This window comes from Poecile atricapillus, chromosome 3 (assembly GCF_030490865.1).
Source record: "Poecile atricapillus isolate bPoeAtr1 chromosome 3, bPoeAtr1.hap1, whole genome shotgun sequence".
NCBI classification, from domain to species: domain Eukaryota; kingdom Metazoa; phylum Chordata; class Aves; order Passeriformes; family Paridae; genus Poecile; species Poecile atricapillus.
Window position 1 is genome coordinate 72,411,362 of NC_081251.1, and position 288,358 is coordinate 72,699,719.

General features: G+C 42.8%; 7 protein-coding genes and 1 long non-coding RNA gene across 11 annotated transcripts; 3 read left to right on the plus strand and 5 right to left on the minus strand.

The window, feature by feature from the left end:
• The first annotated feature begins 54,757 nt into the window (after positions 1-54,757).
• Positions 54,758-72,948, plus strand: RAB4A (RAB4A, member RAS oncogene family). 2 transcript variants are annotated; one of them, XM_058834662.1, is made up of 8 exons: positions 54,758-54,905; positions 62,781-62,861; positions 64,049-64,163; positions 65,347-65,409; positions 66,596-66,750; positions 67,639-67,734; positions 69,303-69,463; positions 70,764-72,948. In XM_058834662.1, exons 1-7 carry the CDS (start codon positions 54,875-54,877, stop codon positions 69,416-69,418), a joined length of 657 nt encoding a protein of 218 aa, XP_058690645.1. In that variant the 5' UTR covers positions 54,758-54,874; the 3' UTR covers positions 69,419-69,463; positions 70,764-72,948. The 2 variants fall into 2 exon arrangements, with proteins under 2 accessions (XP_058690645.1, XP_058690646.1); XM_058834663.1 differs by lacking the exon at positions 67,639-67,734.
• A 741-nt stretch (positions 72,949-73,689) lies between these two features.
• CCSAP (centriole, cilia and spindle associated protein) lies at positions 73,690-88,584 on the minus strand. The gene is made up of 3 exons (XM_058834661.1): positions 88,118-88,584; positions 79,560-79,843; positions 73,690-77,702 (listed from the first exon to the last, which is right to left on the minus strand). The coding sequence occupies exons 1-3, from the start codon at positions 88,422-88,424 to the stop codon at positions 77,529-77,531; spliced, it is 765 nt and encodes a 254-aa protein (XP_058690644.1). The 5' UTR covers positions 88,425-88,584; the 3' UTR covers positions 73,690-77,528.
• A 21,117-nt stretch (positions 88,585-109,701) lies between these two features.
• ACTA1 (actin alpha 1, skeletal muscle) lies at positions 109,702-112,123 on the minus strand. Its single transcript, XM_058835615.1, has 7 exons — positions 111,965-112,123; positions 111,742-111,884; positions 111,256-111,580; positions 110,952-111,113; positions 110,544-110,735; positions 110,243-110,424; positions 109,702-110,118 (listed from the first exon to the last, which is right to left on the minus strand). Exons 2-7 carry the CDS (start codon positions 111,868-111,870, stop codon positions 109,975-109,977), a joined length of 1,134 nt encoding a protein of 377 aa, XP_058691598.1. The 5' UTR covers positions 111,871-111,884; positions 111,965-112,123; the 3' UTR covers positions 109,702-109,974.
• A 2,980-nt stretch (positions 112,124-115,103) lies between these two features.
• LOC131577910 (uncharacterized) lies at positions 115,104-119,416 on the plus strand. 2 transcript variants are annotated; one of them, XR_009277332.1, is made up of 3 exons: positions 115,104-115,193; positions 115,300-115,462; positions 119,113-119,416. It is a non-coding gene; the product is annotated as an uncharacterized LOC131577910 (long non-coding RNA). The 2 variants fall into 2 exon arrangements; XR_009277331.1 differs by having other exon boundaries at positions 115,187-115,462.
• On the minus strand, positions 115,931-146,259 carry NUP133 (nucleoporin 133). Its single transcript, XM_058836142.1, has 26 exons — positions 145,990-146,259; positions 144,776-144,894; positions 143,902-144,005; positions 142,757-142,864; positions 141,064-141,195; positions 140,484-140,654; positions 139,712-139,867; positions 139,546-139,616; positions 138,824-138,971; positions 137,843-137,990; positions 137,037-137,194; positions 136,212-136,303; positions 133,773-133,936; positions 132,209-132,303; positions 131,870-132,094; positions 130,760-130,882; positions 130,212-130,311; positions 128,998-129,240; positions 127,704-127,837; positions 125,855-126,013; positions 124,271-124,406; positions 122,347-122,465; positions 120,807-120,887; positions 119,790-119,854; positions 117,344-117,432; positions 115,931-116,332 (listed from the first exon to the last, which is right to left on the minus strand). Exons 1-26 carry the CDS (start codon positions 146,172-146,174, stop codon positions 116,196-116,198), a joined length of 3,462 nt encoding a protein of 1,153 aa, XP_058692125.1. The 5' UTR covers positions 146,175-146,259; the 3' UTR covers positions 115,931-116,195.
• A 2,811-nt stretch (positions 146,260-149,070) lies between these two features.
• ABCB10 (ATP binding cassette subfamily B member 10) lies at positions 149,071-172,517 on the minus strand. The gene is made up of 13 exons (XM_058835599.1): positions 171,854-172,517; positions 164,320-164,520; positions 163,749-163,951; positions 162,001-162,135; positions 160,475-160,621; positions 159,563-159,698; positions 157,070-157,165; positions 154,405-154,614; positions 154,059-154,138; positions 152,163-152,343; positions 151,883-151,926; positions 150,333-150,367; positions 149,071-149,698 (listed from the first exon to the last, which is right to left on the minus strand). Exons 1-13 carry the CDS (start codon positions 172,500-172,502, stop codon positions 149,407-149,409), a joined length of 2,409 nt encoding a protein of 802 aa, XP_058691582.1. The 5' UTR covers positions 172,503-172,517; the 3' UTR covers positions 149,071-149,406.
• An 8,452-nt stretch (positions 172,518-180,969) lies between these two features.
• Positions 180,970-200,310, minus strand: TAF5L (TATA-box binding protein associated factor 5 like). Of its 2 annotated transcripts, none has more exons than XM_058834146.1 (5): positions 200,154-200,310; positions 195,933-196,077; positions 191,487-191,591; positions 188,046-188,770; positions 180,970-182,988 (listed from the first exon to the last, which is right to left on the minus strand). In XM_058834146.1, the coding sequence occupies exons 2-5, from the start codon at positions 196,072-196,074 to the stop codon at positions 182,191-182,193; spliced, it is 1,770 nt and encodes a 589-aa protein (XP_058690129.1). In that variant the 5' UTR covers positions 196,075-196,077; positions 200,154-200,310; the 3' UTR covers positions 180,970-182,190. The 2 variants fall into 2 exon arrangements, with proteins under 2 accessions (XP_058690129.1, XP_058690130.1); XM_058834147.1 differs by lacking the exon at positions 200,154-200,310 and adding an exon at positions 199,871-200,021.
• A 95-nt stretch (positions 200,311-200,405) lies between these two features.
• URB2 (URB2 ribosome biogenesis homolog) lies at positions 200,406-217,577 on the plus strand. Its single transcript, XM_058834145.1, has 10 exons — positions 200,406-200,558; positions 200,729-200,894; positions 202,075-202,251; positions 203,506-206,869; positions 208,268-208,428; positions 209,612-209,722; positions 210,649-210,891; positions 211,270-211,360; positions 212,935-213,074; positions 216,831-217,577. Exons 2-10 carry the CDS (start codon positions 200,769-200,771, stop codon positions 217,026-217,028), a joined length of 4,611 nt encoding a protein of 1,536 aa, XP_058690128.1. The 5' UTR covers positions 200,406-200,558; positions 200,729-200,768; the 3' UTR covers positions 217,029-217,577.
• Positions 217,578-288,358: the final 70,781 nt, after the last annotated feature.

Consider the following 288,358-nt stretch of genomic DNA (forward strand, 5'->3'; position numbering starts at 1 on the left):
ACATTTTTTGTCTGGTTCCTGACAGTCCTCCATCCTGTGTCTTAGGCTGTTGACAAAGATTGGGCTTCCTGGACAACACAAAAGAAAGTGTATTTTCATGTCAGCCTGTTCCTAAACATTCAATTACCCTGTCAAACACCAAATACCTCTTTTTTTATGGCAAATTCCTACTGCCAAGTGCTCTTTGCTTTGTCCTTTTAAAGTGGGGCTAAAGGCAACTGTTTCTGCCCTTACTTGTTAGTGAAGGCAATTATGGCCCCCTTCTGTGAGTAATTACCTATTTCTATCTGGTTTCTACAAAAACCTAAATTTTATAGAATTGCAGGCTACCTGGCAAATCTCACGCTGTTGGGATGCACAGCAGAGCACTCAACATGAGCCACGTTTAAGGCATTTCAGTGCTGTGTGCATTACTTTTGCTGTCTCTCAGACATGTGGCGTGATCCACAGCATACAGCAACAGCTGAAAGGCTCAAAGGGCTGCCTTTGTCCTCCCCTGCCTCCCTCACACGCACTCAGAAAGGTGACACCAGGTCCCCCAGCAGGCAGTATGGCCATGCCAGTGCAGACCTGCACCTGAACCAAAACACTCCTGTTGCAAAGCCAGGTGTTCCAAACTAGGAGACCACTGGGGTACACTGCTCACAGGACCCCGACTGCACCGTGCTGTGCACGTGGACTAACTAGCCTTTCTTTAAGTCCCACTGTGTTATGTGACAGTGGCACATCCAAAATCCAGCTCAGTTCTCCCTTTCCAGGAAAGAAATAACTAAAGTATCTATACATAGATTTTGCAGTGAGAGGAACTGAAATATCATTTCTTCAAGCTTGCAATTTCAACCTCTTTGCAATTTCCAAGAGGCAGCAGAGTTCTAGTGATCAGTGACTTCTCAAGTACCTGTCTACTAAGACCTCCAAACTGGTTGTGCACACTTAACTCAGTTATGCACATATCTCAGTGAGAGTTATGATCCCAAAGAATACCCACTGTACCCTGACCCAAGACAGCAGCATATAATTTGGTGACTGAGTTCCAACAAACAGCTGATCTAAGGTTCTGGATACTCAGTGAACGTTTCTTGTTCTTGGTATAGTGCTGTGTGATGCCTCCTGTAGAACAGTAATCATGTATTTAGTAAAGGTATCAGATTTGGCAAAGGTGTTCTGACTTCTGCCTGCCATGACCTGTTGTTTGTTTGCATCTACCTATGGTGAACACAAAATGCTCCCTACTCAGAAAGTTAAGGACTCCTGCCTGCTTTGTGTCCAACCACTGACCCAAGACAAGAGTCCACACAGTCAGTGGAATTTATACATGGTTTCTACTGAGATGAGTTTAAAGTGAACGGTCTAAATACTGAGCCTGAGTCCCTGGTGTAACACAGGGATAATTTTACTGAAATCAATGTATTACCTAGATAGGAAACATCTTTACAATCAGAATTAAACTGTACAACAAAAGGCCACTCAAACAGGTGAAAAAACAGCAATTCAAATTACCAGTGAGCTGAGATGGTGTCCCATTCATTCCACACATCTGCCATCTATATCAGGTCTTTGTGATTAAATATAACCCTGCAAAGAACAAAGATTATGCCATTCACACAAATTCCCCTTTGGTATCAAGAGTTATATACATGCTAGGAAACAAGCCACCCTGCGCAGGAAACACTTGTGAGAGTCCTGTTATCCAGAAAACAAAGCACGTCACTCTGAGCAGTGACATAATCCAGTGTCCCACAGGTTAATGCCTTGTGGCCATATTTTTTCATTGAAGCAACCCCTCCATCAACCTCTCTTTGATCTTTCCCACCTCCAAAATGCTTCAATTCCCCATCCACACTCACACGCCTGAGTTCAAGCCCCCCTGCAGCACCTTGCATGTACACTGACATGCCCTGTGGCGATGGGGCCCTGCTCGATCCCACACTGCATGTGGGTCAGAGGGACCCTGGCCACACCCAGTCAGCAGGCAGAACTGTGCATATCACACTGCAGGCTTCTCTTCACCAAGGGCACTGATTGTAAATATGCCACAGGAAACTCACTGCCTTCTGAATAAACGTAGTTTCCCATGAAAATGATGGGAATGTGATTGATCTCTACCCTATGTAAAGTTTGGACACTTTAGTCAGTGGGATTGAAGATTCTTGTGGGAAGGGGACAAGTGTGAGAGACAAATGCTTGGAAAGAAATGCAACCACATAAGCCTTGTTTTGCTATTTAGATATTTAGCTGTATACTTAGCTGATACAACCTAAAATTTGAGGACATTCATTGTCAGAGGGTTTGAGCAAGTAGGATTAGTTGCATGTGAGATGGAAATCTCTATCAGAACATAAAAAGGATCAGAAATTGGCCCATGTTCTCTTTTTGGCTCTGGAAACTAAAGCTCTCCAGATTTTTGCCAGATGTATTGTACAAAACTATGAAATGACAATTTCTCAGTGCCTGAATACTTAGGGAAGGACAACCTCCAAAATTGCCCATGTGGTCACTCAGTGCCACGCTTGAAAGGCAATTCCTCCCTGTCTCCTGCTGGGTCTTGCTTTCCTCTCTGAGCTTTTGTTACTGACTGTCACATTTGTTGCGCTGCTGTCCTTGAAAAAACATCTCTCTGCAAGAGCCTCCCGCAGCCCTGAATTCCAAGGGTTACAATGACACTGCTGCCTGAAGCAGTATTTCCTTTTCCACGTTCTGCATTTGCCAGCTGTTAACTTCATCAAGATCCTGTATTGTGAGAGTCTTAAAACAGGGGGCAGCTCAGTTTTCTCCAGGCCTTTGTGTGAAGGCTGCCAGGCCAGATTCGACCCTAGAAACCAATTAATTCAACGGGGTGCCATGACACGGCAGGCAGGGCAGAGAAGAATACAGCTGTAATTTTGAAAAAATTACTCCCAGTTCAGGAAAAATTCCCATTTGCCTCTGGCTTTTTAATGTCAGCTTTCCTGATAAACAAAGCGGGTAGGTATCACCTCCTCTTTTCTGAAATAATGATCATTTGTCTTAAATATCAACAGCACTGGAAAAGCTGCATCAGGCGAGGTTGCTGACCTGGATTTCACTGCTCTCTCGAGACAATAGCGGATCTATAGGACACCCTGTGCCTGTGGGATGACTCAACTCACAACTATCCCTCCTACCCAGCCACAGAAGTGATAGCTTTGACCTTTTGCTCATGGAAGAAATGACAGGGAAGGAAGGTACTCCACATCTTTAGCACAAACTGCAGTGTCACTTTACCAGGGGATAGCAAGGCTCTGGAACAATTTGGGATAGGAAGTGAGGAGGGCCTGTGCATTGACTGAGATGGCAGGTGACATTTCAAAAAGGCAGGACAGGATTAAGCAAACTGGAAGAGGGACAGGATGCAGGCATGAAGAGATCTTTAATGTCATACACATGATGAACATTCATACACTTTGAACATTTTGTATGCAGTACATGATAAAACTGAAGCATCCCTCTTATGTCCCCTTCCTGCAGCAATCTGGGGAGCACCCCAAGTCCTGTGCTGTTTCCTAGGGTTCTCCTGTCTAGGAGTGCCCCAAAACTGACTTTGCTTCATGTAAAGAAGCAGATAGAGCCTGTGCAGCTGCAGATATTCCATGAGTTGCATTGCAAGCCAGGATCCACTATATTTTCCCATCATATCTGCTAAAGTGTTTCAGAATGAAGGCAAATTCTCTGAAGGCTTTTGCTCTGCTTAAAAGTGCCACTACAACACCTGACTACCCCTGGCGAGAGCAGTTAGGGCAAGCACTTTTGAAAATCCTGCCCTATGAAAGGATCTTAATTTAATTAATAAGTCTAGTGTAATTTTGTTGTAGCTAATCCTTTTACTGGGAACACAGCCAGAGCACAGCAATTCCTCAGAGCTGTCCCCAGGCTAACACTATTATGCAGCCTCCCAAAGTGGGGGATCCACAAGTACAGATTCCAGACCTGTGCATTCCCAGCTCTCCTGGATTTGGTGTGGATCACATGTGAGCCCAAAGAGGGGTATTTCTATTGAATTAACCAGAGGACACATTGTGTGTTTATGTCTAGGTGCACTGTGTGCAGGTTTATTGCCTGACATCTGCTTCCCACTCCGCTTCCCAGTGGTTGCTTTGTGGGAATCCTGTAGGTAGCTCCCCAAAGAGAGCATCTCTTTGTTTTTCAGCATCTTCAGCCACTCCAGAAAAATAAATCAGCAAAAGAATGGTGGCACTAGGATGCTGTTTTGCCAGCACAAGGGGTACGTGCCTCTGTGCATCTCCATTTCCTGGAGGGCTTTTTCCAGGCTATGGTCCTATGAGAGGCAATGTACATGCCTACAAAAGGAACAAGGAACACAGCTTCCTGAGGCCACACACATGGAGAGAGAGCCCAGGTGGAACCAGAGGCAGCAGGTACATTGGCCACATGGCTAGTTGTCCTTTCTGCTCATGCAGGTGGGAGGGTGTAAGGTCCATGGAGCACCCACATCCCTGTAAAAGCAATGCAGTGCTGGCAGAGAGCCATCTCCAAAGTGTCTTCTCTACCACTTTTTCAGTACCTGGTCTAGCAAGTTCCAAGGGCCCTTGGTCTCCACAAATCTTGCCTGACCAAAGCTGTGTAGATAAAGCCAGATTGGCCTTGGTTCTCAGCCTGTGTCAGTAGCACTGATATCTCTAACTGTGATGGAGATGACAGAAACCACTATGAGAAAGAGGAGAACAGATCACCTACCTCCAGCACCTTACCTGAAAGGAACAACAGTGAAATTATCTGTTCTTAAAAAAACAGATACCTAGAGTATCCCACTGACTCTAAAAAACTCTTTTAAAACTCAAATAAACCAAAAGGTTTATTTGGAACAGAGCTTGATTCTGCAGAATAAAGCCTCATCTTTATGTAAGTACAGATCTCCTTTCAACCATCTGGGCTTTTTATTGTTTTACTGGACAATGGTAAGCTTTCACCAGCCTTTATTTAGGCTGTTTCAGACAATGTTCAGTGATGCAAGTTTTTCTCATAAAAACACACCTAACAATCACACAAAACAATTGTAGTCACACAAAGACCTCTGAAGGGTCAAATGTGTTAAAAAAAAAAAAAAAAGAACAAGCATTCAGCTTTTCCCTTCCTTGTCTATTCTTTCAATTCTTACCTATCCTCTGTTTGCACAACAGTGAGCAAATCTTCCTATCCTCTCATTCAGTCAGCAAGTCCCAGCTAATGTAGCACACTTTCTAGGGAGAGTTAAAATCAGAGCTGCAGACACCTAATTCTGAATTCCCCTGCATTTTGTTGTTGCCAGCTCCTGTCTGAACACCACGATGTGCTGCTCCTTTACCCTTCTGCTGCCACAGGGGAAAGCCCTCAGTGGGCAGATGTCAGATCCTGCCAGCACATGAGAGAGGGTTGCAGGGATGAGCTGTGTGGGATGGCAGCCTGCATAACCTCCACATCTTCACAATGAGCAGGAACTGAAGAGCAGAGGAGGAAGGAAGGCTAGGGCGGGTATACTGAGATATTAAATAGCACTTGCTGGATCTCTGCTTGGCAGGGATTCACAGGTCTCTCTTTCTAAGTCTTCTGTTCCTGGGGAAGGCTAGAAATTAGGAAACAGGAGGAATCACAGCTGAGCTGGTAGGTGAAAAATATGCAACACCTACCACAGGCTCCTGTGCCTCATGCAGATGAGGGATTCTACGGAGCTCCCAGCAGGAAGGAAAATTTGGCATCAGCACCTGACCCAAGTTCCTAGAAGACATGCATGTAATGGTGGCATAAATATCCTGTCCAGGATCCCATCTACAACATTTGGGATCAGCTGTGTTGAACAGCCCACCAATCCCTTGCAATCCTTGGCACAGGGCAGCCCTCTCCCCTTGACCAAGAGGGCTTTGCTTCTACCTTGCTTTTCTGTAGGCAATGGGAGAAAGGCTGATCTCCATCATCCTGCATTTTTCATCTTCTTAATGAATAAGAGAAGAAGCAAAAATACGTGGTGCAAGAGAGCACTCACTTGAAGTCCTTATGCCAGGGCTCTCTAGGATTGTTCCTAAAGCAAAGAGAAATTCCTTCTGTGAATTACTGGCTGAAATGCTGTGGTCTGCATTATACCAGGAGCCACGCCAGACAGCAAAGTTGGAATTAGAAAGGTCCTGGGACAAGCTCAGTTTACCACAACCACAGGAAGATGGTTAGTTCTGACTGGTCTCCAGAGCACCCACCCCACAGCCTGTGGCCACAAAATGCTCCCCAGAGCACTGTAACAAGCTTGAGACCAACAACAGAGAACAAAAGCCACAGCTTTTGTGTGCCACAGGAAGAGAGCAGTAGCAATCACAGGCTGCCCCAGTGTCCTCAGTGCCTGCTGTAAAACTCCCAGATGAGCTCTGGAAATTGGCCAGGCCTTACATTATTTATTACAAAGAGTAAAGGGAAAAACCCAGTGTCCAGTGGTACCTCCCTGTTTGACCTAAAGGAGCAATTGCAGAGGTCAGCTTGACCCCAGGAGCACGAACAAGATGCACAAAACAGGACAATGTAACAACCATCCTGCCACTAAGACAACCTTCTCCTTTGCTTTAGCCACTATACTGAGCTTCTACTGGTGAGGAAAGGAAACCTGGGGGACAAATTGTCCTGTAAGTTTGGGGGAAAAAAAAGCTTTAAAAGCTTTTTCTTTGCTCTCTGGCTTTAGAAAGAGTGCACATCTGATGGAGGCCTGTTTGTTTGCCAAGGAATTAGGGAGTTTTGTGCCTCCCTTTATTCTTACGAAAAGATAATGACCTTCTGGTGGGGAGATCCAAGTATTGCCAAGAAATATGTTTTGGAAGCTTTTCAGAGTCAATGAGTTAGAGACAAACAGATTCCCTGGAGAATAAAGGGCAGATGGAGCTATATGACCCCGGACTTCAGTTTAGGCTTGACAAATTCTTTGGATCTATGAATCTGTGTCACGATCAAGGGTGTTTGCCTCCTATTTGACCCCAGAGGAGAAATTAGCAGCATGGGCACTGCAGCACCCAGCCATGTAGTGGGGTGTGTCTGAAAGGCATCACTGTATTTTGTGCACACATCCTCAGCTGGAGTGAAGTTAGGTAGCTCAGGCACTTCCATACCTGGCAACATGGCTCCAAGCCAGCTGCAAATCCCATGCAGGAGCTCATTGGTGCTTGGCTGTCATGGAACTCTGCCTTGCTGTGACTCCCAGGCAGTTCATACACAGCCTCCACATGTCTGCATGAGCACACCTTTCCACTGCTGTGCAGGCACAGCCTGCCAACACCCTACAGTCAATCATCCTGGCATGGGGGAGTTCACAAAGTGCCTAACCCTGAGACTGCCTGGGCTTTCTGCTGCTCCTCACCATCCTCAGGAGGTCCTGCTCAGATCCTAGTTCAAGGTCCATCTCTGGATGCAAGTGTTGCTGAGGGATTAATGTATTGTTCTCCCATGGGGGCCATGAACTTATATTTAAATGGCAAGAGGCATCTGTTTCCCCATCAGCACTCATGGATGACATTTCCACTCCTGCCAGTTTCCAAAGTGCAGCTGAGAGCCTAGGTAATCACAATGGACAATGGTTCTCTCTTTAACAGACCATGACCTGGACCGCTTCCTGGAGAAGCATATGGCTCAGCACGCTTCTGCTTCCAGGGATCCCCAGAGATCTTAGAGAGCTGCTGGAAATGTCAGTCATTCCCTGAAATTCAGCCTGCAGGCTTCATCACAGGAAGTGAAGTTATTTTGCTCAGCCCTGCAGCTCCTCATGCATTTTTATCCAGCAATTTCACGTGGAAGTACAGGACAGTTGGTGATGGACTCTACCCCCTGCCTTCAGTCAAAGAACAAAGGCCAAGTAAATAATACCAGGTTGCTGCAGTGAGTGACACATAATCAGCTGTAAAGAAGTGTAAGGATTATATCCTGAGAGACCTGGGCTGCCTCAGCTCCTCACCAATTGCTTTCACTCATAGCCCATTTTAAAAGCTTTACAAACTCTCACCAGTCACAGATCAGTTAGCTAAACTCTGTTTTCTGAACTTTTCCTGTTATCTTTGGACACCTGGGTCTGTGAAATTGCCTGCTAATAGTAGTCTGCAGAGCGATTTAGCTAATCTCAGAAGAGTACACATGAATCTAATGGCCAGATACAATGCCTTGACAGATCAATAAGGCACATTCCAGCTCCACAGAGTCTAGGCTTCCTGGGGCTGGGTGGAGGGATTTCTATAGCTGCCAAAAAGTTATGCCTGTGCTTGTGAAAGAGGGAAAGGAGAGAAGCAGAGAAAAGGTGATGTATTCAGCCACAATTTATTTTGAGGAGCCTGAAGAAGTTTTGGGTTGGATTGAGACACCCTAGAAGGCCCATTGTAATTGCTTCTCCTCTCTAATTTCAGAGGAGCTGTACTTCTGTGGAACCAAAGGGCTTTCTAGATCCAGGTTGGGTGGGAGCAGAAATCTGGACCTACATGTGCATAAGCCTGTGTTGCAAGCACTTAGACATGCATGCCACACTGTGGGGACCTTGCTGCATGCACATGTAACAACATTTGGACTCACTGGTGTCCCTGGGACAAAGAGGGTTTGCAGCTGTGTGATTCTGACCGCAGCATGCAGAGGTACCTGGCGATTCAGAGTGACTGATGGACACCTGCACCACCCGTGGGTACCTCAGCAGAGAAGAGAGGCCATAATACACTAACTGGCACAACATCTTTTGTCACTCTGCTGCCTATCCCAGCAATGTGGCTGCTTTCAAAGATCATGCCCATTTCTGTAAATAAACTCTGGCAAGGGCCTAGCCCACAGCTGGTGTAACAGAAGACCATGCAGCGGTGCTGATCTGCAGCAGCTGAGAATTCGCCTCACTGTCTCCCAGCCCAAAACAAAACTCTATTAAAAGATGGTTTCTCAAGTTCAAGTGTAGTCCAAAAAGCCCTGTTCCTATAAGAGGTGACTAACTGGGTGACCTGCAGCAGCCATGCTCCTGATAATGTGCCTGAGAGATTGTATCAGGCCTACACTGCAGCCTTCTCCCCCTTCTCCTTTCCCAAGTCCAGCTGCAGCTGAATATGACATGCTAATGGTAATTCTGGCAGCATTTTGACCCAATGGATTTGCTCTGGCCAGCCCTAAAAAGATGAGTCTGAGAAAATCTCTGCATACACAGTAAGCTCTCCCTGCAGATATCTGAATGCTGTATCTTCCTTGTAATATCTTCTCTTTTCCTCACCTCCCTCTCTTGCTACCCTCACATTTGCCCAGAGGTTTTCCAGAATGTACAGCAGAAGGTGATACGCCACTTTGTGGCAGAAAATCCTGGCAGCTTCACCGCCTATAGAAAGCTTGGTTTGGTCTATCTCTGCCTTGGCACAAATCACTTACTTGCTCTGCTTCTGCAGACCCTGCAAAGCTTCATGCTTTACCCTCCAAGTCACTCCGTGTACACTTAGCAGCAGGGATGAAAGAGGCTTCAGGAAATAGCATGCTGAGAAGTGAGGCCTCCTAGGACTCCAATCAACCCCCCTGGAGGGGAAAAGCCTAAGGCTAGAGCACAAATTCTAATTATAACAACAGACCTGCAGTCATTCCCAATTACATCAAGCTCTTCAATGAGGAATTAAACAAGTTATAAAATGGGTGCACTGTCTTATTCTTCCCTCTAGCATTAGTAGTGGCATGTTGTAAAGAAAATGGCCATGTCTAAACAATATGTGAAGGGACCATTAATGTAGCATATGACTGACAGAAGAAAACAATATCAGTGTGACAGACACATCCTTTCTTGCTCCACAGGCATGATTTACTACTGAATTACAGTAGATTTAGGCTACAATAACACCTCAGACAGAAATGGGGCTAATTCTTAGGTGAAGCCAACAAAAGCCTAATGAAATCTGATTGCCGGAATTTGGAAAACTACAAACATTACAATATGAAGTAAAAGAAGAATTTGTAAAGAGCAAGAATCACTGATTATCTTACCATCAAGCAAGTAGGTCAGTTTGCATCTCTGGATCAAGTCTGAGAAACTTTACACGATGCAGAACCTCAAATATAATTTTCATGCTCAGAATCAAAACTGCTGGGGAAAAAAAAATATAACCATTAAATTATAATAAAATCATAGCTGAGAAAAATATTATAATAATATTATAATAAAATCATTGCAAGCTGAGAATTCATTAAACCAGTAAAGAATCAGCACCACAGAGGTGAAATGGGACAGGTCATAATTGCATGAGCACAGATTGAGTCCTGCAGTCTCAACAACTTTCTCGAGAAGCCTTTGCTAGCACTTTCACATCTGCACATCTCAGTGTGAAGGTCTTTATGTTAACTCCACACAGGTGATCCCTCCCTCCCTGTAGCCTGATTCCTTCACTGCCTTCCCGATTATATGCAGTAATTTCCACCCATGCAAAGTGGGTGGCATTTTACACTTACTTTGCTTTCTCTACAGTCAGGTGTAAATGGTTGCATGAGGTGCAAAACAGAATAAAGCTGGGGGATGATTAAGAAAAATAGGCTGTGAGAAGATGACTTCTCTCCATAAAATCTTCATCTTGCTTCTAGCGTTGTAGTTGGAACATGACTGAGAAAGTGAATATTCCTAGGATTCTGTAAGAATATTCCTAGTAGTTCAATATGGTTTTGACCAGTATCTAGCACATTAAAATGGTAATAAACAATACTTGTAACACTGTAGCCAGAAGAACCTCGGAGTGTGGTTTGTGAAGTGATACTAAAGAGATTCAAAAAGGCAAAGAATTCAAGCTGAGGAAAATGTCTCTCACCTGTCAGCAAAAAACAGAGCATGGGATTACAATGGGAAAAAAATGTAGTACTTTACCTGCAGTAGCAATAGCAAACCGCAAAGGATGGAGCACTTTGCTTAACGTGCATCAAATCTTTTTGCAGTTAACCTCTTTTACCAACAGTCGATTGGAGGGATTTGTCACCTCTGCTCACAGATTCATTTCGCATAATCTTCCCTCTCAGGCACTTTCTACCTTGCAAAGCATTTCACTGAGCTGTGTGACTGACAACATACAAATTTGCAGTGAAACTTTTTTCTTTTTTTTTGGCAGCACAGAACATCTCAAGAGGCTAGTAAAGCATTTCTTTTTAGTCTCTCAAGTGGGAGCAGACAAAACCTGACAACCCACTGTGCAGTAACAACAGGACACTGAGCATTACTCTACCTGCACGCCTGAGTGACTGTGATATCCGAGGGGTTGAGTTGACACACTGTGCCTTCTGCAGCTTCCTCCAGACCACAAAATGCCTGACTCGGAATGTGGCCCACTGGGTCTGCACTGTCCTTCACCAGCATCTGCTCTCCCCCTGCCTGGGACTGGATGCATGCATGGGAGTCATTGTTCCTTCTACTTCCTCTTTTTGTACTGCCAAAATAAATGTCTAATGGGTGCCCACAGGAATCTAGGTGTTTGAGATGCTTTGGGCTTGATATTGGGGCAGATTCTTATGCTGCAGTGCAACTTGTAAGGTGTCTTTAAACCATTTCTGATCCAGACAGGAGGTTGCAATGAATAAGGAGTTACTTGGGGGCAAAAGTGTCTGCTATGACAGCTTAATCAAACTGAAACCTGTCCCTAGCTGCCCTTCCTTCCCAGGAGACCCACAGGGATCATGGAGTGGATTCAGTATTTTATCCATGAATTCCTCCCTGGAGACAGCTTAGGGCAGCTTATATGCAGAGTCAGGCCTCCTGTGCCTGCACAAGCTGGACCCCCTGCACGCGGGGCTGCGTGTGCGATGGGTCACACCGAGCGAGGGGCCTCGGCACACACCTGCCTGCCTCCTCCAGGGGCTCACCCATGCTCCTGCTGCCTTTATTGTCACAGGAAATTAAAAAGAAAAATAGAAATATATTTATCTACGAAACCTATACAAGACCAGATTTATCTCTCAGGTTTGCATGGGCTACAGATTAAGGCTGGAAGGGACAATCACACAGAACATTTGGTCTGGCACCTTGTGTGTATATCACAGGTCATTTAATTTTAATCACTTTTCCCTGCACAGAACCCAAGAGCTTGCATATTTAAAAGATAGTTCAGCCTTGATCTGGAGCCATCAAAACATGGAGAATCCATCACATACATCAGTCATCCCCTGTGTAAAAAATGTGAGCCTTCTGTCAGGTGCATTGCTCTGGCTTTGATTCCCAGTCATTGTTTCTCATTTTGTCTTGCACTGCCAGGATAAGTAAGCCTTTAGGGTTTGCCATTTTAACCCTGTAAATTTACTTATAAATTTTAATTCAGGCACTATTCCATCTCTTTTCTGACAAGCTAACCTCTGAGTTTCTTCCTGAAAGGCATTTCCTCCAGCCTGTGAAACATTTTCTAGCTGTTTCTCCACACTCCAATTTTTAAAACATTAATTTTAAAATACGGACCCTAAAGTATACACTTTTCTGTTTGGGTTTCCCACATGTTAAGAGGTATGAATTATACTCCCCTGCTTCCTCTGTTTTTATCAGCTGAATCACATACCAGCTTTTCCATTCCTTCACTCCAGCCAAATGGCAGGCTAAGCAGCACTGAGAAACACAACTAATCCATTCCTCTTTTTGGGGCTACTGGCATCAAAGTATACTTTGCTCTGTTTCACAGGGAACTTCCAGATACTGGAAATTGCTCAGCATTGATACTGATGGACCTTATGACCCTTGCAGCTAGGTCCTTTGCAGTCCTGGCCTATACCTTCTCTGAAGGTATGAATATAAAATTTTTTTTCTCTCTTAAAAGTTTTTCAATGGTTGCTCTGCTTACTAATGGAAACTGTTCTGTCATTTGAAACAAGGATATAATTATTTGTTTCCAACTGCAAAACAGAAGGGTTTATCCAACACATCCGTCTTTTCCTGTCACTGATGATTTCCTTTTCCCCCCTAATAACATATCCCAACACCAGAAACTCTCTTCTTTCCCCAGGAGCAAACTGTTTTGGTTTTAATGATCTTTTTTTCCTGATATCTTTCACTACCGTAAGCAATTTCCTGCATTTCATGCCTCTCAGTTACTATTTCTTGAAGTCTCTCTCCTTGTTTTTCTACCTATTATACACCAGAGAGAAGAGAATACTTCTACACATGGTTTTTGCCTCAGCTCTAATCCAGCATTTGAGGTCTTTTCACATCTTCTGGAGTTTAAAATGCTCAGACACAGAGAATCTTGTGTAAAAAGAATAGTATTCTGTTCAGAGGATATAAATCATAATCAGATAACTAACATTCAGTTATTTCTGTTATTTAGTTACAATATTGCTCACTGGCCTTTAATTGATGTTGAATAATTTTACACTGCAGCTCAGTATTTTCATTTTTCTCCTCAGTACTTTCATTTTTCTCAGCTGAACCTTGGCTTTCTGAAATAGTTAATTCTAGCTCAAAATGCCAGTCTGTCAATTTGGGTCACACCCCCTGCTAACACCCAATTACCCATGAGCCAGAACAAACTTGTCACCCTTGTTGAAGCGAGTAAAACCTCCTCAATCAGTGAAATAAGATTGTCAATGGCACACCTGTGCAACGAGGTGATGCTCAAATGAGGGGTGTTTTCCTCTTAGGGCTCTGAGGATGCTGTGAAGCCAGGAGAGCTCCCCATGGGTGTCCATTAGGAAAGAGCCTGGCACACAGGGCATGGACAGGAGCAGGCCAGCCAGACACACCAGAGCAGTCCTGGCCATGGGGCACCTCCCAGGGTAGAGTAGGGCTGGAGCAATTGCTGGCAGCATTGATGAGGCTGACAATCCTGGGGGCTGAAATGAGTTCCTAAGGTGTGGGCAAGGTAGGGCATATAGCCTGACTGAAGAGAATTTTGGTTTTTTATAACAACAGTTGGTTACAGCGATTAACAGAGCATTGCTTCCCCACAGGCTGGATCACAAGTGGCAAATCACCCTGGCAACATCCAAACATCAAGTTGCTTAATTTTCGCTGGGGTGAGTTAAAAATGGTTCAGCAGATTCCTGGTAGACAAGAGTGTTTATTTTTAAGCTTGGATGACCAAGCCCCAGTGGTCAAGATGCCTTAGCCAATGTTTCCGAAATAGCGGGGAATTTCAGGCTTGAGGGTTTTGCTCAGAGTTATCTCTGATGCTCCCCGTTTTCAGAAATTTCTGCTCAGTCACTCCTGTGAGGAAAGGCTGGGGCAGCCAAGTGCTTTTTCAGGAATAAACCGGCTATTACCACAACACATAGCAGGCAAGCCCTGGGGGCACAGGGCTTTGTTATGAAATCAGAAATTAAATAGGCACATTTTAGATTAAATTAAGAACCAAAACAAAACACATGTATAAACCCCAAATTTCCACATCAGTAAATGATTCATTCCTTATTTATAAAAGAAGCATTTCTGAAGATTCATGGAGATGGTTCTGTTTCAGCATAATTTTGTTTAATCAGGCTTTGAATTAATTAACATAATTAGTCACTATGGGGGGATAACTCGGACTGATTTTATGGAGCCTTTTGTTGTGCTGGTTCAGGTCTTACAGCTTGATTTAAATATGACTGGAGGGGCTTATTAACATGAGTGATTAATGCTGCATAAAATTGATTACAAACTAATTTTAGCTGCAAAACCACATTTCTACAAACTTTCATCATGAATAACTATGATGACTTCAGACTAAAACCAGTTTGGCTGAGGTTGAACAGCAGCAGTGGCACTGGTGGCCTGCAGGCCTCACCATCAGGAATGGCAGAATCCACCCTGGCTCACACTTCTAAAAAGCCTTGAGCCAAACTGGCGCCCCTGTGAGGGGACAACATCTTCCCTGCAGATGGAAATGGAAAAATCCAGCAAAACCTCTTTAGTGACCAAGGAATCAGTGTGTAGTTTTCATCATGGAATCACAGAATGGCTAGGGTTGAAATGGACCTTAAAAGTCATCTGGTTCCCACCCCTGCTGCCACGGGGACATGGACACCTCCCACTAGACCAGGTTGCTCAGAGCTCCATCCAACCTGGCCTTGAACACTTCCACGTATGAAGGATCCACAGCTTCTCTGGACAACCTATTTTATGTAGCTGACTTCTCTGCTTGAGCATCTGTTCACTGCTCATGTTTCTTCTGCTACAGCACCAAACACAGAAAAGGCCTAAGCCTTGAAAATTCCCAGTCTTAACTTTCCTTATAAATTAAGTCAAAATAATTTCAAACATTGGCAGACTGCTGAGCTGTCATGGGAATGTAAGTGTATGCAGAATGCATTTATATGTGTGTGCAATGGTTGGAAAGAATGTGACAGATCCTACCACAATAAGTAGTACCTGAGCCTACAAAAGGTCCCTGCCAATGGGCCTATTTCAGAAATAAGCAACTATGTAAAGTGTTTGGCACTCTGCATCGATCTTTTAGATTATTTATATTTTTCTGTTAATAATAGTACCATCAAAATACAATAAAAATCTAGTTTGGATAGTGTAGCCCCGGGTACTGTTAAATAAAGCAGATGTGATGTTTCTAAACAAGATATCCTTGAGGTTTGGCTTTGAAAAGAAGAAAGACGTTTCACACAGCCAGTGACATCTAGTTTCTTCAAAGGCTTAGCTCGACATTTCCAAGAAAAACAGTTCTTTCAGATAAAAGGCTGCACTAAAAGAAATGTCATGTGGAAAGGAAGACTTTAGATTTGTTTGGGGTTTATTTTCATATAAAGGAAAAAGCACAGGTGGTGGAAGGAAACAAAAAAATCAAACTTAAAAATTAGGAAATATGTAGCATGCCTTCATAATGTCTGGCATAAAATTACCCCAAAAATGTATTCATTCAGGTCCCTGAAATCAGCTCCTCCAGCAAATAAGAGACTCCTCCTTTTCCAATAAATAATTTGTAAGCTCTCAACCTTCCTGTCGAGTAAAAGAGGGTGAGCTGTTTTTCTTATTTTTCCTTCCATTTATGCTAGTTCAGGACAATGAGCTTTGCTGCCACGTAATCCAAGTGCAAAGTAGCAGGAAAAGTGCTGGCATTGGGCCCTGGTAGAGCTTCTGCCCCAACACCCAGAACTATCTAGACCCAAGAAGGTAAGTGAGGAGTTGGCGAGAAGCTTGCGAGCCATCAGGCTGACTTGGGCAGCGTGCTGAGAGCTGGCTGTGTGCCCCTGGCTGCGGGAACGGGTGTGCAAAGGTGGGGTGCCCCGCCGGGTCACCCTCGTCAGTACCAACAGGAAACTCTGCACATTTATTTGTACTGCAGGAGGAGGAGGCAGAGTGAAAGGATCAGCTCCCTAAGTGCTTGCCAAGCCTCCATGAGTGCCATGTGCTGTCTGCCTTCCTCATTAGATCGATTAAAACCAGGGCTGGATGAATATTATTTGCCAAATACATTATTTAGCAAATGTTGATCCTCCTTACTGAATACGCTATCTGACTGATCATTTCTGCAGTAGCCTACGAGCTCTAACACCATTCAAATACTATTAGTTGAATAATTTATGAGATGAACAAAGACAAAATGCATTGAATAATTTATTCAAAGAAAAATTGCTTCCAGTATTTGGTTAGCTCTAATTAGATCCTCTTTTTGGCTAGATTGCACACATATACGCACTTGCTCAGGCAAACATACACCCAGGCACACGCTCACAGACTCAAGAGAGCCAGATTTGGGAGGCACAGCAGATCAGCGCCACTTTACTTCACTGATTTTATTGCTTGAGGCCCCCTGGCACAGTCCAGATCAGAAATAGACTGAAACAGTGAGTCCAAGTCAGAAATTCTGAACATGAAACTGAATCCTCCCTGCAAAATGCAGGGTGATATACAATGGGCCGGGGAAAAAAAAGAAAAGAGTTGATGATTCATCTAGCTGTTGATTTTAGGATAATTTGAGAAGCAAGACCAAAAAAAATTCTGCCTCAAGTGGATCACACGTCTCCCATTTTTGACAGAATGCATGTAAAGTAATAGGCTGTTGATTCTATTGATTTGCAAACATTAACTTTCCTATTTCACAGTCAAGTGTGGACAGAGAGGGAGATGAGAAGGGAGAGATGGCAGGTATTTTATGGCAACAGGGAAAAAAGACCCCTGCACCATGATTTCAGGACCGCTGGAGCAGCAGGCAGTCCCCAACCATCAAGAGGCACAGACCATGTTCATATGCCCCCCCACCTCCCTGAAGTACTTCCAGATATTCCCTTGCAACTGCAGTTTTTCATATCTTTAGGAGATGTTATGCATGAGTTCCCAGGGCAAGGAGAAGCTTCACTGACCTCAGTGAGCTGCTAGACAAAGACATGCTGGCATCTTCTGCTGGTTACCTGATTTTTCACAGCTAATTTGGGGGCAGGTATTTCAGGTAAAATGTCAGCTCTAATTCACAGCCCCTTCAAAGCAACTTTCATATGAAGCCAAGTAACCTCTCAGAGTCTGGTACCTCCAGGTCAGAGTTGAGGGCAGCAGAAAGATTTTAGTGACAGTGCAGCTGTTTGCACCATAACTAACCACATGGATAAACAAAGGGCCATAATTTAGCTAAGATAACCTTTGCGATAACCTTACAAATGCTGACATAAACCATACGCACTGCCCAAAACCAGACAGGCAAAGACAAACCTTACATAGACTCAGAAACTTTAAATAAAATTTACGTGGTGGCATATCCAGGAGCATTTATAAGAGAGAAGGATCCCACATTCAGGCCTAGATTTTAAACCCTCTGTAGCACAGGGAATAGAAGGTCATTTTCAATAACATGAGACATGTACTAAATGAGAAAAGTAGCCAAAGCAGACTTGAAGGCATTGTGTACCTCAAAGAAGAAAAGCTTTCCTGTTTGTTGTCTGCATCTGCTGTTTAGATAGCTGGACAAGATAAATGCAAGCAAATCAAAATGCAAAGATAAAACGGAAACCTTTAGTTGGTTGTCTTGAAGGACAAAGCTGCATCTTCCATTGTTAATTTGCTCCCAATTATTTTTTTTTTCCTGGTTCTATTTTTGTAGAGCTCCCAGAGCTGCTCTAACGGTAGTGAAAGAGTAACAGAGATAATTGGGAACATCCTGAATAACCTAATTCCAGAGTCCTTATGGTATGACAAGACACCTAAGGGATGTGTCCAGGACAATGTCAGCCAGCATGAAAGGCTGCAGCAAAGGCATTAGAGCGAGGTGACTCTGTTTAAAAGCTTGTTGGCACTTTCAGTTAATAAAAGTCACTTGGGAAGTATTTTCTTTTATGTCTGACAGGTTTCTCTCTTTGTCCTTTATGTATGGTGTGCTACCATGAGTGCAGCTCCTCCACTGATTAATCATCCTGTCTGTTCTGTTCAGAGTGCATGGATAGCATTGTTTTGTTCATAGGACTGAAAGACCTGGGTTTCAGAGAATATCAGTGTCCAGAGGCAAGGCTCAGGAGTGGAAAGATGACACTGTAGTTAGGCATCTTGCTTAGGAGTTGGCATGTGAGGCTTCTGCTCCTCCTGCAGCACAGATAACCAACCACACAGGTATGTGAACACAGCAGGAGCATAAAACTGAGTGCAGCCACAGCCCAGGGATGCCAGCTGGGGCATCTCACATCAAAGAGCATGGAGAGTGGTGTGGGCAGCCACAGGGAAGTGGGCTGTGGGCATCCTGTAGTTGTCATCTGTTGTGTTTCCAGTACCACTTCATCCCAATACCTCCCTTGGAGAAGAACAAGATTTCATTTTGCTGGGTGCTTTCTGAATGTACACACTGACACAGCTGTGAGGTGCCTGGATCCACTTCAGTCAGGGAACAAACCAGTTAATAACAGCAATCTGAGATGACAAATGGTCAGGCCAGGCTGTCCTCAAAGCATGGTCCTGTCTCATCAGAGTGCTCAGTTCTGAAAACCAGCACCAGTAAATTAAAGGAAATAGTATTAATTTTAAATTACTGACCTGAAAAGCAAATATTAAAGCCACAGGCTGCTATTATCATCAGTACCTGGAGGAATTTGCTATAACAAACATGTTCAGAGAATATAGGGGCAGGAAAGACTTTCTTCCAGTAGTCTTATTGCACATTCTGGCCAATGTCTTCTTGCAGCACTGAGCAAGGACAGTGCTGTCAGCTCCAGGGCAAGATTTTCCCTTTTGCCACAGTTCCCTGACCTTGCTAGAGTCCAGCATGTTACCTGGACCCCTCCTTTAATCAATGTTTTCAGTTCTACAGATGAGAACATGTACTTCAGTGCATCACTGTGTGGAGTGCCAAGTCAGGTCAGAGCTTGACATTTGAATATTTTGTCATAAGGCAAAAGCTTCAGTCTTGGATAACTAATCACTGCCCTTTTTTAAAGGAATTTATTTAAACGAGTGTCAAAATGAAAGTGACAGCAGTGGCAGCAAGTAACTTACCACTGCTTAATTGGACCCAAAGAGAGTTGGGGGCCTGAAATGTCCCTTCACATAGGTTGGCAGAGAAACAGAAAGTGTAGTAGACACATGCACATTGACTTTAAGAGTCTTTCTTGGTTTTCAGCTAGTCCCTGAATTACAAAACGTGTTATATTTTTCCCTGCTTCTGTTCCCATATTCACAAGTTCATAAGATTTGCAGTGGGAGACCTTTATTCACCATTAAACTGGAAAACAAACTTGACAGGAACTCTTTGTTGAGCTTGTTGAGTTCCTGTTCTGTCCCCCATCCAGGAACATGGAGCCAGCCCAGAAATTCTGCTGCTCTGTGTCTCCTAGGCAATCCTGTTCAATGCTGACCAACTCCTTGTAAAAAGAGCTGCAAAAATGCCAAGGACCAGCTGCTGCACTTACAAGTATACCTTGTTCCTTCACTCTGAGAGCCGAAAATTTTAGGGGTAACTTGGATATCCTTGCAGAACTGGCCTTCAGCTGTCCAGTACAGCCCTTTGATAACATGCTCTTGGCATCAAAATCAACAAAATAAAATGTCTTTCATTATTTCACAAGAAGCAAAACTACCTTCAGCTGGGAGGTAGGGAGAGGGTCACCAGAAAATTGTTTCATCTGGGCTATTGCAAATGAAAATTGTTTCATCTGGGCAATTCCATGGCTTTGAGAATGTGATCTATAACATTTTAGATCACTGTAATCGAATAATGGCTTGAGAATGAACTTCCTTAAGTTAAAGGTTGAGGATTCTGTATGTCTTAAAGGATTTGGTTCTAATTTCAGCTCTTTTGTGTTTTTTAAGATATAAATGGAGATAACTCTCCAAAAACCCTCAATGTATGAAGGTCTGGGGCTGTCCCATAAGCAGAGTGTGTGCTCAGGAGCTAGAAGGGAGGAGCAGCAGGCTGACTGCAATGGCCCAGCTAGATCAGCCCCAGGCAGGGAGTCAGAGCCCCATGGGCAGGGACCCTCACTCTGTCAGCCCTTAGCCTCATAGTGGGGCCAAAGTGAACAAGAGCAGTCATATGAGTGTCCCCCACGCTCTTTATCCATTCTCACTTAAAGAAAGACATCCAATTTTCACAAGAAAACCCTACTTCACAATAGAAGCCGTGCATTTAAAATGTGGGAAAGGAAAAATACAAATCCAGCCTCGATATTGGACAAGAATATGAGACCAAAAAATATGAGGCTATAGTGGCAGCAAAATTTATCTTACAAGATTCAAAACAGAGAAAGTCTATGTCAGGCTCCTATGTTTAAAAAAGCCTTGTGACTGAATTACATGAAAAAAATGATTTAATCACAGTAGAAAGTTATTTTAACAGAGAATCTGTCACTTTTAAAGACACAGAGAGTTGCAAGATCAGATTTGTTGTCAGAAGTCAAAATGGTGAAATTTACCTTGCTGACTAGCAAAATAGAATATTAAGCATCATTCAAAAGAGAAGCTTTAGAGAAATGCACAATCCTCTTTCTACAGAGTTTTATTTCAGCAAAGGGCAATTCTGCACATAATTAATCTTTTTTTTCTGTGAATAAATTCGTTAAGCCTGAGGAGGTGGAGTCCCATATGGTCCCATAGTCAGATAGCAGGATACACAGCTGTGAGATGTGTTAATATGCAGTAGGGATACAGCACAATTACATTCTCAGAAGGGTTGAAAACCAGTAAAAATGGTAAACTTCAGTCTTTTGTTAACTTTGGTTACTGATTTCTCTGGCATTTTAAACAGAAAGTGAGAACCAGAAGCAGTGTCTGATAGAAAGCTCATTCATTCAAACCTGAATTTAACCCCAAAATCCTATTGATTTTGGTGAGTTTGGAATACAGCTCAAATGGAGGAAATTACCAGAACCCACAAGATCAGGCTTTGGGGTGAAGACCATAGAGCAGAAAAAAGCAAGACAATACTTGTACTTACTCACTGGAACCTATGATCTGGCATAACAGCTACAATATTGGGGCTGTTTTTCACCAGGAGTTTTGCAGGGTACAGGGACTCCTGTGTCTGTTTAAACAGAAATCTGTGACCTGTACCTGACCTACCCTCAAATTACCCTCAGCATGCATAAAAAGCAAGTGACCTTCTTTGCTGCTCCAGTGCAAATTGTTAAAGATTATTGTTGTCTCTCGGGAAGTCTTCAGGCATGCTTTGCTATTCTTAGTGAAATATGCTGTGGCTTTACCATTGATCACCAGAGGGCAAAAAGGAAAATTTCATCCCTCTAAGAAGAACTGCTCTCCTGCAATTTTATTTTTTATTTACAGGTGTGTTTCTTTTATCTAATTTACTGAAATAATTCTGGTTTTCTTTGTGAAACACTTTTATTCAATAAAATTTAGTCCTCTTTCAGCCCCTTTTCTGTTTTGCTTGACTTTACTGCCGTGCTGGCTGGCAGCAAGGTCTGAACTCCCTGTGCAGTCTCCTGCTGTGCAGTGAAGCACTCAAACACTTCAAGGTATTATGGCATAATGCTGCTTGATCTTGACAAGGACATTCTGTGCCAAGCTGGGAGGCTGAATCAGGTATCTGTTGGATTTAGCAAGGTTACTTCACCAAAAGCATTACAGGCAAAGGAGGCATCTCCTAGCTGAGCTAAGCATAGAGAGTAAATATGCTCTAAAGAATATGAAAATGGACTTGCACACCAGCTCACACCCTGCAGGGCAGAGATGTCCTGGGCCAAGGCAGAGGCACAGCCAGCCCCATATCCTGGCCATGAGCTGTCCAGGTGCAGGCACCTTGGGGAGACATGAAGGATCCACTTGATCCTTGCAGGCAACATCTCCAGGCTGCAGCCACAGGACAGCGGGATTTACCGAGCTGATGGTTACATCCAAGTCATTGCGCATCCGGGCCAGCTGTTGTGTCCAGAATTCTCCTGGAGAAACTGGATGCTCATGGCTTGAAAGGCTGCACACGTAGCTGGGTAGAAAATTGGCTGAACGGCTGGGCCCAGAGGGTGGTGGTGAATTTAAATCCAGCTGGTGGCTGGCCACCAGTGGTGTCCCCAGGGCTCAGTATTGGAGCCAGGCCTGATTTTTATCTTACAAGATTCAAAACAGAGAAAGTCCATGCCAGGCTCCTATGTTTAAAAAAGCCTTCAATCACCATAGAAGGTTGACTTAGTTTAACAGAGAATCTGTCACTTTTAAAGATGTAGAGAGTTGCAAGAGCAGATTTGGAATCAGAAGCCAAACTATGAGAAGTGGTTGAGGGAGCTGTAGGTGTTTAGCCTGGAGAAAAGGAGAATCATAGTGGACCTTAGTACTCTCTATAGCTCCTGAAAGGAGGGTGTAGCCAGGTGGGGGTTGTTCTCTTCTCCAAAGTCACAAATGGTAGGACAAGAGGAAATAGCCTCAAGTTGCATCAGGGAGGTTTAGCTTTGGTATTAGGAAAAAAGTCTTCACTGAAAGCACAGTCAGGAATTGGAACAAACTGCCCAGGGAAGCAGTGGAATCACCATCCCTGAAATGGTTCAAAAGGCATGTGGATGTGGTTCAATGGTGAACATGCTTAATGGCTGGGCTAGATAATCCTAAATATCTATTCCAGCCTAAATGCTTCTACAATTCTCTGCTAATAAGCACAGCCTGAACATTAATCATGTTGCCCTCTTTCAGTCAGGGTGCTACATGTGGCCCTCTCATAGTTAATCTTCTTGTGCTGCTATAGGAAAGGGAACATGTGCTTGACACCAACAGTGCAGCCCTTGGGTGCAATTAAACATCAGGAACTACTCAAACGTTTGTAAGGTTTCCTTTTTATACACATCTGTTTGTTGACCTTTGGGAGTGAGACCCTTTCGTGGCCAGTTTACAGTGATAAGAAGCTGCTATCACAAAAAGCCACTGTCACAGCTGGCACAACACCAAAGCCAGAGCAGGGAGACTGAATTGTTGCTGGAAGGGGTTTGTCCCAGCCCGCATGGAGCAGTGTGGGGAAGTTTGCTCTCCCATCACCCTTGTTTTATCTGTTCAGTGGGTAAATAAAGGGCTTCAGTCTTGGCAGCTGCAAGCTCAGCAGCTTTGTCCACCATACATCATTCACTCAAAGATAAAAACAATTGTGGAGAGTCCCAGATCTCTGGTGCAAGCTGTTATTTGATTTATTTATTGGCACTAGGTTCTAAAACACGGTAGGTGTTTTTCTGCAGATAGGAGGAGGCACAATTCCCAGGCTTTGAAGGGCTGACAGGGAAGATGCAGAATCCATAAAGTGCACTAACACAGAAACAGAGAGACAGAAAGAAAACTTGCAACATTGGATTAAGTGGTTGTTTATGATTGTTACAAAAGTTTTGGTTGTTGAGACACAGAGTTGCATAGGCACATGTATTCTTTTGCATAAACCCATTTACTGAATGTCTCATACATATAAACAATGAAATCAAGACTCACAGATTGATCCAAGGGAAATTAGGAAAAGATCCAGCCTTTCCTGGCCAAGGTACCAGATGTAATCATGTCTCTGAACAATTATAGTGCTCAAAATACTATAAAGGGCTGCAATACAGTCACTGTAGAAAGTAATTGAGGCGCAAGGGACTGAACAGGCACTGCTCTAAATAACAAAGATGTCTTCCATTCTCCCATGAACAGTGTCTGCACGTGAAAGAGCAGATCACTGCTCAGGGGGCAGATTCATGTGCAGGGAAGGTGTGCAGAGCACCAGCTGACTGCAGTCACTGCTTCCTCAGTTACCTCTGATGCAGCTTCTGCTCTGTAGACAGTCCCTTTTTGCAGCAGTGACTTTACCATGACTGGCTCACCTGCATGATCTGAACCAGCTCCTCTACTAAATCTGGTTATGACTCGGTGCATTGGCTATCTGATTTTAATCCCTGCCAAGCACTGCAACAGCAAAGAGTGCCCTTCTTCCCCTTCTTCCTCTCTCCCTGGAAGGAGCTGCCATGGTGGATGTGAGCTTTTCCTGATGCTAGAGTATTTTGGAAACGGTTTCTTCTGGCCTTTACTTCGTGTTATTACATTTTCAAGAATCCAGACAAGAGTATGTGCTCCTTAATTAAAAAAAAAAAAAAAAAAAAAAAGGCAAGAAATTAATAGCATTATAGAAAGAGATGTAAAAAATTAAATGAGTACTCTGTTTCTCATCTAAGTGGACCAGTGGTGTCAAAAAGGTGTTTGAGGTTATTTCTCAAGGGTCATGACACTACCTGCAATCACTGAGAAGGCAGTCTGAGTTACAGGCTATTATTTAAGACTTTGGACCATGTAATTGTTTCCTTTCTTCCTGAGATTAAAGATAGAAAAGCAATACTGTCTTTTTAGACAAGACTAATCGACATTCAAAGCCTCTTCTGACACTTGGGCAGAAAAGCCAGATTTTTAATGACTAGATCCTGTAAGTGAGTGAGAAGAGATGCTGCTCTGCCCTGTCAAAATGCCACAGTCATGGCACTGCTGAGCATTTGCAGCATACGGACAAAGTGACTGAACATGAACAAACTATGTCAAATCCTAAGGTAAGAGTGCAGCCATACAAATTTTTCTGAGCCATTTTTGTGGTTTGCTCAAGTGAAAGCTTTAGATATGGCTCTGGGATCTGTGCCTTTTGCCTTAGAGCAAATGTACATTCGTCACTTTGACTTAATACTTAAGCTGTGTTTGCTTTTTCTCTCCCACTGCCCCTTCCTTCCCTGGAGGCTGAGGTCACACAGCAAGCAGTGATTCCCAGCTCCTGACACCAGGGAGCACCTTGCACCAACTCAGGCAGGAGCAGCTCCAACTGGAACTCCAGGGCAGAGGGGAAAACAGCAGGGAGAGTGAGAGACACTCATCTGGCACTATTCAGCACTACCATCTTTCATCAGCCAAGCACTCCGCTTCCTCCCCCTTGAATTGAACTCTTGGGTGCCAGTGAAGTCAGAGGGAGCTGTACCTGTGGCCTCAGTGGGGAACAGGATTTGGTCTGAAGCTGCAAAACTGCCATCTGAAATTTTAAGCAAAGGTAAATATACCCTGCCCTCCAGTAGCTCAGTTTCACACTAACTTCTGACATCTTGCTGATACCGACTGACACCCAGCCTGGCCACCACTGAACCCCTGAACATCCTCACCACCTTCCCTCCTGCTCCTTCCACATCCCTCTTGCAAACAGCAGAGCCTGCACTGCCTGCCAGACCCACAGCTCAGGGCCAGCTGTGGGGCTCAGCCTTTGTGATAGCACACCCACCTGTTTTCCAGACCATTTCAAGGATTTAACCTTTCCTTTCTTCTCTCATTCCCAGATTTTTCTCCAGGACTTTGTCATTTGGAGTCATCTGGATTACCTCTGCACCCTTGTTTCCCAGTTTCTGTAGCCTTTCCAGCTGCAAGTTTTCAAAGAAGTTTCTTGTCCTGCCTTATCCTACTTTGGATGTCACACCACTGTGTCACCAAAGGCTGGTAATGACACGGCTGTGTGTTGCTGCTCTGCTATCACTGACCTCCATCTTTGTTGCACAAATGGCCAAGTGTTCTTCTAAGCAGCTTCCCTCCCATTCATCATTTTATTTCCTTTCTGGACTCTTCTTCTTCAGAGGAGAAAATAAGACAGAGGAGTGTCCATAACAAGGTAGCCTTGCCCTTCGGCAGCGCTCGCTGTACTGGAGGTGCTGCCGGCTGGGTATGGGAAAGCACGAGGTGAGCAGCGTTCCACTGTTCTCAGTGCAGAGCTCAGCATTGCCCCACTCCTTTATCTGTCTGTATCTTTACACATACAAGCATCTGTACAGCCTCTCTTTACAGCACATCCCAGGGTGGTTTTGCAGGGACTATTTTCCTTCCCACCCCACATTCATCACGACCTGTAGAATGCACACTCTGGATCTCGCGTTGCTGGGGCAGCTATACAGCAGCACAGCCGCCTTTCTCTTAACTGCACCGGCTGCTGTACCCACCTCTGGACCTGGCACAGTATTCACAGAGACTCTCAACCACTTCTGACTCTTCCCAGCACCATTCCTCGCACGACAGAGTCGCTAGCTCTGCAAGAAAATCACTACAAAGCGTTCCCAGCATGCGCTCAGGTGCCCAAGGAGCACGGCTCTCCTGGACTTGTTTCCCTCTTGCATTTTGCCTTGCTGCCTGCCACATGTTCTCTTTATCCGTCATCCATTTCTGCACTTTTCCCTTGTTACCTCAGCTCCTTCAGCCCTCTCCATCTATTCTGATCACGTGATGGGTGTATAATAACATTACTGAAGGGTTAGTTTCCTTTTGCAGATAACCTGTCCGTAGTCTAGCTGAGTCAAATTTAGGCCTGACAGTGAGGACTTGGTAAAAGCCTGGAGAAAAAGACCTGGAGGAAGAACAGGTCCTGATCAACAGTCTACTGTCAGTCCTCAGACATTTCTATGAGCTTCAGTGGAGGTTAAATGGCCTATGCAGATATGCCTTTCTATAGATATTTCTTACAGTACAATATTTTTAAATTTAAAAAGAAAAATACTGCCTTGAAGAAAATAACCCCTCATGTGGCACAAAACAAAATTCTGAGCAACAACCAGACCTGCATAAATTTGATTATTTTGCACAATGTCTTATGTCACCTTCCTCCCTTCTCTAGAAAATGCACAATTAAATACAAGCAAGTATATATATTTTATTTTTGTTGTGAAACACTTCTTCTCATGAAAGATAGGAAGCCTGGAGAGTATTTCAGAGTGTCTTTTATAGCTCCTGTAGCTATAAGTAAAACATGTTTTCAACATAAATCAGAGTGATATAACTATTTACACATCTTATGCAGAGCCTTTTTGTTCCTCCTATGCAAAGTTCTTACAGGATCCAATAGGAAATTGCTCTTTTACGTTCAGCTTCAAAGGCTACATGCTCATTTACACAAACATTCTCATTTCTTGAAAAAAAAAAGAGCAGATGGCGGCGAAGGAAGCTGGGAGACTTGGGGTGTTTGGGAGTTTTCCCTCTGAAACACACCCATTTTGGTGAGGTTGTGAAACCGTTTCATTACAGGATGCAAACAGAAGTGCATATTCCAGATTTACTCAGCTGGGTCGCTGAAAGCCAGGGTGCAAATCCCCAGGTTATGCTGCAGAGGCTTTGACATGTGGCTGGTGAAGCTTGCTCCAGTCACTGTGATGGGAGAAAGGATTGGCGACTCAGAAGTTGCAGGGAAAGAGAAGCAGACATCATTGAAGGGTCTCTCAGATCAGCTTTGCTTCTCTATCCTACCCAGGGACCCTGTTCTCTCCAGCTGAGTGATAAGGGAGGCATGTGGCTGTGGTGGCACAAACATCCTCTGGCTGCTCCTTTCTCTGCAGGGGTGAAGTCTCACTGCAGGCAGACACAGCCACCATGAGAAAGGGGAGTGTAGGGCCACACAGGCTGGGCTTGGGGCAGAGGAGCTGACTCCTGTAACAGGGACTGGGAGTAAGACTGTCCCACAAAGCTGAAGCAGAGCACTGCCTGGAAATGTATGACCACAAAGTGAACTGGGAAGATCTGTCAGCAGCAAGAATGGCAAGAGGAGGTGGGGCTGTTTGACTTGGCTCTGGGATACTGGCAAACAGAAGGAAGTGTCAGCAAATGTAAAAATGTCATTCTTGTAACAGTAATGGACATTGCTTCTCCCTCTTTCACCAGAAATCCCAAACACTTGGAGAAGTGATAGGAAGTACATTGTTTAACCCACCAGGAGCAGGTGGACAATTATGAAACAACAGTATGGGAAGTCTATACACAGAAACATGTTGGATATCAGGGCAGAGCCCACAAGGAAACACTAGAAACACCAGTCTCACCTTCATTTTCAACAACCAGCAGCAGGAGAGTTTGAGAGGTGCAAAAAGGCAGAATGCAATTTTGGGTCTTGCCCAAAAGAATCTCTTCAGAGAAAAAGGATCAGGAATTTTATTATTGGTTTCTGTGGGGAAATAAGAACATAATTTTCTCCAAGACATCCACATTTAATGCGGAGCAGTATTTTGCTGTCACTAGTTGATGAAATTGCACAGCAGCAGAACAACAATCAGCTGAAGGTTTTGTTTTCCTGCTTTTTAGGCCATATTGATCCTTTTCCCAAAATCATACTCTCAGGCTTGACTGCTGCACATGGTGAAAGCTACAGCATGGAAATGTCAAAAAGTGTCTCTATGAAAGACCTGTTCTGAAATGATGCCCGGGCACCAGTTTACCAGCAAATGCCACTCACGCCCACCGAGCTGCCAGGACACCTGGGGGTGCTGAGAACCTGCTGCTCCAGCTGGAGCTCACTCAAAGGGGCTCTGGGGCAGTGACAGTGGCACTGACAGGGCACTGTGCCATGGCACAGCTGCTCCCTGTCCCCTGGCCTGCAGCACACTCTGCACTTGGCTGCCGTCTGTGTGGAACCAAAAACCTTCTGAGTGCCCTCGGTTTGCTCAGAAAGGGAAGGCTCCCTACATTGTGGAAGCTCAGCACTTCTGAAAAACAAATGCACAGCCAGAAAAGTACCTACATTGTTTTTCATGTGTTTTTTCCCCTCAGACAGGGCCTATGGATGTTTCAGGTCCGGTAGATGCAACACTTTGTGACAGGACCAGAATTGAGAGGTACAGCTAGCACGCACTTGTTAGAGATAGCCATGCTTCTGGCCATGTGTAAGTGCTAATATTTAGAACTATTACTCTGGCAGCGAGCACAGAGGCAGCTTTCACCTCTGAGAGATATTCTTAGGCAGCAAGGAGTTTATAGGCTGTTTACACTTGAAAGGATTTTCTTTGCAACCTCCAAAAATACAAGCCTGCATATGTATGAAGGGTTGAAAAGTAGCTGTATGAATCTTCAATGATGAAAGACTCTAGGCCAGCATGCTCTGAAGTTTGCCAGCCCAAGTCAGTCAGGCCTTTTCTTCCTTTGTTCCTGCTCCCCACATATCTTGCACGGCATGATTTATTTATTAAGAATATTATGTTTCATTCAGTATATACACAGAGAGTGCTGAAAAAGGGGAAGGCTGCTCCCCCCTGTTGTGCCTGCAGCTTGCTGTTAGGACAAATGCATGTAAGCAGAAAAGCTGTGTGAGCAAAGTGTCAAACAATAAAGTTCTATTAGAGCAAAAGCAAAGCCACTGTGCATGTTGAAATCAATGTTAATAGCTTCCTTGGAAAGAGCTTGCAAGGTAAATGTTCCTGAGAAATGCCTAGCAGACATCCTGACTCACAGGAGCAGGCTGTATTCTTTATGACTACCAGGTACTTACTGATAATACTTGGACGAGACAAGCAGAGGTTTATTTTTTACTGAGCTAGAGAAAAACATTCATTCCAAAGTTTTCAGTGCTCATAATTTAGTTCTGAATCTTATAATATTATTTTTTTTATTTTTCCTTTACTTAAAATCCATTCAGTTGAAGTCCTGTGAATGTATCAGTCAGGGCTTTCCTTTCTTGCAAAGAGGAAGTTCACAGTTCTCATGTTTTATGGGGGAAATCTTTAAAAGATAACCCATAAGCTAAAAACCTCCAACCAAACAAAACCCAAACAAGTGCACAAAACAAATCAAGTAAAATCCAATAATCACCTTTATCTGACAAGACTGTCAAGAATGAAGCTGTACATACACACCTTTTTGTCTGTATGAGGCAACTGATAGAGCTCTAATCTGCACATCATAATCATTCTGGTTCAGAATAGTTAAAACTATCTGAATTTGTCGGCAAAATTACTCCAAACTTTTTTTTTCTTCAGCCCATTTTCCATTGAACATCTAGGTGCAATTTGAGGTTTTGTCTCCTGCACCTCCCCTCCAATCTGTTAAGGTTTCCCTGGTGCTGACCTGCAGCAGCCTGGTTCTCCCCCTTGCTGTTCTGGTACTGCTCCTGCTGCTGTCTCCCAGCTGGATGTACTGGCAGCAGTGCCCAGGGAAGAGTCCTCTCCAAGAGAGGGAAAGCTGAAAGAGGAGTGCCAGGCCTGGCAGAGCAGTAAATGAGGACAAAATACCAAGGGGCCCAAATTCATTCCTCTCTGGCGCAGAACACCTAGAGCTCTAATTGGCATCCTTAACAACCTCCTGCACTATTGAACTCCCGGTAACCAAAGCATCTGATTGAGGCTCATGAAGGATGTCACTAGAGTGTGCCTTTTAACTTCTTCAAGGTTCCCTAAAACATGATAGAAACATCCCTCTAAGTGCAGCAGCAAAGTTTTCTTTGCTTGTACTGTGGGACCAAAGGGACTACACACTTCACAAATTTATTATCTTACTTTCATGCACTGTTAATTTTGTGTAGAACAGAGATGCTTCAAAAAAGCACAAAAGCACTACTACATATTCTGAAAAGATGGTTTTGTATGCTGGGAGTGGGCTTAGTACAGCAACAGTCTCTGGTGCCCCATGATCATGGCTCCTGGTGCTCTGAAAATTTGGATATACTAAAAAAATGAGGATTTTGACACACTGGTCTGCACACTCTCATCAAAAAACTTGTTCTTTGCCTAGGTCTTTCATGTCAAGGGAGGCCGTGTTTTCTTCAGGGACCATTATAATGGGCCCAGCTCTGTCTCGTAGTCCTTTGGGCAGGGTTCATTACAGCTTCCCTGGGTAACCATCAAAAGTATCTGATTATTCTTCCCTGGTGGCATCATATCCTACTGCTTGTAAAATTATTATTTGTGATGGATTAAGGCAGTTAGTCATCTAAGAGCAGAGAACTGTGCTCTGTCACTTTGCAGCACCAGCACAATTTTGTGCTGTGAGTTACAATAATGTCTGCACTCAAGGACTAAGGAACTGTCTTAAGGAAAATACAGGAATACCTGAAAAATTCTGGAGTCTGCACATAATGCAGGTCCCAGAGGCCTTAGTCTCCTCAGCAGAGTGAGGTTTGCCAAAACACATCATCTGCTGCTGCTGGACAGACAGCAATGGCAAAAAGCAGTGGAGTCCCACCCAATAGTTGGACTCAAAAGTCTGGGAGCAGGAATTTTAGTAACACCATTTCACCTTTAGCCACTACCTGTTGAACTGCTGGCTGATGCCAATGATTGTCATCCAGAAAAAAAAAATCTAGCAGCATATTAATCAGTTAATGCACCTTGGAAAATCAAAATTTTCAAGTTAATTAGGCTGTCTCCATATCTGGGCTTGTACAACAGCATCCTGCCTCTACAGACCTGAATACACTCTTGTTCTGTGTTATCCATAGGCTTCCCAGCTTATATTGTAAAGATATCAAGAGTGGGGCAGAAGAGAAAACTCTATGCCTCCTGTTTAGATTGTGCTGTGCTCCTAAATTATGGTCATCAGGTCTATATCCCAATTGGTAACCAAATGGATCAAGGACTGCTCTCTGGCACTGAGGACAAGGGCCCAATGCAGCCCACGCTTGTCTGGCCAAACTCCCCTTTCTAGGGCAGCAGAAAAGTTGCCTCCAAATTTCCTGTTGGGAATGACCTGGGACACAGAGAATTTAATTATGCCTCCTTTTTTTTTCTAACAAACCTCTTGGATCTAAATCCCCTTTCATAATGGTGTAAACTGACACCATAGAGCATGAACACAGGAAACAATGAATAAAGCCTTGTTCTCCTGTGGCACAAGCAAGTTTGTCTTCTTCAGGAAAAAGATTTTTATTTCATTTTGATTTCTCCTCAACTTTTTTTCAGTTTTGCAATTAGCAAAAATCATTAGCATTGTTCAAATACCAAGGCACCGAATGCCTTCAAATGAGTGATGACTGCTTGTATATGAATGCACCCTTACATCTTGCCCTTGCTTTCTGATACATGCCAGCATAAATCAGTGAAATCACTATATAAAACCAGTGTGAGATCAGAATTGAGTCTGTGTGTGGTGAACATTATTAAAGGGGGAAGAATTCAAAAAATTCTTCTTTCCCGTCATATCACACAGCATCATTTGCCAAGCAACATGCCATGCTGCCTTCAGGCATATGATTAATGCCAATGCAGTTCCAATAAAGCTTACAAAGCACACAGCCCAGGTCTCCCTGGAGAGTTAACAACAACAACGAGCAAAGCCTAAATGATGCTGTTTTTCATTTTCCAGCCACCAGAGACTTCCAGCCTTTTCCTCATTTCTAAGCATTAATCTTTATTTCTTTTCCAGAGTAATGATATTTCTCAGCAGTGCATAATTTTATCAGCTGGCTACATCCACAAGACATGGAGTGTTGATATCAGCTGTCTTGTGGAAAGGATTTTGCCTTGAGGTGCCACTTGCATTTCCCTTTTTTCAATTTCAATTCAATGCTTATTCTCTTATTTGCATATTGTTTTACAGTTTGTTGTGGTCTGGGTTTTCTCCACTCTGTTGCTGGGGTTTGTTTCAAAGTTATCTCAGTTCTGTGTGTCTTTTATGCACAGGACTAGGTGTAAGTCCCTTTGTGACCGGGATAGTAACTAATCAGGGTTAGAACCAGCTGGAACATTAGTTTTCAATACAGAGAGGAGCAACAGCGAGCCTAAATGTATACTGAAAATGGGTTAGACTCAAATACTTTACCAGTGGCAGAACTCCCAGGGCTCAAATTCTCAATGCAGTGGTTGGATGTGGGTGCAGCTGTAATGTCTCTGAAGTCTGAAGGACAAGACGTAAAAAAATGTCTTTTCCCTCTGAATCTTTGTGGTGTGTGTGAGGGTATTAAGAGCATGCTTTCTTTGAGTCAATGAGGTATGTTTCATTAACAATTGACTAAATCATGTGTGACTATTCTTGTTTTTTACCTGTTCTTCAACATGCTTATGAGAAAAACTCTCATGACCTCGCAAGAAGTGATTCTTACAAAGGCTTCTAATAAAAATAATAAAAAAAAAAAAAAACAAAAAACTCCTAGCTGCTGTTTCCTGGGGAGCCCTGCACATGCACTGGAGACCAGTAGGGAGGGAACCAGGCACTTAAATCTTTGGTGGTACAGCTCCACGGAAATTAATACTAATTCAGTATGTTTTGCACTGTCAGCAAGATCTGACTTGATGCAAGACACTAGAAGTGCAGTGAAGCTTGATGTGTTAGGGCATTAATTGAGCATGTGCAGGTGGTGAGACAAATATCCTTGTTTCACAGGATACATGAATTTTAGAGGAGTAAGTGAACTGCTGTTTTTTACAGCACTATCCACTGTCCATCCCTGGAGGCAGAAAACAAGATGTGATGAGCCAAAAGTCTGATCTGGGGTGACAGATCCATCTTTAGCATGGGAAAAACAGACACTTCACTATGAAATGACATCATCTTTAATAGCGTGGGATCTGTCAGCAGCAGTTGTAAACAGAAACTGATTTACAAGTCAAACAGCCTCCTCAGCCAGCAAGACTTGGTTCATATTTGCAACCCTAGATCATTTTAGAAGAGCTCTTATACTACCCTGATTTTTTGCCCCTGCCTCTCCTGGTTACCCAGGAAAGAACTTCTGCAGAGTCAGAATGTATGTCCTTCTCACCAGGAGATTTCTAGTTTAAAATAACTCAAGAAAATTTCTCTGATGCTGGGATCTTTAAAATGAAGGATCACAAGGTGGGGGCCAGTCCTGCAGCACCTAAGCCTCCTGCTCATTGCAAGCTATGCCACACGTAGGACCCTAGCATGCCCCTGTAACACGTGGTGACAAATTTTGAACTGCTGAGGTGGGCTGCCAACCCCTGGTGTCCCTCCTGTACAGTCACAAAGGGGGAGACCGATGGAGATGCTGCCTTGCAATTACAAGGACTGCCCCATAAATTATCCTATGAGTCATCCTGAAAATCACCCTACAAGGCAGCCTTCCCCCACAGGGCCACCAAAAGCTGTTGGCCCTTTGAACCGGAGCTGTCTGATGTATCTCCCGCTGTGATGCCCCTTACTCTGCTATCTCACAGAGCACCGAGGGTGATGATCAAGACAAATGCGTTACAGCATCTTTCTGAGAATGTGGTGGTGTGCAGATACGAGAAAATTGTCGTCATAAGACAAGTTGCCGATTATATCAACGCTTTATTGTTTGGGAGCCTTCCAACTGAGCAATCATAGTGCTGTAGGAGTGGCTTTATTTGTCTTAGCATAATTTCCTCTAAATTGAGAAAAAAACAGCATAGGCCTTCTCATATTAAAATAGCTTACATTACTAGACTGCCATAAACTTACACCTGAAATTATAGCGAATATATTTACATTAAAGGAAGATTCCAAAGTCAGACATTTTTAGAGACTGTTCCCACAAAGAGGCTGATTAAATAAACCCTAAGGAAAACCAGAAGGCAGATGACCCTTTACAGAAGGTTGTTACTGATGATCTCTACCCGATAGGAGAATACAAGTGGAGAGCTTGAGCAGTGTTGGTGCTGCGGATGAATTTTGAAATACTGCCACCTCATGTCAGTTTAGCAAGAAGGTACAGCCCAGGCCAGCTTCCCAGTGCTTTTCCCTCTGCTGTTTGCCTGGCAGCATACAGCAGAGCAGCCTCACTCCCAGAGAGCACTGTTGTCCACATTACTGCTGTTATTTTTTAATTGAAAATTACCTTTGTGTTCTTAACGCTAGAGGCATCGTCAGTTTATGCTCACTTTGGGAGGTATAATTCTCTCTTCACCTTGAGTAGTCACCTGCTTGGTCCACTCTTCAGGCTCTCTGAGACAGCCTGGCACCTGCAGAGTCTGCAAACGTGACGTGCAAGGAGCGCAGCAAGCCTTGAACTGCTCCTCTGGCTCCTGTGAGCAGTCGGTGAGGACAGCTCCTTTTGCTGGCTGGCTCATTCCCTGCCCTGGGCACTGCAGCCATGCCCAAGTGCCAGCTGGTCCTCCTGGGCCACCACAGCTGGTTGTAAGTGGGATACCAGAACACAGAAATCCATCCAAGGAGAAATAGGCTAAGTGTCGGTAAATGAAACCTTCAGGAGCCATGGGATGGCTCTGGAGAACTGCACAGATTAGGATGTAATTAAATAAACAGATTAGAATATAATTTTAAAAACAAACTCTGGCTCTGCCCCAGACCATCCCCAGCTAGGCAACAAACCCAGAATAAAAGTGTACATAAACAGCCTTGGAAGTTTGGCCAACAGCCTGAAGGTGGGCATTAAGGAGAAAGCAGCATCTCAATGCTGAATAGAGAGGTGTTTAAAATCTGCCTTAAATTAGGGACATGATTATACAGTTCTCAGATCAGGTGTTGGACAGCCTCATCTGGCAGGCTGCATCTTCCAGGAGTGGTTGAAATGTGTTTGAAGGTGATTCTCTGCTGTCTTTTTGACAGCAGATAGTCAGAAAAAGCAGAACAAGGTCAAAAACCTAACTTCCAGAATGGTGGCTTGCAGATACTCATGTTTGAAATCCTATGGCTGCATATATATTTATGTGTAGTTAATACCTTGCTTGGACAAACAGGTTTCCCTGCTGCAAGGACACAGGCCTCCCATGCAGGTGTGTAGAAGTTCCTTTTGCACAGTGGAAACATCTGGTAGTAGGTGTATTAATTAAGCCAGAAACTGAGGTGGGAGGAGAGGAAGGAGACAAGGATAGGAAGGAAGCAAAGCCAGCAATTAGGCCCAAAGAGTTGTTACTGTGCAAGCTGAAGTGGGAGAAGAGGAAATTAAACTTTTTGTTTGGATTGTCACAAAGAGAAAATAGGAGCCATGGCAGAGGAGGAAGGACAATACATATAGATGAGTTCAAGCAGTCTGTGTACCAGTTTTGAGACTGAAAAACTCACACCAGACCATATCTTCTTTATCAACTCATCATGGAGCCATCCTATTTTCAAAGAGAGGAGAAGAGTGATAATCCCTGCTTCAAGGAGAGTCCTGGTGCTCTGTAGGCTGTGCATACACTTACATGTGCACCATGCACACACAAAGACACAACAAGAAAACGCAGGCACACCCTGTGGTGGGAAAATGTCCAGAATTTCACCCAGAACCTCAAGGAACCAAGGGATTACAGACTCAACTGTGAAAATAAACATGCTAAGCCTGCACTGGTATTGAAAATCTGTACCCACCAGTCACCTGGTAGCCACCAGTTCTTGCCACTGAATACCAAGCAGAGGTGCTGTATATTTATTTACCTGCTCAGTTGCAATTCTGCTCACCTTAAGTTTGGGAGAAGCAGCAAATGCCACCAGAATGAGAAGCGGACAGCAACAATATTACAATAATATTCTGTGGGAAGAGGAAAAGGGAAAGATAAGGCATTTCCAAAAGAGATCAAGACACAATGTTGGTGTTATCACACCACAGGGTGAGGACTGAAATCATACAACTTATTTCATTAAAAAAACTTCGGTTCACTCACATTTCCATACCCAAAGGTAAGCAGGCAATTTCCTTTCTCCACAAATAATTCAGCTTTGCTGTGTATTTACTATTGCATATATCCGCTCCACCTTAGGTGTAACAGTTCATTTTGGGCAATATTTCCTAAACATTCTGTAAAATATCTCTCTCTTTCCTATTACAAAACATTTGCAAATTTCTTAAGTTTCTAGATCAAAGCTATTGGAGTAAGTCCAGGAAAAGTGTGGCTCTTTTTTTTTAGCCAGTGGCTGTATATCAATCAGCAGGTTACTGAAGGTTTCTGAATGAAAAGTTATTGCTGCTTGGGAGGACATCCATAAGTTGTCAAACATTTCAGCAGAGGAAGAAGGAAGCAAAGAGTGACTCAAATCAAATCCAGGATTTCTTGTTTTTAGTAAGAGAGAACCAAATTTCTTCAAAACTTTGTCAAAAGCCCCGACTGAAGGCACGTGGAAGCACATGTCATAGCTTAATGTAAGCTGTGCCTGAAGTCCACGAAGACATCCTCGTAAGGTGTTTGTGCTCTTTAGCTTGGACACAAAACCCATACAAAATACTGATTGGGAAAAAAAAGACTGTGCAGAACTCAGAAGAGAAATTAAACCCTACCAGGGCAGGATAATAGGTCAGTCAAGCTAAACTCCAAAATGTAAGTTGAAGGGAAGATTTTTATACTTAGAAAAAAAGGCTCTGAAAACTTTGGGTCCAGGTCAAACTTACTCCAACATTTGTGAGACATTTGTGTTTAGGATTCTTTCTCACATTCATCCTAAGCAGAAGTAAGGGGAGCACCAAGCGAAAGAGTGTTTTCAGTAATCTAGTCAGTGGTGCTGAGCACAAGTTAAAGCAAGCTGGAAATTAGAACCAGGAGCCACATTTTGTGTTCAAGCTTGAAATTAAATTTCTCCCATGCTAAGTTTTAGCATCCAGGTCTTCCATGTGTGAAATAAACTACATTAACTGAGCCAAGAAATTCAAAAGAAAATACCCTTCTCATGCCAGGCTGGTACTGATGTTATGAGAAACTGGTTGCATAGGAGAGGTTTGCTTTGTACTCTCTGCAGTTAATAGAATAAAGGCCTAGCTATACCAGCATTTGAGGTAACAGAGGTAAAACTCCCAAAGCTGTAGTCAAAGGTTGTCTTTATCTTTTTATGCTAGCCTTATAGAAACCAAGCTGGAACTTGTTGGAAACTCCATCTGTGACCCAGACCAAAATGCTTTTCCCCCACCCAGTTCATAGGAGTTCAGATAAGGATCTGCTATTTCTGTCTTTAAGCCTAAAGCTGACTGCTGTCAGTCTCATTAAATGTTAAACATGCTTGGGAACTTGTTCAGAGCAAAGTTTTGCCATAGGGTAAAATCTGGACAAGGATATAAAAGCTCCAAACATCCACGGCAGAGGAAAGCAGGCCTTGTAGTGAAGTATCCCTGAAAGCAGTAATGAAAAGGCAATCAACCTTCCTTCCTTCCTTCCTTCCTTCCTTCCTTCCTTCCTTCCTTCCTTCCTTCCTTCCTTCCTTCCTTCCTTCCTTCCTTCCTTCCTTCCTTCCTTCCTTCCTTCCTTCCTTCCTTCCTTCCTTCCTTCCTTCCTTCCTTCCTTCCTTCCTTCCTTCCTTCCTTCCTTCCTTCCTTCCTTCCTTCCTTCCTTCCTTCCTTCCTTCCTTCCTTCCTTCCTTCCTTCCTTCCTTCCTTCCTTCCTTCCTTCCTTCCTTCCTTCCTTCCTTCCTTCCTTCCTTCCTTCCTTCCTTCCTTCCTTCCTTCCTTCCTTCCTTCCTTCCTTCCTTCCTTCCTTCCTTCCTTCCTTCCTTCCTTCCTTCCTTCCTTCCTTCCTTCCTTCCTTCCTTCCTTCCTTCCTTCCTTCCTTCCTTCCTTCCTTCCTTCCTTCCTTCCTTCCTTCCTTCCTTCCTTCCTTCCTTCCTTCCTTCCTTCCTTCCCTCCTTCCTTCCCTCCTTCCTTCCCTCCTTCCTTCCCTCCTTCCTTCCTTCCTTCCTTCCTTCCCTCCTTCCTTCCCTCCTTCCTTCCCTCCTTCCTTCCCTCCTTCCTTCCCTCCTTCCTTCCCTCCTTCCTTCCCTCCTTCCTTCCCTCCTTCCTTCCCTCCTTCCTTCCCTCCTTCCTTCCCTCCTTCCTTCCCTCCTTCCTTCCCTCCTTCCTTCCCTCCTTCCTTCCCTCCTTCCTTCCCTCCTTCCTTCCCTCCTTCCTTCCCTCCTTCCTTCCTTCTCTTCCATCCTTCTCTTCCATCCTTCTCTTCCTTCTCTTCCTTCCATCCTTCTCTTCCTTCTCTTCCTTCCATCCTTCTCTTCCTTCCCATAAAATAAAGCAACAAATAGTATATGCAGCACTGCCAGAACTTGCTGTTTGCCAAGGCTGAGGTATAGCCATTGGCTGTTTACCTAGAGCAGATAAATAAACAGATATCAGAGTAAAGGTCAATGAAGCATTTGTCCTCTCCCTAAATTACACAAGAGTGTGCCCTCATGAAGATCAACGTAGTTACCCTGGCTTGTGTCTTAGCTCATTCCTTTCATCCCAGAAGTGAACATTCCTGCTTTTGACACGTAGGGTAGTGAACAAAGTTCAAGTGGAGCTGCACAGAGGGAGAGCTCCCTAACGTTGTCATGGGAAAACGGCTGCTGGCCAAAATAATGGTGTCAGCGGCATGTGTACATATTCAAAATGTACATTTTATGAATCCATGGGTTTGTATGGGTATTCAGAGAATGTCAGAAAGCAAACACAGAAAACCCCTCCACAGAGTTCACCCAAATATGTGGTCAGCATACTCCAGGAGGAGGGAGAGAACCTGGGAGGAGGAGATTTACATGACAGAAAGCTTTTTTTTTTCCCAGTGTGTGGCCATACTAAATACAAAAATCATGAGTAAGAGGCATGGGAGAATATGAAGAAATCCCTTTGGAGCAGTTAGAGGTCAAACCCTGTTTCTTTGGACACGAATCCAAATGCAGGGTGCACTCAAGTGAACATGCACGTGGATGTGGTCCACTGGCTCTGCCTCGGCCTGGAAAGTGTGGCTGGATGCAAATGCCAGTGTGTCACTCACACCTCTTTGAGAGCCCTCCTGGGCCACCACAGTGCATTGTTCTGTTTCTTCCTCACATCACAGGGAAGTCTTACAGGGAAATCTCTACACTGAACAGGACATGGAAAAAATGATTCTTGTTTTTATTTGACAAGTGTCATTGTGCCCTGAGGCCTGGAGCTCTGCCATGCAAAGCATCACGCCACGTGGAACAAATACCCATTCTGGCTTTTGGCATCACTCTCTGCCTCTGAGGAAGAGTCACTCCCAGACTCTCATGTTCCCCCTGCTCAAGATGAGAGTCCTCAGGAAGGCTCAGGACTCCAGCACACACCCTTCTCTAGGACACATGTTTGTGACCCCCATATCTTAGCTTTACGTCTTCTCTGTTCAGCACCTATGACTTCCCAGGCCCTCATCAAAAAAGAAAAGTAGCTGCTTCTTGCCTCCCTGACTGTGTGCAGTGAATATCCTCGTGCAGCTGGCTCCATTCCCTGTATCACATCACTACAAGGTGGGTTAATACTAGGACAGTCTATCTTCATATGGTGTAAAAACATTTGGAACACTAATGTTTTCTAAACCTCCTTCACTCATCTTTAGGAGCACTGAGCCTTGGAAAACCAGATGTTCAGGCATATAATTCAGGGACAAGGCTGGTGCAGTGAATTAAAATCAGTGCAGGAAAGAATCCTGACTTATTACAAAATGTGGCTCAAACCCTCAAGCATTTGTGCTCTGATATAACTGAAACCTTGCAGGAGATTCTGGGTCAAAATAGAAGAAAAAGATAATTTATGGCATTCCTAACATGTCCATGTCCTCCCCTAGCACATACCTGTCATTTACATTTGTTGTGGACTTTACTCAGACAATTTATTTTTCTTTGCAAGATACTGTGATGTTTTCTATTTCTTTGCATGAGAAATAAGAATACACACAACAACAGAAATGTCAGATAGGAGTGAATAGAAACAAAAATAAACTTAATTAAAAATTATTCTGTACAAATGATAACAGCAAGAAGTTATCATAGACCAATAACTTCAGCTAGGGTGAAAAATGGTAGAGCAGTTACACGGTGCCAGCTGAACAGATGTAGTTGCTCTAAGAACTGAAATCTGCAAGACACACCAGAACTGTTAAAATATCACCTTCTAACAACCAATAGTCTTCTCCACTAAGAAAGAAGATGAGAAATCACTTGCTACTTTTTTTTTGTAAAAGGTCCTGCCACAGAAAAACCCATATTTCAGAGGCGTGCTGGTGGCCTCAAGCCAGCAGGATCTGCAGGTGTCAGGTGATGTCTGTGTGGAGGATGCACTCAGGTGCTGTGTTCTTCCAGCAGGTGGGATGCTCAGCATGTGCCATGGTCAAGAAAATAAGACTTCCACCAGAAAACAACTTTGTAAAGTAAGAAGCTGGCCCTTTCTGCCTGTCTGACACACATCCAGACTTGGAAACAGTTATCTGTCAAAAGCCACAGCGCTTCTTCCTCTGCTTTGCTGTAAATGACCCATCCTCTGCCCCAGGTATCTGCTTGGACTATTCAGATCCCTTACAGTATCCAAGAGTGCTCAGTATCCCAAAGCTGGCCTTGTCCCCCTGCAATACCCCTCGCAGGCTCATTGAGAGCAAGTCATCACTCAGTGCCCAAAGAGGAAGGCTGTGCTCTTGGAACACATCTCTCATCCAGCAGAGTCAAAAAAAACCTGCTAAAAAAACACAGCTTTTTGTTTCACCAATTAACACTTCCCACTATAGCTGATTCAAGACAATTGCTGAGTTATTTGTGGAAGGTGTTTTTTTTTTTATTTCTTGAACTGTGGCAGCTGTTTCCTTTCTTTCCTTTTCCTTTTCCTTTTCCTTTTCCTTTTCCTTTTCCTTTTCCTTTTCCTTTTCCTTTTCCTTTTCCTTTTCCTTTTCCTTTTCCTTTTCCTTTTCCTTTTCCTTTTCCTTTTCCTTCTGATTTATGGTCACCATTCATTAGCTGGCCAGCCAAGGAGTGAGGAGACCCTGGAGGAGCAGGTCTCTTGCTTTCCCCCAACCTCGCCTCTGAGGAATTAATAATATTGACTAAATACAAACCCTCTGTGGATTTCACAGATCCATATGCTGTATATGCTTTCACAAAGGCTAGAAAAATTTTCTCCTAGGAATTTCACAACTTTCTCTTAATTAGTAAAATTGCATGAAAGAAGAAGTAGAATGTAGTTCAAGGCTTTTCTCCACTTGCACATGAAGAAGTTATTTATTAGGTACAACCAAAAAAATATCTTTACATTTAATAAATTTCCATAAACCTTTCAGGAAACAAGACCCAGCAGATTTGTGAAGGACATTCTGTTTAAGACATTTACATTTAACAAGAGATTGAGGTAGCAGCATTTTTGTTCTTGATAAATGTAACATCATTAGACACTTTTCAGTTCATTAGGATGCTAACGAGGGATTACTATGTTGATAATAAGCTTATGATTTTTCTACTTGAAAATCAAGTGTTGTTAGAAGAGATGTATAATTACACACATCCACACAGGGAGCTCTGTATGTTTTATACACAGACAAGGCAAGACTGGCCTTTAAAAACAGCTCCTGGCCATAGCTGAGGCATTGTTGGAACAAAAGCTTGGGAGCATTTTTAGGGGTATTTGAGGAACTTTTCTTTAGGGGTGACAATAATGGTTCCTGATTCCATCCATAGTGGCCAGATGTCTGAAACTACTGGAAGTCCAGTGTAAACTACTTGTTTTCTAGGAACCTTATTTTTCGGAAGGATGGATCAAATTAGTCACATTATTCAAAGAACAGTGAGGAAACCAATGACTGCAAGCACAGGTTGTTGGTCCTGGGAGAGTGAGATAATTAACTGAAGTTGCTATAATCTGACTTGAGCACACCTGCTAAACCCAAGAAGCCAAAGCAATATTTATTTTGACACATTTTTGTGGGAGAATTCTTGGAAAGCTAAAGATTTGTAACATTACCAGCTTATGTAGTTAGAAGTATGAAATGTCCACAAATGATTGAATTTCACTGGGTCATTAATACATGAGACGTACATGAATCCAATTAGGGCTATTAAAAGCAAGCAATATGGATACAGTTTCCAGTGTTAATTAATTGAAATAGTATCAGATGGAGAATGCCCTTCTCAGAAGCTGCCTCAGCCAGCCCAGCCCCTATGAACTATGATTTATAGCCACTTGGCCTGGAGGTGTGGAAATTCTGAAGAGTGAATTACTGCTGCCAACTTATTCTTTAGCAGTGAAGTTAGACTATAATTCTATACAATTTGTTAGGAATGAAATAAAGAAATATTTTTCTTTTAATAATGATGTTGGTTTAGAATGTTGTAAGGAGTTGCAAGTTGAAGCCCAAAGGATTTCTGTGATGATTACTTGAAGCAATCAGTGGGTAGCCTAAGTTTATTTAATTTCATTGACTCGTAGAATAGCTTGGGTTGGGAGGGACTTTTGAATATCATCTAGCCCAACTCCCTTGTTCAATGGTTGCTGTTAAGATCAAAGTCACCAATGGGGAAAAAAAAAAGAATCCAGACTTTGGAATGTACATGTTCAGCATGAGCTGGGGCAAGGGAGGGGCTTCCTACATTTTGGCAAATACAAAGAACATGTATTAAGAGCCTACACATTGTGAAATACTTGAAAGAGCCTGAAACAGGAAAAAGACGCTCATTATTGGAAAACCTGAGGGGCAGGTTTTCTTTTAACCCTACAAAAGGTTTGAGGCAAAACCACCAAGCCATCCAGTAGGTGCCCCTTTGAATAAAATTCTCGTTTTAGATTGGTTTTGAGTTATACAATCCGCTTATTTTAAAAGATTTTTAGATAGGAAAACCTGTTGTATACATTTATGTTTAAGAAGAACCTTTCCTGAAAATCATTCAGCAAAGTTTTATGTGTAAGATACATCAGTCACAAAAGACAAACTTGTAATGGATTCCGTTTATAATACAGCATCTGAATAATGAAAGGGGATTAAAATAATTATTTAGCCAAATATAAATGGACAGGGAAATAAATCATTTACTTAGTTTATAATAGCTAAGATCATATACTAAAGTTTTACAAGAATGAAAGATCGCTTTCTAATTTTATTACCTATTTAAATAATTTAAAATATAATTACACTCATACAGTTTTATTATCTGCCATGTTGTTGCAGCTCATAATTTAAGAATTATTTGCATTTTGGCAACACTTCTTACTTTATACAAACATGATTATTGCTGTTAGGACAAGAAGACCCTGTCTGTGACATTCTGGAGTTTCTGCCTGTTCATGCATAATCATTCATTTATGGTGATTTTGAAACCAGCATATTTAAGACCAAGGACTAATTAAATGCCTCTTTTAAGTGAACATACAAGCATTGCTCTCCAGCTTGAATTTTACATGAATGTACTGGGTTTAGAGGGACAACTAAAAGACAAACTGTTCAAGACAAAAGAAAACCAATATAAAGAGAATTTAATTAGAAAAGTTCTGGTCAACAGTGTGTGATATACCCACCCACCCCAGCCCCCCCACCCTCCCCAAAAAAATAAACCTGGCAAGGAAAAAGACCCAAGTAAAAATACCATTGACATACTTGTTTAAAATACAACAAAGCCCAACAGAAAGGTTTAGCAACTACTATAAGTTTTCACTGAAATTTTTAGCAATCCCTAAGTGTGTTGTGGCTGCAGAAGTTTTGATTTAAATAGGAATATTAACAGGTTGAATAGAAATATTTTAATAAAAGAAATTAACAGTGACAGGCCACTAGAAAATCTGATTACTACTACAGGACTAAAGTTGTTACCAACAGTATCGAACACTGAAGATGTACTAGAATTTAATTCCAAAGAAAGGCTGCCTATCAGTGTGTAATCTTATTATCAGCCAGAACTCTCCCAACCCTGAAGGAATATTCTAATTTTTCAGAAATACAGGTTGGTAATATTTAGAGTTGAGACATTCACCTAATCTCAGTGAATTTTAATGCACAGTGTGCAAGTATGTTACTCAGAAAAGTCAAAAGAAACCATTTCCCAGGCTAGGATGGAAAATAAATATGTTTTATAAGATTACTAGAATTCCTTTTGGTTAGTCACAAAGACAAGATAATATGAAAACATGGTCATGATTTTTGTTTTGTGGAAACCATTTGCAGAGCAACAAGACATTAATCACCTTGACTGATGTTAATTTGAAAGGGGCAATGTAAAAGAAAGCAGGGCTTAAACAGCATATTTAGGAGCAGGGGTCTTTTAAACCCTCCTAACAATGACACTTCTGAACTGCTCAGCACTGCCTGGCTGTGTTGGAGTAGCCCAGGCAAACAACCACTTTGTTGATAGCAATAAAGAATATAAAGAACTCTCTATTTATGTTTTAATGAATCCTTGACGTTTCTTTAATAAATTTTCAATGATGTATCAGAAATTAAGCTGGCAAAGGCAAAAGGTGTTAATTGGCTGGGTTTTTAATCTGAGTATGATCCAGTGCAATTTTTGCTAAGGTCTCCAACAGAGAAAGCTTCAGTATCCTGGCTCTGGACTTCTGCTTGATTTGTGTCTGGAATTTTTAAAGTGTCTACAAATTGTTTATTCAGATGCAGGACCTTTTCCTATCACTATGGACCATGAGCATCATTTGAGTTATCCTATTAGATCCCAACTGGAAGTCCAGACTAAGAACTGAAATCTTGTTAGAAGCCTTTCAATATAATTTTAGCATTGACAGGCTATACACAAATCTCCCAAAATCTCCTTTTACAATATCAGACAGAGTGACATTTTAACTACTATTAATGAAAATATTCTGAGCCATTCTCTGCAAAGGAAAGGTGCTCAATCATGCACAAGATGAATGAAGAACATAATATAAAGCATCCCCACTGTGGAGTTTTCCCCCATAAGAAACAAGAGCAGGCTGGTACTATGTACCCTTATCCCATCATGCAGACTATCTTCTTATATGTATGCAGCAGAAACCATCTAGGAGATCATCCAAAGCAACTTTGCATTGGTCTCCAAAGGAGGAATTGATATCAGTCTTCTGTCTTAATCAGTGTGAATCTCCTTGATGTATGAGGTGCTTAAACACTGCTGTAAAAGACACATTACAAAATACAGAGTCAGGTATGCTGGATCAATTGTAGCTTTTGCACAACTAACCCTTGTTACCACTTCAGGAAATATATCCACTGGATTTATACATTTATAGGATTTCCATTAAGTCCTACACCGTTTACATTAGCTTTATATTTAAGGACCTTATACAGATCTAAATCTGATTTCTGGAAGTGAGAGAGGGATTGTAAATCTCAGCAGCAGTAAAATTCAATCCTGAGCCAAAATATTATGCAGTCGGTGATATGTAGAGCATGGGCATCACCCCATCAGCAAAATGATGTCAGAAAATTATCCTCTTTGGTCTCCCAGAAGAAGCTGACCTACCTTGCTTCTGTTACACTGAATTGTTTTAATTGACTCTCCATCTAGACACTGTTGAAATCAACACACAGAGCTTTCATGGCTTAATAGACATATACGTATTTGTATAGCTTTAAAGGATGATGGTGGTCCCGTAGACAATCAATTGCAATTGGTATTTTCAGGTGTGACTAAAATCTTTTTCCATTCCATGTCATTTTCACTTTATTTTCCAGTGCAGAAAATCTCTTCTGTTCTTTTGCTTATGGATAAGAACATCTATATTCTCGGGCAACAATTCATCCACACAGCAATCAAAGAGTTCCATTTATGCTTTGAACTCAGCATGATTTTCTCTATTTGTTTTTAAAAGTCATTGTTTTCCTATTGCTATGGACTGACAGTGGCATGACCTTCCTTGGAAAGGCCCAAGACCTTTACTAGCAAATGCTACCTGTCCCTTAAAAGAAGAAGGCATGTGAGAGTTTTCAAGCTACCTACTGCAAGGCAATCCATGTATCTGGCAAATGGCCCATCAGTCCTCACTGCAGGGGAAGTCAGGGAAAGTGTGGTCAGGAGTGAAAAGACATTGTTCAGACAGGTATGGGGTAGCTGTTTGAGGAGTCACTTGCCTGGTTACAGAGGTCAGGTACCAAACACCATGTCTGGCACAGCAACAGCGCCTGGGAAGAGGATCCAACAATTCTGGGCTCACTGCCATCCTGACAGATGGGCACATATGCAAGTATCCAAGTAGATGTAGGCAGGTATCTGTTTTGGGATGCCTAAATGGGAATCTGCTCTGAATTTCTTTGGCCATGACTGAACAAAAGCACCATCCCTGATCCCACATGGTGTACAGCTGCAAAAAAAGCTACAAGCTCAATTCTGGACTCTGAGTCTTCCACCTATACCTGCTTCCAGGATAATTAGATTTCCAGTGTGATCCAAAGGGACCTTAATACAAAAGACTCAGGCTTAAAAACACGATTTTAAGCAGAAGGAGGGACTGCAGAATATACCTGCCCTCATGGCTGAGAAAGGTACTTGCTCTTGGCGTGGTTTAGTCCCAGCTGACCACCAAGTGCCACACAGCCACTCACTCACTCCCCAGCCAGTGAGACTGGGAGAGAACAGGAAGGTTAAAAGCTGGAAAACTCACGGGTTGAGATAAAGACTAATAGGGAAATCAAAAACCACAAAAGCACACAAGCAAAACAAAACAAGGAATTCATTCCCTGCTTCTCATGGGCAGGTAGGTGTTCAGCCATCTCCAGGACAGCAGGGCCCCATCACACATAATGGTTATGTGGGAAGACAAACACCATCAACCCAAACATCCCCCCACCTTCCTCTTCTTCCCCCCACTTTATATACTGAGCAGGATGTCATATGGTCTGGAATACCCCTTTGGTCATTTGAGATCACTTGCCCTGGATGTGTCTCCTCCCAGCCTCTCAGGCACCCCCCCTAACTTCCTCACCAGCATCACAGGATGAAAAGTAGAAAACTTGGGTCTGTGTAAGCCCTGCTCAGCAATAACAAAAACATCTCGATATTATCAACCCTGTGTTGCACAAATCCAAAACACAGCCCCATGCCAGCCACTGTGAAGAAAATGAACTCTACTAGCAAAAACTAGTACAGCCCTTCTGGGACAGTTGTAAAAACAAGAGTCATTTGTGAAGAGCTGCTGCCTCTGATGTACCCATTTGTAGGCATTGCTGTAGCTAAAATGCACTTGAAACACTACAGGGAACAAAAACATGGAGCTGACTTTGAAAGAGAAACACATTGAGGGTCAAGTCTCAAGACAGACATACAAATTCTGTAACATCTGCTGAAAAACATATCTGTCTCATTTGTCTTCAACCTCTCCTCAAACTGATGATAACAGATCTGTGTGGGTTTTGTGTGACAGCAACAACCTGGAAGCTACATAAGATTATGAAACACATTTTATATAATCCATCAATAACAATATTCAGCTACTAGCACCAAAGGCTGGTGGAAATCCATGCCCATTCATTTCAATCAACATGTCAGAATTCCTTTTTTAAAAAAAGAAGAAATTAAGGAAGTTTCTTCATAAGCCACAAGTATTCTCAAATATTTATTTTCAAAAAAAAAAAGACTATAGAAAAGAATAGCTACAAGGCAAAACTAACTACAAGGTTGTCTACAAGTGAAAGTGAACCAGGCAGAAACACCACCATGAAAAATGACATGAATTACCGGAGACAGAATTGCATCTTCGGAACTGAGACTCGCTTCCTACACAGATACCATTATTTTTAGGCACAAATTCTTCCTTGAGACACTCATGAACATGTCTGGTGGTCCTTTTTGTAGCACAAGGGAGTTTGCACACCTCATGCACTTGGAGCAGCTCAATTACCTCTGTCCTATCAAATGCAAGGTGAATACATTTATTTTATGCAAAAATTGTTGTGTACAAAAAATCCACTTTAGACCTCAGGTATTATGAATTGTATGTGTACCTAAAAAAGAAATAACCCAAAGTCCTATCCAATAAAATGTATCAGTTACTAAGAGATTTTCTTTTGTGGAATGCTTTATAAGTATATAATAGTAACCTGGAAAATTCTGATCTTGCAGCTTTTAGAATACAAATATTCTGTGGCTTTGGAGAAATTTATCACATATTTAGCAATGAAAGCCTTAACACTGCACTGCAGACTAATATTCTCAAACCATCTTGGCACAGATCACATCTCCAGGCTCAGGAAAAACCACAGCATGATTATAGGCGTAGGGACATCCCCTCACACGACTGTCTTCTCTTCTCCCAGCCCTCTTCCAGCTGCTGAGTTCTCCTTACATCCATGACAGATGTGCAGTGTGACATTCTTCGGCCTCTTTACATGGAAGCTGGCCTGTCCCAGGATGCATGGCTGCTTTTGTGGCTGCCTATCACTACCTTGATGAGGGAGAGCAGTATCAGGAATGCATTACATGCAGCTGCAACTTATTTTAACAACACTGAGGCTGAAAAGTGCAGAAACTTGTGACCAGAAAACTCTTGCTGGTCAGAGAGCTCTCTCCACTTAACACTCTCCACAGCTCAGCACTGCCAGCCTGTGTCCCACCAGGTCTCCCTCTAATCATATTTGTGCACAAAACAAAACAAACATATTCCAAGAGTTTCACAGTCTGTTTAGACTGTTTAATGAAAACAGCTTTCAGAGGCAAGGATGCCACTACAGGCTGCATGTATCATGGAATGTTCCATGATACAGAGTTCAGAGAGGAAGATAAGCATATTGAAATTTGGCTTTGCTCACCAAACATGAACAAAAGGTTGCCCATTTTAATTCCATTGTAACTATGAACTGCCAGTACCAAGCCAAAAAGCTGCAAAATAATGTAACATCAGCTGAATGAACACACTTCCTGGTTGCTTGCAAAACCAGATGCAAGCAGAAGCTGCTGAGAGCATGGTAGCAGCAATGAGCCACTAGGGAGGCAAAAAGACAGGGGACAGACAAAGGATCTGGAAATTCCATGGGTTTTCCCCACCATCACTGAGCTTTCTCCATCAGCACAAGCAAGGCCTGGAGAAAGGAAGATGAAATCAAACTCCCTGGGGTAGGGTTTGGTAGTTCCTACTTTTAGGTGGCTGGGTTAGTTTTTCAAAGCGTGCTTTGGGCTCTCACTTAAAAAAGAGTCAGTGGAGAGAAGATGATCCACTCTGTCCTCAGACAGACAGTGGTGATCCATGGGCTCAAGACCTCTCCAGAGTTGCCTCCCGTTCTGCACTGATACAGAGAGTTCCCAGAAAGCCTTGACTGCCTCCTGGTGCTGCATTCCCATGAAACCAAAGAGTCAGAATTGAATCCAGACTGCTATATTGCACCTTCAAGGACGTTCACTTGAGAAACAGGACCCAAATGAGAGACGTTTTCCTTTTATATGAGTTCTTCTGAACAGGGAGAACCGATTTGTGCATGAAAGAGAGACCATGAACATGACCTCACATATCTCTGAGAAACCAGTTAACAAATCTTCTAGTTCAAGTGTATGGTACTAAAAATATCAAACCTCTCAGCCATTTCCTATTGCTAAAAGTGAACATAATGCAGCCAATTACATCCCACTATCATCATTTCACCAATAGAGAAGTTAACTGGTGACACCATGAGGCTAACTTCATAAAACATGGGTGTCAAACCAATCTGCCTGTATTCTAGACACTGGCAATTACTTATGTACGCTAATTACATGTCCCAAATTTCTGTTGTCTTCATTTTCTTGTGCATCTCTTGACATGCGGAAATAAGTATTTAGGTCCCTTCACTCTATTTATGTGGTTCCTGAAAATCTAAATCACTAACTGTTTTTAAAAGCTGTGGCCTATAGTCTGATTTGCTTTTTTTTTTTTTTTCTATTCTGTGCATTTCTTTTCTAAATATAGCATATCTGTAGAGCTTTATGTTAGTAAACATACTACATACATACTACATAAAACATACAATACCTAGAGCAGGGTTCTGCACAAAAAAAAATACATAGTATTCATTTCAACATCAAGGCAAATTTGTATCTGCCTGTGCTATAGCATAAAGCTATCCTAAAATGAGCTTATCCCCTGTTGTGGTAATTTTTTACAATATCAGGTTGCACAGTGTGGCTCCCACTACCTACACCTGCTGGTGAAGAGAACATGAAAGAATAAAGCAGATGTTTAGCACACAGCATGGCGTTCTATAGCTGTCACCAGTTTCCAGTAGCATCACTTGTGGTCTTCATATTTATTCTTGGAAAAGTTCACCATGGGGCAAGATAAAGTTCAATTACAGCACCAATGTACCTTTGCAGTATCCTTCATCAGCTCTCATCCCTCTGGCCTAGCAGTGGAGGGATGAGCCCATGATTTTAGAAGCATCCAACTGATAAATTTCCTTACGTAACTACAATTATGTATCGTATTTCTCTGGCTGTGATATTTCAAGTGGTGCAACATGGAGTTACAAGTCTTTAAAGACTGCCCTGGTAATCCCAGCAGGGTGACTCCATGGTATTGGACTGGTTTAATCATTCCCTTGCTGTGTATCGGGATGGCCATGAGCAGGTGACAGCCTTGGTACAATGGGAGTCACCCTCTCCCTGGTGAGGTGACAGCAGAAACATTCATCCCCTCAGCACTGCTGTGGCAAGTGGGACTGAACCAGTTTACACCTCTCAGGTGCTTGGTCCCTTGAGGATCCTCAGATTCTCCTTTGATCCCTGAGGATCAGGAATTCAGACTACCTGCACACCATGTGAAGTGGGTCGAGGTCCTTCTAAAAAGCAAGGTCCTAATCTAACGAGAAAGACTGCTACACTTCTTGTTATTTAAAATACTTGAATATCACTTTCATGCTTGAAGCAAATGCTGATTTCAGCACTAGTAGTTCTTAGGTGTGAGCTGCACGTGCTCACATTGGCAGACGTGTTCACAGATTGAGGGCAATTCCTGGGGAAGCTGAAGATGGCACTGTTCAGATGATCCCAGTTGTTTTCAGATGAAGTCTGCATACAAGGAGGTCGTGGCAATCTCAGAGGTTCCTCAGAGTATCAATCACTTGTCTTCAGATTCCAGCTGGGTTGCTGGAGTCACATTCATTGCTGCTTCAATCAAGCTGAAGCCAGCGGCTGCCACATACACTGGGCTGCTTTCCATATCCAGCGTGCAAGGATCAGGGAAGAGCAGCAGAATACATCATTTTAGCTGAGCACGCCAGGTGGGACCTCATGTCACACAGCCACCACAAGGAACAGAGACAAGTAGTGCCTTCCACACACACAGCCTTGTAGTGCCACCTTCAGAGCAGAGCGAGGCATCCCTAGCGCTCCCTCCAGGAAAAGCCCCATCCCACCCGCAGCTTGCTCCAGTCCCAGACAGCAGCCCACGGTGACGGTGAATCAAAAACAAGCTTCAGTTACAAACTTTGTTCCCTTTACAATAAAAAGGAAAGGCAAAAGAAAACAAAATGACCTGGCCGCCTGCAGTGCTAGGGGCCGTGACCAAATCAGAAAAGTCCTGAGTCATGTTATTTTATCTTGGCAGAGATTTCACAGAATAGCCCACCCTGACTCCTCTTCCATTCCTATTACTGGTCAGTAAAAACTAGTAAAAAATGAGGTTAGCACTTTTAGAGAAACCTTTAACATGACCTCCTGAGCAGCAATTTTACAACCACAACCACTTAGAGGCACAATAACTGCGGTGAAAGTAATTTGAGGAAGTACATGATGTGCAGATCCAATTTAACATAATACATCTCTTTTTACATATGCCAAAAGTTTCTAGAAAATGTAATCAACAGAAATCATAAATCAAGTGTATTAAACACTAGGTTTTGGGGGGGTTTTTCACCTTTGTATTTAAGATAGACACTGACAAGGCCAATTCTAGCTACTTACTGTTTATTACTCAGAAAGAATGATTTTATTAACATACAGGCCTGACATTCTCAAATTACTGAGCTATGAGCATATATTTTCTAGCCTAGTGCAGTCACCATTATTTCTGAATTTTACTATTTGTTCTAATTTATTCTTCAAGACAAAATTCCTAAATCACAAAATACTATTAATCCCTAATGTTCTTCTGTCTTTGCTTTAATATTCTTCCAACCTCTGCCTTCCTCTTCAGTATTAAACTAATAGCCTTTTTGGAAACCTTTACGGTTTTAATGTACTTTATTGGTAGGTGCATGTAAACTTATCAGGAGTGACTGGAAGCAAAGGAATGTGGTACTAACACCATGACACATTTATCAAATATAAACTCCATAAAACAAAGGCACCCTGTAAGGTACACAGAATAAAAAAAAAAATAAAAATACTGATTTACCCCTTAATCTAAAGTTTTTACAGTGCAAGCGGTCTAAATCTCCTTGTTCTTGCATATAACATTGATATAACATAACATTTTTGGTAATTTAGTAAAATCTGTTTACTACAATATCTTAGGGGATTTTTTTTTGTTGTTAAGACATTCAGTTTGGTATTTGAGTTTTATGGGGTTTTTTTATTATTAATTTGGTTTGTTTTCTGGGGATGGAGGGGTTGAGACAAAATAACCAGCATCTATCAGGGGTTTGGTGATGTTAGACCAAACTTATTTAAAGCCCAAACTGAGCCTCAGAATGCACCACTTTGGGGGACAGCTTTCAGACACAAAGCTCACATCTGTGACATATTGGTCTCTGCAGTTCATGTGAGGGCTCTTCAGCTTTCCACAGCATTTTGGACACCAGATGCCCCAGAGAAACATTCACATGTGACATTTGAATGTCCTCAATGTCCTCTGTGCATCAGGGCTGTGCTAACTTTGGGGACCTGTTTATACAACCTCCAATTACTGTTAATAGTATGAACTCATTAAGGAGTTGGTTCTTTGAAAACTGTGACAAGTTTCTTTGTCTGTATGTACCCACAACAAGAAGAATAATCAGCAGATTCTCTGAGGGGTTCTTGGTGCTGGCTCAGCACATGTTGTTGCACTGATTAGAGATGGGAACTTCAAAGCTGACCTCTGACCAGCTAAGGCAGGGAGGTGGTTGGGACAGGCAGAGGCAGTTTTTCCTACAGCTTGGGAGATGAAGGAGAAGGGGAAAGGATGGGAAGCTGTGAGCAACGAGATTTTAAAAAACCCAGAAATAACAGAAGAGGAAATAAGAGGAATTTTTTTAAGGATTAGAAGAAAGGAGAACATGGAGGACACACAGGAAGTATTTATTAGGAAGGGCATATATGGAAAGGCTGTTGTGCTGGGAGCTGTAGTGCCCTTGGCTGTCAGACTAACCAGGGCTGGCAGGGGAGTTAAGACATCCAGTAAAGAACAATACAGGCCAGGCACTGTTGCTATCGAGCCCCTGAAGACTTGAACCAAACTTTGCAACTTTTGTTTTGTGGTTAGCCTAGCTACAGCTGCACAATTAGGATTAAGCAGTTGCACTGTGAACACTGTATGCTCGGCTAATCTTTTGTTACAAGGAAAGGGAAGACACTTCCAGGATGAATGGGCTGTCTAGAGGACAGCTGCCAGGAGCGAAGTCAGGAGGAGCAGGGGGAAAGGTCATTCCGGCAGTGGGAGATCACGACCACCGACTCATTGACCGCCTACTCAAAACGGAACCCAGACTCGGAAGGAGAGCAGAACTGAGCCTGCGGAATAATTACCATGAGAAAGGAGAGCAACGACGAGCAAATAGGGTTTGAGTACAAATGGAAAGAAAAGTTATGTAATTTGTAACCAAGGAACGCTGGCGCGTTTTATTCCAGGTCGCGCCCGGCTCCCTGCTTGCCGCGACCTGGAATAAAACGCGGGACCCGCGGGAATAGCGCTTGGCTGTGTGAATTGGCGCTGCGCACGGGTAACGAGCCCGCGCTGGGGGCCGCGCTCAGGGAGCGTATTGCAGCCGGATTGCACACGGACTCCAGCCGGACTGCACACGGACTCCAGCCGGATTGCACACGGACTCCAGCCGGACTGCACACGGACTCCAGCCGGATTCCAGCCGGATGGCAGACGCTGCCTTCCCCGGGAGGGAAGCGGGGCGGGAGCCTCCCGGGCACGTGCGCCTTGTTTTGGGGGCGGGGCCCCGGCCGCGAGCCGCCGCGCCTGCGCGGGGAGGCGGGGCGCGCGCGGCCGGGGCGCGCCTGCGCGGCGGCGGGGCGGGACGGGGCGGGGCTGAGCCGGGCCCGGGCGGCGGGGCCTGTTCGGTTCCCTCCGCCGTCGGCGCCGACCCCGGGCGGGGCAGGCAGCGAGCAGCGGCGGAGGGAGTCATCCCACCCGGGATGTCGCAGAGTGCCATGTCCGAGACCTACGGTAGGATCCGAGGGCGCGGTGAGGGGATCTCCCTCTCCGTCCTCCCCTCCGGGGGAGCGGGGCCGGGGCCGGGCAGTGCCCCCTGAGGAGCGGGGAAGGAGCCGGTGTGACGTGAGGGCTCCCCGGGCTCGGGCGGGTCCTTCCGGCCGGAGCCCCCAGCGCCTGCCCCGCCCGTGGCTGCCCGGCAGGAGCGCTCCGAGTTATCCTTCAGGGTGAGCAGGGACCGGCTTGGGCGCTGCTTGTTGTGGTCCGGGGAGTCCAGAAGGAAACTCGCGGTGCGTGTCCGCTGGGAGAAGCTGCCCCTTCCCTCACTTGGAGATGGCGGGTGCTTCTGCGAGGCAAGTTAAGGTTTCAGTCCTGGTGTCTTAGACGTGCAGATGTCAGAAAGAGTTGACTGCGTTGTGGGGAAATAGATCAGTGGGTATGTTCGTATGTCCCTGTGGTGGCCTGGGTGTGTGACTGTTGCTGATAGGAAAACATCCGATGGAGTTAGTCGGAGTGCAGGCACTGACAGGGTGTGTCCAGTGCGTCGCTGGGAAGCATCGAGGAGTCAAAAGAGGCAAGCAGAGCTGGTATTGCTGGCTAGGTGGAGGTGAGGAGAAGCAACTGAATAGCATTAACTTCTTTTCTTTATAATTTTATTTGAAACTCTGCTTTGAATAGACTTTTACCCTTTCCATACCATACAGTTCTGTAATATTTTCCAGTATAAAAATACTGTTGTACATATAAACATATTCTAAAGCCATGTAATAGGTTCATATTCATAGTCCATGAGAGTAGGATCGGAATTGAATATGGAATAATGGAATAATGAAAGCAAAATTGGACACAACAACTCTGGAAACTGTTTGGAGGCTGGAATGTCCATCAGGAGTAGGCCAAATGACCTGATTGTTTCTACTGTGTAAGTCATTTTATTTTCAATACTGTAGTTATTAGTGCTTGATGTTCTATCCTACTGGTCAGTGCTTCCATGTACAGTAAATGCACAGAACTAAGGGGCAAAACAAGGCAGGAGTGTGGGGCAGCCCTTGAAGTGCTATCATTAGGATACTCTAACCCTACTTCTTTTGACCATCTGTTCTAGAAACATGTAAAACTTACATGTATAAACCAGGGAGGTGTGCTTTGTCCATCTAGATCTGAGTTTAAACAAGTTCTTCATGCTCTGTACCCCTGTGATCTAGAACTGGGATTACTTTGACTATACTTATGCTGGTCTCTGTGCAAAAGAGTTGGTAGAAAACCAGAGATGACAGCATTTCAGTGGAGCTCCCCTTTGATGCTGTAATACTAGGTAAGCCAAATACATGATTAATATCTTAAACCAGAACATTTAAACATTTTTTGCATTGTTCCAGTAATGCAGAATAGGGATAGTAAGCCCACTGGAGCTCTTGATACCTTCTGATTATTTTGGTATCCTAGAAAACAAGCCCTTGGAATGGAAGCTTTGTAGTGGGCTGTTCCTGCTATTTGTTTAATTGTTGTTTGATATATTACCTTTTGGAGTTCCCATGTTTGTCCTATGCACACAGAGGCTTCAAAAAATTCAGAGCTACAACACTTGAGAGTGTCAAGTTCTGGAGAACACAGAAGAATAAAAGCTAAGTTATAGCATAAAGTTTAACTAATGGCTCTACAATCTCTGACCATAACAGTAGTCAGTAACTAATTTTGCAGTGTCCTGTCCACAAATGTAGCAGCCCTATTGACAGATCAAAGTTAACAGTACCATGTGATTAAATTATGGATCTTCTGTGCTTGATGAACTTTCTGGATTTAATGTGCTCACTGTCCTAACAAAGAGTGGTTTGTTGCTGACCAGCTGTTACAATGACCATGGAGGATGGGAGAAGTATTAGGTCAGTTTCTCCCTGTGTAACTGAGACTAGGGGTTACTGTATCCCCCTCCTGGAATCCCTATAGCTTGTAAATGCTTAGCCATGAATTAGATTTTTCTTGTCACTTGAATTATGACCCATTGTAATTGTGTAACCTCAAGCTTTTTATCCCATATAGTTAGGCTCAGGAAACTGGTTAGTGGTTGGGTTGGTGCTTTTCTTCCCAATGTTGTTTTGCTGTCTGACTTTTATATGACTTTAATTTTGCTGTGAGGTTTCAATTTCTCTTTCTGTTGAAAGGGGGGGTTCTTTTTTTTTAAATGTTTTTCTCAATCCATAGGGAATAAAGAGCCTTTCCGCTGGCCACCACTGTTAATTTCATGCCTCCTGGTTTTTTTTGTTTCTTTCCTTAGTATCTTTATCCATGTCAAATCTGTTTTCTTTGAAGGTTTTCTGCTCACTCACTTTTCACAACTTGTTCTGTCCATTATTGAGATTCTTGTCTCTTCCCTCTTTTCAAACAAAGTTCTGCAGCTTCTCAGTCTTCACACTAAATTTTGCTTACAATTCATATTTTCACTCCTGCAGTGAAATTACATCAGTTGTGTATCTTTTGTTCTTAGCTTTCTTATCTGTTCAATTATTTATGTGCTCAATTCAATATCTATTCAATTCTTATGTGTTCAATTTATTTCCCGTACTAAGTGCCAAAACCAAACCAAGCATGAGTACAAGGTAATTCCATGAATTTTGAGACTGGGTTTAGAAAGGACATTTTCCTGCTGCTTTTGGGAGAAAAGGGTCATTCTTTTAGAAGTTTGACATTTAACATTGGAAACAGATCTGTTACTCATGGGAAAACTCTTTTAACTCAAGTTTTCTGAGATGTAATGGCCTTTCTGTAGATAATTGCTGCATTACATGCGTGTTTTAGCTTGCTTCCCAGTGCAAAATATACATGTTTTTGTGGTAAATACAGCCTGACAGGAAGTTGCTTATCCTTAATAAATAAAAGCAAAGCAACCTTTGGATTTTAAATGGCAGAAGGATGGAAGTTGTATGAGCATTGAATAAATGCAGTGTGTAAGATTCAGGTCAAATCTCTTCACTCCTTAGTTCTTTGTGTTTTTCCACCAGCATCTACAAATCCCAATCTGCTCACATAAATTTACCAATCTCTGTCATTGACAGAGAATGCACAGTCTTTCCATCCATTTGAAAATAATTTCTTTTGATCTGGACAATTTGATTCGTCCTTTTCTCACCATCCCATCCCCTGCCATTTACCTGATGGTATTTGCATTTATCACCTTGGTCTTCAGTTTGTTTCAAATCTGATTTTATTCCTTAGAGAGCATAGGTCTTTTGCTTGTAAGGAAGCAGAATTTCCCTCTTTGAAGAACTCTTTTTGGAGATTGGAATAGAGCCAGGTTGATCTGTTCTACCTGTTTATCTTGTTAACTTTCTGCTAAAGAAAGGAGTGAACAGTGGGAATAGCTCCTCCTTTCATTTAGAGGCAGCATGTGCCAGTAGGAATGCTTCAGAGCACTCTTTCCTCCTGCCCTATGCCGTGAATGAGAGAGTTTCCAAAGGGTCAGATTCTGCTCTATAGCAAGGAGTTGGGAGGATTTCAAACTGAGATTGGGGATATAATTTGGTCTCCCCCCTACCCTACTGTATTAGCATTGTAAAGGAAACCATTTAGTTCTCATTGCATTTTAAAGACTAAGCTACAGCATCTCAGAAGCTGTTTGACTATTTCTTTTGCTGGAGCAGACTTCAGTCAAAGGAGGAGGTTGTATGTCTGGGGGTGGTTGCCACATCAACCATCTGTTTTTGCTGGTGCTTGAGTCAAAGCCCACAATTGTCTCTCTTCTCCTTTCCCCTCAGCTCACACTGCACCACCACCCCCAAAAGGAAAAAACAAACACAAAAGACATTATGTAATTTATATAGTTTAACAGCTTGTGCTGTTGATGCATCTTTAGGACGAAGCCACAATTTTATTCCTTTTCTCCTATGCTAGAAAGTAAGTTTTATTTCCTCTACCCCCTGCCCAATTTGGGATCAGGTGATGCATGTAGCTCTCAGAGGGGAGTATGCTGATTCTTTATAATGCCTTATTTCCTTTAACAGCCATGCTGTGCTGTGTTTCATCTCCTTATGATTTCTGTAGTGCTTATTTTGTAACCTTTTTTCCCTTGAGCACAGAGTTCAGTCTTGATCCTAAATCCCTTCTGTATAAAGATGATCTTATTTAAAGGCAAAGTGCTTTAACTTTTCTAGACCTTTTCCGTAGCCAGCATGGCAGCAAGCATTTGTAACATCTGAATGATGTTGCTTTTCAGCTTTTCTGTGGAGGAGGAACAACAGAATTCAAAAGAAAAGTTTCTCTAGGGTGACAGCGTTGGCAGCTGAATGGAATGCTGGAGCTCTGAGCTGCTTTGTCAATTGAGGGAAAAAAAAAAAAAAGATTTTTAAAAAGCTATGAAATGAAGTGAACTAACTCCTCTGGGAACAGGACACCAAAAATAAAAACTAGAGCAATTAAGCAGTAGTGCAAACACTAGAATGTGAGTTGCATTTGCTGTAGTTGCAAAAGATGAATATACAAAGGTTGAGTGCACAGTGATGGTCTAAAAGAAGCTGACTGCCCAATCTCATTTGATTTCTGTGCTTCCAAACTGTGCTAAATTTTACATACGTCTGTATAGCTTAAAGAGAAAACATTTCATGTCCTAAATCATGTGCTAAATTAAGTAATAAAAATGTAGCTGATGTGGTACCAGTTGTCATACAGAATGATGTTATACGAAAGAAGTTGCAGAATAACAAGATGAAAAATGTGCTCCCTGTTCTTACCTGGTATTACCTTATTTGTTAATGTGCTAGGCTGTGAACTTAATAGTTTGTTAAATCTTGGTATTTTTAACATTTAGTATTGGCAAAGCCTTTTTCTTGCCCTTCCTTGCAGTTGATTAAATGTGCAGAGCATTCTATATATTCCTGAACCATGTTATCCAGTGCTCATGAATAAACTGATAATATAAGTCTAAGAACTTTTTGGTAGTTCAAATAATTTACATAAAATTGGAGTTTAAAGTAATAGAAGCATGGTTATATTAATGAATGTAACAGTGTCTTTGAGTCTACATGCGTTTGGAAGCATTGCTGCCTTTGGTGCAGAAAGGTTTTAATTTTTTTGTTAGAAGACTGACATTTTCATTTTATGAAGTGGACTACAACATTTCTCTTAGTTTGGTGGAATAAAATACTTTTCTCTTACTTTCATACTGTGGAAAAAGTGAATTGTATCTAGTTTCAAGTTTCATCTTAAAAAGCCTGATTGCTATTTTGTCAGATGGAAATTTATTTTTTATCTCCTAAGTAAGCAGGCATTGAACTGGCATTCTTGTGATTTATTTGTAGGAGAGATTCCCTTTTAAATTTGTCTGGCACAATAGAATCTCAACAGCAATTAGGAGTTTATTATGAAGCGCTGCTAGAATATATTATCAATTTAAAGACATGGATATACAATCCCCATATAGCACTGTTGCTTTCAGAGCAAATATAAAGCATCTCAACTTAAAACACCTCAGGGAAAAGGTGCTCTTCCAGATCAGTCCCTGGCAGTGACATGGTTGTCCCAAGGCCTGACTGGCCTGCAGCCTGTCTGTGCAGAAGGGAGCAGGGTGTTAAATTTGCTGCTCGCTGTGGGTTTGTGGGTGGCACAAATACGCCTTCGTGAGCCACATTTGACAACCGGTGCTTGCAGTTGCAGTGCAAATTAGTGGGGGAATAGAGTTTTGGTTTTAGTCTTTCCCTGGTTTAGGTTTACAGTAGCTGTTGTACTACTGTCAATAACATGAGTTTTCCATGGGGAAAAAAAAAGGAAGGCAAACTTAAATTTTATAATTGTTCTTAATGAGAAAATCTGACAAATGGCATTAACCAGATACAAAGTAGAACCAGTTTTAATTGGATTTCAGATTTATGTTTGGAAAAATGACAGAATCAGAAACAGATTATTTTAATTGTGTCTGTGTCTCAAAATATCTTGCATTTTGAGGTACTCTGAAAGTAATAAAACCAGTAAGATTATACACACACACACAGAGTCGTTTAAGTATACAAAATGGTGTAAAAGGCAGCTAAACAGTGATATTTGATCCATAAAAATTGAAGCTTGGCTTTCTTTGAAATGAATTTTTTCTTAACCTAACACTTCAGGCTATTTATGATATCTACATTCCGTAACAGTGAAGACTTGATAGAGTGAAGAGTTCTCGGCTTCAGTGTGTTTTGCCATTGAGATATGAGGGGCCCTTCTTTAGAGGAGTTAACACAAAATTTTCACAACCTGAAGGAAAATCCTTTTTGTAACTTTTTTTTTTAATCCAGAAAGGATGAGCAGCTGGGTGGGGGCGTGACAAATGAGAGGATTTTGGAGCAGAAAGTTTTGAGCATGTAAATGGTCATATTTATGAGCAAGAAACAGCCATCTTCTGAGAAGTGTAGAATTCAGAATCTATTCTGAGCTTGTTACAGCATTTGAAACAAGAAGGGCAAAATGTAAAAAAAGCAAAAATCATTAGTAAAACATTACGTCATTTTAAATATGAATAAAGTCCAGAAGACAGGTGAAGACAAAGAGCAGTAGACATTTCCAGGACTCAGAGCCTTGTCTTTTTTACAGTGGGAGTCTTCTTAACATTTGAGAAACTTGTTTGTTCCTTTTGCCATTGCTAGGGAGTGTTTATGATGTACCATAACAAGCAACTCCTTCATGAAATGGAATGAGCACATAGATTTATGTGCATCTTAAATTTGATTTTTGAAACTAAGTACTCAAATGAGGTCCTGGTAGAGGATTTTATTAGTTCTTTGATTTACTTAGCATAATTTATTTTTGTTTTTATTCTGCCATTCCCTGGGCCAATACCTGTGTAGCCCACTTGACAGCTTTGAACACTTAAGAAAATTAATGTTTTTATTTTTATTGATATTGCAAACTTAATAATTTTCCTTGCATGCTTACCAGATGGCTTCTGGAGACCTGCTCTGTTTCTTAGGGAAATGGTGCAATAAAGAGTAAAAAATCTGCTGCTGGTAGAATAATAAATAGGGAATCTTGCATGAGCTATAGAGGTTCCCTTGGTGGCAGCATATTAGGGGAAGCAGTTGTAAGCTTTCTAATCAGTTTATAATTTTTGAGAGCACTAAGACAGGGAAGCTTTCTTCAGTCTTTAGCAAAACTGAAAGCAGATTTGTGGTGGTAGCATTAAAGCATTTTATGTAACTGTTAAGACAATAGAAATGGACCATAAATCTTGAAAATGTGTATTACCAATGAACATTGATATAAGTGGCTCATAAATAGGTAACAGAAATACGTGTATATTAATGTAACATGTGGAGGAAATGTCAAACCAGGCATCCCAGAATAAAAATTATTTCTCCCCTCTAAATTTTGCAGTGAAATACTGCAGTTGTCCCAGCTGTACAAGGATTAAAAACAAGGTATGAGTATTAAACTGTTAATGGAGAAGTTCAAATTAATGTAAACTTTAAACCAGGGGGAAAAAAAACCCAAAAAATACCCAAAAACATCACAAACAACCACCTCTCTCTGGTATTGTAGATTTTGAAAAATGTTATCATTATATATTTGTGTTGACTATAGTTAATAGCTGACACACTCTTAAAACACATTATTGGAATACAAGCCAACCATTTACCTGTGATTCAGCTTATTTTAACTGAACTCAGATTCAGCTGTTTCTGCTTTCTTTTGTCTTTCTTGTCTCTCCATAAAGAAGAATTCTTAGTTCTTGATGTGTAATATCACTACTGTAGACACTGGATAATTTTTCAGATTTATTGCTATTTGCCAGCTTTGTCATCTCTTCCCTTTTCTTTGAAATGACAGCTACAAGAGAATAGTTGGCTTGTGAGCTTGGTCTTGTAACAAAAATGTGAGTCCATACTAAAATTTAACATTTTTTTTTTTTCTTTCAATTTTCAGATTTCCTGTTTAAGTTCTTGGTCATAGGAAATGCTGGAACTGGAAAATCCTGTTTGCTACACCAATTTATTGAAAAGAAATGTAAGTACATGTGAAGGACAGTGAAAGCTCTCCACTGCCTTGTACCACAGCTGAAGGCTCTGCCTACATGAGTACCTATTATTGGTATGGAAGCTCCCCTAATTCTCTTATTTGTGTAGGTGAGGATTTTAGTAGAATTATGTTCAGAACTGTGCTATAAATTATTATTGCTCACTGTTTGCCTTTAATCTAAAACCTAATATAGAGCATTATTTTCTGTTCCTCTCAAATAAATATAACAAGATGTTGGTGAAAATGCAGACTTGCTTTCTGTGAGAGGTATAATTTGAAGCTACAAGATTCCTTAGATATATAGTAGAAACTTGGATTGTTTAGAAAAAATAATGAAAGAAAAGTTGAATTGCTTGAGTAGATTTAGAAATCCTGTAGCATCTTTCAAAATAAATAGTAACTCTGTTTTCTTTATTAAGGACTGTGGTCTATGATAAATACTGATATTCAGTTTTGAATGTTATTCAGAGATGAGCAGATAACAGAAAAATTTCTGTTGGATTGTGCATTTGGCATCAAGATTAAACAAAAATAATATGCATTTAGAAACCTTTGTAAATCTAAGGTGACTGTTTCTTTCTCAACCAAACAGTAATTCACCTTATCTCTTGAGGAATACTTAAGGATAATGATGTGTAAGCGCTAAGGAACATGGCTTGATTCTGAGTAAATTTGAAACAAGCCCTTCTAGTAAGGGCAGCTGTAAATTGCTGCGATTCTGTGATATCAACAGGCATGCATAGAGCAAGTATCTTAACTTTGTGCATTAAAGAAGAATTGGCTCTTGCATATTCATGGTCAAGACTGTGTGTATTCCCATTAATTTTAAATGGCATCAAAGTATTAGGAAACACAGTTGGAAAAAAGTGTACAAAAAGTATCCTGCTACTTACGAAAGAAAACAGGAAATTACTCATAGCAGGCTTTCTAGTAGTAAGTTTGAATTGACTAAACTGTCAAAAACATTCAAAAACAAACCTTCCTTACTAAACTGTAAGAACATTCCTTTCTGTGTGGTGGCAGTGAGCTTACGAGCAGCACTGAATTTGGTGGTTCAGGAAGTTTGTAATTTGAACACTGAGGAGTTTTGATAATACCTAAATTGTTTTATGTAAAATCTATTCACTCAAAATATTCTTCAGATATCTTTTTTTGTGTTCTTTCTTTTTTTGTAGTCAAAGATGACTCAAATCATACTATAGGAGTGGAATTCGGTTCAAAGATCATAAATGTGGGTGGTAAATACGTAAAATTGCAGATATGGGATACAGCAGGACAAGAACGGTTCAGGTATGCTCTTCAGCCATTTTATTAAGTGTTGTTATAATTGCTGCTGTGAGTGGTGGATATTATTTATCTCTGCTTGCAGGTAGGCAAAGCTTTTTGATCAGTGGAATTGTTTGTCTGCTTTCATATTAACCTTCCAACCTGGACACAGCAACACAGATCCATTGATTCCCGTAGAGCAATGCTGCCTTGCATTGACCTGAGTTTCTGCCCTTTCTTTCATTGGGTATTTTCTGCTATTTCTATGAGTAGAATAGGTGGCTAAAATCTTGCTCACCAGCCAAATTCCTAATTGCTTTTAACTAAGACTATGCACTTAACTCTATGTTTTGAAGACCTATTGTTTGGAATATGTAAATGTCAGGAAGCTGTAAGCTGCTCAAAATCTGCATGAAAATTCACAGTATAATTATATACAGTTTTATTAGAGAAGAAAAAAAATTAGTCAAATTCATTGGGGTAAATACAGTTCTAGAAAGACTGAGATATCTTAGGTTTCTTAGAGAAAAAACAATTAATTTTTCAGTTTATAACAATCAGTGTGCTTTTAATTCTGTATTTTAACAGTGTTCTACATCTGAGGCATCGATCGAACTTAGTAAAAATCTAATGGATTCCTGGATACATTCACCATCAAATAGGACATCCTCTTTTTATATATATATTTTGAGGGGGATAGAGCTGAGGTGTGAGCTCAGATGTGTCTGAGGTCACTTTGTTTTGGGAGAGGGGTTGGTTAACAAAGGTATGATGGTAGAAGTCTGAGTAATGGACAGCACTCCAGGTCTTCTATCAGACAAGTCCTTTGGATATACTTCTGACTAAATAAAGCTGAGCTGTGATATGTAGTCTTCATTAACAAGGTCTCTGCAGTGTGTTGGCCAAATATCAGCCTCCAGTTCTCTATCTGGTCATGTATTATGATGATTTGTATACCTTCAGCACCATGTGGGTCATAATGGACTTTGAGAATCCTTGTACAGCTATATTTAATGAAAGTGCTTCATCAAAATCCTGGTTGTAATTAGTCTGCTGCTGCACAGCTGATAACATTGTCTAAAAAAACATGTTTTGTTTTAAATATGTAAATAAGAATTCTATTCCATAATACAGATTGTGTTATATTAACCCAGATTTTTAAACAGTGAAGGCACCACAGAAATGTGTATTTGTATTTCTATTTCAGGTCTGTAACAAGGAGTTACTACAGAGGGGCTGCAGGTGCTTTGCTTGTCTATGATATAACCAGGTAAGAAAGCCAGCAGCTCTTTTGTTCACAGAATTCCAGATTCAATTAATGCACAATAATTCTTCCCCAAGTACCTAGTGCTGTAATTAAGATTGGGCAGGAAGAAGAGAAAGTATAAGAAGTACTTCTGTTTCAGTGCATATTTAAACTTTGGAATTTACTTACATGAGATATTGTGAATGTCAAATGTGAATGATCCTAAAGGCTTACACAAATCTGTGGGGATTGGCCTCCCAGCTGATCTAATAACAGTGGACCATGTGCAGCCACTGGCTCAGCAAGCCTTACCACAGAAACAAAAGTGGACTTCAGCCATCCTTAACCAAGGTGGTGCACCTTTTCTTGTGGAAACTGCTAATTGGTGTGCTGGGATAGCAAGTCAACCTCTGGAGAATCTAGCTCTGCCTACGCATTCTTTAACTGTGGGCCAAAATTCTGTTCATCTCTGCATCTTTCGATATTTTAATAATATAGGCAGCCAGTAAAACACCTTACCATTATACATGTTCACATTCTTCCTGCCACCATTAACTGATAATTGTGAGAGGAGTTTTGGCTTGGTTAATGGTGGATCACTAGGTTGTTGCTCATTGTTCTGTGAGTGAAGAGTTCTCAGCAGACTCTGAAATCTGTGTTCTGTGCTTAAGGTCAGCTGGAGTCATCTGTCAGTTCACTGCTTGAAAGCTTTCTCCCTGACCACTGCTACAATGGCAAGTGTGACTGCCTGCAGTGTAGGTCCTGACACCGGTGTGAAAGTTCAGGCATGCACATCTACACAAGCCTCGTAAATTCTTACAATCCCACTGGTAATTCAAGTATCAGTTGAATTCCAAGTGGAACAATATCTCATTCTGTTATGCCAAAATGTCATGCATAAAAGGTTGAAACTGGATAAGAGCTTAACATTTCAGCTTTTCACATTAACACAGTATTTTATAATTGTATGTTTATATGTTGTGATTAATTTCATTTTGATTTTTAAAAACTCAAGCTTTTAAATAGTTTCATGAAGGAATTTGATACTCTTCCCTGTTCATCACTGGCACACTGAGATGTGTAAGTGCCTTGCCTGACTACCAGCAGTTCATTTGCCACAAACTGATTTTCTGTCTCAGTTTTGGTTCCATGATTTGTTTGTTCATGATAAATGAGTGTGGCCTAATGAAGGATTTCCTTTCCTGCACAGCCGGGAAACCTACAATGCACTTACTAATTGGTTGACGGATGCAAGAATGTTAGCAAGTCAAAATATTGTGATAATACTGTGTGGAAACAAAAAGGATCTTGATGCAGATCGTGAAGTCACTTTTTTAGAAGCATCCCGGTTTGCACAGGAAAATGGTAAGTAGTAACATTCAAAGATGTGTAATACTTCAAATCATTTACATTTTTGTGCAATTAGGCTGTACTTTGTGCCCTGTCTACAGAAAAGGGTTCTGTCAGTACCTGAGGCCCAGAGAGGCAGTGCCTGCAGTGAAAATTACATGTACTACTTAAATCTCATTACCAGTGGTTCTTCCACTCACAGCTGCTCCTTTAAGAATACCCTCTATGTGGAGATATATTCTGTAGGAAATGTAATACAACTTCAGGTATTGCCTTGCCTCCAAACAGCTGAGGAGAAAATTAAGGACGTGAATTCCCATTTTTCAGCATCTTAAAGACTGTAGATAATGGACAAAGTTTTATGGGGTGTGCTGGAGTTTGAAGCAATGAGTTTTACTCACTGAAAACTGAGTTCAGTGCAGGGCATGGATCCAGAGAACTGTTACCTAGTCTCTGGTATTCAGAATTTCCAGTCTGAGGACATGATTCTGAGTCAGCTAAAGCTAGTCTTGGTCTGAGCTTCTGTGCTGCAGTCCTGCCATCAGCAGAATCTGGTTTTGCTTTTATAAATCAATTAAATTCTTTTCTGCTAACTCTGGTTACTGACTTTGCTTTTGCATATGACCTCTATTAATGGGAACCTGTATGAAGTTTGGTTTCAAGTGCAGTTTTGCATGCACAGCCCAGGTTATCTTTGGATTCCAGCTTTCTAGGGTCCCTGAGTAAATTTTAGAGGATGTTTTTTGTGGTTTTGCCATCAAAAGTTAGTTTTTCTGGACCATGCTTTTTGACTGTAGATCTCTGTAAAAATACTTTTATTGTTCCTGGCTTTCATGCTTTGAATTACTATACCTGGTATTCCAGACTTGTTTTGAGGATGGTTTTTTTTGGTGTCAAATGCAGAGCTGATGTTCTTGGAAACAAGTGCTCTAACGGGGGAAAATGTTGAAGAGGCTTTTGTACAGTGTGCAAGGAAAATACTCAATAAAATTGAATCAGGTAAATTAAGCTTTATATTTATAAAATCTTTTATTTTATCTGAAAACTAATAAAAGTGCACGTGGAAATATCACCATTCAAAGTTCTTTAATAGAATTAAACAAAAAAACCCCAAAATTTCGTTTTGGTGAAATAACTCATTTGTTTGAAATAACCTATTTGCTTTATAGCTGCTTTTCTTATGCTTTAATAGGAATGGATGTCTAAGTGAGATCTGTATATCCAAAAAGGGGTGGTGGTATGAACTGTGGGTGATGTTTACCTTAACAGTCAGGTCTGAGTGTGGGTTCTGCTTTCTGTGGCTTGCTGCATCCCTACAAATACCAAGCCTGACATTAGACAGTTTTTGTAGTCCAGAATAAAAACCTAATATCAGGGTAGTCATAGCTTTAAATTCTGCTTCTGATATGTAACAGGAAATACAGTCAAGAAGTATGAAGAGTAACACTAAAAATTTCAGGGATGTTTCCTAGCAACTGTTTCTCTGAAGTGACCTTCCTGCCTCTCAGTTGAAATCATTTTTACTTTTGCAGATCTAGAAATATAACAGAAGCTTCTCAACACAAGTGGGCATGTTTCTGCTGGAGACAGACTCCTGTGTGTTAGATGTCATTACAGCTAATTTGTATTCCAATTTTTCTCTCCTCTAGCTGCTTGATATCTTCAAAGTTTTAAGTACTGACCATATTGAAAAGTCTGTCTCAGAGTCTAATTATATGTTTCTAATGCCAAACACAAATTTTTAGATTAAAATAATACGGTATTTTCATAGGAATTTTCTGATTACTGCATTAAATCAATGCCAAACAGCAGCTTTCATTTTAAACAAACAAACAAAGTGAATCTAAACCAATCAAACCTAAAACCAAATGAAAAAATAGTATGTAGCTAGTTTCTCATGATACTGTAGATTGATGACTGCTTTGAAGAGGCACTGCCACCACAGAATTAAGTCTTATTTTCTAAGAACTACTCCTGGCTTTTTTTTGTGCCAGCACGCATCCACTGAATCATGCAAAAATGGAGACTGTAAGGAACTTACTTGGAGATCTCTCTTGGCCAGACCACCATACAGCCATAAGAACAGTTCTGAAGGCACAGCGTATGAAGTAGGCAGAAATGGGTACCAGAAGTTGGAGAGGTTGATCATTTTCCCTGGGGGGCAGTTATTTTTGGAATCCTTCTATCAGATTGATCCATTTTTGTTTGGCTTGGTATCTACAGTACTATTTTCTTTGCTTATGAGCCTGAAAGCAGGAAGGTTTAACTGTATTCACATAAAACATTTTAGACCTATCTTTTGTTCAAAGTAGTGCAAATGCATTTCTTGTTTGCAGCCTAACTGTGGGACAGATTGCTTTGTCATCATGGTCAAGGGCATATGGTTAAATTAGAGGAGAAAATGATTCAGGTTTGAAATTGCCTAAAAGTAGACAGAATTGAGATAATTTCTCCATAAATAGATCAGTCTATAATTACGTATTCTTTTAATCTAATGTTAACAGTTAATTTGGAGGATATTATTTGCACATGATCTATGTTCTCATGACCATTTTGTTTCTCATCAGGAGAATTGGATCCAGAAAGAATGGGCTCAGGTATTCAGTATGGAGATGCTGCCTTGAGACAGCTGAGATCACCACGGAGAGCACAAGCACAAAGTGCTCAAGAGTGTGGGTGTTAGAGAAACAAAACACAAAATCCCAAATACTTACTTTAGATACAGGAGGTAAGGCTACAAAAATATTGGGGTGGTGGGAAAATCAGCATATTTCATAAATGTGCTGTATTGGGTGCTTGGCTTTTTCACAGTTAGCCTGTAAAGTTACAGAGAATCTATTGAAATAATTATAAATTATTGAAATAATGCACAGTGGAATGGATTGGTGTTTTTATACTTCAGCTTTTCTTCTCTCATCTGCTGGGAAGACTAGTGCTCTTACTGAAGTATTTCTAAATCTTAGCTTACTCTGAAAACTTTTAAAATTCTCTATTCCTGAAATGCATTATAGGCTTAATAACTACCTAATGCACTGCAGAGAAAGTGAACCAGTTCTGTTGCATTGGGAAGAAACATTTGTAGAAGTAAGCATTCACAAAATGTATGGTACAGTAGCTTGTACTAAGCTATTATAAAGTCTTTTCTGAAAATGATGCTTAAACACTGAGACTCAAAAATAACACTAAATTTCAAACTCCCAGTGACATTTTTGCCCCTACCTAAAAGTGGCCTGAAGTTATTCTGATTCCTATCTGCTATTAGCAGAAATGTAAACAAGAGAATAGTAGTATTTGCTGCTTAAGCAGTGTTATCATCTAAAGTAGTTCTTCTGAAGCTGTCGCAGCCTAGGAAAGAGGTGTGCAGTGTTCTAAAACTCTTCCAAATATGTTCTTCAGAGAAAGTGAGGAAAGAATTTTTCCCTTTAACAGTTGCAGGGAAAGAGAAAGAAAAGTCACATGAACTACTAAGAACAGGTCTGTGATTACTCTTTCATGTAAACAGTTGTCTTTAAGACACTTCTCAGTAGTCACTGGGTTTTACATAACTCCTTGCAGCATGCAGTGGCTCTTAGGACAGTCTTTTCTTACAGTGTAGTTAATTATTCTGCTGTAATTAATCGTTACTTCTCTAATACAGGGACAGTGATGTCAAATAGGTGCTGCAGGCATAACTACTGCATCACTTTTGCTATATTCATTCATCAGCTTGAGCAGTGCACACAGCAGAAGCTTTGTGGAACATTAAAAAAGGCAGCACATAATTCTACATTCTCTTTTTTTTTCCTGTGTTCTGGGAGCTTAGCTCCCAATTAAAACTCAGAATTTTAAATAATGGATAGGAATCCTTGAACTGCTTTCCTCCTATGAAATGCCATTCTTCAACTAAGAGACTGCTAGAAAAGGGCTTTAATTTAGTTCAGCTTTGCTATGGCTCTACAGAAATGAATATTTATTGATCTTATTTCAAGAGCTCAGTTTTCAGATTGATCAGATATGGGTAATTAATGGAGTTATTATGTATTTTACAGCTGTCCTTGCAAATGGTGTTTGAAGAAACAGAAAAGCTTGAAGGCTATGCAGTTTTTAAAAACATCTTTCCACTCTATCTACAAACAGAGCAGACCACTGCTGACAGAAAGGTGTCCTGTTGTAGGGGGCAGGAATGTGCACAACACACAGGTCTGCAAAGTGAACTGGATAGTTGGGTGGACAATATTAAGGCTCATACCTGTATGTAAATGTTTTCCATTACCTGTTTTTGTTCTTTCACCTCTAGTTTAAAGCATTGCAATGTACTGTAAATAATGTAACAGTAAATTTACAAAGCATGGTATACTTATGTATGCTATTAGAATGTTGCACTATAAGCAGTTTAATATTTTATTTTTTTATCATATAAACAAATTTAACTGAGGTAGGCTTTGTCACGTTTGTTTGTTGCACAATAGTTTGTATTTACAACCTGAATTATAAAACCACTGGCAACTGTCAGTGCAAGGTTGTTGGTTTATTTTTTCCTACTCAGTTTGCCACATTCTAACAAGCTGTTGACAGGATCAATTCTTAACGTGTGGTTATGACCCATACTTCTGTATCCTGATATGTCAAGCTGGAAAAGGCAAGTTAAAGCACAAGACCATAGCAAGAATGCTACACTGAGCTATACCATCTCTCATGAAATTTGAGTTCTGTTTATTCCCTTTCTCCTGACATTTTTTGGTTCACATGGATGCTTATCTGAAAAGTATGCACCTTAGGTTGTCTCTGAATTAAATGGAATTAAGCATGCTTTGTACTTGAAAAGCCTGGGTTTAGGTTTAAAAAGGCTGTTGGGTCCAAAAACTTTCATATTATATGACTCCTCTGACTGTTGCAGGATTTGATTTGTTGCAGAACTGGTAACAATTATTCCCAATGGTTTTCTCTTCCTGTTAAGAGTGTGGAGCGTTTTTTGAAGCAGCATAACTGTATTTTCAAGAACATTGGAGAACTCCAAATAAATTTACCTGTCTTAATCCTCTCTCAGTTCAGTTTGGCTTCCAGAACTGCAAATACTTACCAAAAGCAAGTCCTCTGGAATAGGAAGTTGGATGGAGCCGTCTCCTCCACCAGTCCAAATAGCCAGTTATTAATTGGGATGTGTTGTCTGCCAGAGCTGAGGAGGGTGGTAGTTCCAAAACTCCAAACCAGTTCTGGAATGCTGGGAAAAGATGAGGTACTGGGTAGTCTGTTCCAGCACACACCATTCCACAACCCAATCAGGTTTCTTGGCACACTGACAAAAGCTGAGCACTGACACAGCACAAGCAGAGCTAAAGGTTGCTCTCCTGTCACTGTTAGAGCGGTGGAAGGGGTGTTGGCTATTGATCAAAACCTCTTTCCCTTATTACAGTAGCAGTTGAAAGGAGCAGAGGACTGTTGCTTATAAATAGAAATTTCAGGGGTTTTACAGGGATTTTCTTCTACATCTTTCTGTCCCTTTTACATACAAGGCCTCTTTTATACTTGGTTCGTATCATTTTGGTCAAGTGTCTCCAGTTTAAAAAGCAGTAAGCAGTTTTTTTTCTTTCAGTAACTGTCTTAAAGCTGTCCCCTTCCTCCCTGGAAGGAAAGAATAGTGTCATTATAATGAGTTGGGACATGTTTTTACCATTTTTAAATGTATACTCTCACTGTATACACATTAACCTGGTTAATGTGCATGTTTTGTAGTATCTCAGCCTTTTATGCTGCATATCTTGCTGACATTCTGAAAAGAAATTTTCTAAAACTGCAGTTCTTAGAGAAATACTGTTGGAAGCAATAGCTCTCAGCAGTGCAAACTCTATTGTTTACTATTGCTCCTCTGAGGGTCTTTTATTTCTAAAAATAAACATCATGCCAATATCAGCCCTGGAGTAGATTTCAAGTGTTATAGTTGACACAGCAAACCAAACCTAGCTTACCTGAACAGTAAGTCATAAATAGGCTACATATGTTTTTAAGGTAAAATTCTTACTTTACCAAAGCAAGATGGATGGGATTTACGTGAAATACCACCAGGTACCTGTATCTGATGTTTCATTGGATGTGGAGCTTTAGCTGTTCAGCCCATTTAAATGTCTTATTAAAGCCTGTGTCTTGCCTTTTAATGAGTCTGTTGGCCTACACTATTTCATTTAATGCTTGTATCTAGCACCAAATAAAGAATCTTTCTTGATTTTTCTTCCAGCACATCCTGTTTACTTGTACAAGCTTTGTCTGTTAAGTGAAGTCAATAAAATGACTATTCGGCAACTCACATAGAATTCACAGTTGCCTCATCTTATCCATCCTTTGTGTTCAAATAGTATGCAGTATGGCTCAAGAGTTCCCTTAAGACCTATAAAAAGTGAATGCCATTGAGAAACCTGATTAATCTGTGCATCTCATTTCCATTACATTTTATATGCTGGAAGAATTAACACTATAAAAATCTCAAGAAATACATTGTAAATCCACAGAGTAAAAATAGTCTCATTCATTTACTGAAGAACCCATGGTGTAGAGAACTTCAGGGTAGCCAGCTTTTAAAAGCTTAATTTTTCCTGTTTGCGTGAGTATACCTGTTCTTAATTATACAGCTTCCTGTTTGTTATCCTTTTTCCTCCAAAGCCTTACATTTATATTCTCAAAGGCATAGCATTTCAGATAGCTAGTATATCATAGTAGGGGGACAAAAGTGATTCAGGTTCGGAAAGGATATTAAGAATATCTGGGAGAGTTACAGGAGGAACACAAGAGGCTGGAATGGTAACTGTAATCTACCTTCATACCCACCCTTAGTCATTACAGAAGCCTGCCACTTACATTCCAGGAGAGAATATCTGGGACAAGCAGAAGCCACAGTTTGCATGCAGGGACTTAAAGTACCCTGTAAGGGGGGAAAAAAAAAATGCAAGATCCCAAAAAGCACAGTACAAGCAGTCCAGGCACTTTGTGTCACTCATTTTATTCACATGTACAAGTTGACACTACACTATTAATAATAGACAATACAGAAGCATTAAAAACAAATACTGTTTAAAAACTTTAAAAAACACATATTGCTTCAAGCTTAGATGGTATTTCCCTATTGTTTTTAAAGTGAATTCAGTGCTAACAATAGCTGAGGCAGCTTCCCCTTCACTTGTACCCCTAACTTCATGGGGCTACTTGTCAAGGTGTTGAGTCAGGCTCCATTTATGGCTTTGCTGCTGAGTGCAGTAGCTGAGCTGGAAAAGAAACTGGAACATCCAGGTTACCATACATTAGGCCCTCAGATTGCTAGCATTTGGTCCCTATCACAGTAAAAAACCAAAAATGTCAGAGAGGCCTGTATAGTTCAGTGGCACTACATTATACCATAAAAAATGAGAACAGATACACTTCCCTATGTGTTAAAAAATCAATTTAAATTTGCATGTGCTACCCGGATAAGATTCTTACCAGAAACTGTCCCTCGGTTTTGTTAGGCTTGTTTTTAGGTTGGCTCTAAGTTTAGCTATCACCTTGACTACTATCTCAGCTTCCTGTGAAAACATCTGTATCTCATAGTTGCAAAGATGTGACAGCAGTGACTGAACAGGCATGCTACTGTATTTTACAGGACATTCTTATGCAGTTTTCATGGTAACATTTTACACTGTAAACACTAGTCTTCACAACACTATAGTTAAACTGCAGCATTACACATTATAAAACTCTTGCTTCACTTAGCTAAATACTCTCAGAAACAAAGGAATAAACAGTCAATTTAATGAAGACTTTGGACAATTGAGTATTTACTGTGTTCTTACCAAAGAGTTTTACTTCTAAAAGAAGTGAGAAGTGTTCACCACTTGGCTAAATTCAAGAGTCCATGCAAGACAAATTTCAGAAATTCCTTAATTGATAGGGAGACAATCACTAGGTTTTCTACTTCTCAAAGAGTCCAGTTTGAAGCAAATGACCACCTCCTGTAGGAATCTATGGAATACACTTAAAGCTTTTACATCTGGAAAGTTCTGCTTTACAATTCAGTTGGCTTTTCATTTGTTAACTTCAAAACACCAGCAGTTTTCCAGACCAAATACTTTGCACATAGAGCTTGCAGTGATCAGAAGTACACTATTTCATACAATCTAAGCAAAATAGTAGTTTTTTTAGTCAAGTAATGCCCAAATGCAGGAAGGCTACCTGATTTGCAGAATAATTTACCCCTTACTTCAGGCATTGTATTACTTAAACCCAGATAGTACCAACATAGCACCCAGGATTGTTTTGGCTACAGACCATTTGAAAAAGTACAACTCATGCAATCTTATTAGTGTCTCTGCTGTCTTCTAGTAAGTGGGGAAGAGCTCTTGATCAGACAAGGATTAGGACTGGACAATTTCCTCAGTATACAGCAGCCTTAATGCTCTTGAAAATTCTCGTTTGAACACCTGAACAAGCCTGTTCAAGATAAGTTTTAAGTTTGGTTCCCAGGATCCAAGGCAGAAGACACTTAGGCTCCCAATAATTATTGAAGACACCAAGACCTAATGGGAGATACATCTTATCCAAACACAGGTACTTAAGGCAGGCAACATAGTCATCCTGTGGGAAGACAGAACTGTAGAAGGTATCTTCAAAAGCGTGGCAAGACAAGTCCTGCCCCACACAGTCAAAGAAACTGTTGAATGTGACAAAATGCACTGAGGGCACAATCCATCTGCTGTGGTTACATAAAGCCTACAAAGCCTATGGGCAACAGGAACAGGCAAGTTTTTATTGAATAAGGCTGTTAAACACTACTGAGTTGGTGCTTTGACACTGTTGTGCAAAGCTTGGGTGGCTTCTGGAATTGCAACAGCATCAGAAGCAAGCTAAGCATATTCACAGCAGTTATTTAAAGAGGAAAACACAGCATGAAAGGAAATGAAAAGAATCTCATATGGAGTAAAGGCATTCTCTGGAGTAGTATTCCCCAGTTTTGGGCACTGTTCTAAAGTTTCAGAAAGTTCTAGCCCGTGGTTTACTTAGCAGTTGAAATACAGGGATTTTGCTGCATATAAAACATTCTTAATCATGTTGTGTTTTCCCAGACTTAAAAGCTGTAAGATCTTCTATAGGTAGCCTTCAGCAAGAGTCATCTGTATTTTTATAGCTTTATGCTTAAAAGGCAGGTTAAAAAAAAATTAAAAATTGGACATTTTAACAAAATTAAAATTGTGAGTAATAAAATCTTTAGTGATGTAATAGACACTAGGAGGCAGCAGTGCTTGGACCCTTTGCACAATTACTTTCTTCAAGAACACAATCAGACTTTTCACTACACATGTGTACTCTGTTGCAATAGTAATTCTAGAGTCCTCCTTACTGAGATTGTGGAATGAAGCTAAAACTAGTGCAGGTTTCTGCTGCAGAAGTGCAAGTATGCATCCTGTGGGAACGTGTCCAGCCTGTAAAACACAAGCTTCAAAACAATTAAACCGAGATAACCAACACATGTAACTAACACACAACAGATTTGAACAAAACTTTGAAGCTCACAACTACAGCAATCATCTGCCTAAAGCATAATTAGCAAACTGAAAAAAAGATAATTTACAGCCACCTGAGGGAAACAAAACCACCAAGGATATCACAATGACTGTCTTACTATGTAGAAGTAGGACCTACAAAACAAAAATGTTCAAACTTCATTATATGTTCTTGTTTACTAAAGGTTACACCCCTCCTTTCCCTAGCCCTTACCCCCTTCCCCATTCCCCCCATAAGTGAGGGGTTCTGCACCAATTTCGAGAGGCAGCAAGTTTCTCAGGACATCATCTACAAGTTTTATCAACACAATTTTCAAGTTTAAACCCTTTAACTGTGTACTTGTACAATACCTCCAAGTGGAATGCATATTGCACTCTGACCCCCACTGAGCATAATAGATTCTCTGAAGTGTTAAAAATAGACCTCACCAGAAAGGAGCCAGCCCTCTCTTTCAATAAATGCATTTACATGATTAAGTACAAACTGTGACCACGAGGTTAGTACAGTGGTACAACTCTATATTTGTGAACAAGTAACTGCTTGTGTGATTGTCTACATTAGTTATTTGGTACACCAGGAACAGCTACAGCAAAATGATCCTGTAGCTGTTTCTTGCCCTGAAAATGAGTGGTTTATTCTAATGATCTTAGAAACAGTGATAAAAGTTAGCATCAGCAGATTTACTAATCAAACAAGGTTGTTTTTGTTTGGGGTTTTTTGTTGTTTTTAAAGTTTCTGTGTACAGACAATATTGGTATTTGCCTGCCTAAAGCATCTACACTTATTAGTGTTAATTACCAGACACATTGGCTTCCTGTCACCTGTCTTCATATGCTTATTTTCATAAAAGTGTTATATAGTTTTACAAATACAAAGGCACCTCCATCACTCCTTTAAAGTCTTTCCCCAATACCATCTCCCCGTGACTTGTACTTTAAATAAGGGAATTACAGATTATTTGTAACCATGATCAAAAAAGTGTTTGTTCTGACTCCCTTTATGCTAAGGTTCCCCCTCCCACCCTCAAAATAAACTAACTGAAGCATTAGAAAAATTCCCAAAAGGGGAATTGTTTAAAAGTTTGGGTAGTTATATCTAAAAGCCTCTTCAAATGTTATGGCTCCAAGAATACACCCCACTGTGAGGTAGGTAGCCAAGATAAAAACATTGTAACAAATATTTTAACAGCTGGAAACTCCCTATAAAAACCTTGCATAAGTGGTTTGGTTCCTTGCACCAGTGTCCTGATATGCGTAACTTCTTCTGAGGATGCCTAAGGGAATCCAGGTTCAGAGAGCTCTTGCTGAGTAGCATCTCATGTACTCTGTCATCCAGGGGTTGTCTGCTGGGGAGGGCTTTGTTCGCCAAGTGTTTTCTGCCTCTGCTGACCGCACCCGCCTCTGAGAAAGCTTCCTTTTCTCCACTTGTCTCCTGTTCTTTGCTCGTAGAGCAGATTCGTGAATCTAAAAGACCAGAGTTAGTGTTATGGAAGGAGAACAGCCTAGGAACCCCTCAGGAATGATGAGGATGGCTTTTTATTTGTCCCAGTCCCCATCCTGAAGGAACAGGGATTGTGAGCGAGGTTAGATTTTCTTCTCTAATTTGTACCACTAATTGAACACAGATTTTTTTTTTTTTTTTTCATGAAAAATGCTTCCAATTCTCTTCTGCATTATCTTTCACACTTGCAACTATTAAATGATTGGAAAAATCTTGAACATTTCATAGTCTTACTCAGACGTATTCTAAAAACTTCAATTCTCTATTTCTATCATTTAAAATCTTTACCAGCCCTCAATATGCCCAAGCATCCCTTAAAACCTAAGCCATATTAGTAAGACCAAATCAAGAGATTCGTTAGATACTAAAGATCTTAATTTTAAACCATGTGCTGAACACACAATTACATACATTTTTATATTAATAAATTATCATATTTCCCCAATAATTTAATATGAAGAGACAGTTTCTGTGTTTGCTTGCTTCTGTGTCCAGATTGAAATCTCTCTCTCCCATCTCAATTAGGGGCAAGTAACACCTTTCAAACATGCAAGAAAAAGTATCCTCAGCAGGCAGTAGTTCCTATGTAAAGAAACATCCTCAGTGACAAAACACTACATAATTGGGAGCACTTTAGAAATGTTCTGCTTGTTCAGTCCAAACTCAAGACCCAAGCTGAGGTGCTCCATTACTGTTTTAGCATAAAGAAATGTTAAAAGTCTAAGATGAAGTATAAATATATCTGCTCAAGTCAGGCTTCAGCCTCTTCTAGGCTTCAACATAAATGCATCAATCAACTATTTTGAGCACTGACCAAAGTTTATCAATTCAGAATTAGTGTCCATTATCAGGAAAGGCAGCTTCTTTCTAAAGGTGTAATGCCCAAGTTCCTCCTTTTACTCAAAGGTTTGAGCTGTCCAGGAAGGAAATGCCTGGGCTTCAAACCTCTTCCAAAACAGTCCATCAAAGGCCAGCTCCATCTTGCACATCACGACCAGCCCCCCACCTCAATCCTCAGGTATCTTGTGTCACAGATTCAGACTCTACATTAGTAGTAAGATAAGGACAAAACACTGGCAGGGATGCATTAAGGATTATGTTTTACCAGCCTAGGAGAATTATAGAGGAGGAAGAAATGGATTTGTTATAACACTCCCCTGCTGTTTCTAAGCTAGAGAAACAGAGCCTCAGTACAGCAGAATCCTGGTGCTGTCCATGACCACATGAACTAAATTGGTGCTATTTTGGTAATATTTACACCAGCCCTGTAATCCATCAGCCATCTGATAGACCATTCTGCTGCGAGCAACATTTCCTACTGGCACGCCACCAAAACAGGCTGCTAGACAAGACATCTTAGCAGAAAAGTGCTTGTACCATCTCAGTGAGGCTCCTAGTCTAGGAAGTACCCCAGCAAAATTCACTCTTTCACAGCACAAGCACTTCCCCAGTGTTTATACACCTGCCTGCTGTGGGGTGCCTGGTGCTGTCTGCTCTTCTCTTGTTCTCAGGAAGTCCAAAATGCAGAAATACTTCTATAACAGCCAGTTTTCCTGGTAACACTGTGACAGCCAGAAACACTACAGCCAGGTTTTAATTAGACCTTGCAAGTATTCATCAAACCTGGGAAGTTTCCAAACCAACAGTAAAGAGCTCTTATTTGGACATCTCAAGACTCTTCAGGTTTATTGCTAGAATCTGCTGCTGGAATTGCCATGCATTCAAATCAAGGGACCCCTGAGAAGTTTTACCTGGATATTAAGATATCTGTAGGCACTAAGTAGTCATTGCCTTTTAATGAAACAGAAGCTCTCACTTACTTCATTCACCGAAGCAGAAGCACAGACATTGTGAGTTTTCTGGCTCCCAGTATCCGTCTGTCTTTCTCCCCACCCATACAGAGCAAATGGATGTTTATTCTCCTTTGGTGCATCTGTCCTTTGGGGACTTTTGGCTGATTTTCGATCATTACGACTGGACAAGGCACTTCGACTTGGACGTCGTCCTGTACGGTTGGTTTTGTCTGCTTCCTTTACAGGAGCATGTTCTACAGCTTTCTCTTGCTCTTCCTTCTCCTGCTTTTCTTGATCTTCTTTTTCTTTCTCTAAGGAAAAAGAAAAGTTATACTTTAAGCTCCCAATGACAACATATTAATGTCTGATTTGCACAGCCTCTCAATACATCATTGAAGCTGTGCTTTTTTTAGAAATTCAAGAAGTTATTGCTTCCTTAGCAACAGACATACACCTTGTTTAAATGTCTTCATTCTTTCTGCAGCAACTACAGTACAGCTTTCACTGTCATTAAAAATGCCTTTCACTGGTGAGGTTACAGATAACCAACAGCCCCAGGCAGAAGAACTTAAAGACTGTTTCCAGTGATCTTCTGTCTTTACTATTTCATCCTCGCATCTCTCAGACAGCAAGCATATGGAGCGCTGAATGCCACACAGATGCTGCTAGCCAGTCAGAGATGAAGTCTGATAAGAGAATGTGCAACATTAAATCCCTCATATTATCAGCTTCCTCTGAAAAAGGTGATTCATTTTCAAGCTCCCTGTTTATACATACAGCTCTATTATGGTTTTCTGCTTATGAAGGGGAGGAGAGTGTGAAGCAAAAACCCAAAAAGCGGTAGACATGACCTTTGCTGCCTGATTGGTGAATTGTGTTGTACTTTTAACGTACGACACTCTGCAGTCTTTTCTCTCCAAGGCTCATTTATTACCGCACATTCCATGGCAAGGGGCCAGCAGTAGCCCTCCAGGCACTGGGTATGGAGAATAGGGTTTGTGAGAGAGAATTTAAAGGCTGAATCACTGCAGTTTTAGATCATCACTGAAGGCTGAATCAGTACTCTATAAAAAATGAATAAAACCACTTTTTTCTTTTTTTTAGAAACAAATGTTCCATAAAAGCCAATCTTCTTGCCCTATAGTGCAAGGGAGAAACTGGTCTTCCTTTGTTTGTGGCACCGTGATGCCACACCTCAAATCCTGTGTTCAGTTCTGGGCCCCTCACTACAAGAGAGATGTTGAGGTCTTTGCTGAAGCATGTCCAGAGAAGGGCAACAGAGCTAGGGAGGGGTCTGGAGCACAAGTCCTGTGAGGAGTAGCTGAGGTTGTTCAGCCTGGAGAAAAGGAGGCTCAGGGGAGACCTTGAACTACCTGCCTTCTTGTTCTTCAGTTCTACAACTGCCTGAAAGGAGGTTGTAGCAAGGTGGGAGTCGGTCTCTTCCTCCAGGTAAGAAATGACAGGATGAGAGGAAATGGCTTCAAGTTGCATAAGGGGAAGTTAACACTAGATTTGAGGAAAAATGTCTTTACTAAAAGTATTGTCAGGCACTGGAACACGCTGCCCAGGGAAGTGGCTGAGTCCCCATGCATGAAGACATTTAAAGACATGTAGATGAGTCACTTTGAGACATGGCTAAGTGGTGGATTTGGCAGTGCTATGTTAATGATTGATTCAATTTTAAAGGTCTTTTCCAGCCAAAGCAATTCCATTACTCTATAATGAGCAAGTTAGTCAAATATATCCCTTACAGTACATAAGTGAAATATGACTATGGAAAAAAGTACATACAAAGAACTCTGTTTTCGTTCTCCATCCAATGAGTCTTCAGCAATAGTGTGGACAAGCTGGAATTGTATTATAGACTTTAAACATGATCCCTAAACATTGTGGGCAGGCACTGTGATCTGACATCTCTCTGACTTTTAGGCCAACCATGCTTTTTATGCGTCAGGCAACTAAAGCCTTTTATTCACCTAAGAGCATAGGAGTCCAATAGTAACCAATTCCTTTCAAGTCTGATCATTAGATGCTGTCTTCTGCTTTACTCACACACACAGTGATCACTCAAACTCTGCTGACAAACACACCAAACTTGCAAGTCTACCACACCATCTCTTTCTGCTTCTGGTGGGGACCAGCTTGAAGCCACCTCTGTTCCAAGTCTCAGCACATTCAGCCACTACCAGCATACACTGGTAGGCACAGGAAGAATTCCTTCTGTCATAGGGAGTTCTTCTGGTTTAGAGTTTGCTTACATGTTGACAGGTTGACCATGGACAAGTAGAGCAGTTTTTAACCAGGTATCTTCATCATTAAAAGCAGAAGGGCTTGCCAGTTCTGTGACAAGATAGCAACCATTCCTGGTAATTGCTGTGATTTCAAGCATGTACATGCCCAATCTGACACTGCTTTAATCTCAATTCTGCATCCATCCAGTTCTGATGAAATAGAAGTTACCTGCCTGGCACACTGCTTAAGCATCCATTTACTCTAGCACTCACTCCACGTTTGCAGGGTAAAGATATCAAGGCTTGTTCCATGCCCCAGAAATCCCCTAAGGCAAGCCTTATGCTCTCTTGCTAGCTGTTAGCCTGGCCAGCACGGTTTCTAGGTGCTGCCAACCAGCACAGAGGCTGTGGTGCTGGGCCCTGTGCAGGCTTGCCTACACTCATCTTCCAAAATGTGCAGGTGTAGCATTCATCTACAGGGATGCTGCAGTACAGCTGAGTATTTGTTAAAGAGTGACCAGCAACGTTAAAATATTTAGAACCGTATTTGTTAAGAATTCAGTTGAATGACACCACAAAATAACAAAAGAAAATTTGTCAAGGCCAAAGTAGTGGCATATTGAGAGTAAAAATGGATAGATGAATTTTAGATACCTAAATATTGGCTGGATGCAGTTTCAGTTATTATAGACAAGGGGGGGGTAAAAGACAACACTGAGCTCAGTGTGATATTAGACTTGTTTTCCCTGGGCTCTGGGACACACAGCTTCACCTCTGAAACAAGGAAGCTCATTCATCATGGCTGCAAACAGGCAGCACAGAGTTATCCCCTTACAAAATATTATCTGAGCATCTCCCTACACAGCCACTCCACAGGAGGGACCGCCTAGGTCCATTAACAGAAAGAAGCACTGTTTTGAGAAAATTAAAACTCTGAAAGGGAACATATTGCTGTCAATTCTGCAGCAAGAGTGCTTTCATTTTGAAAAGCTGTTCCATCCTCCATTCAAGGGAAAATGGCATCTTCCTTCTCTGCAAAGGGGGATGGAGCAACACTGACTTCATAAACAGCAGAAGTGGCATTTAGAAACTTAAAAATACAGGAAAGTGGGGGCTCTGCAATTACATGGATAGTTCAGCTTTAAAAAACAAGTCAGCAGCCATGCCTGGCTATGCTGCTCACCAGGATATAGCTCCAGCTGGTCCAGAAATGATTGAGCCAGCTTGTCCCAAAATAGCAATAAAAGCATACGGGTAAATGGCACACGGAGTCCTGTAGTCCTTACAGTAAATGCTGCATGCCAGTGTGCTGTAGCACCCTGAGCACTTGCTATTAGAGCGGGTATTTCCATGAACACACTGCTACAGTGCATTTACACAGAACTCAGCTGGTGAAGGCACAAGACCGCTAACAGTTATTTAAGCATTTTATTTAAAACTATAGTTTATATCCAAGCCATTTTTTCTTAGGCAACGCTTTTCACACGAAGTCAGAAGAGCAGCAGTTGATGGCAGGACTTAGACCCAGCTGCTCTGGGGGAAGTCCAGGCACCAGCAACTCCCACCCATCTTCTTCCTTTGCAGAGCTCCAGCAGGCACAGGAAACTCAGGACTGACCGGCTTGCAGCATTACAGGGATTAGACAGGAGAAGGGAAAAGCTAGAAACGTTTAAAACTGCATCATGGATGCTAAGCAGAGCACACTGGATGGACAGGAGGGGATTAAGTGCTTAACAGGCAGAACGAGTCCGTCAGGCCCACCCAACAGGGCTGCTGAAAGCTCCTGCCCAGAAGAGGTCACTTAAACCCTGCTGCACGGCCCCGCTTGCATAACAGCTCCGCTCCTGACTCGGGTGGGAAGGGCTCCAGGGGAGCTGCTCTCTCCCACAACACTGCACCTGGGGGCAGACAGGACCCCCATTTCAAAGGCCCTGATGACTTGCTACAGATATCAACAGCCTTCTGATCAGACCCACGGGCCAGGTCACAGGCTCAGCTGTATTATCTCTTTATAGAGATGCTGGCTCCTTACAGCACTTCCTCGGCATCAGGAGAAGCGCTTCGTGCTTGCTTTGCTGCAGGCAGAACTGGAAGTTTCCTGCGTTTGTACCGACACCTGCACAAATGGGGCAGGCCTCCTACACCTCCTGAAGGGGCCACAACCAGTTGTGGGTATTAGCAAACTACAGCTGGGTAGAAAGTTAGTTACCACAGATGAAACACGTTGCAACATCATTTCTTCAAGGCAGATCTTGCGTGAGGCAATACTGGAGCTAGCAGCCACACAGCAGCTCAGAGCTGATTAAATTCACACAATCTTCATCCACAGCAGAGTTTGGAAAGTAATTACTGGATCAGCTTGATAGCAAAGCTTGTTTCCAAAAGGGGAAAAAAAATAAAAATGGGAGCAACTTGAAATAACAGTACTATAAACCCCTGAATTTGACACCCTTGCCTTCTTCCCCCCACCACAAGCTGCTCCTTCCCACATACATGGGCCAGCAAATGCACCTGCAACACGATGACAGACAAGATCGGGGAACAAGTTTGAAATTGGATCTTCTATTTAGTTCCACTAATCCAGATCAGTCACTTTCCAAATGGTGTTGAGGCAACTCCTTTGATGACATCTCGTCATTGCTGTCACTTAAGAGCCCTGCACAAAAATGCTGGAGACAAAATGGTAATAAGGATTGAAAAATGCCTTCACCCTGCATGTGTGTGCAGCAGTGTCATTTCACAAGCAACAGGTCTGACAGCAGCACTGCTGCCAAGAGCTTGTCTTCTACTTACCAGCCCACTGGGTTCTGTTGACAGCTTTGAGGATGTGTCTACATCACAGCTACACCAGCTGATTTAGGTCAAGATTTTGTGGGATTATGTTTAAAGCACATCTGTGCCCAGGCATGTTCCACAGAACAATCCCACAAACAGCTGCCACAAGTGGAGGGTCAGAAGGAATTAACCCAAAGGTACATCCAAGCACACCTTGGTATTGCTCAGCCATGGCTTCAGTGCAAGACAGAGTGACAAAGCACCTTGTCCCACGTGCTGCCCCAGGGGTTCATACTGGTAGTGCTCCAGACCAACACCACTGAACACTAAAGCCAAGCTGCCTACATCCACTTTCTCTTCACACACCAGAAACATTCACAGCAGTTACAAACACACATGGGCTCATTTCAGCGAGAGAAAGAGGAAACCAGGGCAGCACATGCCCACATGCCATTATGAATTCTGTTTACCTCAGATATTAAACAACATTAGTGCTGACCAGCCAGCACGGTCAATACCACTCAGGCAGAAATCAGATTCCACTCAAAACAGCAGGAAACAGCAGTAGCCAGGTAACAGCTAGGATGTTCCAGCATGTGGGTGGATGTCAGATTCAGAAGACAAAAGATGTCATCAACATGAGCACACTCAGCTACCCCCACAGCACTTCAGTGTAATTAAGTTCTTTCAGAGTAAAGAGAAAAAAAAGAAAAAAAAAAAAAGAAAAAAAAAAGAAAAAGAAAAAAGAAAAAGGCAGTTTAATAGTAGAAGCTTCAGAGTGGTAGTTTCTGTGTTATCTCCTCCACATGCACACGCCTTAATTAGCCAGCCACCAAGCAGAAGAAAAATGCATCCTTATGATTGTCCAATACTAAATGAGTCACATCCTTATGTATTATATGTGCACTAAGATACAATAAATATCCACCAAATCCAGCTGCCTAAGCAGAGTTGCTTTCAGTCCTTTTGCTAAAGGCTTAGCAAAGCTCTTAAATACTTGCAGAAGTTAAAAAATGTTTATCCTATGCCATTTGGCAAAGACGTGAATGTGAAGAATAGATTTGTCTCCCACCCTAAGCATGAAAAAGAAAGAAAGGACCTAGCAGAACTTCAGGCATTCTCTTACAGTATCCATGGCAAAGGTGTATCAGTTGCAGAAGCACAGTTGCCCCAAACCCTGCAGCGTGGCAGGCCAGTGGTGCTCCACAAAGTCCCTTTGCCACTGCTGCAGGACTGAGGACACAGCTGGATGCACTGGATAGTCACACACACCATCACTGACCGCAGACAGTGCCTGCACAGCTAGCAAGCTGTTATTCCCTGCCAAATCCCAACCAGAATCAGACTACCAAGTGACTCCAGCTGGATCTTTCCCTAGAGACGAGTCAGGGGAGGAATCAGAGAGCAGGGCACCCTGGCCAGCAGTCTCCAGCCTTGGCAGCTGCCGAGGTCATTGGATTGTAGCAGGTTTGCATGCTCTCTCCTTAGGCTCAACAAGAACCATGAAAAGAAATTCAGGTCGCTACCACAACTGCCCCAGGCTTGTACATATTCAAGGTGCGTCAGGAAAGTTGGGAATGCCAGGTTCGCAGTGCAGTTTCAACAGCTTCCACCTTCTCTCACTAAAAAAACAAACCTTGAGAGAGCATCGCTTTTTCCCATGCAACCACTCCTTTGGATCTTTTGCAGTTCCTTGGCTCTTCTCACTAAGATACTATGTGGTTCTTCCAAACATGTTCCCAGTCTAACTTCCTCAAGGCCTGACTGAGGAAAGCAAAAGCTAGGCCCACTAATACTCTGTTACACACTGGTGAGCTGGGGTGCTTCCATCACTGCACAGCTGTTGTAGTTTAATCTCAGCCAGCAACGAAGTATCACAGAGGAACACTCTCCCTCCCCTCTGTGGTGGGATGGGAACAATAAAAACTCATGGGTTGAGATAAGAACAGCTCAGTAATTGAAATTAAGTAAAACATAATAGTAGAAATGAAAACAGAAGAATAAAACCCAAGAAAAAACAGTGATGCATACTTGGTGGCCCCTGGGCAACTCTACCCAGTTTATACTCTGGGTGACTGGGATGACTTTCTGGCTATGGAATATCCCTTTGGCCACTTTGGGTCAGCTGTCCTGGCTGTGCTTCCTCTCAGCTTCTGGTGCACCTGCTGGCTGGCAGAGCATGGGAAACTGAAAACTCCTTGATTTAGGCTAAGTACTGCTGAGCAACTACTGAAAACATGAGTGTGTTATTATTCTCATACTGAATCCAACACATAGCACTGTACCAGCTACCAGGCATAAAATTATCCCAGCTGAAATCAGAACAGCTTAGGGGAGGTGGGGTGTATTACCGCAGCAGCTATGTGCACCCCATGTGAGACCTGGGTAGCACAGGCCCACCCAGCTGACTGCAGAACCCCACATCATCACTAATGTGCTCTGAAACAGATGACAGCACAGCTAAAGATTTTGTGTAATGTGGTATTCTTAAGGTCAACGAATGCAATTTAGTCTTGAATATCAGAATACAGATCATTCTGGAAAGCTCAGGCCCCAAAGGACATTGGATCAGATTAGTTTCCCCACTCCAAAGAAGCATATCTAACACTGAGGGGGAACGAAAAAACCAAAAACAAAACAAAACAACCAAAAAAAAAACCCAAAAAACCAACCAAACCCTCCCCCCCCCCCCCCCAAAGCCAAAACCAGGCAGCATGAGGCTTGACTGAACAGTTCTCAAGGATTTTCCCTGCTACTGTACAACAGAGACACAGCTGATTCAAAAGGCATTTCAAAACACTAATCGATGGCTGCCAGATACAATATTCTTTCACTGCAGGTAAGAAAATAAATCTTATGGGATAAAAAAAGAAAACAGCTTGGGAAGCTTGACCATGTTTTTATCTGCCTAACCGTTCTCTTAGATCGTGAAACATCAAAAGAGAATTAATTACTCTGTGCTGGAAGAGAACAAAATGTTACCAGCTTAGCACCTGTTCAGACTTCGAACACACTCAGCTGCGCACCCAAGATGAAACCTCAGGTGGCCTTAAGAACCAAGTGCTCAGCCGAGACAGATCACACGCGCACATCCAGGAAAGCAATTGCGTTAAGAGCCAGCCACTGGCATACAGTCCAACTTGCCGCTGCTTTTGCCGGAGAACCTGCTTATATAATTGCAGAGATGCTCGGCTCCCATGGCAACAGTTTACATAAGTGGCTGTGACTCAGGATGAGAGTTACCAGCACTTGGCTCTTTACAGAGACACCTCCGATGCCGCAGCCATGGCTTCTCCGCAGGCCTAGCCAGGATCCGGCTGGAGGCAGCGGGCCCGATTGATGGGCCCTTCCAGCCCCGGGCCATGTCCTGGGGGCCGGCAAGACGGGTCAGGCGGCGGCCGGCTGCCCCCGCACGGTCACCCCCGGGATCGGGGATCGGCCCCCAAGCCGCGGCGGGGCGGCCCGGGCCGAGCCATCTGTGCCGAGTCCGGCGGGGAAGGGCAGGGCAGCGCGGCCCCGCCGCGGGAAGGGGCCCCGGGCCGCACCGGGCACTCGTGTCCCCCGCCCCGAGCTCCTTACCGGGGCTCGCCCGTCCCGCCTCGCTCGGTGCTGCCGCTGCCGCTCCCGCCGCCGCCTCCTCCTCCTCCCGCGGGGCCGCGGGGCTGCCGGCGCCCGGCGGCGAGGGGGAGCCGGCGGTGCTGCCGCCGCCGCTGCCGCTGTCCTGCTCCCAGCCGTCCCAGAGCCAGGGCCGGTGTGCCTGCTCCAGCAGCCGGCGGCTGAGGCGGTAGTGCAGCAGCTCCAGGTAGCAGGCGCCGCACGACTCCCACTTGGGCTCCTTGAAGCGCTTCATGTACTCCGTCTTCACTCGCCGCGCCGGCACCACCATGGCGGAGCCGGGAGCCGCAGCCGGGAGCCGCAGCCGGGAGCCGGGATCCGCCGGCCGAGCCCGCCCCCTCCCGCTGCTACGTTTAAATCCAAACAGCGGCGTCCGGCCCCGCCCCGAGCGGGGCGGGATGCCTGGGGGGGAGACGGGACGCGGGAGCGTGAGGCACAGGGAATGGGACGAGATAGAATGAAAATTAAACCAAACATTAAATAAATCGTAAATACACCAAAGCACCGCAGCTCCGGGCCCAGCAGCAGGGGTGCTGGGGCTCGGGTGATCCCTGCGCCAAGTGGGGCTCCGGGAAAGCCTCCTCCTGCCCGGCTGGGGGCAGCCTAGCGCTGCTCGGCGCCTGTCGGGGCGCACTGAAACGCAGCGAGTCCGTGCGGTGCGTCAGGATTGATGCAGCAGCAGCAGCAGCGCCTTCTGCGTGCGGCAGCCGCGGCGAGCTGCTGCCTCCCGATCTGCTCCTGCAACAGCAAAGGATGGGCAGCAGCCGGGCACGGCCGGAGGGAGGCGAGGGCCTCTGCAGCAACAGGGAGCTCTCTCCATCTTGCACTAATCTGCTTTAAAAACCCGTCGCCAGAACAGTATTCGCCTAATCCAGCACTGCGCTTGGGGATACGAAACACTTCAGAGACGAAGGCAGGAACCGGGGCGGTCTCTGCGGCCGCCCTCCTGCCTGCCCGCACACGGACACGCACTCTCGGCTCTTCAGCGATTTCTGGATATTTCCTTCTCGCACACGCCGTATTTAGGGCATTGCAGTGAATCCTGCCCCTGTGGGACACGATTGCCCTTGAAAATGGTTTGCTGCAGAGCCTTTGCCACTTCACAGCGTCGCTGTCACTTCACAGCCCCCCCGTCTGGAGGGGACAGCGTGATCCCCCCGCGCAGCCCCACCCGCTGCCCCACGGGTGCTCGCCTTTGGACACCTGCAAACCTGCCCTTGCCATGCGCAGGCTCTGCACAGAGGCTCTCCGGCCTCCCCGCCAGCCTCTGCTCCGACACACGGGGGCACTGACGGATTTTCAGAAACAGTTCTAGGAAGCGCTTCTTTTTTTCTTTTTTTTTTTTAATTTTTTTTAAATTTTTATTTTTAAACTAATAAGGAAGCAAACAGCCTTTTTTCCTTGCCTTGCCCTGTGCGTCCCCTGACTGACACAAATGAAAAAAACCCACAAGCTGGCGAGGATTCCCGGGATGATAAACGCTGGCCCAGACTCTTCCAGCGAAACAAAAGTGCTGGTGGCTTTAAGGTGAGGGGTCGGGTGTTACACACAGCACCTCTGCCTGCGCGCAGTGATGCAATCCTCGATACAGCGAACATAACCAAATTGACTTCATTTAATCGATGCTCTGATCGAGCCGTATTTAGCCCTGGTTTTGCATGTACTGGCTCAGGCTTTCCAACCCTGCGGTGGCCAGGCATTAGTGAGGGGGACAGAAATGTTGCCTGACCTTTGCAGAAGCACCTGGATATCTCCCTCCAGCCCGCACAGCCCCCAAGCCCTTGCAGTTATGTCACCAGCCCCGTGACAGCAGGATATTGGAGAAATCCAGTGTGTCCCTCAGTGATTCAGGAAGATGCACTCAGGAGAGGTCAATCGCAGTGACACCCAGTGCCTGGGGCTGCATCCGCAAATCTGTTAAGTTCCATTTTAAAACCCGTCCTAACTTCCCCAGCTCCCTTCAGCTCTGCCTGCTGCTCTTAGGGGTGGGTGGTGACCAGGGAGGAGACTCTGGGCCGTGTATTTACTGGGAAGAGAGGCACAGAAATAGCAGGACACCTACCCCCGCTCAACAGCCTCAAAAACGACAGAGGAGCGCCTTCTGAAAGCTCCTTCTCTCCATGCCGTGATACTCACAGCGCCCTGCCCGAGGCAGATATGCAGGAGCCTTGCCTTCGTAATTCACTGGAATAAAACCAGGCAGATGAAGCAGTTTTCTCCCCCCACCCAGTGCTGTCCTGAGGATTATATTTGGGAGCTGCCTCGCTCATTTATTTTCCCCACTGAGGGCTCAAGTGGCATCTGAGTTGTCCCTGTCACCTTCTCCTTTTGCCTTTAGTGATCCCACTGGGGTCCAGCCATGTCCCCAGCAGCACCTGCTGTAACAGAGGGTAGGCTTTGAAAAATAGCAGGGAACAATAGGTTTAAAAACACCTGTAACTGAAGACAGCACTAAATAAAGCAGCTGTAGAAGTGCTGTCTCAAGAGGGGAGCAGCTTGCTCCCCAATTAACCTGGACTCTGGTTTCTTACTCTGATACTGTGCTCAATCTACACGAGCAGATGATGTAAGTGGATTTCACATAAACAGGCAAGGTCTGGGAGTTGCAGAATTTCCTTTCCTTTTATAAAATGTTATTTTGTACAAAACGTTATTCTGAACCGACCTGCACCATTTTAGTGGTTATGAAAATGCTGCTGCTCTTTCTACATATTTTATAGTATCAATCTTTCCTTTCCCAAAGGACTTCTGTTCCCTGCTGTCCTGGCTTCAGGTGAGATAACTTTCTTCTTAGTAACTGGTACAGTGCTGTGTGTTGGATCCAGTACGACAGTAATGTTGGTAATACACTAATTACACTAATTACTCTAAATCAAGGACTTTCAGGTTTCCCATGCTCTGCTAGGGAGCAGGTGCACCAGAGGGAGGCAGCACGGCCAGGACAGCTGACCCAAACTGGCCAAAGGGATATTCAGATACACCACAGAACATCATGCCCAGTAAATAAACTGGGGGGAGCTTCCCCGGAGCACTGATCACTGCTCACGGGTAGGCTGAGCATCAGTCAGTGGATGGTGAGCAAGTGTACTGGGCAGCACTGCTTTCTCTTGGGTTTTAGCTCTCTCTTCCTCTCATTTTTTTTTGCTATCATTATATGTTATTACTGTTATTGTTATAATTAATATTACTATATTTTATTTCATTTCAATTATTGAGCTGTTCTTAACTCACAAGTTTTACCAATTCTTTTCTCCTGTTTCTCTTCCCCATCCTACCAAGGAGTGAGAGGATTGAGTAAAGACTGCACGGTACTGAGTTGCCAGCTGGGGTTGAACCATGACACCAGTTTAAACAGACACAGCTGGATGCTCTCTGATGGCTTCTCTGTCAGGAAGGGATTCTGATATCAGAACCAAACTTCTCCTGGGGTGCTCATAAATCTACTGCTCAGTCATTAATCCATGACCCATCCATCAGACAGGAAATGTTGCTATGACAGGCTCCAGATCCTGGCACACAGTCTGTGAAGTTCCCATTTTCTGCAGTTTTTTTTCACTGAACTCTGCACTCTTCAGAGGAGGCACCTAATCTTCACAACAGCCTGCAGGGTCAGGGTTTCACGATGAGCAGAGTGTTGTTAGCAGCTGCCTGCACCCATCCTCTCCACTGCGCCACACAGGCTCAGCACTCTCGCTGACACGACAATGAGGACCCAGCTGCCTGTGTGGTGTGTGGTAAACTGCACCTTCACACTCCTGCTCGAGTTTCTCCTTCACAGTGCAATCTTCCCAATCCAACAGTTTGCATTTACATGCCCTAGTGCCTGGGGAAGGGGCAGCTGCAAGGCTTGGAAACCGACTTGTGTCAAAAGACCTGTGACAGAAATGTGCAGAGACACCCAGCAGAGCTGATACTGCACTTCACACGTTACCTGAGGCTGATGCAAGCAAGTCTGGATGTGGCTGCCAGGCACCTCCCCCATGCCCCTCCACAATCTAATCTGGACACAAACAGTGCAGCAGTCGCCAGGCAATGGGGCCCAGCATCCCAAACCAGCTCCAGAGGCCATAGGCAGCTCCAGGGCAGGATGCTGAGACTGTCAGGGTGAAGAGCAGCTCCTCCCTCACCCCTCCAGCTACAGCCAAGCAGCTCTGTATGTGCCAGATGAGAATCATTCCCTGTCCTCGACACAGCAGCTCTGGATAGCCTCAGTGTAGCTGTATAAACATTATTATTAATTTAATCCTAATGAGTTTTGGCTTCAATGCCTCATGGCAGAGACTTCCATGTACTGAGAATAGCCAGTTATTAAATGATTCCTAAAGGAGGAAGTACAACATTTATGAGGCTGATACTAACATTAGAATTTCCTCCCTTGCATACTTTGCTACATTTTTGCCTTCATTAAAAAATGAAATAAAGACACCATTTGAATCATAACACTGAAATTCAAAGCACTTTTCCCCTGAGGATCTTATTTATGCCTCTTAATCCCTATTATTGCTCTTCTACACGTAGCAAAACAAGTGGCCAGGTAGGTCAAGAGTTTCTGACCAGATCCATGACAGATGAGGGATCGATGCCAAATCCCAGCCAGTTTCTTCCACTACCCCCATTTGAATGTGAGCACCATTCCCACCAGGGAGGACAGCAGCCTGGGCTGGAATCAGCCTTATTTCTGTCTGAAATAACCACAGCAAAGACAAGAGCAGAGAGATAGCCTGAGCTTGTTGCAAAAAGTAGCAGGTAATGAAAAACAAGCATGAGTGTTATTTTGCAGAGTATGGTCCAGAAAAACACTGGGAATCACATGGGTAGTTTGGTTTTGACTTGCAGTCTTCTGCTGTTGCATCTCTCCCTAGCTCCAGGCAATAAGAGGAATAATGGACAGTTTATATGCAATAGGAATGGAAAAATTACATGTCAACACATCTTTCAGATCCACAGACTGGCTTCCAGCCAAATCGGGAGCTGTCAGAGTCTGAAACTGGGCTGCTGAGTTTGCTTGGGTAAAGTCTGGAGTAGAAGGAAACCAGGGAAAGGAAACAAGTTGCTTCTAAAAGAGAAATGAATTTTTGAAGTATTTAACAGCATAAACCCCAAATCAGCAAGAAAATTTTGCCAGATAGGGAAAAACACAATCTTTCTAGAGCTGTAAACTCTGCTTTCACCTGGATCAGTGAATCTTTGCCAAATACTGGGGGTAGCTGTCCCAGTCACTTCACAAAAAAAAGCCATCATGCTGTTAATAGCAGCCTGGTTAATTCTGCAGATGCAGGTTCTTTGGTTTCATGGGATATTATCCTTTTTAGGTCTACACCAGCTGCCCACAGGGTAATGCTGTCATGGGAGAAGAATCAGAAGCACTGGTTCAAATGCTCCTAGGGGCAGGTTAGTCAGCAGAACTGCACATGGCTGCGGAAGTCTCCCAGAACTGCCTGATCCTGGTATCCAGCATTCTGGGAAACTTGGCCACAGCTGCTGTGAGTTGCAACCTGCTGGGGAAGCTCTGCAAACCTTCTCTGGCAGCTCTGATCACAAATCCCATTATTTATGCAAATCTCACATTTTTCTTGGAGCAGCTCAAAGCTTTTTGCTGTTACAGCTGTGTGTCTGTGCCTCCAAGCACACACAGCAGCAGAGTTCACTGCAACCTTAGCAACTCCTCCGAGTCTTGTCAAAGGTCCACACTTTCCATCCACCTTGCTGAAAGATGAAAAGAGAGATGTAGCTCCTTGGATTGTGTGCTAGGAATGTGGCCAGGATCAGGGAGAGGCATTTCCCACCCCTGAGTGTCTTCTGGCTTCTGCACACCCAAGTCTTGGACTGGGCACCTGGTGAGGCTGGCTGTGCACGCCACATGGCGTGAACACAGCTCAGCTCCCAATTTTAAATTGTTGCAGTGGCAAAGAATAAAGCCCATACTGGTATCAGCTCTTTTTTTTTTTTTTTTCCTGACCCCTTTTTTTTCCTGGCCCCTTAAGGTTGCAAGGTTGCCCACTACTGTTGACTGGTCAAGTGGGTCCTGGCAAGGGAGCAGAACTCAGAGCCTGCAGTAACCAGGTGCTTGTCAAGGCACTGTCCCCAGCAACACATTTGCAGGCTGCCCACTCAGACTGAGAAAAACCCAAGTTTACATGCCAGTGAGTAAGAGGCAGGAGAATTGGGAGACATTTCCCACCTGTCCCTCGTTGTCTCCTGCTTGAGCAGCCCCAGAGACTGGCAGGCTCACTGGTGACCCCTGTGTGTCCCATGGCCAAGGCAAGGAGCTGGTTTCCAGATGTGCAGCTCCACGACCAGTGCAGGACACTCCCAGCTGCAGCCTGAGTGTTTCTCATGATGGATGTGGGTTTCCCACAGCTCCTCACAAGAAGTGGGGTGTGGGCATGTGGAGGTGACTGCTCACCACATCTCTTTTTCCCAAGAGGATAGGTGAACAGGGAGTAAGTCCAGAGCTGGCTGCTCTCTAAAACTCCACATGCATTCCCTCCAGCCTAAAGGCTCTGCTAAAGGCTTAGGGCCACTGTGGGCACCTGCATCCACCCCTCCTTCACCATACTTAAAGGGGGTGATTGAAAACAAAGAAACCCAATCTGAAAATACCTGGGTTTTGAATTGTCTGTCAGGAATAACTTGTGTCATTTATGAAATTCCCCTGAAAGAAAGGACAAACAGGGATTGAGGCAGCTCACCCTCTGGTGGGATCTTGCTCCCAAAAAAAGTCATCAAGGCAAACCTGCATCAGGCTCCAAGTGGCAGACTCCAACACAATCACTTGCAATGTGCAGGACATTGTGGAATTCATGGCCTCAGTAACACGTGCAGGATGCCACCTCCACAAATCAAGGCAGGAGGCAGCCCGAGTGCACCCACTCAGGGAGACATAGGGGATGGAGATGTATCTGAGCCCACACACCTTCCTTCAGCCTTATCTCAAGCTCATAAGGCTGCCCAAAGCTGCTCTTGGCTCGTACTCCCTTCCCTCTGGAGCCCTGGGGCAGCCTTCTGGCCACTGGTCAAGATTGCTTTTGCTACTGTTTCTGCTCATATTCCTTTTTCAATCCCAGGCACATCTTCCTCTCCTTCTTTTGGCCCTGGACACCCAAGAGGCTGGTACAGCATTTGCCACAAGCAAGGGATTCATAATCTCCACCATTTAAAGGCTACATCTGTCACTGAGAGAATATAAATTTTGGGGGCAAAACCTATGCTGTAACCCACTCCCTATCTCCCAGCAGTAAAGGAGTGCTGCTTAAATTATGAGTTCTGAAAGGTCAGTCCTTCAGACCACCACTGCTGGGCTAGAGTCAGCCTCTGGGTGATGAGGACAGAGGCTGTTTCTATGGCTTTGGGATGTTTCTTGGAATCTGCATGCCTCACAATTCCCCATATGGTGCCCAGTGCCAGTCCTGCATCTAACAGCAGCCTGCACTGTAATGGATCTGTTTCCCAAGCAGTAAATTGATGGGTGATAACAAATGATCTGTAGAAAACAATTTAATGCTTGAAAAAACTTCACAGAATTTGCAATGAGAAGGCTTGGGAACAAGGCTGGCTCAAGTTCATAAAACCAAATCTGGTTTTAAATATCAGAAATTATTGGCAGCTCAGTGCTGACTCTGGGCTGATTTCACTGTCAGTTTGTGAAATCTTTGTAACCCAATCTCATTGTTCTTCCCCCAGGAAACAAGTGGGTCTTTAACACAAAATAACCTCTCGTCTGAACATAAACTCATTTTAGAGATCCCAGTGCCATGACCATGTGCCTTGAGATTGTTCACTGAAGGCTGCCACAACTATCTCCTTTTTTTCCGAAGCACCTCCAGCACCAGTTCAGAAAATCTAATGTTTTGAAATTCTTTCCCCGGCCACCTTGTGAAGCAGTCCCAAAAGACCCTGCAGCTCCTGATGAGCACACAGGGTGGAGGACGATGCCACAATGGGGACAAGAGGAAAACTGTGCAGGGAGCTCCTGAGGGGGGTTTACCTGCCCTCAGCAGTACCCTGCAGGTGAGCAGGAGCCCCAGCTTCTTGGTGGGGGCCTGCAAAATTTCATCCCAAATAAAGCTGGTCACATCAAGAGCTCAGCTCTGAGCAGGGGTAAGGCTCAGCTGCTGAGCTGAGTTTCTAAACTGCTTTCAAAATTGAAGAGAGGCAGAAGAAAAAAACAGGGAATGGTGGTAAAGAAGGCAAAGGCGAGCTGGAAAATCACATGCAGTAGGCTGGGCACAGGCTGGCAGCTCCCCCTTCTCTCCCTGCTGGCACCTTGGCTTGTCCTCACTTATGCCCATTTGGGATAAGTGCTGGCTCAGAGGATGATCAATGGGATCCCATTGTCCCTGCCTCTCACCCCAAAGATGCTGCCTTCACTGCCTCTTTTAGACTGTGCAGGGGGGAACCTTGCAGGGAGCCTTCCCACGGGGAACCTGGTGGAAACACGCAGCTCAGACTCAGAGAGAGGCGTCCCTAATATGGTCTCAGCCTCGCTGACTGGCTGGGGGCTCCTGGGGGAGGAATGGAGCCCCTTATAAAAGTACCCAGGTCCTCCCACAAAGGCAAACCTCCCTGGACTTCAGCAGAGCTTCAGTGAACCTTGCTCGATATGGGAATTTCATCCACCCTCTGGAGATTATCCAAGCTTTCTTGGGTTTCATATGGCATGAGGTGGTGGCCTGGTCTGTGCGTGACCTGGCAGATGCCAGCAGAGAAAGCCCCTTTCCAAGCAGCACACGGCTCCTGCCAGCATCTCTCTGGAAGGAAACCTGCTGGTATCCCCCTGCCATGGGCTCCTGCCTTGCTCCCTGCTCCCTGCCAGCAGCAGCCCATGCCTCAAAGGGTGCACAGCAGTGCCACCACGCCAGCCCTGCTCACTGCTCTTCCCCACAGCAGAACCCGCAGCAGCTCCTCTTTGCTTTTGCCTCTTCCAAACATGCTCAGGTGCCCTTTTGTGCACTGGAATCACCCCATCCACACCCCAGGCAGCCTCCTTGGCCCCAGGAGCCGTGTGTGGGAGATTCCCTGAGCTGCAGTGCTGACCAGGGCTGCACCCCACCTGCAGCAGGGCCGCAATGTGCCCAGTGCCCGGGTCGGAGCCCCACCGGGGTGGGAGCCGAGCCCTCGGGGCCGGGCCGGGCCAGGGCTGGGGCTCACACGAGCTGGGGCAGCTGGAGCACAGAGATCCAGCCCCAGATGTTTCCCGCAGCACACGCGGAGGACTCCTGGAGGACGGCGTGTGCCAGGGATGGCTCACTGCTGGCATGTCCAGCCCAAAAGGCAGCACGGCCATCCCTCAGGGCCAACGCGAACACATAGCAGAAAGGATGGAGCTTTTCGAACAGGCAATTCTCTGGTTTATCAAAAAAAAGAAAAACGAAAAACATTTGACTCGTTTAGAGAGCAGCTCCCTGACTTGCTCAGAAATATGAAGGCATTATCTGGTGGCTGTGTGTCGGGGCAGGGCTGCGGCGGGAGCACCACAGCCATGCCAGCAATCACGCTGCAGTTGCTCGTCCGGAACAGGGCAGGGGGGGCAAACGCAGCCCCCCGAAATAGCGCTCAGAGTGGGGAGCCAGCCCGGGCAGCCGCCGGAAGGGAAAGAGAAAGAGCCTTGAACAAAATGTCAGCACCACGAAGGCATTTGCTCAGGTCTCCCGGAGGACTGTTGGGATGGAAATGCATGGCACACCTTTAAATGGACATAAAATGTGCCATCGGTGGGGTGGGATCTATTTTTAACCCCTTGGAGTCTGCAGATGTGCAAACCCCCTGAGAGCAGCTCTCGGCAGCTAGAGAGAGAGAGGCGTGTGATCAGCCTTTTGGCTACCGGGCTGGGAAATGCCACCGCACTCAGGGTTCGTTTATCCCCCAGTGAGGAGGGAGATTAAAGTCTTATCGTGCCCCTTCCTTTGCCTTGGTAGCAGCCCCGGCCAGCAGCCTGGGCACACACATACGTGCTAAGCACCGCCGACCGCTCGCCAGCTTTGCAGTTTTCTTTTTGGAAAAGGACTTTCTGTGTCTGGGTAAATAACCTCGGCATCCCTCCCCCCGGCTCTGCCTGTGGGAGGCAGCTGGAAGAAAAGCTGCTGCAAGGCAAGGAAAAGAATCGAGCCACCCGGGGGAGGGCGAGGAGCATGCCGGTGAGCCGCTGGTGGCTGCCGGCGGCAGGACAGCCCTGCGGCAAGGGCTCAGCTCTTCTGTCAGCACCGCTGTGAAGCCATCGGAGCTGCATGTCAGCCACCCTGGCCTGCGGTCTGGCATTGTCCTGCACCCCCTGCCCCTGCCCCTGCCGCAAGGCCAGCAGGCGACACGCAGCCGCCAGCCCAAGCCTCCTCCAGCTGTGTAGTTAAAGCAGCAGCCGACCTCGGCGGGGAGCAGGGTGTGTGTCTGCAGCCCCTCAGCGTGTATTACAAAATACACACTGCATTTTGTAAAATCGCCCATCGTGTCTTAAGGGTTTCCTCGTCACTTCCTGGCAGGAAACCCAGCTGTTCAGCAAAGCCGGTGCTGATTTGAAATACAGAAAAGCAAACGCTACAGCCATTTCTCCAGGTCTCTCCAGATTACAATTTTAATACATTTGTCTCCAGGCACCTGTTTGTCTCCTCTAGTGCTCTCCATGCTAGCCCACTCCAGCAAAGCAGCTTCCTCACAAGGACAGGCACCAAATAGGCCAGCTGCAGCCAAAAAGCAGCTATGGATCCTGCAGCATCCCTGCAAGAAGGGTACCTCAGTTCTGATTTCACGTGGCTTGGCACCCAGATTTCGGTTCTCAGAGGATGGGGAGCAAACGAAACCTGTGCTCTGTGGGAAAAGCCCCAGCTTAAAACACAATATCCCTCTGAGGCACCAGAAATTGTCTCGAGAATGGTTTTGACAAATGGATGCTCTTGAAAAGAACCTGTGCACCACTTGTGAGCTGCTCCCCTGCAGAGGGCTGACATCTGCATATATTGTTTATAATGAATTATCCACTCAGCACGGGGAACCTGTTGGCTCTGGAGAGTGGTGCTAGGCTGACTTTCATCTCTCCAGCCTGCTGAGCCTCCTGTGAACCAGACTTCTCCCTGCAAAAATCCACCATGGTGCCCTGACCCCTTTGTTCCTGTCACCCCACATAAAGTGGCCATCTGTGTCCAGAATACCACATCATCCAGGCTGCTTCTGGAAAATTATGTGCTGATTTTGCCACTGAAGGGGGCCAAGGGTGGTGCAGGGGGCTGTTTCTGGAGCAGAAAAGGAGCTGGTTGTGGAGCTTGTCAGATCCTGCCCCAGCACTGACACTCACCTGCTGCCCCACTTGCTGTGGGTCAGAGATGATGGGCACTGTGAGGAAACTGGGGGGATACAGAAATAAAACACTTTGCTGAGCCAAGCTCCCAGGAGAAGCAAAATGAGCAGGGCATTTTGCTAGCAGTGGCTGATAAGGTGGCTGGCTTTATTCCTGAGAGAGGAGATTGGGAGTTTGGGACTCTGGCCTGTGCTCCTGGCACTCCCACAGCTGTGGGGAATCCTTGTCAACCCCACAATCCTGCTCCCCATGCCCTGCAAGACCAGAGAAACATATTCCTCTGGCTCAAACTAATGAAACACTCATTCATTGGTAGTTGTACAGCCCTATGTGACTGCTTCCAAATGCTGTCCCTGTGGTGCTGAGACCCATTGTCTGCTCCAAAACCCCTTTGGAGGAAGGCACTCAGGATAGGTGAATGAACACTGTGGCAGCACTGCCTTGCTGAGCTGGACAGGAAAGAAACTGTCTTCCTGTGAAGTCCTTCAGAGCCAAACTGAATGTCCAGCAAAAAGCAGCTGTCTCCTGCACACAGAAGGAGGTGAGCAGAAATAAAACCAATTCCTTCAGTCACTGAAGTCTCAGAACCAGGGGATGCTGTAACCCCACTGATCTGCTTTCCAAGGTGCTGGTTTTGGCTGAGGTAGAGTTAATTTTCTTCACAGTGGCTGCTATGGGGATGTGTTTTGGATTTGTGCTGAGCACAGGGTTGATAATATTGAGATGCTTTTGTTATTGCTGAGCAGGGCTTGCACACAGCCAAGGCCTTTTTTGCTTTTGGTACTGCCACACTGGCGAGGAAGTGGGGGAGAATGGGAATCTGGGAGCAGACACAGCCAGGACAGACAAACCGACCAAAGGGATGGTCCAGACCACATGACATCATGTCAGTATATAAAGTAGGAGGAAGAAGGAGGAAGGGGAGGACATTGGGAATGATGGCATTTGTCTCTCCAGGTAACCATTACATGTGATGGGGCCCTGCTTCTGCAAAGGCAGACTCAGGATGTATGTGTGTCCCACATTCAGCCCTCATCTCTCATTTGCCCAGTCATTTGCAGATGACCACCATGGAAAAATGACTGACAGGGAAAGAATAAGATCATGCATTCATCCAAACCACTCTTTAAAAGCAATTTGCATGTGTTTGTCCCTCCTTGCCTGTTGTCTGTGAAGAGGACATGGACAAAACAGGTCAGTACTCTTCCTTCTGCCCTTAGTGGCACCCCTGCTGTGCTTCCCAGTATAATTTCCACGGCATTCCTCAAGTCCTTTTGCCTCATCTCCCTCGTGCTGGACCTACTTGATAACCACTGTGTTATCAGCATTTGGAAACGCGTTTCATTGCAGCTCCAGCCGGATCCCCGGGGAGGAGGATGCAGCTCTGGAGATGTGTCCCTGCTGTCCTGCACATCTAAGCCCTGTCAGCACCGAGGCACCCCACAGCTGCAGCCAGCCGGGGGGCAGTGACCCGGAAAGGGCTCCCGTGTGTGGCAGCGACCAGGGCAGATGCCGGCAGGGACCCCCACTGAGTCTCCTCTCCACTCCATAGCTGCTGCAGGGAGCAGCTCCAGCAGCTCCCCAGCCTCCCTCCAGGCACTGGGCACAGGGAGAAAACCACTGGCTGCTGGGTTTGCTGGCATGCTTCCCTGGAGTAACCTCCCCCTGCTCCTCCACACATCCTGGAACACCTGCAGGGGCTTGGCTCAGACAAATCTTCACTCTTCTTTCTCCGCCTTGTGCCCAGCAGACTGGAGCCATCCACCTCTGCCTCCTGGGCTTGTTCATGGGGAAAAAGCCTAGCAGCACATTTGGTCTGCTCTTCAGAGGGCAGTCAGCATGCAGTGATTTGTTGTGTCCTTTCCAAGTTCTCTCACTCCTCCAAATTATTCCCTGGTTCCCACACCATGCCCCTAGAATCCTCTCCACATCTTGAAGGGCTTGTTTAGCGAGTCAGATTTAGCAAGGCATGACTTTATAAATAGAGAGGGGCATGGTTGGGGACTGTGCAACATGACTCACAAGTGAAACTGCCAGTGAAGAACTTATCAGACATTTGCTTTAAATATTCATTTAGCAGTACCAAACCCTCCTTACAGTTACACCTCCCATATAAAAACACCCTTCCCATATGCAGCCAGTGTATTTATGTTACTTTCTCCAAAGCTATTCCAAAGCCACTTACCCTTGTGCTGGTCAGAGATAAACCAGAGTCAGAAAGGAAAATACCTCCTTGGAGCTTGAGCCTGCCATTGCTCCCAGCACTGCAACTTAGCAATCTTTCCCAGCACAAAGTCAATGGCATAACGATTATGCCATAAAACATTTTCTCTTTTAATGCTTTTTTTTTTTTTTTTCCACCCATGTATGTTATTCATCAAACCTACAACTCCTACAGAACACCTGTGGCCCAAACTTGGGTCTTACTGCTCTTCAGTTTTCTTCTATACCCTCATTTTCTCAACTGATACTTAATTCAGACAGATTCTTCCACAGAAAATGGAGACAAATCAGATGTGAATTATTAGATGAGAAAAAAAATCTCTACAGAACAATCCTATACATGCATCCTATACATTCCATGGCCTCAAGCCGTGCCAGGTTCTGGACCCAGCAGCAAAAGTAATTATTCACTCTTTCTCCTTTCTGCTTCCTCTTGTGATTGCTTTTATTGTTATGGCTTTTTTACTTAATCTGGGACCTGATCAACTAAGAATTTAAAAATTAACCAAATCTGATGGTCCCCCCCACAGCTTCAGTGGGGCTGAACCAACTCCAGCACTCTTGCATAGCAGCAGAGGGGATCTGAGACTGGGTACACGGGCTGGAACTTTGCTGCAATGCTGAAATAGAGCCAATCCAACATGCACAAATAGTAGAAATGAATACTGAGTGTGATGACACTACAGCACCCTGGAGCCTTCTCCATTACTTCTGTGCTGCTGAACATCCCAGACTCCTCCTCTTTACGTGGCTATGCCTCCATCCCAGTGTTTGTCCTGCCCTTGCCCAAACCCCCTGCCCAGGCGCGAGCGTTTCCCCTGCCATCTGCTGACCTTGCAATATTTTCCGTGTTGTTCTTTTCTCTCCCCTTTTTATTTTTAAACGGTGATGCACATTCAGCAGGTGCAACCCCTGGGCTGCCTGTGGTCCTGCCACAGCCTTTGCCCTGGGAAGATGCAACTGGGGAAGAAACCAAGCACCTCCAGTTTGGGCAGAGCTACACCTGATTTCTGGATTCTGATCAAGATTTTGTGACAGGAGTTACATCAACTTTCTGTCAAACAATTGCTTCTCCACTCTGGAACTTGTGCAGCAGGCACTAAAAGAAAATAAAGCAAGGTGTCAGCAGAAGCTAAGTACCTCAAGGATTGAATTGCACCCTTTTTAAGCTAACTTTGGGATTTAGCTCTGAGTTCCACTTAATACCATATTTTGCTGTCTAAGCAGAACCAAACTGCTTTATTAACCTGTCTGGCATTTAACCCATCTAATGTGAATAGAGGAATCATAACACCTTGACCATGCAGTCTTGGCCAGGATGGGCTGTCTTCAGTGGACTAACAAAAATTAAAGAAAGAGGGAATAAATCTCAGAGTAGAAGGTCTAAAATCATTCACCACGTTTCTCCTAAAATATTTATTCCAATAAAGATTTTGCATATTCTCCCTGAGTGTACTGGTTTGAACACTGTAGTCCTCCTAAATTTGCCACCACTATTAGGTTTGAAGAATAATCTTATCAAAAAGGGCTTTTGGAGGCCCAAAATCAAGGAGTCACGCCCAGAACAAGGACAGAAACTGCTGATGTTTTGGGTTGCTGGTGGGAACAGCTTGGGAGGAAGTGGCAGGTCTGGGCTCTCAGCAAGACAAAGGACTTGCAGGGGGGCACAGCCAGAGATTCCCAGAACCACCTCTGGCTACTGCAGCCTCCAGCTTGTGGCTGCAATTGGAAAATGCTCAGATTTCAAGACTTTCTCTGATATTTGTGCCAGGAAACTGGGCTGCATGACTTTCAGAGCTAAATTTAGGATCACAAGTATTTCACATTCCCCAAACACCTTCTATGACAACATCTCAAAACCCTTCATGAGCATTTGCTATTCCTCTTTATCTTCCTTTGAGATGGAAAACAGAAAAGCCACTTTGCTGGCAACAAACAGAGCTATGAATGTTGACTTGCTCATGGTCACAGAGGAAAACAGTGATGGAGGCTTGGTATGGGAAAGGAGAAAGGAGGAAGAAAACCAACTTTCCGAACTGAACTGCTTGGTTCCTGCAGTCACAGAAACAGGGCCTGTCACCTTCTGCAGTGCTGCTGGGATTAAGTAGGAATAACACCATCACTACTTCCAAATGATTTAGATAAGGAATTTCTGGTAGCTCTTAGTTGATTTTTTTTTTTCCTAGTGTTGAGAATAAGGGGTTCCAGGACAAGAAACCCTTATAGAGAAAATACTCAGCCTTTGGAAAAGTACCTCGGGCTCCCCATACCACTCTGAAAAACTTGTGGCAAGAAATTGGGCAGCTTTAGCACCTGAACCTCCTAATTTTCGGCACGGAATGTAGTGCAGGACAGGCAGAGCTCCCCGCAGTGCCCTTTGGTTGTGTTCTGCAGGCAGGTAGCCCAGTGACAGCATTGCTCAATGCTAGCAACCTGGATCTGGTTTAGACTCTTATGCCTCTGTTATTGTAACTAATTGTCATGGTTATTGTTGCTGAAGGGAATTAAACTACCTTACAGATCAGATACAGTTGCCCTGCAAAACCTTGTGGGCTTCTTTTGCGTTGATCTGCTTCAGATCTCCTCCCAATTGCGTGGTCCCGTCCTTCCCTCTGCAGGCAGCCACAGGGAGGTTTGGGAAGGGCAGGACTGTTCTGTCGCTGTCTGCTCCCCCAGCACGGCTGGCAGTGCTGTGCTTCTTGCATTGCTCCAGCCTCCAGCGCTTCCCCCGCTCTCTGGCTGTCCCCTTCCCAGCTCTGACCTACCCCAGGCAGCACCAGCAGCTCAGCCACCGCAACTGGCAGTGTCAGCTCTCTTTATTTTGCACTCAAATCGATGAGATGGTGTCTGTGTCCAGGAGGTTTGAGGAAGCAGTGGTGTGGGACGAGCGGTGACACCACTGTGATCAGTCTGCCCACGGGAGCACCCTTGTCCCTGCCTGCAGGCACCAGGACAGCTCTTCCCCCGGGAAAAGAGCAGAGCTACGTCCGTGCAGAGATCCCCTCACACACCTGTTCCTGAGGCCTTACAGCACTTCTGCTTTGGACAGAGGACAGCCCAGCAGAAGTGTGACAAGGTGTGACCTCCACTGCAAATGCATCCCAGGTTCTCCTGCCTTTGTGAGCCAGGCTCAAGGGTGATGCCTGCTGATGCTGACTTTGGGCTGCTCATCTCTGAGCATGTGTGAGAGTCTTCTTTCAAGGCGATCTTCCCCCTTTTCCCTCCTCCCTCCAGCAGCAGATTTCTCAACTTTAAAGCCTTGTTTACCCTGGAACAGAGAGAAGCTGCTGGAAGCCAAGCAGTGAGGGCACAGGGGAGCAGGGAGTGTTTGTTTGGAGTGAGTTATGGGTGGGAGTGATGTGCCAAGGAAGAAAACTGCTTCCAGGGAGCTATATATATGCAGCTCCCTGAGGTGGGGTTACATAGAGGCTCATTCCCGAGCTGCCTGTGGCACTCCCTGCACATCAACAGCCAGAACTGCCTCCAAGCTGCAACTTTATTTTCAGAGCGTGGCCTTGAGCAGCCGAGACAAGACGGGGTTTGGCTGTGGTCCCTGCAGGCACAGAGACTGAGCTGCCCAGAGTCACCACAGTGTGGGGGTTTGCACACTGCTGGCCCCGGCTCTGCACAGGGCAGGGGAGTGTCAAGGCTGACAGGGTGCCCTGGAGGGGGGGGAAGAAGGAGACAAGTGGGGAAATGAAGGGTTTCTCCAACATCTGCTCATTCCCAACACACACAGCACACAGCAATGCTTTGGCTTTCCCTGCTGCACTGCAATCAGCAGCTGCTTTATTTTTCAGATCCTGGACAAATGAAAAACAGAGTGTCTGCAAGCCACAAATACAACTACTTCCTAAAGCCTGCAGCCAGAACTTGTTGGTCCCTCCAAAATATGTTCTGGCCATGAGGGTCTGAAGAGGATCCCCAAAGCTGCCAGCAGTTCCCAGGGAAGTGTGCAAGGCTGGGGGACATTTTGAATGGTCCTGTTGCTAAAACAGCCGATGTTGACTGGCATCTGCCCCACGTGGAAGCCCTGCACGCCAGCACTGCCTGCAGTTATCCACTGGCTGATCAATAGGTTAGAGTCACCCTTGTGTACTAAACTTTCCAGCCCCAGGAAATGAGCCATGAAAATCTATACAATTGTATAGCTCTTTGATTATTGCTTTTTAAAGAAAAATGCCTGTTAGATTCAAAAACAAATAAATAAACAAATAAACCCTAACAAGAAATGTTCTGTTCAATTCTTTTCCCTTGTGGATTAACAAAATAGAAAAAGCACAAAATTCTCCTATAAAATAAAATCATTAGACTCTTTGAAGACCTTAATTTTAATGCCTCACTTTCAGAAATAAAGATTGCAACAGAATTTTTTGCTTAGGAGTTTCCTGTGAGAAGTGGTGATAATTTTCAGGTGGCCTCTATTTTGTCCCTTTAGTAAAACTCATTGAATAAATACTACATGGGAGACACACAGTCAAAGGAGTGAACAGTGGGGCTGCACTGATGTCCGGTCTGATTCCCTCAGCAAATCCAAGCCCAGTAAGTACTGTGGGTCAAAGCGCTTTTTGTTTCTGCAGTTTTGGAACCCAAGGGGAGAAGCATGCTGGGGTGCCAGTTCCCTTTGCACAAAGCCATCACTTTTGTGGGAGGGTAGCCCATCCTGGGCCACATTCTGGTCTCTGTGCAAATGCAGATTTCCACTTTAGCAAAATCTGTACCAAAATAAAATTAGGAAACCCTTCCAGTGTGGTCATCTTCTCCAGAATTTCGTTTTCTCTTTCATTCACAGGTCCCTCAAGACTTTCCCTCAGAGCCCAGGCTTTCCCTTAGCTCCTTATATAACTGAGGTAATGGCCCAGGCATCTGCAGATCTGGGGGAAGCTTACACCAAAACCCAGTCATGACTCTTCCTCCCAGGCTCGTCTAAACAGCCCCACATAATTTTTGTCCTTACAAGGACTCCTCCTCTCTCAAGATTTTCCATCCCTTGGTGATATTTGGACCAAGGGCAGCTTCTTGCATTGCTTGCTGGATTTAAACTTCAGTTATGGAGGGTTGTCCAGCACTGGTCCAGCCCCGGGTCCACATGGTTGTGGAGCAAGCAGTGAGCTGCAGCCCCAGAGGGTGTTTTTGGTGCAAGCAAGAGCCAATCCCCTTCATTAGCCTCCCTCCCACAGTACATGAGTGTCCTGCATCCTTCCTTCTATCCCCTTTTACTCCTCTGATGTCCCATTTGTCCCTTTGCCTTTCTCAAAACAGAGGATGCTGATCTTGGGGATCCTTTGGGTCCTGGGGATCCTTTGCCTGCTGCCAACAGCACTGTTAGAGGTGCAGGGAGGGTAATGAAATTATTGAGAACTGCGCAGCAAAGACCAAACCCAGACTGCTGTGCACAAGCAAAATTTTCCAAAACACCTTCTCAATAATGGGGCTTGTGAGCCATATGGAAATCCAACTCACCTGTTTCCAAACAATCTTGTCTTCAATTGCTAAAAATATTAAGGAAAACCTCAAGCCCAAATAGAAGACTGGTTTCGGAATAAAGAGAGTGTCTAAGTTTGAAATTAAAACCTAAACAGGGTGGTTTCATAGGCTTAAGACTCATGATATCCCTGCTCACTGATTAAGCAACAAAAACAACAAACCAGTCATTTGTAAGAATGTACTTTAGGGGACTTAGCTTCAGCTGGATGGAATTGGCACTGAGGCTGCTGGGAATACCTGAAGCTGGGGGTCAGAGTGAGAGAAAATGCTGCTGTTAGAGGCAGCAGACAATGATGTGCCAGTGGCAGAATCAGCCTCACTGTGGCAGTGCCTGTGCCACACCCTGACTGCTGAAGGACTTACCTCTGTCCACAGCTGTGCTCATCAGGGGTCCTAAACCCAAATTTGGCACTGCAAAATATAGGTCTTTATTCAGAAGGACTAAGCATCTCCTGATCCCTTTGATTTTTATCAGGCTAGAGATGAGTGGCTGGCTCACCATCACTCCCCCTTTCAAAAATCAGCCTGTTCCATTGTGGGTTTAGGACCATAAATTAAAAATATAGGTGAAAAGTGGAGTCTGTGAATGTTGTCTAACTCATGAGGCTACTCTTCTAAGCTAACTTTTATCTGTGTCTCTAAATCAGTCTTTTAATTAAATAACAGAAGCAGGTCTTAAAATCCATTTCATAGCACCACCCAAGCCACAGCTGAACCTGAGATCAGGGGTCAAGTACTGAGGACTTAATGTTAGGCACCTCTCAAAATCCCAAGGGAGCTGACTGATGGAGTATGTGCCACTACACAAATGGCAATAAAAATTTGTGTTTGCTTTTTGAGAAGCAGCTGTTTTTTGGGAAACAACTGGCTTCCAGTCCATCCCCAGTCCCTGAGAGCCCTTAGGGCTGCCCCGTGGCCCTCCCTGTCCTCAGATACCAGGGAAGGACCAGGGCAGCTCCTCCCACAGGCTTTCGCTTTGGGATGGTGCTAAACAAGAAAGTGAACTCGTGTGTGGCTCTCACTTTAATGCAAATAAAACCAGTCAAAGTGCGAAACAAATGCACCCTTAGCACAGCCACAGCAGAGCAAAAAACCTTCCTGGGCTACAAGTTTATCTGAAAATCATCTTTTTTTCCCCTAGTACTGCTGTCTCCCACAGCAAAAGAACACCCCAAAACTCAGGCACTGAGTGGGATGGCACAGTTTAATAATCTCATTTATTATTCTTAGGTCCTGCAGCATTCTATGGATTCCACCTGATTTCTTGTTTGGCGGCAGGATAGGAGCATTATAGGGAGACATCTCTGGCTCCAAAAGCCCTGCCTTTAGCAGGACTCACTAACAGGCTGTAAGCCCTTCCTTCCCTCCCTTGGAACAGGGTATTGCTTTTAGACACCTCTTGTCCTGGTTGCTTCAGGTTAATTTGGAGAGGCTCCATATCTAATTTTCCCTATTTCACTGGGGCTGCCCACACTTCTGGGTTCACTTTAGCATAGGTCTTGCCAGACATTTGACACAAAGGTACAACAGAACTAGCCTTGATATCACCTTTTGCAATATTAATTTACATTCCCAATTTAGCCATCAAATCTCTTCCCAGAAAATCACAATTGTGAGCAAATAAAAATTCCTGCAGGGTCCTGTGCTCCAGAAGTCCTCCTCCTTGAAAGGCTGATGGCTCTTGCACATATGCCCTGAGCCAGGAAGATGTGCCAAGCCTGGTGGGACTTTAGGATGGCTCCCAGAGAGAGTGAAGCTCCCAGAGAGAACACCTGGAGTGTGTGTGTGTGTGTCTCTCTATGAATGCTGGAAATAGAGGGGGGTCCTGGATCCCCCTCACCCCACTAAGAGAGAAACGAGACAGGCCAGGAGCATCTTTCCCTCCTCCCGTTCTGCTCTGCCTCCTCATCGGCAGCCAGGGCAGGCAAACACTCCCAGCAAGGGGAAGCCCCTGGGATTTTCCTTTGCTCCTAGGGAGTTCCTGAGTACGGGATGTGATCCCGGGAAGGGCTGGTTCGAGGGGCCGAGGAGGGGGTGGTCCCTTCTCAAGCAGCTCCTCGTGTGTGACCACTGGCAAGGGCAAGCGTGTCAGGCAGGGTGAGGAAGTGGCCCTGGCTGCCCTCAGGCCCCCAGGGACAGCACGATGGCAGGTGGGTTTCCCATAAGTGGAGTGGAAAGCTCTTTATTTAACCTGCACCCGCCACCTGCCCTCAGCTCCAGCCTTGCCTTCCTCGGGAGCATGCCAGGGCTACTTTTTTGGCAGGCTGAGCAAAAGAATTATTTTGCAAGCAAAGGCTCCAGGTAACCCCTTCCCGCCCGGGACTGGTGCTCTGCAGAGTGTCAGGGCACACCCCTTGCAGCAGCGTGATGCAGCCACCCCGCCTTGCCCTCAGTGCCACCCAGCAGCCTGCACCCCAAGGGGGTCACAGAGCCGGCTGGGGCCCTGTCCCCTCCCCAGTCCTGCTCCTGTCTGGGGAGTCCAGCCCCACCGCCCTCACGCTACGTCCACAAGCGACGGAAGAACCCGAGCAAATGACGACAGACAACGGCATCAGGGGGTGACAGAATGACTGATGATTTAATGCTTCTTGAAGTTTTTTGTTTCCTTCCACAGGGCATTGGTTTTAAAAACAAACAAAACGAGATAAAATAAATTAATTTATGTACACTTTACATACACTGTGTCACGTGGAGCTTTGCAGCAACAGTAACCAGAAATCCTTACAAAATAGAAAGTTACATGGCTGTTGCAGGCCCTTGGCCGCCTGCAACCTTCAAGGTTGTCATCCTGAGCATGGTTGGCAAAGTGATCATGTAAACATGTTTAGAAGCATTTACGGTGGACAATGGATGGGCCAGCTTCATCGTATTCCTGCTTTGTGATCCACATCTGCTGGAAGGTGGACAGGGAGGCCAGGATGGAGCCGCCGATCCAGACGGAGTACTTACGCTCAGGTGGGGCAATGATCTGGAAAACACCAAGAGAGCTGAGGTGAGCAAACACGACTCTGCTGCGGGCGGCAGCCCCAGCACAGCCGCAGGCAGGGCGGCAGGAGAAGGCTGCTCCCAGCACCTTCGTGCTCCAGCCTTACCTTGATCTTCATCGTGCTGGGGGCCAGGGCTGTGATCTCCTTTTGCATGCGGTCAGCAATACCTGGGTACATGGTGGTACCCCCGGACATGACGTTGTTGGCGTACAGGTCCTTCCTGATGTCAATGTCGCACTTCATGATGCTGTTGTAGGTGGTCTCATGGATACCTGCGGACTCCATACCTGGGGGCAGCGGGGGGAAACAGGCAGGCACAAGTTAAGGGCAAAACGAGAGCTCCGTGTGGTGACTCTGGGGAGAGGAGAGAGCCACCGAGGGAAGGGACAGGGAGGGAGGCACGCACCAATGAAGGAAGGCTGGAAGAGGGTTTCTGGGCAGCGGAAACGCTCATTGCCGATGGTGATGACCTGCCCATCAGGCAGCTCATAGCTCTTTTCAAGGGAGGAGGAAGAGGCAGCGGTGGCCATCTCGTTCTCAAAGTCCAGCGCCACATAGCACAGCTTCTCCTTGATGTCACGGACAATCTCACGTTCAGCTGTCAGAGGGAAGCAAAGGCATCAGTGTTTGCAGAGGAGGAGGAGCAGGGAGCACTTGCACTGCCTCCATAGGTCTGCTGGGACTCCAGACCCCCAACCACACATCAGCTCCCACCAGGGACTGTTTTTGGGACTTGCAACGGGGTAAGAGCATCTCTAGGAGCGCGAGGGTTGGAAGCCAGAGGGAACTTTTTGGAGGAGGGAATGTTGCTTACCTGTGGTGACAAAGGAGTAGCCACGCTCAGTCAGGATCTTCATCAGGTAGTCCGTGAGGTCCCGGCCGGCCAGATCCAAGCGCATGATGGCATGGGGCAGGGCATACCCTTCATAGATGGGGACGTTGTGTGTCACACCGTCACCAGAGTCCAGCACGATACCTGGGGAGACAAGAAGCAGCCATCTGAGAGATGTGGCCCACAGAGGGTCCTGCCCTGGGGGGCAGAGCGCTCATCAGATGTAGGGGAGCAGTCCTGGGTGTCCTTGCTTGGGGAAGAGGGGCCAGCAGGAGTTTGCACTCACCAGTGGTACGGCCAGAGGCATACAGGGACAGCACAGCCTGGATGGCCACATACATGGCAGGGACGTTGAAGGTCTCAAACATGATTTGGGTCATCTTTTCACGGTTGGCTTTGGGGTTAAGGGGGGCCTCAGTGAGCAGAGTGGGGTGCTCCTCTGGGGCGACGCGCAGCTCATTGTAGAAGGTGTGGTGCCAGATCTTTTCCATGTCGTCCCAGTTTGTGATGATGCCATGTTCAATGGGGTACTTCAGGGTCAGGATACCTCTCTTGCTCTGGGCTTCATCCCCTACGTAGGAGTCCTTCTGACCCATACCCACCATGACGCCCTGCGGGGGGGGAGAGCGGGGGCTCAGCAACCTCTCCACGGGCAGCACCACGGGGCTCCCCAGCAAGACGGGAGGATGCGGCGGGCCGGGAGGCAGCAGGGATCCGCAGCCACGGCTGCGGCAGGGCGTGCGGGGAGGTTCGGAGGGGGAGCGCGCCGTACCTGATGGCGGGGGCGGCCAACGATGGAGGGGAACACGGCCCTGGGGGCATCGTCCCCGGCGAAGCCAGCCTTCACCAGGCCGGAGCCGTTGTCGCACACGAGCGCGGTGGTCTCGTCCTCGTCACACATGGTCTCGGCTGTGTCTGCGGGGGCACAGGGCGCCGGGGCTGAGCCTCACGGCCGGCCGGCAGCCGCGGGCGCTGGCGGCGGGGCCGGGGCTTACCTGGGCTGGCTGCGGGCTCCGCGCGTCGGGCAGAGAGAGAGGCTCCCGCTCCTCGCCGGGTCACTCGTGGCCGCCGCGGCCGCCGCCGAGCCTTTTATCACGGCGGGCGGCGGCAGCGACCGGCCCCCAGGAATGCGGCCCCGGCCGTCCCCATATTTGGGCGTCGGGCCCGGCGCGGCCCCGGCCCGGCGGTGCCCAAAGAAGGCGCTCCTGGCCCCGGCCCAGGTGAGCCGGGCCCGGCCGTATAAGGCGCGTCTGCCGAGCCCCCCCCGCCACCGCCCGCGGCCGGGGCCGAAATAATCCCCCGGCACCACCGGCCCCGTTAAGGGCAAAGCAGGTGGGGGCGGCCGGGAGCCCCGCGGGGCTCAGCGGGGCAGGAGGCGAGCGGCCATCGGCTCCGCGGCCACCACGTGCCAAGGCTTGGGGCTGCGAAGGGAAGCGCTTCTCTCCCGGGTCTTTCCCATAGCTATAGGCGAGCCCAGGGGTTGAAAGGGAACTGGGAGAGAAGTGACAAGGTAGATCCCTGGTTTGCAGGGCACGCGGCGACAGCCCGTGCAAAACCCACAAATTTACACATCAGGTTAAACCGTGCGTCGTTTCCTTGCTGTGATTTAAAAATGGAAAATAAATGCACGGGATAACATCTGTCAGACAAATGCCTGAAGAGAAGCCCGGTAAAGGATTAATCCTGGTCTGATCCCAGAAGCCTGACGTAGTCGCGAATGCTGGTGCCATTACGAGTGCCCATTGCTGGCCGCTGGCAGCACAGGAACCCTTCAGCTATCCCCGTGGCTCACCCTTTCCAAAAGGAGCACACTCTCACAGACAAGTCATCTCTGACGAGCTGAAGGTACTATGCAAGTGAAAAGGAACAGTTCATCTCCTTCAGCTATGGGTATTTAAGCAGAGATTCCATGTGGGACACTTGGAAGATTTTACAGATACTTGGTTTCCAACTGAAAGAAGAGGCAGTAATGCAAGCGGATTTGCAGCCCTGACACTATGTTGGTGCAAATCAACCTTCAAGATCTTCTCTGAAGGCACAATTGGTCAAGTGTAAATCCTTTGAAAGTGTAGGGAGTCGGGCAAGAAAGAATAGTAGGCTAGAAGCACTGTGCTGTGAGGAGTCTCCTGCGAGCGATGGTACTTCTGCAGGTGATTTCCTCCACTGCATGGCAGAGCAGTCAGCTCAACAGAGAAACAACTTTCCTCTGTTTAACTTCTGCATCCTCCAGGTTGGCAGCAATCCTCTTTACCTCTGGCAGCCATTTAATTCCTTCTGCTATAGATTTTGAATTCTTGTCAAGTTACTGAATTATAATGTGCTCTTCTCTCGCTCTGTTCCTCAACTTGTATTATCCTTCAGTTGTCATCAACAATTGGCAGCACAAAAATCGGAAGCCTGAAAGCACTTAAAGGCATCACAGCCACCAAATCTATTTACAGAACTACAGTGTTTCGCTGTGGTTTCCAAAATACGGTCGGTTGTGTTGAATCAGAAATCAAGTAACAGAAACCCTAACGTCGCTGAAAGATAAACATCCTTAATGAAACATGATGAAAGCAAAAACCCTCTCTATCCCCCCTGTTCCCTTTTATTTTTTCTCTACCCCAATCTAGTTTACAGCGAAGTGCCCAAATGGCAATGTTAAATCCTCCCACTTCTGAGTAAAATATCATTTTCTGCAGGTAGATCTGATGCTTATCTGGAGTCACTAAATGAATGTGGTTTTTGTCTCGTCAGAAGGCAGCTGGAGTTAGTTTTCAATACAGGGCACAAAGAACTCACTATCCACCATGCATAGCTCTTGAAATCGATCACAAATGACAACTTGTAAACTTTCCTGCTGCTCTAGCGACAGCAAAGGATGCGAATATGTACCTCTATGTACCTCTCATACTTCTGTGTGCTCCCATTACTGAGAAAAATAACTATTAAGGAAACAACGTATATCCTTATTCAAGAGGAGCTATACATCCCCCTTAGGCAGTTTTAACCCTCATCTTCTTGTCACAAGTTTGTTTTTGTTACACTTAGAAACAACCTAGAGAGGTGGCATTTGCCACCTTCCATATGCAGTGGTAAATGAAGGCATCCTCCTGGAGCAGTAATCTGAGACAGAGTTCTGCACCAGCACAGCTTATTACATAATGAAGCAGAGGACAGAGAGGAGGAATAGCCCTGAATCCCAGACTCTTCAAACTTTCCAACAGAATAGAGAACCAGTTCAACATTACTAGTACAAGGACATTAAACATCTGTTTCGACATGGAAGTTATTTTAATGAGGCTTTGTTTAAGTAAACTCATTGCAAGTAGCCTTCTGTTTTGGCAATAGTCAGACGGAAAGCCATTGTATAAATGCCAACTGCCTCCCAACCCAGCAGTGAAGCAGTTGAAAACCCTACACAGTTCCTCCTTCCCCAAAAACCTGGAGAATGCTTTTACACCAACCATTAAAAACATCACCAACAGAGAAGCCAGGTATTTTGAAACAATGGATAAGGGTGATCAGAACCGCCCGCACCTGGAGCAAGCTTTCCAGGGCTTGCCCCACTACTCCTGACAGAACACAGATCTGGCCAACAGTCTAGGAAGATGTGAGATATCCCCAAAGTGATTTATGGTGGACAGTCAGTTAAAGAGATTCCTCTTCAATCAAAATTTAAGAGTCTAGGAAAAGTTAGGGCAGAACATACTTTGGCAGGGGCAAGCAATCATTTATTCTATTAGTCCCTTTCTCCCAAAACTCTGGTAAGTTTATCGATGTGGAACCACCCCCAAAGTGCCATTCAGGCGAACAAGTGGAACTCCTCCAAGGCTTTAAACGAGCAACTCCTTTGAAGCCAGAGCTGGGAGTTATGCTCACACTTCTCAGCCATGCAAGACTGCAGAAGAGCAAAGTTAGCTGCTTAGAACAATCTTAGAAGATGACTGCTAGTGCATTTCTTTCCCATATTAGTTTGAACCTCTACATAAATCTATTCTTCCAAACATGTTCAGACTCTCAGCCCAGCTTACTGTATTAGTACAGGGAGGAGGGGAAGCCACGGAAGGGGAGCTGTGCTTTTAAAACTAGAAACTGGATTCTCTTCAACCAATTTAACTTCTGACCTTCTCAGCTGTTAGATCAAGTTGTTGCAGCAGGCATGGAGCCAGACAAGTAAAACATAAGGGCGTGCAAAGTTGCTCTGCAGTTTCTGGCTCTTGAGCTACCTGCAAAAGAAAGGTGCAACACATCAGATTGCAGTAACTTTTATTGGAAGACTAAATTCTGCTGTTAATCAGGACAATTGAGAAACTGATTATTTTTATTATTATTATTCCCACGTCAGAGATAACTAACTGAGGCAGTGGGGTTAAAAAGGAAAGAAGTAGCGCCTACCGGTAGAGACCAAGGCATGGAAGGAAGATCATGCTGTACTCCCACACTTTCCTAACTGCTTTCGAGGTTTCTTCTGAGCCTAGGCACAAGCAGTTGCTGCGAATGACTGCACGGTGAGCTGCTAATCCCATTTTACATGTATGCTAGAAATAGCTTAAAGGGAAGTTAAATGGATACCATACTAAAATGTTTGGAAAAAGTTTAATTCAACAGATATGAACTGAAAGAATGGAGTATTTACTGGACCAGAAGGCTTTGAATGAGAGCTGTGCTTTATTCCTTTCTGTCACAGACAAGCTGAGGGATCAGTGACAAGCCAGTTACTGTTTTTGTGCTAGTAACCTTTAATACAAAAACTGAAATAACCTAGCTTCTACAGCAGGAAGTGTTGTACAAAGAAAGAGTGAAGTTACCTGATAGAATAACCTGTTTCTTAAGTAATGAACGCAGTCACCCCGCATTAGTGTGCTCACTATTTTCTCTCAACTGAAAGCACAGCCCCAGTGGTGACAACACAAGTCTCCCACCCTCTGCAGGAGAGGGTCCCTGCATTTATTTCACCCTGTATGTCTGTGTAGCTTTGAGTCTCAGACAGGAAATGTTCTAAACAAAATACAGAACAAAACAAGTTTATGAAAAGCACAGAAAATGAAAACTTTATTTTTACTTTGCCTGAAAACACAACTTTGAGTCCCCTGACTAAAGCATCAATGTCTATACATTTAAGACCAAGTATATTACTCATACTTTATCACAAAGTTTTAGCAGAAAACCAAATGGAATATAAAAAAGTAAACATGAATTCAACAGTTCTTTAAAAAAAGTATTTTAAAACCCCAGTGAGAATCATGCTTGTCCCTGAACGTAGTGTTCATAGTTTGCTTTTAACACAAATTCGAAGTAAGCGTTGTACTTCAAGTTGCCGAGTTCATTTGCTTGAAGCAAGTCCTTCACCTCTGGTAAATACTCACTTAACTGAACTCCTACAAAACAAAACCATTTATTACAACACTGATTAAGGTACTTTGCATTAGCAGCTAATATAATTTTTAAGTAAACACCTATGCCTGCCTCACAGCTAAATTACTCTTTTGGAATTGGGAAGCACTGATTCTATTATACACATCAAGAAATACAATAAAACTTAAATAGCCTGTAAAACAGAGTTAATATTTTTTTTATCCAGAGTTCAGTAATTTAATGATTAAACCAAAATTCAAGTCTTTATATAACATGTCACCAAAATAGAAATTAAATAAAAGAAAGAGAAAAGAAAGCTCAGTTCTACAATAACTATTTATCAGTTGCAACAGTTCCAGTGTAGGGTGTGCAAGTCTTACAAATGCAAGGAAATTGATAGGATCGAACACACAAAAATGGAACTGTTCAGAAAAACTGAAGTTTTGTCTTTTTCACATGAAGCCTTATGCGATCTGCAAAAAGTTCCTATGCAGTAATATTTAAACCAGGCTTTGACCCTCAGTTGCTTCCCTTCTCTCCCTCCCTCCTCCAGCTGTAAATTCCATGGCCATAACTACCCACTAGCTGTAAGTGGAGAATGGGAGGTGTATTTTGTTGTTTCGGCTTCTGGAGAGGGAAAACAAAAGCAAAAAAAAAAATTGGCTAGAACAGATTAAGTTCTACTGAGCAACAGTCAATTAGTTATTACCCTGTATCTTACAGAAGAGACATATTTACCTCCAGAAGACCTACTTTAGTGTACAGTAAGCAACTGCTAAAAATCTGTTGAGTGCCCCACTGAGCAAATAACTTAAGGATACTAAGATTATAACCAAGAAATCTGCTAATCTCTTATTCCCCTGAACAGTTTACAGAGATAGAATTAGCTCCAGATTATTTTAACTGCCTAATGGAATTATTTTTTTATTACTCTGAGAATTTAATAATGCTAATTTTTATATATTGGTGTTCATCTTAAGCAGCTTTTGAAACAACAGTTTCAAGACATTTAATTATATTTAAGTACACTTTACCTTCTTTCAATAGCTTTTGTAGTATTTTCACAAATATACTATCTTTAGATGCTTCAATTGGATCATCTCTACCATCTGAACAGGACCATCTGCAAGTCAAAGAATAATTTTGGGAAAGAATTACACAGACAAAATAACAGGAAAACTATCAAGGAAAAAAAAAAACACAGGAAGATTAGATAAATTATTAAAGGTGATTAATACATGTCCTTATGGAAGCATCATGTGCTTGGTTATAGCTCAAAGCAAGAGGTTTTTTCTACCTTGTGTTCATTAGTCTTTATTCCAAAGGTAAAACTGGAATGAAACTGCACTACTATAATGTACTCTAGTTAGGAAGAGAACAGAAATGTTTCCCATCTTCTGAATGGTTAACAATCCCAACCAAACAACATTATTTCTTTGATATAATAAAAGTATTATCCACTGAGATAAGAACTACCTATTCTCAGCAATTATATTTTACAACTGAGGTGATGAAAGCGTAGATTTAGTTTTTTGGTAGAATAAAGCAAGAGAAGAAATTCTCTAAGGTGGAAAAAAATCAAAACAAAAATCAAATACTGAGAAAAGAAATGGGGAAAAAATTTGCAAAATCTAAGTTGCAGGCCTGTAACAGCACACACAGTCACAAAACAAAAAGTTTATCTACTTTGTGATTAAATTTGAATACTTATGAATATCAGTTTCATCTGTGATACCAAAAAAAAATCCCAAACAGATTTTGTTAAGAGGATGATTGCTTTAAATGACACTTTTTCATCCTTGCAGAGCTTTATATTCACCAGTTTAAAGTCAACACCAATCTAACTTGTTTTGCTGTGGTTCTAACCTTTCAGTTGTTAAAATTTCCTGTTCCATGTGCTAAGCTGTCAGACAAAACTGGTTCTCATATCACTCCCTAAACTACCACGGGCCCGTGGGACATACTTGTAACAGATCTGGACCTGGATCCAGAAGCTATTATTGACAATTCCTCTGTACATCACTGGTTTTACCCTGGATGTCTCTTCAGCTCCTAAATGTCTAGGATTACATCTTTGATTCCACTGAGAAAAATGTGAGGAAAGGAGGGAGGGAAGGGGGATTTTCTCTTTGGCACAGAGAAGGATAGTGAGGACACTAGCAGAGCATCAGAAGCACACTCAGCAAGACTCTCCATCCTACCTAAGAACCTTACCACCATCTGTAGCCCTAAAGTTAGAAACCACAGGTCATCCTTAAAAGTAAGTTCTGTCACATCTCGAATGTTTACTTTTGCACACAGATGAAAGTTAACACCACCTCTCTGTAAGCCTTTCTGAGCCTTGCTGGACTGGAAACTCAGCTGGGACATCAAGATTTCTACCCACTATTCAGTGTGAAGTGTGCATCTCAAATTGCCCCTGGCTAGCGGTCAGTGGCCAAAATCTTATCAGCATTGTACGTGTCTGAACCGTTAAAATACCAAATTCAAAATCCCGTGCTTGTCTAGGGTAGATAGATCATAAACCAGTAACTGGACAGGTGCCATGTAGGAGATCTGAATTCTTCTGTCTTTAAAATAACAGGAAGGGAAAACATTTGGAATAGTGTGAATGTCTTTCTGCTTATTATTTGTGTTATATGTGGACATAACTTAGTCATGCAATTAGGAATTATTTCCTAGACACCACTGCCTTTTGGAATCTATCCTATGCGTGTGAATCCAAATGCTGCTTATTTCCATTCTAATCACAAATGGCACACTGCATTTGGAATGTACTCTCTCCTCATCTTTTTTTCCTTAGGTCCCTCTTGGAACATAGGTGGGAGTTAGAAAAGCCTGAAGACTTCTGAAAGAAAGGAAAGGGAGGAAATGCCATTTGCATTATTTAACCTGGGAGAGACCAGCATCACTCATGAGAAGATTCTTGTGACCAACTGGATTCTGCCTCTATTTGGTTTTGAACATCCATAAGAGTGGCTCTTCTAAGCACTATTTAGGCTTTGATCTCTTACAGCCAAGAATGCAGTTTTAACTCAGAAAGGTGATGAAATTGCCAGTGTGGTTCAATGGCAAAACCCAAGTGAAATAAAAGCTGGCAGGAGTGACCTCTGGTTATGTTATCTTATTAAAAAGCTTCTGTTTGAGATGCTTCAAAGGAGAAAAAAAAAAAAAAAAGTTTAGCATTGGTCATTTCTTTCACCTCAGGAAAGGGTGTTAAGAACAAAAGCTGCATGGGCTTACTTCTGTGTCAGGTGCCAGGACCGCATAGTAGGTTGCCAGTGAGATAAACCAACAAAGTACTGCAGATTTTTTTTGATGGGGTTCACTTTACAAATAAGAATACATGTTCTGATCAGACACATTATACTTTACTAACCTTATCCTGTGAAATTAATGTGGTTTTGATGAATTAGAGAATAGTACACTAAAATATAGTTCTGGAAAATCTGTGTCTCAGTAACTTATATTTATACTTACCCATCTCTTTGGAGAGCCTTACAGAGAATTTTAAGTTTAAGATCATTTACATCCACTTCTTCTTCCTTCAATTCATATAAGGAGAAAAGATAGGCAAATTAAAATTTTAGGGTTTTTTACAAAAAAAAAAAAATCACTCCGTCACACAGATTGCACCAATGAATTAGATTCTTCAATCACCAACTTTAACAGATGATCTGATTGGACAGTTGCAACACCAAACACTCCTTGTTTCCATTTGAAATCATGGATTCAGACTTTCTACATCACCACTTGGCTGCTGCTGACCAACTAACACAGTTTGTAAAAGGGCACATTTTAAAATACCAACTTGTAAACCATTGTATTCTAGGCAAATTTAATTTTAACATGTGCTAAATGATGACTGGAGTCAAAGCTCTTTTTTCAGTATGGCCAAGCTAACTAACGTGCATTAGTAGCCACATTAGGATATATGCTTTATGAATGTATCAGTAAATGTTTTCAAAGATATACATTTGATTTGAAAAGGGTGGTTTCTTCATTGCACAGAAACCACCACCTCCAATTTGTGCTGAATGGTTCTATACAAGTTAGAAACTTTAATATCTGTGGGAAAAAAAATTTTTGAAATTGGATGGGTTTAGGGTGTGGTTCAAAGCTATCTACATATTAGAAAGTGGTGACTATCCCACAGTGACAATCACTGAAACTGTCAAAAGGAAAGATACAAGAACTAAACTACTAAAACAAATTGATCTTTGTCCTGTTTGGAGACAGCCTGTAGGGAAGCAGGGCTCTAAAAAGAAACTATAGACTATAAATGGGAAGTGAAGTGTGTAATTTTTCTTAAATTATCTAAACCATGTTTAGTATTACGTCTCCAGTGACTTAAAAGCAAACTGACAAAATACATCAGAGGTTGCTTTAATTACCACACACTAAGCTAATGTGTCAATTAATTACACATGCACTACTCTAGCTTAAATAATAATAAAAAATTCTCTAGATTAGAAATCCTTTAAAAAGTTTTTCTACCTCATCAATATATTCCAGCAGATCAAGTGCTTTCTTGAAGTCATATTCATTGGCTCTTCTGTTCTCATCACATATGAACATCTATGAAATCAGAGATTAACATGGAGAATTATTTTTAGCTTACAAACTAATGTAACTGGTATCAGGGACAACCCACTATGGGAAGACCACCACGTACTTTCTATTTACACGACCTTCTCATGAAAATATGTCTTGATTCAAATGCTAGTATTTTTATAGTAAGGAATATACTTAAGGTTTTAGAGCAGCATTCCACCTACGTGACAATGGTCTGTGGACAAATGATACTGGATACAAGGCTGCTGGGTTTCAAATTTAAGTGCCATTTAAGGCTGTAACATTCCTGGACTACTGTAGCCAGAGCTCAGCTCCACAAATAAGCTCTCTGAATTATTTCGGTAATTAAGCTCAAAGCAGTACTTTAGCACGTGTGCTGCCTTTCACTCCTTAAAAACAACAAGTTTGTTGGGGATATTTAATATCCCCCAATTATAAATTAGTACTTCAAAGAAGAATTATCATTAACACTATTTTAATTTACACTTTCTGAATTTCATTTTTGCATTACAAGTAGCAAGTATTAACACTAGTTTGACAATGAGAATTCAGAAAGAAAACTGTTGTGGTGCCAGCACTTGCCAAGTCGTGACTGACACTTCCTACCCTTCCCTAATCCTACAGACAGCCTTACTTATAGAGACACAGGTAAGGACTTCACAATCTGCTATTAACACAGTTCTAAGAAAATGATGAGAATGTAAACAAGCATGTTTGTTAACATGTTAGCTTTTGATTTTCCACAGGATTACAGAAAATTAGAGAAAAATTGACACCCAGACTTTTTTTACAATGTATTGCTGTTATTCATGGAGTATTTTTTGTGTGCATCACTGGATGGTAAAAAAATGGGGCAAACAATGCACAATCAGTAAGGCTACTGGTTCCTGGCTGATACCAGAAAGGAGTGGGGAAAAGGGAGTCAGCACTATTACTTATCCCAATACTGGAACAGCTCAAATTTTTGTTTCATTACAGGTTGGATTTTTGCAAAAGAAAACAAAAGTAGAAAGACTTCTGGTGCCTCTTTGTATACAGGTGACCAAAAGCCTCTTCCTGCTTCTAGTACTTCCTTCTTCTATCTTGCAGCATCCTTCTGCATTAAGGTAGAATTGTTTATTCATTCTGCCTTCCAAGTTCTGCCCTACCAAGAGTGTAAAGGAAGGTAAAAACTATCTCACATCCAAAAACTGGTTTAGACCAATAAATCAACTTCTGGCACTGATCTGATCTGCTTTTTCTCATAGCAGCACTCCAACAGAAAAAACTAGGACTAAACCCATCATTCTGATGTTTGCTGGTAGAAACTAAGTGAAGTTAAACTCATCATCAGATCTTTAGGTGCTTAGCAAGTCATACAAAGGATAAAGGCAGCTGTGACCTTCTCCTTTATTTTATCACAAAGGGGCAGAAAACATACTGTAAGTTTACCTGTGTAAGGAAGAAAACATGAGACACTTACATCAATGAGCTGAGATGCAGACAGCACTGGCATATCGTTGAGGTTCAACTGTTTCTCTGCCAGGAGCTGTTCGGGAAGTGTCTCCTGATGTAACAAAAAGCGCTCCTGCTCTGATATTTCTTGTAGTCATTTAAGGAAATGAATGTTTCATGTTATTAAAATGTAAAAATAAATTCTGTGGCACAATGATAACTGTCAAGTCACAATATTATTCAAGCCTACAAGTGCTTGTTGTGAAGCATTCTATTTGGGCTCTCATCCACGTTCCCAAAGCACAGAAATACTTCCACTTCAGTACTGCCATCCCAGGGAACTAGTTCTTACTCTCCACTCATGTTCCCGGTGCAATGAAAACACATAACTCTAATTTTGCCCCAAAACTTCAAAATTAATAGAGAGGATTAGATGGAAGCTGTTGCACTGTGCAGGAAAATGAGTTGGTTGCAACTTTAAGGAGCTGTGCCATGGACATGCTCCATCTTGTGAACTGTTCAATTTTTGACTGTTTTATACTTGCCAGTATGAGCTGCTTTAGGATGAGAAATTTGCTAGTCTGAGACATTCAAAATGGAATAATATCAACCACAATATATGAACCCTGCCCTTCCCACCAACTTCCATTGCATATTAGAATAGGGAAGATAATTCTGTGGAGCATTTTATCTGTTTAAAGAAATAAGCAAAATGTGGCAGAAATAATTAGTCTTTCTTTATCAATAGGAAAGTGATACACAAGGATTTTAAGTTTTAAAAACTACATCATGTGCCACACAGAAATGTGTGGCAGAACAAAGTCCAGAACAATTTCGGCAGTCCTCTAGCCATTGTAATAAAGCTTTGATTATCTCATTTGTCATTTTTAAATTTTCCTATTTAAAGGTGAGATTCCTCACATCAGCAAAGGCATTTTCACAGTGATAAAAAACCGAATTTAAACTTCAAGATTTCATGCAATGCTATACAACTTAAAAGGCAGATAATACACTATTATAATGAGCTAAAAATAATTTTTCAAGCCTACTTAGTTAACCTAATTATTAGCAGGCTTTTTCAATAGGACTTAAGAACGATTCATTACATAGATGGATAAATACACAGATAAACAGAAGTAAGCTTGAGCAGCAACCCTGAGTCATATTCCAAAGCTTCCCCCTGGTGGCCAGAATCCTTTAACCAGTAGTGCAAAGTTGTTTTTTCTCAAACTCACAGCACATGTGCTGCACAAACAGTATTTTCCAAAGGGACAGGAATGGCAGAGCAGTGGAACCATTGCATTTGGTAATGAAGCAGGCTAGATATTTGTACTTTTCCTGTTCACATAATTTCAGATAGAGTACAAGGAAACACTGTCATGGTAACAACCTTCCTAGATTCAGAGAGCAAAATCCTGAGAAAGCACTTCTTGATCACAACTGTATTTATTTGCAGCTGCATTACTGCACTACAACACAGTTACAAGATTTCCTTGTACAGCCTAAGAGCCTCATGACTAGAGAAGAATTCAACGGTGAAAGCAATTCTACAAATGGGCCCTAAGAAATTAATTAATTTTTACCTTGCATCTGACACATAAAATGCAGATTCATTAAAATACATTCAGTGTGAATGGTTGACAACTTTCAGCCACTCCTCAAAGTACAGGTGCAGCTTGTTATTTTTGCCAATATTTTACATGTTACTAGAAAAAGTGGAAAGGTACAAATTTGCCATGCTCATAGTCCTAACTCACACGTGAAAGTGAATACTAAGGTTAGCACTTCTTGCTGTCTTTGTGCTTCCTAAAATGAGCAAAATCATCAGCCCATTTATTCTTACCACACTAAGTCAGCACCCTCAATGTAACAACAATCTCCAAAATCAATGAGATTCCAATTCTTTAGTTCAGTAAGTCTTTTCTTCACTATGCCCTGTTTTTATTTCTCACCTTCTATTTTCTCTTGTAGTATGTCTTCTGAGAAGTCTGATGCTAGTGCAGCTAATTTGCTCAAGCCAAGAAGTGTTTTCTTCTTCGCAAAATACCGTGTCTCCATATTTGCTAAAGTCTGCAATGTTCTGTGAGCCTAAAATTAGTAAAGATTTAGAAATCAGTTATGTAAATTAGGATCAGAAGGTTAACGGACAAGAATTTTATCTGAACAGAAGTCTCACAGCTATTTATTATTTGTAATATTATAACCCTTATTCTTAACAGTTGTACAATTTGCACAGTGAAACTCTGCATTACATTCCTCAAGAAGAGGCTCTGTCCTTCAACAATATATTTTAAAAATCTTTTCATTGCTAATCAAAAAAACCTACCTCATTCTCAAAGGATAAATTGCAACTTCACCTATTGTATCTTTAGGATCTAATTCAATACTTTGCAATAAAAGCCAGGCAAATATGTTTTGACAGAACACTTCTGTATGCAGGTTGATTTACCTGTTAATTCGGGAATTTGAAAAAAGAGAATTGTGTATAATTGCTGCAGTAACCAAATACAGAGGCAAGAACTGGTTTATCAGACAAAGGAACAATTTCTGAGCAATTACTCAGAAATAAACTATCTACACTGAATTAACTGTGTATTTTAGAATCCCTACCCCCCTCTTCAAAGTGCTTTGCCACAACACAGAAAACCTCAATTACCACAAATGGAATATTACAATATTCTCAGAGTGGTTTTTGTTTGTTTTGGTTGGGGTTGGGACTTTTTTGTTTGTTTAACAGTATGGCATTATAAACCTAGAATCTGCAGTAAGAGAAATGTTTCCATGGTTTTCATTCTTAGCAAACAAGTATGTGAATTGAAAGAAGCCATTTCTGATTTGAAATACTTTTAACTGTTAAATGAAACGTGTTTTTAAGTCTAGCAGAAGGATGGAAAGACTGACCAGCAAGAAGAGGGGATGTAACTGGAAAGCCCAGAAGGCAACAAATAATCATGTTTAAAAACAATGCCCCATTAATCTATCCACATGCACATTTGCTACTAAAAACACTTTAAACTATGAATGTAAGCAATAAATGTTATCAACAGCTTTTTTACTTTCATGATACCACCAAACTCCGCAGCTTTAAGGTGTTAGTCTTGAAAGAGAAGTTTCAGTTTTTCCCTGGTGGGATAATATTAAAATGCTATTATATATAAATATTATATATTTATGATATTCACTATAAATCCAACTCCATATATATTCCAATTCAATATAAATTACAACAAAATAGTGATCATGTAGGCAAACCAAACTTCCTCAATAAAAAGTACCAGCCACCAGCCAGGGATGAAAAACAGCCCTGATTTCCATTACGTGGTGCAGTGGCTTACCTGAGATATCAGATGGTGCCTGAAGGGAGGCTTTTGATACTCCAAAAGTACCAAATTAATTATCTGCCATCCTTCCCCTAACTTACCTGGATAAGCTGTCTTTTGACAAGGAAGAGTCATAACTCAGTAAATTACCTACTTGAACATGTACCTGACCTGCTCAACATGTGTTCCCATTTGGCTGCATTTAAGAAACCCTACCTTTTGCAAATCCTGGCTATTGATGTCATGTAACCAGCTCAGATGTTCATGTGCTTGCAAGAAACTGGCCAGCTGTCCATGCTGAGCAATAGGCTGAGATAACAGCTTTCCACGCTTTCCTTTTTCCAAATACCAGCGAAACAGGAAATCTGAAAAGTTCTGAACATAACAGAAATATGAACAAATTTTAAAAGTTACATTTGAGTATCTGGTTTGCCTTCTAAGTGCTTTCTAAAATAATAAAATAAATAAATAAATCTATAAAATTTAATTTATAAATTTATAAAATACAGTTGGAAGGAAACCAACTTTCTCTGCTTGAGAAAGCCAGACACCCACACACACGACACAAAATAGTGTTGATAAAAATCCCAATAAGAATCCTGATAGAAAGTGTTTAAAACATTCATGAGCTGTCTACAACAGATGCTGATAACCAGTGAATCCTTCAGTTAAAGTGATGGAAGTGACAAAAGTAAATTCTTCACTTTATAACACAAGAACAGGAATCACATCAATTAGAATTTTTTTCATCTCATTTTCAGACCTGTTCCTTTGCCCCCACACTCAAAACTCCATGCTTATTATTTCCTTTCATAAGCAAGTTTACTTCAGCTGTCACTGTTTTTGAAACATTCCCTCCTACCTACAAGTTAACCTGCAACTTTCCTCCTCTCAGACATTGTTTAAAAAAAACCTGTCTTTTTAAGAGAAAAACCACCCTATTTTATCCTCAAAAACTTGAATGTGAAGTAACTAATCAGGACCTCTGTTTGAGATTTAATTTGGTCTTTTCAGGACAATATTAGAGTAACATTAAATTTTAATTGCATTAACAATTTAAAAAATGAAGTCTTAAGAGGCCATCAGTCTATCCATTAGACTTATACACTCAGCTCTACATTTGCCACAGTAAATTCTTTTCGGGAAGTTTTACATTTCCCCTTTAAAATAAAGCATGTGAAGATGGGAAAAAAAAAAGATAATTTATCCCCTTTGACAGCCAGGCTGAGCATTTAAGAGGCACTATTTAAAAAGCTTGCTATAATTTCTGTCTATTATTGATACTTCTGTTTTTTTGTTATTAAAACAACATTTATGTATTCTCTTTACTAGGAAACATGTAGACTGCAGGATTTCTCTATCCCCAATAGTTGTGGAAAGCTAAACAAATTCATCTCACCAATTCTCAAATTAAGACCCTTTTTTTCTAGTCCCACACATTTCAAGTAATCTTTACCACCTTTTCCTTAAGCTTTCTAATATTCCAGCACACCTAGTTATTACACTAGATTTTAACAGACAGTGGGAAAACTGTCAAACATATATGTAGCAGGGCAATGCAAAAAAACCCCAAATCAACAGCCCCACCTTCCTACTCTTCCTAACTACTTTTCTATTTATACATTAATTACTTTTCTATTTATACATTTAACAATTTCATCTCTTTTGGAAATTATCCTCCATTTTATATTATGTTAGTTTAATGAAATAAGAATGTAATGACAACAGCACCTGAGTGAAGAAGTCAGAAAATGCTGAAAAATGTTAAGAGTGAGAAAACATTCTGGAGCACAAAAAGGTCCCATGAAAAGGCACTGTCTATACATGTAGCACCTTTATTTCTGCTGGCTAGCTTTGCCTTCCTAATGTAAAATGTTCCATTGAATACTTCAGAGCGAATAACAACTTGAATTTTCCATGCTGCCCCCCCATGTATACATAATTACATATGCATTAAAAAAAAAAAAAAGGGAAAAGAAACCCCAGAAAGAAATAATAAACTTTGCAACATTTCACAAACAAACTTACTATAAAACACTATCTAAAAGAAACAGAAGAGACTTGCCTGGTCTGCAAACTGAGTCATGTAGCGTTGTAATCTGGCCTGGTTGTCTGTCTGCTCACACATTTGCACCAGGATATCAAAATCGCAGTATTTCTCTGCTAAAGCAGCTGCCAACTGGTACTGTCCCAGGGAAACTGAGAACCAAGAAAAAGAAGTTTTATTGAACAAGCTCACCTTCATCTGACACCAGAAAAATGAAAGCAAGTGTCAAGTGCTGCCATCAAGGAGATACTCACACATACCCAAAGGAACATTCCCCTCCTGCATACATCTCCTGTGCACACACACACTCACAGACCTACCTCCTCTGTCCCACAGCACAAGAGGGAAAAAGAGAATACTAAATGGCATCATATCTTCTACTTCCTCTGGAACTTAGCATCATCTGCTATTTGCACTGGGGGAGGGAATTCCACCCATGACTTAACATCTACAATAGCAGCCACTTAAATAAAACCAAGCAAAAAAGCAGCAGCCATAGGCTTTTGAAAAAGAGCAGGACAAATAAGGACAACTGGGCTTGCATTAAAGAGAAACTACTGAAAATCTTCCTTTTTGTTCAGTTAAATATGTAAGAGTCAGTAAAGACTTAGTTTTACTTGTAAGGAATATGAACCTTAGGTAGAACATAATGATACAAGATGTATTTATAAGCTAACAGGGCCCATGAATGTCAGGAAAATGGACAATGAAAATTTTAGTTTTTTTCTAAGAATGCTCAAAAACTATCATTAGATTATTCTACTTATATAATTTACTTCAGTAAAAAAATTAAACTTTCCAAAGTTACTAAAATGCATTTACACCAACTCATTTCCATTTTAAAAGGGAGCTTTTCTATGGCTTACTCATTCAGGACTTGACCTCATCCAACACCTTAAACACTAAGTACAGTTATTAAATAATTTGGATTCAAAAAGTAACTATTCACTGATAAACACCAAACAAACTTTCAGGCAAACAGGTTTATCTCAACTTGCAACAATATAAACATTTAGAATCCATTTACAGGCTGCTTTCAGCCAGGCAGCACAAGATAAAATCTACTAACAAGTTAGCAGTAGACAAAAATTCAAGCAGGCACATGGAGTGCAGTCCTGGAGGTTAACTTGTAACCTGCTTTTACTTTGTAATTATCTCATTAGATCATACACCAGCCATTTGTACTCCGAAAGCAGCTGTGTAAAGCAAGCACAATTCATACACAGACGCCATTTACTTTATCAAATTGGTGTTATTTCCTCATCAAACAGACCATTCAATCTTTGAGCTAAAGAACACGGAGAGCACTCACGGAGAGGGGACAAGAGCTCCGATCTTTTCTGGACGTATTCCATTTCCACGCTGCTGTACCGCTCCTGATCAGCCAGACGATCCACAGACTTCAGCTGAGCCACGTAGCCATCCAGGAAGCAATCCAGGAGTGCCACCAGCTGCTCGGCCACGATGCTGCGGAGGTTGCTGTCCACCTGGGGATACACCACCTTCAGGATGACACCGTGCTGACGCGCTATTGCCGCGCGGAGGCCACTGGAGGCTTGGGAAAACAACACGGGGAACGTTAAAGCAATACTCCAATCACCACAGAAATCTATGGCAAAGTGTAAGAAAAACATTACTGTATATAATTTAAAAAATAAAAAAATACAAGGAAAAAAAACCTAATAAATGTTTTTGTTTTGAAAATCAAAGTAAGAACTCCACCTCTGCAATAAATGACTACTCCCATCTACTTTTACACAGTAAACTGGGCCAAGACGTGGTAAACAAAAAGCCTGAGCTATGCAGATCTATGCTGCCAACTACCAGCATCAGCTCTTTTTGCAGAAGAAAATGATTACTTGCACTATTTCGGGGCAAAGTAAGAGAATACACACGAGGAAAAAGTAACTTCTGTTAACGTGATATAAATACTTTGATATGGTCATCAAAACACAAGAACAAAAGAGTTTGCATGGCTCCCGCTTTTGTGAGGAGGAATACGGATTGCAAGATTTTTGTCTTGGAACCACTAAACAAATGCATTTTACATGCAGAGGCTACAAGGAAGCTTAAGCACCAACTGGAAAGTGCCTGCTTCTAAGAACATTTGTTCTGATAGTTTTTCACACTATTAAACCATCAAAACTAAACACATTTAAGCAAGTAAAGAATCATCAGTCCTTTTAAAACAGCTACTGGTCATATTTGATGATTTATTTTAATGTTATGTACCCCACAGATCTGCCAACCAGAACCAATGCCTTAAAAAAAATTATAAAAATTCTAAAATTAGTTTCCTAAACTTGTGATTTTATAGCCAAGTTTGCAATGCAAGTTTTAAAAAGCCATCATCAGTACTGGACAAACTAAGTTTCATTGATTCATCCCATTTCACTCCCCCAATGAAAACTTCATTTTCACTTACTCTCACTGACAACCCTGTGGCAGCTTTTAACAGTGAGTTTAAAATTCCAACTTAAATTCATCTGTTCTGAAACTTATGAACTTGTAATAGTATTTTCTCACCTGTCCATGGAATATATTCAGGTTCTCTTTCTGGAAGTTCTCCTGTTTTATATAAAGAAGCTCTAGACTGACGATATTGACAGGCAGCTTGTAGCATATCCTATTGAAAGGTAAGGATGTGAGAATTTTAAAGTCTACCTCAGTATACACCAAGCACAAAGATGCTGTCTTTTGTAATTCTGAAATCTTCTTTTAATATCCACACACTTTCTACACCACTTTCTCAGCTGGACAGAAGGGAACATTCTGACTGAGGAAGAAACCTCAGTGCAAGAACACAAGCTCTTAACATTTTGCTACATATTCATGACTTCACAACTTCCAACAAAGCTCCAACTTCTCAAATTACCTTTAACAGTAGCTCAGGAGGAAAAGGAACATCCCTAATTCTGCCCAAGGCTGTCTTTTCCTTCCTACTGTATTTGGACATGTGAAAACACATTCACTTTTCTTCTCATGTCAGTAACTCGGATGTGCTACACTTGTTCTGTGCTCTTTAATGTTTATCTTCCCCTCCCACAAACATCTTGATGAAGGCAGCTCTGTACCTTAATGATGTTGTTCACATTGACAACTATCTGGGCCCACTCAATTGATTCAATAGGCATATCTTTCAGGATTTGTTCCTCCTCTTCTAATAAGCATTCAAAGATGGAATCTATCTGGGATACCTTGAAGACAGAAAGAAAAGTTACACTGAACACAAACATGTCCACTATCAGCTGATACCTAAAAGCCAAGAGCTGTATAGAAAAATAAGAACATTAGTATAAACCACATAAATAGCAAAAAATATAAAAAAACTATCAACTACCTTAATGCATAATGAGATCATCAGCTTATGGTTCATACAATACTTAAAACTACAAACAAATACCTTCTTTCTGGACTTAAAACTAAAAGGGAAAAAAAATAAAGTCCTCATTTCTGGAGACAACTCCATACACTTCCATTAAGCATATTCCTCTAGAATTTTCTGGAATATTTGGCAGTAGAATCTTTGTTAGATAAACTATACTGGATAAAAAATCTGCTTTAAAATAGCAGACTATTATTTCTGTTTTCTTTTATATTTATCTTTCTCCCTTAGCAACTATTGTTCTCTGCAGTAAAAAACCTGCTAAGAATAAATGTTTTGTGCATAGTTCTTCTTAAGAAGGAAGAAAGAAATAAAGACGGAGCACTTGACTGGAACGCAGCATAAACTGAGAACTAACTTAGCTTGACTAATGTTAGAGAAGACAAAAATTATAAGCGACTGAATTAATGTAATTCCATCCAGGACAGCTCATCAAAGCAGCTCTCCTATCTGGAAAGCTTCATACTCTTCAGTTCATCCCTTAAAAATTATAGTTTAGCATACATTTTCTTATGTGTCAGAGAATTTCAGTTGTCTTTTCCATCGCTCATCCATGTTGGGTAGTTGGAAATTGTAACAACTTTACTTCTACTAAAATTTGTCGAAATTCATGTTTCAGCTGCAGACACCAAAAAGTGAGGAAAACACTATCACATTAACCCTATTTAAAGGGTAGTTGTGTAAAGTTGAATTGATTTTTACAGTTTCACAGGGGAAAGTTTCAAAGTACACTTCAAAGCATTGTAATGTTTACCACATGCAAGGCTATACAGTAATTCAGGAAGGACAGGTTTCTTACCTCCCTGAAGAATACATCCGCAGGGGTAAGGCTTGGTGGAATATCACATTCCCTTTTGTTTAATGCAATCAGTATAGCAGCATTCACCAGCTCAGGCAGCCTAGAGTGGTGATTCTTGAGAACAATAGCTGCTGCCAGTTTCTCTGCATGCTCACAGAGCAACAGCTGAGTGGCCATCGGCATCCCTCGCACTGGAAAACTGCCCAGACGTTCAAACACACCAACCTTTTATGAAAAAAAACCAAAACAAAATACCCCATGCACTTTAAAGAGTGTTCTAGACGAATCAAGACAAAGTAATAAACTGTGTGCTAATACCAACAGAACAGTAGGATTTACCTGATGAAGAAACTCTATGAAGAAGGAGTGCGCTTTTGTCTTATCCTCTAGCTGATGAAGAAGAATTAGAGATGTGTTGCTGAAACCAGCTGCTTCTAAAAAAAGTAAAATCTTAGGTCAGAGCACTTGATATCTTCATTTCTGGACAACTATGTTTTTTGCCTCTGAGGTAAACTGATCTGTCAGTTTTTACAGTGGTATCACACTGGTACTTTTTACAGTATATACACACATTTATATACTACTTACCATGCAATTTTTAATCAGGTTTCTTCAACTCTATCATGGCTGAGGTAAAGCTTTTAGAAGAAATAAAGTATCTTTAGATCAGTACTATTCTGAAATACTCAATATGCTGTGAAAATAGCAGCTCATGAGCATATTCTAGTTTTAGTAGGATTCAGACTCATATTTTTATCCTCATGGTGGACTAGCTATTGTTAAATTTATTATGCCCTAGACCACAGCTACTAGAAACTAGTAACTAGCGTTAACAGGAATTTGTATCTAATTAACTCTGCATCCAGATTTTTTTTATAAACTGTGTGCTTATAGTATCAAGATAAAAAGCTTGGAAGAACTACCACTGAGCAAAAATAGCAAGACAATTTCCAAGAAGCTATCAATTTTCATTTCTGGCTTTACTCAGAAATAAACACAGGCAGGCTGCCAAATTAAAAATAAAGTTGATTCAGAAAATAGTGAGGATGTGATGCTTGACAATTTCCAACTGGCTGCCCCACACAAACAACAACAGGAAACATCATCCATCTACAACTGTTTACATGAATTTTCAAATTAGGCCCCTACTCCGTAACTGGCAACTACCACCTAGAGGTTCGAGGCCAATTTCAAATTAAAACTGTTAAGAGACACCAAAGCTTGAACAAAGAAGTTTCTTGCTGAAAACATGCCTGCTTTAATCCTTTTTGCACAACAAATACTTGTAAACCAACTTCTCTAGTCCTTTTTTAGGCAGACATAAATACCAAAGCCCCAGAGGAACACCAGCTCACTCTACCCAGGATCCAAGGTGAGCAGAACTTGTGCAGTTACACTGACAAAAGGGCTAAGAATGAACAAAAAAGCTCTCTCTTAACACATCTATTTTTTGGAAAATGATTCAAAACTACACAAGAGATCTTGGAAATACTAAAGTGATCTCATCCTTGCACAAAGTACTCTTCTCAGAAATATGTTTTCCTTGCTGTTTGTGCTTACCGTATGAAGTTAAGAACTAATCACAGCAGACTGCAAGTTTATCTAGTAATATCATAATTAATCATCTTTAAGTCTTTCTGGAAATGTATCTAGTGGTGATAGAGAGCAAGGGACACCTATTCCTTCTTTGCAAAGCTTAAAGTATAATGTTATTTAGAATATTATAGATACTGTTTTCAGGAAAAAAACCCAACAAACCCAACCAATCCCCGCACCAAAAAAAACCCAAAACAACAATAAAAAACACCCGAAACAAAAAATCCCCAACCCACAACCAAGCAAATAAAAAACCCAAACAAACAAAAACCCCCAAAAAGCTCAAAACCCAACAAATTACATTTACCTTCAGGTACAGATTCAGCCCATCTTGGATCAGAGGCAGGGTAATCATCCATTAAGTCCACACTGATCTGAGTCACTGCTCTATCCAGTTCAGCATCAGAATCCATATCTGCATTACTTGGAAAGACCTCAATTACCATGCTTTGTGCATTGACTATATCTTTTCTGAAATAAATGAAACACAGCATGCTAAATAAAATCAACTGACAAGATTATTGAAAAAAGAAGCCCTTAGTTAATCAGGATTTTCTGATACACTTTTTGTGAAGTGCTTTAGATAATACACATCTAACATTTTTTGCACTCTCTAAACTAACTGTGGATAAAAAGCATTCCAATTCTTTAAAAGCAAGTAGGCTGCACAACTTATAAATCAAAAGAGCACAAACCAGGAGTCAAGGCACATTTTTTTTTATTACCTCCATTATTATTAAAGAGAAAAGACTCGTCACAAAGAGCTAAGACTAGATGTATCTGGTAGTTAAGTCACTAAATTTCTACTGCTTGCTTTAAAACTTTCTCCATTTTCTCATCCCCCACTAATGTACTAATGGCAATAGAGGGGAAGCTTGTAAAAGCTGTGAGGAAAATGCTTCAGCCAATAAAATGCATTATTTTTATTTCCTATAATTTCAAAGACTCCACTCTTATTCATATCAATAAGTAAAAGAGCAAGAAGCAAGCAAACACAGATCTCCTAGGTATGAAGTTGTACTTCTATGTAAGAATTATGCAATATACACAAAACCCAGTGATTTGATTTTGTGACTAAAATGTTATAGTATTTCGACTGAGAAGGGATATTGTGAGTCCAGTACTGGAAGTATTTATATTTTTCCTGAAACTTTCAGCTTGAATGCTCACATGACTAAGATGTCTACAAATTAAAAAAAAACAACCCAGCAGTGCATCCAAAAATTGCACAAAGATAACTAAAGCAAAGGATACTTTTGAAAAACTGGAATATACTGGATTTTCTGTTAAAAATTAAAGTCCCATCTTTACTACACAACAGGATGTGTTTTTAAGGAAATTACATGGGACTTTATTAGCTCCTTCAAATCATGAAGCACCCTCAAAAAGGGTCAACTTGATCTTTCCATAGAACTTCCTATCCCCTCTAAAGATCACTAGGTCTGTAAAGCTGCCAGAGCTCACTGTACAGCTGAAACACTTGGTACACTTTACACGTCCAGTGGCTGCACAACCTTCCATTATTTGGTCTGCATCAACTCACTGGCCATCTGGATAGGCCACTGCTACACCTGTTCTGTGCAAGACTGCTCCATTCATTTTACCAGACTATTTTTTTCTGAAAAGAAAATTCAGAATAACTATTATATACATAAAATTATTATTTTCTTCTAGTTTCATAAATATAACCCAGATTTTTATTGAAATAACTTCCAATTTTCATACTGTTTCACACTTTTCCTTACTACCTCCCACTTCCTTTTGTTTTCAGTTCCCTTGTACGCATCCTCAATGAGATGTTTGTTAGCTGTGCTCTCACACCACAGCTATTCCAGACATCTTCAGCAGCACTTCTGTTTAATGACACTTCTGAACACATGCAGAATTTGTCTAAATTCTGTGCCTGTTTACAGATCTTGTACTGGCATCCTTTATTCTCTGTGCCTAATCCCCTTCATTATCTTTTACCTCACATGAAGTTCTATGGCAAAAGCCATCTTGTTATCTTAAACCTGTTCCTTCCAAGTTTTAAGATCCTTTTAGGAGATTAGTCCTAAAGAGGGTTTGGGGGTTGCTTGTTTCGTTTTTTGAATACAAAAATATTGAAAACAATCGTGTCTAAATATAATTAGGCTAAGCCTACAGATCTGTTTATCTTCTTTCTCCTTCTCCTCCTTTGTTTACATCACTCAACATCAAACCTTTCAGGAGCATTGCATGCCTCCCCATACTCCAACTGTTTAATCAGGATAGTTTGACAAACAGGGTATTTTTTTCCACTCATTCTTCCATATCAGCCAATCTGAAAAAAAATATCATCCTGCCCAAAGTCTGCCATAGCAGTTAATCTTCATGGTCATAAGTATATTCAAAAGTAATACTGAAAACAACTAGGCAAATAAAAATGAGGACAAGAAAGTTTTTTCAACAACAAAACACTACTTAGTAAAGAATAAAGAAGACAAAATGCAAAGTTGAAAGTTGTTTCACTGGCACAAATGTACACATAGAATTTACACAGAGTAAGTGACAAATGACTGAAATTACAGAAGTCTGCTCCTTTCTAGCACATATCCCTTCTTCACTAGCCAAAGCTGTATTTAACACTTTCCTAATAAAGATGTGTGTCATTAAAATAGCTACAACTAAAATAACACAGGAATATCCTACCCAAGACAATCTCTTACTCAAATACAACAGTGCCTTGAAAAACAGCAAAGTGTCAAAAACAAAGTGCAATTTCTACCTGCAGTACTGTAGAAAAGCAGCTTTCAGTAATTTGGTTTTATCTTCTTGAGCTATAATTTCTAGCCTACCAGTTGCATCAAATGCAGGACTCTGAAAACGCAAAATAAAAACATCAGCTAAAAGACAAATATTAATCTTCATTATGAAATGAAAACAAAATTTTTAAGTAGTAATGCCACAGATTTAAAATATAATCACCACCAGGAAGCAGTTGTTTATTAAGTCAAACATAAACCTCTAAGACACATTACAATGAAAGTCACACAGAGGTTTGACCACAATTCACACCATCTGCAAAGGAACTTACACCAACTCATTCTGCCCATCAGATTTTTTAATGATAGTTATTTGAAGATTCAAACACACCATTTTTGATAGGATTTTGAAGGTATTATTGAGTACTATCATCCACTAAAACGGTTTAACTGCAGACAAACTTAACTAGAAACGAGTTTGTTAAGAAAAACAGTTTAATCAGAGCAATCACACAAAGGCCTTCCACTAAAATACTAGTTAATACTAACAACGGATTATAGTGTTATGTTAGGCCTAGTGATAGACAGCAACACATCCACAAGGAAAACATTTCATGGAAACCTCAACTGTGAAACAAAGGAAAGCAAAAAAATCTACCCAGACTGGCATATGTAAAAATTTTTGTCTTGAAAACTACCTCCATTACAAGTATTTGAGTCTCTATTTAAAAAACCCAAAATTTTAAAACCCAAACAAGCCAGGATTTTCACAGTGATAATTCAAAAGTGACATAAAAAAACACTTTTCTTGTACCTTGTTTTCAACCAGGCAAGCAAATAACCATTACCTCACTTCTTGGTCCAGCAATAGAAGAGGACAGGGCATCTTCAAGGTCTTCAGGAAGCACAGAAATATTTTCCCTGGACAAGATAGTGAGAAGTCCACTTTTTTTGGCAAAGAAGATGGGAAGGCTATTACAGGAACCTGCTCCTAAAATACTATCTCCTAAAATAAGGAGAGGGAAAAAAAGCAAGCACATAAATACCACTACATTTTAAAACCAAAACTTAAGAATTTCATAGACAATTATTGACTTTTGTCATTAAACAACCAACAGTAATTGATAACTGGACCTGACTTGGAAAAATTGTGGAACTATTTGCTACTCTAGATGTAGACTTCCAGATACTGCAAGTGTTAAAAAAAAAAAAAAGAAAAAGAAGAAAAAAATTAAAGATTTGGTTAATTTAAATTCTACCTAAGGACCAATGTTCCTACCATACTTGAAAACACCTTTGAAGGTCATGGATGATGTACTTAGAGACATCTGGCACTGAGTTAATTTCAAGGAAAAAAATCAACCTACAGTGAATGTTAGAAAAGAGAAAAAGCAAGGAAAAAGCCCCACAAGCAAAATCCCCATTCTTTCATATATCAAGAACAGGGATCTGTTTTGTTTTCATTTGAAACATTGTTGAGTAACAATAATGGATGTCACATCAACACTTCTTCATGCACTTAAGAGAAATTCCCAACTTGAAACATTTAACAAAAGAGCACAACTATGACACTGCTCTCTGAGATATCTAAATACTGTAACATAAAGAATTAGGAGGTACCAACAAAATGTGACTTCCCTCCACAGCAAGTTACCTTGTATGCCAAATATGATTTTTTCCTGTGGTAAGGAAATTCTGCCAGTTCCAGTGGAACAAGCAAACACTTCATCTTCCTTATAAAGGTAAGCAGCATGGCTGAAGTAATCTGGGACTACCAGGCAGCACAACACTTCATCTTCTGACTGCAAGTGTTGAATACAAACAATATGACATATATAATCAACTCCTTAAACATTTAAAAATTTTAAATGCTAATCCATGTTGCCTGAACTTGTTTTAATTTTTAACAATGAGGTATGGATGCAACTTAAAACCTAAAAAACTAATAAAATTGTTTTTAATTTGCCCTAAAATTTTAGATCCTGGGTTTTTTTCCCCCCTTCCATATACATTATATTCTTTCTAATTTCACAGGGAGCAATAAGTAAACAGATCAATTATTCAACAGTTTTCACATTCTTCTTCCACCTTTGAGCTTTAAGATGCCATTACAGGCAGTGGGGAGAGGGGGAAGAGTGGAAGAAGTTTACCAAAGAAACCTAATCCCCAGCTTTATGCCTCCAGAAGACACAGCACAGACAATCAATGTGTCCTCCCCTCCCAGTAAGCCAGCTGTCTAGCAAGGACCAAAAAACAGATCTCATAATTCCTTGTCCTGCAGTAAATCTCAGAGTTTGAGATCTGTTCTAAATGGATTACAAGAGCATACGATAAAATCACTCTGTAGAAACTTTCACAGACAGCACAAAAATGAAAATAAATCAGTAGGAGTCAGATTAGACTTATTTTTGGGGGCTTTATCTTACACCTTAAAAAGCAAAGCATAAACTTTACATACTGTTGGTACTAAACATTAAGAGATGCTGGTACACATTTTCCTCAGAGTATTACAAATACATACTTGCAAGGGAAACTGATTTTCCTTTAGACAAAAACCTGACACATGATTTATGTACATGAATAGTCTGAAACACTGAACTTTCCTAAGCTGGTATCTGAACCTCCATTAGCATACCTGAAAAGATGGATTATACTGTGTGACCTCCACAACAACATCATCAGACATCTGACAGCCTTTATCTTCTACTGTTATCAGAGTGTAGTAGACAAGACATGGACGATCTCCAGGATGCCATGCTGCAGCAAGTATGACCAGTCCATCACTATTCAACAACAGATATCACACCACTGAGAGATGATTATTACATATTTTACTTGCTCAAACACTAGCACTCAAAAGAAAAAGATACCTTACTACAGTCTCAACTAGATATTGGTCAATCTTTTATTTTTTTAGAAAGAAAAACTGCTATTTGTTCTTCCAAGTTACTTTATGAACAGTATTCATATTGCAGTACAAAACTGAACCAGGGCAGCTGTAATTTCATGTAATTAAATCAAATGCAAGAGATTCTAAATCCTCTGCATCTGCTGGAACAAGTTACCATGCTTATTTTTTGTCTTTGTAAAATCAAGACTAAACAAATACACAATCCTGATAAAATGACACTAAAAAAAGTAAAGGGAATTATTATCAGGTAAAGGATTTGTAATGCTAAACAGATGATAGCATGAAATATAGGATAACCTAATCACCTAATATAAGGTGCTTACTTTATCAACAGTTGCACTCCAGCAAAATTAAACTGCAATTGCTTACATAAAGTTTTTGCAGGAAAACAGAATAGATTTATCTCAATAATGAAGGTCTCACCAGATGCAAGCATACTCCCTTACCGGTTCTGTTGCAAATCCATGTATTGTATATTTACTCCTCCTTTAATATCTTCATAGTTACTTTCAGACCCCTAAAAAAAGAAATACATCTGTTGTGTAACTGTATATAAACAGACTATCAATTAAAAGGAACACACTAAACCTTTCCAGCTGAGCTGGCTCTTACCCAAATTGCATCTGTAATATGTTCTTTCAGGATCCTGTTGATATCCCAGCTGAGAATGTAACGTTCTGATGAATCATCAATCTCCCATTTGTTTAGATTTGAACTTGTTAGCATGTAAAAGCTTGATCTCTCTCTATCCCAAAGAACACTAGAAATCTGCATTTAAAAAATGAAAAAGCTAAAAAGGTTAAAGGAAAGCCTGAATATTTGGATAGAATAATCTAGACCACTCTCAGTCCACAAGAAGAGTCAACTTCCTTGGGCAATCTCCAAAAGCTGCACTCAAGATGAGCACTATGATAATTTCCAAGAGAAGCCTTATTTTATAGATAAAAGAACATCTATACTAAATACATTTCTTGTACTTCCTGTCAACTTCCGTGGAGTTCATTGGCAAAACACAACCCAATCATCAACCCTTGGCAGTGCTGAATCAGAAAAGAATTACAGGTTGTTTCTTCAATTAGTCTATCACTAGAAAGGGGTAGGACATGCAACCATTTCATTTTCCCTAGGAAGGACTATTATTCCAAAATCTCCTTTTATTCAGATCTAAAGAGTAAGCCAGCATTTGCCTTCATAAAACATACTGATTTATTTGGTTTCTGTCTTTGTTTCAAATTTCAAAGAAATATAAGTAACATAAATGAGCTGAGTGACTCCTGTCTCTTTTTGTCACCACACATACTTACACAATCTTTTCTTTTTCCTTTCTTAAACACAGGCTAGAAATTACAAAGAGAAATTAAAGATGAATGTTTCTCAACCTTACCACAGCATCATTTCCAGGAGACAATATACCCAGGAGAGAAGAAACCTTTCTACCGATTCCAGAAAACATGCCCTGTCCCTGCGGCAGGGCGTGTTGATGAATTTTGCCAGAACTATCAGGTATCAACCGGACTAGTTGACCTCTGGAAGATGATAAAATAAAGCTTCCTCCCTAACAAAAAGAGAAAGCAACTACATTAAAGAAAAATAAAAATCACATTCTAGAAAACTCTACTGTCAGCTAAAATTCTTCACGTCAGCTCATATGGGTAAACACGGAACAAGACAAGGCATCCTCAGAAAAAAAATAAACATCTCACAGGTACTTAGCAGGGGCAGAGACTCTTTTTCTTAGCTTTGTTATGACATTTTTATCCATTATTTAAGTTTCAGTTAGTTTCAGTTAATTTCAGTTAAACAGCAGAACTAAACTCTCATGTAATTCTTGGAATCTAATGATAAAAAATAGCGTTACCTTCACAACATTTATTGCAGATTTAAGACAATTAAAACTGAGCATACTTTTCCATCTTTAGATTAGGAATAGAACTGGCATTTTAATATATATCATACTGGCTCACCTTTACTGCTGTGAGGTAACTGCACAGAGAGCCTCCAAAGTCTGTGAAAGTGTCTGTATAGGATCCTTCATGTGCAAGATTAGGCCAGTAGCGCACAGAACCTTCACTGGTGGCAACCATTATTGCCAGAGACTTGAAGTGAAAAACGTAATTAAGAGAACAGACAAGACGATGATGATAATAATATTATATCAGAATGCAGCTTAACCTAAAACATGTTATTTTACATATCAAGATTGTGGGTGACAAAGACACAAGAAAGCAATAAATACATATGGATACACACTGACAAACCTGGAATTGAACTACAAAAACATTCTGCAGCACATCTTAAATTGTGCAGGGACTGTTACACTCATTTATTTTCCTAATGAATATTTTCTACTGGTTCTTATTCCTAATAATTCAGGGTCTGCTGCTAAAATGCAAACAAAACTTACAGCTGTAAAACAGAAAAGAGCCTGTGGAGAATTTCAGATGCCAAGAGTTAAAAGCTACTATGGAAGACTTCAAATGCAGACTATAATTTAACAAAGAAACTGCTCTAGTGTCTTTAAGAGAAATATCAAATCACACGGTGGCTTTTCTCTTCAAAGGCACAGGCATAAGCATAACTCAGGAAATCACAGATACCAAACTAAAAGTGTGAAGTAAGAGACTGTTCAGGTAAGAGATTTAGAGAAAAGCATTGTACTTTATCTACTGGTTGTTAAAAAAAATGTAAAAATTACAGAACATTAGAAGGAAGAACTGTAGCTGGGAGTTATTGAGATCCTTGGATTTTTCTAACCAATTTTTTACTAGACACTGACTTTCAGTTACCAAGCTAAAGGACAGCGAAATTTTAAAATACATTAAAAAAAGTATTAGGGTTAGGTGCATTACTTCCTCTTAAATTTCTTTGGATATGACTAAGTCAGAACATTTCAGGTTTCATGAGATAATCCCAAAATACTAAAACTGTTTTTTGTCATCTGGAGGAGTAACACAACAAATCAAAATAAAAGATTGCATTACATATTCTGTGCTGCTCCTTACTTCCAAGGAGAGCCTCTTAGCCAGTTTTATCAGAGCACCACATATATTAACTGAAATCTAAGATGAAAATAAGAGGTTCTTCTTGTGAATGATAGCATCATCATTAACATACTTTCAGAACAGAACCAATCTTCGAACCTCATCCTCTAGCAGAGTAACTAACAAAACGCCACTTAGGAAACCAACCAGTCAAGACAGATTAAGTCTGTCCTTCCAGTGTCAGCTTCTTTACAAGGACCAGCCAAGGGAGGGTGCTGGGGTTTACCTCTCATCCATGGATACTGGGAATTAATCCACTGAAGAACGTTTTCAGTCAGCACTTAAACTGCACTTAGTTAGACCCCATTTTTGATTGCCTGGTGTTTGTTAACCTCTTGGCTTACAGTATTTTTGTTTGTTATGAAAGCACATCAAGTAATCTTTAGAAAAACTATTATTTAACCTGATCCTGTAAGATGAACATGGTGCAATTTAAAAGGACTAGCAGAAGTTTGTTTAAAGTTATTTACCGTCAACTATCAATCCTGATCTTCTGAATAGATAGCATACCACCAAATGCTTTCAAATACTTTGAATATATCCTTTTGATAAAGAAGGATATATTCAAAGTTATTCTTAAGGCGCTTTTAAACACTAAAATGTAAAATTTGATCACCTGAAGAGAAGGTGCTTCACCTGAAGAATTGAGACAAACTATAGCTGCTAAACTAGAACTCCACTGGAAGTCACTGGGTGGCAGCTGCAATTCCTTGCACAGAGATAACTGAAAGAAAGAAAGAGATGTCATAATAAATATGAGACTGGAAGAACTTATTCCACTGCCACAAAATCTTTAGACTTTAGACTGCTAAAAATGACATTTCAGCTAACCCAGACACTGCGCAAGGGAACCAAAAAAATGTCATGAAACAATTTCAACAAGGTTGTCACAACCAGCAAACAGCTAAAAAACATCTTCAAATATCACTGGTTTTCTTGAGTTATTTCTGCATGCTTCTCACAGCACTACAATATTGGATTATTTCTATTGGAGATTATTTGACTACTCCTTAATAAAATATTCTAAAAAAATTAAACTAGAAACACTTGAGAAAACTTATTAGGTACTAACAGGGTAGAGTGGGGAAACACTCCTCACACCCCTATGCCTTGGCAGTTAAACAACCAGAATAATTTTAATCCCTTGTAAAATCTTTCCAAGTGTCAGAATGTGTATATCTGACACTCCCCTGTAAGTGCAGGATCTTTATAAATAACAGGCATTGTCCTGACTGAAACTGATTTTGTAACTACAGTTTTTCTCTGACCATCACTGAAAGAAACACTGCCCAGAGGGGATACAAAAATTCTTGACCTAAGAAATCTAGGTGAAACATATGTTCAGTACCTCTGAAATTAACCATGTTTTTGGGGTTTGTTGCAAGTTGAAAATTAGTCCCAGAGTAATCTAAACCAATCTGTAATATATCCATTAGATTTTAAATATCAAAATAAGCTTTATCAGGACTACCTAACATAAGAGCCATACCCATTAAAATATGAATAATTAATCTTATTAATTAACAAGGTGACAAATAAAACTCAAGAGAGGAATATAAAAATTTTAAGCTCTCTCAAAAGCTTGAATTTCAGTTACTTACTTACATGAGTAACAGTTGTTAGCATGACTTCATATCAATCCTCCTGACTTTTGGGGGAAACCAGACAAACTCCAGTTGAAAAAAAAAACCCAACCCCATAACTGCATAACCAGTTCAAATAGCAGAAAATACAGACTTTCCATCTTGACCCTTCAGTTACCTTAGCTACTGCAGACTGACCAATCTTCCAAATAATCAGCCTCTCTTTATGAACTAGCCAGGCCCATCCACATTCATCCACTTGAACACTCAGCTGGTCATCAGCTGCATAAAAAAGTAACTTTTTTAAAGCATTCAGATTTTTAAAACACTGCAGAGTAACCTTTAAACCAATAAACTTTCACTCTTATACAAAAATAAGAAATATTTTCTATTAGATTAGTTTCCATGTTAGAATTTCCATCTATTTGATTAACATATCGAATTACTACATCTAGTTTAACAATCCATTTGATAAACCCTCAACCTTTGAGAATGAAAAGACAACCCTAAAATCCATTTCCATCTATCTAGAGCAGATTATAACAGCTTTGTAAATTGCAAAACAATTATTATTTTTAAGATACATATTTGGTTCATTTTATATCTACTATAAAGGAAAAACTTATTCACAGAGAAAAAACTGCATAGGAGACCAATTTCTTGAACTTAGGGAAAAGTTTGTATTACTAAGGCTTTTTGGAGGAGATAAAAAATGGGAATTGAAATAAAGAAAAAAATTAAGCATCCACTTTAGGACGCAGCAAAATCAAAACAAGTAAAAAAGGTGAGAAAGAAGCAATAAGTAAATGTTACTAAAACCCCTTGTTTTTCTACAATAAATTGCATAAGCAGCACCAGAAAGGTATTTCCATGCATTCACACCCACATGAGTGGGTAATAATTATTATTATATAGATAACCAGGCTGGATTGAAAGCAAGGCACAGACGTTTTAGCTTCCCCTCTACAGTCAGCATTTCAGTGGCATCAACAGCACATTAAGAATTCTCTCACCTATCAATTTTCATGGAGAAAAAGAACATCAATTCTTACCATCAGCCTTCTTCAGGGCTTCCATAACTTTAACAGGCAGAGAGGATCCAAAAGCCTTAACATCATAGTTAATAGTCTCAGTTGCTGTAGGAAGCTGGATAACTCTGGTAGGAGTCGCTCTTAAACAAAACAAAAAGTTACAGTTAACTTTTTATTGCTCCTTCATCAGTTTCAGCAGACATTTACTTCCTGAGTATCTATTCAGAAACAGATTTATGTAAAACAAACATGCCTCCTCTGGGAACACCACCTAAAGCAATAATTTGGTGACTTCCTTACAGGTTGTTAGCCTGTAATCATCAAATTCTTTATTTTTAAAGAACTGACTTTGAATAGGCATTACTCCACCAGCAACAAACTCAACTTCCCTACACTCAGGTTACCAACAGAATAAAGACATTCACAATGTCAGGAGAAGCTCAGCAGAAGCTCTTCCCTAACTGCAGGGCCTACTTCCATCCCTAACTCTGGCACAGCTGGGCAGTACACACTGTGCAACACTTCAAACACCCACAGCAGCTTGGATCCAACAGCACTTCTACCATCCTTAGTCTGCTGTGGAGACTGCACTGCCTACCTCTTTCACAATATCATTTATATAAGCTGCTTTGCATCTTTCCTCACCTTCTCTCTCTGGAACAGCACAGGTCTCTGTTGTCTTTTGAACACAATTAGGTGGGCAAATTTCTCTGCTTTTAGAACTTAATGTCCACGTTTTATTTCTCCTCACAAGTGAAATGATATCTCATAACTCCCCGTGTGAAATGGCAAAAGCTGATACATAGCTTGTAGACAATCCTGACATGTGGTTTGCAAAAATTAAGTAGAGTTGAAGTAAAACTTCCCCAAAACTGAACACAGGCAATCCTCTTTATGTTAACAACACGACAAATTGCTACGCCTGAGAAAAGAGATTATGAAGCCTGAAACTGATCTGGGGCTCATGCTGTATCTCAGTTTTGATCCATATGGAAGGGGGAAAACAGGGGAAGAAGCTGGAGAGAGGGGTGGGCGTGAAATGTTTGAACTTTGGCTATTTTATCTTCTTTCTAAATACAGGAGTTCTTATATCTCATATGATATAGGAGTTATAACCTACAAAGAGACATTCATAACGCTGAACAGGAGGTACCGTATATTTCCGGCTTTAATGTACAGTACTATAATGTAACCCACAGTGGCTCCAGCACCTAACAACGAGGGGAGGGACTCACCGCGCCGAGAGGGAGCCGCTCCTCCGCGCCGCCGGCGAGAACAGCACCGGGGAGGCGGCTGCCGCCACGACGGGCAGGCTCTTCTTGCCGCCCGGCCGGGAGAGCGGGCTGGGCGCGGCGCTGCCGAGGGTCCTGCGGGCCGAGCCGCCCGGGGTCCGCGGGGAGGCGGGAGCCGACGGGAACATGGCTGTGGATGTGGGATCGCCGCCCGCCCCGCGCTCCCGCCAGGCGCCCGCTGAGCGCGTCACCGCGGGGCGGGGCCGCGCGCGAGCCGCCGGGAGCCGAACGGAGCCGCGCGTGACCGAGAGGAGACGAACGGCACCGGCTGGAGCCGAACAGAGCCGAGCGGAGCCGAGCGCGGCGCGGCCCCTGCCGCCGAGCGGCAGAAACCCCGCGGCAGGCGTGCGGCTGCCGGTGCAGGGCACCGGCCCCGCCGCTGAGGGGCTGGAGGGATGTCCGCGCTGCTCCCGGCCCCGCCGGCCCGCAGAGCCAAAGTGAAGCGCGGTCCTCTCGCTCAGCTGTTCCTGAAGCTGTGCTTGGTCCTTCGGGACGTTCCGCGGAGCATTCACAAGAGTGGCCTTGGGTACTGTTCCTCACTGAGTTCATGCGATTAGCTGGCACTAACCGGCTGGAGCAGGGAAAGGCTGGATATGATCAAAAAGCAGCTGTTCACAGACCATTTGGAAGGATGTATTTCCACTAAGAGTTATCTTTAAAATAGCCTGTGTGTACCTGTGTTTGTCCCCAAATTTCTAATTAGTTTAATAAATAGATACGCAAAACCATATTCCATGCAAACCTCGATACCTTTCACATCTATGGTAAATAACAACCACGCACTACAGCTATTCTGTGGTATAAAAATAGATTTTAGCCTTCAAGGGGAACTAAATGCTCAATAGCATCGGTTTGTATGAAAAAACTTTCAGAAGGTATGTACCAACCTCTTGGGGAAGAAGTTGAGTCGAATGTATATTAGCAACAAAGCAAATCAGTTAAGATAAAGTTAATTAAAAATAGAATATTAAAAAGAAATGGCATAACTTTTCAAAAACGTTTTCTTTGATAATAGATTCAGGACTGTTAGGCTTTCTGTGTGGATTGTGGTGCCCTATGACTGAAACTAAAACTTGAGACGGTTCATCTAGCGGGACTGAAGTATGAGGCACCTGTCGGTGTCAGTGCTTTGTCTTTTTCATTCAAATAAGCTCCTTTGGCTTTGATTTTATGCAAAAAGCAAAATACCAAAATTTAGTGGAGCATCACTATATTGTTAAATTAATATAATATCCTTCTATATAGCCTTCTTTATACACATATATACATATTCTTTATACATATGATGCTAAATCATCATGTTACTGTCACTTCAAGAAAAACAAACCAAACCAAACCAAATCAGGAAATGCATACAGAAACAAGCAAATACAGAAGAAAATTCAAGCTGATATCCACATTTGCCAACATTCACGATTGGTGACATTCAAATTATTTTAAAAACTGAAAGCTCCTTTTCACAGCTCGTTCCTAAAACATTTAAAATGGTGCAGCACGAACAGTTGTGTTTTGCTGGTTGAACCCTATCTATATGCAGCTACACTTCCTCAGAGAATTAGTCTGCTTCCTTTTGCTGTCCCAGCCCTCTCAGAGCTCCATCTTCAGGAGAGATACAGTCCAACATTGAAGTCTCATTTTTGACACAGAAATACATTGTATATCTGATACCAGTTAGAGACTTAACCAGTTCTTGACTGTCCCATAAATACCCCAAGGAGTTTTTTGAGTGGTTCTAATAATGTCTGCTAAGCAATGTACCTGTTAGGACAAACGTTTGCTTTTCGGTAGACTAGAGCTCTTGTGCAGCTTTTCACACTTCTCTGTCGGCTGCAAGATCTGACAGGATAACTAATGGACAAAAGACATGAAACACTCATTCAGCTCAGCTGCAAGTAATTCCTGCAAACCGTGTAAATACAGGAATAAAGGGGCTCGTTGGATCTCATGTAAGGAGAAATTACATGAGTGAGAATTATAGATGCAAACCCCTTTAAATACATTGACTAATAGTCAACACTGAAACTGGATCAGGAGTATTTTTTGCATATCTTGACTACAATATATGCTTCTAGGCAAATTTTATCTGAAGATAAAACCACATCTGGATGTAATTTTATTTCCATCCTCTAATACTTTCACTATGTTCCACAAGGTGCCATTAATGGCACTAACATTTTAAGCTTGCCCAGCACTAGGTATTTCAGCTATTGCCAATGAGGTCTTCCAGCAACAAGTTTTTCTAGCATGGATGAATTTTAATGTGACCTGGGAAGTTTGTAGCTTTTTTAAATCTCCCTGTGGGGTTTTGCATCTTCAGAGATTCTACTGAAAGAGACTCTTCAATCAGAAACATGAGGCAAACTCTTCACTGCCAGACATATCCCCCTGCAGCTATTCAAATTAACGTAACACTGCTATTTTACTAGTTGTCCTTGAGAAGATTGTTTACTAGTTGTTTCTAATAAAGTAGTTAGGCAAAACTCATGATTTCTGTCACTGAAATTTTAATTAACAATACAAAACTTACATATGCCTTTAAAAAGGACAAAAATATACAGGAGGGAATGTTCTTTCAGATGTCATCTTAGAAAGGAAGTGAAACTAAAGAAATGGGAAAATAGAAAAGGGAGGAAAACGCATGCAAATTTTAGATTTTCCTATGTGACTTCATGTAGTAATACACTTCCTCTGTCCTTATGCAAAGTCAGTTTATTTTGTTTGGTTGTCTTTTTTTTTCCATTGGGTTGTTTGTTTTATTAAAGAACTTTCCCCCAGCTCATGCTTTCATCCTCTCTAAAATACGTTTTCACGTGTAATTCTCTACAAGAACTGTAGATGGGGATCATAGTCAAGTTCAGAACACATAATCACACTGGAACAAACGGTAACTGGAAGGACAGTGCAGTGGAAGTCAGACAGAACTTTCAGAGTGTGTTAATGCCACGCATTTTTGAATTTCAGTATTTTAAGACTACTGACAAGGACAAAACATGGAAGTTCCTTGGAAAGAGAGAGACAATGATATGAAAATTTTAAGATTGTAATTTAATTACCTTTACAATACTGAACTTACTTGAGAATGGAGCACATCTTCACACAGTGCATTACAGCAAACAAGATTCTAGACAGTCTCAAAGTAACACATGGAGAAAAATCTATACACTGAAATAATCTCAGTGTGACAGATACTTTTAAAAGTTACAATAGTTATTAAAAAGCTTTCAATAAAAAGTTTAAACACATTTAAATTTCAAAAGAATATTTTGTACATTTTTGGAAAAATATAACATTTACTTTACATAACTGAAACATAAGTTATAGTCTTTGTCATTTATAAGTTTCCATCATTCATACATTGTCTCATACATTTTCTTTTAATACATCCTTTTCTCTGGATTGTAAATCTAATGCAAAAGTATCATTATTTTGAAGAAAAGCTTGTTTCTGCATTAGTTTCCTGAAAAGTCCATTTGGATTTGCAAGTAGTTCCTCACGTTTCCCACATTCAAGAATTTTACCCTGGCCAAGGACTGCAACGCAATCAGCATTTTGAATAGTAGACAGACGATGAGCAATTATTAGGACTGTCCTCCCTTCCATCAGCCGGTCCAGAGCTTCTTGCACTAGATACTCATTTTCAGCATCCAAAGCACTAGTAACAAATGGGGTGGGGATGGGAGACAGGGGAATATTTGTTATTTATTGTAGGATAGGTTTGTTTTGTATGCACGAGGCTTATTTTGCCAAAACTGCAAACCCTCTCTATTTGTGGTGAAGAAAAACCTCTGGAACTGCAGGAAAAGTTTTGTGAACGTGCTCAGTGCTCACATCCAAGTTATAAGTATTACACATTCTCATATGCAAAAATAAGCATGGAGAAAAAAAAAACAAATGAAGTCAGCAGGAAAAAAAAAAAATCAGTTACTGCAGAATAATTCTATTTACGCTAGTTACACTAGGATCTAAGTTTAACCTAAAGATACAAAAAAAGCCTTAAGTAGATGTTTCAAAATCACGTTACATATTACGAATTTAACTCAATAACGAAATTAACTTTTTATTGAAAAATCACAATGTACCAGCTATCCTTTCTGCTTTGCATAAACAGCTTTTATTATAGGTCTCCTAACCAGGTCACACATTCTAGAAGGCACATTCTTTTTTGTGAGTAGAAAGCAGTACGGGTCTAGATAATGTATAACAACATGGAGAGAAAGGAAGGAGAGAACAGTTCCCAAATCTGGGTTTCACAGGTACATAATTTCTAAGTTTCTATTTCTTCTTACCTTGTTGCTTCATCTAACAGAAGAATTTTAGGATTCTGAAAAAGAAAGTAAAATTGATTATAGTAACAATTAAACAAGATCTGAATATTAGTATCAATAGAGAACAAGATTCATATAGCTTAAAACTCCGAGTTAGAGTACCTACTCCATTGAAAGAACTGAGCGTTATTTAAAACATTACTTCTAAGAAATCTAAATGCTAAGAGGACAAAACAGAAACAACTTTCCTCCATTTTCAAATTTTCCAAACTAAAATAGCAGAATACTATTCCTGGATAACCATTTGAGAGATATAAACTAATGGGGGCAGATGATTTTGCCAAGGCATTCTTGGCAGCACTGTGATCAAAAGTTCTACATTCTTATGGGGCTCTTTCACAGAGGCTCAGCTCCCCTCTGCTTGCAGTCAGTGTGATATATAAAACTGTCTTAGTAACTGAAAGTAACAAAGCCCTACCAACAAGCAGTATTTCACTCTCAGGTAGAATACAAGAGTACTTAAGAGCTAGAATTTAAGAACTTTTCCTAGTTAGATTATTATAAAAAATAAATTGCCAGCACTCAAATCCTTTAGAAGAATTCACTACTGAATTACAGAAAATAACCCAAACTTCCTTGATAAAGTTGAGAGAAAAAGCTTTAAACTTTATCTGGGACAGACGGGACTCCACTGTACCACCAGCTATCCCAGTATATCAACTACTCATTTATTTTTTTCAACCTTTTTACTTCCACAAAATAAAGTCTTAATCCCATGAACCGTATAAAATGCATGACTTGGAACAAACTCAGCTTTTCAGCATTTGTGGTAAAAGAGAACTGGTATAATGGAATTCCTATTAATCTAGCAGAACTGGGCATGCCAGGATGCTACAGACACCTGTGTGGCTTAACATGAGTGTAAACTGCATTCAGCAAGGATCAAAACTTCCAGCATCAGCATCAAACTGCCTCCCTGCAACGCCCAGAGGCTGTCCCTGAACCAAACTCTCTGTTGTTCTGATCCTCAGAAAGCCACTCATATTTGTACAGCACAGAGCCTGCCCTGAAGCTTGACCCATACCAATCTTCAAAGAAAAACAACACTACATTGTGCCTGAAATATCACCTTCTCCCAAATCCAGGCCTCCTCCCCTCAAAACCAAGATAAGGCATCTGAAGTACTAGCAAACTGCAACCCAGAAAAATCAACCCATGAATGACAGAGATCTGATCACAGACATGTCATATATGCGTTTTAATAGCACCACATTCTTAAAGTCTTCCTTCATCCTTGACCTCATCTTATGGAAGTGGGCCATCATACAATGATTTAACATCAGTCTTGGCAAGAACTACCAAAGAACATGGCTGAAAGATAGGAAGAAGCACTGACATTAAGTAAAATTGCATTAGGTAAGCCACTCAGCCTTTTCAAATTCATTAACATAGAAGATACAGTTTTCCCTTTTTAAAATATTTTCCTACTTCTCCCATTGAAATACCTCCTCCTTGTTAATCCTTCCTGCCTTCCCCCAAGTAGTTAAATAGCTGTTTGGGTGCTGGCTTACCTTGAGCAGAGCTCGAGCAATTGCAATTCGTTGCTTCTGTCCACCTGGGGAAAAAAATCAGTAAATTGAAATAGGAAAACAGATGTCAGGTAATTTTAACTGAATGCCTGGGCTGAGCAGAGTTAGACCCATATACTTTAGTGGGGAATGGAGGTGAAGGGTGGATTCTTTTAATACTTATGGCAGGCTATAGCTTGGAGGAAAAAGTGGTAACAAAAAATGAATTTTTACATCACTCAGTAGCATCAAGATTTTTAACGTAAGCAACATAAAGACATACCTGAAAGCAAAATGCCTTTTTCTCCAACTACAGTGTCAAACCCTTTTGGAAAATCTCTGATAAAACTAGCAGCATTAGCTATTTCAGCAACTTTCTGAATCTCCTCTGCAGTCACAGTAGAAGGATCCTCAGCACCGTAGGCAATATTTTCAGCAATGGAACAGGAGAAGAGAACTGGTTCCTGACAAATGCAAGCACATAACTAATATGGTAGATCTGTAATTGTATGCATGTGTTCTCTATTATGTCAGATAACATAAATCCTACTTACAGGACCCCACTTACAATACCCATACAAAGAATATACAAGCTAGAGTTAATTGAATTAAAGACTAATAAAAAATTTCATCCCCTAACAACAAAATGAACAGCGAAAACCAATTAAAAATTAAGTTGCTTTTTTAACTGCAAAAAACTAGCTCTCACTTCCTAATATTTTAGGAAGAGCTATACATTCAAACATCAAAAGCCCTTCCTTTGTGCTTGGCCACATAACATCATAATGGAAGGGATGGAGCATCTGTCCTGTGAGGGAAGACTGAGAGAGATGGGGCTGTTCAGCCTGGAGAAAAAAAAGCTCCAAAGGGACCTGACTGTGGTGTTTCAGGACTTTAAGGGGCTCTATGAAAGATGGAAACAGAACTTTTAGAAGGGCCTGTTGTGACAGGACAAGGGGTGATGGTTTTAAACTAAAGGAGGGTCAGTTTAGATTAGATATAAGGAAGACTTTTTTACAGTGCAGGTGGTTAAACACTGGAAGAGGTTGCCCAAAGAGGTGGTGGATGCCCCAGTCTTGGAAACATTCTGAGTCAGGCTCATTCAAGGATGGGGCTCTGAGCAACCACATCTAGTTGAAGATGTCCCTCCTCAATGCAGGGGGATTGGATTAGATGGCGTTTAAAGGTCCCTTCCAACCCAAATTATTCTATGATTTGCAACAATGATGATTATTTTCTTAATCTCTACACAGATTTTATGGCATTATGTACATTTAATTTGTACTCAAGCTTGCAACAGAGAACTGTGAGATAGGACAAGTGATGTACAAAGGGAAAATAGCTGAAACAAGGTAAGTGAGCTCTGTTTAAAAAGTAGAGTCATGTTCTTTGAATACCAGTATTGACCTCCTACTGGTAATTTAAATGGAATAGATTCTTTCAAAAAGAAAAGTGCTAATGTGCCAGCAGGAAAATATTTTTTGCTGAAAAGCTTTTGGTGGCATTATTACATAAAGAAGTTGTTTTGAAATGCAACAAATACTCAGTTACTCTTATGCTTTTAACCAGAACATCAGCCTAACAGTTGATTGCACTGTGAAGTATCTGGAGAGATGAGGGAATGAACATTTTAATTGATGAAATAGTTTATTTTTAAAACACCTTTGACTTCCAGAATCTAGAGGTTGCTAGGAAGGTGGCACTATAAAAGTAAGTGCCAACTGTGGTGTATTTTCATGCTTTCCTAATGGAATTATGTTTTCCTGGAAACTACTCAGAGCACAGAAGGTCAGTTTTTTAAATGGCTGTGTAAAATATGATTGTGTGACTTCCATCAATACAAAAATTAAGAGTTAAGATCTTTGTTAAACAAATTATAGCAAGCATTAGGTTGGTCATATCTACAAGATTTCCAGTAATTTACCTTCCAGTCTCCACATGAGCACTTTTCTAAACTAACATTTTGGATGTCTGTGATTATGTAAAAACAGATACAAGAACACTGGAACTAGCTCTAAATACTTATTTTTAGAAAAAACATGTGCAACAGCAGTTATAGTGAGATGGAAGGATTTCACTGAGAAGCAAGATTATGTCTTTTTAAAAAGAAGGAAAGTAAGGAAAAAATAGTTGATCACAAAATTATCTCATCCACCTGGATATTTTTTTATTTCCTTACCTGACTTACTGTTCCAATCTTTGTCCTGAACCACAGTGGATTTAACTGACGGATATCAAAGCCATCAACGGTGATAGTACCTTAAGTTAGGAAACAGGGAAGTCAAGTGTGTTTGACACGTACTGAAAAAGAATCTGAATGAACAGCTGAGAACGACAACCCCTGGGGAATCACGCACTGTAGTGGTGAATCAGAAATGCAAAGCTATGCAGCCACCACCACAAGGTAGCCATACACCCCCAGAAGGAAACATGGACCTCAAGCACAGGAACCCAAACTGTTTATAAGGTATATCTGAGATGCAAAGGCCTAATTGTTGCAAATGAGAGCAACGCACAAACCATACCTGAGACGGGATCATACAGCCGCAGCAGAAGGGATACAATTGTTGATTTCCCTGTACCACTTGAGCCAACAAGAGCCATAACAGAGCCAGCTGGAATGGAAAGGCTGAAATCTTTGAAAATTGATGTTTCTGGACGTGTTGGATATGCAAATTCAACATCTTTGAATTCCAAAGCGCCTCTGAATACGTCTTTGTCTAATGTGATTCCCTCTATATAACAAAGAATAAAATACAGAAATGTGAACAGAAACAAAAATTAGCTCAGGCTGCCTAGAACTTGCTTTACAGACACTAAATAGAAATATCTATCTCCACATTCAATCTATGGTAACTGCAAGCCACGATTCAGGACCACAGTGGTTATATTTCAGCCATGAGTGAATCAGTGTGGTATACCAATCATTCCTGAATGTCAATTTAAGGTTGCTCACCAGCAATGAACCTGTAGGCTACCTACAGCAAGAGGGAGAATTTGCATCTTGCTAATACCTAACCACTAACAACAATCACATATCATAGAATTATCTGAATTAATGAACATACTATAAACAATTTAAGCTTTGTCAATTAGGAGCAATGAAATAAAAAGACATTGGTGAAGGCCAAAGTCCCGTTACCACAGAACACAAAAAGATAAACATTGCAAATCATTTACTGCCCTTTCACCAAGCCACGAAAGTCACCTGAAGCACTCTCCTCTGAACAAGAGCAGATCCTGTCACTGGAATAAAGCTGCTACTAGGTTTGTTGCACTAACAGACAATTTTTGGTTTTATTATCTCCTTTCAGTGGAAAGCATATTTAATAAATTCAAATACTAATCAAGAGGCCTACCTCTTAGGCAACAGTTCACTGAAATGAAAATTTCAGTTTGAGAAATTTTCCATGAATGAAACCACCATGAATGAACAACTACCAAAGTTAAATAAAACCAGCTTCTTTCTGGAACACAGCATTTGACTTAAACAAGTATCTTAATATCGTTACTAGAAAAAGCTGCTAAATAGCTAAGAAAAAGAAACAAAATTTCTTCAAGCCCTGTTAAAACCCAGTGACACATATCCATACAGAGCAAATTAATTGGACAGTGGGGCTGCATTCCCAAAAGATGAAGTTCCCATCAAATTTGTGAAAACTGGCAGTACTAGAGCAATACCCAAGTCATGTTTGTTTGTGCTGGAGAAGCACAGCTCAAACCCTTAATTCTTTTCAGATGCAGCACTAAAGTAACTCCCAACCAGCCACAGCACATGGTAGCACATGCCAATGTTTGGTTAAACGGTAACTGTGGATAAGCAACAAAGACACCCATCAGTAGCAATCAAGATTTCACTAGTTCTGCTCTTTTTTTCCATGTTTCCATTTCCTCAGGCTTTCAGTTTAATGATGGTAGCATTAGAATTGAAAAGGCAAGAGGATACAATTCCAGATTCCTTCCTTTAACTTATGGACATACACATTCTAATGTTTCCACAATAGCCTGTAAACCTCCTTTTGGGAAAAGAAATATATTTGCTAAATCCTGTGTTAACAGCATAATCCTTATTATTACCACGGTAACAAGTAATTATTTATCTTAAGTATCAGTTTCAGTTATTGCACAGTCTATCCATGGCTTTGAAACACTGAATCTACTGCAATACAGGAAGTCTGCTACCACAAGTCCTTCCTCTATATATCACTGTAAAAATATCTAAAAGCTACATACTTGTCTCTTTGTTTGGATTCTAGACACAAGAAAAAAGACGCTATTATTTGTTCCTGAGATATTTGTTGTCACCAGCAACAACCAGAGTTCTGCAAAAATAAAATCTTTTCCCCCCAAATAAGGAAGAAATGTGGGTAGTGTTACTGTGAGGAGAAAGGTGCAAATCATTCCAAAAGCAACACCTGCTGTAGCTGCACATCCACACTATCCCAAGAATCAGAAGTCCCCCTATCAGCCCTACCCTTTACTTCCTTTTATTCCCCAGTCATGGCTCAGTCCACTCCTATGGCAAAAGAACTCAAAAACTCAGTTTAGTATGTGTTGCTGAAAGGCCTCAAACTGTGTGTTTGCAAGTTAGGATTCATATCAACGTGTCTTACTATGGGCTGATTTCACTGGCTCAGTATGAAATGTTTAAGCATGCAATATTCTTTAATGAACAGCACCTGGTTTTGAAAGCTTCTCTTATCATTTCTTAGCCATTAGAGATGAGCACAGTAAACCTTTCAGTGGAAATATGAGATACTGCCTTATCAGAGCTCCTCCCTCCCCTCTCTTTTTTCTTCTTTCCACTCTTTTCTCTCTAAAGCTGAATCAAGAGGAACTAGTGATGACATCAACAAAAAATTCCAAAAAGCTAGAAATGACCATGTCCTCAGTCATGTAAATTAGAAAGTAATATGATTCAAAATCATATTATGAATCAAATAAATAAATAATAATTAAACCAAAAGTACTTAATTAAGCCAAACTTCTGGGTTTTAAAATTTTTTATTAAAGGAATTTTTCATCATCTGTTTCATACTTAGGTAAAGTCAGAAGGATTATGAGTATATCTAGTTTTTTTGAGGAGAATCTAAGTCAGTACTACCTTTAAGTGTTACACATATCCTTCTAAAGTATTGCTGACCCAAAAGAGAAAATCAACCTTTAAACAGTAACAAACCAAGAACCCACCATTAAATGGAAGTTCGGGCTTCCTTTCAATAAGTTCCCAAAGACGTCCACCAGCACCTAATCCTTTCATTAGCTCAGAATAAAAGGAACTTAGACCTAAACAGAAAGCAGAACAGTATTATGCATCCATATGCAATGGAAGACATAGAAGAGATAAAATTAGCATTATACTTTTCAGCAGCAGAGCTGAAGAATCAGATGTGTAGGGGATCTTTTATTTCAACAAACTGTTAAACGTGTTAAATCCTATCTAGTCTCATTTGAGAGCTGCCAATAACCCTTATTCACCATTCTTGTTTATATCTGTAAAACAAATGACTCTGAAGAAAAGAAAATGTTAATACACTTCAGCTTAGGTATGCCCTTTTTCATTCACCTGTCAGGAAGAACTGCATCCAAATTTAGGAAAATGGCTTTGCATTCAACCAGCTATATTCCCAGATCATTCAGCAGAACAGAGCATTTTGAATGCTCTTCTTTGTCAGATAGGTTCACACTAATACAGGGGAGCATGACTGAGTCAGCCAAAGAGGAGAGAGGGCACAAAACCTAAGGCTGAAGTGATGCTTGAGAAGGTATGTGGAGAGTGGACAATGGAAAATAAATTCTCCCATGCCAGAATACTTCAAACAGTACTCGAGAAAGCAAAAGCTAGGGACAAGGCCTGCACACAGTACTGGGTCCCCGCTCTTGGCACTGAGTGGATCATCTTGAAGGTAGCTTGGCTGAAGGGCTTTTCAGCTAATATAAACACAAAAACCAACACAGAACTAAAAATTGAGTAGTACATAGATAGAAAGTGTCTAATTTCTTAAATTTTTGTCTGCCTTTCAAAATAAAGACACCAATTTAATGATCTTTAAATCCAACAGAATAAACATACTTACACTTCAAAGTGCTTACAGTGTTAAGAGTTGTTTCAGGAGGGCAGAAAAACCAAGGTGCATATAAAAATATGTACATCTATCTATCTACCTACCTATCTATCTATGGATTTACTGGTTTATTTTTGAAAAGCAAGAAGCTCAGCTCAAGGTCACAAGTCTATAAGTGTAGGCAGAGTATTTCATCATGCTGCTGCTGAGGACTATCTGAAAGTTTGCAACACTAGCCATAGTGAGAAGTTGTCTGTTTGGAAAAAAGAGCCAAAGCATCACATCCTAGAGCAGGGCATAGTAGGGGAAGGCATAAGCCTCAAGAGCAACTTCAAACTCAAACACTGAGGTGTGCAAATTCACTCATTAAAAAAACATTATATAATAGGGACACCAAATACAAATTAGAAAATGTTTTTATTTTTCATAACCCATGTTCTCTTTTTGGAAGAAAGCACAAAAAAGAGGGGCAAAGTCACAGATTATGTAGTGAACTTAACCGTTGTTGCATCGACTCCTATATGTATTGATGACATACACAGAGCAGACTTAGCACTTGGAGGATTTATATGCCTTACAGGCATCCAGGAAGGCCTCTTGTGGCAAGACACCTCTGCTTCAGAGTCTCCATGAGAACGAGCTCTGTGCTCGTTGTGTGTAGAACTACATTCTACAGTAATATGAACTAGAACTTAAAAATATCTTTTTATGGCAAATAAAAGTTAATTCAATTCTACTTTTAGCAGTGCTTCTAATCTTCATTTATTTAATATTAACTTGTCCCATGTTTTCAAAGTGCCAGGTATCTCTCCGTTGACCAAACTTCAATGATTTTAGCAGAGAAGAAAGGGGGCTGATAGTTGGAACGGGTGCCACTGGAATTTTGGTATACAAGGAAACAGGTTTGTTAAATTTTGCTCTCAAGCACATCTTTGTGCTCCCTGGGATATCAGGCCTAGTCTTAAAAGGCTGCATCGCCCTCCTAGTTTATCAGAAGTAACAGACTCATATTAAAGAAGAATACTTTCAATAAGTTGTAGAGTTTCAGAGCAACTTATCTTCATTTTTGCCTGTATGCAGCCATGAAGACAGCTCTGTCAAAAAGATGAACAGCTTGTTGCTGGGGCAGTAGATTACAGACTGTGGGCTTCTAGGAGAAGTCAGTGAGTAAGGAAAACCAGAAGGTTAGAATCAAGTACAGTATTTTGGTGGCACTTTGTTTACTCTTCCAGCTGAGGACACTCTATACTGAATTACAGCTAAATGTTACATGCCTTTCTAAATAGAGTATGCTTAACATAGACGCACATATTTTTTTTTGCTTTACACAATACAGCAAGTATCTTAATTAGACCTAAAGAAAATTAAAGTAATATATACTGTCACATGCACACATTGAAAAAAGAACAACCTTTCTTTTGGAGAAAAAGAAGGTTTATATTAAATTATAGATTATTATTTTCATTAACCCTTCAGAAAAAAAATAAGTATGATATCTTGAGAAGTTCATTTGGAAGACTTTTTAAGAAAGTCAGATTTTTTAAGTGTTTCTTCCCTCCCATCCCTATAATGACTGTAAAGCTTTGAAGTGAAGAAAATCTAATTTCCAGTTCCATACCTCCAATGCTTATGCCAACCCAGAAAGCATACATTAGGAAAGATGAGAGTTCACCAACTGTCATGTAGGCACTGCCCATTAGTAATCCTCCTTTGTATAATACTGACAGGACAATTAAGTTCCCAGAAAGGCCAGTCTAAGGAAAAAGCAAAAGGCATCTTAAATGTCATGTACATCTTAAATTTCATCCTCTAAAATGTTGTTTCAGAACTTTACTTGTAATGAAAAGAACTCTCACATTATAGGTGTCTAGGCTTTTGGAGGACTGAAGTAAATTCAACAATTCTAATATAAAGTCAGCCAACAGCCAGCCAGTCATCCAGTGGCACTGTGCTATCCAACAAGTGTTCAAAAAGCAAGCAACTCTTTTTTGGCTTTTTTTTTTCCCCCAAGGTGAAAAGGAACATTAAACATTATTCTCAGCCATCATTATCAAGGAAGAATTGATAGTCTGAAGTTATGTTCCAGTTTTAGAATTCAATTAGACAAACAGTTATGGAAAAATCCAAGCCTCCCTCCCCTACCTGTACACTCCCCACCTTCCAATGCATTGATGCTCCTCTCACTGGGGAGCCAAACCTCTAAATGCTAAGGGTAGAGGAAGGTTTCCACTGGTTTAATTCCTTGAATAGAAGGTATGACCTCAGATAAGTACTCCCCAGCTATGGGGCATGGTGCAGAAATAGAGGCTTAAGATCACCTGTTTTATCACCAGGCTTTATCACCCTGTTTTATCTTGAGATGCAGTTTCACAGCAATTTAGACTGATTTAAGTCCAGTCTTCCCACAGTTTTATGTAGCTTCAATTTATTCTCAATCATTTACTTGCAGATTTTTAAGTATCATTGGGAGTTTAAAAATAATTGACATTTTGCATAACATGGCTGGCTTACTTTCATTAAATATACTTACTGCTCCAAAGAAGCCTGCCCGAGCTAGTGCCTCTTTTTTAGCCAGCTGTAGCACATAATCAACTTTATTTGTATACTTCTCCATTTCAGCCACTTCTTGCCCAAAAGCTCGAACTGTTCTGATGTTTCCAATACGTTCTTCAGCTAACTGCGTTGAAGCAAAGCATAAAACAGATCCACAGAGACACACCATTTGAAATGCTCACATTACAGAACATTTGAAAGTTAAACCTAATCACTAATCTACATATCTTTGGATAGCACTAGAAAATTTCTCATGCCTTCCTCTCCCCACCCCAACTCCCTTTTTTAAAATTCTATTAAGTTAAAAGCAAGCTGCATGCCCAGGCAGTTCTAAAAAAACCCTCAAGATTGTCTTAAGTGCTAGGAGAGACAGAAAAATATAAAAGTAGGGTTAAAAAATTTGGTGTGAACAGCACCCATAGGGAAGTTACTATTCACAATATGCAATAACAACATGGGAAGGGAAAAAAATAAAGAATATTCTGTTGCATACTAAGCCATGCAAAAAAGCCTGCAGTTATTTCCTAAAACAGTTCCACTAATTTATCAAAGCAATGCTGGAAATTAATTTAGCCCAAATACTAATGTCTCATTTCAACTCAATATTTCAACTATTAAACAGAAATGTATTAATGCTAAAGTACCTTAATTTTTATCAATTACACTAAGTTGTTAATGGACATTGTGATGGTCTTAGAAAACACAAGTTCTCCTTTTGTAAGTAAAAGTATAATACAAAAATATAATTCTCCTTCTTCCATCTCCCTCTCAACCTGAAAATTTGAATGGAATACAACAATTGCTTGTTCATATGAAGTCTCACACCTGGTTTACAAAGGCATGAGCTTCCCACCAATACAGTCTAAGGAGGACAAACAGAAGAGGGATAATATTCCTTTTGCACAGTTCTAAAAAGGACTTCCCATGTTTATAACAGCTAACATCTGTGACTATTTTAACTAGAGCTTTCCTAATTATATTTCTATGCTTTATAATAATGTTTCCCCACCCTAAGCCTTTGAGGAAAATGTTTAAGAAACAGGCCCCATAAATATTTAAGAGCTGACAGGTCAAACATCAGGGATGCATTTCAGAAACAGGCTTGCTAGCAAAGGAAGCATTCATCTGGGCTGCTCCTGAAAGCTTCAAGCTCAAAACTGTAATCCAAGAAAAGATTTTCAAATCTAGGTACCAACTTACACAGGACTTCATAGGCTGATTTTTTTATGCTCTCACAAAGCTAAAGCCTAAGCTCCTTGTCATTTCTTATATTTCCAAATTCTCAAGGCCTAGTATCTCTGTATTATACTGTTATGGACAAAGGAAGCATGGTTGTTTTTGAGATCTGTGAATAAGTGTTACTGACATTCACCTTTCATACTACTCACCTGCGAAACTACAGGGTCAGAACTAACAGTACAATTGTCTCCAGAAGATGTATAACTTTTAGAGATACTAAAGTTGCTCCAATGTATTTAGGTTAAAGTTAACTAGAAGGGTTACCTGTGTTGCTTCTGCAAGAGAATCTTGAGTCATTTTAGTAAGCTTTCGCAAGTATCTGCCATAAATCACAGCAACGACAGCCAACGGTGGCACAACGCTCAGAACAAATGCAGCAAGGCTAGGGGAAACAAAAAACTAGAAGAAAAAGGTATTGTCAGAGTTTAGCATTCAGATTAAAAATAATCCCTGGAGTACTGAAGTGCAACTTCCCTTGCTACTTTTCTAAAACTAGTAGGGATTTAGTGTTGCCATGCTTTATCATGTTTTAATTTTTTTTTCCCAGCAAAATATCCATTCTTCCACAGCATTTGGGAGGTTAGAACAAACGACTATAAACAAAGCTGTCTGGATTTAATTTCTAGTTTTCTTACTGGTTCACTGTGTGGTCTTAGTCAAGCATCTTAACCTGCCAGTAAACAGGCCTACCAGGAAATCTCTTGGGGATGCTGAAAGCTATAAGCTATTACACAGTTTCAAAGTGCTTTCACAACTATTAAATGGATTGTGTAATACAGAAACTCTGAGTAGAAAAATATCATACAGTACTTCTGGGTAACTGAGGAACAAACAGATGGAGTCACCAGTACTCCCCAGCACCCACAAATGGGTGGAACAGGGTATTTGATTTATTGCTGCAAAACTTATTGCTTGTAATGATCATCATCAAAGCACCTAAAGAGGTTCTATTATTAAGATTTACTGACATTACATCTAATGTGTTTTAATTTCAACTGGCTTTCTGTATTGAGAACAAAAATCTCTAGAAAGATTCAAAATCAACATCATTGACAGGCTTTATAATTATTTCATAATATCTTCTTTGTTTTCTTGGCAAGCTTTTATAGTTCACCTCTTACAACCATCACATGGCAGTGTTTTGGAGCAGAATGCATTATATAAAGTTATCTCATTTTATCTGTGGTAAGATAAAACCTCAGACTCCCTTTGTAAGACAGTACAGAAAGCCATTCTTATCAGCAATTCTTATCAGTGACAAAACAGTAAAGCTTTAAAGCTTCATAGTGGAAACTCTTAACACTTTCTAATAATGACAATATTGGATGCTTATTTTCATGAGGAGACTATTTGCTGTCTGTGTTTAACTCCAGGTAGACAGCAAAAATACTACACCTTCATTTAAGATAACTGCATCCGATGCAAAACATAAAAAAAATTAATGCCACAAAAAAACCCCTCAAGAGAAGTCAGATGTTCATGTAATCCAACTGACCACCAAGGAATATTAACTGATGCCCTGCACTGAAGCCTTCATTAAAAGGTTCCTACATAAACATATTTTTCACTGACAGACTAAAGCAGAAAGACAAATGCTTGTAAAAATCCTCGGCACTAATTAGATGCTCAGTGCTGCCTTTGCTCACCTAGGCTTTAACAGAACCAACCAATTTCATACCGTATTTTACCTACAACCATGGGAATGTTATCATTTTTTTTTAGTATCTTCAGTAAGAAGAGAATTCAGCAATTAGCCTACTACATTTTGCTTGATAACTTTGGGTAGCAACAATAGTTAATGTCAATCCATCATCCTCCAAATTTTGCTTGTGAGTAAACATCAAGTGGCTGACTCTAGGCACATCACCTCTTGCAATACTCTGCATCTGTTGTAGACAATCAATGAAATACACCCAAGAGCACACAATTGTTCCTGGACTGACTCACACTCACCTAATAGAACTGAAACAAATGTGAAACTACAAGAAGCATCAAGCAAGAGACCACCATACCATCATTCCAATCCCCACAGATGCTTGTGCTCCTGCCCTGAGCCCATCTGAAAGGTTTTCAGTCACTGAGCGGCCCAAAAGGGCTGTATCTGAAGATAAGCGGTTTATCAGCTCTCCAGTTCTGGTCTTGTCAAAGAAAGCTATTTCTTGCTTCACAATCGAGGAGAACATGGTTGCTCTCAAACGCTTCACAATTCTTTGTCCTGTCAAAAATATAAGTCAGTCAAGCATGACACAAGGGACTTCACACAGACATCAACAACATAAAAATCACAGGATTACAGGATTGCACAGCACTGAACAAGGCACGCTACAGGGAAGAGAGTCTGGTAAGATGTGTTAGATGAGATCTTTAAGATCTCCTTTAAGATCACCTAAGAGCAAATAAAAATGAGCAACCAGTCCAGCAGACTTATCTTTGCACTACTGATTTACCTCTGCTCTGGTTAAAATAAGCTACCAATTCCAAAATCATCTCTTGGCCATTGCCAAGAATTTGTTTAAGATTATTAGATATCCTGGCTGCAATAAACAAGATGACTCTAAGTACCACTTTTGCTTCTGTTTTTACCTGCAGTCTGCATGAGGTAGACACGTGTAGCATTAGCAGCAGCACCACATAAAAAGATTCCACTCAGCAAGGCACACAGGCTGGTCAGGCTGTCAGTGAAATCCTCACTGGGATTTGTATAAATAATGTCAATAACTTTCCCCATAAAGAAAGGAGCTGACATGGTAATGACACTGGAAACTGTCAGAAAGCCAACAGCAGCTGCAAATCAACAAGAAAAAGGAAAGTTATTCTGCACTTACAAGATGGTTAATAGTACAAATTAAATGATTTTTCACTTGAAACTTCTATTAAGCTTGCAAGTGCCAATTGAAATAATCAACACTCTTTTGCACCCAGTTCTGAAAGGGGTATTTTAAGCCACTGTATAAATTAACTTAGGCAAGGCACATTTTAAGACTCTGAAAAGCCTCTGTATACAATCACAGTCCTGTAATCGCTTCTCTTGTCTAATCTTCAACAGCATCATCCAAAAAAAAACTTTTCACAGGTGTCACCCTTAGAGAGCATTGACAGTTACCAAATTCTCACACACAATCCTTCAACTTCTGTTTGGTTTGGGTTTTATTATTCATGGTTGTCACTGTATGGAAGCTTCCAGTTGTCTGTTTTTGAGATAACAATGGACTGAAGTAAAGATCTGATCTGAGAATCAATTAGCCATGCAATTTTATTGGGAAAAAAAACCCCAAACAAACCAGAAACCAAAAAAAAACCCACACAATTTTGATTTTCTCTTAAGTGATAAATTTTATAAACATTCATTTTGTTTTACTCTTTACTATTGTTGGTCTAAAAGATAAATAGTGTATGTCTTAATTGGAAGTACATTTGCTGATGAGCTGAGCTCTTGAATTCCATTTGTAGGACCACCCATGGAACAGCCTGTGTAGCTTTTTGAAGGTATATCACAAAGTATGAAACTCGCACTAGACCAAAACTTAGTCTTTCGAGCTTAAATCTGCAAAGAAACTTCTTGAGCCAAAACCACAATTTATTTCTAAAAAGGCAAGCCAAGCCAAGCTTGGATGGCTGAGAGCTAGAATAAACCACATCTTAACTGAAAAGTGAACAAACTTGATATGAAAACCATTGAACCACAAAAACAATGACCTTTATATAGCATCATTTTCCAAGAATCGACTACACACTTAAAGCAACCATTCATGGGATTGCTGCAAAACTACTAACAAATAATGCCTTTGAAGACAAAAATATACTGTGCTGAAAGTCCTGAAGTTCTGTTCCATTCTACTGAGCTTCTTATATCACTTCTATGACAAAGACAGCAGCCAGCCTCCCTTTTGCATACTGCAGTATTTCTAACACCTGACACAGATGGTTTGATGCCTCTTACCACCTTCACACACGTGGAAAGCTTTGTTTCAGTTTTTACTTGAAGTGTAAATACAGCTGTGCATTTATAAGGAAGAATTCAGAGTACAAAAATGCACAGCTGCAGCCTGTGCTTCTTAGTCAAGATTTGTTTGCAATCTTTCCCTTGTGTTACAGTCAGCCCGGGAAGTGTGTGAAAGATACAGGATTTGGATCTTCAACTTGAAGCTATAGAAACTACAAGAAACCAGAAGAGAAAGTGAAAAACACAAAAGTGGTGTAAACTTATTGATCTATGCCATAGGCACATCTCATGAGGATATTACTTAGCTAAAAATTAATGAATGACCTTACTAACAGGCTGGCAGCATTGGAATATTCAACCTCTGAAGTAGCAGGGAAAAATCCAGCAAAATCCAGGATATTTCCTGTCAGGAAAAGCTGTTTGGTCTCCAAGGCAGCTGGAGATGGACAAAAGCATTGATTATAAGCACAGTATTGCATGGCAACTCAGTCTCCATCAGACCAGACAATTTCTCAGTTATGGATGGAACTGCATCTGAACTGCAGATATGAACTGCAGATATAAATATTCACAGAAGGAAGAGGACTGTATAGCTAAACCCCCCCATATGTTTCTGTCTAGTAGCTTGAATTTATCTTCAGCTCTTCCTCATTGAAACTAGCATGGGTTTCACTGTAATTACTTCCAACAGCCTTAACTGAATGAAGAGCAAATACTAGTACCTAAAGCAAACTGAAAACTACTGAACTAAGCAACATACATGTCTTCGTTAATTTAATCACAAATCACACGCAAAATAAGGTTCCCAAATTGAAACTCTCGTGCTGATTATGCCAGCAAACCCACTAAAAATAGCACAATTGCCAAGTGGCTGCTCTTTTTTGTTTCTTTTAAAATGTTGACTAGTTGAAAAAATAAGAACCAGCAAACACTCATCGCATCACCTCCTTCAAAGGAGCTGTCATGGTGATAACTGGCTGAAGGGAGGAGTTCGATGTGTTCAGCAACCAGATATGAAGACACTCCAGTGACACTGAAGGCTGTTGCTGATAGAAAAAAAAAAAGTCAGAGTAAACTCTATAGTATTAGTTTCACGTGGCTTACTCTGTTACCCAGAAAATTACATCAAGCAAACCCTTTTACTTTTTGAAGTAATTTTTTTTTGTAGGCTATGAGATGACAATAAAGTAAATGTGAGGCAGATCAGTGGAACAAATAAAACCAGGACTTCAAAGTGGCAACAGGAGCAATGACAAGGAAAGGCGGCTGCAGCAGCAGCTGAGCAACCCTCTTGGAAAATATTTTGCTTGTCTACTTGCACAGAAATCCAGATTGCTGCACAAAGTGATGCCTTTATCACTATTAAGATCAACAGACTCTCTGTTAAGGCTGACATGGGCTTGCTTCTTGACAGCAAACCTGCAACTTCCTTGGAGGACAAGGCTGCCAAATGATAAACCACTATGTTTACAAGCAATAACTAGGCAGAGCTATCAGAAACCTCTTTTCAGAGCATAGACTAAGTGACTCCAAAGAGTCATAAATTAATTTTCTACACACAAAAACAACACCAAGGCAGTGAATGTTTCTAATTTTGCTGGTTCTTACCAGAGCACCCTTTTCATGTAGTATAATATATGGAAGTGTATGAAGACAAAATACTTGCAAGTCTGTTTGGTGAGAGGCTGCTTTGAAGACAAATACATAAGGATCTTACCTCAGATGAATTAAGATCATTTAAGCCAATCAGGGATAAAAGACAAAAAAAAAAAAAAAAAAGAAAAAAAAAAGAGGTATTGATGAGATCTAGCAGAGCACAGTAACCCAGAAACAGATCACAGTAGCTAGTTTTTACTATTCCATAAGCTTTGAATGTTACCTCCTGAAAACTTTTAGGTATTGTACTGGTTTCATTTAAATATGGGGGGCTGGCAGGTCAGAAGCAAGCTTTGGATTTGTGAGATATATCCTTCTATCAGTAACAATGAATGTCTGTCTTTTACCTCTTATCTGTGCAGTTTTATTTCATATGTAGAGAACTTTTAAGCTTAACACTGGCTGGCTTTCCACAAGGGCATTTGGAGTGATGAATGAAACCTACCACATTATCATGTGCATTCAGGAAGACTGGGCTCTTGAGCTGTTCTTTTATGGAAGAAAGATGCACTGGTAAATTTTATATTTGTTGGTTGAATAAAGTTCATTTCCTTTCAGTGGACCCTGGTCCACAATATTTTTGGGTATCAACTCTGCTAAGAGTCAGCTCTGCAAACACTTAGTGCAAGAAAAAAATCTTCTTCCAGAGCACACTGTGCGCACTTACTGATGCTCTGTATAGCTCTAGGTTAGGTATGAGTGGTGTGCTTTTCTTTCTGTGTTAAAGTAAATTCATACATGGCATCTGCACTGCATCTATTATTATGCAAGAACCTTTTGGAACCACCCTCCTTACATTGTTTAGAACAACTGTGTAACTGTGCTCAGAAAAAAAAATACAGTTCACAAAATGCTAGAAAGTAACAGTATAACTCTAGGTTTAGAGGAGAGAGTATGGCTTCTTTTTCCTATCGTGCATTTAACAGTAAAGCATTTAACTTGTTCATATTTACCTTGTATAGGAGAGTCTTTATGTCAGAGCAACCTAGCTATTACTCCTTCCATGTCCACAGCTCACACAAATAATGCAGCAACAACATCCCCCAAGGAAATTAAGGTCCAAGCACCTAACTGATCACAGTGATAAGCAGCTACAGTTTCTGTAATGTTAAGTACTGTCTTACTTAAGTAGCTTCGTTAACAGTTCACCATCAGTTTAAAATAAACAACAGTCACCAATTAGGCACAGAAAAACAAACTTTCTGCGATAAAGCTACAAGGCTCCTTGGACCTTTTGTGAGTTTCATACCAAACGTTGTGACAAAATCAGAAGAAAAACTAGGGGGAGAAACAACAAAAAGCACCTAGCCTGTATTTTATTGGTGTGCCACATATGAGAAAACTCAGTAAGTTACCTCTACATATATATATATATATAATATGAAATACGATTTTAAAACCGCAAGAATTGCCTTCCAAAAAAATAAAAATGTATCACCTAGTGTAATTTTAAAGTAAAAAAAAAAATCTGATTATGAATAGGGCAGTGCTTTTCTGACTTAACTGAAATTTTAATCCATAGGAAAGCAGCTATTACAAACTTGCGAAAAGTTACCAAATAAAACGTATGAAATAACATTTCTTGAATGCCTCTAAAGAGGACAAAACAAACCTTCTTATGCGGTACACAAAAAGTCTAATAGAGGGATAGGGCACACTTTCCTATGGGATTAAAAATTTCAGAGTTCCTTGTGCTTACTTTACAATTCAATACAGCTGTTGTTTCCTTCGAGTGTGCTTTGGATAAAGTGCAACAGACAGATTCTCACGGGGAGAAACAAGGAGGCAGGAGGATGCAAAAATGATAATTTTGAAAAGGCATTTTTGTGGTCTCACACACACAGAACAGGATTTAATAATCCCAACAATGGCCCTGTCCTCTTCCCCAGGGACTGAATTTAACTGAAGATGCAGGTTTACTTTATCTGACTACACCAGACTGGCCAAAGAATTCCTACAACTACTCTCCTTTGTTAAACCAGGGAGGTATTACGGGATTTACAAACTCCTAATCACTACACAGAACTGTGGTCACTAATAGATTGAATTCCCACCATAGTATTTGAGCTTCCTTTTACCACTTCAATTGCAAACAACAAAATTTAACACACGTCTCATTTTTCAAATATATTCATAGCTCTACCCTGCTGTAGAAGTAACTAGACAGGAAACATATTACACTCATACTTTTTTTTTTTTTTGGACAGTGTGACATTTGATACATTTATTTTCATTCCCAGGAGCCTCCAGAGAGTCAGAAGCGCCTTCTGCAACAGGTGCTGTGTGCCAGCGCACGGGAAGTCCGGGTCAGAGCACATTGCTTCTTCCTGAGCCATTGGATGGTGAAGAGTCCCTGCACAGAGCAAGACGGGACCTCCTCCTCTGGTGCTGATCACCAGGGGAGCAGGTCACCTTCACCTCTGTACTTGCACCCCATCAGCTGACACCACTTCCCCAGGGCACCGAGATGGGTGAAGCTTGTCTTGCTCAACTTCCTCATAAATCATCCCCCCAGTGTCTTCCACTGTCCTCACGGCAACCGCTTCACCTTCTGTGACTGTGAATTTCAACTCTCAGCTGCAAGGAGCAGAGCCCATCACAACTCATGGGCCAGCTGGAATGCCAGAAAAGGTACACAGCACTCTACACTGGTACTGCTACACTCCTATCTTACCAGACACCTGTTCTATAAAATACAAAAAAATCTGGAAGAACTCAACCTTTCTGCAGAACTAAACAGCACCTGTAGACCTCTGAAGAGATCTCACATCATTTGCTTAACAGTTATATGGACTTGAAAAGGAAATTAAATGTTTTACCCTTGCTTCATTGTTTCTAAACCAATAATCTTCCTCTTTTTTTGAATGGAGCAAACCCAGACATACTAGGTTTTTAAGGACTAGTTTCTCAGTACAAAGCTGCAACAGGAACAAAATGCGACATATTTTAGATGCAATTTCCCTACAACCACCTACAATGCATTTTACCTATATTTGTTATCCCTGCACCCTATAATGACCCAAAGCATTTTCCCTGTTAGCTTTTTCATCATCCCACCTAATTACAACTTAACTACAATTTTTCCCTTAAGCAGGGTGTTAATAAAGAAGAATCTTACGTAAATTCACACCTCTCCCAGAATGAAGACTAACTGAACACTGAAAAGCACTTATTATATTTCCATATTTTTTCCATCCTCATTATTTGATAGCATCAAGTTGTGTTAGGGTTTTTTTAAACTTTAATTCAGACCATTTTGTTATCTCAAAAGACAAAACTGCATGTAGCTGGTTTTTAGTAACTGTGATAGCAAATTACTTAGATAAAACCATCAGCAGACTGCACAGATTAAGGATACTTTGCTCTATTTCAAAACATAATTACAAACAAGAATAACATACCCTGCCTGTGATAAACAAGTTGGCAGCAAGTGCCCAGTAAAGTGAACTAAATTAAATTTTCAGTTATTTAGAAGCCTTGGGTCCTAAAAGCCAGCCTTAAAATAACTGATTTATTTACTTGATGAAATTTAAATGGGAAAACCACAGACTTTTAAAACTTCATTGTAAAACCAGGAGGTAGTCTAAAATCTATAAACATTCATTTGGATCCAAATTATGCTGGCTATATAACACCAAAATGTAATGAAACTCTGTAAATATCCACTGTGAGTAAAATATTGTGCAAAGTGTTTTGTATTCTACAAATCACCTCTTTAGATGTCTAACTACCCCATCTCTCCTTTCAAACCATTTACCCATTCCATGGGAACTAACCTAAATTTTTACAGAGGACTACAGGCCTCTTACTCATGAGACAATGCACATGCTGTCTACCAATAAAGATGCCTTAAAAACCCAAAGCACATAATAATTTCACATTGTTTTCTTACCAACAGCTATTATCATATTAAACCATGAGAAGCAATGTCAAGAAAATTCAGTTTATACTGTCAAAAATATCAGTGTTAAGGGTATAATTTATACAACCACAGTGTTTTGGTTTCACCATATAGACACTGGAAAATAAACATTTTTCAAAACATCTTACAAAAGTTTCAAGCAAAAAAGTTACTTAGGGACATAATTCCAATTTATTTTTAAAAAGTAAACGCATCAGGTTCCCCTTTTTACTTAATTTCATATAGTCTTGGGCCCAAATTTATTGCAGGCAGATTGTGAAGCCAGCGCTAAACATGCAGAGAGATATTAAACAAACGGAACCGAGTTCTGTTAACTTCCAAAACTTTTGCCTTCCCTTCAAAAGCCAACAGATTAAGAGATGGAAAAGTGAGAAGAGTGGGGAGAATGTATGTTTTTAGTTTTTCACACGTATGGAAGGCTCGCTCCAAGATTCCGCGCTGCGCTGGGATGCTGCCAGCAGGGCCGGTTCTCCCGGGAAACACGACCTTCTCCTTCGCCCCGGCGTCCGGGGGCGCATCCCGGCCGCGCACCCCCTCCTTGCGGGGCGCCCGCCGCCCCCTCCCGCTCGGGCAAAGCCCCGGGGCGGCCCCGGTACCTGTCAGTCTCCGGCGCTCGGGGTGCGCCAGGGCCAGCAGCCTCCGAGCCTCGAAGCGCGGCGGAGCGTCCGCAGCCCTGCGAGGCGGCTCCGCTCCCGCCGCGGTGCTCAGAGAGCGCGGGGAGCCGCCCGCCACCGCCGCGGCGGGGAGGAGGCGGCGGTAGGACGGGGAGGACGGGGAGCCCGGCGGCAGCGACTGCGCCCCGCACCTGCCGGGCGGGCGCGGCGGGGCGCGGAGCCCGGCGGCCGCGGCGGCTGCCCGAGCCCAGGGGGGCGGCGCCGCCCGGCGCAGCAGCGGCAGCAGCCAGGGCAGGCGCGGCGCGTAGCCCGCCATGCGGCCGGCGCGGCACCCGAGCTGCTGCTGCTGCTGCTGCTGCGGTCGCAGGTCCGCGCCGCACGGGAATACGGCGGGAGGAGGAGGAGGAGGAGGAGGCGCCTCCGAGCAGCCGCCGCCGCCCATGGGCCGGCGGCCGGGAAGCCGCGGCCGAGCGGGCCCGGCCCGGCCTGCGGCGCGCTGATAAGGCTGCGGCTGTCGGCCTCCTCCCGGCCGCCCCGGCCAGCGCCCTCTGCCGCCGCTCGGCCCGGGGAAGGGACAGGAGGGGGCCTGGGCCTGCCGAAATGGCGCCCGAGGAGACAGAGGGGATCTCATTAATGCGTGTAAATATATCTCAAAGGCAGGTGCTAAGAGGATGGTGCCAGACTCTTTTCAGTGGTGCTCGGTGAGACAGCGAGGAGCAGTGGCCGTAACTGAAAACATGAGAATTTCCTTCTCAGTGTGAGAAAGAACTTTACGTTGAGGGTGGCAGAGCACTGGAACAGGCTGCCCAAGGAGGTCGTGGGTTTTCGCTATCTGGAGACATTAAAAACCCACCTGGACGTGTTCTTGTGTCACCTGCTCGAGGTGACCCTGCCTCGCCATGGGGTTGGACTCTTATCTTCCAACCCTGACAACCCTAACAAATCTCTGGTTGTTTGAGCCTGCCCTGCTCTGCCCACTGATGGCAGAGACTCACCTGTGAGGGGACGGGAGCTGAGGCAGCCGATCCCGGGAGAAGCAAGCAGGGACTTGGCCCCCTCCCCTATTCTTTGTTTCCAGGCCTGCATGGGTCACAGTTCTATCTACAGGCATCTCAGGATGGCCACTGGGCCCTGGTGGCCTGTGTCCATCGATTTGTTCATGGTCCAAACAAGGGAAAATGTCCATTCAGAGGAGAGCTGCCTTTTGGGGATACCATACGCCTGGTCCCATGCTCAAGCTGGTGTCTACAGGATTGATATAAACTAGCCTTATGTGCCCATGCTTGGGCTAGAGCCCCAGTATTAGAAGGACTAATAGGTTCAAACAGAAAGAGGGGAATTTTAGGACAGGTATTAGCAAGAAATTCTTAACTGTGAGGGTGCTGAGATACTGCAACAGGTTACCCAGAGAAGTTCTGGATGCCCCACCCCTGGAAATGTTTAAAGCTAGTTGGGATGGAGCTCTGGTCCAGCGGGAGATGCCTCTGCCTATGGCAGGGGGGCTGTGTCTAAATGGGCTTTAAGGTCCTTTCCTATCCCTTAATATTACTATTTTCTCTGCATATTGCTGCTCAAAGTGCAAACTATTTACCAAAAATCTCCTGCCCCAAACAGGGAACCTGTTTTCCCCACCAGAGTGCCTAGTATAGGGATACCTATACTTCAATTTAAAATTTTTGTGTCATTTCTGCATAAATTAGTTAACATTGGTTTGTGAGACTAGGTTTGCCACAGTGGTTTGAACAATCACACTTTAAAGTTTACAAATGAGTAAAACTTTATTAAAAGATCATGAGAAAACATGAACAGTCTTTTGCTACTGCAAATGATATAGCCAAATTCCCAGTATTTAGGGAAATCAAGGGGTTAGCACACCCAGCAACAGTGCTGAAGAATGGAGCCTCATCCTGGGAAAAACACCAGAGCACTTTCCCTTGATATTTGAGTGAATTAGCATAAACCTCGCTTGATACTTGAGTGAATTCGCATAAACCTCCCTTGCAGGAGGCCTGCGGTTCAAGGGCAGTAGCTCCTCAGCCTCACCTCAGATTCTGGGTTTCCTTCTTTCCCCAGCCAGCCTTCCTGCCCTCTGTAATAGTGCTCTTAGGTACTGCTAGGAAGGTATGGTGTATATCCTGTATATTAAATCACAGAATGGGTCAGGCTGGAAGGGACCACAGGGGGTCCTCTGGTCCCACCTCCCTGCTCAGGCACGGTCATCCTAGAGCACCTGGCACAGGATTGTGTCCAGATGGTTCTTTAGCATCTCTAGTGAGGGAGATTCCACAACCTCTCAGGACAATCTCTCCCAGTGCTCGGTCACCTGCACAGTGAAGAAGTTCTTCCTCATATCCAGGTGTAATTTCCTGTGTATCAGTTTCCGCCCGTTGCCTCACGTCCTGTCGTTTGGCACCACCGAGAAGAGCCTGGCTGAATCCTCTTCAAACCCATCCTACAAATATAGCTACTTATACACCTTGCCGCGGCCCCCTGTCAGTGGCGCCTAGAGCCGCGATCCCGTGGGCCCTTCCCGGCTCTCGAGGGCCCTCACGGCGGGCAGGCCGCGGGAGCTGCGGCCCGGGCCCGCCAGGGGGCAGAGCTGCCGGGACACCTCCCTGGCGCTTCCCGGGGCTGGGCTCGGAGCGGGGGCGCGGCCGATCCATCCCTCGGGGAGCAGCAGGGCGGGCCGAGCCGGGCGGGCCGTCCTCCCTGTGAGGGGCGGTGGGGGGCTGTGTGCGACCTGGGCTGCGCTCGCCCCGTGCCCAGGCTTAGGGCGATTTTTTTGGAGTAATTGTCTCCCGTTGGAAAAGGCAGTGCAGAGCGTTGCCGCGTCCCGCGGACCAGGAGAGGGCCCGGGAGGCGCCTTTCGGCGGGATCGTCCTGACCGACCCCGTGTTTCGCAAACAAATCAGTTGGTTTGGAAAAGACCTCTGCCATCATCAGGTCCAACCCATGACCAAACACCATCCTGTCAATTAGACCATGGCACCCAGAGGCACGTCCAGTCGTTCCTTAGACACCTCCAGGGGCAGTGACTCCACCACCTCCCTGGGCAGCCCATTGTAGTATCCAATCACCCTTTCTGTGAAGAAATTCCTCCTAATGTCCAACTTTAAACCTCCCGTGGCCCAGCTTAGGACTGTGTCCTCTTGTCCTGTTGCTGGCTTCCTGGGAGAAGAGGCCAGCTCCCACCTGGCTCCAGCCTCCTTGCAGCTGGTTGTAGAGAGCCATAAGGTCACACCTGAGCCCCCCGTAGGCTAAACAACAGAGCTCTGGAAAACTACTGAGGCTGTTAAAGGGGGAAAAGCTCAAATAGTGCATTTTAGTGAGAGGGTTGGTGAGTTGACCCTGTTGTGGCCGGAGGAGCCTCATGCCACTGCAGGCTGTGTGCCATGGTGCGCCACAGGGGCCAGCGCTGCATCCCTCACACCAGCCCCAGGGTGGCTGCCCCCATGTCTGAGGGCTGGGGATTAAATGGGGTTTAGGACACAGGACAGAGAAAACTCCAAACCTGGGTGTGATGCCAGGGCAGGGCAGGGCTGGTCCCTGCCTCTATGGGGTGCTGGAAGGTGCAGAGGGGAAACCCAGTGAATGCAGGGAAGGATGCAGGTGAAAGCACCACAAGAAAGGTACGCACAGGAAAGTTTGCAGAGATGAGAGTTTATGTCTTGCAGTGAAGCTTCTGGTGCGGTCAAGCCTGTACTCTCCCCAGGTTATCTGACTGGGTGTATGAAAGCTGATGGGGTTAGATGTTGTAGATTAAAATGAAAACATTAAATTTCTATTTAGTTATTGTATGATACTGAAATAGTTTTGTAGCCTCTCTGCATCTTCAGGGAGAAAAAGCCAGGCACTTCAGGACAAAAGTCTTTGCATTGAGTGAAACAAGCACTACAAAAGCAACAGAGCATTAAAATACCATAATACATATTCTTTCAATATGCCATTTAAAGGAAAATGAAACATTTCCATTGTGAAATTAAACCTGAATATACAGTTCCCAGTGCCAGGTGCACCTGAGCAGTGAGGTCTGCAGGGTGGGGCTTCGACATCTCTGCGTGTAGATGTTACTGAGGTATGTGATTTCTCTGTGCAATCAAACAATCCATGGAGACACAAACAGCGCTTCAGAAAGGCAGGTTCTCAGCACTTGTATCTATCCTACTCTGGTTGCAGGATGAGAGCTATTGGAGAACACAGGATGTTTTGTCTTGAGAGACTTTGAGACTTATGGATAAATAAGTTTAAAAAGAAAAGAGAAAGCCAAGCACTCCCCACCTCCTCCAGGACAAGGAGATCTGCCTAGCAAAGGCACCAGAAAAGTTTAGGTGCAGCGCAGCTTTACACTCCAGTTTGGTTAAGGCTTTGTTTCTGGGTTAAAAAATAAGATATAAAAACACAACCACCTCCAAACTCACAGATGGTTATACAGTCATCCCAAGTGGCCATGAAATATTTGCACTAGTGGGGTGGAGTTGCCAGGGGGGAAGAGTGCCTAAAATTCTAGCTATTCTTTTCCATTCTTTTAACCACATGCAGATTGCTCTGCTATTGCCTTAAGCAAAAATGACAAAAAGCAGCAGCAGTCCTGCACATCTGCACATGTCTCCAGCTAAGCTAGTCTCCAATTAAAAAAAAAAAAAAAGAAAAAAGAAAGAAAGAAAGGTGTGCAGACATACCTTGCTTCAACTCTAATAATGGGCTGAAGTTGTGAGGTGTTAACCTAAAATACTACACAGTCACATGCACTCACAACTCCAGTCCCTGGGAGTGAATGTTTAGGGCTTGGTGGATTCCTGGTGTTGAAGTACATGCAGGTCTGGAAGGATCTGTGCTAGTTCTAAAGGGCAACTTGTCAGTACTTGAGTTCTGTTGTGCTTTTCTGGATGCCAGACAAAAGGCCATTCTCCACATGCAGTTAGCACTAGTTTGTCCAGAGCTGTTTTACAGCATGACCCCAGTATATCACTGCAGCAGCACACAGCAGTCTCTGCCCTTATTTGCCCTGTCCCTCTCCACGAATGACAAAGCATCAGTGGCTGTTGCAAAGCTGGGCTGGCCTAAGGCAGACATCAGAGAGCACAGGTAGTATCACTGCTGTCCAAAGAACAAGAAACACCTTCTGGCAGGAGTGGTTTGTTATCTAGCAGCCTTTCTCCCCTTACTGTCCACCTGCCCCATCACTTCCCAAGTTTCACGTGCAGTCCAGCCTTTGGATATTTCAGTGGGGTATTGCTGTGTCTCCAAATAGAACTATGGCACTTACTGCTGTCTAGGGTAGCCCGCTTGTCTAAGTGTAAAAATGGAGTCTGATCTGGCATCTTCCAAATTAGGGGCAGGCTGTTCAAGATATCCCTGAATATCCCAAAGAATATCCCAAGATCAAAGGTTTCTTTCAGTCTGCTACAGCCTACCTCTGTTAAATAATTTTAAGCCACAGGAAAAACAAACAAACAAACAAAACAAAACAACAAAAAAGGCAAAAATCAATCAAACAAACAAACAAAAACAAACAAGAAACACCCCAACCCAAACCCTAGGCTTGATATTTACAGGCCATTTACAAGGAATGCAGGGTAATAATTTTGATTAGCTGCCTGACCAGCCCCACTGCTGCCCTGCCAAGGCTGCTAGAGAAAATGTTGATGCATGATGTGCAGCAAAGTGAACAGAAACATCACTTCTCGGTGGGGAAAAGGAGTGATAGTAAAGAAACAGAACTGGACACCATGATCCCGGTCTTGTGCCCTGACACTCATAGCTCCTGAGCTGCCTCCCATCCCATTCTCCAGAGCTGGCACAGCAATCCCAGCATACCTTCTCCTTTTGGCAGCCCGGTAGAGGGATTAGGATGGAGTTACTTCCTCCTGTTCTCAGGCAAAGTGTCAGAGGAGCACTGCACATGTACTGATATGCTTGTGCAGCACCAAACACTATAAAGCCCTGTTGTTAGCTCATCCCCCATCTGTATGTGCTAAAATATTGTTGTTATCAAGCTTGTCATAAACAGAAGACTACAACTTCATTGAAGATCACAAACAGTGCAGAGAAGAAAATTTTATCCTAAAAGGAACTGCAAAGACCTGGACTAGGTAGGAAATCAGGGCTACTGATAAAACAGGCTTCTGAAATTGCCTCCTTCCTCCCCTAACCCTCAGCTTAATGCAAGAGTAACGCTTGTAATATAAAGTTATTTTTATAACTTCTACAGCTTCCTTGTTCAACAACTTCCTTGTTCCAAGACCAGGTCTTCCTGTTTCTTCAAGAGAGGTTTAAAATTGTTAAAAAAAATTTACCAGTCCAGAGGAAAAATTTTATTAGTATTTTGTACATAAAGTACACTGAGCAGGGTGAACATTGGTATTTCGGTCAGTTTGGGCTCTTATCCAGTACTTTTTTTTCAAAAAAACCTCATAGCTGATGTGCAGCATGCCAGGATAATCTTTGGCAAGGGACATCCAGGCACTTAATTTTACTGTCACATTAGTGTCTTGTAGTGGTACAGTTTTAGAGCCTAGCTCACCATAAGCAACTAGACACCTCTCAGAAGAAAGGCCATTTCAGGACTTTGTTGAAGAACCCACAGAGCCCAGAGGTCTAACAAAAGGCAGCACGTGTTGTTGAAAGAAGGTTATCAACATGACCTGAAGTCCTTTTTACTTTTCTTGGTGAACCCAAAGGACCTGTTAATGGAAATACCATTTCTGTAAAATGTTTTTTGACCTAAAAACACTTGTAAAAGACAGTGTTTTCACAAAATGACAAGAATGGGGAGGAATAGGATGCAGAAATCAAGACATTTAGACTGAACAGTGTGGAAGCACATTGCTTGGGAGATGCCTGTGCTGAAAGTGAGAAGGGCAACTTTAGTATAGACCTATGAATTTATTTATCAATTTATTAGAGCACATAACTTTTCCTTTCCTCAGTATTCAGTGGCTAAGCATGGGCTTTTATGTTAGCTTTGTCTGTACCTGCTGTGGCCTGGACTACCTCACACCCTGCTAAATTTTCCTCTTCAGTGTCTTTATCAAGAAGTTAGGGAACAGAACAGAATTATCATTTAACAAATGTCACAACCAAGGAAATATTTTTCCCCACTCATAAAATCATGGTGTAGAACTTGCTGCAGCAAACTCTGGAAACTGCAAGTATGTATCTGATTAATAAGAGATGAGTCTGTTTTAGATGAAACTAAATGCATCATCAGCTACATAGTCTGCAGTGCCAGTGGTCTACTGTAACAAAACCAAACCCCCAGCACACCTAACTGTGAGAAGACAGGATTGTGTAAACCATGAAAGGACCACTGTCCATTTATCCTCTTTTCCTCAGTGTCTCCTGACAGCCACTGGCTGGTACCATGCAGGGCCTCGTGCCCTGTGCATCATCCAGGAGGCACATGAAGTAAAAAGTTTTGCAGGGGAAGCAGGACCCTGTTACCAACTGAGAACTATGTTAGACACAAGGACACACAAACTGAAAGATCCTCCGATGTTGTTTCTTAACATTTTTGAGTGCTTAACTATGTCAACTTAAGTGCTTTTGTGGTTTTTGGTATATATTTAAAATAGAAAGTGGTCCATGCAAGTATACTGATTTCTGAGCTAGATAGGTAATAGAGACTACAGTCCAAATTTTGCTAGACTTTATGGTATTTCTTCCTTCTACTCATACTTTCCTCCCAATTCTGCCTTAAAATTCAGCCTGTCAATCAACTGCAGGCATTCTTTATAGTCTAGACTACTTCCTAGCATCCTTCAAAGAGCACCAAAACCTCTCCACACAGTACATTGTTGTTTATAGGTTTGAAGCGCGTAATTAATGACTTTTTCCAATTAATTAATGTAATTGTTTTACATCTTTTAGCCTATGTGCATATAACAGGATTTGCTTCTGAAGTCTCTTTACTCTTGTCACTTTTACAAGCAATACTTCAGAGCAACCCAAGTAAGAAGAAGCCCAATTCTGTTGTAAGAAGGTGTTAATAGGAAACTTTACTCTCTGCCCATCTTGTTCTTATTTCTCCTCCCTCTTCCCCTTCCCTTCCTCCCCTCCCCTTTTGGTTGCTGTTTGCTCTGCTTCAGGACCAAAACTCCAGCTGCTCTGAATCTAAACACTGCTCAGGACATATGGCAACAAACGGCAAAATGAGTTCCAGTGAGCACTGGTGGGCCATAGCCTTCCTGGGTATTCACACAGGCATTCAGCCAAAAGAGTCATTTCACAATGAAATCTTTGGGCTGGAATCTACAGAATTGAGCAAAACCACTCTAAACAACTAAAGGGATTACTGCAGGTTGAAGAATATCATGTGTTTGGCCTGGTGAGTGGTACTGGCTCAACAGAGCAGATGGAGGTCTCTGTAGTAGAGGCCTGCATAACACAAAGCATCAGCAACACAACCATCTTCCATTCATTTTTCTTCAATGTGCCCAGTCCTGGTCTGGGATTGTTAAGCTGCTTCACACTTCTGACATGCAGCCATCAGAAGATCAGCAGTGCCATTCAGCTCCAGAGGGGTTTCTGGTACTCTTGGCACTGAGCCACAGCACATGCTTGTGTTAATGTCAGAAAGATCAAACACTTTTCTGGTAAAAGATTGTTGTAGTTTACTGTTTTGTAAATACACAATAAAATAAAATGGCAACTGTGAGTTGTTGTCTGAACTCTCAGACTGTTTAGATGTTCAAGAGAATTTTCTCATGAAAATCCAGAAGGGCTGAGGGAAGCTGACGGGAATTGTCATTTAATACCCACAGCCTGTCTAGAAAACATTGCTTGGAAGAGGCATTTTGAAAGATCAAACCACTAAATAAAGGTCACGTAGTGCTACAGAATGAGGCCTTCTGGTGCACACTGTTAACCTCAGGGGGTACCTAGATCCTCCACATACACATCAGCTGACCTACAAAGCTGTACCAATATCCCACTCCATGATGTGTCCCATCAGCTCTGTGGAAAGCAAGTATGGTGACATCACAACAGCACCAAGTGAATGAGACAAGCAGATTCAGCCTCTAAGTGAGGTCCGGCTCAAGAAGTGCAGGGGGAGCTGCTGCCCTCTTCTTCTCATACAAGTCAGAGCAAACTTCCCAGAAAGGGACCAAACAATTTTTATTTTTCTTTTTAAACTAAATGCTTTTAATAGAAAACAAAATACAAAATAACTCTTTCCAGAAAGCAGAAATATTTAATCTCTCCAAATGACAAACTAGAACGTGCTTTTTCTGCAGATCCTTGTAAATGCTGATGATTTATCTCACAAACTGTTCATGAAACTGGTATTGCAACATTTGAGAAAAATCCAACACTGGCAGAGCTGCCTCTGTGTACACACAATAATTTAGTAATACTATTTTTTTTCCCATGTCATTTTGTGTGTTTCTCCTCATCCCCCTCTCTCCAGACTGCCAACTTCCATTTATGGAAATCTTTCTGTGAGGTGCAGTGGTGGGTTGCCATGCCCTGTTTCCATTAGGAGTCCCAACTTGGCTGCTTCCGTTCTGTGGTGCCCTCCCTCCAGACAAGGCAAGTTGTTCATTATCCTTAAAGCCACCACTCTGTCCCCACTGTCCTCCCATCCTCAAAACACAGTGCAACCAGAGTCAGAAAATTTCCTAATTAATGGAACATAAATACACATAATCACAGCTAGTACCAGGAACCAAACCCAAACAACAATGCAGAGATGGGCCCCAACTGAGGTCAGATTTCCTTGCCCTTACTAAAAAAGAACAAAGGTATTTTCTCCTTCTTTAGTCAAAAATATTCCAGAAGTGCTATATGGAGCTGAAATATTTAGGACCACTATCACTGTAGAAAATACATAATGTTCTTTTAATAGAAGGGTCTTAAAAATGCTGGTCCTCTGCAATACCAGGAAAGCAAAAGCAAAACAAAACAGAAACCACTTGGCCAGTAGTTCTCCACACACTCAAGCCAAATTAACAGTAGGTAAGATGTGCCCATCAATCAATGAAGGATATTTAAGTGCAGGTCACCAGTTTATCTGGTTGGCAGTTTCACTTGTCTGGGCCAGGCTTTCAGTTTCCCCAAGCTACTGGATTTACTCCCCCTTTTCCCATTCCTACAAGTACAAAAGTAGAATGTATATGCATTTTCATCAATCCTCCTTTTTTTCCTTATCCTGTTCAACAGCACAGGCATTTTTGTGACATCTTAAAGCATTTGCATCACTCTGAACATGCCTTTCAAGGGGGCAGAGGAAGAGAAGTGTTTCACAGTCAGTAATCTCAGCTTGCAATGGACTCTGGCATTCAATACACCCACCCACTTCCCTAAGACAAAAAGCAAAATTAATGTTCCTGATTTTCTTGTGCAATTCCAGTCACTAGAAGAAGATTACAGGCCATAAACTGTACGCTCAGTACGTTATTCATCTGTCCGGTATATACACCAACCAGTTCACTGGAAGACCCATCCGCAGGGGCGTTGCAGTAAGTGTTCCGAATGTCCCAGACCCGAACCGAATTGTCCATCGACGCCGAAGCAATTAAACTACTGTCAGGGCTAAAAGTAAGGCTGGTTATGTTGTCTGTGTGCCCCCTCAGTTCTTTGTAAAGAGTTCCTGATGCCAAGTCCCACAGCTTCAGCCGCTGGTCTTCACCTGCCGATGCCAGGTACTTCCCATTGGGGGAAAAGGCGAGCGCCAGCACGGGGCCCCGGTGCCCGGTGAAAAGCCGCACCGAGTTGCCCTGCTGAGTGCTCCACAGGCGCACGGTTTTGTCCGTGGAGCCCGTTGCTAAGTAGTTGGAATTGGGGTGGAACTTGATGCAGTCCACGTCCGCTAAATGGCCTGCATATATTCGCAGCGGGTACGTCCGATCAAACGACCAGAGCCTTGCAGTGCGATCGTGGGAACCGCTGGCAAAGTACAGGCTGCAGGGGCTGATATCCAAGTCCCAGACAGGATAGGCATGTCCTTGGTACAACACAGTGTTTGTAAAACTTCCGAGGTCCCAGTATCTGATGGACATGTCCTCAGAACAAGATAAGAGTCCTGAACTGTCTGAAAGGAACCTTGTGCTATACACAGGTCCACAGTGTCCTCGCAGGATCTTCATTTCTGTGCCTGCATTGTCATCCTCTTCCTCCTGGTCATGAAGAAGAAAAAGAAACAAGGAAGGAAAGCATGTTTATCCATTCAACAAATTAAAATCCTCCCCAAGGAAACCAGGAGGGTGTTAATACAGAAGGAGTTAGATTATTTACTTTATTTACTTTAGATGTGGCACAGTTTGTGCAGCTCTGAGACACAAACATTGCTGGTGCATTTGCTCTAAGTGGATACTGAAAGAGATGGTGAGATAAGGCTTTCTACAAAGGCATTATCTTTCATTTTAGTAGCCTTAAGCTCAGTCCAGAAGGCATCTTAACTGGAGACTGCAGGCACAGGGGGAAAAAATATTTAATGACATTTTTCCTTTTGCTAAAAACATATGCATAGTTTCTATCCACTCTACTAAAACCATTTGGCTGAGATGTTGAAAACAGATCTTGGCATCTAGTCTTTTTGTGTGGTCATTGTTGGAAGTGAATCTCACAGTAGAGGGAAACAATCACAGATGTCTTAAACAAAAGGCAGGAGATGGAAAGACAAAGCATATTTGACAAGCTGTCTACTTAACATTCTTTCCTAACCCTGCATGTGAACAGAAGCCCAGCAAGGCTCTAACATCTATCTGTCCCTGCAAGCTCCATCAGGATGCTTTCACATCCTCACTCTAAAAGAGCAGCCTTCAAGAATAGCAAAGATATGCAGCTTATTTAGGTCAATGTATCTATTTTGGCATAGGAGAAGATGAACAATCACAAAAATGATGGCACTGGCAACCTTTCTATCCTCTCCAATTCAAGTACCAGGGCAGATAGTCAACAAGTAAAGGCTTTTGTGTTTAAAGACTATTCAGTGAGCTGTGCTAAAAGAATCTCCCGATGGAAGGTAAGAGTCTCTAAAACCCTGCTCAGGAAGCACCTCTTGACATTCTAAGGTTACAGACTACACAGGGTTCAACAGATCTCAGAAGTCTCCTTAGTTTACAAGCTGGGATCTCACAGACTATGCAAGATAACCCTTGCTTGGGGTGCATAGTAGCTTGAGATTACCTTTCTTTGGGGCTGTCAGGCAGACACTTTTACTCAGTACTGAATCAGTAACACTCATTCACAATCTCTGCACATCAAATTCAACATAACATCCTTTTGTTTGTGAGCAGTCCCTTTAACATTTATCATCTTAGACTGGCCCGTTTCCTGCAGAAGGGGCACTTCCTGTCCTGAGAGGAAACCCAATTCCCTAGGGCTGCTGGACTGTTGACAACCAGCAGAAGTCAGAGCAGCAGAAGTTGGGTGTGTTGTAAGCAGCTCTCTATCTCCCCCCACTCCTTACCTCAGGACCCACAGACAGTCTGGCTTCAGATTTAGCAAAAGCCTGGAAAGTGCTTCTCCTCCAGTGGTTTTAAATTTCAGGCTGGAGGTGAGCAAACTCTGACTTGGCTATCTCCTTGCCTTTCTCCATCTCAACAACATGCTACATAGTAGGCAGCAAGCCATATTTAGCAATGCTGCTTCTCTTCACAGTCACTGCCCATGGGAGCTTCATGATGCGGCTGGAAGCCAACTTCATCTCTGCTATGGAGGTAAGGCAGAGAGAAACTGCAGGCTCTGGCATGCAAAGCCTCATTCAAATTGCTTTTCTACCTCAGCTAGAGCATGGCTTACTGGAATCCACAGCATATCTAGGCTGTGTTACCACATTAAAGGAGAAAGGCTGATACCTGCAGCATTTTATACTATTTAATTATGACCATAAGATTCCTGACAAGTTACCAGAGGAAGCCCATTCAAGCTGCCTGTATTGTACTGCTGCAGTAGTTTCTCCAAATTTTGCAAGTCCAGGTACTTAATTTTGTGCATTCAAATACAAGGCTACTTGGCTGTCTGCAAGCACCTCTTCTTCCCTCCTTGTATTACAGTACCAGGAGATTTGACAACACCTTCTGCAGTGTTGAAACCCACACTTCTATATGGTCACAGGTAGCAAATCTTATCTTTCTGTTTGACACCCACTTAGCACAACTGCACACTCCTGTCATAGCTCACTGAAAACAGTACATCTATAATGCTTCTGAGTCACCACATTTTTCAGTTTCCTCCCTTTCCAAGTCACTCTGCTGACCAGATTAGCAAGGCAGCTGCAAGTGCAGCCACCAAGCCTCAAAAAAGCAACAATGATAGCCTCAAAGAAAAACAAACCATAATCTCATATTCCTCCCTTTCTTTTTTTCTAACCAGTAACAGGTTTCCCTGGGTGTCATCATCTCTCTCATCCTGCAGTGCTCTAAAGATGTCAAAAGCGAAGATCTCTTATCTGCCTATAGCAGAGATGCCCTAGTAGGGAAGATGAGGAAGGATGGCTCTCTTTGCAGGACGTTTTTTATTGCTCCTTCCAGAATTCCCTCTCATCTGCCATCAAACAAGGTATCAGCATCATCCCTGCTCATTACCACTTGAAGGACCACTGCCACTTAAAAGCAGAACCTTAGAAGCAGAGCTAAATAGGACCAAGTCTTAGTCTTCACAGGATTTAAAGGCTGGCACTATTGTGGCTTGCAACAGAGCATTATTTTCCGATGTTGATTTATGGAGTACCAGCAATGAGCATGGTAAAATTGCAAAGAAGCAGACAATACATCCATTTGTGCAGCTACAAAACTCCATTTTTATACTGGACCCAAAGTAAGAGAGACTATAAAGTGGCATTTGTGAGATGCTACTATAAAGAAAACAGAATTACTGTATCCCAAAAGAATAAGCCTCTCTTCTTTGCAAGAAGCAAGACTACTCTAGTGAAGTACACTGCAGCACCACACTGAGCAAAATTTAGTAAAACTACATCTAGAAGATGATTTTGACTTTAGTGACACAAAGGCTTCACATGGACTAGGAAAAAATGTTGTTCTAACATGTTTGCTAAGTTTCATCCTCATTTATATAAATATATACACCCCTTCACAAGAAGAATTAATAAACCCAACAGAGTAGCTTTAGTGCCACCCTTAACAACATCCACTGAAACTAGCATGATTTTAGACCCCTATGACTTCATAAAAGGAGGGATCTGTTTCCTTGCAGAAGATAAAAATACAGGCTGAAGACTACTTATTTAATGCATTACTATTTAAATACATTATCCAAAGCTAATTATACAATACAGAAATCAACCAAACCAAATTTTAACATCCTCACAAGTTATTCTACGGAACTCACAGAAATAATGTCAAAGCACATTCAGAATTTTTGTTCTTTGTCAAAGATTATATCAGCTTTATTCCTGTGAATTGCTACTGATCAGACTGGAGTGACAATCTGAAATACAGCTTCCTCCTCACATTGAGCTGCAGCCCAGTCAAGGTAGTCTGGTTTGGTCTTGGCATCTTTGGCTTCCTCTCCTATGGCATCAAAGCAAGTGCTGGCCTGTTCCCACCTGCAACACTGGCTGCCTGTGTACTTTCACTTAGTGCTCCCAGATAACTGAATTTTAGTCAAGGGGCTTTCATTTGCATTTGGTAACCAAGTTTGTGTTCAGGCTGGTATTGGTATGCTCCCTCATCTCTGAACTCCTGCTCAGGTCACTGTTTGTTTTGTCAGTGGTGGAAATTATTAAGGGCAATGATGACTTTGATCTGTGCTGATTTTTGACCTATTTTTGGCTGTAGACCTGTGCACAAAAACTGCAGAGTACACAAAACATCAGACAGCCACCAAAAGCCACTTGCATTCAGGATTCCAAGGCTGTACTAATACATGTACAATGCACAAGCCTATGACTACATGCCAAAGAAAGCTAATACACACACTTCTGATAATCTGGCAATATCTCACTTTTCTGCAGTTCAGAGCCAAAGAAGGTGACCTGCTGATTTACCAGACAAATTCTCCTCTGTTGCAGGTTGCTGACATTTGGCTTCCATGATGGGCAGTACACAGTCACATGCCCTATGAACTCTTGCAGTTCCATAGCTCCATTTTGGGCTAGTCTGACCCACTTACCTGCTCACTCTGCAAAAAGGGTTAACCTGGGAAGCAGTGAACATGCTGCTGTGCTGTCTCACCTTGATGCCTGCCTCTTTTCTCAAGTTGTTTAATGAAGCAATCCCTAATCACAGATCCCTGAAAACACCACGCTCTCAGCACTCCTCCAAAATAAATAGAACCTTGCTACTAAGTATTTTTAGAAGAAAAACCAGTGGAAGAAAGGGTGTCTCTCCTGCTAAACACCCAATGCAAGAACATATGCGGTTTTGGGGTTTTTTTTTAAGCAGAACAGTGATTAAACAACAGAAGAGTCACAATTTTGATCTCTAACCAGATATAAGTTGCTACTTGTGCAGTTGTGTGGAGAGGGGAGGAAGGGTGTGACTAGAATGAAAGAAAAAAAAAAAAGTCAAGTAGAAGATGCCATCTAGCATTGCATGTACACACATGAAGGTACACACAATCTCTATCCTTGTCTCCAGCATTCTGGAGTAGGAAGCCTCTGAAGTTCCTACACTTTAGATTCCTTAACAGAGATATTTTGCATAATTTTTCTATAACTTTTGACCTCTGGTAAATGAAGGTGATACCTGAAATATAGTTTTGCACATAGGCATCTGATCAGACATCTTTAGCTCTTTCCTTACTTTGTCTATAATTTCCTCTTCCTGTGTCTCTCACTTTCTCTCAACCCTGCTGCCAGGCTACTCAGAGCTACTTTCCTTCTTCTAGTTTTCATCTGGCACTGTGTTTTCATTGCCCGTATCACCTTGTTTCATTTTCCCTTCCCAAAGAAGGCTTCATGCTCCTCAGGGAAGGGAGCCTACTTTAGTCACCTGTCCTTTCTGGGTTGCCTATCCACTGTCATCTGTTCAAGGACAGCTGGAGGAGGGGGACCAGCACCTAGGACTTACAAACTATGACCTAAGCACAGACTGACTACACCTCAGTTTAGCATTTACAACCACTGCAGGGAAGAACAAGGATGAGAGTAGCTTATAAAATCTGTGTATCAAGGCAGACAAGTTGTCTGTTGTTCCCTAAGACTTGACTAGATACTCAACAATCCACGTCCGAAACAGATCACCAGAAGGGGAACAAAGGGTATCCAGACCTCCTCATCCAGGATGTCACAAGCCAAACGGATGCGGGACACATCAACAAGGTGGGGCTCAGACTTCAACTTCCTGGAGCGCAGGCTCCAAAGCTTCACGCATGAATTATCGAACCCAGCAGCGAGCAGCTTGCTATTTGGTGAAATCTCTGCAGTGTTCAGCAACTGCTCTGTGTTATAGAAGGCATAGAAGCAGATGGTGGTTAAGGAAGGGGGCCCGTCCTTGACACGTTTAATGCTGTCCTGCAGTAAATCCAGCGCTGCCTCATTCTGCAGAATGGAAGCTGGCACATCGCTGGGTTCCAGGCCGTTGCTCTCGTTGCGTGAGGAGCTCCCACCAGCATAGAGCTGGTAGTCAGTCCTCTTGGCAGGCTGCACATCCAGGTGAATGTGCAAGGTCAGGACTTTGCACAGGGCGTTGTTGTTGTCACTTTGGAGGTAGCGAAGAAGGTAGTTGTAGCTGTCCTCTTGAAGGCGGATGACGTATTTGTTGTCCAGAAAAGCCCGGAGCTTCAAGTTGGACAGGATATCTTGAATAGTCATGGTAGTCTGCAACTGTTCAATGATATCCTTCTGGCTGGCATTCTGCAAGAACATGCCATGGAAGCGGCTGTAAAAACTGTCCACTGTGCTTTTTAGGCCATTCTGGACCATGTTCAGATGGAGGTAGACGAAGAGGGGATACAGAAGAGGCATCACTTCATGGCTGTGCTGAGAATCTGAATCTGTATAAAAAAACAACAACAAACTTTGAATGACTTCTCAAACTTCTTAGTGGGAATGAAACAGAGCAAGGATGACTACTGAAAAGGCCTTTACAGTGACATCAGAGAGCAAGCAAAAAGGGACATTTGCTGGCACATCTAAGTGAACCTCTTCTGTCACCTAAAGGAGGTACAATAGAGATTGCCATGTCGGTGAGGTGCCTTGTCACAACAAAATGCAGAGATTTCACAACCCTTTTCAGGTGTGAGACAGCTAATAATATACCACCTCATAAAATACATGATAGTTGAATTTTCCCCATTTATTTAAAAAGAATAAGTATGCCCTTTGTACCCTTTGTTTATTGTGATAAATGAACTTTAAAATGCATAAATTATATTTAAAAGAGTATTTTAAGTGTTTAAGCCAAAATTATTTACCTAGCTTGTCTGCCCTGAGCTTTCGTGTCTTTTCTTTCAGTAAAATGTGAGTGTGGTGCTTTGGATGGAACTGATTTGTCTTCAGGGGAAAGGAAGCTACAGTTTCCAAAATGTACTGCAATATGCTGTGCTCTTGTTTTATTTCTGTGCCTGCTCATGTACATGCTTTTCTCCCTCTGCCAAGGCAAATCCCAGCAGTAATTCCTAGTACACAGTGTAACAAACCCCGATTAAGCTGCGCTGTACCTTGCAGAGGCTGATCTGTGCAACAGCTCCACCCCTCCTTCCCCAGCTTCTCTGGGGCTGTTTGCCAGCTGCAGGGAGCTGTGAGGAGTGGAGCCCTGCCGAACACCATAGCAACAAACAGGCCCACAAGGAGTTACTACCACAGGACCAAATGGTCCAAATTACTGGAAAACAAATAGGCACTGCTGATCCTCAAACATTTGCTGATCCTCAAAATGCAAAAGGCATTGCTGCTTTTCAACCATGCTCTTCCCTCCTGCCACTCACCAATGGATGTTATCTTCTCTCACTTTCCATTAGGTTATTTCTCCTTTGTGCTGAGCACTCTTCCAGACTTTCTCTAGTCCACACTGTACCTCTCTCTCAATTCTACAAGTGTAACTACAGAGTATGTGTGGTGTGCAGTGTATACATACATATTTGCATACTTGAGCATCACTCTCCTTCCTATCCCACTGAAACTGGGCCAAAGCCAGTGAAAACAATGTAAATGCATACAGTAAAAGCTCTAAGCATTCGGCAGGTCTCTTTTTTCTCCAGGTGCACTAGTCCAAAAATGAAACAAGAGGAAGGACCTCACTTTGCAGTAGGGGGATAAAGGGAAGAGAGGGAAGTTGGCAGAAACAGGAACAAAGAAAATGTTTGCTAGGAACATATGAAGATGTTACAGGAGCTGGGTCTGTCTAGCCTGAAGAATAAGGGGGTATTCAACTGCTTGCCTTCAGTATCTAGTGGAACATTATACAGGAAAAGGAGCCAGCCTCTTCTCAGAGGTGCTCAGTGGAAGGACAACAGGCAAGCTGCTAAAAGGGAAATTCTCACTGAACCACAGCAGGGCCCCAGAGATGCACAGCAATCTCCAGAGTGTTTGATTTTCTAAACCTGACTGGAAAAGGCCCTGAACAACCTGACCAAACACCCATCTTGCCCTGCTTTGAGCAGGTGGTTGAACTAGAGACTAGTTAGTTAAATTACTCCATGTCACTAATCCTCTGCCCACTCCTCAGTGGGGCAGGTGTCACAGAAATGGGAAGCGTCCTGCTGTGCCTTGCTTGTGGCTGGTTGGCAAGCTATTCCCTTCAACAGAAGTAGTTATGTGTGTAAGATATCAAACTAGAACAAGAGGGACAAAAAAGATGGAAGCGGTCAACCTGAACACCAAAACCTAGCACTTCACCAAGCACTGAACACAGTTATTGTACTTCTAAAAATCTATTAAACCATAAGGATTTACTTCAAATACTAAAGCACAAAGGTATTCAACTGCTGTAAGGTGGCAAGGCCCCAAGAATTCACTATTTTCTGCCTTTGCCTTCCTGCTCCCTTCCCTTCCAAAACTATCAGAAATAATAATCCCAATGTTATGCACACTGGGATCAAATCCCTACATTGGACAAATGCTGTGTGTGACAACTTCACTTTCCTTGGTACTATTCAAAAATTTTATCTGTTTTCTTCTTCCCATGTTGGGGACTTATGGTAGAAATAAAGACATTCCCAAGAGTACCTTTTAAAATAAATTATCAAATAATTATTAAAAAAAAATCATGATTTGTGTTCTGCAGTGTTACAGAGTAAGATTTTTTTTTTTTACTTTGCTGTATTGCTCCAGTCTCAAAGCCAGTACAACTAAATTTACAGGAATAGATTCTCCTTTAAAAATCCAGACCATCATAAAAACAAGCCAATTACAGATAAAATTAAAAACCTTAAACTAGAAGACAAGAGAAAACTACAGTCATTTCTCAGTTACCTGCCTTTCACATAAAACACTAATTTTCCTTCCTGTCCTGAGTAATAAGGCATTGTCTATGAAGACCTACAAAGAGCAAATGCTTGAAAAAGAAAGTGCAAAGACCAAGCCATCTACAAAACTCAAAGCTATTCAGCACACAGAAAATAACCAAAGAAAAATTAAATATTTCTATTTTAACTGAAACCTCCAAACTAGAAATCAAAACATTGTTAGAGACATGATTTTGAATTTTAATATATTGCCCTTTACTCACTGAAATAACAAAAGTCAGCTACTTTCTTCTTCCTGATTTACCTGTCAGAAAATTGCGTAATCGTCCAAACTGTACTTCATATTGCTGTGGCTCTGCCAGGCAGGGAGCTGCAGACACGACGTTGGCACAACCAGACTCAGATTGGACTGTGAAATAAAAGAAGCAAAAATTACACGAGGATTTAAGGATTTTTACATGTGTGTCTGAAAACAAAGCCTCTCATAAAATCCAAGGTATGCAGCCATTCAGAGGGCATTTCATCTTTCAAACCATCCAAGTATGACAAAATACATAGCCCAAAGCATCTAAACATGGATTAACCACCTAGACAGACCACAAATGAGAATATACACTGAAAGCCAAAACCCACCCAAAAAAATCTCAGCAACTCCTCTGCTCCATATTCACAGTAACAACCATCACAGACCCCTTAGAAGTTTTACAACTATGGAGTTATAAGTTTACACTCAGAAACGATGATGAAAGCAACATAGCACTTTTTCCAAAATACAGTTTCTTTTTCAGTGAGTCCCACCAACCATCATGAACAGGTCTAAAGTGTACTACTCCAGATCCTCAAATTTCTCATCCCAGTCATTATAATTTACAACAAATTATAATCATTATCATTTATTAAGTCTCACAGAGGTGGTGAAGAAAATATTGAATCTGTAATCAAACACTTAGTAATTTTTAACCAGACCCTGAGGAGGATTTTAGGTTAAGGGGCAGCTGGTAACTGACCACAAACCCAGTTGTTACAGTCTTCTCAGACTCTGGAAAAAGTGGTTCTGGACTATTTAGAAAGGGAATTGGCTGCTCCTTCTCTGGCACCAAACCTTTGCTGTTCTGAAAATGGCCTGGAATCTGTAGAGGACTTTGTGCAAGTTTACAGACATGCATCAAGAAACACCAAGCACATGCAAATACCAGTGATTAGAAACCCAAGTTCTGCTGTTCTAAACAGAGCACAAGAAAGCAAGGAGTTTCACTATTTTCCTTTCAGGTTTTGTTTTTGGTTTTTTTTTCCAAATCATAACTCTCATCCCTTCCAAACCTCCTATTTTTATTACTTTCACTTCAATTTATTTTTGTCTTCCTTGCCCTGAACTGCTTCCCATTCTCTGCTTTTCTACTGATTGATTGGGGGGCTTTTTGTTCCAGCATTTGGCTCATGCACAGAGGCACAAGTTTGACAGCCCTGGAAGTCTATAAACAACATTATCAAATGTTCACACACTAAACAGAGATAGGCCTGCCTCCAGCTGATCTCAATGCCTCTAATTAGAAAGAGATCAGCACATGGTACACAGGCAGCCTGTCACTATTCTTCTCCCACTGCTCTCGCTCTTTCACTCTGGTAAGACACAGGTTTACCTTCCTTCAGCTTATGTAAATACAGGAGGTATGTTTGGCAAGCTGAATTCAGGTTTTGAAACAGAGAGATGGGCTGAGCTCATCATCCTCTCTTGTTAAAAAAAAGCCAAAACAACAAAACCAGGTTCCAGCACCAATATGATATCATCTCTTAAATCAGTTTAGGTATAAACAAATGTAACTTGCTGAAAGGCACAGCTACACTGAGCTTTCTACAGCCTGGCTGCTTCAGAAACTGAAAGATGGTAAGAAATACGAGGGCCTGTCTCTTATGCTATTACAGGATTACATGCAACAGTAAACTATTCACAGAGATCTGGTGGCCTCATTTCTGCAGGAATGGGAATGGCCAACCACCTTGCTCATGCTATGCAAGAACAACTTATTGACCTAGACTTTATGAGATATCTTCTCCACATCATAACTTTCTCTGCATAAGCAACTTAATTCCAAAATTAAGGTGTACTTCATGCTTCACTAAGTGGAGTATCATCTTTGTCTACCTGTCCTGAAACAGTCTGACTGGGCAACCATTATGGCCTATTCTTTCAGTAATGATGCTAGAGCTCATTCCCATCCAGCAAATGGTAAATGAACCCTACATACCAGACAGTTCTAAGAGATTCTAGTTCTTTGCCTTCACAAAACTTTAAACCAATGAGATCTGCAAAAAGGATGAAAAAGTGAACTGATTCCAAAACAAGAGTAAAATTCCATGCACATTTTCCACCTGGTAGAAATAAAACACTGGCTGTATCTATCTTTCTCATACATTAATAAATCTACCACAGTTTCTTTTCCACCTTTCCCAGTGCTCGTAAGAACATCTAGTGGAAATATCTGCTCCTTCATATCCAATAAATGTAGCCAGCTAGGAAATTCAAAGGAACTCACTCCTGACTCAGGGATCTGGACAGTACCTTCCTGGTATCGTGAGTTGGCTACCAGCTAACAAACATGGGGCTACTGTAAATGTTGTGTAACAGCAACTGATTCCTATTTTAGGTGAGTGTGATGATGTATAACTGTACATTATTTCAGCTGGTCATATATGCTAACAGTGCTATGGGCAGTATTAGAGGAACCTGTTCCTTGGTCACTCACCCTGTCCTCAGACATTGTTCTTGTTTTCTAGAGAAATATGGGATAATCACAAGGAAGCTCTGTGCTGTATTTTCCTGCAGATATAATTGGACAGAATCCTAGGTAATCTCATCTGGGCTCCCTCTTCCACAGAAAAGGTTGGACCAAATCATCTTCCCATGTCCTGTCCAAGCATCCCATTCCCAAAGGCTAGTTAATTTGAAAGTCAAACAAAAGAGCTGAACATAAAAGACAAGGTGAGCTCTACTAAGGAAAAAGCAAAAACATCTTCAGAAAAACACATTTGATCACTTTCCCCAAAATAAAGCACTGCAGGCTATACAATCTGCTCAGTTTTTACTCAGTTCACAAAACTAAGATGACTGCAGCAGAAAGTATTTTCAGCATCTGCTGTCAGATTAAGTAACAAGCTCCGGTTTGCTTTTCTAAGAGTCATTGATGGAACTGCAGGATGCTCACTGACAGCTCACTGCAAGCACATTTGATAAGTGGTAGTAAGCAGCTGAACACATGAGAGCAGCTCATTTTCAGTTCTAATGAAAACTGATGACTAAATTCTCAACCACCATCCACAAAACCCATCCAGTGGCAAGAGGATAAAGACTAATATGAAATTTAGTAGTAACATTTGGTGGAAGATCAGTAAAAAAAGACAAAAACCAAACACACACTCATTCACACCCTTTATTGAAATTTTTTTTTTTTCTGCATGAGGCCACATGCTCGTGCAACGGCTTATAATCCAGTTCATCTCCACTACTTCACACACTTCTGGGTCCTCCTCATATGGTTGGTATCATATTCTGAGCATGTTTTGACACTAACCTTTCTATCCACTTCTCACATAAAATCTCTCACTGAAAAACAATTCAGCGGTTTACTTCAGTTTCATTCTTTCCCCATCTTCCCTAGTACTTTTTCAGGGATTGCAATAAACTTCTGATTAAAAAAAAAAAAAAAAAAAACCCAACAAGGAAATGATAAGTACTAAGATGTTAAGTTGTCTCTAATAATGAAATATTGTCCAATTTCCTCCAGGCGACTGAAGGAATCCTCCTGGACATTCACCTACAGGTCACTCATCTTTGGATGGTTAACTATGGTGAAATACTCTAAAGGTAGAAAATCTGTTCCTACACCCAGTCTTATTTAGTCACAAACACAGTTATATATTTTTAAAATCAAGTTGTATTACAAGTAGTTCCACCACTCCCCTTTGAGATACTGTCATAATCTAAGCAGTTCCATTGACAGAAAAGTTTCTCCTTGCTTCTTTTACCCAAAATGTTAGGCCAGTATTTTCTATTACTTTTATAAGTAATTTTAATCTCTATAACATCCACATAACTTTCATCCTTCCAATACTTCTATGTGCCCAAGCAGCAGCAGAGTTTGTTAAAACAAAAATAATAATTACAATGAAAACTGTCACAGACACAATTTGGAAAGGAAGCAGTGGGGCAGGATTCAGAAGTCTTTAGGAAAGAGAAGAAAGTTTATCTCCCTGCATGCCTTGTCTCATCAACTGAAGGTTTTGGGATTTTTCCCCAAATGACAGAGAAGACTTCTCAAGACTATAAAGCTGACTATGCCCAGAAAAAGACACAGCCTTATCACTGTGATTTCACACGATATAACTCTGCTGCGTACAAAGGTAGAACAGAATTTCCTGCTTCACTTCCTTTCTCATAGGTTCTTCTCCCCTTCATTCCAAAGCACCACTACTCACCAGACTTCATGTTATCTGGGATAAAACATTATGTATTTTCCACTACCCTCACATGGTATTTCAGCCTGATGTTTCACTGACTATGAATGTCACCTCGTTACACTTCCACCCACACTTTCATTCTCCAAAAGTTCATAATTCACACCAACTTAACAGTGAGAAATTTCTGAATTTCAAAAGAAGAAATGTCCATATGTGCAGACAAATTCATATAGCTGCCAGCACACATGCTCACAACTCTGCCAAGAGGTAGTCATGGAAAATACGATAGGATTACCTGTGAGATTAGCTGCCATCTCTTCAGCAGTCTGACACAGCCTCAGCCCTTGTTTTAGGGGACCTTCCGAGTCCACATACTGACGGCGCTTGAGGTAGCAGGACACTGCCATCTGAATCTGTTCTGTGCGTATGCGTTTCATGACCTCAAAAGAAAAGAAAGATGTAATGAGACTCTTACAGGCTAAGCTGAGATCAACTTAGACTGTAGCTGCATTAATACTGACAGAAAACAAACATCTCTGTTTTTTCGTTGCTGAAGTACGAACCAGAACCTTCTGGGATTTGCCTCTCAGTACTATGGCCTAAATAGACATTTTGAAGACCCCTGAAGATATTTTGCTGCCTAATTCTACTAATTTCACTGAGGAATCAAAAATAGTTTTGAGGATTCTGGACTAAAACAGCAATGGTGAACCGAAGCATTTTTGTTAAAAACAGCTCATAAAAAGGGAATGTCTCTCCTCGTTGAGTTTTGATAGCAGCAGTTTGAGTAATCTTCAGTCATTTTCTGGTTCCCCTGCTTGACCAACCAACAAAAAAAACCCCAAAACTCCAGAAGATCCAGTGGAATGGGAAATTAACATATAAAGATGGAAATTTTGGAAACATAACGCTTTATATAGCGAATCTGTTTGGGGAGTCCAAGAAGCAATAGCTTATCGGCTGAACTTAAAGGTTAGAGCCAGACTTCTGGCACTTCCCTCAGACAGGTCCCCAGAAAAAAAGGAGGGAAATCAAAAGCAGAGCCTTCCTTCTGTGTTTCTTACCTGCCTTGACCTATCCAGGCTTTCCTCCTACAAAACTTTGAAATAAAAAGAATCCTTTGAAGGTTTTTTTTAATATACATTTAGGAAGCCATTCTCACAATCGCCACTTGGAAGTACCTCAAAATCAAAATCAGCCCAGTGCTTTTAGACCCTGGCTTGTAAAAAAGGAACCTCAGTAAGATGAATGCAACAGCTCCCTTGCTATTTGGGTAGTCACTGACTGCACCAATCCTTCACAATAGCCGTTGACTTTACACAAAACTTTAGGTAATCTAAATGGCTTTAAATAAAGTAGAACCAAGCCACAGGGGGGGTTTTTCCTATTACAACACCAGGTAAAGCCTGCCTGGAGACAGTTCCAACACCTTACAGCTCCACTACCAATGACGTGAATGTTCCCTGAGCGCTAGTGCTTCCTGGTTTGAGCAGCTAAATCCGATGAAACACAACTTCTCTTAGAGAGACAAGGATGCCCTGCCTCCCTTTGTAAGAACCATTATTTCTACCAACAGGGCAGCTTTCAAAATATTATTACAAATGAGTTTTTTCTAATATCCACGCACACTTTAGTGCTTATTCCACTTGTTAGAACAATAACTCTTCTGTGAAGTTACGTACAAGTGGATGAGGATGCAAGGTTTCAGCAATAGTTCACTTTCAACAGGTATGTGGAATTGCAAACCCACATGACTGGGTGAAAAGTTGAAAAAGATTCTCATTTTTTCCCACAGGTTAAGTAACTGTTGAGGGTGGGGAAGGGGTATCAATAGGTGGGAGTTTTTCACAGCATTTCCAGATATACTCATTAAAATAAAAAGTTTTCAACACTCTTTTTCACTCCAAAAGCAAACTTCTTTTTCATATTCCCTGCAATTAAAGCAGTTATATCTAAGTGTAACGCCTCTGCTGCACAAAACTGTAGGAGACAGAACTCTTATGAAGACCACAAAGTGGACACAAGGATGGACCAGCAACTTAGCACCCACCTAAAAAACAGCCTTAACTAAGTTTCAGTGTATTGTTACCATTCTGCATTTCAGCCAGCAGCATGGACTCATGTGCAAGTGATTTGGCCAGGTCCACACTGAGGCATTTATGCAATAAACTGAGGCATTTATGCAATCTGTACCGTTTCTTGCTCCCCTGTGTACCCCCTGCTGCAGTCACAAGTAGGAGATGTTACCAGCAGTATCTCGAGATTATTTTTTTCCCTGCTTCTAGGTGATACAACAGGAACTACCTTAGGGAAGTGCATCTTCACCAACAAGTACCTGTGGTCATCAGACACGCTGTCACCCATACACTAATTTCAGCTTTTTGCTTCTTCCTTCAATTTGCCTTTATACTTCACACTTAGCATTACAAAGAACAATGCCACTGAGGCAGGAAAAGCATTCATGAAAAGTGCAAGAGCAAATCCAACACTCCTACAAACATTCTTTATTGAGCCTTTTATCAAAATTAGAGTGTATCACAAAATAAACATAAGGAGGGCCTACCAAAATGCCTTCAGCCTCGTTCAAGCTACGCCAATTCACAGAGGGTCAATGATGCAGAATTCAAAGGCATAAAAGGACAAGCCTGCTGTTTTTAAGTTTCAATCCATTTTAAGACTCTAGCTCTCAAAAATGAAGATAATCTCTGAAATATGTATAAAACTGAAAGCATACAGAGTTCCATGTCCACGAGATGCATAAAGCTTGAAACAATTGTTCAGAAGTCCCAGCTGTCTCATTCTCCTCAAATAGCCAAAGAGAAAAATAAATACTAATGCCGTTAACTAGTTTTACTGATAAGCAAAATAGATAAGGAAAGAGAGAGGAAAGATCGCATTGTGAGAATGCAGAGCTACAATGCAGCATCTTCTGCAGCCTTCCAAACCGGAGCATTGAAAAAAGGTTAAAGTAATTTTTTCTGAGGAACCAAAACCACTGAAAAAAAACCCCAAAAAAACAGAGCAGAGGCTAATAACACAAAACACACTGCAAATTCCTCCTTCCTGGAAAAGCTGGAAATTAATTGTGAACTAAGCACTGGGCCACGGAAATTATTTTCCCGCCTATGCTACATTTCAGGTGCAGGTTTAGGCAGATTCCATAGCATTGAAATAATCCCAGTACAGACATACTAAAAAGAGCTTAAAAACTAGCACTGGAAATACTGCTTTTAAAAACTTTGTATTCCTGTCCTGACACTGGGGCAGAAATCTCTTTCTTCCAACAGACTGAAGAAAGACCTGTGAGTTTTAGAGAGCTAATTTAAAAAATACCCAACCCCCAAGCACATAAAAGCATAAAACAAAAGCATCTTTTGAATATTCTCTAGTAAGAACCCTGTTCTGTGGACAGCAAAAAATAATCGTTTATCCTTTATCACCACAGATGAAATCTGGGGCCTACCAGCAATAACAGGTCTCAATTTTTAATTTTGTGACATTAGGATAATCTGAAATTTACAAAATTTCAGAATAAACGAGATAAGGATAGACTGATATGAAGATGACCATGAACTCAGAGCCAAGGGATGTCGCACATGCAGCAGCTGCAATTCACAAAAACAGGCAAGTAAACATGACAAGTTGACTTGAAAAGCATGGTGGTGGTGCAAAATAGGATAGCAGGAACTACGGAGAAGGCTTTTGCCTGAGCAGTGGCATTCATGTGAAGAGGCAGAGAGGGAACAGCTGTGATTTTAAAAGAGCATGAATCCATTTGCATTTGGACCGAGATCTGGCTCACCATCCACGAACGACGCTTTGCCAATTCCACAGTGCCTCCCCCCGACCCCCCCGCGGCCCTAAGGCGGTGCCAAGCAGTGCTTCACCTATGTCCTCTGCGGGACACGCTTTCCTCCAGCCCACTTCACACCACCTCGGCTCCAGCTCCGCCACCCCTGGGCCCTTCCTGGGCCGAGCGGAGCCGCGGGACCGGGCACTGCTCGCTTTTGGGCCCTGCCGGGGGACACAGGGGCCGGGAGCCCTGCGGGGCCCCACGCCCGTCCTGGGGCTGCTCCGCGGGCCGAAGGGCGCTCGCTGAAGGGACGCCAAAGTTAGAGCCTTCTCCTGTCAATATTTTAAAAAATAAAAAAAAAAAAGAAAAAGGAAAAGGAGGAAAAAAAGAAAAGGGAAGAGAGATGGCGCGATAAGAAGACGCTCATTAAGCCCACGCACTTTCCAAGGGAAAGGAGGGTATCACGAGCAGAGGCCTCGCCGCGACCTTCGGGCGCAGGGCACGCGCCCGGCCCCCGTCCGCAGCCGGGGCTGCCCCAGGGCCGCGCCCGAGCCCGAGGTGCCCCCGCCGGCCTCCCGGGAGCCGCCGGCCGGGCCGGGCCTGCGGGCCTCCGCCACGAGGCGGCCCGCGGGACGCCCGGGCCCCGCTCCCGCCGCCGGCCCCGCCCCCCGCGCCCCCCCCGCGCGAGCCCCGGGCCGCGGCCCCGGGCCGGTCCCCACTCACTGAGCATCGCAGGCGGCGGGAGGCGGCGGGAGGCAGGCGGGGGCCGGCGCGGCCGGGGGGCGCTGTCACTGCGCCCAGCGGCACCGGGCGCTGCCGGCGGACGCGCCGCCGCTGCCGCCTCCCCTGCGGGCCGGTGCCGGTGGCGCGGCCGGTGCTGCCCGGGGCCCGGCGGGCGGCGGCGGCCGCTCCATGGCCCGGCTGACACACGCCGGGGCGGGCGGGAGCGGGGCCGGGGCCGCGCAAGCGCCCTCTGGCCGCCAATGGGCGCGGGCTCCCCCCAACGCGCCGCCTCCCGGGCTCGGCGCTCGGCTGGCGCGGCTTGGCCGGGACAGAGGCCCGCGCGGAGGGCCCGGCCGTACCGGGTGCCGGGAGCGGGCAGCGACGGCCCCGCGAGCCGAAGGGAAGGTGAGTGGGACCGGGGGCTGGTGCGGGAGAGGTGGGCGCTGGGGAGCGGGGCCATGGGCGGCTGGCGGGCGGAGGGGCGCCTGGGCCCCGAGCGCTGACACGTGGGTGAGCGCCGGGTGCGGGGCCGCTGCCCGTCCGACCGCCTGCTCCTTGCTTGGCGTCTCTTCCAGACGCGTGCCCGCCGCTTCGCCGTTCCCACGTGCCGCCCCCATGGCGGCCATCTACTCCGGGATTTACCTGAAGCTGAAAAGCTCCAAGACTTCGTGGGAGGACAAACTCAAACTAGCCCGGTTCGCGTGGATTTCTCACCAGTGCGTCCTGCCTAATAAGGAACAAGTGAGTACTCTTTAGTGGTGAACAGTGATGAAAGAGGAAAACACCGATGGCGAGTTGCTGCCGTGGATTAATCACTTCTTAAAATCCACATCTAGCTTCTGGCTAGCTGATAGCACTGTAAATATAGCGCTGATTTAGGATTGTCCCTTGACTTCTCTGTCGTTACATAGAATGTTTTTATAACAACATATTGCAGGTAGCTTCAGCACGAAGACCTGCATTCGTGCAAGATGGAAGAAACTTTCTTGTAGGGAGGGTGGTGCCTGTGTTCTGTCTGTCAAAGACACGAGAAATCATTGTCTTTAGAGCTGTCACTGCCATTGGTGTTATATCCAGTACAGGATGCTCCAAAGTCAGATGTTTTTGGTAATAGTTAAAAACAAGAACTTCAGGATGGGAGGACTGACTGTAGCTGTGTGTGTGTTCTGTGGTGCTCAGAACTTGTTGTGCATTAGCAAAGAGCACATCGTGGGTTGATTCATGGATTGCTGCTTGGAAAGCGATTTGGTTTTCTCTTCATGGAACCCATGCTATCTCCTAAGTCTTTTGTTTTGACCCTGTTTTCTGAAGGTCTGTGTAGTGTTTCCCTGGGTTAGGGGTGTCTTATCCTATTCCTCCAGCCCTGGTAGCACTTTGGGGTCTAGAGTTTGCACATCTGAGCTTTGTGTTATTTCGGTTACTTAGAATATTAAATTTAGCCGTGCACCACAACTTCAGTTTTAGAACAGTAATTAGTAGATTTCAACCTTTTCCAGTTTGCACCCATCTAAATTCCTAGGCCTGAATTTCTAGGTAGTGAATTTAAACATATGAAGAGGAGGATGTGAGTGGAATAGCAACTGTCAGAAAGTGAAAACCAGCTGATTCTCTGAGCACTGATTTAAAAGACTGCATTTGCTAACCAGTATCAAGTGTTAGAATTAGAATGTTGTCAGATTAAAGATGTTCACTCCTGAAAGCTGTTTCAGGATGGTTTATGTGAGCACAGGTCCAACATTAGGTGTAGAGTGCAAGCTCTTAGGAATTGAAACCTTTGGGAGCGGACTTCTCTGCTTGCTCAGAGGCTATTCAGCTTGGATGTAACACAGTTCTCAAGGCACAAATGCTGTAACCGTGAAGAGGTATTGCTTTTGTCCTGTTTTTGCTGTTAAAGATTTCTTGTTTTCTCTTCTGTTAACAGGTTTTACTTGATTGGGTAAGCCATGCATTGGTTTCCAACTACAACAAGAAACTTGAACTGGAGGATGAAATTGTTGAAAAACTTTGGGTGTATCTCGACAATGTTATCCATAGTAAAAGACTACAGGACCTCTTAAAGAGTGAGAAAACAGTTGGTCTCAGTTTTTCAGTTGCACAGGTAACTATGACTGTGGGTAGCTGGTAAAATTCTGGATAGCAATGAGTATCTCGTACAGTACTTGACTCTTCCTCACAGTTGTGAGGAAAATATGCACAAAATATGTATTAATCTGATAGCTTGCAGGACCTATAGTGAAAGTTTCTCTATTTCTGTCCTGCAGTAGAGTTTGTATTTGTGCAGTGCTAAGGTTAAAAATGGCAGAATTAGTGAGTGGCTGCAAAGCAGTGAAAATGACTGGGAAAACAACTCTTTTAGTTTTGATCAGATTGAAGGGAACAAAGAAAAGGTTGTCTTTGCATGTAGGAATTGTACTGTGAAGTGTGGAGAATTGTTTGGATGAAATCTGTGCTTCAGACATGTTATGCAGAAAGTGTGCCAAATTCAAACGTGGTCTGGGTATGAAAGCCTGTCTGGATGAAGATTAGGTCAGAGGTACAGGACAGGGTACCATGAACACCAAGGACAGAGGTGGTAGAGGGTGCAGTGGGAAGAATTTAAGGGTCTGTTTTAGTCCAAAGGTGCTCCAGCTGAGGAGATGAACCATCCACAAGAAGGTGTTAGGAGACAGGTGAGGTTTTTAACAAAATTGAAGCAGGTTGTTAAATTGTTACTGAATTTGTTTGCAGACATTATTTGAAGGTGAGAAGAGGGAGTGAGTGAAAAGTGGATTGAAGGAGAAAGCAACAGGGAAATACACATAAAATTTGAGAAAAGGAAGAGAAATGCAACATTATTTCTCTAGAAACATGTATCCCTCAAAGAGAAAAGAGAATAGTCCTTCACATTCCAGATATCAGGACCAAAAATGTCTTATTTTCAAATATAAAAATGATATTTAGTCATGGACATTCTTACTAAATAAGCTCCCTGTATCAGAGCAGGGATGTGGTTTTTTTGTGGGTTTTTTGTTGTTGGGAGTGTAATTTTGGGGACCATTCAAGAAGGGAAGAAATTTATCCCTACTCCATTTCTGCAGGATGAACTATTAGTATCAAGTATGGATAATCTGATGCTGTTGCCAGTAGCGTGTATGAGGGCTTCCTTACTCCTCTGGTGCTGCAAATAAATGCAAGGACAGTGGAGCTTCTGGTTTGAAACCTGTGATGTGAGAGGCTCAGCAGCAGCTGTTGGCACGTCCCCCTCATTTGCAGCTGCAGCTCATAGAAGGTGGTGTTGGTTAACTATGATGGGCTTTATCTTTGTATGCTAAATTGACTGGTTTTTGTGGTTTGTTTTTGTTTCTTTTTTCAGGTCATAAATGGGAGGTTATCAGAGGCCTGTTCTGAAAAAAAACAGAAGAACATTGGCACCGTGCTGAGCTGCTCCAGTGGCATCCTTTCTAGTCCTTCACTGTCCATCATTTACACAGCAAAGTGTGAGCTTATGATCGATCTCCTCAGCAAGTTGTCCAAGCTGGCATGTCAGCAGCTGGCTTCTGACGATGCTGTGGACTCCCAGTTGTTCGGCGTCCTCCAGCTTACCTTTACTCAGTACCTCCTGATCCAGAGGAAGCAGTCCAACCCAAACCGTGTGTTTGGGCAAGTGACAAATCACTTGCTCCAGCCATGTTTGCTCCTGAGGCACTTGCTGACTGTGAGGAGCTGGACACAAGCGGATGATGACCACGTGCGTCAGCACTTGAGCAGAGAAATGCAAAGCCATATAGAAACTTTGCTGCAGGCTGGGTTATTTCAGCCTGAGCTTCTCCCATCCTACAAAGAGGAGCTGGTGCCAGAGCAGGAGAAGAAGAAAAGAGCTTTGAAATCTCTTTTGCTACCTGTCAACACAGTGCTGACCAAGCTGGGCAGTGGCTTGTGTGAACCTGCCCTCCATGGAGTGGTTGTGGCCGGTTCAGTGTCCCTGCTGTATACGCTCTTTCTGGACTCTTACTGTAAGGCAGAAAGCCACCTTATGTGTTTCCACATGCTCAGCAGGCTTTTTGGCTGTCTCAGGCTCTCTGACTTGCAGCAGGGAGGGAAGAGTGATATACTCTCCCCTGTGGACTGGAGCACGGAGCTGCTTTCTCTGGAACAGCTTCTGAACATGGTGCTCAGCAATGATATCTATAATGTCGCAAGTGACCGTATCCGGCACAAGGAGGTGCAGTTTGGGTTTTACCGGAAGCTAGCACAGATGCTGCTGACACACTCCCAACCTTCCATTCCTGCTTGGTTCAGGTGTCTCAAACTCTTGATGTCATTAAACCACCTTATAGTAGAGCCAGACCTGGATGACTTGGTGTCATCAGCTTGGATTGATGCCAAGATCTCTGAGCCACATATAAAGAAGCCACAGGAGACTCTCATCAACACAGTACTCCAGATTTACTCCAAGCTGAGGCAGTTCCCACGGCTCTTTGAAGAGGTGCTGACAGTCATTTGCCAGCCAGCTCTTGATGAACTGAGGCCACCTGTCTTCTCTGCTGGCCTGACAGTAAAGCTTCGTGAGTGCCTTCTTGAACTGCCACCCAACCAGATTCTGGACATTCTGAGTCTCTTTGTGGAGAAATGCCAGACCCTTATCATTCCAGCTGTTGAAGGGTCAATTGACATGGCACTGAAGCTGATGTCAGTGTGCTCAGTGCTGCATGCTTTTCTGTTCAACATGAGGAGCCTAGATGATGTCACTCCATCCCCTCTGGTGCTTCGCACTCAGCATTTGATGGCAAACATACAGAAGGGAATAACTCAGCCACTGATGGAGCTGCTGCAGGCTCCTAGGAGAGGGAAAGGAAAGTCAGAGCTTTGGCTAAGGAAGGCCAGTGATGCTGCTCTCCTCCTTGTTTACACTTGGGTTGAGGTAGACACTCTGTTTGGTGTTAGCTGCAGTAAATATGTGTCTCCAACAGCTGAAATTGCTGTTACTGAACCTGCTGCAAGGCACTGGGGCATTTCAGCTTTTCTGCCTGGTATGAAGGAGCAGGGTTGGAGGAGGGTTATGGAACTTGCAAGTAGTTTTGCCTCCACTAGTAAATACTGCTTAGAGCTGCTCACACTTCAGAAAATGAAGATGATGTTAATGCAGACCGAAGCCGACCTACAGGCCTTGCAGCATGCTGCAGCTTTCATCCTGGAGTCTGGAAGATCCACCGTGAGCAGAGGAGAGTCTGAACCGTGGGATGGAGATATCAGTGCCATAACTGAACTTAGCTACCCCACAGCACACTGGCACCTTATCATGTCCAACCTGACCATCCTGTTGCCGTATAGTTCCTTAAAAGATGTAGAGTACATTGCAAATGTGCTTCTAGAAACGTTGATGTTGGCCAAAGCTCAGGAAGCTGCCATGGATGAGGAGCCTTCCATCAGCATTGGAAAGATATCCCTTGGTTTGATCCACAGCTCTCTTCTACCAGAAATGAAGGTCCTGCACTGTGCTTTTCTGACCCATCTGATTCATCAGTTTGCTATGGTGCTGCCCACTGCTACCAGGGATTCAGTAGATCTGCCACTTCAGCAGCTGTCTGTGACCAATATTCCTTGGCATGAAGAAATTCTGGCTCCTTGCAAAACTGTTGACCCGTTGGAAGAACCATCAGAAAACAAACTGCTGAAGGATGAGCTGAGCTTGTCTTGGAAGACACTGAAGAAAGTTGCCCAGAGTATAGTATTGTTAGAAAAAAATGGCTGCCCCATCATCCTGAAAGAACGTCAGCTACAAAGATGCCTGGGTTTGTTAGAAATTGTTTCTCTTCTGAAATTAGACAGTTTTCTTCCCTCTGACTGTACTCGGTGTTTTCTGGTGTTGCTGTCCCTACTAATTAATACCAGGGCTAGTGACTCTTGCAGCAAGTTGTTATTGCTGAAGGTTTTAAGTACTTGCCTCCACCTCCTGAGGTGCCTGCAAGCTGGCAGGAATGCCAGTTCTGTTTTTAAAGTGTTACATGCCAGCGATGTTCTTGAGGCTGTCATGACCTCCCAGCTTACAGTTTGCAAATTCTTCACTGATGTCTTGACTGTTCCTGTTTGGGTACAGTATGTCCAGGAAATCCAAGGGTTTTTGGAAAACTTTCTTCAGATGATTATTGAAAGAAGACAAAGTGTGAAGCTCAACTTGGAAAAGTTCATATCTTTCCTGGTGAGCTGCAGGTTAGACACAGGTGCAGCCAAAAGCAAAGACTGGAAAAACTGGAATCCCGCGGCTGAGCAGTTACTGCTCACGGCATTCACCACACTCTGTCATGTTGTCACACTGCACGTCCAGCAGCTGCCACAAAAGAAGCTGCATTCTGCGGATGTGCTGTCTGCTCTGTTGGAACCAGTAGTTCTGCAGATGGTCAGAACTGTTGAACATGGAGTTCGGAGTAACACCCCAAACCAGCTTTTGCCTGCAGCATTCATACCATCTGTCACTACTCTCCTCAGAGAAGATCTGAGCCATCCTGACAAGAAGGACTGGCAGAAGGAGCCCAGTGGGTTTTTGGAGCGGGCCCGTATTAAACTGTACCAAGAGTTTTACTCTCAGATACTGAAAGAGCTGCCCTGTGCAGGGAGTAATCTGCAGTTCCTTCAGCCTGCATTGCAGTTCCTGACTGTCTTCTGCTCTGTGCCAGAACTGTATCCTGGAAAAGAAACTGCAGTCATGGTTGTTTTTGCTATAAAAAAGCTTCTCTCTGGTATGAAAACTCTATTTCTCCACCTCCTTTGCTAATTCTGTGAGTTAAAAGACATTTAGAAAAGCATACAACTTCTTTAAAAGTCTGTATCTGTTTACTTGTGTTAAAACAGCGGGCTATCCTTTTTAAATGCATAGCAGGAAAATTTTCAAGGAGGCAATATTGTGGTACCTGGACCACAGCCACCATGTAGTTTGGTAATGATTTTCTGATGGATGTTAACATCTTAAGAAAGTTGAGATCCTGAGTTACTCATCCCTGGTAGGACATTTTGAAAATAACTGGAACACGGTGATACTACTGGAGGTGGGGCTGAAGTGCAGTGTCCTGCTCGTGTAATTGGTGTAGTAGGCACCCCTGAAGCAGCTGATCTGCACCAGGTCAGACCTTACAGTAAAATTCTCATCTGTTTTCATATCTGGCAGGTGAGTTTGTAGAGCAGTGGAAGTTACCTAACTGTTAAGGATGCTGAACACCATGTGGTAGTTCTAAAAAATTCTGTGGGATATTGGCAGGTTGGTTCCTTTATGCTCATCAAATAAAGAGCCAGGGCTGGAGATTACATGAAAAACCTCTGCTGCCAGCTGTGGGACCTAATGACATCTTTATACTGTCTCATTCAGAAAGAGAGATGAACACAGAGCAGGCATAACTGTTCTCTTAGACTTCTTCAAACTGTTAGAATTTGTCAAACTTATTACTGGCATGCTCTGGTGGAGTGGTCTCCAAACATTTTTGATTGCACACATCTATTGGTAAAAAAACAGAAATTGAATGCACAGCCTGAATATAATTTACTTATAAATTATACATGTGCTACTCCACTATGTACATTACAAAGCACACATACAGAAAATGTTTAAAAAGCATGAGATAAGAATGAAATAAACACTATTTAAAATATCTTTTTACATTTATTGAAGATATTTTACTTATAATTCCCACACCCCAAAGAATTACACACCCTGCTTTGGGGACTGCTGTTCAAGTGAACTACAGTTGTGATCTCAGTGTTTGTATTGCCATTAAGTAGTCATAAAAAAAGCTTTATGCTTTTGTGATTTGTGATGGATCTCTGGCCACCATTTGTTTAAAAGACCAGTGGCTTGTTTAGCCTGCTCCCTTGGCTGGTGCAGCTGCTTTGGTGTAGTCTTTCTGTATTTTTGAAGACTTTTCATTGGTATGATGACTGCTCTGTGAACCTGAGAGTAGGATATACTTGAGATCATCAAGTCATTGCACTAGTGAGGAGAAAGGTAAAGAGAAAATATCAAGCTCTCTATGTATTTGAGTGTTAAAAAGGTTTAAACAGAGCTGTTTCATTTTCAGTTTGCCTTATCCTTACCTGTGGAAATCCTTGTCCTGAGAACTGATTGCTTTTGTCTCTTGAATATGCAGGTCCTGCAATTACAACCCAGGTGATCCGAAGTCTGGAGATGGAGCTGACAGAGGTGCTTGTCCAGGTGCTGGGAAACTGCTCTGCTGAGGAGTTTTGTGCCATAATGAGGCTGGTACTGCAGGGACTGGAAGTGAGGAATGTTTGGCAGCAGAAGGCTAAAGTAAGGCATGAGCTTAATGTTTTGTCAACTTCCTTCTGCAGTCTACTGTATCTTAAAAAAAGGTTGTTGGCTGAATAACATCTGTTGAATATTTTTTTTCTTCTTCCACTGTATGTTCAGTGATCAGGTCAAATTAATTTACATGGATAAAGGCTTGGTGAATGTGCTATGTTCTGTATATAAATTGAGATGTGGAAAAGTCATGGAAACTTACTCAAAAAACTTTCTGTCCAGCTTAAGGACTCAGCAGTCTCGATTCCATGTATTGTCAACAGAAATCACACACCTGTGGTGTTACAGGCCATGCTGAAAGTTCTTTCCTACTTGATATTCACAGCTCTTGCACAGTGCAGTCAGTGTTTGTCTGTGGCTCTTTTTTACAAGGTTACAGGCACTTTTAGAAATGCTGGCATTTTTAAGTAAAACCAAAGCTACATCTGTGCTTTTGATACTTGTTGCTCTAAAGACTACTCAGCAATAACCAGATAGCACTCAGCATCTTTTTAAATCCTGTGCCCTTCTTCAGAGTGGCTTAAGCACCACTGGTGATGTGTGGAACACTTTTGGCAAAAAAAGTCAGCTGTATGCTCCATAGAAGTTCCAGTGACTTGAAAATGACACATGGATTAAACTTTCGGGGTTATCCAGCCCTGTCTTATTTGTCAGAAAGAGATGTGGATGTGCTGCATCAATTCTTGGTGCATCTTTTTGAAAGTGTATCTGGGATTCCTGAACTGCACAGATGATTCCTTCCTGAATATAGCTTTCAATATGCTTCTATTATCAGGCTGTATAAACAACTAACAGGTTAAAAAAACCCCTGCTGCCAAAAGCAGCATTCTTAATTTATAGTGTACTGGTAACCTTATATTGCCTCTGTTTCCCTCTGTTATCTAGTGGCAGTTGTATGAGAAGGCTTTCCTTTCTTAAAAGTCATGTAAGCCTTTTTGTACAGTAAGTTGATTGTGAAGCAAATGTGGTGCAAAGTACATTTGGGTCAGTGCTTTGTATTCTGTTGAGTTGCTGCTTACTTCACAATTTCCAAAGAGAGGTGGGAGGCCTTTCATGTGTCAAGGCTCTGGTAATGCTCAAAAGTGTCACTGGCCTTGAAAGAGCTCTTCTGTACTTGAAAGGAGCCGGTGTGCCTTGTACCCCTGACTGATGATCCGTCTGCTTTCTGCAGGAAGTATTGTCAGCTGTTACGCTAACCAAATTGTTGCTCAGCTGCCCATTAAGCGGAGACAAAGAGAAAGCTTTCTGGTTTGCCAGCCCACAGATAATAACAGCTTTAGCTGTAAGTATCTCTTTATTGTAACTTCATTACCTACCCCTCTTATATGTTAGACTCTCTGGCAGTTACATCTGACCTACACAAAGGCACACAGGAACAAAAACTAAACAAATCCATGCCAGATTCATCTGAATGTTTTTGTCTAGACCCTTTTTCTCCTTCTTCCTCAAGTAAATATGCTCCTGTGAGTGCAGTGTGCAGGTCATCTATTTCTTACACACAGTAATTTTATGGAACTACACTGTGTGATACGGAACTCGGGAGAAACTTGTTAGGCTGCAGAGTAGAGAGTCTGTCTCTTGTCCTTCCTCCCGTCCAAAGTAAAAGATAACTGTCAGCCATGTGTTGCAGCAGAGGCCAACAGCAGCAAAACAAAACAAAAAAAGTGCTTATAGAAAAAAGTAATTGGATAAATTCACTGAATTATGAAAGGGAAACTTAACTGTAACTAATCAAACACAAGTTTCCTGCCCTTCATTTGTACAGCATATAAATCTAGTGATGTAGGTTTTCCTTCTCTTGGGATGATAACTCTAGGCAAGAATTTATCAGAGGTGGGTTTTGTAATGCCTGGGAATCATAAGCTTGCAGTTTCTGCCCTTTTTGATAGGTCTGCATGCATGTAAAGGAGTGAACTGCACCATTGGATTCGTGTGAGGAGGTGCCAAGAGGTGCTGGTTTTCAGGGAGCTGGGGAATAGTTGCCATTCCAGTTATGCTCCCAGCAGTGTTTGTTTGAAATGCATCGTATGCATCCTCACACAGGGCACAATTGCATGAAGGTGGCTGAGGTGCAGGAGTCTCCCTGCCAGTCTAGCTAGCACAGGTCTAGTTCCATTGACTCCAGTCACAGCATTAGGGTTCCCTGGTGTTCCAGCACTAACAATAAGTGGCTAATGCATGTCTCATTGTCTGTTTTCTGTCTTGTAGCTGCAAAACAAAGAGGCCTGTCAGGACCACTCACTGATTTCCATCATAGTTATACCTATTCTAGAGACTGTGGCAGCTCTGCTAAGGCAGGGAGAAGGGTTTCTCGTGAATCCACATCACGTTTCATTGGCATTCAGCATTCTTCTAACAGTCCCTTTGGAACATCTGAAGGCAGAAGACTATCATGGTGTCTTCGTGGGGGTCCATGAAGTGCTCTTCTGTATTGTGCAGTGTCATCCAAAGGTATGTGAGGGGGTGGGAGAAGGGGGAAAAGTTTGAAAGAACGAACGTATTAGTGATAGATTTTTTTTAATATGGTTTTGAAATATTTTGTTTTGATAGTATGAAAGTGCATTGTACTGCTTCTCATTTAAAAGGCTGGTAATCTCAAAATCACATAATTTCAGTTGCTCTCTTGCTTTGCTTGTGCCTGCATTGTTGTTCTTTGTCAGTGGATTGCTTATAAACATCTGATGCTAGGTTAGGAAAAAATGTTTCCTTTTTCTATGATTGATTCCAGAAACACAAATGGCTCAGGATGCAGGATGAAAAGATAGTTTCTACCTTCTCCACTCCCTGTGCTATGTAATCTCAGATGTTTTTATTTCATGTCTTTTTCAGGTGCTGTTGAAAGCAGCACCATCTTTTCTGAGCAGTTTTCATCGTCTGGTTGTTTCTGTCATGCATGAAGGACATCAGAAAGGAGACAGAGGTACCATATCTTTTCCACCTTTGCATTATATATATATACTCTAGAGCAGGAAGTGCTGAACAGGATAAGGTCCTCAAAACCTGGCTGTGGCATAGAAACTGTCAGCCCTCTCTGTCCTTTATGAAAAATTGGGGATGAGCTTTGTGGTGCTGTGGGCTTAGGAAGATTACTGGGGCTCCCAGGGAGCTGCATGCAGGCAGCACTGCTTTTGGTGAATAAGTTTTTTTTCACTAATTGGCTGGCAAGTAGACAGGAAGCAGTAAGGCTTGCTGTGCCCAATTTCTGCTCTTCCTGTCAAGCCCTGTCTGCAAGCATGGTGGCTGTGAGCTCCAGTGATTCATGCTAATATGTGTGAGTTATAATCCCAAATGGATGCTACTAAATGGAATTTCTTGAGATTGGAACTGTGTTTGCTATAGAGCTGAGTTGTCACCATTCTGTGCTAAGTATAAGAACTCTATATGTATCTGAAGCATCAGTTGGGATTAGGTGGGATTATCTGTATGGTCAAGGATTTGGAATAAGTGTAATTAAAGAAGAAGAAGGGGAAAAAACAGACTTCTTACTGGAAGTTATTAAAGAATTTACATAGTCAGAGATGTCCACAATGATTAAGATGATCAGGACACAAATACCCTGTCATTAATAGTGGAGAGTTTTGAGACAAGTTAGTTGACTTCATGGCCTGAAACTGATTGTATCCCAGCTTTCTTCTGGTGTCCTACAGCCTGTGCCATGTTCACATTTATCTCAGCTGATATATTGCCCACAGCTGTGGGCAAATAGAAGTGTATGTATCTGATGTAGAGGAATATATTAGTTGAGGCTCAGAGAGAGGAAAAGGTCTGTTAAACGGGTGCCAGATTTGGAGAATTTTCTTGCTTCTGCAGTATGTTTACGTAAGGCAATTGTCACAGGAAGCTTACAGGTACATGGCATCCTCAAGCTGGAAATGATGCTGTTTATCTTTGCAGGATTGTTCTGGTTTTGTAACAGATAACATGGAAGTAATTTCTGCATTTCCCTTCTCCGTTGTTTGTACTAGCTCTCTTCATTCTCTGCCTACTGAGTTAATTCTCAGCTGATCTCACCAGTCTCACTTTAGATATCTCCAGTGATGTAGCTTTTGCTGCTATATTTCACATAATAGATCTCATCAGAAAGCTTTCTTACTATGCTGTTTCTAAGAATTGTCTTCTGATTTTCTCTAGGTAGGGAATACAATTTTCTTGTCTCCTTGTTCTCTCCTCCACAGTGCTAGTTTGGACTGAATTGTGGAAGGGACCATAATTGCCATTTTGAACACTTCAACATCTATAACAAGTAATTTTTGTCTCGCAGTGCACATGAAATTGGAATCAGTATGATCTTATAAAACAGCCGTTCTAGGAGATGTATTTTGTGTGTTGTGGGGGGCCTGTAGCTGTGGCTTGATAAGAAAAATGATAAAGTAGGCAAGCTGTCCTTGGCCTCATGTAGTTCAGGGATCATGGAAGACTGAGTGATTCTTTGGATTTTTTTTCCTGATGTTTTTAAGCCTCAAATGCCAGGCTGCGTCTCACTTTGTGTTTTAGGCAACACGGATGAGTTTGAAATGATACTGAAATGTGCACACTTGGTGGAACGGATGTATACTCACATTGCTGCAGAAATGGAGAACTTCACTGTGTTTTCTGCTTTCATTGTGGCTCAGTATGTGACTGAATTACAGAAGGTATGTTCTCATCCATCTTGAAAGTGCCATAGTATTGTGCTAGCTTTGGAGTTTCTATTCCAAAGGCAACTGTTAAATTCTGTAAAATTTGTGAAGTTACAGAAGTTATTATGCCTCATGGAGATGCAGGTTTGATCCAGGCTGTTATATTATCAGGCAAGAGTTCCTGAGAATCTTTCTTACCAAATTTCTTGAAAAATTTTAAAGGTGTGGGTTGTGGGTTTTGTCTTTTAAGGTAAAACAATGCAGTGCCCAGGTACAAAGCTGCTTCTCTTTAGTGCTGTGTTGGGTGTTGCTTTTCTTTACAGAATCATAGAATGGTTTGGGTTGAAAGGTTGAAAGATTACCTTTAAAGGTCATCTAGTCCGACTCCTCTACAATGAGCAGGGACATCTTGAAATAGATCAGGTTGTTCACAGCCACATTCAACCTGGCCTTGAATGTTTCCGGGGATGAGGTATGCACCAGCTCTCTGGGCAACCTGTTCCAGAGTTTTGCCACCATCATTGTTTAAAATGTCTTCCTTATACATCTGGTAGTTAAGTTTATCTCCCAAATAGTCTGGGCTGTCCAGGACTGATAGCAGTTAAGGCCCCATCTGGTAAAGTAGTGGTGGAAGATTCCCCTGGAAAATATCTTTTAATATGGTCTAAATGGTTAAGTGAATGGAAAAAATGTTACCAAGGCAGGAATTGTTAGCTTTTCAGTAATTCTCCTTCTGTACAAAGGATATCATTCTGATCCTTACTGAAAGCTGCTACTTCTGCTCTTAAGGAAGCCAGAGCCAGATCAGTGTTTTCTCTCATCCAGAGGTAACTTCAGCTTGTCATTTTCTTCAGCCCAATAGATTTGGATTTCACCAGGGTTTGAATGCTGGTTATGCTACAGGTACCTGCAAACTGATTATTTGTGGTTCTGGCCTGGGCATGAGCTGAAATACAGAAAGGAAATTTAGTCTTTGTTTTAGGCTTCTTACAAAAAAAAAAAAAAAAAATCCTAACTGGTGCTATGTTTCTGAATGATTTAGATGTAACCAGTGTAACTAACCATGAAGGTCGTTACCAAGCTTAAACTTTGCTGTCTCTGTTGCCCCTCTTTTTTCTGTATTTTTCCTTTTTTTTGGGGGGGGGGAAGCAAAACAATGGGAGAAGTCAGATTTTAACCATATTATTTAGTGTTCCTGGTTAGTTGATTATTGTTTACATAGTGAATGTAGTAGTTTGGCAAAGGGAAAATTGCTGTTAAGACGACTTCTGTTCCCTTTAGCCATCTGTGAGTTCTGTAATCTGGTCATCACTGAATGTAAGTCTAAAAGCCTGACTTGAATTGTCAAATGACCTTTTCAAGTTGAAAGGACGCTTGTCTCACTATTAGCAGGAGTACACAGTCTCCTGAGACTTCTAGGAAAGTTTTGTGCAAGATGTTCACTGGGAAATGGAAAGTGATGGATGATAGCTGAAACCACAGATCAGTAATGTATGCATGGAATCTTTGGGTGTGGAAGGGGGAATTGGTGTAGTGAGCCACCAGATACTGTGGCAAAGGAGTGTTTGCTGTCTGACAGAATAGATAGATCACAAGTAGGGGATGATTTATTTGCTCATTAGACTGCTAAGAATTGATGGATATCAGAGGAAAGGGGAGCCTCAGATGCCTGTTGTAAATGGGGCATGTACATATCTTTCATGTTGCTCTGCAGAGGGAGAGAAAAACTCTTTTAACCATTCATCTCTTCTGAGTCAGGATCAGTGGCTTTCTCCCTGTCATAGGAAGACCCTGAGGGTCTGTTGAAGATAACTGAGAAAAACATGTTAGTAGATTTAAGTCTTTTTATAGGCATCTGCACACTTACTGGAACCCTTTTAAGGGTCTGTGAGCTAGAACTGATGAAAGCTACTGGCCTAACCAGTCACCCCTGAAGTGGTTGTGTAACAGCTCCCTCAGTGCTTCTTTACACCACGAATTATTTTGTATTAATCCAGAAAGATTCCTTACTGGTGTAGGTGGCATCTCTTTCATACTGTTGACAGCGCTTTCTGCTTGTTGCCTGTGAGCTGTTGCTTAATTCAGCAATAGTGAAATACCTCTTCACACATTTAATGTCTCACATCAAGAGCTCTATAATGCTTGACAAATTGGTTGTGCTAACTGTATAGACCATAAACCACTTACAAGTATAATTAACTGCCAGCCAGTAGTGGCAGCTGTTTAAATCTTTGGTTCTGCTTCCCATGGTGTTAATGGTGTTTAAAGGAAACTGCAAAGCAAGAATGGCCCAAATAAGGCATGGATCCAGATGAATTTGTGATGTGAGGGATGCAATTCCATTAACTGCAGCTCTGAGATAGCTGCTTATCCCAAGTGGCCATCTGGTCCATATTGTCAATAGCTGTGGGTTTTCCTGTCCTTGTTCTCTGCAGTCATTTCTCTGGCCTAGGAAGGGAGAACCCAGGCCAGTGCATTCACTGGGAACTGTGATGCTCAGCTGTTCTCCAGCTGTATTGCACAGTGTAGGGAGAAATAACATCTGTAGTAAACAAACCAATTGATCAACTGACAGAGGAGGGAAAAATTACAACCTCTTGGACGTGCAAACTCTTCAGGGTCACAGATCTAAAGGAAATCTTATGTGTCTTAATGCCTGCTATAAGTTTTTCCCTGCTTTGTTAGTGGATCTAACAAAACATAGTAGTAGTTCCACATTTAGGGCAGATAGAGTGTGTGAGCCTGTCACAGTGATGAGAAGTGCACTTCATTAGCAGAAAGTTTATTAGTTGCCTAAGGAAGAAAGAGGCCTGAATTTTAATAACAGCTTTTTATGTAATTTTCATTAGGCCTGGAGTGCAGAGGCTCACATCTGGAGGCATAAAGCTAATTTTGGGATTCAGCAAAGATCAGACATGGTTCTGCAGCAAAAATAACGCGATGGTGCCAGAGGCCAACAGTGTCTTGGGCAATGAAGTATTTAGCAAGTGATTTGTGAGCACAGGACAAATTTCAATTAGCCTAGAGCAACAGAGGACTCCAGAGTCAGCACTGGCATTCCTGGTTGTTAGTGGTGGTTCTGCTGGTTGTGGGGTTGAGCAGAGATAATGTTGGGAGCAGGGTGCTGAGTCCGAGTCATTTCTTGTATTCCTCCAGCTTTCTGCATGACTTCAGGCAAGGTACCTGATTCCTGGTGTTAAAACAGATTAAGGAAATACACATCTTCTGAGATTTTTGAAGGCTTCTTTTATTAAGGCTTGCACATTGAAATACTCAGAAAAAAATTGTTAGATAAATATGAAATTGTTAAGTGATAAGTTAAAATTGTTTGACTACCCAACATAAATGAGAGAGCAGCCTAAAGGAAGTGCTCATTTGAAACTGACTGTATGGCATACAGCTTATAGGAGACATACAGAATCTACTGAAATGTGTAATCCAAGGCAAGTATTTCAGTGCTTTTTTAATTAGAGTTGTTGTGCTGAGGAGTGTCCATGTGATTCCAGGATGATTAGTGTCTTTGCCACCGCAGCAATATGTGCAGTACTCCTGTGGATTTTACTGCGAGGGCTGTGCTGGTTTTGCAAAACAAGTTTGCAAAATTCAGGAAAATACTGTACAAGTCAAAATCTTGGATTTTATCTAATGGGCTGTTCCAGATGGTCTGATGCAAAGGATAACATTGTCAGCATTTAATATATACTGACTGTGGAAACGGTGTTTTCTTGCCTTTCTGTCTTCAAGTTTAAGGCAATTTTGTTCTTCTTGTAGGTGACTTTGCACCCAGCTGTGAAGACACATCTCACAGAAGGAATATATCACATCCTTGACCTTTGCATTGAACGGGACGTCAAGTTCTTAAATGTATCACTCCCAGCAGGCGTGAGGGAGGTCTTTAAGGATCTGTATAATGATTACAACCGCTACCACAAAGCAAAAAAGCAGGGGGAGGAAAAGTACACTGCATGATGAATCCTACCTGATGCTGTGTGATCTGTTAGGAATTGATCTTGCAGCACTCAGAAGATGCTCAGTTGCTGTTTGGTTTGGGATGACGAGTAAGATCGAACCTGAGGAGGATCCTAAGCATGGATTGCATTTATCCCTTATACAGCCAGCCTGCATAATGGGGAAAAAGGGAACTGGGGAGGGAGGATGTGCTATGCTGTTGGTTCTGGTGCTGCGTTGTGCCACAAATGGCAGAACTGCTGTGCCTCTGCTGGCTGCTGTGAACTCTCTGGGAGCCTTGGGGAGCTCACTGCAATTTGGCAGCAGATGTCAGGCTTCAGGCTTTGTCACATCGTGGTGCTTTCCTGTGGAAGCAATAGTCTGGCCTAAAAGCCAGTGAGGGTTATAACCCCTTCTTTTGCTTACATGGTAAGCAGAATTAAAGCAGCTAAAGTGCTTATTTTTGTACCCTGTTGTTTTACATTTTGTAACTGAAGAAATTTTCAATGTTTCACAGCTGTACAGAAGGTTACTGTGCAAACCTGCGGAAGTAACAATAAAAAATCTGAAAGATTGTATCTCTTTCCGTGATTGGTTTTCTGTCTAGTCCAGCCCAGGGCAACCTGGTCTGACCTATTGAATTTCCTTCCCAACTGTATTACCCTTTGCTCTCATGATAATCAAAAAGACTGACTACCTGGAGCTCTGGTTGATTTACTGTCATTAAGCAATTACACTTAGTTATCTGAGCTGTACACTCAGTGTACAGTTTCAGCTTGTGACAAATGTTAATTACCACTGTTACTATCTGAGACCTTTCTTGGCCTAAGCTGAGCCTTGTTGCTTTGCATTCACTCTAGGTTAGGAGTAAGCTCTTGACTTTTTGCAGCTCAGCTCAGTTCAGTTTCTGACAGGAAGCTTTATCAAATTTTATCAAACAACTCCCTTTCATTAGCTAAATGACAGAAGTTTGGTTTTTTGAAAATGGTGCATACTAAAGATCTAAATTTTTATGTAAATGGTAAAACGGTCTTCACACATACATGTAAGTAGTAGAAAGAACTAGATACTCTTACATGATTATCTACTTTGATCTGTAGATAGGCAGTGGGCAGAGGGAGACTGGAATGTGATTTACCACTTTCCTGGCTCCATCTGCCTCATCGCAAGGTCCAAAGGATAGGGTTTGTCTGGGCCAAAAGACTCCATGTGGCTCAGATGAGGGAGGTGACCAGGGCTCGCTAAACTTCATCCTTTGTACTGGAGATGACCCTCCTCCCACCCTGAAAAAGCATCTTGGAGGGCTTTGATACTGTGCAGGCACTGTTCAGAAGCAATAGTGCTATGTTATTAACACTGTTCTCGTCACAAATGCAAACCACAGTGGCATACAGGCTGCCATGAAGCAAGTTAACTCTATCCAAGCTGGATCCTGTGCACCACTGGGCCACTTCTGTATTTTATTTCATGTGTGCCAGCGATGGGGAGTCACATCTGCCTCACCAGGCAGTGGGACAGTGACATAGGTCCCAGATTGGGAAACATGCAAGAGCTGGGGGCATCCAAAGGGGAAGGTCTCCAGGGTGGAGACAGTTAATACACTGGAAAATGAAGGAAAGTTTTGAGCACTGGGAGAGGATGTGGAAAGAACAGCAGAACAAAAAGAGAGCTGGGTTTGGAGCGGGGGAGGAAGGAGGTGAGGGAGGGAGGAAGGAAGTGAGGTAGCATCTCTGGTGTGTAAGTGTCAAGGCTCCCTTGATGCAGCCATATGGTGCAAGCCACACACGTAGCTCAAAAGCTTCTGAGGTCAGACCACAGTAAATAACGTTAGCCAAAGGAGGTAAACCAGATTAGTTGAGATCAGTTTTGTTTCATTAATTCTAACTTCTAAAATGTTACCAATTTTAACCTCTTGGCTTGGAAAGGAGAATGTGTAACTGACTTGGATGTACAGGGGTGATGGAATTAACAAACCCCCACTATCAAAAAGGCACGGTGCTTAATCGAATGAAAATCAAGTCCTGCCACAATTAAGCGTTTATTTCAAACACCCCGTGCAAGTGCCTCTTATCCCACAGCCCGCCTCCTTCTCCATGCAAAGCAGCGGAGTTCTGAGGCACAAAGCAGCGTTTCTGTGTAGAAGCGACAAACGGGTTAAAAGGAAGGCTGTCTTTCACTTGCTAATCCCGGGTCTTTGTCCAAGAGCTGCTCCAGATTTTTTTTAGCTAGAATAAATTAAATCACTGGCAGAGGACCACCTGCTGAGAAAGCAGGCTTTGTGCTCCCCAGCGCATTCCCACGTGGGTGCAGTTTTCCTCTGCTGTCACACGATGGGGCCATCCTGCAAGGGTACAAAGCACCGTCTGAAATCAGTTTTGGAGCCTTTCCTCCTAGGCTGGGTTAGTTTATGAGCTCTGAACATCAGGGAGGTAAAGGGTTTGGGAGGAACACCATCTCAGGGGTAAAGGCCAGGAATCACGACTTTCGTTTCACTGGAGCATTGCTTTGTGCGAGTGAATCTCCAGGCCTTACAGGCTTCTGCAACAGACACTCTCGGCCAGATTTCCAATTGTTGATGCAGCACATCTCTTCTGAGGGCTTTTCTTGCTGCAGCATGGACAGAAATTCCTCCTGTAGGCAGAACTCGGAGGCTGGGATCTCAGGGTCCTGCTGGCTGTGCCGCTGGCTCAGCCTGTGACTCTGCGTGCTGTGTTTTTTAGTGGTGCATGGGCAGTGCCCAAGTCTGCTGTGCCAAAACTGGCTCAAATAGCAAGAAACAGGAAAAGCAAGAAGAACAGTCAAGACCAACAAAAATCACGCTGGGTTTATTTACCCCTTATTTTTGTGTAGCTGCTGTGAAAATTGGCTGATTTCTCTACTTACCTGGCGGTGGGGCTTAATACTTGATTTGCCTTGCATTTCTGGGTAGAAATGGCAAAATGATAATGGTTTAAGATGATAGAAATTGTGTTGCTTATTCAAAAATGATTCTTCCTGATACCTTTTGGCAAGAGACTATGTACTGAGTGCTTCCTTTAAGCTTGAAATGAATCAGTGGCTTCCAATTTGTTTACTTGATGCAGTTTGGGAGCTTCTGGATAACAGAAGGCTCCTTCCAAAGCTACCTTTATGGGTTAAAACATAATATGAATAAAGGAGTACTTTGAGAGATTTCTATGCCATTATTACTGGACCATTAAAGGTCTCCAGTGACACAGTTTGCTGACGATACTGAGCTGAGTGGGGAAGTGGACACTTGGGACAGGAGAGCCAAGCTGCAGGAAGACCTGGATAGACTGTAAGGCTGGGCTAGCAAAAACCTTGTGATGTTCAACAAAGACAAACATAGGGTCTTGCACCTGGGAAAACATAATCCAAGAGTCCAGCACAGGTTGGGATCCCCCTGTGTGGGGAGCAGCTCTGTGGGAAGGGACTTGGGGTGCCAATGAACAGCAGGCTCAGTATGAGTGAACATGGGCTTCTGCAGCAAAGAAATCCAGTGGGATACTCAATCCCATCAACTAAGGCATCACCAGCAGAGAGAAAGGAGTCATTATCCCACAGTGCTTGTCAGGCCACAGCAGGAATAGTGTGATAATTTTATTCCCCGCTATGCAGAAGAGATGTGGACAGGCTGGAGAAGGTCCAGGGAAGGGCCAAAATGATGATCAAAGGACAGGGAAGCTTTCCATGGGAGGAAAGGCTGAGACAGCTGGGTTTGTTTAGCCTGGAGAAAATAAGGTTTAGAGGGAGACCTTATCACTGTGCTCCTGTATTGAAAGGGTGGTTACAAAGGAGATGAAGACTCCCTTTTTACAAGGAATCACATGGAAAACACAAGGGATAATGGTAAAACTGGGGACATTCCAATTGGACACGAGAGGAAAATGTTTCACCGAGAGAACAATTGGCCATTGGAGTAATCTCCCCAGGGAAGTGGTGGATTCCTCAACATAGAACATTTTTTTCTTTTTTTCAGTTAAATGACTGCTTGATTTTTTTTCAATGAGAAACATGCAAAAGTACCATTGTAGGCAGCACTGACATTTGCTGCTGAATGATGTGTTCTGCAAGCAGTCAAAATTTCCAAAAGGGAAGACGCTCCTGTTATTGTGCCTACCCAGTAACATTTATGCCACAGACAAGTGGAAGTGAAACCTGACTTGCTGTGGAGCAGTACTGATTTGTATTCACATACCTTTTTTAAAAAATATGGAAGTTTTTTTGCTTTTTTAATTGACTTTAAAATCTTGAAAATTTTGGAAAGAAAGTGTGTCCTGGTGACCTTAGAAGTTTTAGTCTAAGAGAGCCCTCCAGAAAACCCGTTGGCAGTTCTTCAAGAGAATCTGGGAAGAATAAATAAATGCCCTCTAAGTGACTAAGCTGTATTGCCATCCCTTTACTTCAAAGATGGATACTGACATTTTTTGTACCTATTTCTGAACATGGTAGCAAACAAAAATGACCAAATTGGTTTTGTCTTTTGTAGGAATCTTCTAATGCTAGCATAGAATGGCAAGAGGTACAGGCCTGCCATGGTTTCCAGGTGGTGGCTGTTTGGTCCTGTCTAAGTGTACACTTGTTTATTTCAGGAGAACTTCATTTTGACATGTGCTTTTGAGGCTTCTCTTTTAAGATTGGTGGTGACAAATTTCTGCCCCAAAGTAGCTGTCATTATTTTAATTACATTTTGTAGAAGTTGGATTCAGAATTACTTCTTGAAAGAAGTTCCACAGATGATCTGCTCTGAACTAGATGTCTTCTTGTGGAGGTTGCTGCAGGGCCTGGGCCCTCTTTTCAGCTGGGAAGTCACTGTAATGCCTTTTCAGCTCTTCCCCATAACCAGAGGACAGGGTGTTTTTGCTGATAGCTGGCAGAGAGGATTTGGAAAGCAAACAAAGAATAAAAGGAGAGGAAAACTGGAGACAGGGCCCTTGTTAATTTATCCGTTCCAGTTTTCTGTTAGGTTCAGGTCTCCCTGCTTTTATTTTTACAGCCTCTGCTTGAGGGATTGAGCCTCTCCAGGCTTTCACAGAGCTGTGCTGGGGCTGCTCAGGAATGTGCAGAAAGCTGACACAGGGCTGTCCTAACGATGATGGCCATGGAATGCTTCTGCTGTAGGAAGGGAGGGAAGAAAAAGAGCAGGAATGGAGGTCTAGGATGTGTCCAGTCTATTGTCAAGCCTCTGCTGAGATGACTTTATTAATGATTTAATTTTGGGTAGGAATCAGCAGCTTCCAAGACAGAAAGAAGTTTTCTGGTAGCTAAAAGCAGAGCAGCTTTGAAAACCAGGCTGTTCCTGAATTTCAGTACATCTCAAACATCCATTGCTTTATTTGGTCTGCTCCAAGAACCTAGAAACCTTTCTGGGCAATGGGCCACCATGTGTGCAGTAGTGTGAACTGTGAGCAGGCACTTGCTGTCCCAACACACTGCCAGGTGTGAGAGACCGTGGGTGGGAGAAGAAACAACATTGTAGGAAGAAGTGATTGATTTGTGTTTAGTTTTTTATGCCAGTTTTAGAGCAGCACGTGGGAGTTCCCTCCAGTAACCCCAGGGAAGAATATTCTTGGGTTTGGGGTTTGCTAATATCCCAGGAAAAGAAAGGAAGAGTAAAAGACCATGTTACAAAAAAAAAAAAAAAAAAAAAAAAAAAATCATGTTGGGACATAAGTAGACAAATCCATAAAAGACAATTTGATCAATATTGCCATTGGTAAATTATGTGGTCTGCACAAACAAAGCCTCAGCTTTATCAGAGAGTGTATTAACTCATTGAGGGAAGGCTGATTTATCACTCTTCATCCAATAATTGTCAGCCCATAATCCCCTGAAGGGAAAGTAGCCATCCATGCTTATCACTTGAGGAGAGACATTGGAACAAACAGATGCTGATTTTAGCCTGGCAAAAAAACACTGCCACTTGAGCACAGCTGGTCTGCCCAAATGCAAGTTGCTGCTGCTTGTTCCTGCTCTTGAGGCTCAGGAGTACATTTGAGCACCCATGGCTGGAAGTAAAGCTCCGGGCTTTGTGGTGGCTTTGGTCTTGCACCTGCTGCAGGTCACCTGTGTGCTTTGCTTGCTGAGGCCTTGCCTTCTTTGGCCTTTGACACAGACTGGGAGTCTTCCCCATTAGAGATTTGTGAAGTTTGCAAAATTTTTAATGCTCTGTGGCAGTCTAAGGGAACTTAGAGTTGTTTTTTTTTTTTTTAAACTGCTACAGAGATGAGTGATACAGCATTATTTAGTTGATCGAAAGTATCCCCAGTGATGACCAGAAAATCTGTTGACTGACTGCGTAATTTCTGCCCCTTTTGTCTTCTCACAAGATGTAAGTGAATCTTACTGTTGTTTTAGTGTGCATTTTACTCTCTTTTCTAGGCTTTGTTGAGATTGTTCAGTGTTTTCAGGAGACACTATACGAATGTCAGTTGCTAGTACCTGATTCCTTCAGACTGAAATTTAAAATATGCTCATGAAAGTTTTCATAACCTAAGCCCATAATACTGAGAGCCTAGAATATGTGCCTCCCGGTACCACATGCAAAGGAAGTGTGACTAAGAAACCTGTTATTAGCAGCTTGTATTTTGTTTGTGCAGTGACATCTAAGGGACTTTCTAAGCAACTTATTTTCCCTTGCTGTAAAGGAAGATTGCTTACTGCGGCAAGAGGCAAATCTGTTCTTCAGATCTCAGCCTGCCCCGTATTGTCTGGATGAGGAGAAACCTGTGCAGTGGAAATAGTTTTGCTTCTGAGCCATGGAAACTTCACCAGCTGGAAACCTCCTTTGAGCCACATGCCCTTTCCCTGCAACAGCACCACTCCTCTGATCCTGTTTTTAGAGGAGATTGTGTAGCTGTGTTGTCTTGATGCAGGCAGTATCTGGAAAATGGGCTCACCTCTGCATCCAGGTCCGGGATGCTGAGAAGGAGTTGTGGTATGTGCATCTCTTTTGCTGCCACACTGTAGCAGTGGTAATGTTCAGAATTAGATTCTGCACATGATTCCTAGGGACTTCAGAGGGCAGAAACTTGCCCTTAGAGCCCCCAGTACTTTTCATCTTCAAAGGGCATTATAATAATTAATGCATTAATTAGGCATTCTCCCCTTCTATCCTGCTAACTAGGTTTATTAAGCTGAATGTATTTATCTTTGGGCAGCTTCTACAAGCAATTGAATGAATAATTTTCCTAATAACTTGAAGAGCAAAGACATGAAAAGGAACAGGGATGATGAGAACAGGAGACCAAGGCAAATAAAGCTGTGCTGTGAAAGGAGAGGAACAGTTTGATTCTAGAGTAATTCCACCTACCCCTGCAATTCCCAGCTGACAGCTGTGCAGGCTTTCTTGCTTCTGTCTTCTCTAACCTACATGGCATTGCACATCTATGTAACATTTATGCTAGCACACACAAATTCAAAGAAAAGGAGGTCATGGATGAAAGGGATCTGCAGAAAAGGAGAACATGAAAATAGCTTGCAATTGCAAGGTGAAGAAAGCCTATGTGAGTGTTTGACTTTTACATGTGCTTATATCTTAGGTGTTTTTATGAGAACTGATATAATCCAGCAGTGTTTTATAGCAGGTGAGCTGCAGGGGTGGAGGATGGTCATGAAAGACTGTGTCAGGGAGTTTAAGGTGTTGAAAACTGTCACCTAAAGCAACTTAAATCCTGTGTTCCTTCTCCATCTTTATTCTTCAAGCATTGTTGCTCGTGCCCTTAAAGCAGACACAAGTACACGATGTGTGGTTGCTATCATACACATGCAGTTTTGCTCATGCTCTCACAGCAAATGTTGGTGGAGGGATGCAAAAGATTTTCTCTGAAAAAGTACATGCTCCTGAAAAAGTTCAGAGACTCGGTAGCTTAGTGACCAGGATGCTGCATTGTGAATTTAGTGATTTTTTTTGCAGTGCTCTGCCATTTGCCAAGTGATTTCACCTCTGTCTTCTTCCTGTCTTGTTTATTTAGATTCACAAGCTTAAGACCAGGAGGGACTACTAGATCATCTTGCCAGACCTCTTGTGTATCACATCACAGTCGATTGAGCTTGATATAGTTACTGCTGTAGTGAACCCAGTAACCTGTGGGTGGTTGCAACATATCTTCCATGAAGCCAAATTTTTGACATTAAGCTCTTCAGGGCAGGAGTTGTGTTCTATCCATGCTTTAATTAGAGATTCTCAGCAGTACTATTAAACCAGTATCAACACCAAGAAAAATAACACCAAGGGTAACACCAGTAATGCTAGTTATAATAATATCTATTAATATTTTATTGGTTAAGTTTGTTAGGTTGATTGTGTTGTTTTGATTTTTTTTTTTAACTGTGAATCCAGACACTGTATATGAACTGTAGCTTTCAGAAAGGAGACTAAGAGGTGGCTTTTCAATTCTGCTATGCAAATACTTCTCCAGAGCAGCAGACCAGTTATTGGTAGGGCTCTTTAATGCAGTGGAGTAGGTTGTAAAAAAAACCCCAAAACCAGCATAGCCAGGAGCTGCTCTCCAGCAATGCAGATTGTGAGTAAGTTGACCTCCATAAGGGAGTAAAATGTTACTGCTGATGGCATGCAGGATAAATGCTCTGAGTCTCAAATGTAGATTTTAATAAATGTGGGGAATCAGCCCCGTTCTTCTATCTCTTATTTTCCAATTTAAGGATCAAGTAGTCTACCTGTGCCATTTTGATGGAAAGTGGCTGGCCAAGTGGAGCAAGTTGGGGTTTTTTGTGAGTATTCTTTCAGCTAATGTGGATTTGGCACTCCCACAGCTTTGCTCAAACTCTGTCAGACCAGGGAGATGTTTGTCAGCATCCTCTTTTACTGGAAGAGCTAACCTAGTCTGAAATCTTGAAGGAATAAAGCCTTGACTTAAAATAGAAGTGTTTGTGACAGGACAGGGTGATGGGAATGGAAGGATCCTTCTAACCACCTGCCTGGCTGTCAGAGGAGCTCATCTCTTCCCCTTGCTGCCTTTGGCTGTCTAGAATTTTCCATGGACTGCAGGCAGGCTGTGAAGGGGCTGGCTGAGATGAACATGTGCACTGAGAAGTGACCGGAGTTTATTTGTTGTGACAGGAATGGTGCCCCCTCCACCACCAGCAATCTCTTCCTACAGCTCTGGGATGGAGAAGCTGCAGCTGTTTTAACCAAAGCAGTGCAGGGCTGTATCAATCTCTCTGCACCCTGCTGGAGGTTATTTTCCCCATGGAAAAGCATCAGTGGAGCAAAGCTGTGGTCTTGCCTCAGACCCTGCAGCTCCAAGCCTGATCTATTACCCTAAACCCCTGGAGAGGATGGCTCAAAATAAAATGCTGAGTTGCAGAGAGGCCAACACACTTCTGCTCTCTCTGTCCCTGCTGTGGGAGTGGGACAGTAGTCTTTGGCACACAGGCAGGACCAACACAGCCAGTGAAACTCCTGAAGGAGATGCAGCTAGGTCAATGCAAGCAGCAGGAGTTGCCTCTGAAATCCCAGGGCACTGCTGGTCCTGCAGACTCCGGGTGGAGCTCAGCCCTGTCACACCTCCCACTCCGCCCAGCAGTATCTGTGTGCTGCAGATGGAGGCACTCACAGTACCAGCAGGCAAACCAGCTCTTGGCTGTTTTCCCACAGATGCCAAAGCTCAAAAGTGAAGATTCAATCCTGGCCACTATTTGCCTTGGAGGTTTTGGGGTTGCCGTATTCCCTTTAGCTCTCATTACCCTGGCACCTCAGGGGCTGCCATCACACTTTTTTGAAAGCTGGCCAAAGGGTAGTCAGATGTACTGCAGTTATTTATACCTTTGGTGGCAAAACAGACATGCCTTGGCTTTAAATCCTTGCCTTTCACACAAGAATGAATTCTCTTTCTCAGAGCAACATGAGAGTTGTTCTGTAGCAAAAGAGAAATAAGTGAGTGAAACTGGACCAGAGCAAAATAAAGTTTATGGTTGCAGGGCCTGTAATGCAGTTTCCTCTCTGTTGCTAGAACTGAGCTTTAAGCCTTGTTCAGTGAATTAGATAAGCCACTAAGGCTTCATTGCTTCAAGGTTCAGTGATAACACTCCCCCTTGTCTAGGAACCAGACAGCTTGGGAGTCCATCCTTTTGGGATGATTTGAAAAGGAAACATTCACAAGTTCAGATGCAGGTCTGCTTCAGGATTTTGTTTCGAAGCTAGTAGGAAATGTTAAAGTCAAAAGCTCCCTGGAAGAAATTGCCAGTGCGACTCAGTTCAAAGCAAGGTCTGTTCTGGTGTTTCTATTCATAGTACGTCAAGAATGTGTTTATTTTGTTTTTTCAAAGACAGCTGGGATGGGAATTTCAGTATGGAATGGGAAAGGTTAAGGCTAAAAAGCTAAAACAAAAAAAGCCCTACCATGGTAGCCCTGTCTTCCCTTTTTTTTGGAACCAATGTAGGCTGCAGGTGAGCAAGACCACAGTGAGACTAATTTCTTGCAGCTGACAGATGATAGCTGGAGTGGTGCACTTCCAGAGCTTTGAAAAGCAGCTCTTGAACGCTGTGTGGCATATATTCCAGTATGGGTGGTGGTTGCATTCTCCTCACCTTGGATTCCCATAGGATGGGGAACTTTTCCCTCTCAAGGTGTTTAGCACTTGAGGGGAGCCCTACCCAGCTGTGGCCACATAAGCTGGGGCGTGGTGTGTACTCCTTGTGCTGTGGCCTTTATTAAAGGTCATGTCTTCTTCCACTGCCCTCTGACTGAGCAAAGGTTCAGGTGGCTCCTGTAGATAGCTACACTCATGAGCCTTCATCTTGCCCAGGTGTTAGTCTTCAGTCCTGGGCAGGGTCATCCCTGTCAGGCAGCTAGTCCTCCTTCCTAAGTGCCACGTCCCAGCGTCTGCAGTATTTCACCCCTTCGTGCACTTCCTCTGTTTGCACAGTGACTACAGAAATTTTTTCCTGCACTACAGCATTCCTTAGGTTCCAGAAATGCAAGCTGTTATTGTGATTGTTCAATAAATGCGAAGCTGCAGCTCAGTACTGAGGGTGAAATATTCCTCCAGCCAGATGTGGGAACTATGTCCAGGCTTCTGAGAGCTTAAACTGGTCTGAGAAACCAATGTGGTGTGTAAGACAAGTTGAGGTGAAGCCAGCCTCTATAGCAAACTTCTGAGCAGCTTCACCTGCTGTAAATGCTTCAAGCTTTTTTAACTCTTATTTTCAGTGTGCACCTTCCGAAATGCCATCTCTTTCCCCAGTTCTGCTGACAACATCTTCTGGGGCTCTTCTGCAACAGTATGAAAATTCTAAGCCCTGCCATTTGCCAGTCTGATGATGGGCCATCTGCATTAAGCCATGCTACTGTGCTCATCCTTTAGCTCCTCCTGTGTTGGGTTGGGTATTTTCACAGCTAAGAGTTGATCAGATGTGCTCATTTGCATTTTGTGAGCCAAGAAAAGATTCTCAACATCTGCAAGAACTCTGTCCTGCCCTTACAGGGAGGGTGGGGAACCCCAACATTTTGTAACCATATGGTTTTGGCTGATTTCTGGCTTTAATCATTTCCTCTTGGCAGAGGACTATCCAGCTCTCTGTGCTCTCTACTGGGAACTGACTCATGGAAATGGAGTTTTCCCTCAATGCATTGTGAGATCAAATATCTATGTGTATTTGAAGAAGCTAGTGAGCAAATGTGCAGGTGAGGAAGATTTCTAAATGTGGGGAGAAACCCCATACTTGGCTATTTTAAATTAAGCTTCTCATTTTATGCATCATCTGTTTGGAGATTCATCTGTTCCAAACGAGAGATTTGTCTCCCTCGTTTCTCGCAAACTGTAAAGCTGGCGACCTGAATGTTGTTGTTTCACAGAGGTAAGCGATAGCAGGGAGTAGATAGAGCTGATCAGATGCCATGGAGATAAGCCTGATACAAAATCCAAACCTTTGTCTTGCTGTCAGCTCTGTGCAGATCTTGTGCCCTGTTAGAGCATCATGGCCTTAGGCATCCTCATCATCTAGGCTTGAATTTGGGATTTGTGGATCTAAAAGCCACAACCTGCTACGAGCAGGAGGCTCAGGCAGGCGAGCGTGCTGCGACCAAACCTGAGGTAAAGCATGTTTGCATAAGCCACAATGAAAAAGATTTAAGCAAATACGTTTTTATCTCACTTTTGTATAGGCTAAGTGTGCGTGCAGTCTGCCGCTGCAGCTTGGCTGATAAGCAGCGTCTTCCTGAGCTGTAGCAACTAATCAAGTATCTGAACTGTGAGTGGAGGGCACATCGTTGTTCCCGTGAGACTGAACTGTCTCGGTGGTAGCTGACATCCAGTCGGAAGGAGACAGAGCTGCAGTAGGCAGAGGTTCAGAGTGTTTGCCAGAAGTCCAGTTGTTTATAGTGGGAATCCAGAAATTCAAGGGGTCTCACAGATGGAAGTCTCTGTTACATCAGAAGTGTCTTGGCAGGCCAAGCTCTTTAAATTACGTGGTGTGTCACCTGTTCCGTCAAAAGACGGAAGTTTTTGCATGCTGTTTGTCTTCTGTCACAGAATTAACCACTCCAAAACTAGGGCTTTCTCAGTATCCTCAGGAAGTTATTTCCTACATTTAAAGACTATTGTAATGGGAATTTTTTGTTTGATCTCAAGCCCAAGTTCATTGGTTCAGTTTTATCCTCTTATTTCTGGATAAAGGAACAATGGCAGGAGAAGTAGTATTTCTTGCATCAAGGTTTGGAGGCATGGTATTACTGTTGCCCCCGCTGTGGAGGAGTTGTGGATGGACAGTCTTTGAAGCAGTGATGCCCTTCCCCTAGAAGCAGGAAATCTGCTGCCTTTTAGTTGTGCTGTTTGTTGACCTCCTGACTGATCTTTGATGTTTTTATTTTGAGACGCATCCCAGAGTATCAGAAACATGTGGAGCTACAGCCCTAGAAGATTATCTGTATGCTGCTGCACGTGAACAGGCTGTGCCCAAGGCTAAATCCCGTATTAGCTGACAAGCAGGTGATGTGCAGGGAAAAAATGGGGAGTACAGAGGGTGTTTGTTTGGCTCCTAGGGCCAAAATGGTGATCTGTGCTGGGGAACAAAGACAATTTGCATTTAATTTCTCTGGGCTGCAGTGCTTGCAACAATGGTAGATGTTCATGTGTAGCATCAAACCTCTGCACGGCCGGGGCTGAATGGCTGCCTTTGTTGGGGGCTGGGTCAGCAGGAGCGCTGCAGTCTGGACTGAAGCCCTGTGTCACAGAGTGTGGCCACAGGCAAGAGACGGGGAGAGAGAGAAACTGGATTCTGGTAAAGCCGACCCCATCTCTCCTTCTGTCCAGGGGAGGTGTTCAGCAGCCTTGGGATGCCCTGAAGGGAAAACAGTGCCATCCTGCAGTGGCTGCCCTGTGGGGCTGAGGTCAGTGCCTGTCCGTGCTGGTGTTCACTTCTGCTCTGCACTGAGAAGGGGAGAAGGGGTTGGCTACAGCTCTTCCCAGAAAACTATGGCCAGGAGTCATTCAGGAGTAAGCCAGGGTATGCACAAGGTGCATCCTGCTCCTGCAGCTACTTGGGCTCTACTCAAGAGCTTGAAGAGTCCCAAGTCTAACCTGCCTGGGATATGGTCTCCTCCCTAGATGAAGCCTTCAGAAGGTGGTGAAGGGTGGTGTGGATGGAGATAGAATGTCAAGTGTGGTGCAGAGACTTGTCCCTCTAGCAGACACCTAAGTTCAGCCAGGTGTTAAGTGGTGGATGCCACCCCAAACTTTGTTGGACCAGGCTTGGCTCTGCTTTAGCAGGCAGTTAACCCTGTCATGCAGCTTGGAAAGTCCCTCTCCAGGGACTCCAGGCACTCCTGGGTTGTGAAAAGCATGTTCCCTCAGACTGGTGGCTAGCAGCCACAGAACATGTTGCTGTATCTGTCAGCAGTGTTCTCACCCCCACAGCCCCAGAAGCCCTTACTCACTGCGGTAGCTGACTGTCTGATACAAGTACCCAAGTGGTGGGAGTTTGTCTGAGACCACCACCAGACAGCAGGTGAGAGTCTTCTGGTTTCTTACCAGGAGTGATTTGAAGTCTACTGTTTTCTGCAGTAGGTGGGAGGAAAGTGTGGGATGTTGGATCCTGTTCTCTAGCTCCACAGGAAAATGGTGTTTGGCTTAGGGGCTGACCATGCAAAACTCTGACTTGGAAACCTGAGCATCTCCTGCCTCACCTACCCCATTGTAGAGCTCTCACCATGCCAGCTGAGTAAGACATAGTGTTAATTGTTCTGTGTGCTCCTAAGCTTCTTTCCTTGGCTTTCAGGAAGCTGATTAAAAGAGTGAAAGTAAAGTGGGGATTAATGGGATCCTGGTGGAGGCTTGGGGGGAAAAAAAAGGAAATTCCTTGGAGGGGAAAAAGAGGGATTTGAACAGCTGACAGCAAGCCTCTGCAAACAAACCGGGAGAGTTAGGCAGCAGATGGACTAACACTCTCTGGGCTTCTGCCAATGCATCAGATTGATTTTAAAGATGAGGCACCCACTGCCTGGGAAAGCAAGCCCTTCGAGTAGGAGCTCTTCCTGGCAGCTGTTCAAACACTAGCTGTCTTACAGTTCACTTTCAGTGCACCAAGAGGCAGTGAGAAGCACTGGGGACTTGGGATATGAAATATGACCAGTGGGAACTATGGACCAATAAAGGGGTTATTTTTGTAGGGAGGATAGCATGGAAAATAATGCCCAGTTGCTCAGAAACGCATAGGGTGCAATTAAAGAACCAGGAGAGATCAAAGGGCCATCAAGTCAAACACCGTGCCTCCCAGCATGGTGAGTGCTAAATCTTTCAAGCAAAGGTGAAGACTTCTCTGGAGTTCAGTTTCAGAGGGGAATTATTTTGCTGGGCTTCAGCTGTAGACCTTGCTGTAGATCAGCTTCTGTCATGAGGTATGACTGCTGTCCTAACTAGCTGTGTTACCAACATCTTCCCTGATGTGTCTGAATTGAACTCACAGGGTGCCTTTGTGACAGGCTTGGATAAGTACAAATGCCTCCCTTCTCCCACACCATCCTTTTCCTTTTACAGAAATGATATGAGCCAGAGTGCTTCATTTTTCCCTCCTGTCTTTTTCTCAAAATTAAATAGAAACCTTCCTGGTCATGAAAAAAACCTACTGAATAATAAAACATGAAGACTCCTAGGCAAAATAAGCATTTTCACAGCAGTTCATTCCATCAGATTATATATTACATATATCTAATATACCAAATGGTCCACCTAATTTATGAAGGCTGTTTCACGGTTCTCCCTCTTAATTTCCCATTATATATTATTTGGTTCTCTTTTAAGTCTACCATACACTTTTTGTGGTATGCATGACAAGGAGGCACAGTCTCAGACCCTGTGCTGGTGCCAGCTCCCACATCTTGAATTGCCCCTTGAACATAAGCTTATACAAGAGTTAATCAGTTTTTAGGCTGATTGTACAACATGTGCAGTTGTGATTAGAGACTATATTTAAGACTTGGCTGCCAAAAAGACTTCAGCAATGACAAGCTTACAAGTATTTCAGCAAAAGGCTGACACAAATGTAGGGTGGGCTGGGTGTGCCACACAATTTATACACTGCCCTGAGGAAATGCCACCCCCCACCCTGGCACAGCACTTTCCTCCGCCTCTGTTGGTGTTGCAGCAAAGGGTACTTGTGTTTGTCATCCTGCCTCCTCCTCCATCCCAGGGTTTCTGATGCAATAGGACCAGAGTGAGAAAACAAGTATGATGCAGCAGGCCTGGCAAAGCACAGCTGTGGTGAAAGGAAAAAGTACTTGGGGGCTGGCAGCAGATCTGGTATCAGGGATTTCAGGGGCACAGGGATGTAGAAAGGTAAAGAGAGAGCAGCATCAGCTGCTAATTCCCATTGATGAAGAGTTGCCTGCTCCACTCACTGTGCTGCATGTTGCTGGCAGCCGGAGTAATTTGGAGAAAACCAATATCCAGCTGTCGCTCAGAGGTCGGATTGGTTGTGTCTTGATGTCCGCGGTAGTGTGTCTTGACTTCTGAGTATCTGGGGTCTTGCTGAAGCGAGAGAACCTGATCAGAGAGGATTTGCAGTCAGATTTTCAGCTGTTAGTTAAGACAAACTCATATCTGTTCTCTTGGCTGACAACCGTGAGTCTGGGAGCTGGTGACTTGGCCTTTCACTGCCGGGGTGTTTGTTCAGATGTACTCCACATAAATAGCGTGACAGGGGCTGACAGGCTCTGCCAGCTGCTTGGGCATTTATGACATTGTGTAAAATAGACATGGTGCTCCCTAGAAAGCCAGCAGGAATTTGGCACAAGTACCGCCAGGCTCAGATGAATATCACAGAAGCATTCACTAAATTGGCATATAGCAAAATTTATCCAGTTGAATGAGAGGTTTGAGGATTCCCAAAATAGCATCCCATCAGCCAAAGCTCTTTTGGTCTGCTTTGCTGCAAGACTATTGATAAATATTAAAATAAAAGTTATTTCCCCCAGTGGAATCTTCTGTTGTAACCTGTCAGTTCTACACCCCTGACTTCAGTGCAGTGCCACTGGAATGGAGCTGTGACATTTTGATGGTGAATCTAGTCCTGCATTTGCTTTAGCAAACTAATTGAATGGGTTTCTAGAAGTGGAAATGTCATAGTAACTGAAGGGAAATGCATCAGGTAAACAGGTAAGAAATGACAGGTTTCATGACTGATAGCCAGGCACGTTAAAGACGTGGATATTTACTTGTCAGGGAATGTTACTAGAACGAAGCATTTTGTGTTTCATGGAAAATAAATGCAAACATAAAATTATTTTGTTTTACTTTCTCCTCTCCCAGTCACTGAGAACACTTGATTTCAAATGCTGCTTTCCTGCTCAGAGAACAGAAATGTTTTCTGGACAGACTCTGAGACTGATAACACCAATGTCAACCTGCAGTCATGTCTCAGTGCGGTCCACGGAGTTCCTCTGCATTTTCACCAGCACTGTAGATGAGTTTCTGGCTCACGAAAGCAATCAAAGCTAATCGATGTGGCTAGAATTTGAAATTTCAAATGCTTCTTTTGCATGGTTCATGAGCAATCTACAGGCTAGGAGTTATTTGCGGAAAGTATCCAGCAGTTAATTTCAAATCCCATATACGTTTGAGATGTTCATGAGCTACTTGCAGACAATTTGCAAACAGAAAAAGAGGATAAAATTCATCAAAATAAATGATCTTCCATGAATTATTCATTTGGTTCCCATCAGTCATGCCAAATCTCTCCCTTGTTGTTCGTTTCTGCAAAGAGATCAGGGTTTGAATTTAGCTTAGAGACAGAAGCGTGTGTTCGCCCCTAGAGGGGTTTCAGCAGAGCAGACCTGTGGCATGTAGGTGATGAGAATAAGAAAGCTGCTGTGGCACACGACATTCCATTCTGTGGATAAACAGCAGATTTTAGCCAGCAGGGCTGTCAAGCAGGCTGCTTCAGCAAGGACTGTTTTTAAACAGAAAATCCTAGCTACCAAAACAAACCCTGAACTCAAAGGGGAGAAGGGAAGAGAGAACTGGGGGTGTCTGATGTTAACAGGAAAGGTGTCTTTCAGCCCATCCTACCAGCAGGCTGAGGGTAGCTTTGTCTTTTAAGGTGGAAGGGAAGAATACAGGTGAAGTGAAGTCTGGACTGCTGAGAAGCAAAAGCAGGTACCACCTCACCTGAGAATGCTTCAGGCACCAGCGTGGCTTCCTTCCTTGCTTGCAAATTCTATTTATAGCCATGGGCCCTCTCCTATAACAAGCAGAAAATGGACAGAGGAACTATGGTGTTTGTGCAACATCTTGGAGAGAGTGGGAAGGCTCTGTACCCCTTGATTAATATAGTGAAAACTACATCCAGATACAGATGTTTTTTTGGGAAAAAAGGCAGATAATTAAAAGGAAAGGGCCTCATTCACTGCTGTTTTGCACAGGTCGACAGCAGAGAAATATAGCTGACACCAACTGCATTTTGATAAATGGCATTGGCATAGCACAAATAAGAGCACTAAGACTAAATAAGCTGTCTTATGTTAAAAGAAAAAAAGAAAAAAAGCTTGAGTTTAATCCAAAAACAATATGTGCAGCAGCATAAGCCCTCAGCACTCAACGGGTCCTCATATGAGGCTCTTTTAACCTGGATTTAGTTGCAGCACGGACGTATTATCCCTGATCTTTCAGTAAAGGCATTGACATGCTGCGTGCACAACATCAAGCCAGACTGAACTCTCCAAAGCCTCAGACCAGTGCCTGAGGTGCTAGGTTACAGCTTTTACTATTCAGAAAATGGAAATAAAGAGGGCATAATAGAGTTTAGGGAACCGAAAAGTCACGTAGCTGAAAGAGGGCGTCTAGCAGCACAACTGATAAGAACATCTGTTAAAGCACTCTCTGCACTTCAATTTACATCTTACACTTTGCTGCGAGCCCTCTCCTTGAGAACCACTCGGCAACATTTAATTTAGACAAGTGTACCTGTCATCTTTGGCCTGTTGCTTCTGATGCTGGTATAGCACAGACAGCTTGCTGGGGGTGAGTGACAGGGGCCGGTCTCCCAGTCTGGGGGAGCTGGGGCTGCTGGCAGCTGGCTACCTGCCTCCTGTGGCTTCTCATTTCAGTCCTGGTTTGGAAAGCAGGGTCTTTTATATCTCCAGAAAAGAACAGCAAGGGTCTCAAAGAAAGGTCATGTGGAACTAATGCTGATTTAATTTTTTAATAATCTTACCTTTCTTGCAGCAGGTTAGGAACAGGCTCATACAGCCAGGTAGTTGTACTGGAGTTCATCTCCCCTTTATTTTAAGCTTTTACTTCAGTCTGTTTGACCTGAAAATTAATTCTAATCTACCACATACAGAATAAGAGTATTATGATCTTCAAGATCTTAACAATCTCTTGTCACCTTGAAAGGCAAGCAAAGGGGAAGGCTCAACAGGGTGGGCTGTTGGCACTGGGGTCACAAGAGGGGAGGCAGCTCCTGTTTTTATGGGGTACCTGCCCCTGTCTGCCCTGTCCTGCCACCCCTTTCCAGAAAGGCTCCCTGGCCCCAGAGGCCAGCTACAGGCAGTGGTTTGGCTGAGAAAGCAACAGCCAGAGAGAGAAAGAGAGGAGTAAATCCCATTACAGAGTTCATTCAACCAGGGATTCAACAGGAGTCTAAAATGCTCAATTTTTAAGATTGCCAGAAACTGTGCAGGAAGGGATTATTCAAGTCAGCATGGCTGGATCAAGACAGGAGCCTGATCCACGTGGGAGTAGACTCATTTCTCTTGCCTGCCCTAGCAGACCTGTGACCCTACTGGTGCTCCCTGGCCGTGGCTGCCTGGACAATGTCCCCAGTGCTAAAATCTGGGCAGTCACATTGCACCCTGTGGCAAAGGGGTGGAGGACGCTGAAGACTTGGTGATGCTAAATTGCTTTGCCATTAATGACACAGGCTCTGTTACCTCAGTTACCTCATGTTTCATTTAAAATACATTTGCTTGCAGGCGGCAGTTTCGCAGCCTTACTTACATTGCCATAGAAACAATCTTTCACATTCCTCTATTTGTTGTGCATTTTTGTTAAAGGCTCTTTCTTCTTTACTTATCCACTCCATATTTTCATTTGATGATGCTTTCTTCATGATGTCCTTCCAGTTCCCTCACCTTCTAGCTTGCCGTGCTGCAGCTAAGTGTTTTTCTTGGTAAAGATACCCAGCTGACTGCCTCTGCTTCTATAGGTGTCAAAATCCACCGGTGATGCGCCACACAGGTAAGGAAAGCAGATTAAGTGTGTCCAAGTGGACCCGTGCCTATGCCCACAAGTGTTGGGATGAGGAGAGGAGTAGGAAGTGGGAAGAAGTGTGATATTCTGGCATCAGACCAGTTGCCCTTGACAGCAGTGAAACCAGTTTAAACTTCTGCTTTGTGAGCAGGGAATGAGGCTGCCCATCAGATAAGCGGCTGTGGGACTCCAAGGGCTGTCTCACTAGGCTCACTTGGTACACTGGGAAGGAGCACTGCTAAAACCTCTGTGCTCCTTGTAATTATAAGAAGACAAAAATCTTTTTGGGCATTCTGATTAGACAGAGAGATTTTATTATGAATCACATTCCCCAGTGGATGGCATTTGATTGTTTGCTTCAGAAGAGAAAAGGAAGAAAAAAGGAAAAGGAAGACGTTTAGGGCTTTTCTGATTACAGAGGGTGACTTTCGCTAACACCCAGATTTTACCTTGTTTCTCTCCTCCTCTGCTCTTGTAGGCAGGAAGTACCCAAGAAGAAATAAGAGCTATTTATGAGGGAAGAAGAGGAAAAAAAGCAAATATATTCAGTGACTGATCACATAAAAACAAATACGTCTTTTTTTCCCCCCATTCCTCATGGGAGGCTGCTCTACTGCTGGCAAAGAGACAGGCAATGATGCATCCAGAGTCACCTTGCAAGTGCTGGGCAGGGCCAAGGACAGAATGTCAGCTCTGTGAACACAGGGGAGGGCTTTCTGTGCCAGGCTGGACGCTTCTCCTGAGCTGCTGGAAAATCTCCCACCAGTGAGCCATGTCACCAGCTGCAGAATTTGCTCCTTTGTCCAGCCTTTGCCGTGACATGCAGTGGATGAGGGGATGGAGATTGTTACCTGGGCTTCTGTGTTACCACTGCCTATTTTCCTTGCTTTTTTGTTAGTGTTTGATAGCTTTACATTTACTCTTCAATGATACCCTTTATTTAAATTCCTCTTCCTCAGAGAAGCAGCCATTCTTTAAGTCAAGGCATTGAAACTGTGACAAGTGGCTGGAGTATATATAGGAAAAGCCCTAAAATCCTGTTTGTCTTACATGAGAAGATAAACAAAACCCGCAATTCTTCTCCAAACAGGGCATGAGAAGAAGAACTAACAGCTGTATGAGTGTTTGGTTTTAACATCAGGAAGATGCATGCAGTACAGATTAAGTTTCTTCTTTCCCTGGCCTTAGCAAATCCTTTAGGAATACCAAATGCAGCAATGATGAGGTGGACGAAAGGGGGAAAGCAGAACAAGATTTAACTGGATTCTGCCCACCCTTCAAAGTGCTCAGGGTGTGCAAAGGGGAACATACTCAGGAGAGCTTTTGACTCTTGCTGGGCTACTCCTCATTTTTTCCCTTGGAAGCAGACGTGCACCAAAATCTGTTTATAGTACATAGTTATTAAGATCAAACATAGCAGTAATAGCATGTGACAGTCTTCTCTTTTCTGAATCAATTTGTACCATATATGAGTCTTAGTTCTGTCAGATGAAGTGAACTGTGACAATGTCTATCCATCCATCAGGACAAATCAAGCTATTCATACATTTACTCTGAGAGCATCTTAGTGCATTTAACATTTTTTCCTGTGGCAGTGTTTCCCAATTTTGTAATGCCAAATATAAGAACTGTGGGGTCACCAAGTCCTTCAAAATTAGTGAGAACTACATTGGCCATGTTGATGTCACCTAATCACTTGCATTTCCTGTATGTGTTCTCCTTCAAATTTTGTGTTCTTCACTTTTTTTTTTTTTCCCCTCTCAATTTTGTATACAGGAAACTTCTTTCCTCATGTCACGTATGGATGTCGTGCACAAACTCACAGCTGACCCATAAAGATGCTCCAAGTGCTATTAGCTAATGACAGCTATTAGTGCTGCTGGCTTACTGGTGCGGAAAAGCCAGGGTTTTTAGAATAGAAATGCACACTTTTTTAGTCTGGTGGTGTTGCAGTGCAAGCTTGTTATTAGAATTGGGTTACTGTTTAAGTAGTGGGAAGCTACTTAAAAGAGAGTCCCCAGAAGTTTTGCTTGGAGGGTCTGTAACGTATTGGTGGTAGGGCAGAACACCTTTGTCCTTCCAGGGAGAGAAGGACCAGCCATGCTGTATCCAGTGTATTCCCAGCAGAACTTGTAATGTATGAAGATATGTCCAAAGGCAAAACTGAATTTCTCCCAAAGGTAAAAATTTCTCCCTTTTATAAGTCCATTTGAAGTAGCAGTTGCCTTAATTTGACTTCCAGGTGGCTTTTTATGTATGAATATAATTTTTCTGCAAGGGAAGCTCATGGTGTTTATTCCATCACCTGAATTCATAAGACTCTTCAGAACCTCAGCTGCAGCTATTGATACTTTTCATTTTGAAGTTATATTTCTCCGTTATGCTCTCCAGAGACTTAATTAAACAAGAACAAGCTATATAAAGGATCAATAACTGACTTGCAGCAAGTGGTGCTTCCATGTGGTAGCTATCTGTGCTTCCTGATACTTAGGACCATTAGGAGAGCATCCTGACCCACTGTGCCTCCATTTCCATTTGTACTGGGCTCTTCCACAGCATGCTGTCTTGTCAGTAGGTTTCTCAATATGAGTTACAAGTTCCTCCTGCTTTAGACATCCTTCCCTACAATGAGCACTGACACACCCCGTAAGATGACTGCTGTTGCTGTAGGAGAGAGCATTTTCCTGGTATCACACTGACCCAAAAAATGCTAAGGGCTGGTCTTTACTCAGCAGCCAAACAGGTTTGGCTGGACAGAACAAAGCACAATAAACCCCTTCAATGAGATCCCAAGTGGTGGGTGTCATGTTGCTGTTCAGATCTTATGACAAAATTTTGGTTTCACACCACTTTGACTGTCTTAGGGCAGCTGTAGGAAGTAATTGCTCCTTCAGAGGTAAGCAATGTTTTGGTAACAGAGTAAATGGATAGTCCTTTTGCACCTCCCTGCTGCAGAGGTGGCTCTGCTGGAGAGGGAAGAAATTACTTCAGTTTTTAGCTGAACATTTGTTATTTTTCTAGTAAGAGCGGTTCCACTGCTCCAGCCAAAGGTGCTACGTGACACATAGCAATGATGCCTTCACCAGCACAGACACTCCTGCCCTTGAAGGACCTAGCCATGTAACTAGAGACTGCTGAGTGAAGCCTTTCCTTCCCTGAGCAGATTTAGTGGGGCTGCCATGGACCTCATGGAAATAATGACTGTGGTCTGGGAAATAATGACTCTGGTCTTCTCTGGTCAGAGAAGATTGCCTGTGCTGCGACATGCAGAGAGAGACTGTAGGCTCCATCTCTTACTTGCTCTTAGTTAAAGTGTTCTCCTCTAACTAAGCAATAAGCTGTGGTAAATCACCCTCTTATACCCTGATGCTTTGGTTATAATGTTTCATTAAACAGCTCTAATTGAATGTCTGGAGAAGCTTACATCTCCCACAAATCCTCATCTGCTAATGGAAAAGTCATGTAAACAAGAATCACTATATTACATCCATTGTTCCAATAATGCCCCTTCCAAATGGGAAAGACTTGAATCAGAGCAATTGAGTCCTTGTCTCAGTGTAGTTTCTCTTCTGGTCAGTTTTACTGGGAGGAGAAATAAAAGGCACGCTGAGAACACGATAGCTTGAAAAACAGCTGCAGCTTCCATGCTCCATAGTCTCGGGAAGCCATGTTGAATGGCATATTTAAAAACCATTTGCAGAGCACACGTCTCCTCCCGGGGCTGACACAGCCACTGAACTTTCTGCCCCAGTGCCTGCTGTGCCAGAGCACGGCTGGTATGCTGGCAGCGTGGGGGTCGATCAATACCCCAAAGCCATGAGAGGCAAGCAGAGTCTGAATTGCCTCCCAGCAGTCGAGGCACTGTGCCATCCAGCGGGGTCGTTCCTAATTTGCCCTGACTTGTAAGTTGTTTCAGGCCTGCAGTTTGGGTGCGTGTATTCAGGGACAGCCAAAGTTAACCCCATAAGGTAAAAAATGCGGGAGTTTGTCATTGCATGAAGGCTTGTAGACAAGGTAATTGATAATCACAAAAAAATTGTGTCCCAATTAAATTCATGATTTCCTGTAATTTCTGGTAGATTCATGAAGTGGTTCTCTTCTCTTCCTAGCAATGGGAAAAGCCAGGGGGATCATTCTGGGACTGGGGACACACTGGTGCACAGGTTTTGACCATACAGAGCTCAAGTTCTTTTCTGATGACTTGTCTGAACTTTTCACAGCATAACTCTCAGGTCTCAGGTGAGGAAAGTCCTCCAGCCCGTGTGGTGCTGTTTCTCTGATGCTTTTATTCCAGCATTTGCTTTAGGGTAGCCCTGGTACCAACTTGCACCTCCAGTGGGGGATTCTTTATTACTTTATCATTAAAGCTGTAATGGGACAGCAGGACCTGCTCCTGGACCAAGTGCACAAGTCCTTTATTACCTTGTAAAGAGAGGTCAAAAGGCAAACATTACTTTCCCATCAGTCATGTGAACTGTAAAACTTGCAGGCAAGTCCCTGGTGGGGCCTTGCACTCAGAGCTTTAAAACTCCATCCCCCACTCTTCTGTTTGGTTTTCTCAATGACCTTGCATGAATCATTCAGCTACCTGGGTCCTCAAGTAACCTTACTGTAAAATCAGCAAAACCCTGCAAAAAATGTGCCCTGGCACCACAGCTGCATCCTACATTTGTCCCCTGTTTGCTACAGATCACTAGGCAAAACTTCCAAAAGACAGCGTGAGCACTCCTTTCCCTGTCTTTGATCATCAGGTGGCGTATTGCATGGGATACTTTGAATTCTCTAGTCTGTTCTGGGGGAGGAAGGAGGAAAATGAGATCAAGGCAGTTACTGAAGGCAAGTCAGGCTCAGACTATAACTGTGCTATGTTTAAAATATTTAATTCCACAGTATGAGTCACTATGACTTGGCTGCTATTGACCTGGGTAACCTGAGTCAATATTGCATAAAAGGCCCTCTCATTTTGTCACTATAAATAAAATCTGTGATTATTCATAGCGAATGCTAAGTTTCTCTTACCATAAGCAGCCTTACAAGAGCATTATGTTCCAAGATGTGGCTGTGTCACTGCTTGTGGGTCATCTGGAGCTGCCTTCATGGGTGACCAGCTTGAAAGGGGCAATGCTTCTGCCCTCAAGCATTTCTGCCCCTGCCTGGCAGAAGAAGAAGCCTGCTTCCATCAAGAACAAGCACCACTGAATAAATTTTGCAGGGATTGCAAAAAACATAAAAGAAGCTGAGGGAGAAAAAGTGAAAGAAGCTAAACATAGGGAAGGGAGAAGAAAGAAAAGGAAGTTGTCTCCCCCTCCCTGCCTCCCTCAGGGCTAATTTTCATTATTAGCTTCTGTTTTATGGCACCATCCCCTCCTACTCCATGTGTTGTAATTGGGCTGGCACATACTACGCACATCCTAAAGGGACAGGGCAATTATTTGTTGGATAACCAGAAAGCCTGTGCGGGGATGTGCTTGTGATGAGCCCTGCAGTGCCATCTGGCCCTGCCTGTGACCAGTCCTGTGCCAAACCCACTGGTGACCCCAGCCCATCCTACAGAGCCTTCTTCCTCCTCCAAAAGGTTTATAAAAGCTTGGTGGATGGCACTAGGTGCCTCTGAAGGGGCATGAGTTGGCTAAGCTGCCTTGTCGTGCCCTTGGGGGGCAGATTTCACTGATCCCAGCAGAGATGTGGGCTGTCACCTGTGTCAGTGGCTATGCAGACCAGGCTCAGGAGCAGCTCTAGCCAGTGGAGGATGAGAGTGAGTAAGATAGTACTGTACTGTAAAATAGAGGTTGAGACCTTGAACAAGGGGAGGGTAAAACAAAGGGGTTGGTGTAACATTTTGGTGTAACATATCATGTTTGGATATGTTAGAGCTGCCCTTTCTAGAGTTGTATTCCTGCATTTCTTGATGGTAAAGCACCATGGATTAAAAAGGCAATTAGACAGTGACGTGTGGCCTCTTGATTTTGTCTGATTGTCAGAACTGAGAAATTGAGAAAGAGATTTGTCAAAAATCTCTTGATTTTGTCTGAGTTGTGGTTGGAAGACAGTCTTTAGCTGTCTCTGTGATTATCAGGGGAACAGCACTAATCTTCTCCCTGCCCTCACCCTGCAAGACAGGAGAGAGACTCCCCTGTCTTGCAAGAGGATCAGCTGAGAGCAGCCATGGGTAGAGAGATCTTTAGGGGTTGAATTACGGTGCTTGCATTGCAGTTTTACCAGGGAGTCTGTCATGGAGACATTTTAATGTTGATCTATGCTTTAATAATATTAAAAGAGAAGAGTGACATCCCTCAACACAAACTTCTGCCTCCCCATTGCATGCCCTACCCTGCATGAGGTCTCCCAAACCTCAGTGCTGCAGAGAGAGGGTCTGTTTCCACCACTGCATCTCACCCACCTCACCTTTTTGTCCCACACAGCACATCAGAGGTCCCACTGACCCGCGGTGCCTTCCAACAGCAGCCTTCTGTCTGCAGCTGACTCAGTTTTCTGTATAAATCACTCTATCAGGTACCTCAGCTGCTCAGCTTGATCTTCACACTAGGTCCTCACACAGATGGCAGAGTCTGTGGCAGGCAAAAAGGTCTTCCTCATTAATTACCTCACTTTTCAAGCCCTCTACTACAGACATCTCTATGCACAAACCAGGTAAGTAGATATTGTTGGCTTATTTTATGTCTGGGAAAATTAGGTCCGTGGGGTGATCAGCATGGCTTAAATAGAAAGAGACAGATGTTAAATGACTTTCCTAGAACATTAAGGTGCTCACTGTCCCCAGAGTCCTTGGCTTAGATTCACTAGCAGAGAGCATTTTTATAATAGATTGGCAGTGGGTTGCTTTTAAAAGATTTTCATGTTTGAATTGAAAGACCCACCTTAAAGAAAAACCTGACTATGTGTGTGTCATGACAAATACAGGCACAGAGGTTACAAGTTTCTGAGCATTGAGCTGGAAAGCACTCAGTGAATTAAATAACCTGCTGTTATTTAGCAGAGGTTTTGGAACTGGGACTAAAACGTGGGATAGACCAGTCATTGCTTTTTCCCATCCATATGAGTTTTACTGTACATGTTAATTGTGACCAAAGTTGCTATTTTTCCTGAGTGCATTGGAAACTATGTGGAGTTTTGAGGCCTGAGGAGCCAAGGGAAATTTGCTGAGGCAATATGGCACTTCTTAACAGATAATCTTGCTGGAAGCTCAGATACAGTTGGCATCCCCCTCTGCTGCTTGCACAGTCCCAGATAAGCTCTGCTGAATTAGCCTCTTCCCCTGGATTGCTCATCTGCTGTATTTCTAACTCACCTTTGGACTCAAATATTTTTACACCAAATACTCCACTGTATACAGCAAGCATTTACACAGCACTTGAATGGTTGATACTCTACTGTTCACAGAGCCATAGGGAGACAGGTTTTCAAAAGTGTGTGTTGAATGTACATTTAAAGATAGAAGGAATACCATAAAATTTGGAGCAGTTTCAGGTTTGAGAGGGGCAGCAAGCCCATGGCAATGCTTCGACTGGAGGAGGAGGGTTTTGGTAGAGCAGGCTGCTGACCCCTAGCACTTACAGGGTCTGACTGAGAGGTTTTCTCAAGGCAAGACAGAGTTACAGAAAATCCTGTTGGAAGGGATCCCCAAAGATCATCAAGTTTAATTCCTGGCCCAGCACAGGACACCACAAGAGTCACACCATGTGCCTGAGAGTGTTGTCCAAATGCCTCTGGAACCCCGTCAGGCTGATGCTGTGACCACTTCCCTGGGGAGCCTGTTCCAAGCACCCTTTGGGGTGGAAGCTTTAGGAACCTTTTCCTGATATCCAACCTAAAGCTCCTCTGGCACAACTTTAGGCCATTCCCTCATGTCCTGTCACTGGTCACTACAGAGAAGACATCAGTGTCTGCCCTTCTTTTTCCCCTCACAAGGAAGCTGTAACTGCAATGAGGTTTCTCTTCAGTCTCCTCTTCTCAGGACTGAACAGACGAAGTACCCTCACCTCTCCTCCTATGGCTGCTCCTCAAGGCCCTTCACCGTCTTTGCTGCCCTTCTTTGGACACTCTCTAATGGCTTAGCATCTTTCTTATATTGCAGTGACCAAACGAGTCTGCTTTCCCTGCCTTGTGAAACAATGCTAACACCTGGTGCCTGAGCTGCTGTCCTAGGGACCTCTGAGGACTTGCTCAAGAAGATGGAAATGCTGTCTGAGATACCATACCCAGCTGGAAAGACTTGTGTAAAATATCTTGGCTGAAAACCCTCAAGTGGCCCAAGCTGGCTGTTATCATGCTCTGAATCAACAGTCCTTGACACCTGTTAATTTAAATGTTTCCACCAAATTATGCTTGCATTTGCATTAGTAAGCTGCAGCTAACATTTTCTTCCAATTTTTTTTTCCTAGGAAGTTTTCTAGCAAACAGGAACCCTATCAATAAGGAAGAACTTTTTCCAAATGAAAAATAAAGGGGTTTATTCCCCTTTCCCTTCTCACTTGATTTCTAATGGTTACTTTAGAAACACTTGATCTTCATAGAGAGACCAAAAGCAAACTCCATCCCTGAATAAACAAATTCATATTTGTGTGTGTATACATCCCTATGCACATATATATTCCTAAACACATAAAAAACCAAGTGCATGGCATTGCTTGGAGTTATGTGGACGGTTTTGGATGCCTATTTTATTTATTGTACTTCTATTGGAGAGGAAAATTGGATTTGGGCCCGTATATCTCTGAGGGTGCATTATTTGACTTTTAATCTACATCAGACTGCAACAAAGCACATCGCATATCACAGCTTCTGCTGCCTCTGATACAAATTCTGTATTTCAAGAATATTTATGCATACAGGATTATTTAGTTTGGTGGCAGAGATGTTGCATTCTGCACTTTTATTCTGAAGAGTATTACCAGTGTTTACTGTTTGAATTGACTGTTCATATCAATTCCATTCTATGGAATGGGTGGATATACCTATGGACTGGTGAAAAATGACGGTCCCCAGTAAACAAAAGGGTTAACTTTGCCTCTCTTTTCCTCTGCTGGGGAAAGGCTGCCAGGCATGGAAAGGAGAAATGGAGGCTCCCTCTCCACTTGTGGGGAAGGGATGAGACCCAGCAAGGAGGGGATCCCAGGTGGTTTGCTCCTGACAGTTGCTAGTTTCTGCTATGACATGAACGAGAGGAAGGATAATAAAATCTGCTTTGCATGATTTATTATGTGTTTATATATCTGCACTGGACCAGTCAAATTTCAACAAGGACTTGTCTAAAACTTCTCTATTCAACCGTGTTATTTTTTCCACTTGTCTTGTCTCCCTAAGCCCAGCTCCTGTAAATACTTTGGCCCATCCTGGACTTTAAAAGGAAGATCAGCAATGCTGAGCTCTCTCAAATTCCCTCGAGGGCAGCTTTTTCTCCTGTGCCCTAGACAGTCCTGTCAGCTGCTGTGCTCCAGTGACAAGATGGCTGCATTTCATAGCAAACGAGATGCTTTATTAGCGTGCAGCTGTAAAATACTTTGAAACTCTAGTAGATGAATAATTTTGTATCATAAATATAAAATGAATATTGGTTTACGGTTCCTGAAATATTAATTTGTGCATGGAGTCACTCTTGGAATGTTTTTTTTACTAAATGTAAAGATCTTTTCGAGTTCTGAATGTCCTTGCTTTGGTTTTTATTATTAATATTCCCTCCAGGAGACATTGACTTTCACTTCCCCTAGACATGCTGACTCCTGCCTGCCAGAGTGATTCAGCAGCTTGCCACTCACTTTTACAGAAGGAAAGTTTTCTCCTGGCTCCTTCCACTGGCCTGGTGTGACATTGGCTGCAATCAAGGGACATATTAGTGTGGCTGGTTGACTCTTCACACCGACTTGCTGCTGAACAGCTGGGCAGCTCTGAGCTCTGTCTAGCTCATAGCTCTATCCCTTATACAGGGAAGATCCCCATGGAGAGCATCAGGGCTCTCTGCCTCACAGCTTTCCCTTCTCCAGGCAGGATCATGTTAAATATCCAAAAGTTATTTATAATTGAGGCTGGTTGCTGACTATCTGTCACAGTCATCCAGGTCTAGAGAGGAAATTCTGCAGAAAAATGCTGCTCATTTGTTTAACTGCAACAAACACACATAAAAATTGCAAAGGACAGGGTATTATTTCCTTCCTTCCTTCCTTCCTTCCTTCCTTCCTTCCTTCCTTCCTTCCTTCCTTCCTTCCTTCCTTCCTTCCTTCCTTCCTTCCTTCCTTCCTTCCTTCCTTCCTTCCTTCCTTCCTTCCTTCCTTCCTTCCTTCCTTCCTTCCTTCCTTCCTTCCTTCCTTCCTTCCTTCCTTCCTTCCTTCCTTCCTTCCTTCCTTCCTTCCTTCCTTCCTTCCTTCCTTCCTTCCTTCCTTCCTTCCTTCCTTCCTTCCTTCCTTCCTTCCTTCCTTCCTTCCTTCCTTCCTTCCTTCCTTCCTTCCTTCCTTCCTTCCTTCCTTCCTTCCTTCCCTCCTTCCCTCCTTCCCTCCTTCCCTCCCTCCCTCCCTCCCTCCCTCCCTCCCTCCCTCCCTCCCTCCCTCCCTCCCTCCTTCCCTCCTTCCCCTCACATCACAATACTTAATTGTGTTTTTGTTTTCCTAATAAAGTGTTAAATACCTGTCAGAGCTCATAAACATAAAGGCTAACATAAACCAAGCCAGAGACACAGATGTATATACCTGCGTGCAAACCACCTGACTGCTATGTCTTGTTTTATTAGAGCATGGTATATGAAGCTAAGTTATGTGGGGCTTATGGATCCTTAAATTACATGTTTTTATTGATCTCCTGTCACTCTTAAAAATATATTACAGAGGAAAAGAATGCATTTTCAGTCTTTGATACTGAAAAAGGAATTCAACTGCAACCCATATAAGATCTGAGAAACTATAATTCAATGTGTGGGGCTGACAAAAATGTAAAACATTTGGTCATAGCTAATTAGTTTTAAAAATTCTGTGTCACAAGCCTTTAAAGACCAGATCAGGAATCAGTGTTATAGTCATTCATGGGACAACTTTCCTGGTTGCCCTGGGGTATGCATTTTGAAGCAGACACCTTTGTGCAAAATTTTCATATCCCCCAAACCACCCAGTGATCTTCTTTGCCCCTTATCCCCTGTCAGAGCTGGGAAACAGGGCCCTGGGGTTTGAAAGCCAGGTTTCCACAGCAGCATAATTTCTGCAAACCTGGCCTCTGCCTGGATCCCAGCCTCAGGGAATAAGACCCACCAATGTGTGGTCTTCTGTTGGACATGGCACAATTTTGTATGTGGAGACCCACAGTGTTGCTGTGGGAAGAGCTCAGGAACGAGGGGCTGGGGTCTGCCTTGCCCCTTGCAGAACTCACCATCACAGTGGGAATAAACCTCGTCAGCATGGGATGAAGCACTGATGGTGAGGTTGAGGATGCTGTGGTTTGCCTTATCTGGTGGAGAGGAGGTGGGATGGAGAAGAAGGGTGGTTTTGGTGCTGCTCCTCCAAGGTTGGTGAGCCTGATTTGACTGGTGGCTGTGGCGTGCCTGTACCCTGCTGTAGCTCATTGCCTTGAGTGAGGTGCTGAGTGATTCAGAGCAACCATTTTTATGTCTTTTAAGAAATGAATCTGTTTCCCTAGTGGCTTCTTGTCATTGCTGGAATGCAGCTGCTAGCTCCAAAATGGACATCTCCTGTAATATTGTTTGATCTCATAACACAAAACAAACTGGATGCTCACGTCGGATAGACCTGAGCATAACCTGGGCCCTTTTTTTCTCACAATGGAGAAATCCCATAATTTAACCTGTCTCTGAACCCGTATTTTTGGGCTCAAATAAGGACAAACATTAAATATGTACTCATATCCCAGAACTTGTTTCTGGTACTCAGCTACTAAAAATTCAGCCATGGCCCTCATAAATTGTTCCTAATGTTTGAAGTTGCTTTTTTACCTTATCTGCAGGAAGCACCTGCACAGCTGCATTTACCAAGAGCAAAAGTATTTCTTCTATTTCTGCAGAGAGATTTAAAAGAAGAGACTTGGCCAGTTCATATGCTACTGAAGGTATCAGCAGAATTTTAATAGGTGAGATAAACAATAATGAAAGGAAAAATAAAACTAGTTTTGTGGGTAGTTTTGAATTTGAGGACTGGGTTTCTGGGTTTTGGGGCATTTTCAGATCAACTTGCCTGTCTGACACCTGGATTTCATTCTCCTACAACTTTAAGAGGAGGAAAGGAGCAGTAAGTCTGCTTTGAAAGTTCATTGAAATTCAGAAATCCCATTTTCCAACAGCCATCCCCTGGCACTTTACAATTCATGCCTCTAAAAAGGATTGTTTGTAAGAAACCGAACTGTGGGAGCATAGCACAGATTTTAGGAATGTAGTCACGAGTGTTTCACAGGAACTTTGCTATCACTTTGGTTCTGCTCTTAAGAAGGTCTCTGATCTGAGCAAGGATAATGTCCTCCAGACATGTGGTTTCCTCTTCCAGCTTCCCCTGCGGTCCCCTCCAAGGAAGCTCCTGTTCAATTTGCACTCTGACACGCTTTCTGATTTACTGTTTATGGGGGTTTAGGACCCACCTCAAAGGCACCTGAGATGCCTGCAGTTGGGATAGGAACATTCCAGAGTGAGGCAAGGCAACTGTCTGAGCACAAATCCCACTGCATCATCCCACTTGTGAATCAGAGCTACCAGGCTCAGTCCTGCCGTGTGCGGAGACACCGGAGAGACTGCAAGAGTCCCACTTTGAATGCACACATTGAGTTATTTGTTCCCAAAGAGAGGAAGTGGTGTCACATGCTGAGAGTTGTTTGTGAATCCAGGAATGTTCCTGAGCCATGGCTGGCTGGCAGGGTGGAAACATGCCTGCAAAGGGCCTGGTGACTCATCCTGGTCACAAGTGATGTGAAACCAGGTAGGACATGGCTGGCACAGCCTGGAGGGAGGATGTTTCTGAGGACATGGTGCACTGGCCAGGTGAATCTGAATGGGAAAATCCCTTTACTGCATGTCTTCTCTCCTGTGACCTGAAGGAGAAAGGAGGCACTGCTCTCAGGTACGGCCACACCTCTGAGTTTGTTCCTCACGGAGGCTGTTAGTTATACACCAAGGAGAGCAAGAAAGCTGCTGTGCTCATGAAGTTCAGCACATTAGAGCCCATGATGACAGTCCTGATGCTGTGTACATCTAGATTAACACTGTGCTGTTGTAGTAGGTCTGTAAATGAGCCTCTGAGGCTCATTTTATTAATGACCTATTATTAAGACAATATAGGTAATATTTCACACTTTCTTCTGGCATTAAGGAGCATAAGATATGTTTCTTCCAAGAACTTTAAGGAGAGAGTAAGACCTCTTCACAGGCAAAGAACAGGAATAACAGTGGTCATTCAGTGCCCCAAACTGGGGTATTCTAAGGGTATAGGGTGAGCAAGCAGAGCTTGCACACTTGGGAGAGGAGAGCAAGAAGGCCCCCAGAAGCTGGGAATGGGGGCAGTAGAAGAAGCATCACTTGAAAAGGTGTTGAGAGTCAGGCACTGAAAGAAATTCCAGAGGTAAGGGGCTTCTCAAGTCAAGGCTCTGGGCAGAGCACAGTCTTCTGTTTTTTGAGGCTTACTGCATCCATGAAAACCAAACTGACACGGCTTCCCCTAAGAATGGAAACAACCTGCAGGGCCCTGACCATTTTCTAGTTGCTCATGCCAGGGTTAATACCAACTTCATAGAACATGCACCACCAAATTCTGTTTTCTTCTCTCAGTAGCGATAAAGAAGGCTTTCCTTCCTCTCTCCTTTGGCCAGTGGCTCTCCAGAGACTGAGGCCTGAGTGAGGGCTGCCTCACCTGCCTGCTGTGGAAATTGGCACCTCTGCTATACTTCTTGCCATACTGTGTATGCCAGCAGAAGGGCTTCCACCTGTGGGGATGATGCTGACAAGCCTAAACCTCAGGTAGGGGCAGAAGTGCTGTATTAAAAGATGATGGGATGAAGAGCAGATTATTTCTCAAGCCCATACCAGTTTCCCTGTGCTGGCTTTGCCTCCATTGCTGAGACAGAAGGTGTGGGATGGCACCACAGGCTGGTGGTGTGGGACAGATCAGGAGATCAAGTAGCCCAAAAAGAAGTGCTAGAAACAGGGTTCTGTCATACATCTCTCCATCATCAAAGGCAAAACCACCAAGGGTTTTGTTCTTCACTGCAGATAACTAGCAGCAATCCTCCTGGGACAAAGCCAGTGCATCTGTGGTCCAGCCCGCTTCCCAGATATGCTGGGGTGTGAGGCAGCATCTCCCACAGCAGCAGCCAGGTAGCTCCTGCTGAGGGGTGACATTGTTGTGGTGGTCTCAGGAGCAGGAGCTGAGCCTAGGTCCCACTTCTCAGGGGCAGAATTTCAGCTGCAGCCCTTTGGCTGGGGCAGTGTTCTCAGTGTATTTAGGCAGATGTTCCACTGGGGCTGGCCCTGTCTCAGTGTGCCAATCTGAGGCATTTATTCTTCTGTTCTGAACATGAGGCTGATTAGGAAAAGCCCAAGTGTTTTTCTGATATCTGCTGGGTGGCAGGAAGGGTGGGAGAGTGGTGCAGATGGAATAAAGAAGGATTTTGAAGGCAAGTTGGAGAAGCAGGAAGCATTGAAGCAGCACTGCTCAAAGCATACACATAATTCTAGGAATGCCTTGCAAGCTACATCATCACTATTGTAAACTTCCCTGACTGAAACCAACTGCAAGCAAATGCTGTTCAAAGTGTTACACCAGAATCTGGCATCAGCATGAGCCAGCAGGGGACAAAAAAATCAGAGTGGAGTTGTATTTGTATTCTGGGCATGAACTAAGCCTGTATGACTGGAGTTAATATACACTGTCCCCACCACCCACCTTTGGGGAGCTCAAACCTCCCTCTGTCAGTCTGACTCCCACTTGGGCAGCAGCTACTTACACAGCCATGGTGTGAGGGGTTGGATCCCTTTGAAATACAGCCTTTCCCAGTCAGAGGCCTTTGGAGCAGGGCACTGTCTCTTTATTCTGGAATTACAACATTTATATTAGCAAGGCTGCTAAGGAAGTCGTGTTTAGAAAATATGCGCTCTGCAGAAATGTTGCATGGAAATTAGATTTCAAGAGGCAAAAATAGCACAGTATCCTGAGACTGCAGAAGGTAGAGATCCTTTTCTTCCCTCATTCCCCCAGTAATTAGTTTCTCCTTGGGCATAATTTGAGGAAAATACTTTATTTCATTAATGCACTGTCTACCTGTAGGGAACATTCATTCAGTGGATTTTTTTAGCATGTACAACTTTGATTGAGTGCTCATCACAGAGCTGGCAGAACAATTTCATAGAATCATGAAAAAGGTTTGGACTGGAAGAGATCTTAAGGATAATGCAGTTCCAACCCCCGCTGCCATAAGCAGAGAATCTTCCACTAGCCCACGTTGCTCAAAGCCCCATCCAACCTGTCCTTGAACAACTCCAAGGATGGATCATCTTCAAATTTAATGCTGCTGAGTGTTTTCTTTGTAGGATATTCCTCAATCTCATGTGTACTTAGTCAAATCCAAGTCTGGGGAATGTAGGTTTCACCTTAGCAAAGCCACTGGGATTGCATCCACTTCTACAAGAACTTCACTTGGCCATTTGTTTGTACCACGGAAGTGGCAGTGACTCATAAAGTCAGATTGGATCTGACTAAACAATAATGTCTGTGAAAATATAATTTAGTGTGTTCCAGTCCTGTGTGTTTAATTTTTTCCTTGGTAGACTAATCTTGGGTGTCTCTGGTGATTTAGGCCATGAGCCATGAGTGTTTCTCCTAACCTTTTACCTCTAGCACACTGCAAACTGCAAACAAACAAACAAACAAACAAACAAATAAAGAAACAAATAAAGAAACCTTTCATCTGACTGGTCCAGATATTTCCTTCATGTGAAAATTCAGCTGAAGCCTTACCTGGACACAATCTACACTGTCAGGATCAGCAAGGGGGAACTAGGCACAGTCCATAGACCTAGATATGCAAGAGGTTAAACTGCTAGAGTTAATTCCAGCCTTAAACTCTAGGAGCTGATGGAAAATCCCTTTCTCTCTTCCCATCATTAAGACTATGTAAGACGTCCCCTGGCTCAAATCAAGATCCTCCACTGTTTGGGGTTCAGATTCATCAACAAGATTTTCTCTGGGCCTTCCTGTTCAAAACTCCTCCCTGTTCCTGGAGATAGACCATTACTACAGAGTCTGTTCTTTGAGACAGTCACTTGAACAAGTGTCTTTTATTCGGAAAGACTGGTTCGGGGCCCCTTGGAGATTTTTCTTCCTCAGCTTGATGCAATAATAGTTGAACAGAGACAAATGCCTCACCTCGACTAGGTTATGTGGTGAAGCCACACATACATGTCCCATAGCTTTTCCTTGACCTAAAATGGCAGGTCTTTTTTAGAAGGAAATCAAATTTTCCTTGTCTGTAGGTTGATTTTGTTCTCAGATGTTGCATAATTCTTGGACAAACTCCAACTTTGATTGTATCCTCCTCATTGTTCAGTGTATAGGAGACTGAGCAAGCAGCTTCCAGAGCTGCAGTTCACAAAATTTTCTCATCACAGAAATTAATTTGGTGCCACCGTCTCCCTCCAATTTGGACTTCTAGGCTTACAGACCCGTGAGGAGTCAGCTTACTGCACATAACCCTCTGCTCAGGAGCTAGGATGAATCTTCTCCATGAGTGGAAGGGCAACAATGGATACTGCAGCCAGTCAAATGGATTCTCTGGGAATCTACATCTTTTGTGTGGGTGGCTATTTCTTTACCTTAATTCAAAACAACCCACAAGCCGCCCCCCCCCCCACCCCACCCCACCAAAAAAAGCACCAACATCTCACCTTAGGTGAAAAAAACCAACAAAACATTAGGGTTTTTTTTTAGAGAAACCCCCCCCAAAAACCCACTTGGATCCAAATGGTCCATATGAGTCATACATGAAGAAACTGTCCTTCCTGCCCCTGGGAGAGCTACTCACCCTTTCACTGACAGAGGACAGAATTAGGATTATTCTGACTGCATGGAGGGCATTTATCAGGAAAGCTCCTGATAACCTGTGTGAAGTATTCATATCATGCTCATAGCTGGAGTCTAGGAATCCTCCCCAAAACTTGCCTTGCCATTGATTGTTGCTTTGAAGAAAGTCATCAACAGCTGTTCCTCAGCTTCCCACTATGAAATGGGAATTGCAAGGGGAATCACAGCTAAATAACACAAGCCACCGTGTTACTCTGTGGCTGATTTAGTCAGTGTTTGAAAATGACTTACAGGCAGTAAAGTCCTATCTTTTTAATAGAGAACTTGCCCTTTTCCCCAGGAGTCCTATTCAGAACCTCTCAACCTTGACAATAAATTGAAATGGAAATCTTTTGAGTACTGTAATGAATACATTATCTTAATTTCAGAGGATTTTTGAAGGGGTAAGATTTTGTGCAGAAGGTGATTTTGAATATTTAGCGACACAACCTTAGCTAAAGCTTTTTTCTTCCATAATTATGCTTTTTAATACAATTGTCTTAGCATTTTAGATTCAAAATGAGGAAATATCCTTTGGCTCAAGTCCAAAATTTCCCCTATTTTTTTAATATTCTTTCAAAAGATAAGGGTCTAATTCTCCCTTCCCCGGTGCACTTTATACTCATTTACACATGTAAAATGCTATTATTCTTTCTTGGAGCCATATACCAAAATGCAAATTGCTCTACAACAGGAGCAAGCATCAAACCCAAGGACCCAGAGGATAAGGGCAAACCAGCATCCTAGCAGGAACAAGCTGGAGAGTCAGCCTGAAGCCTGTCAGCTACTTTAGAGATAATTCACATTCATGGCCTTACTCTGTGGCAAAAGGAAGGTGAGGTGAGTTCCTCACGCTCACCACAGCCTGAAAGCACACACGTGACTGTAACTTCACTTCTGATCTTACGGGTTGACAACCTCTTTAGGGGTCCATGCCCTCGGAATGACCCACTGTGAATGTCATGTAAATATAGAGCTGCAGCTCACGGTGTGCATTCACGGCGTGGCCTTGTCTCTTCTACAAATTAATGGTGGCTGAGCATGGCTGGCAGGACTTGGTGACCGAGCCTGCTTCAGCTGCAAGTAGAGCCAAGGACAGGCTCAGACCAGCCCTGAGCAGCACATCCTTCCACCCACTTGCTGTCTGTGTCCCGGCAGGCCGGAGGAGCTGGGCTGAAGGAGTGGCTTGGTGCCACTGTACCGCAGCCAGACTGAATGGTTTGGGGCTTGCCAAAGCTTTCTCAGCTCCCTCCCTCCAGTGCTGCTCTGGTTAAGCCTGTGCATTCCAGGGAAGTGGCTACTGGATCCAGTTCTGCTCTGCCCCATCCTTTGGGTGGGCAGCCTCCTGAGGCAGGGCTTTTGTTTGCAAGGCAGTCTGGCTGGCCTTTATTTTCCTTAGAAAGCAGTAATGCTTTGTAGGGCTGTCAGGAAACATCAGCCTGGCAGTCTCCTCCACATACTCCTCTTTCTGCCTGGAGGAGAGGATGAAGTGAAGGAGCAATTTGGCCTGAAAATGAGAAACAGGTCAAGCTGCTTGAAAACCTGGCCTCTGAAAAAGAGATAGGGAAAGAGAGCAGAAAAACAATTACTTCAGAAAGCTAGGTTACTCCTTACTCCAAATTAGTACAGCTGATTTGAAAAACCCTGACCTACCTTGTAGCTCAGCTGAGAGGTTTGCTAAACATGCTCTGTCACCACTGAAGCAGCACTTCCAAATCTGGAGGGAGACCACATTTCCACTTACTTTCACTCCAAAGTGAAACAACCTTTCTCTGCTCAGATATTGGAGACCCTCATCTGAAAAAAGCTTGGTGCTAGAGATAAAGAGGTTTAGGTTTATAAAGGTATCCAGATGCATAAGCAGTTGTCAAAATTTCCATCTAACACAGTTAAGTCACTGACCATCTACACTTCTTTCTGAATTTTATTGACGTTACTCAACAGCTTTCAGGGTAAGGCTTGTGATCCTCACTCAGGCAGAGGCTGTAGTGTCTAGAAGGAATTAATATATATATCATAAATGCACTTGGCCTCTTCTTGATGTATGTGCAAAGAAATATTTTTGTGATGTGGCTCATTGCCAGTGTTCCTGAGAAAGTCCCATATGTGATTCTTCCTCTATAAGCTGATAAAATAGTAAAATCAGGTTTTGAAATATTTCTAAACCTTCTTTCACAGTATTTAACCCTTATTTATTAAGAAAATGAAGAAGTAAACTCTTCCCTTATTCCCTTGAATTCCCAAACCAAGAGCTTCTCTCATCCATCACAGTGACAGTGATATGTTAACAGGCACCAAAAACTCTGTGCCTCCTCCTCCAAGGGCACTCCTATGCAAAGTGAGCCAAGGGTACACGGTCAGCAAATTTCCTGACTTCCTTCGTGGTTTTAATTTCCAGTTTTAATGCTGTGTTAGAATAATTGTTTCATGTCTATTGTTGAAGTCTCTGGATGATTTCTGATCTCACTAGGTTAATTCCAACAGTCTTTCCCTTGATAGCCTATTTAGATGTAGTAAATTATATTCTGTCCATTCTGACAGCTGCTGAAGTTATCCAGTAATCCTAGTTTGCTGCTAGTCATGCTCATCTCTCAAAGAACAAATTAAAACATAACTCTTTCATATGTCAATTAAGACATCTCTGCCTTGATTAACAGGATTCCTCTCCCCCCCCCCAACTTTGGTGTGCTCACAAAGTCAACTAGGTTTACAACTCAGTAAGTCAAAGTCCTTTACCTACAGATCAAGCACAGGAAAGACAGCAGATTATCCTGGCAATCCATCTCTTCCCTGGAGAGGGACAATATATGAAATTAGAGTTGGACATTCTTTGTGTCTTGTTTCATCTACCAGTAAAAGGACAAAGAAGAAATCGCTGTCTATTTCAGGGTCTAAGTGTGACAGAATGAAAATCTGGTCTTAAAAAAACCCAACAAACCAGATTTCAACAAATTCAGTGAGCAGTTAGGCAGTCTCAGGAAGAAATTCTAAGTGAAGAAGTGCAAAAAGCTGATGGCTATGTTACAAGCAAAACAGTGCAGACAAGCAATAGAATCTACAGTAAAACCTATGTAGCTGCATTAGGAGTGTGTCATTATTTGAAATAAAAAAAAAAGGGGGGGGGAATCTTGCAAACAGTAAAAACAAAGCAAGAAAACAACAAAAACAATTCTCCTAAATGTGTGAGAAGCAGGAGTGAGGGAAAGGGAGTTGCAGGTCAGTTACTTAATGGACACAGAGAACAAATAAAGCATGATGAAGAGGTGTTTGAAGTATTCAATGCTTTTTTTGGGTGAATCATTGTTAAAAAAAAAATTGCCATGAAGTCTCATTGAAGTGGCTGGAAAAATGTACTGACTGGTTTGCAATCATCTCTTGTCAAAATGAGAAGGCATTTCAAGTTGAATTCTGCAGGGGAATTTTTTCCTTGGGACTATTTCTGTTCACTGTCTTCATTATCATGGTGGATGATGGAAGAGACTTCATGTGCAGCAGACATCCAGCTGGGAAGGAGCTGTAACGAGTTTGGAGGGCATAATAAGAAAAAGACTGATCTCAATGAGCTGGAGGAATAATCTGGACCCAGTGAGATGGAATTATTTTGAGAAGTGTTGGAAGTATTACACATTGAAATCAAACGCATGAAAACAGATTGCACAATAAATGCTGAGAAAGCACAGAAGAACCGGAGCCGGGGTTTTGGCTTACTGCAAACTGAGCAAGCCAATAATATGTTGATGTTTTGAGAAAGGTGAATCTTTGGGTAGGAGGTGTTAGCAGGCAGAGAGTGTGAGAGCTACTTATGCCGCTTCACCCAGTGCTGCTGAGATCCCACCTGGTGCAATGTGGCCAGATTTGGATATCATGTCAGAGACAATCTGGGCAAAGCAGCAAAAAAAAGGAAAAGTTTCAGAAGGCACAAGATAAGTGGGTTTGGTTTTGTCTAGAAAGTAGATAACTGAGGGGAATACAAAGCTTTCAATACACAGAGAGCTGTTTTTCACTTTCCTGCTTGTCTCCTACAGGCAGGATGAGAAATAATTGGTGTAATATATAGAAACATACCCTAAGATTAGGTGTAATGTCCTGTAATATCCTACAGCTTTTAGGAGAGCTGTAAACCCTGAGCATTGGGAGAAGAAGGATATTGCAGAATTGCCTTCACTGAAAGCCTTCCAGAGCAGGTAGGAGGGTGTATGGAACGGAGTCAAGCACCTCTGAAGATTGCTCTGATCTCCTTCTCAAGCAAGGCTATGGAACTGGGGAGAGATTTTGGGAGACTATGTAGTCCATTCCTCCTCCCCAATGCACAGTTAACTGCAAAGCGCTAATGTGTTTTGGGAAACAGGATAATGGTGCTTAAAATAAGCCCACAAAATAGGAAATAACACCTTTAACTTCTGCTGTACCACAGCAGAGTCCCAGCCTCTTCCTGACCTGGAAGACGTGGCAGTGGCAGTCCTGTGCTGTGAAGGGGTCTGCCCTGCAGTCTGGATGATGGTGTTGCAGTTTAAGTACAATATGTTTTATCACTATTAGGTGTTGTGTAGGTCATCCTTTTTTCCGTATTAACCCACCCTTGAAGAGTTAGACCCGCAGAGCCAGTGGAGGAAGAATCACAATGGAATGGAACTACATCTGAGGTGAAGCTGTTTGCAGGAACAAGGTGGTGTTTTCCCTGGTGTCCCAGCCTCCCTCCTATAAGGCTGGACACCTAGGCTCTGAGTCTGAAAAGAAGCTGGCCTTGGAAAAGAAGAGGATGCAAGTGACTCCTCTGCCACAAGAGACAATCCCCCTGTCTGATTATAGCACCAGAGATGTTGACTTAAGCAGGAAAAGCCCTGGTGCATTTTGTCAGAGAGGACAGTGAATGTAGAGGGCCAAAGTTCACTGGCTGTGAGATGTAAAATGATAGTTCATGGGGCTGGGGATGGTTCCCCAATCCCCACAGGCCCTGATGTAACCAGACCTCTGTTACTGGAGCAGCCGTGACATGGGCATAGGGAGGCTCAGAGGGATGGTGTAGTCACCTTGTTGTACTGTATTAGGAACAGCCAAGTGATGACACAGACTCTCTAGCTTGGTTGCAAAAAAAAGTAAGTTTTATTCTTCTAGATCTTCTTTTACAGACAGTTCTGAGCAGGTCCAAAAAGGTAAAGCTTTCACTGGTCATCAAACCAACACATCACCATCACTGGACAGTTAGGAACACCACCCCCTGACCATTTCTTACAAGTAAACAAGGTGACAAACAACACCTGCAAAGGTTGTTTTCCTTCTCTACAGACTGTTTGGATTCCTCCTTATCATTTCTCAGGCCAGAGTGAGAAAGTTGTATACTTGACTTTCCCACAGACTTAAGCTAGTGCCTGAAGCCTAAAAATCTCATATTTGACCACTGTCAGTCCCCACAACACCTCTCTCTGTGCTAAGGATGGGAAACTGGCCCCAGCCTTAAGTCTCAGTTGCATCTTTTTCCTCATGGTCTGCATTTAAAAGAAGAATAGGCTTTGTCTGTGCTAAGTTGCTGGGATGTTTCTCTCCCCAGAACCCAATACTCACATAGAGCTGGAGCTGCGAAGCTGCTCTCCTTGTTTTTTGAGCTCTGTAGGAGAAATGAGTCCCAAGGAAACTTGAGTGTGTTTTTTGATCTTGAAAAAAATGAGCTTCTCAGTCCCTCCCCACCTTGCTGGAGTAATTCCCATCAAATAATCATTGCTTTTGAAGCCAATCCTACTTTTCTCTCATGCTTGAAAATCTGCTCCCTCCAGCTCTGTGTACAGGCACCGATTGGCTCTTCTCCAAGTAATACTCAGTGAAGAAACGCCTGCTCGCGTACCTGCTGAAACTTTTTACATTTCACTCTCCTTGGCAATAAATTAGTTCCACAGAGGTCTGAGCAACAGTTGTTTTGAGCAGGGAGGGAGTTTGGATTCTGCAACTGCATTTACACAGCCAGCCCTTATCTTCATGAATATAAGAGAGCAGGGAGCTTGTTGATGCAAACTAACACCAAGTGAACGGTGTTTGCCAGCAGAGCAGCTTCCCATGTGAAAACCCTGATTTCCTTCTTCTTGATGAGGCCATAGCACAGCCAAGTCAAGGACAGAGCCTCTTTTTTTCCAAACCAACTGTTAATGGAATAAGTAATTCTGCAGACCTGTCTTTCACATCTCACTCACTTTATATGCAGTCTAATTAATTCTGTCGGGGAAAATAATTGGCTCGGATCAGGTCGATCCAACTGAAGTTCTAAATAACTTTGCTTGAGTGGTATTTATATTTCAGCAACTAGTCTTGGGTGAAGCGCTCGCACGCGCGGAATACTAAGGCTGTGCTAACTTGGCACAAAAATAGCGCTGTGGTCCGTCAAGTGGCATTAAGTCCCATCTATAAAAAGCCATGCAGCTGCCTCTGAAGTGTGGCTATCTCAGGAGAGGGGGCGGGGAGCGCTCCAGCTTGTGTCGGTGCCGGACAATGGGCAGAGAGCGTGGAGTGAAAAGCTTCCCAACCACAGAGGAGCGATTGGAATGACCTTGTGGGGGCTCAGGAGTTGTCGAGGAAAGATTTCAAGGCTGCAGTCATGCCAGGAAGGTGCAGAAGCAAGGAGCAGTCAGTGTTGGGGAGGGCCAGGGTTTTGGACAAGGCTGGAAGATCTGGAGTATGGGAAGACACAGGGACAGAGGGAAATGGGGCATCACAGGCAAAGGGAAGGCTGGTATAGCTGTAAGCTATGACTGTTCTCACCTGAGGGATGGACCTAGTGAGGGAGCATGGGCCTGAGTGCTGCCAGGGAGATGTTCTGACAGCTGGACTGCCATGGTCAATAAGTGAATACCACCCTCTCCCTGTAATGTAGGGTGGGGTGTTCTCATCCGTGTTTTTTTAAGGCACGAACATCTTGACTTAAGGACACAGATGGAAGGCAGGTGTTACTCTGCTGAAGGTCAGAACTACATTTATAAGTACCTTTAGCTTTCTTCATCCTACAGTTTCTCTGTGAACATTTGGGCCAGAACATCTCTCCCCCTCCACCCAACAAATTTTAGATCTGCAGCCAGATCCTCACTCTCCAACTCAGCCTTCATCTCTGCTTGCAACAGCATCAGCCCACTCTCTTGGATCCTAGAAAAGGAAATTCGTCTTTCCATCTGGTCCTCTTCATCTCCTCGTTCAATAGGTAGCATTTGCCTGAGATAGCTCACCCCGTAGTGGAGAACAACATGTTTTGTGCTGCTCTGACTGCCACAAAAGGTCCTCTTTCCTAAGCAAATTGTGTAAACCAGCTCTCCTACTGCAAGCCTCCTCTACTAGCCTGTGCTAGCTGCTGGTCTCTCCAGGGGAAGCCTGGGTAAATGAACAAGTGTGAACAGCAGTGTTGCAGCCTTCTGCACTTCCTTTCTCCCCAGTGCTAAAAATAAGATCTCATTTGTAAACAGGATATCTCCTATTTTTATAGTGCTTCTGAGATGTGCTGGATTAACAAGTCTGCATCCCAACTCCCTCTCCAACCACAGTTTGTGCCCAGCCTGGGCAGTAGCTGTGTCAAATCACAGCATGCTGTTGATGTGCTTCCATCCTGCTCTGGTGGATGCATCCTTGTGAAGGTGAGCAGTTTTCATTCCAGCTGAGTCTCTGATTTCTCCCCCGGAATTACCAACATGACATGCACACTGGCAGTTTCTGATCTTGTAATGAGGACACCAGTCTGCAAGACCTATCTAAGCTCGTTCACAGGTAGTAACTAAAAGGTGTAGAGCACTCAAATATCATCATCACACTCACTCCCCTTCTTCGTTTTCAGCCAAAAGCTGCCTGCTGACTGACAGGGTTTGCCAACACCTCAGGATAATTGCTATAGTTAAAGAGTCTTGTCTCCTTTCCCAGCTCTAGAAAGGAGCTCACCAAAGTGAATGTTTCTTTCATCTAACTCTTGTGTTGACCTTGAAGTTAAATCCCTGCAGAAGTTAATAGCCCTGAAATGAATTGGCACACAAAAATATGTGAGTGTTGATGTGCTTACCATCTAGACACCAGACTGCCATTCTCCATCCCTCCTTCCTGTGTCTGGATGAGGTTGAGCTGTGGGACATTATGAAGAAAGACTGCTCAGAGCTGATCATTTATCCTTCTCATTGCTGACCTAAAAGAGCAAAAGGGATCAAATTGCTCAAGCTATTGGGCTGCCATTGCAGCCATCACAAGCAGAATGGATCTAGTCTTGATGCAGCTAATTTGTAAACCACTAGCAATAAAATCATGGCAGCTCAAAGCCCAGGAGGCCATGTAAAATTGTTCCTGGAGCTCTGTAGTGCTTATGGCAGCCTGAACCACTGCTGTTTCATTCCAAGCTACATCTGAGCCAGCCCTGTCAAACCTATCCTGAAGGCATGTAAAGACACTGGTAGTTAGGCTGCCTTCAGCTGGGATGGGGTCTCTAATTTTAAGGAAGCAGCAAAGGATTGAAGTTTGTCCAGCTTCATCCCATGGGGTACTCCAAATGGGGCATTCTAAGTCTTCAGTTAGCTCCCAGGGCCTTCAAACCCAAAAAGGATTCTGGCTGTGCTGAATTCACTGCTGATGAACAAACCAAATAAGAAACCTCTGGTGATGACACAGAATGGATCCAAGCTGGTGGGATAGTACAGAAATCTCGTAGCCCACACAAGGATCCTCCTCATCCCACCACTCAGCTGGAGCAGAGTCTGCCTGTGATAATTTCAGCACTTTCAGATATGGTCCTAAGCAGGACCAGTTAGGTGAAATCCTAAGACCTGTGTTATGAATGAGATAGGCAACCTTCTGCCTTTAAGTCTGTGAGTCTGGAAAAATAACCCAGCATCAAAAATAATACTCTGCCATAGGAAATTTCTATGAGAGTGTTATAATTTCTCATTTTACCTTGAAGAATTTCCCCCATCCTTCCCTGCCCCCACTTAAAGATTTATTTGGTTTTCTCTCTCTCTCCAATCTCAATCCAATTAAATAAAAAAAATTACTTTATTCATGTGAGTGTTCAGTGAACTTTACTCAGGAAAAATGCTGAATATACCAAAAGTAAAGAACATTTTTTATGTGACTAGGCTTTTCCTGGGATTTTTTTTTTCTTGCTCAGCAAAGCTCTTAAGTAAAGAAATGGCTGAAACCCCACACTTCAATATACAGACAAGTCAAACATCAACAAAATGACAAAAACATGGAATGCTATTTTATCTGTTTTATTGGTCACTGAATTTCTTTTCCACATTGGGAACATTTCCATACAAGAGATTAACAAAATAAGACCTTGATCCTCTGAGCATAAGAGGATTTTAAAACAGCAAAATTAAGCTCTTGGAATATAAGAATGGTTAGACTTAGGATTGTCTGGGCAATATTCATTTGATTCCCATTTTCATATGTATTATGATACCATCTTTCATCTTGTACCTACATACTTGCATACTAATTTTTGCCTGGGAACCTCTCCTACATTCACCATCCAAAATAAATTGTGATCTCATGATCAGCTATTTCATATTTTTCATCATTCCTCTTCATTATTCAGAGTGCATCTCATGCCTTATTTACAATCTGCAATTCAAACTGTGCTGTGGAGGAAATGGACAGCAATTTCCTGATTAACTTTCCTGCCTAACCTCTTGTGGTACCATTCAAGTGCTTTCCAAGTTTTTCTGAATTTGTCTAGACAGCTTCTGTGTGAGGTCTAACGGGATGCCTGGAGGCAGGGGTGTTAGAAAAAGATCTGGAAAATTGGATCGATAAGAACAAGCATTTGCAAGGCAGCCTAATAATGAAGGAGAAGTGAGAGAGGGATCAGCCATGGTGCTGTGTACAGAAGGATGACTAGGAGCCTCAGGAGGGCAAAAGTGTCTGTGGGGGAGCAGGGACACTGGCTCTGGGTCTCCTATGCGGGCTTGACTGGCCATGGCAGCAGCTCTGTGAGTCTGTGGATGCCGTCACAGATCTCAGCAGCACCAGGTAGCCCTCCTCCCACCTTTCCTACCTCTTCTCTTCTGCTGAAAAAGAACATTTCCATTGAGTGTTCTTCCTTCAGCTCAGAGGCTTGGCAGTGACACTGCTGCTAGGGGGGATGTGCTGGACATGATGGGGAAGTTGTGCTGAAGGCCCCAGAGGCACATGACAACTAACACGAACTAAAAAGAGCCACAGGAAAGTTACTGATGGGACAGTGCATCAAATTCATCACCAGTCCATCACACTCCTGCTCATTGGCAGTCCAGGCCAGAAGGCAAGGTCTGTGTCCAACAGAAAAAAATGGTGTCTTCTCAGAAATGGGATCATGAAAATGAGGGACTACACACCAGGACTAATCACTGGAGGGAAAATAAAGAACAGAAGTCACTCGCCAGTGATTCCCAATGAGTGACTGAAAAGGACAAGTGAAGATTTTCCCCTTGCTGGAGAACAAACACCTATGCACAGGCATCCTTCATCTCTTCTCCTGGAGTGCCCATCCTTTCTCCCTCTGAACCCATCCATACTTTTTTCTGATGTATTCGTAGCTGTCTACTCAAGGGCGCCTCAGCTGGGAGGTGCAAGTGTTGTTACACCGATGTGCTCAGAAACCCAGGGATTAAGAGGGATTAAGTAGATCCACATTTACACTGCTCATACCCCTAGTGATTGTATTGCATGCTTTGAAATCTCCAGGGGATATAACTCTGGGTTTGCCATTCCCCAGTGAGACTGTTTCTCAATTAAAAAGCAATCGCATTTTCTTAAGAGGAAGGAAAAATGGCTCTAAGAAGTATTATTAACAGAGCCACACAGGTGGATTATGGACATAAATTGAATGTAATTGAATGTTTTGTAAGGGAGGAAACTTTTGATGTGAATTTATGGTTTAGGTGGTTTTATTTTCATACTGGGCAAGGGAGGTAAGTGAATATACATACACATATGCATACACATATATATACATATACATACATATATATATATGTGTGTGTATGTGTGTATGTATGTGTGTATGTATATATGCCTGTATTTTAGGTGTGGTACAGGTAGTTAATGCTTTGGATGGTAACAGAATGTGATTATTCCTGCTTTTCTGATTTTCTGGCTTTATTACTTTACTGCCTTTCTGGACCTGAAGCCTGCAAATACGTTAAAGGCTGAATCTTAGCCAGGAAGCTGTCAAACAACTGTATTTCAGCTAAACTTAGTGTCATGCCTGGATGGCTCTGTCCCGAAGCTAAGCTCCACACCATTGAAATAGCATGGCAGAAAATAGCATATTGAACCACGCAAAGGTATGGATCAATGAAGTCATTAGCAAAGTGACCTTATGGGGAGGGGAGACAGTGCAGCAGCCCTGTGCAATGGAAGCTCAAGAGCCCTCTTTCAGAGCAGGCTGTACAGTAATGACTGATAATGCATTGAGCGGCAACATATTAAGGAGGCCATTTACAGCAACCCCCCCTATAATTTCCAGGAACAAAAGGACTTTTCTCTCTCTTTCCTTCCAAGCTTTGTTGGATCTGTCGCACTGGCAACGTCAAGAGCCTGGTTCAGGGAAGGTAGCCCTGTTGCTGTCACCATGGGTGCTGGTCCCCTTTTCATTGTCCCCTGCCTCTGCCTCCTGCTAAGCTCAGGGTGAGGCCAGAAAAAGACAAACAGCAGCTTTCCAGAGAGGACCTGGCACTATGAAGCTGTGAGACTTTATGATTGAGCTGTAAACTGCCCCCCGTAGCATCGCTTGGCTGGCTAATATCTTGCATAATAAATGGAGTGAGCACAGAAAGATTTACTGATTTGAGCATTTCTGTCCCTGTTATGAATTCACCACGTGAGGTGAAGTAGGCACCAAGTCTCCACGAGGCAAAGTAAATAAAATAAAATGAAAATCTATTTTTCTCTATATTCCTACAAGCCTTTAGGAGGACAAGAGGATTACAATAGATATTTATTTTCCTGTAGATTTCCAATCATACTTTCATTGCCTCGTATCACCTCTACATACTCAGTGCCTGAGTTTCTTTCTTCCCCCTTCCGTAAAAAGAGGGAAATAAGTTAGGGGAGTCTAATTACTGAAATTTAATTAAAACAATTTTAAAATTACTTAATCAATTTTCTAACAAGAGATCTTTTTGGTAACAGCTGTACACAGGCAATTTATTAGTTACTGAAGCCAACCTTGTTTTTTTATATAAACAGACTAATTAATCAGTGGTTAACTCTCATAATGACCAGCTCCAGCATGTAATTATTGCTGCTGTCATGAAGCATAATAGCTTATTTCCCAGGGCTATTATGCAAATTGCCAACATTGACCACTCTGTGTAAAGTTTAAAGTGCTTTCCATGATTATCTCTCATTTCTACACTCTCAGGACATTTTGGAACACATGTTTTTCCTGGTGTGAAAAGTTTATGCAGCTTTTCAGTTCAGTAGCACATATCTGGGCACACTGGAGATAAACATCCCAGTTCTTCCAGGTTTTAATTGCTGGAGGGGAACAGAAGAAGAAAAAATGTTTTTCCCACATTAGAGGCGTGCTCTATGCTCATCTTTTTATATGGACCTGTGGAAAGAAGGAACCAAGATTTCCAACAGGCTGAAGTTGGAGGTATTTATTTTAGCATTTAACTACTTTTGGAAGTGAAGTCCTGTGCATCCATTGGGGTGAGGCAGACCCCTGCGGAGGAGAGCCAAGAGCTCTCCACAGCTCAGTAGAAGGCAGAAGTCTAAATGCAGGCACACAGAAAAAAAAAAAGCTCAATGTAAAACTAGCAGGAGAAGGCATGAAGCACCATGGAGTACCCAGAGCTCTCAGACAGCGGACTAAGAGCTGCTTGGAGTTAGAGGAAGGGGGAAAGAAAATATCACAAAGATGACCTAGTCCTGACCTAGCCTTGGCCTTCAAAGGCTTTGGGACAATGACCAAGATAAGGGTAATACATGGAATAACACCACTTAAGAGGTGGCATGGACATTAAGGCATAAAAGCCTCTGAGGTGAATATGAATATCTGGAATATGTATCTGCAGACACGGCAAGTACTCATGGACAGGTAGGTGGAGAGATGTATGTGTACAGCCAGCCTGTAAATCACCTCCCAGCCCCTCCTTCTGCTCACCCCATGGAAATTGCCCCCCAGTACTGACCCAGTGAATGCACAGGGACCCTGGGGCCGCCCCTTCTGCTTCCCCATCATTCCCCAGCCCTGTGCACATTACAGAGTTAAAGATTATTTTCAACAGATCTAATAAACCTGAAATTTCCAGCAACAGATGCCAGATTTTATCATCTCATTGGGGCTGGCAATAAAGAGGTTCACACAAAGACAGAAGGAAGGAAAGCAGAGTGAGCAGAGGGGCTGTTAGAGAGGAGGCAAGTGTGAAGCAGTTACAGGCAGCAGTCAGTAGGGCAGTAAAAACTAATAAAACCTTGATGTACAAACCACACTAATCAAAGAACAGGTATTGCATTCGTATCTCCCATTTCCTCGGCCTTCACACAGCAGCTGGTGGGAATAGCGTGCTTGTTTTTGTAGATAAACAGATCCCAAGTGAGCTATACCTGAGCATCTCTGTCAGCCCACTGATGTGCAACAACCCTTCAAAATCCCTAAAATGAAGCCATGAACTTCCATGAATTTTCTCACTGCCAGCCCTCCCTAGACTTGTCGTATAGAAAGGGCTCAGGGCTGGCTTTGAAGTTCTGAGTCAGCACCAGGAAAGGAAAGGAAGGAGGAAGGGAGGGAGAGAGAGGGAGAGCAATAGAGGGAGAGGTGGCCTTTTCCCAGGGCCCATTTCTGGCCTGTTAGACCATCCGTGATAACTTCAGGAGTGTGAAGGGAGAACTGAAAGGAAGGAGTTGCTGCAGTGGACCTGGACTAGACATAGATCTAAATTTCTGCCTGCCATGGACACCCTGTCCAATTCTTTGGATGAAGGCACCTAGTTCCCTTTTCCCGTCACAAAAATCCTTCAATATCTGCAGCCTGCTGTGGGGTTGGATCACAGCTGGGGCAAAATGAGACTGTTTTCTCAGAGGCAGCATTACATACGATTGTCCGGGTCATGACTAGGATTGAACTAATTTTGAGAAATTTAGCACTGTTCCACCACTGGTGAAGGCAGAATAAGCCCTGACATAATTTTTGTCAAAGAAATCGTTTCTTTGTGGCTCATCATCCAGAGCTGGAATCAGCCCAGCTGCCACTTAACCCAAACACCAAACCCAGAAGGCAGCAGAAGGGCAGCTTTTGCCTGCTGAGAGCACACCGTGGAGGTGTTTTTGTCCTGGCTGCTCAGACCGCAATAAGCTGAAGTATGACCTGGCAGCCTGTGCATTTACTGCCAGCGCTAAAAGATTGCATGGGCTGTAAACAGGCTGCAGACGTGCCAGTAAGAGCTTTTCTTGCTGGGGAAGGACGACCAGACCTTTTGTCGGGGTTTGTGTCTGCCCTTAATGCTGTCACTGGAGACAACAGGAAGGATTTTGCTGGCATCAGTGGCTTTCAGCAGGTGTAAAAGCAGCCTCCTTCTGCAAGGGCAGACCCAGGCTCCAACAGCGAAGGGTCAGACACTTGAGTGTTGTATGTCCCAAACACCGGGAAGCAGCTGAGATACGCGGCCCGTGTGCCACTGTGACTGGAGAGACGAGGAGGCAGCCTGCCTGACTGCAAGGCAGGACAGCGGGAGGTGTGTGTGCTCAGCTGGCTGAACATTGCCCTGCATGTGTATTTCTCACTTATCTCAAAGATTTTATGACTCAGAAGTTTGTTTCCATGGGTTGCAGAAAGGGAAATTTTTGCATTATTTCTTGTTTGTGTACCACAGCGTGTCTCCAGGAGCACAGATGCTCTTACATGTCTTGAAACCAACAGAGCAGAGATTAGTCTGGTCCAAACCATCACATTTTTACCAAGCATCGGGGGGCACCACTCCCCCCAGGAGCTGGCAGAAGCGAATGCTTTGGTAACTGATGTTACACCTCGCATCGGAAAGTGCATGGAATTAGGGCAGCCATATATTTCCTCCAATTTGGCTTTGAACCGGAGGCATAGAACAAGCGTGATTTCCACATCAGGCTGGAGATGTAATAGGAAAGCCATCTAACAGATGAAAAATGAAATGGCCCCTGACACGGGCAGTTACTCCCTCCTGCCTGTCACAGCTTTCCCCGGTGCTCCCTGAAGTCTCTGTGTAATATAAACTGTGCTCATTTCACAAGCTCACTGCGGGCTAAACAGCTGTTAATCGCCCTTGACTGCGCTGCTGTAATCATCTGCAGGCACTGGGCTCTTGCGAGGAATAGCTCCACGCTGCTGCTGCTGGAAGAGAGCGCTGCAGAACGTGCTGCACTACCCAGACCGCTGGTAGTCCCGGGCGGGCTGCAAGATCCGATGCTGCAGAAGCACAGATTCCACTGGGCGCTGTCAAAGCTTGCTGGCAGTCTGGGTACCCCCCTTGGCCACCTCGGCTCTGTCTGTGCATGTCACAATTGCACCTCCTGGCAGCGGGGTGCATGTGCCTGAGACACCAAGAGCTTGGCACTTGGGGGGGACCAAGGTTTTGATTCACCTTTTGTCGCTCCAGGTTGCTAGCAGGCCCTCGGAATTTGGGGAGGATGGAGCACCCTCCCTCACTGCCACGGCCCGGCCTCACTGCCTGGGAGCTCATGGAGTGGGGTCCTGGCTGCAGGATGAGCCCTGCACACTCAGGTGTGGGCAGGATGGAGATGGATGGTGGATGTGCTGGATGGGGAGGCAGATGGGTAACAAGCACAGGTTACCAGAGCTTGGTAGTAAAAGCCTTGTTCAATAGATGCATTGTTTGTCACATGTTCCTAAAAGAACAGCCACTTCTTTGCTTTTGCTGTGCCTTCCCTCTGGGGTCCAGCATCACAGGCATGACTTGACGGATCCCCAGTCCTGGAGCAGCCCTCCTCTTTCTGCATGGTACCACTCTCAGATGCACCTCTACACCACCAGAGACACCTTTCCACAGCCCTAAAATCATTTAAATGGGTTTCATTAGCAAAAGAGGATCTACTTTGGAAGAGGTGTTTTCCTTTAACAGATGTTTCTCGTAATGGTTACCCTATCTTAACACTCCAGTCTTGGTTTTTGCAGTATTTAACTGAAACCCAAGTGAATTTCCCCTCCTCTTTTCTCTCCATTTTTGATATATTTTCTTCCATGAATATCAACCTGCATTGAGTGAATAGTCTTTTGTTCAATACCTGATATCTTCAGTGTTTGGTCTTTCGATTATATTAGACCCTAGCTCACTGTATACTACTGTATAAGCAAGGGGCTAGGAACTTTGTTAATTTTCAAAACAAAATGCATCTTTAGGCCTAGACCTGTATGACTGATGAGCAACAGAGTGTTGTGACTGTGGCTTGATTAGACCTTAACATTTAAAATAATTAAATCTGCTTTAAGTGGTGCTTACACATTTTTTTCTGCCTACTTCTCAGTCACCATGAGGAAACATGGTGGAGTTTGATTAAAAGAAAAGGATTTCAAAATCCTGTTCCTATACATGGTCACCGAAACTGAATTTGAAATGTTTAAATATGCATGTCTGCTTTGCCTTCGTGCTAATCAATCACAGAGGTGAACTGGCCCATTTTCTGTTAGCTAAACAATTAGGCAGCACAGCTTACAAGCTCTAAGTCAAGTATTGGGCAAGATAGATGTTTGTCACATTTGAGAAATAGATCAAGAGTTAATAGTCTATCCCCAGATATGTTATGAGCAAAAAAATTTGCCTTAATATGTAGAATCAATTATTTACTGTGCACAGTTCTCATGAGTTTTTCTCATTTAAAACACAAGATAGTTAAACACAAGCCATTATCTCCACTTTTTTAGATTCATAGATCTTAAGGCCAAGGGGGTAATTAAGATCATCTAGGCTGACCTGTAGCTTAATGCAGGCTAAGAACTCTGTTCTGATTATTTCTGCATGGAGACCATAATTTTTGCTTGAGCAACAGCACATCTTTTAAAAAGACAGCTAATTATGGCTTGAAAACATCATGTGTTACAGAACCCGGTACATCCCTTTAAGCTGTTTGGATAATTACCCTGGTTGCTAACATTTTTTTTCTTGTTTCTAGTCTTTTAGCTTTCAGCCATGGAATCTTATTATGCCTTTACATCACCAGATTACAGATCCATCTGCCACCAGAAATCCCTTTCATAATGGTTTGTAAGTCAGGACCAAGTCACCTTTTGTCTTCTCTTGAATAAGCTAAAAGCACTAAGCTTTGCTCCTCTTCTACTATAAAGCCTGGTTGTCCCATCTTGAATTATTCTTGCAGCTTCCATCTGAACCTTCTCTGGCTTTAGTTTTATTAGGCAGGCACAAAATTTCCTTAGAATTGCCAAAACCCATAGCTGGCAATTCCCTGTCTGGGGGACTGCGTTCAGCCTCATATAGCTCTGAATTATCATTAACTCAGAAAGAAGAGTGCATTGGGCACACAGCTGAAACTCGCTTTGTTCTGGAGTGCAGTGATGGTGGCTTGAGTGTCCCTATTACATTCATGGAAGCTAAAATCCAAGTCAGTAACATAGAAAACTTAGTAGATTAAAAACTCAGTTTCCTGATGCCAAAAACATTTAAAAGCCAAATAATCCCATAGAAAGAACTTGAAATGCAAGACATCACAGTAGTTTTGTTTCCCTGCAGGTCAAAATGAGTAAAGAAGAGGTAGAAAAGTTCAGAGAAGTAGAGAAGTTCAGAGCAGGACAAGAAGAATGATCACAGATATAGTGAAAATACTTTCATTCACTGAGTGATTAAATAGACTAGACTTTGTCAGCTTGGAAAAGAGTTGATTGAGGAGGGAAGGTGACAGAATGCAACTGAAAATGAGGCAGAATAGGTGAACAGCAATGACTGAATACAATAATGAGGGAGGCATTGAATGAAAAGGCAGAGTGAACAAAAAGAGGCCCTTCTATATCTCCTCTCACACACTTGGACATTTCCTGTCATGCAGTCTGTGTGGCTGCTAGTGTATATATGTACATGCCAGAACCAACCAGGCAAAGGAAGGGAAGAAAGATCCAGTGCAGGCCTCCAATGCCAGTTTGGGAGGACATGTAGGGCCCAAGGGAGGGGTTGGAGGGCAGGTACAGGGAGTTGCTACCTGTGTTTGTACTCCAGGCAAGCTGGCCACTGCTGGAGGGTCACTTTGGAGGGCCTTTGATTGCACTGTTTCCAGCTGTTCTCATGGTTTTAAAATGGGAAGTGTAATTGGGAATTTTATACAGTTGCTTACTGCATGCCCCAAAGCCATGCAGCTGCCCAAGAGAAAAAATGTTGCATTGCAAAGAAGAACCAGACTGGCTTGAAATAGGCATATGTAGCTGAATACAAATGCACACACACACAGAGGGAAAGGAGATAGTAAAGAATATAAATTAGAAGGATAGGAAACCAGAAAAAGTCTTAATGAAGTGACAGGACACCATGAAAAAACCTAAGGCAAGAGGGCCATTGGCAATAAAAGAAAGGTTTGAGTATGTCTGGCAATACAAAAAAAAAAATTCTAACAATGATTCTAGTCTATAAAAACATGTTTTTAATGTAGAAATGTCAAATAGCTTCAATATATCTTGTTGTTCCAAGCAGTTTTTTGAAAAGTCTGCATGAAGAATTCACAGAGGGTGAAGATGAAATCTGTTCCCTTCCAACAGTAACTTGGCATTATGCAGAGCTAATAAGCCGGCTGTTTTTAACCAGTAGGTCTGGATGCAGCAAGAACTTTAAAGAGCTGGATGAGGAGATGTGTGGGCTATTAAAGTTGGTAAATCATGGGAATGCTAGAAAGGCTTGTCTGGAGAAAAGGAAGATTCAGATATTGGTAATTATAGACATATCAGCCTGACATCGACAGTGAGCCAGAGCAAAACAGTGCAATATCGTTAACAACAAGGCAAAAAAAGAGAACTACACTTAAGAGTAATCAGTTTAGGCTTAAGGGAAACAAATTGTTCGGTCCCATCATGGTACCACATTTATTTGTTTGGTGGCAGAGTTGTTGGGAATAATGTATTCATATTTGTCTAAGGTATTTGATATTGTAATGTATCTTTTATTGACAATTATTCCAAATAACAAGTCATGCTTAAAATATGGTAACATACTAAGTCTAAAACCTGCTGTTGAGTATAGAGCTATATTCAGTAGGAAACTCTTGGCTTTCTTGACCTGTGCTGTCTAACTCTTGGCTGCATGAATGTTTTAAAAACAAATCTACAAATATTATTGAAGGCTGGGGAGAGAGGATAATGAAGACACACCATTGAGCTAAATTACTTCTTACAATGGGACCCTGAGAGTACTGTGTGCTTTAGTACAGACAAAAGTGAAGTAGTTCTTGTAGGGAGAGCATGAGTAGGCTGCACTTCAAGAAAGAAGGATGCTGCTTTGAGTAACAGCAGCCCCAGAAGAGACTTGACCACAGCCTACATAGCTACACCAAGAACAGAAATCTGATCCTGGAGGGCTCCTCACCTTACAAGATCCAGCAGCTGGAGCTGCAGCTAAAAAGCTCCATTTTGAGCTAAGATCTACTCTTTTTGACACCAGGACCTCCTAGCCATCTAACTGCTTCCTAAGATTTCTCACAGACTCTTTGTCACCATGGAAGCATATAAAGCTCTTTTATGCAGGAGGTCATTCCAGAAAAGCAATTTTTCACTTTATTCAGTAAATGGACTTCTAAAAATGACATTTTCCATATGCCTACTCCTTTTGTGCTCTTTTACAGACCTTCTAGGTTTAGCCCATGGACACCTTAGGAGACCAAACTGGCCCATCAACCCCCTCTGCACACAAACACATTTCCATGAGTCTCTGAGACAGGCACAGTATTTCTGTGAGTTTTTCACTGGATCTATATAAAAGATTCATCCTCCTTGGTATTTTCTCATGCCACCTGCATAACCATACTGTTGCATAGAATGTTAAGCTGTGTGCTCAGGCTGATCATCCTCATCCTTTTCAGTGTCCTGCTGTCCAGCTTTCATGTATCACTGTGTTCCTTCTTCCTACAAACATGATCTGGCTCCTAGTTATGAACTCCCTGGATTGCTATGTATAAATGAGTTGCCTCCTTCACTACTTCATACTCCCTTGTTTTTAGGCTCAGCCAGAACATTATATTGATGATTTTAATAATTTATTTCAGATAACAGTATTAAATGCAGCTAGCTTGCAAACTGATAGTAAGCAGAGATCCTTATTCCCCAGCCTAATTCCTCACCATCTACATAGGCTCTTTGACTTTGAAGGGAGATGGACTGAGATTTGACCAAACAAGTTACGTTAGGATTAGGACGGTAATTTCGTGCTTAGCTTGTTTTTCCTGCTTGGACTGCTAGACAACACTTCAGTCTCAGTTATTTCTATAATAGCAATAAGGGACAAAGCCAGGATTCAATTGAGTCAAAGAATGAAAGGCAGAAGAAATGTTCTTCAGTGGTGCAGGATTGTTTCTTTCTGCAGAAGCACACAAAGTGCCTGTTTGTTGTGTGTGCAATTGCCAAGCTGAGAAGTTATAGACAATATTGATTTGGGCTTCCAGCTCTTTGGAAGCAGGCACTGGGTGGAAGCCAAGAAGGCTGAAGTCTAAATGCGAAGCTGTTTGGGCTCAATGAGCCATTCTTTGAGAGAGGGGACCCTTCTTTTCAGTGTTTGCACCTGTGTGTGTTGTGTGTGTGTGCATAAGGAGCTAACAGGAGGCAGCATTGTTTAGACACCACAGCAGGGAAACCAAGGGAAGGATTCTCCCCTCTAGTTCATGGTTCCAAACTCTCTTGCTGGGTTGGCAGGCAGTGCATGTAAACTCTTTCCTAGCCTACATTTAAGTGCTCTGAAATGGGGATAACATGATGCATAACATGTTGAGGATGGTTGGAGGGGTCTAAATGAAAGCCAAAAATGAATAACTACTGAGTTTCATTATGAAATTTCACAAATCCTTTCCCTGAGTTTTGATGGATATTAGCTTCTCATATCATTTCATGACTGTGTAAACCACAAACCTTCTTCCATTAGTCATGAGATGATTTAACCCAAATTGATATGATTTTTGTTTTTTAGGTAAGCCTTACAAAATCACACAATAATTGTTTGACTGTGACTTCACACATGTAAGAAGAAATATAACTTTACCAGCCCTTCTGGGCAGAGTGTTTGGACTAGGTCTGGAAGGTGAAGTCTCCTTAACTACAGTTTTCTGCCATTTGAAATGTTTCTGTCATGTTGTCTTTCTGATCTGGGGAGCTTGATGACAAAGAAGACATTTCTTGATCACAAAACTGGTTGGAAAGTGTGAAATTGAATTATCTTTTTTGCTTTTATAAACAATACCACTTATTTAACAACATTTACATGGCTTATGACTCTTTCTGGTTTTTATGGCCTGTAAATGTGGAAAACGTGTGCCAAAGGGCAAAAGCATTCCCAGAGATCGATAAGATACAAACATCCCTGCACAGCCAGCCTGCAAGAAAAATGTGATGGTTGACAAATTCTTTGCTCCTTGCAGCAGTCTGGGTTCTTGGCTAACCTCAAACATACATTAGTTAAAGTCTATGTGGATGGCAGGATTTTGCTCACATTGGCATTGTCTGACCTCTCCATTTCTGCTGCGTATCTGTGTCGCCTCCTGATTGCTCTCCGTAAAATAATCCTCCTTAAATTATTTAGATACATATTCTGCCTTCCCCTTGGCTGCTGTTCTAATTCTGGTGAGTGAAATGACCTCAATTAGAAATTCTTGCTAAAACATACAACATCACTGAGAGGGTTGCAGTTTGTCTTGTCCCTTCTTGCTTTTCTTAAAGGCCCATTTTGTATGTGTTTGTTTGTCTGCAACTCATTAGCTCCTGTCATTACTTTCCCTTAAAACAAAACTAACTAGAAGATAATTATTCAGTTTGCAAAAAGGAATTAAAAAATTGCATAATTAAGGTTACAGTTTTCCTTTTTATATCCTTGAGGGGATACTATGTTCCATAATTATGTAATCATACAAAACCAAGCACCATACACACATATGTGTATGTTTTATATCAGCGGGGGGTTTTTTATTATTTCATTAGAAATGCTTCCAATTTGTGGCAGCAAAAGCAAGACGGGTGTGATGGCTGTTAATTTGTAACTCAGAGTCTTTTATTGTTGCTCATGCTACTATACTAATTAAGATGTACAGTATTGAATGTCTCTTAACAGCTCTGTTTTAGTATCGCTTCCAAATATATTTTGCACATTATTCTTATGTCAAAATCAGTAATGCCATTGTTCCAAAAGTAGCTGTTTTTTGACAGGGGACTTCAGTTTATTAATTCTTGCAAAAAAATTGTTTCATCCCAGCATCCAATACTTTTTTTCTTAGAAATGATCTGGAACTTGCTCTGAAATATAATTCTGGAGCCCACAAAAAATTTCATCATATTTTTACTTGTTAATTCACCCATCTGAAACTTCTGGTGTGTCCTCATTCATTCTTCATTGCCCATGAGAAAATCAGGACTGATAACACTGAACTCTGACCTCTGCATGAGGCAGGGGTCTCCTTCAGGTCAGGCTTTCCAAGGTCACCCCTGGCTGTCACATCCATGTGATGTTTACTGAAAATATGCTTCAATTTTTTACCTCATCTTTCCAAAAGAAAGGTACTTTGTGGAGAAAACCCACATCTGTCTGACATGATTTGCCTTTCAAAAAACTCTCCTGACTCATGATTAATAAATAATTCTCTCAGAATGTACAGTTTATGGCCCAACTGTTTGATCCCTAATCTCCAATGTTAGCTGTGGATTAACTCATACTTGTCTGGTACTTTGTGTCTGTATCCTACATATGAAGCTCTTCTGCAGTCCTTCATTAATCTCAGTATTCTCTGGCCCTGACTCAGTATCCACACATGTTCCCCACAGGTTTGCTGTTAACTAATTCAGAGTCCAGGAAAACATTCAGTTGGCTTTCATTTTTTTTCGCCCCCAAGGGCTCTATTATTAACCAATTTTTTTTTGTAGCTTTCATTCCTCCACTATGCTGATGACATTTCCTTTCTTTAATGATGACATTTCCTTTCTATAAATATTTATACACTTTCTTCTTGGTTTCATTTTTCCCCCTTTTTCTCGTCATGTTCTAATGTTACTCATGCTTCTTCCTATAAACTCTGAAGATTGCTGTGCTGTTATTTTTTTCGGTACCCACAGTTAGACCATCACTTCTTTACTGGAACTCTGGAAGTATGGCCAAATTCCACCCTGATAGTGTTTGTTGGATTTGGCAGATGAAAACCAAACAGGCCACATCCGGCTTATATGTAGATAGATTGCATTTACTTCAAATATTTACTGACGTCAAAAGACACCTTTCCTCTTCCTCCTGCCTTTCCCCTCTCATTTTCCCCCTACATTTTTTCCTACCATACATCACCATATGCTGCATCCCGGATGGTGTCATGGGGCAACGTCTCCCAGCGTCTGATTCCAGTCACCCTCTTGCTCTGAACACCAAACATCTCTGGCACTCATGTTGGAGGCTGCTGGATGACCAAGAAGGACTGCTGTCTTCCCCTTGAGCCACTGGGCAGGAGCAGTAAAAAGAGAGTGGACTGAGCACAGTGCAATTTTTTTTCTGCATCATCTGGTATCTCAATCAAAATCTTACAACTGTTTAATTTAATGGGAAAAGAGGGTTGGTTTGAAAAAGTGGTTGAGGTAAAATCCAGGAAAATTAAAAGTGTTTGAGGGAAAACTCAGTCAAATGAACATGACATTGCTCTATTTTGTAAAATATTATTTCTCTTTTTTCATCATTTCTAGAAAATACGCAGGAAGGGTGCTGACAGGAGAAGAGATTTATCATGGCAAATTATAGTCTGTGGCCAAAGTAAGGATAGCCTTTCTCACTGACTAAAACCTTAGAAAGACACTTAAGATGATATGAGCCCAGCTGTCTGCAGCCTGTTGAATATAATCATCAGAGAGGTACCTGGTGGGTTTTTAACCTGTGTGAATTTATTATGTAGGTAAGTGCAGAGACTCCACACCTGGTGGCTGTGTGCACCAGTACCCAGTATTTTGCTCTCCTTGCTGCCAGTTACTATGGCTTGTAAATCTCACTGGCAACAGCACTATCATTCAGTTTTGACCACCTGTGTGAGAGCAGAAGAGGCAAACTAAACCAGGCTGCTTACACCTACTGCCACTTTTGGTTTATTTATCTTTTTATCACTTTGTTTAGCAAAAGTGCTTTGAGACTCTCATTGTGGACTGAAACCCCACTGTGCTACATGCTGTGCAAGGACAAAATGAAAAGGAAGGCCTTACCCTGTAAGATTTACTTTTTCAAGATAAAAACCTACCCAGACAGCAGAATGAGATAAAGGAGCAACAGTCATCATAGCAATAGTGATGCACTAGGATTATAGGCAAGGGATGTGGGTCTCTGCTGCATTATCCTACAGAAGGATAATAATTGTTTTAGCCAGGGAAATGGATGTTACACCAACAGAGATGTGAGAAGATGAGCAACAGGCTAAGATTCTCGCTGGGCAATTGCATCATATTATGTAAAACACATGCTTTAGAAAGAAAAGACTGTGGAACTCAGTAGAGAGCCTTGGGGCCCCAAACATGAAGGAAGGACAGTGAAGACTTCCCAGATGAAAGAATAGGAAAGAAGTGCAGCATTTACCTGCACTGAAAGTGATGGACCAGCTAAGATAAAGGATGAAGAGGAAGGTGGAGTCTTGCAGTCTGATTTAGAACAGTCATTAAGACTTGCCTGTAAATCCCTTGCCAAATTGTGCCCCTAATGATATCTGAACAGCAAAAACATATGATTTCCATGTCCTCAATTCCTATATATAAAGCAGAAGAGGCTATTCACAGGCAGGTAGAATAAGCAGATGTGCAGAGAAAGCAGCTGACTGAAAGCTGTGACTGTTCAGGAAAGAGGAAAAGGAGGGATTGGAAGCTGCTCACACCTTCCCAGCTGCCCAGTGCAGGAAGAAGGGAGCTGCAGGGAGCTCTTGTAGAAGACAAGAGCATTGGCAGCAATTGAAATAGGAAGCATGGGGAGTCCAGGAATGACGCCGAGGTCTCCAGAAACACATGGAAGATGAAATATGAGGAAAACAATTGAAATGCCAGTAATCCAATTGGCAAGAGAGCTGATGAAATCCACCAAGAGATCAAGAGCATCAGGACAAGGAGGAAGAGGAAAACAAATAAATATCAAGATCATGCCAACACATCCCTGTGTGTGTGTAGACAGTAGCCCCTGATTCCTGAGCTGCGTCCAGGAGTACTGCTTCACTGTCTTCTCCAAAGAGGCTGGACAGAGCAGGTGGTGATCTAAGATGTTGGCCAGAAACCATGGAGCTGGTGTCCAGTGAAAGGATTGGTTCTGCTGTGATCCTCCTGTGTACATCACCCACCTCTGCCCCAAAGTGCACACCTGAAACAGGCCATTTTCTAACCAACGGGCTTTTTAAAACACATCCTACATTTTCTGCTCAGGACTTCTGGCACAGTCCTGTCTATGTTTATATTCACTTTGGATAGTTTCTCTGTTTCTTCATGTTTGGATTTACACCTCTCCTTTGTGGTCTGTGAGATGGGGAGAGCCATTACATAATATATGGCAGGTGAAGTTTATTAAAAGAAGGAGGGAGAAAACAGAGAAATGAATGATTTGGTACAGCAACTCAATAAGCTAAAACATATTTTACAAAAAAACCCACCAGCAATCATGTAGTATAATATCACATGCTGAGCAAAATTCATGGCTATGCATAAGTCAGTGCAGTGCCTTGGCAGATAAAAAGATTAATGAAATCTTCCCATTCTGCTTACAGAAAAAAACAGTTCTCACAGACTCCCTTAAATCACTTGTCATTGCCAAGCTCCCATTTTCCTTTTCCATGAACTCAAAAGCCGGGGATGAAAAGGCATAGAGAAATTTTGCCAACCTCCAGCTTCATATTTTCTGGCATCAACATTTAATTATCTCTGCAGGCATGTGGCAGACAAGTCTGTTGCCATACATTTTTTATACACAGAGTATGAAATTTTGTGTGGTGACTAGAAGGTGGTACCTGATGTGGGATGAGGAGATTAATTGGCTTTAAAATGATTGTCTGTGAATCAGAAAAAGTGTGTAGGGCACTTTCCATATGAATTTAGAAAATCTAACTCACAGTGAAAACTAAACATCTCAATCTCCATTTCTGCATTGATTTACATAGGAACCCAAGTTAACCTGCTCATGCTGCTTCAGGGGACTTGGAAATCACTGGACTTGATCCAGTAAACCCCATATGGATGTTTGGAGACGATTGAGGTGCCCTTGGATAAGGTGCCACAGCTTCAGCTGGTGACCTGGAGTGGTCCAGGGTCCCCAGGCACTGCTCCACCTGACCATGTCATAGGAACTGGAGGACCCATCTGGAAGCACCAGAGAAAAACTGGTCCCCAAGTGGCTTTGGGATTCTCTCTGGGTGGCATTAACCTGTGAGGTCAGAGGTTTGAGATGCCTGGGTGTTGGTGGTGCGTGGGCCAGGTGACAGCCAGCAGATACTGAGCTGGACAATAGGGTGAGAATTTTCCCTGGCACTGCTTTCCCTTCCAGGGCACTTTGTTAACACCCAGAACAGTGATGGAGAGGACTGAAAAGTGAACTTAACATTCATTGTTTTCCCTCAGACAGGACTCAGCTGCAGCCTGGACAGCTGTTCTGTCTGCATTCTTGCTGGTTATATTTTTCTAAGATGCTCATTATTTTAGGTGCTGAGTTTTTCAAACCCTGTCCTCCTTCACAGCTGCCCTTTTAGCAACTCTATGGATTACCAATTGATTTTCCTTTATTTTTTTACCATATGTGAGAATAAAAATTGGAGTGTCAAAGAGTTCATTTCCATATTTACAAGACAGATGCGTGCTGGCAGAAGGAGCAGCTACACACATCATCCAGTTTTCCTTGTGGACTTCCTAGCCTTCTTTCTGGACCTGCTCATGGTCTCTGCACTGTCATGACTTTCACCTACTGAAAAGGCGCCTCTTGGGAGGCTTGGTGTGTCTCCCCAGATGAGCTGGCTGATGAGTGAGTCTGTTACCAGCACAAAGCAACATATGTAGTTACAGTGAATGTCACACAAATAGTGTACTTTGGCAAGAAAAAAACCAAAAACCAACCACCCCCCCACCCCCCCCCCCAAACCAAAAAGGGATTCTTCAGTATTTTTGTTGGGGTTTTTTATTTATTTTGGGTTTTGATTAAAAAAATAAATCATTCTGCTTTGTCTGAGCACCTCTCCACTGCTACCCTTTTCATTTATTTATTTATTTTCGTTCTCCCTTTGGAGGGAGGAAGTGTGAAAGAAAAGATGTAACAATGTAAAATGATGGATTTTTCCCTCATGGAACAAACCAGAGCTGAATATTTTTAACTGATTCCCCTAACTCACATGGCTCTTTGCATCAGCAAAGAGTGTAAAAACACTTAACAAGCTCTTGCCTAGAAAAATAGAGAGCAGCGAGCCCAAACTTTCCAGCTTGGTGGGTGATGATGTTATTCTGGTGTCAGGGTGGGCTGGATGTCAGACCCACTTCTCTTCTATCTGACTGGATATCCTGCCCATGCACTGTACAGTCTAGCGCTGTAAATCCCAACCCCTCGTCAGCGCATTGGACAGCACAGGTCATTGGCTGCTGCTTGGGGACAGTGAGCAGTCCCCAGGCCCAGCAATCTGCAAGAGCAGATTATACAAACATCCGCCAGCAGGGCTGCACCTTTAGTGCTTGATGAGGCTTGATGGCTCACAGGGTCCCTCCACCCATATGGTTGTGGATGCTGCCCATGACACTCTTGTCATTCCTGGGGAGCTCCCAGGAGGCGGCCATCACCAGGGCAATACTGATGCCTGACCTCCAACACCTCTTTTCTGAGAAATGCCTTCAGAGCAGGCAGACAGAAAAGCACTGCCTGCTGTAGCTTCCCTGGCGGCTGCTGAGACAACTCTACCTTGGTCACTCCCAAGAGAAAAGGTACCATGGGCAGGCTGTGGAGCAGGTAAATAGTCCTGGTGGTCTGCATTTCCTCTATTTATGAGCTGAGCTTGGTATTCCAGATGTGGGTGCCTTAAGACCTCTCCAGGTGACACACTAAGGTGCAAGTAAAAGCAATGCAAAAAAAATATGAGTGAAAAAGACCCACAAGAGTGAGACATTTGGAGGAAGACCAACTGGTGGACCTTGAGATTTTCATGCTGTTACCCTAAAGAGCTGAAGAGGTAGTGAGAAAGCTGCTCGAGACTGGAGGAGACTAGACAGATGGCACCAAATTGGAGTGGGAAGCAGCATTCCAGAGTGCTTCTGGAAAAGCAGCAAGGGAAAGCATTGAGGAGGAATGGGGCAGAGGTACAGGGAAAGGCAGATCCAGTGGGAGCCACAAGGAGTTTTGGGATGTGAAATAGGAAAGAAAGGACAGTGGTGCACAAGGACCAGGCCTAGAGAGGACAAGGAAAGGCTGAAAAGCCAGGAAAGGAGGTTATCCTTTATACTGGTTTATACATGTGATGGTTTGGGAAAGGATTACGATCAGTCTGTGAAATGATCATGAAGTGATTGTAATAGCCCAGCAAGTGTGTGGCCCAGTATGAAATTACAAGCTGTGTCTGGCTTTTAATCACTCTGAGACACATCTAGCTAGGATTAGTATGTTCATGACCAGAGCAGCTCCATTAGTTGTGGCATCATGGTGATGAGACAGTGGGCTGGCAGTGGCTGGAATGCAGGGATATTAAGGGATGGAGACTGAAATGAGTAATTTGGAGCAGGGTTCTCCCTGAAAACCTCCAAGAAGTTCTTTGGAGGACCTCTCTGTTTGGCATGGACCACAGGGGCAGGCCAGGGAGACTCACCTCTTGCCTCCAGCATCCTCTGCCAGCAACACAGTGCTCAGCAGTGGGGAGGGCAGGCAGGTGGGGTGCCCCACACCACCCCTTTCCATCCCACCTGCCTCAGTCATTGATGCCTTGCCCCATCAGCACAAGTGACTGAAGTCTTGGCCCCCTCACAGTTTTATTCAGCCACGTGGTTTGCAGAGAAAGGGCAACACAAGTGTCAGCAGCAGGTCTCTTGACCTCAGCTTGGTGCAAGCAGTACTCAGACTTGCAGGGTGTTTGGTGAGCGCTGTGATAGCTGTTAAATGGCTCCCATGTGCTATTCATGTTCATATTGTTCTTCTGACAGGTGATACCTTTTTTCCATTGAAATGGTATCCCCTTGTTGGCAGGCTTTGTGTCAGCAAGGAGGAGACCTGGCCTGTTCCAGCTAATTCTGTAATTGCCATCTAACTGCTGACAGAAAGCTTTTGGGAAGCTTCTTAAGCAGCCTAATGATTTTACATTGTGTACACCTAGAGAAGCACTCAGCCTTTCCAGCTCTTTTGGTGCACTAACATGTCATGTAATGAAACCATTCAGCTGAGATTAGAGCAAAGCTGTAGGGGCAGACAGTGGGGAGTTGGTTGGTCACAACTGTGTCTTCCTGACACTTGTGTTGCCAGGGTCACAGAAATGGGGGGAGTGGAGCATGAAATGAGTACATTGCTGAGAGTTTAGTAACAAACCAAACTGATATTAAGCTATCTAACTGGGAGAGTATGATTTTGCTCCAAAATCCAGCTGTTGCAATGTCATATTCCTATGAAGCACTTTCCTCCCTCCAAGATCTTGAAGAACATTTTTGTCTGAGCTCAATAAATTCCACTGTAAAGAGATGGCAATTTCTATTCCATGACAGAAGCTCCCCCATGCCTTGTTATTGTTTTTAAAAGTTGAAGTTAAGTAAAAGTTGAACTTGCAATTGTTCTTCCCCTAATCTTCCAGCCAAAGAAGGGAGCATCTATACAGATATTGTTCAGAGTACTTGAGAAAATATTTGTTTGTGGCTTTAAGCAAATTTCCAGTGGAGACTCCCATGGGTTATTTCATAGTTCTATGCTTAGGGAACTCAGCTATGGTAGTGAAGGACAGCCTTCTGCAACCCTCCCAGCTACTGGCTGGATTATGCTCCTGTGAGTAACTCACAGAAGATTCAAGGGATGGCTTTTGCAAGCACAACTAAAATTGCTCAGAATTTCAGAATTAACCCTGGAAAGCATGGTAAAGAAAACTCATCAGAAAGTGAAGTGGTTCCTCGGTGCTCCAAATGGAAGAAACTGTATTTCTTTTTTTCTGTCATTCCTCCATTGCCTTCCTTCCCTTTCTGCCTTCCCATCCCTTCTGGCTTGCTTTCTCTTCACTCTCTTCCTTCTCCCTCTTCTCCAACACAGATAATTGAAAAACTCATTCTGGAATTACTTTGTCCCTGCAGAAGGCATTGAATAGTGATTCCAAAATAGCCCAGCCTTTCTTTTAATCCATAATTCATCATCCTAAATTGTTGCTCCTCGCTGCAACCCTGAACAAAATGTCAGATGCAGCATAAAGAAAAGAAATCAAGCAAATAAAAAAGGGACAAAAGGAAATGCAGCAAACCCCAAGGGTATCTGCAAAGAGAAGTAATTTCATCCAAAAGGGCTTCTCAGCTCTCATACAGGAGATCTGACTCGTGCCACGTGTGTCACCCTGTATTAGGGGAAAGCAGAATGGGTCTTGTCTCGAGATGTGCTGTAGAGCAGCTTATTGGGTGGAATAAAACAGAGACACAAAAAGACACTAGAAAACAGTTTTATTTACCTCCTGTACTTTCACAAGTAGAACTGCAGTGAGTAGCCAGGCATGGCTCTGTTGAGGCTTTCTCTACACCATATCAGACTCCCACCTGTGGTTTGCTCAGCTGACACAAAGAGCTGTCACTGACTGAGCCTGATGGCCTTGGCCTGATCCCTGTGAAATGTTGCAGCAGCCATGGAAAAGCTGTGAGATGGAGACAGTAGAATGGGATGGGATCTGCTGGGGGTGGTGGTAGTGTCTGCAGGTTCCTGAGACCTGTGCCCAGTGCAAAACTTCTCACGCCTCTGAACATGCAGCTTGCCTCACAGGGATACACACGCCAACCTGATGTCACATTAACATGGAATTTCTTGAAAATGCCTTTAACTGGAAGAAATCCAAAGAGAGAGTTTTGTGGCATGGTAACCTGTAGTGTCTCTTCATATCTGGCAGTGGTCACCTGGAAGCAGCTTCCTTCTGTAACCTGTGAAGTGCCACCAACTTCAGGTATAGAAGCAGACAGTCTGGACAGGATTGCAAGAGTAGGAAAGTGGGAAGCCAGCTAGGCAACCAAGGATCCTGAGGGCTGGAATAATTGAGTTAATATTTACTAGTCTTCCTGCTTCCATTGAGGTCAGTGGGGGCTCTTACTATGATCTTCATGGGAAACAGGATCAGGCTCACTTTTGGAAGAGAAGATCAAAACTGGGGACAAATGCTTGTACATGTGATTGTGCCATGATTTGAATCTTGTTTGTTTTCCTGTGTCCATGCAAGGATGTTGGAGAAATTAGATTAAAAAAAGATTTTAAGTTCCTCCTGTCAAGAGAAAAAGGATGGAGAAAGCCATGGGGTTAGTAAATGCAATTATTAGCCACTCATTCCCCTTATCCCCTTAGGCTTGTGGCATTCCCATTAGAGTTGTCCTTTATACACACTGATTTAAGTTAGTCTTGATGCTTCAAATAATGCCAGGGGAGGAAAAAAAAAAGATAAACATATTCAAAGCCTTTTAAAAACTTGCTCTGATGTGAGAGAGAGAGGTTAAGTCCTTGATCCAGCAAGGTGTTTTAACATGCACCTTTATTTTAAGTGTGTGAGTTGTCCCATTGATTTACACTCAAGAATTCTGCTGAAGAGGCCTCTTTAGTTTGTGCCTCAGCAACGCAGCCGCACACGTGCTTTGCTTTTGGTGTGTGCAGTCCTGTGACTTTCATGAGGAAACTCACATGCTTGGCTGGCTCAGGGCTGAGGGAGAGTCTTCACGAGGTGGACAGCACTGCAGCATGGCCAGGGTTAGAGGAAAAAATGTCCCAAATCGGTGTCTCTATCCCAGTCATCACCTCTCTCTCAACTGTTTTACTCTGTTCAACTGTTTGTAGCTTTGGGATAAACTGTAGTAGTGAGAGAGTTTCTCAGGAAGAAAAACCCCACACTTTTACTCAATATTTTGGCCTTTGCAGTTCTGTCCTTTGCCAGACATGGAAAAGAAAAGATGTAGCCAAAATTTTAGAGTGTGGAAGAAGAAGATACTATAAGTTTGGTTTTAATCAGGGAGAGGAGTTTTGGAAAGCAGAGAGGAAACAACAATTTGGGTCTAATTCTGTTCCTTCTGGCAAAATATCACCCCTCACCCCTCCACATGAGATCATTGGTGTGGCTTTTCTCCAAGCTGATAGCAGAAGTGCCTGGCTCTTACGCCTTGCTCACATGCTCAGATAAACCTCTTGCCAGTTTTGGGGCTAAAAGGGATTTCTCTCCCAGGTCAGCTGCAGTGATTAAGTTTCCCCCTCCTCTGCAGAGGGAGGAACAGTTTGCTCCCCCAGACCACTTGGGATGGTGTGTCCGACCTCCTCCCAGGGCCTTCTGTGGGAATAGCCTCCCACAGGAGTAACTTTCAGTCCTTTACTACAACACTTGAACTTCTAATGGGGCACTGAGAAGTGTTGTAGGGCGGAGTAGCCTATTCCTCTGCCCCAGGTCTCACTCCACATTTCCCCCAGTGCTGGAGTTTGGGCTCAACAATCCCAAGATGGTCCCTTCCCACTCCATGCCCTCTAAAATCCAGCTAGTGTGTGCACTGTGGGGAGAGAGACCCATCGCAGGCAGTAACTGCTGGCAAATAAACATTATTGCAGTAAGGGAGTGAGGTGGATACATACACAGGGCATGTTTTGTCAATTCATTTTGAGCTGGAATATCTTCTGTCTCGCTCTCAATGCACAACCTCCCTGCTACTTTCAAAGAAGAGCAAAGCCACTGTGCCAGGCATGCCACTAAAGCTTTGCTGGGAGCTGAGCAGCCCAGGCAGCTTGAGCAAAGCACACAGAGAAAGATCTGCGCATACTGGGACGTAGGAATGCTGGGGAAAGGATGATGGAGTTGTCTGGGATTCCAGCTTCTTGGGCCTGACTCAAGGCTTTACACTTTGTTTATACAATAGTAATCCCAAGCACTTCACGTGATAGATCCCTGGTGATACATTTCGGGGGGGTTTATACGGATTTACACTGCTTGGGGCTTTGGCCTCTATTTTCCAAAGAATTTTCCAAAATTTGCTAATGAAAAATACCAGAGTGGTCGGATCAGTGAAGGGTTAGGTTACCTCAGTGAGCGGGCTGGAGAACGCAGGGAGCCCCTCTTCCCAGTCTCCCACAGGGACGCCCTGGGTAAAATCTCTTCCAGCCTGCTAAGAGGTGTGGGATGGGGTCTGTAGGCACTCGTACTCCTGGACTTTATCTGCTGCCTCTCACACCCTGTGGAAGACTGTCTGTAATGCACTCAGCTCCCACTTTCAAAAGTTGTGAGGCACCCCTTGGAAGGCATAGAATTTAAAAGTCTCAACACTGATTAACTCCTTCAGCTCCAAAGAGCATCCCAGAAATAGCCTTCTCCCATTGCCTCAATTCAGCTCTGGGAACGGCAAAAATGAGATGAGAGTGCAATAGGGTCTGCAAAATCCCATTTCCAAGTCAGATGAAGTAACTGTAGGATCTAGACTTATTCTCCAGGTTCCTGCTGCTGTACAGCTCAGAAACAGGCACTGCTTTTGCCAGTACCTGCTGGGGGAGTCATTTGGCAGGAATCAGGAAAAAGAGTTCAGGAGATCCTTTCTGCTCTGCTGCTGCCTCAGACCCACCTCTGCATATGAACAGCCCTAGCAGGTCAGCCATGGGATCCAACCTGCCCTGGCTCCTGTTTCCAGCAGTGGCACTAGTTGGATGTCACATTTGTGACCCTCATTACCCTCTGTTTCCTTGTCCAGAGCTTCCCTGCAAGGTACTGTGTTCCTTTGAGTAAGGAACAGCACAAATGTAGGTAGCATCTGAATATTTCTATCCAGGTAGGAGGAATTTGTTTGAGCTGGAGTTTATGGATCTGTGGAGAAAGGGTGTAGGAGGAGAAAAGGGATGATGAGAACTAAGTGTGCAATCTAAACCAGAGTGTTTGTCAGGATTTTGAAGCCTGTGTAAACCATATTATTAATATTTAAATAAGGCTTGCTTTTAATTTTTTTTCTTTTTATTTTCCCTCTCTCCTGCCTTCCTGTTACAGGATTGCAAAACTCATTTCCAAAGAGGCTTATTTTTCTGCTGTTACTAATAGCAGCAGAAATTATTTATATGCACATTGGGAGAATAAGTGCATCTGAAAAGAAAAAAACATCCATCCTTTCTTCCACCTGTATCCAGACTTGCTCTCTTTTCTTCATCCTTCCCTCAGGGCTCAAACATACAATGAACTTAGTGTGGTTTCTGGAGCTGCAATGGTAACTTGATAGTGTGTCCAGGCCCAAGAAGAGCCCAGCTTTGCCTTGTTGAAAGCAAAAAGTCCCCCTTTTAGCTTCAGGAGCTG

Bases quoted from the DNA above. Each gene is read 5' to 3' on its own strand.
- RAB4A (XM_058834662.1), top strand. From the start codon at position 54,875: ATGTCGCAGAGTGCCATGTCCGAGACCTACG. The intron at 54,906-62,780 runs GTAGGATCCGAG...TTCAATTTTCAG, and splicing joins TGCCATGTCCGAGACCTACG to ATTTCCTGTTTAAGTTCTTG. The intron at 64,164-65,346 runs GTATGCTCTTCA...TTTCTATTTCAG, and splicing joins GCAGGACAAGAACGGTTCAG to GTCTGTAACAAGGAGTTACT.
- CCSAP (XM_058834661.1), bottom strand. From the start codon at position 88,424: ATGGTGGTGCCGGCGCGGCGAGTGAAGACGGAGTACATGAAGCGCTTC. The intron at 79,844-88,117 runs GTAAGGAGCTCG...CTTTTTCCTTAG, and splicing joins GGCGGGACGGGCGAGCCCCG to AGAAAGAAAAAGAAGATCAA. The intron at 77,703-79,559 runs GTAAGTGAGAGC...CTGGTCTTTTAG, and splicing joins CTTCTGCTTCGGTGAATGAA to ATTCACGAATCTGCTCTACG.
- ACTA1 (XM_058835615.1), bottom strand. From the start codon at position 111,870: ATGTGTGACGAGGACGAGACCACCGCGCTCGTGTGCGACAACGGCTCC. The intron at 111,581-111,741 runs GTACGGCGCGCT...CCCCCCCCGCAG, and splicing joins TTGGCCGCCCCCGCCATCAG to GGCGTCATGGTGGGTATGGG. The intron at 111,114-111,255 runs GTGAGTGCAAAC...TTGTCTCCCCAG, and splicing joins TGCCTCTGGCCGTACCACTG to GTATCGTGCTGGACTCTGGT.
- NUP133 (XM_058836142.1), bottom strand. From the start codon at position 146,174: ATGTTCCCGTCGGCTCCCGCCTCCCCGCGGACCCCGGGCGGCTCGGCC. The intron at 142,865-143,901 runs GTAACTGAAGGG...TCTTTCTTTCAG, and splicing joins GTCAGTCTGCAGTAGCTAAG to TTATCTCTGTGCAAGGAATT. The intron at 124,407-125,854 runs GTAGGGTTTCTT...TACTAATTTTAG, and splicing joins ATAGCCAGGATTTGCAAAAG to GCTCACAGAACATTGCAGAC.
- ABCB10 (XM_058835599.1), bottom strand. From the start codon at position 172,502: ATGAGATCCCCTCTGTCTCCTCGGGCGCCATTTCGGCAGGCCCAGGCC. The intron at 162,136-163,748 runs GTATGGTGGTCT...TTTTTCTTCTAG, and splicing joins CTGTGGGGATTGGAATGATG to TTTTTTGTTTCCCCTAGCCT. The intron at 157,166-159,562 runs GTATGGAACTGG...CTTTCTGTTTAG, and splicing joins GGTTGGCATAAGCATTGGAG to GTCTAAGTTCCTTTTATTCT.
- TAF5L (XM_058834146.1), bottom strand. From the start codon at position 196,074: ATGAAACGCATACGCACAGAACAGATTCAGATGGCAGTGTCCTGCTAC. The intron at 188,771-191,486 runs GTAAATCAGGAA...TTTTTTATACAG, and splicing joins ATTACGCAATTTTCTGACAG to ATTCAGATTCTCAGCACAGC. The intron at 182,989-188,045 runs GTCTGGATACCC...CTTCATGACCAG, and splicing joins GTGACATCCTGGATGAGGAG to GAGGAAGAGGATGACAATGC.
- URB2 (XM_058834145.1), top strand. From the start codon at position 200,769: ATGGCGGCCATCTACTCCGGGATTTACCTGAAGCTGAAAAGCTCCAAG. The intron at 202,252-203,505 runs GTAACTATGACT...TTCTTTTTTCAG, and splicing joins TCAGTTTTTCAGTTGCACAG to GTCATAAATGGGAGGTTATC. The intron at 213,075-216,830 runs GTATGTTCTCAT...TTCTTCTTGTAG, and splicing joins ATGTGACTGAATTACAGAAG to GTGACTTTGCACCCAGCTGT.